This window comes from Larimichthys crocea, chromosome III (assembly GCF_000972845.2).
Source record: "Larimichthys crocea isolate SSNF chromosome III, L_crocea_2.0, whole genome shotgun sequence".
Lineage (NCBI taxonomy): Eukaryota > Metazoa > Chordata > Actinopteri > Sciaenidae > Larimichthys > Larimichthys crocea.
In genome coordinates, this window is record NC_040013.1 from 9,097,544 (window position 1) to 9,385,901 (window position 288,358).

Genomic DNA, 288,358 nt, shown 5'->3' on the forward strand with positions numbered 1-288,358 from the left:
TTGCCTTCAGAAACAAAGCCAAATGAGGCCAGTAAGTGTAATGTGAAGTGCTGGTAAGCAGATTATTGGCAGGTATTAATGGAAGTTGTATGAAAAGCTGTTCAGATAAAGAAAATGTCATTTGGCTGAGAGATTTGTGTAGAGTGAGCATTGTGGGCAGCGCTTTAAAAAACGAGGAGGAGAGGTGGGTGAAGATGATGTTGGAAATGGAAAAGTCGGGCCAGTTGAAGACGGAAAAGGTCGGAGAATATTGCCAGTCAGCGAAGAAAGTGTGTCTTAGTTCTGATGCTGACAGACGGCTTAATTATTTCCGTCACAAGAATTTTGAGGAGCATGCTGCTGACAGAGCAGGCCAGTTTTTGGTATCCAGTATAGCATCTGTCTCTCCAGAGCCTCCTTCTGAATCAGTGACAAAAAAAAAAAAACCTCAGAGCACTGTCCCAGTTGGCGCTTGTCCATAAAACCACTAGACCTTCCTTCACCTCCCTCTATTCCCCAGTGTGACTCTATCTTTCACACAGACACAATGCGCAGACAGCCATGCACCCAATCATACCCAAAAATCTAAAATTCACTCAAATTCACTTTTTTTTTGTTTTTGTTTTTTTTGTTTTTTTTCACTCTACCCACGACTCCAGAAGGAGTCTGGGATGGTGTAGTTTACTTCTAGCTAGAGAGAGCCACTGTTTGTCACTGAGCAGCATGACTTTTGGACCCGCTAAGCTCTCTGCAGAGCTGAAGTCGAGTATGGAATAGAGAGGGAGTCGTGAAGAATGGGAGCCTTCACGCGATGAAAGCAAAGCAGCGGGAAAAAAATAAAAATAAAAGGAAGCAGTGAAAGGAACGCTTTCAGTCAAGCCAATCCCAAACATTCCTCACTTGGAGGAAAGTGGACAGTAGTTACACCCCACTTCTGAGTGACAATGTTGTTTTTTTTTCCCCTTTTTACCTTCCCTTCTTCATCTTTGCCACTTTGTGCATGTTATAAAAGGCAGCTTGTTGGAAGATGCCACTGAATGGGAGATACGGAGGCTTTTTATTTGACAAACTGTCACTGTGTTGTATCTGAGAACGCACTGAATGGAGGGAAAGTAGGAGTGTGTCTGTGTGCAAGAAAGAGGCAGAGACAAAAAAAAAAAAATCATAAATTGAAGAGACTGTTTTTGTATCCATGGCAACAGAACATACCACTGCTGATCTCTGCATTGTTATTACTCATTACCCTCAGAGCAACAGATTATATTCTAACCTTGTTTATTTCTCAGTGGCATCTCAGAAAGAAAAAAAAAAAAAAAGAAAGATAGGCATGCTGTAATTACAATCTTACTTCGGAGGACAGAGACTCACTACAGTATCACCATCATCTTTCATCTTGTTGTTTTTTTTTGGCCGATGGATCACACGCTAGTTGGCAATAATGATAGCGCTATATCCAGAGACCTTTATGTTCGGCTGAATAAGGTGGTGTCTGTATCCAGCGTGTATAGTGTTACATTTCTACCACCGAGTTATGATTGCATTCAAAATGATGCATACTTCACACAAATTAGAAGTGGCAAAATGCTCCTGCTTGTACATGTAACATTGCAAACGCTGTCATTTTGTCCTTGACGGTGATTGAAGTCGACCACATTATTTCGGACGCTTGCGTCTTAAGAGTTCTGACGAGCAGAAATCAAATCAGTTTTTATATTTGACCTCTCATTTAGTGCGAAAAGAAGCCAGTTTTGTCTGAAAAAGTTGATTTTTCGACTTTGGTATGTCAGGAAAATAACATTCATTATTTATAATTATACATAATCGATTTCGTTTTGAGTTCAGTTCATTCTTACTGACTAAACATTCACAGTTTTGGGTCATTTGTTATAAAACTAATATGTGCACTATTATATATTTTAACAATAATAGCCTTGTAATCATACTCCAACTGAAACAGATTGTGAGTGTAAGCGAGGTGAGAACTTTGCCCACACATTCATATTCAAAAGAAACCCTTGAACTAGAGTGTACTTTATATGAGATTATTGGAAACACAAGCAGTGAGGAAACAGGCTGCGTCTCATCGGGATTAATTAAGTTTGAAGTCGTTTAGTTCCTCAGAACATTTTCTAATTCACATAATGTAGACGTCTGCACATTATTAAAAAATTTGCAAGCAAGTACCCGAAGATGTTCAGAGCTTTGGTGGTTTCTAATGCAGTGTCCTTAACCAAATTACCGAATGTGAAATATTTTTCACGTTGGAGGCTCACAAGAGCTCATTAATGTCAAATATCTACAGCAAGCCTCCTTCATTTCAGGAGTACACCCACTCGCACAATATCTGTCAGATACAGAGGATCAGGTAACCGTCACTTGGACAATCACAAGGGCATCAAGTGCTGTCACTGCTGCCTATGTCGCCACTCGAGCCCTTTGTTTGCTAATTTTGAGCTATCTTGCCAGAGAGCTGATGCCTTTGACTGATCCCACAATCCGAGCTGAGAAGCGCCGTCGGCCACATAAACAAATTAAAACTGTACTCACAGATGGCAGCTGCGTGTGAGAGATTATATGTCTCTTTTGTATCTTTTTCAGAATGATTGCGAGCAGGATGTATGGGCAAGTGATGTGAGAGTGGGTGTACTTTCATATGACTTTGCGGAGAATGCTTTTAATTCTAACCTCGAGATGTTCTGTTACCGAGGCTTGTGAAAATTATTGCAGATAAAGATGCTGAAAATGTATTCACTAGATGCACTGTGCTGGACACCCTATTGAAAGGCAGGATTTAGCCTTTCAACTGGTGGCATGAACTTGGACACCACATGAATATTCAAATTAAAAAATGTGATTATTACAGATTAGCCTCATTGTTGGATAAACCTTTCTGGGTCTTGCTTTAGCAGATGCAGCTCAAAGACTGTCACAAAAAAAAAAGAAAAAACACACTGTGGATAGCCACTTTTCCATCAATGTCTGCTTTAAATATATTTCTCAAGATTCCCTAATGGCTTATGCCCATTCAGGCTCCCAAGGCTCTTTATTGAACCCTTTCCTTTGAATTTAAGTCCACCATTTGTAAAGATAGCTAGTGGGCATTGAGATAAAAAAAAATCCTTTAAATATGGGCTCAAGCACAAGCCCCAGCTCAAGAAATATAGACCTGCTCTGGTTCCACCTACAGGCCATTATTTAGGTAGTAGATGTGTGTGCTACGATAGGCCCCAGGGAAGCATTGAGCTACTGGTAAGTGCCACTATTCCCGACAGACCAGTAGGTATAAATCAATGGCACATCCCACTAGATGATGGAGAGGGTGATATTTGGGTAACATTTATCATTGTCCTTATAGAACATCTCCACACTGGCACCATCAGGCAGTAGATATGACGAGAAAGGACAATCAAGGTTGGTTGTGTGTTTTATGATGTTACACATAAGCATGGTACTGTACACACCAGCCAGAGATATGGTTCCAAAATAAATCTATGTATGTGTTCAAGGCACAGAAGAAAGAGACACGGAGAAGATGGAGACCGCGATAACTGCCATAGCAACCGAAAGTCGAGCTTGGACGTTAAATCATAGTTATTGTCGCTTAGAACACAGTGTGACATTAGGTGCATGTGTTGAATGTCAACTCCTGCCACGCAAGCCGGAACCTCTCTCCCGGCCCTTTTAAATGTGACGAATTTGCCCAGACCCCTGATTCATGTGCCTCTCTGCAACTGTTCCCCATCCCTGTGCAGATCATAAATCCTTGGTCATACCGTAGGTGAACTTGTCACATGACTCCCTGCAGTGGGCCACTACCCCTTAGCGCAACTGTCTGCCCTGCCTGACCGTATTTCATGAGTCAAAGCCCGACTCTGGAGGCATATAGGGAGATTTATGCATTTTAATTGGATTGGCTTCATGGCCCCATGCTCAGAGCGGTTCTTTGAGGTATAAAGGATTGACGCCTCTATTCTACTCACCACTTCACCCTCTTACGCATTTCAGAGAACTGGTTTGGAAGATTTTGGCTTTGGATGTTATGGTAATTAAGTTCGTATGATTTGATGTCAGGTTCATACGGCTTGGCCAGAACGGCCCATGCGCGACGCAAAAGGCTCGTTGTCACGTCTGCTCTTCCTTCTCAGACTGCTCAAGTGCCTCGAAACCTTATTTTGTGCTCTGTGCGAACAGATCCGGGGCAAAGCCAATCTCCTAAGGCATCCGTCTGGAATGAAAAATATGTGTGTTTAAGAAATAAGAGAAAAATGTAGGAGAGAGAGATTGGAAGACAAATCGAATGTGCCCAAATGTGCCTCGCACCACTAAGTAACATGGATGCTGTATGACTCGGGTCGCTGTGTTGCAAGAGCGAGTGTCACAAGTGAATTTCAGAGCAAATTACGTCTGCCCACTTCAGAGTCCTCAATACTGATTCCCATCATGGAGGCTTGTCAGTGTGAGGTTAGGTGCAGAGGCTCTGCAGATCACATCATTTGCCATCCTGTTCAGGCAGAGCCCCGAGTGAAAGGAAACTTTTCTGCACAGACACTGTGGCTGGCGACGTCTCAGCCATCATCCACCTCCCAGAACAAAGAAATCATTCCACAGTAAATCCATCACCCAGGTGTAGATATACTCCGTGCACTTCTCCCCCTCTCTCTCTCTCTCTGTTTCTATAGTTTTGTCTCTTCTTCTGTCTTCCTCTGTTGCCTTCTCTTTCTCTCTGACCCAACCCTTCTTCGATTGAAGGTGATACTTTGACGGACAGAGCCTGCAGCCCTTAGGGTCCCCTCACAATGCGTCGCAGATAGCACCACCCACCGCATCAGTACCTCTGTACCGCAGCGGACTGAAAACATACTTCTGTGTCACATGCACCACACACACCCTACAGAGCATGGGAGCACGAGCATCAACATCTGTTGCCACCCACTGCGTAGGCACTCCTCTAAAGGGGGCTGAAATCAGCCTTACGTTCATAGAGAGTGACACACATACACACACAGACGTCTGCTCCGTGTAACATCTTGCCAGCCCCCACCACTCCGACGTATACACAACGGCTCATCAGGCAGGAAAATCAAAAGAGCGCTCTCCCCAGACTCAAGGAGCATTGCGGCTGTTATTGTACCAGAGCCCCTTAATGATCAGCATCTGTTCCCCTCTCTGCTAGCGCCACTAAACAAGGCTTTTGTGCCATACTTCATCCTCCAAGTTTCCTCACTTTAACTTGACTGGTGGTGGGGGGGGTGGAAAAAAAGAAAAACCACCCATGAATGTTGATGCTCCCTCTCCCCCTAAATATAAATACCGCAAATACTGCTGACTGTGGTCGAAATATGATTTAAAGAGGTGCTTGTTTGAGAGACATATTAGACACATAGTATGCTTTTGCGGCGTTGTTTCTCGAACGTAAGCAAATATTTTCATGGGTTTATCCTACACTACAGCTCTTGGGGTCATATATTATTTGCCGGAGGCTAAGACTGCGCACACAGCCTTTGATATCAAACAGCCTAACTGTACTCTTAAGTCTGGTAGTTAATATACGGTGTCGATGTTTGATGTAAGACTTGTGCAGATTTTGAACTGCCTGTCAATGCTAATTAACTGTGTGCCTTTTAACTATTTGGTAGCACCAAAGAATGTGCTAAAATAATGCCTGTTTGATCTTCCTTAGCATTCAGACGTAGTCGTCATGTCAAAACCTTAAAAGTTCCAGCCAGGTAATCTTTGAGTCCCAGCAGGGATGACAGCCAGTTTTAAGGATTAAATTACCCCCCTCCTCCACTTTTTTTAAAAAAACTTTTCCTCCCTTTTTTTAAATCAATGCCCAGCAGGCTGAAAAACAGGACTATCCCTTTGGGAAATTAGGAAGCCTCAGAAGCTGACCAAAATGTTTGGATGCAGTAATTATGTTTAGTTAACGAATCAAGATGTCACTCTCTGATGCCTATCCCCGTCTTTTACATATAGAAGACGCTAATTTAATAGCCGTGTCATATTTTGGCATCTGTCTTGGCATGTTTTTTCTCCCCCCACTGGTAGCATGATGGAAAATTGTCAGATGACTTTGCAGTTTTCTAACACCAGATGTGAACTGAACAGGGAATCTGCACATCTGCTTCAGTGATGGGTTTGTTAAATCTTTCAGAGCCGTGGTTTCTGACCTCGCCTCTTTAGAATTGCTTTAATGTGTGATTATACTATTGTATACTAATCGTGTTGTTTAATGATTTTATCTGCAGTAAAGTATCCTTGAGTAAAGCACTCACTATATAAAATGTATTATTATTTTTATTATTAGATTTACTCCCACATGCATGAACTTTAAGTGGATAATATTGAATTATTAATGATTAAAAATGGGCTATTACAATATATATGTTTGCTTTGTACTGATATTTCTACTTGGAGCAGCCAAAGATAAATGTTTCAATTATTTATTCATTATTTTGATCTATTTCAATGATCCACTACTAATTATGTTTATTCAATAATTTTAGTGATATAGTTTAACTGTTCCATTAATTATATAATATACATATTCAATCTACTTATTTCAACTGTTACATTTCTTACAGTTATACTGTAGTAATTTCTGCATTACTGAACTTACTGAATTAATAAGTGGATATATTTATGTTTTTATTCAAATTGTCATCTGTATTTTTCTTATATTAGTTGAACTTCTCTTCAGTCTTTCCATGCACCATGTGGGGTACAAGGACCCTTTCTGATCAAGCAAAGGAGGAATGGGTCTGCAAAGATGTCACCTATTACGCATTCCTAATTAGGGTTGTAACAGGCCCCAATTTTTACCCATGGCAGGTTCTTGGCAGGGTGTTGCATCCAATGTGTTTGTTTTAATCTGTTTAAGGCCACGGAAGTCAGTCATTGTGCAGACTCTGCTGTTTTAGGGTGTGTTGCCTTTTTTCCCCGCTTCTGTCCAAGTATCCCTATGTGCACTTGGCTTTTATGGACTGATGTAAATTCTCTTTCATGGCTGTGGTGGAATCACTGTTGATCCTTATCTCTTCCGTAAAGCCGACAGATTTATTGTCAGCAAAAAGCTTTTTAGTGCCCAAAACTGGCTGTGATGGCAAATTACTATTTGAAAAGAGGAAATTATCTAAGAGCAACAGTGAAAGTTATTGACCATGATTGTATTCCTGCTGTGCTGGTCTTCGACACCTGCGGCCCCATGGACTGCTCACTTTGTTTCACTTTGTTGCCTTTCCAAAATGAAACAATAGGGGGGCATTTTATATTGATTCATACTAACTAATTCATGATTCATATCTGCCACCTGTGGCTCACTGTGTCGTGCTTTATTGGAGAGTTGAGTGAATGCACTTTACCCCCAAAAATAATAAAAATGAAAATAAAAGCTTTAGAGTTTCTTGATTGGAAAGAATGGTGCTTGAATTTTATGGTAATTTTTTTTTTCATTTTCAACACAGTTTGTTTGTTTCTTACTGTTCCATACAGTCATTTACCAAAAATATTTTTTAAAGTTGTATGTTCCTGCCATACTGGATTGGATGTTGTTCACCATTCTCTCTCATCACCTCTCTTACAGAACACGGACCCCGTTCACGACATGCTTCTTGATGTCATCACTTGGGTTGGCATCCTCCTGTCGCTGGTCTGCTTGCTCATCAGCCTCTTCACCTTCTGCTTCTTCCGCGGCCTCCAGAGCGATCGCAACACCATCCATAAGAATCTCTGCATCAGCCTGTTCATCGCAGAGTCCCTGTTTCTGGTGGGGATCAATCGGGGTGACCAGCCGGTAAGACTCCTCCTGGACAATATTTGACAGTTGTGTTACAGTATCGATTTGTTTAGCACAAATTCATTTAGCATGCGGCTCGAAACACTGTAGAACGGTGACAGCCATTAAAGGAGATGCTAATAAAAGAATGTGTTCACAATGCATTATGCTGTGACAAAAAAAAAACACTGTGAAAATATTTATATTTTTGGATTGTGCTTTTTCACTTTGGTGCTGAAACTCAGATGAAATGGATCAGCACCTATTGGCATAGCACAAAGCGAACGTGAACTTACTGCTCACTTCAGTTTTTAATAAGAGATCAAACAGCAAAATATAACAAGATGCAATGTGTTAATTAGTGAGCTTTAGAGGTGTTAATAGGTGAAGTTTGTTACCTTTAGAGAGTTTGTACTGTACAGACAGGAGAGTAGAATCGACTCTCTCATCTAACTTCTGGAAAGAAAACAAAATGTGAAATTGTTCTACTTGGGTGGGTTCAAACAAGTTAATCTGGGGTCTCAAATGTTGACTTGCAACCAATTTCATTAGGTAATGTGATGTCTGAATGTGTATTTAGTCATTTTAAAAGTACAAAAAGTTGAAAACATCATTATGAAAACTCAAGATGGTTGTGATATATTATTGTTTTTACTCCATTTAAACATTCAGGTAGCAGCATGTTGAACTAAGTATTTCTCCTATATAATCCAGTGAGGGGTGCATTGCAGGTGTATGGATGAAACAAAACAAACAAAATGAAGACATGACTCTTTCTTTGCCTCTTTCACAAAAACCCCTGAATCACAATCTTTTTCATCTTTTTGCAAATACATCGTCTCCTATGGCTGCTCAGAGGGCTCCCTTTGTATTAGTGAAGACTGTTCATCATGTTCTCTCGAGATATAAGAGCCTCCATTCTTTGAGAAAGAAAAGAATTGGACGTTTCTCATCCTAGAAACTCTCTTTGTTACACATACTTCGTCACAACACACACACTCCATATTATCAAGATTATGCTATGCAAACTTACTGATATGAATTTATCCTCCCCCTTACTCCCATCTGGATTCAGCTGTTCATTTCACTAAACCTCTGGTATATTAACTGCACTTTGGATGGTATTGCTTTGCTGTAAGAGTTCAGCTGTGCTAGCAGGTGGAGGCATGCTGTCACTGCACAGCGTGTGTGTGCTGAACACTCATACTGTAAACAAATATGTTGTAGTTGCATGCAATACAGGATGACAAAGGACACTTAGAGATTCTTGCAATCATGCCACTTTTGCTTACTAATGAGGCAGCTTTGCTCACCTGGGGTAAAAACAGACTGTCTGGGCACAGTATGAAATGACCTCTGTGTCTGTACACTTAGAATAGGTGAGTATCAGTGAAATATGATGAATAAAAATACTAAATTCACAGAGAAAGAAATATGCTATCAAAACACCATCCATATTTTGCTCTTCAAATACCGCTATAACTATCAGAACCAAAACTCACGCGTCATAGTTTATCCGCAAAACTACTTCCCTGTGAAGTTAAAAGAAAATGCTTTGGCCTACACCTTTCCCTTCCATAACATTTTATGGGTGTGATTCACAGCCCGGCTCTAAGATCACTCTCCCGGACTGCAATTAATGTCCACTCAACCTTTTAGTTATTTAATTGAATCCATTTCAGTGACAAAATACGCTAGTTATGTTCAACTGTGCCAATAATTAGATCAATCCATGTAAGTACTGTATCTTATTATTGTTAGAAAGTGTGTGGGCACGTGAATATATGCTAATGACAGTCTGCTGTATTCTAGTCTCGCCTGTAGGTATCTCTATCAGCCCGGGAAGTGTGTAACTACATTATGTGCTCGCACCTGGCCGTGGTGTAAAATGCAATGAGCTCCAAATGGCTCTTGGACTGTTGACTTCACTTCTTCATATCTCTCTTTCATCCATGCCAGCTACAGCAAACAAGACCACATGGGCTCAGTAGCTGCGGCGTCCTTCTGCCAGTCACTGCAGGCAAACATCCAATCATTTGAGCCAAACAAAGCTTAGCAATGATAATTGTTGGGAAGACACAAACATGCAGAGGTCAGAAAATGCTGCTCAGTCATTGGCATGGCGCTCTTTGCCATATTAACTTAGTCGTATTATGCCCTTGAGCAAGGCATTTAATCCTTCAGGAAAACAGCTAAATTCCCAGAAGTGATTTGATTAAAATATGTTTTGAATACTCACATCTCCCTTCTTTTTTTCCCTCCCTCTTTATCCCTCTTGATTTTTATTTCTGTCTGCCGCTATAAACCCTTCCCAGATTGCGTGTGCTGTCTTCGCCGCCCTGCTCCACTTCTTCTTCCTGGCAGCGTTCACGTGGATGTTCCTGGAGGGCGTGCAGCTCTACATCATGCTGGTAGAAGTGTTTGAGAGCGAGCATTCGCGCCGGCGCTACTTCTACCTGGTGGGCTATGGGGTCCCCGCGCTGATTGTGGCCGTTTCCGCTGCAGTGGACTACCGCAGCTACGGCACAGACCGAATGTGAGTACAATCTGCCTGAATGCTGCAGAAGAATCAGCTGTCATTTCTGCATGTAACGCTCAAGAGATCATTGAGGCAGAAATGATCAAATAGAATTCAAGCCCATACATTACTGTAGAGTAGATAGCTTCCTTTATATGTCCACTTAACCATCAGGTCCTTTTATAGAATCTGAATTTACACCAAGATCCATTTACTGGTCTTAAAGTGCACTACTCAGCCTGTGAAAGAAATTCAAAATGCCTTTGGTTGCACTGGATAAGCTTTTTTTTTACATCGGAAACCAGAGAAAATAACTCTAGATTTTGTCAGTTTTGTTTTTTATTTGTTTTTGTTTTAAACCCCCATCATCAGCACCAGATCGTGGTGAAACGTTGCCAAAACATTTGTGCTGACGTTTCTTTTACTGAGGTTTAGAGGAATTTATTCATGCTGACTCTCCAGTGTTTTGAATTTGGGCTGTGGTGCACATTTTTAACCACTGGATATTAGTATTGTGCACAATCTTACATATTGCACCTTCAAGTTGAATTGGATACCAAAGGAGGCAACATGATGTAGATATTTTACCCCACCACAAGAAAATAATACTTACACAGTTTTAAAATGTCCACACATTTATCCGATGGAAACCAGGAGGCCAATAAAAAAAAAAAACAATGTGTTTCCTTGCTTGCACAGAAACCCCGCTAACAACTTGACAACTGATTGTTTGTTTGAGGGGCTTTAACAATCTTGCAGATGACACACCAATAGCTATTTCTTATCATCAACTTTTAATGAAGCAGAACGGTTACTCAAGCTGCGTGCCTTTCCCCACTGCTGAACTGACATTGTTTTGACAGTGAAAAATGCTAACTTCAAGAGATAGTATTGCCGGATGAATGTCGGCCTATTGTGCTTAATGTCTACAGCATTTTAGGATGCACAAATTACAGGATGGGGGGATGGAGTGATGTAGAGAGGAAGGGAGGGGGCAGAGCGAGCGTGAACAGGGAGACGGAGATTGAAAGAGATAGAAGGAGACAGGAGATTAACAAAAAGATGGTGAGCGACAGAGGCTGCCTTTCTGTATTTCCTATAGGAGCGACATGAGATATAATTTCCCAGCCCTTCCCTCTGAAACACTAAGTGGTCTATAAAGCAGTGTAATGCCAAGGAGAGGATCACCCTCCATTCCTCTGTTAATCTCAAGCCCATCTGAAAATAATGAAGACCAGCATCAGCAGTTTGCGTCCGAGATGTTTATCATATATGGTGCACACACACACACACACACATCGCCACACACAACGCAACTGGTAGACAGTGCATTTGTAGACTGGCGGAGCCATAGTTCTTGGTGATGGATGAGGTGATAGCTGCCACCGCCTGAGCCTTGGCATCATGTGAATAATTAAAGCCTGCCACCGGTGGAACAATTATACGCAGCCTATGAAGGATGAGGTAAGGGACGAGGCGTGACACGCGGTGAATAGCGGAAAGCGGGGGAGGGCGCGTGGTCCTGCCGCAAATTGATTCGGGGATCACAGCAACGCTATCACGGGTGGTCTCACTTTGAGCAGAAATATCCAACAAGTCGAAAGTGACCCCGGTTTAGTAGCTGGCTGAAGCGAAGTCCCGGTGCCTCATTACAACTGTGTACACTAAATTTTCAATTACTCTCAGTGATTACTCTAATTCAACCCTTGAGCAAGGCACTTTGCTCTTCTCAGGTCCAGTGAAGGTGCTCTGTGGTCAGCAAACCAGCCATGTGATCCTGTTTAATTTCTCCGCTTTAATGAAAGCAATACATCAAACCACCTGTAAACTCCAGACAGAATTACCTTTTAATCTAGTTGCTGTTGCACTCGTGCAGTTTGTTCCTGAGCATGCACAGTAACGGCAGGTATTGTCTAAGGCCCCCTGTGGTGTTTTCTTGTAAATGAATGCAGTTATGTTTACATTTAGTGTCCCTCGTCAGTATCATTGTGTCCTGGAGGCCTAACGAACACGTTTAATGCATTTTCTTTATTATTAAACATGCATTATGCTATGATTCCACTATTTGTGGGTTCGCCTGTGCAGTTTTTATTTTATTTTAAATAAAAGTGTGTCAGCTGGCATTGATTATTAAGAATAGCATTTTATCTGATCTCCAGTCAGATGTTCTCCACAGAGTAGGTGGAGATGTTTTGCTTGGCAACAGACCCACACAATAAATAATTTCAGAGATCTTGAGGCAACTAATAAAACAGTAATGCAGAAATTGGAAATTAACTTATATTGAAGGGAGCCTTACATACTACAGGTGTTACTTTGAAAGAAGGTTAGCATGCGACAAGTCATTATTTTTGCATTGATTACTTACAAAACATGACAGGCTGTAGCATCCATTGGTCTTTCCTGTGCAACTGTGTTATGAACTTCTTCACTTATTAGTTTCTTACCGTGCACAAGTTAGCAAGGCCCTTTCTACCATGTCACCTTTGCCTTGCATATCAGAGCTGTCTCCTGAGAGTACCACACTAGCCGTGTCTTGTTTTCTTTCCTACCTTTGGCTACATTTATTTTTAGTGCATTAGCTTTAACCCATCCACAAGAATTTGTATCACTACAGGAATAGAAGATCCAAACAAAACAAGGAGTTGCCCATCATGATATGGCACCACTAGTGGTCAAAAACTTCACAGGGTACCTTGAAGGTCATACTTTCACATAAAGTGTGCTTCATACTAAATTAAAAAGTCCTTGGCCCAGATATTTCACATTGCTTCACTCGCTCACTTGGTCATCAGCTCACTGAAATGACTATCTCTGTTGCAAAGACGTCTTTGAGAGATTAAGGCGCCTTGGCTCAAAGGACAGCCTGTGTCAGATCACTGCAGATTGGCGCCACGGATGCCAGAATACTCAGCACAAGCTGTTGGCACGAGCATGCCTTGTGTTTTGACTGGCACACGTTTGTGGTTTTCATTGCTTAAGTTACTAAAGGAATACTGCACAAAGTAGCATACCGGGAGGGGAGGATAAAACTAGATGCGCTCCCAAATCCAAACACAACCATGGCGAAGAGAAAGTAGAGGAGGCAGAAAAAAACTGAAAGCCTGCAGCTTCCACCGCCCACCACGTCTTTAAATCTTTCTATGATCTGAAGGAGAAGAAGGCAAAAAACAAACAATAGAACCTTCAGCATAATTTATAACAGCGATGTTCGGAGCGCGTGCTTTGATGAGCTGCCAGAGTTCTGTGCATGTTGTGCATCTTTTGTTTGCGCTTGTTCACTTCTTTATGCACCCATATGTGTTTTTTCTGTGTTGCCTCCTCTCATCCAGTGATATCAGTGAGGGAGAGACATATCAAGTCCCAGGAACAAAAAGGGAACAGTCAATTTTTATCCTGTCATGTCTTTGTATAGCATTACTTCTTGTGTGTCAGTGAGGTTTTTTTGGTACCAAAAAGTGAAACATGAACAAACTTGTCCACCGCACTTCAGGTTTTTAGTCTGAATTTTCCATTTGTAGGTGAAGTTGCTCTAAATTCTGTTTCATTTCTGGGACCAAAATACTTCATTATATCGTGAATTATTGGATTTTGCTTTCTTTTGCGAAAACATTGTGTTTGTGTGCTATCAGAATAGGTTATTTGGAAAAAAAAGGGACTTTCATTTGAATCAGAAATCACATTTTTAACTTTTTTTTTTTTTTTACCAAAGTCCAGTGTGTATCTCTGAAGTTGACCCACACACTTCAATTAGCCTTGAAATGCTCCTAAGTTACAACTAATTCTCTGCCACTTCTACTTCCCCTCTCTGTCAGCCTGAATGACAACACGGCTGTATGAACTGTAATTTTCCAGTGGCCAAAAATGGAGGCGTATATCTGCTGCAGCAGCGGAGATTAAAAGATTAATAATTCAACCACAGGTCATGAATCAAGTTTCTTTTTTTTTTTTGCCCATTTCAAAGGAGCACTGTCACCTTCCTCCGGCCCCATTACTTCACGTCTGTGTTTAGTTTTACTCAGCGGAGAAGAACTGACTGTAATGTTTTGATATGAAGTGCGAGGTCGGAAGTTCGTCTTATTTAATTATTGACATAATTGTAGCAGTCCTGCAGTGTCATCACGGCTAACATGGACATGTAAGAGACTTTGTTGAGTGCTTAAGGACTGTGTGTAGTCATGTCTGTCAGGGTCAAGGTCAGTCCAATTCCTTTGGAGTGATACAGTGAGGATTCAATCGAGAACAAATTGAATCATCCATAAATTATCATCTCTAATGGCAATCTGCTACCTTAACCCTACAAATTGAAATAGAATTGAACCAAAGACTGGTCACTCTCTGCCTTTAGGGCACGTCCTTTACAGTTTTAGCTCCATCCCATCTCATTTTTCTTCACCTTTGATGGTACACCTGTTTTGGTTATGAAAGCCCATCATTATTGCTGTCATTGACACTAAAAGGCCCCTTTCCTCCAACTTCTTCCTGGTGGTCATAATTCTTCGAGCCCCTTGTGGCCATCTATGTTTTGAAGTGCCTATTCCTCCGTGTCACTCCAGCCTCCAACTTGATGTATATCCTCTGAGCAAGAGTATAAAGCTATAACCTCAAATCTTTCTCCCCTACCCGCCCCCTCATATCCACCATCCTTTCTCTTACTTCCTCTCCCCCTTTCATCTGTCTCTCTTTCATTGCAGTTGCTGGCTTCGCCTGGACACCTACTTCATTTGGAGTTTCATAGGACCAGCAACCTTGATAATTATGGTAAGCGTGACACCCCCTACACCCACCAACCCTCAACCCCCTTTGCTCATTAACCCTACTTAGCCTGCGGGTCGTCGCTTAAATGGTCCACCGAGATCTCTTTTTCCAGCTCCCATCCTCCCTCTTTTCTCTGCCCTGTTGAGCATACATGCCACCGCCGGGCACAGAGCCGTCCAGAAAAACGAATGAGGGGTGTAGAGAATATATTGCAGTTTGTCACCCTGCCGCAGTCACCGGCTGAGACAATTTTGGGCGATGAAGGAGGGAGGGGGGAGAAACAGAGAGTGAACTCTGCTCAGTATGCAGTGTTGGAGTAATCCACACTGCGATTATGATTGATTTTGTTCAGGTTCCAACTTGTACTCTGCTACCTTTTTCTGTCTCCTCCTCGCAGGCACACAGACAGCTCTGGGTGCAGATACACAAGCATTATGCAAGGAGGACACACACACTTTCTGTGTCACACTAGGACAGCTCTAATTTTCTTTAAAAAGAAAAGAAAAAACATAACAGCTCATTTATTGATCCAGCTGATTTAAATCTGGTGTCAGGCTGCCGGTTAATCTGATGCCAAGCTGTAAATTTGCTCTGGCACAAAAGATGTGCCCCTGATTTTCCAGAGCACCAATCAGCCATCATAATAAATATCATACCATCATTAAATCAGCTTTTGCTGTTTAGTTGTTAAATATCATTGACAACTTAAGAAAAAGTATAAATATTGTTGTCCCACAGGACCCAAAATGTGTAATTCCCTCAAATCTTAACACAACTCTTACTGCCCGGCTGGATGCTCAATCCAAACAGGCGTAATGCACTTTCACGCTCCAGTTTGGTGTAATCATTCACAATGCATCTCTGTGGGTCTCATGACTCACTGGCTTCTTTCTTAGATTTACCAACAAGAATATCTATGTTGGAAAGAAGACTAGAGCTCAGAGCCAGCTCTGCTTCTTTGGTGAGGGTTTTGGGCAAATGTGCATTTTAAGCAGTTTAAAAATGGGCTAAAGCTTTTTATACCTCGCGAGCTGAATGTTACCTGTAAACAGACAGCAGTAAAGTGAGTGCAAGCTTGATAACTGCTGTAAAGATACACCAGAGAGGATCCTTTTTAAAAAAATATATAATTACAATGTTTGGCCAACACAAGTGCTAAAGTTCAACTCATTGGTGTGTGTTTTAAACATCTGTGTTTGTTTTTAAGTTTTAGTCTTTGACAGTATATAATTGGTTTTATCACTGTCTACTTTTAAAGAAAACTAAAAAACAAGTAAAAAAGTTTTATCCTATTGATTTATGAAAAATAAGACGCATCAAAAATAAAATGATATCTCACCAAATAAAGGCTGTCATTGCCTGCGCTATAGCAAGTAGCATGATGTTATGTTCTCCAAGAATTTGAATAAAATTTCACCCAATGCCAAATGTTTTTTCTTCTACATGTAGAAACTGTAAAAGGAAACGGATGCAGCAGTGGTGGCAGTTATTCCCTGCGGTTGCCTCTTAAGTGTGAATATGATGAGACAAGTGTGAATAAGTCAGATGGAAAGGCTCCCTCGTACAAATATGTGCCTGTCTTCTCTCGCTGTTCTTTGTTTAATCTGTCGCACCACCATAATAGTTTCATAGGATTTGTGCCCTGTTTGGCAAAGTGGGAAACCAAGTCTGCGTTCCAACTGCTCTGATTCAAAATTAGTGGAACTAAAACAAGACACACAAGCTCTCATCCCACTCCCTCTCTCTCTCTCTCTCTCTTTGTACCTCTGTGAATCTCTGTCTGTCTTCCAGCTCAACGTGATCTTCCTGGGCATCGCACTCTACAAGATGTTCCATCACACGGCCATCTTGAAACCAGACTCTGGTTGCCTGGACAACATCAAGTAAGAGCATTAACATTACCCAGAGATCTATTAAAGTCGTCCAGAAATAGCAGTCCTTGTGACGTTTTGTTACAGATGGAAAGAATGTTTTAACATGAGTGTGATGGGCTCGCTTCCACCAAACGCAGCTGAATCGTATCTAGTAAGACTTAGTTTGACTTCCACCTGTTTCCTTCAGTTTAATGAATGCCTGGTTAAAAGAGCGACATTTTGGATGTTATTCTGTATTCAGAGCCGTGTTCCCAAGCAATTCACTTTATCTTGCCTCCCCCTTTGATATTTTGAAACCTCATTAAAAGCACTTAAGTTTGCGTACACCCAACCCAAGGGTCCGTGAGTCTGAGCCTGTAAGGTAAGCACCTCCCATTACGCTGAAAGGTTGTGTCAGACAGGGTTAAAATCAAACATGCATTTGATTGTGTCTCCATCATTATCAGAAGAACACTGTTGTCTGCTTGGGAAAAGGCCAGGAGACAATCTGACAAACCTAACCTGGTGTAATCTGGGTGTCAACATGCAATAGATGAATATTCATAATGTGTGTGTGTACAGTGTGTGTGTGTGTGTATGTTTTATGTGAGTCTGTTTATCTGCCTATGCCCGGCTGCTTTCAGATAATATGAAAGCTCAAGGGGCAATAATGACTACAAAACTTAGATGCAAAGTTTCTTTGCTGTTTATAGATTTGCCAGTAAAAGTTTAAATACACTGCGACATACATATAGACTTACTGCATCTGTGAAATTAATTTCAGCTTTGCTATAATTGAAGTCAAACTTCAGGCCATAAAATACTTCTGTTAAAGTTACAGATTCAGTAGCTTTACTTCAGGCAAGATATCAGTAAGTGCAACATGTTTGTGTACGTTCAGTGGAAATCCATACCTCTCTGGAATAACAAGAGAGGCTCTTTAAAATTACCTGTACGAGTTGTTTAGTGTGTTTTAGTTCATTTATCATGCGGCTTTTTTTCCAGTTATTTGGATCTGTTTCGTATTCTGTTCAAGGTCTCTGTTCATTTCCATATGGCACCAAAGTCAATTAGCAGACATGTGAAACTTGCTGTCGTTGTGTAATCCATCACAGTTACAAAGTAATATTAGTGCTATGAGGTAATGAGAGCAGTCTGCACTCAGCATTACTATAGGATGGAAATGTAACATTGATAAAAATGACGCCTTGATGTTCACTGTGATGGATTACACAAATCTTTAAATCTTAAACATCAATTGATTATTTCTGGCCATTTGGGGGCAGCTGAACTAGCAGTAAATACAACACTGACATATTATGAACAGATGAAACTGATGAAATGAACTTTTTGGCAACCACAGCCTATTTATTTACTTACCCACCGACCTACAAGTTCCATGAGGGCGGTGAAAGTTAAAGTTGCTCAGCGTGAAACCAAAACAATGAGCTGAAAAACACTAAAATGCTCTGGTTGCTGCAGTCGGTGAATTCTTTGTGGGTTTGCCTTTGAAGCTGTTCTGCGATCCATTGTTATAAAAATGGCGATTTGTGCAGTTTTTGTGCTATTTGGTTCAATCACACTTCCAAAAAGTTTCATGCAGCCAGGCTAGAGATGACAAAAGAGTTTTCAAAGTTGATTTAAAGGTCTCTTTACCCTGTGGAATGACACAGCATTTTCGGTCATTGTCTTTGACATCAGCTCGGCGACCTGGTGTCAGGGCAGACTCATTCCACAGATGGTGTAAAGTTGTTTTGCTGCCTGTTTGCTATGATGGATAAGGTTCTCTGCTCTGTTTTTGCTGTCTGCCTCATTTTTTTAAGCCACTCTGGACACATTAGTCTGCTTTATGGTCGACGTTCTCGCTGGGTTTTTTTTTTGGTGGCATCACATCACTGGTTGTGTCTCAGCACAGTGGCCCTGTCTGCCCCACTCCTCTCAGCACAGTGATACACACATAAAAAAACAATCTTTTTTTTGCGAGACATAGCCTGCTTTAGCTGCGCCATCGTAGACTGTACTGTGTTTTTCCATCACAAAATCACTGCAGGATATTCCTGAGCGAGGCCATGGTTTTTAAGTGCTTCTGTTGAGCAGGGCCAAATTGTGACCTGTACTGACAGTTACCTCAAGGTGACAGGTGGTAGGAGGGCAACAAAGATGCTTAGCTGCCACTAGATTTGTCACTTCTGAGAAACGCACAAGTTGTTATATTTTGCGGATTTGTTATGCTCCTGTTAACTGAGGAAAACAGAATGCATCAACTTTGTGTTGTGTACCTAGTTATAAGGTAAGATTTTAGTAAAGTTAGAGATTTATGTATGACTAAATTAAAATGTTTGCGCTGCACAAACAATTTTTCATTAAAGTTTTTATTAAAGATTTACAGTACAGCTAGCAACTATAGGTTTGCAACCCAATCCTAGTTAACCTGATAGAAACCATGCAAATTTCCATAACCTGTTCCTTTTGTCAAAGCTATAATGGCGTCCTACACTTTCCTGCAATGTTAATAATAATATGGTAATCCAAACTTCACACATCCCACAGTGGCTACAGGGCGACAGCCGTTCAGTGTCACCTCTTTCCTCCACGTTTTTTCATCATATTCAGTGAAATAACAGGCTGCGTGCTTTGGTCTTATTTTATTCTGCCGTGTAACAAAGGAAATGTGAATCAGTAGTATGCACTTTGCAGCGATGAAAGAACTGAAATTGGGTTATGGCTCGAGAATTGTGTAGCAGCTGCATGAAGTGTTGACACAGACATCGAGGTTAGCCGGAGAGGCTTGACTTGAAAATGATCTCAAAATAAGTTTAAACATTGTAACATGTGGCCTTTTCCCCATGGCATACCTGTCCTAAGGAAACAAGTTATGACAGTTTAGTCTCATAATACATGTCTATGTATTTACTCCTACATTATGCACAAGTTAATGTCTGGCAGGTATATGCAAATGCAAACAGACCACCTGCAGCCATTTGATTAGCTGTCTACACTATATACTAAGTCTGGAAATAGGTTTCTTAGCAGAGGACTTTGTTACAACTACCAACTGGTCCAGAACAGCAAGTACATTGAGCCAAATACTGCAAATAGTACCCATTAAAAATTCAGTTCTAACAGTAGTAGTAGTAGTAGTAGTAGTAGTACAGTAGTATAGTTTGCTTTGGCAGACTGCTATATATTTGCTCACCATTTTCCAAGTCCATTTTTATATTGTATGTTACCCATCTTTGGTACCGCAAGATACATTGCGTGGTTTGTTCTGCAGCAAAATATCGACTGCTAGAGTTCTCAGTGTCATATGATTTATTACACTAGCCTCCCTTAAGTGTAACAAACAACTGACCGCCTGACCCCAGGTCTTACTGACTTCGAAACAGTCTGCAGTGTTTCAGATGACCATTGGAAAAATAGTACGAAGCTGCGCTGCTTTTGTCAGCCCTCATTCATCTGACACTATTTTGAAGTCGAGACCCATTACTCAACACACGTCTGCACAAACACGTTCAAAAAGACTGGCTTCAGTGTTGACGGCAGCTTAACCGAACACATCCTGCCACAGTCATTAACTAGTGCTTCCATTTCATCATAAACCAGTGGTTTCTGACATGGATTGAAATCCAGTTCATTTGATCCTTGTGTTTTTCTCTGCAGAATATCAAAGCCAGATATGTGTTTGTGCAATTTGGTTTGGCAGTCAGTGGAGTGATAACCAGATGGGCTTTAAACATCAAAGTTGATGCCTTCAGATCCATTATTACTGGACTTTTTTTTTTCCAAGTTATCAAGGTGAACTGGCTTGATGACGAGGAAATTTCAGATTGATTAAGTCAATTTAGCTTAGTTTAATTAGCTATGCCTTCTTTTCTTATCTTTCTTCCATTTGTTTCCTCTTTATGGTTTGATGTCATGTTTTCTGTTCAGATTTCATCATGCTGCCTTGTTTTAAAAATGAATGTTTCATCTCTCTTTCACTGCGTTTCTCTCCCTCCCTGCTTTTCTTCTTTTGATTAGCACTCGCATCCTGCCTTCTTATCTTATGCCGTGTTTATCTTTCTGTTTTTCATCTTCCATTGCTTTTTTTCGCCCTCTTCATTTTTAGCTACCGTTATTATGATGGATGTGTTGTTGTAGAATGGCACTGGTAAGATACAACATTTCTCAGTAGAGGGTGTAGAATAAAATTGATATTGTGTTTGACGTGTTTTTTCCCTCCTCACCTCATAACCCAGACAGCGGCTGCCACTGCCCCATGATTCATGGATTAACATGATTTTTGCCCCATTGTGACTTGAAATACCAAACATTCTCCTGAATGCAGCATATTTACACCATAATGGACTGAACATTTTTTTCGAGAAAGGTCTGAAATGTGACTTGCACAGCCTTCTCCCCGCGCAGATAAGAAACTTCAAATAAAATATGTTAACGGAGATGATGTCAAGGATAAAAGTGTCTCTGCCAACATCAAAAACTTTGAGCTATTGATGTCTTAAACACTCTGAGGTGATTAGCATTTTAAGCACACCTTTGGTTAAATAATTAACACCCTGTTGGGTTGATCACAGCACTTCCTCTTTTACTTACAGCGTATAAAATGACTTCATGCAGGTTTAAAACAGGTTGAATTGACCAATTGCAATCTCATGCATCAATGAACTTTGCAATGAATGGCACCTCTGCAAATTAAGTCATTTCGAAGGAAACTGGCAGTAATTTGATGCCACAGTCTGAAGTAGCTCGTTCTGCCGTGCTCATTTTTGGCGTTTCTTCTTGACGATTAGCACAATAAAGCTTCTTCCACCTTTTTTGTGGTTTGAAAGCCTGGAAGTGCTTTGCTGCAACCCTCAGGGATGGATGATATATCTCTATATTGCACAGCCATTCAGATGGATCTATGATTTTATGACAAGCACAGTCGAGCTGAAGTACCTATATTGCTTTAGATGCTATATACAACATTCTAAAATTAGATTAAACACATTTCATTTCGAATTATTCCTAAATAACTTGATTTGCTTTGCCAAGGACTACACTTTGCATAAGTAGTTGTGAACTTAATGATGCCAGAAATATGAAATGAGAGCTTCTGTAATTGTTATTGTATTGCTAATATTAGCTTCTAGGCATGCAACAGTTCTGACAGGATAAAGCTCCCTCTTCACTTGTAAGTGAGCCACTATGCTTTTCAGTGGCTGCTCGGAAGTTTTTGCCCTCAAGGCTCGTTCCATGCAGCCCTCAAATATATTATCTTATAACTCCAGAAGAAGATAAGCCATGTGCGATATGAGTCGTAGCTTCTTCATATCCTGTCCTATTGGACACATTTCTCATGACCTCTTGTGTCTCTATCATCCACCATTCTTTAAAGAAAACTGCCACTAGTTAGAGGACAATATTTAGTTCTCTTTGTGCCCACTGCTTGTGTTTCTGTGTCCATTCCGGGGGCAATCGCCTTGATGAAGTACCTCTCCCACCAGGTCATTAAGACAGCCCTGGGAAAATTATGTTTAATGGTTGCCCTGGTGAATTCATAAATCATTTATTTTGCCGCACACCTGGCCCATTTATAACAGCTTAAATGCGAAGGTCTGCCAGCAATTATGAGGGGAGCTAGATACTTCTTAGAAGAGAGATAATTATGGTTATCACCTGTAAATCACTAACAAATCCCCTCCCAAAATGTATGAGTGTCTGGCCCTAATGTTTGGATGTGGATGTTGTGAATGTAGCTTTAATCTCCACTGGCAAAATAAGCCATCTTCATTTTTGATGCATTATATGTTTCCCTCTTGATGTCTAAATTTGTACATTGTATTCATGGCCACACATTTTGGATTACACCTCTCCATCTCTATGCTTTGTGATTTATTTCTGCCTGTTTTCTTTTTTGTTATTTTTGTTCTCGCGGTGTCGCTCAGCTATCAGGATTATGAACCTGAGATCAAGTAAGACAAAATTGGAAGGGCCCCTTTTTTCCCATAATGCCATCTTTCATTTACTCCTCCATATGAACAAATCCAGAACCCAAATCCATCTCTCTCAAATGGCTCTCTGAATCATTAACGTGATTTATTGTGGAGTACTCAGTCATGTTGAAGGCCGCATTAGTGTGCACACAGCACTCCTGTCTTAGATATACATAGCCTAAGATGTGACAAGCAAGATTAGTTTTAAATGGCACCTGTATCTTCACCCTGAACTCTAGATATATTTGTACTGTACTATAGATACAGCATTTATCATTTGCTCATCTTTTTTTTTTGTTTTATCTGCATAAAATCTGTGAAATAACCAATTCCATGAATCAAAATCCACGATCACGATGAAAAGACAAAGAGAAATGGAAACCATTAGTTACCACTGATAGATAAATGTTTGGAATTGTTAAAAATTTGTAAATAAACAGTTAAAAACATCATAAAAATATCCACTTTTATATAATTAATAGCATGAAATGTTATCCTGCTTCACACTAATTAAAATGAGCACCTCTAGAACATCGGGTGGTGTGAATAAATGTGCGTATAATGTACTTGAGCTCAGCTGAGAGGGTTGTGGTGGTGAGGCTGACAAAAAAAGTTGAGGTTGCAGGTGCAGCTCAAATATGCCACCACGAGCAGAATAAGTTTATTTTCTCAATAAATCCATATTTTTAGGCATATCCAATGTCTGACAGTCATAATTGAATGATGCACAATTTCTAGGGATTGCAATAAATTAGAGAAAGATCAAATTTGCAGTTCTAAGTAACACTGTCGTCCACAAAGAACAAATAAGGTACACACTAATTGAGATATCATAAAGCCGGAAACTAGAATACTACAAGCTAGAGAAGTTTGCTGTTTGCCAGGTATCGTTTGTGCAATGCTTAATCAAGGGTACCTTGCTTATTCTGGTGTGTTCTTTGACGAAGCATGCCTTTCAAATTAGAGGCTGCAGAAGGAAAACTTAACTGCCTCCTTCAGATGGCCATAAAAGTATTTAATCAACTCAAAGGGAAGATTTTCATACATGCAGGCTGTTGTGGATGACAGACGCTGGCAAGAATGAGATATTAATCTTAACTCCGCCTCGCCTACTGCGGCACACGGGGAGTCGCCAAAATGGCAAAAGGGTGCAGGTGAAGAAAAGATGCCACTTCTCTGTGCAGCATGCCCACATGAAGATAGAGCCCTTCGTTCTTAATAGACTGTGCATTCTCAAGGGCATTAATCTCAGTTCAACCTTTCAGCTTGAGTAAGAATTTACTAGACACTTATCCCAACCCTCAGGCAATAGAATCCAACATGTAATGTACTCATGTAAATAGTCTTCTAATGAAAATGCCATATTTGTTACCCTCCCATTTATACAGACCTCCATTATCGTATATTTGAATCTGCAGTTTTATGATCATCTATGGCTTTTCAAACCATCTAAGGCAATGCTTGAATGAGTGCAAATAGGGAAAGGTAAAAGGTAGACGAGGACAGAATCTGAAAAAACGAAGAATAAATCCGTCATCATTTCTCATCCATTTCTTTTCCCTCCTCATTTGTTTTGTGCCTTCCCTCCCTCTCACAGGGACACCTTGATTTCTTTTATTAACCCTGAATTAACTGACCTTGAACTGATTTTCTTTTCTGGATATTTTTTTTCATTCAGCTGCAGCGCACACTGCAGTTAAAGCAGTGGCTTTTAAATCAGCCATTCCTCCATTTAATCTCACAAATTATTATATCTGAATAATATACACCGCTTCTCATAAGTTCAAAGCCAGTTATAAAACACCGTGCGCATAATAACTTTGTCAAAAGGTTTGTAAAGATGGCTCTTTGTGTATATTTCAGATCATGGGTGATTGGGGCCATTGCCTTGCTATGTCTGCTGGGCCTGACCTGGGCCTTTGGCCTGATGTATGTCAACGAAAGCACGGTGGTCATGGCCTATCTGTTCACCATCTTCAACTCCCTGCAGGGAATGTTCATCTTCATCTTCCACTGTGTGCTGCAGAAGAAGGTATGGATTCATGCCGAAGATGTGCAGTGCGAGTTTACTGCATATATCATTACATTTATTTCATGATCTCCAAAAGAATGAAATGTCCCGAGATTGGTACCGTTGGATTTAGCCTCATTGTTTGCTTGTGCATGCTTGTCCTTGTGCTCTTATTTGATACAGGTGCGTAAGGAGTACGGGAAATGCCTGCGCACTCACTGCTGCAGTGGAAAAAGTGTGGACAGCTCCATTGGTTCTGGAAAAGGCACAGCCTCTCGTGCTCCAGGACGTTACTCCACAGGGTCGCAGGTGGCACGACACTTTTCATGCTCCCCTTTCTTTCCTTTACATTTACATCCTTACCACATTTGACAGTGTCTTCTTTAGCCAACCAGAACGAATTCGCACTCATTTGTTTTAAGATAACAACCAAATTTTATCTTCGAGAAGTCAGTCTGCATAGCTCGAAGCGACGACGACTTCCTCGATAATAATCTGCGACATAGCACGGATGTGCGCCTCCCTCCAGAACAAACAAGGAAATATTTTAAAGGCGACTGTTTTGGTGTGTGCGTGATAGATTTCAAGGAAGTACACTATATGTTTGGAAGTGATAGCAGGGAAATGTAGTGCTTGTTGAGCTGAACATTTTCTAAGTACATAAAGTCAGTCTGCAATTCATTTTCACTGGAGTACGCTTCACACTGGTGCAGCGGCGCTGACTAAAGCATTGGCTTGAGCTTTGTGAAGAATTGCTCACGGATGCAGATTTGACTGCCAAAATATGTGAATCCTGTGTGTGAGCGGTGAGCCTCCCTGTAAAGTAAATTGTTAATGGATTCCTCCCACGTTGACAAGAAGCATAGGATGTATTGCCTTGATACACTGTAATTGAACATCTATATTCTAAAGAGTGTGATTTCTTAAATAGTCCTTGGAGTCAAGCATGCACCAGCAACCCACAGTACAAGCCGGATTCTGCCTACAGATTAAAGTGTTTAATTACACACACCGCTTTGACAAGATGGCTCTAACCTCATGCTAAGTGCATCTATAAGACAGGAAAGGAAACACTCAGAAAAGATGTGGTTGCTTATTGCTAACTCTCAGGCTTCTAAATGAATGCATAATCAGAAAAGTACATTTGAACCTGCTGGCTATAAATGTGTTTTATCTGTGAGAGGGAAGGAAAAAAAACAGCAGTGTCATTTCCAACCCATCTGTGCCTCCAGTGCTGGGGACAACATGACATACTGTATGCTAATGAGATCCACTGCGTCAATATATGTTGCTGTGTATGAGCGGTGCGTCATCAGCTGTTGAAACACGGGTGCCTAAAATGACATGAGTGCAATTCATCTCTGATGCCACGTTGAAGCTTTTGGTGAAAAAATATGTTCACAGTCTGAATGTCACCCTTTAATGGAGGACTTCAGGAAAAGATTAGGTGAGGTGCTGTGGCAGTTGCTCCAAATTTAGCTAATGGTGATGGCAATGGCATAATTAAGCTGAAACCTGTCTGAGGTGTTGAAGGCAATCACGGAGAGCATTGCTTCATTGCATTTACTTTAATCTTAAGGCTGTCCTTTTTCATTTTAACCCTTCAAATTTTGGGAATAGTAAGATGATACTTTAATGTAATATTATTAAAGACAGAGATAAGATGGGGCGGTCGGTAGCGTAGTGGGTTAAGCGGCCGCCCCGTGTGTGGAGGCTATAGTCCTCACTGCAGCTGGCCCCGGTTCGAATCCCACATCGGACGGCCATTTACTGCGTGTCACTCCCCCTCTCTCTGCCCCCTGCTTCCTGTCTGTCTTCAGCTGTACTATCATTAAAGGCATAAAAAGCCAAAAAAAATCATCTTTAAAAAAAAAAAAAAAGATAGAGATAAGATAAGACATTGGTTGCAATAAACTGCAATTATAGTATTTCACCATGTAGGATTCTGCACATTATTGTCTTTTTGCTTTCACCAAACCATATTTATATACATATATATATATTAATGAAAATGAATCTGAAGTCTGCCAAGCCCCTCTGGCACAGCATACAAAGTATCAGCTCTGTGGTTAGATTACACAACCTTAGCTTGTGCAACAGCCCATGGGACTCTGTCATAATTAACCAGCATGAACCCTCTCGGATTGAGCCTTTGCAACCTGAGACACTGATTCGGGAGCTTGACTGATGACTTTATTATTGACTTTACCTATCCCAGTATTAACACTCATCTTTAATTGGAGGTTACTTATCCCCACAGTCGACTTGTTTAATGGTTTAAATACTAAATTACAAAGGTGACAGTCTATATTTTTAGTTTCATATCTCATGCTTGAGGAAGAAATGCTTTTTAGCTGTATCACTGAGAGTTTTTACAGCGAATATTCTGACGTGTTTTGACATTGTTGTTTGTCTCCGCAGAGCCGCATCCGCCGAATGTGGAATGACACAGTCAGAAAACAGTCAGAGTCCTCTTTTATGACCGGCGACATCAACAGCTCTGCATCACTCAACAGAGGTACTTTGTCCCACAGCAAATATTTACTTGAACTCTCCAATAGACTGGCCTTCACCTTAAAATTCATGACTAATTTCACAAAATCTTCACTATTTTCTTTAATTGTGGTTATAGGCGCTTTTCACTTTCCAGTATAAAAACCATTTTATCAAAGCTTTCAACCACAAAGGTAGGAGTCAGCATATCAAGTCAAAAATTTGCCTCAGATAAAATTCCAAGGAAAACTTTCAATTGTCACAAAATACTGGAGCAAGTTCTTTAATATGAGAAATGAGATGTGTCAGAACTGCTGTCAATAGCAATGTAACGCTCAAATAGCTGGGCTGTTTGTCAACATTCTTTCCTCGATGAAAAAGAACGTGCCTGTGAATACAAGGCATTGATTGAAAGGATAAAATCCTCCTTTGCTGTCATGCTGTTGCAGAAAATTGTTTATTACGTCTGTTATTCTGAAACATCAAGAAATCATTTCTACCGTCTTGTAATTAGTATCCAGAAAGGATTTCATTGAATCTAAACAATAAAAAAACACAGTTGAGTAAATGTAATTTTGATACATAATGCATTTGATCAAATAGTGTATGAAAATTCTTGTTTGGTAAGGCAAATAAAATTACCTCTATCTTTTTTTTCCCCTCCTCTGTCAAACAATGAAACATCATGCCATGTGACTGAAAAACCTTGAAACTAGAAGTGGCCATACTATCAGGAAAAGTGCTGAATACCACCAGAGAAAATCAATTCAGTGGAAATCCCTCTCAGAAACACGTTAATAAAAAGTATTTTACCATAATGCATTTGACAGTGGCGCAGTGAATAGAGTTAACTTCAGAGTCTCTCAGTTTATAGAGAAAATAGATAGCAGGCTGCATCCGACATCAAGTAGCGAAAACCATCCTGGCTGGCATCCCTCCCTAACACTCTCTCCGCTCATCGCATCTCTTGATGGAGGGCTCGAGTTCCACACTGCTTACTCTCTAAATTTGCTCTGGGCGCCTGCTCGCATAGACACTAATGCATAGTTACAATGATGGATTAATGCTCAACACAGGGAGGAAGTGTCAGGATCTCAATAATTAGGCACTCAGTGTAGCACCATCAACAGACACAGGCATTGTGGAGAGGCCGGATTGGGGCAGTAGGTTGGGTGTTGAAGAAAAGCCTGCATGGTAAAGCAAAAGGAGAAGATAGAATATTTTAATGCAATTTTACACCCCTGGCTTCTTACCAGGCTGAGAAAACACTCCCAAGAGCACAAGAGTGTGCCGGCAAGTGTATTGCCCTATCACAAGTATCATAAGGAACAGATGTAAATAGAATTGCACTTATCCATGGCTTCTCCCGTGTTGTTATGAAGGAATTATGTGTTGAGGAGCAAATATTTCTTGCTGATTTGTCCTCCCCACTCCTTCGGCTTCTTCCCTCCCTTTCGCACCTGAGAGCGAGCTTGCAGCTGACACTCTTGCTGTGCTTTCCTCGAGAGCGGAGTCATGCAATCATCTTGATAGCATTGCATGTTCAATTTATCCCAGCATTCAGTTTTATTGCACCACACAATCAGTGCGGTTTTGGGAAATTGTCCAATTTATCAAACACAGACACAATAAGTGGGGGTATCTGTCATTGGGAGAATTCAAAAGGGCCTGCTGTTTGTGGAATACACTGTAATTAGGGCATGCAGCAACAGCAACAACAAACTGCTTTTTTTTTTCCTTTTTTTTTAAAATCAAAACAACATTCTGATTTCCATGCAAAAGTATGATATGCCTAATTAATATTATATTCAGACACAAAAATGTGTGCCGCAGGATTAGCCTAAATCAGCTTCTTTTAAAATTTCATTAAGGAGAGAAAATACTTCACTGCAATTAGAATGCCGTCAAAAAGTATAAGACCAACTTTTAAAAAGATGTGGAGGTCACAAGATAATATAAGAATATTCCTCCATTGGGCTGACAGATTCAGAGCATTAGAAAAGAACAGTACACTCTGCCAGAGGATGTAATAGCTGTGTACTTGTACCTCAGATAAAAGATGTTTACTCGCTCTGGCAAAGCGCATTTGGTGGAAGCACATGCATGTATCGCCCTCATAAATCTTGAATTTGGCTGCTTTAAAAATAATAGCATCATATCATGTTGACAGGGTGGGGGGGGGTCTTGTAAACAGGAAATGAATGTGAGTCACAAATATTTTCAGCATACTTGATATTCCGCATAATATTTTCAAACACTTGGAAATAAATAATTTTTTATCAACGGCAAAGAAAAACAAACATCAGGGAATCTGCAGCATTCATGTTTAAGATTGCATCCCTTCAAATCTGCAGCTAATCACAGGGCTCAGACTGTGAAGGTTGCTTTGGTGTGGTAGTATGAGGTTGGAAAAAGTGATGAGTCATTCAGGCAAGATCCTGACAGCAAGTATCTGAGGACAAGCATCACATAAATAGAAAATGAGCCTCTGTTTGTGTGAAGGAGGCGAGACGCGAGCAAAGTAATGACCAGCTTGACTAAAGAGAGGACGTGTCACTTCATTCAGGGGTTATTTCAACATTGGCGCATAAGAGAATCAGACAAAATGTGAACTCTGCTCCGTAGAGAAAAGGAAATATTATACCGCTTGAGCCTCCAAGATTGGCAATGCCACAGGCAATAATAATAGTGCAATATGTGACCATTCACTAGGCCGTTACTACGTCTGTCAAGCTTTCCATTTGCACAGTGCACATATGCAGTTTACAATGATAAAGGTGGCAGGCAGATTTACCACTCAGAATTCTTAGTTACGTTTGAAACAATGGGGCCTTGACTTTAGAAGGAGGTAGATAAAGCTAATGTTTGGGTCATGAGTTGAAAATTAGGCAAAGAGTAACTTCCAACTGTTATTTTTCTTGTGATATAAACCTGTTTAAATGCTCAGCTTATATACTTTTTATATTTCAATCAATATGTTTGAGCTGAACTCTAATATCAGCATGCTTCCCCATAGCAGGGAATTTTAACATAGTCAATCTTCTATCAATAACTGAGCTTTTTTTCTTATTTAACAACTAATAACTAAGTCAGTAAAGTTCTCCTTGGCCTTGTAAATAACTACTATTAATACTAATAATTACTACTGAAGCTAGTAAGCTCTTAGCCAGACTACATCTGGACAGGCCAACACAATTGAATCCTTTCTTTAGAAAGGTTTTTCCCACTTGTGTTCTTGGTCATTGAAAGGTAAAAAAAGACACCACCCTACAAATGCTTTGAATAGTGTCACTGTTACTACAGCCCCCATGCACACCGCTTCATCAAAGCTTGACAGTCCTGCCGTTACCATGGCTACTCTTTGCAATCTTCAGGAAAGGTGTGTCATGAACAGTTATTTCCAAGAGATTGGAGAACTTTCGATGAATCAGTTGTTTGATTACATTATGCTGTCCTGTTTGAGTCTATAAATATGACATAATATGTGTTGTGCTGGCCATGTTGGTGTCTCTTTGTAATTTATGTGTGTTGACACGAGTGTGCTGCCTGTACGCGAAGCACAAAAACAGGCTTTACACTAATGGCCGACATTAACAATACAATTAACACACTTTCCATCGGTCCCATTAGCCATGTCAGTTCAGCTCTGCCACTTTTCATGTAGCAAAACCCCTCACATTAATGATCATGTGATCATTTGGATGTTAATGGCTGTCATTGCTCAGCTGCATCTGCCCAACTGATATGTATGTTCTCTCTCTTTCTCTCTGTCTATATCTCAATTTATCTACCCACCTATCTTTTTTTTTTCTCTGTCTCACTCTGTCTCTTTCTGGCTGCTCCAGGGGCTATGGCTAACCATCTTATACCTAATGCACTCCTACGTCCTCATGGCACTAACAATCCCTATAATACATTGCTTGGGGAATCGGCAGTCTATAACAACCCTCTGGGCATGTACAACACACAAGGTGTGCTAGCTTCTTTTCATTTTTAACATTGTGGCTAGGGCAGTGTTTTTTTTTTTTCTTTTCATGTCCAGTCCTGGAGAAACTGTGAAGTTGCACATCTTTGTTCTTGCCCGGGAACAGAAAGCAACTTCATGATTGGAGTTCAAAGTAATGGACTTGCACTAAGCTAAAATGCCAGTTTTCCCCCTTGAGGGGTTTTAAGTGGGCTTTGATTAAAAAAAAAACACTGCTCTAGATGTTGTGTGTTAGCATTGAACAAACTCTAGCTTTGTCACAAAAACCCTTTTGCTGTGGGGTTTTTCATTGGAGGTGTATCTTGGCTTCTGGTCAGGGCATGCAATTCGGTCACATAAGTCACACCCAAACATGGCTGTTTGGCCGACATAGAGGTTGTGAAACTAATCAAGAATAGGTGCCCTCGGTGAGCCAGATACATCCCCAGTCATTTATTTTAAATGTGCTCTAATGTTGTCAGTGAAGCTTGTGTGCCCTGTCTTCTGTGTCTCTGTTTTTAGTTTTAGCATTTTCTTACTTTTTTATGCTGCTGTTGGATTGTCAAACACTGCTGTGTGTGATAAATGTCATTGAATGTGATATTAAAATTTCAAATCTGTTGCATAGAACAGAATAGTCTGAACAGCAAATATTGGGAGGATGTTCAATATATTGGTTTTTAGAAGCGTTAGAAACCATTTCTATCAGCCAACAAGAAATCCTCTTTACTCTGGGATCAGTCTGACTATTGGAATAATATTTCTCTACGTGCAGATCTGTTATTATTTTATCCCAACTCTCAGCAGTCAATATGAGCTTGCTGTAACTTTGCGAGTCTGTAAAACGCAGAAACTCGTGTGAAACTAAACTTTGATCGGTTGTTCATTTATGCACGCGCTACAAGTACTGCATAGGCGCACATGACAGAGAGCTATAATTCACCTCCGCTTCCGGATAAGAGTTGCATCCCAGAAACATTTTCTTGATGCGTCATCAGCATACTGTATGTGCACATTTCTCTTCTACCTGTCACTGTTATGCTTATTGTGTTTTCTTTTCTTCTTTCCTTTCCCTCATGCTGTCCCTAAAAGAGCCCTACAGAGAGACAAGTATGGGAGTCAAACTAAACATTGCTTATCAAATGTAATTGACTTTGGCTTTACTTTCTTTTCACTCAATGCTGACGAAGGTTTAATGAAAAAGAAAAAAATAAGTAATAGTATTCTTTCATCACAGAGGCATTAAAATCAGTTTAAACCATCCTGAATTCTACTGACTGCTGTAGTTTGCACTAGTTGATGTGCTATCACACTCTGAATAAGATAATCCAATTGCAGTCAACATTCAGACTCCCCTTGACATTTCATAAGGCACATCAGTATAAATTGATCTGTATTCTTTTTTTAGTGAATACTGAACATCCGTGCCTTTGTACATGCACTTATTTTTTTTTTTACACTTTGATCAAGCTAATACACTTCTTGAAGGTCTCAGAAATGCGTCTTGTCAAATTTTCAAGATGTCAGACTGTTTGGATGGCCTTGTCTGGGGTAGTTTGAATTATCATCAAACATATGCTTTGATGTCGATAGCATGGACTCAGTCGTACTGATAAAATATGAGATCTACATGTTCATGCAACGGAGAGAACAGAAAGTCTACTTCCTTCCGCTGACGGTTGATTCATGTTCAGAGAGATGTCTAGTTATGTTCAAACTGACAAAGGGGACATCAATAAATATATTTTTTTTAAGGCTACATCACAATGCTCATATGGGACAATATGGCTTGGGCGCAAATTTACAGTTGGAGCTCTGGTTTGTGTTTAAGTGTGAAATGCATGGCTATGTTTTTGTCTTTGCTTGAATTCAGTGTGTGACCTTTGTGTTTTTGTGCTGTGCCTGAGCTTTGTGTTGTTGTTTGTGTATATATATAAATATATATACATATACATATATCAGTGTTCTCATCACAGCCATAGAATAATCTATAAAACATAACGAAAGTTCAATTGGTTCTTAGAAAGTGTTCTTTTGTCTCAAGGTAAGTGTTATTGTGATTGATGTGAATATTGTGCTTTATGTTTTACCAAATACAAATACTGTAGGGTCTTCATTTCCACAAAGTGCACTTTATAGAATTGTGGGTGATATTACATGCTAAGAGAAGTTGAGGGTCAGGATGTATTTCAGAATAAAAGGGCTGTAGTGTTGTATTAATTTGTGTTTTTTTTTTAAAAAGGCTGACATTTAGCTGTGGCAATTACATCCCATCAGACTTCACCCTACTCATTCGCCCACTCTACCCCCCAACCCAACCCATGTCTGTCATTCCAGAGGGAATCCTGAACAATGCCCGGGATACAAGTGTCATGGATACTCTACCACTGAATGGTAACCATGGCAACAGCTACAGCATCGCCAGTGCTGAGTACATGAGTGACTGCGTCCAGATCATTGACCGGGGCTACAACCACAAGGAGACCACCCTGGAAAAGAAGATCCTGAAAGAGCTCACCTCCAATTATATCCCCTCCTACCTCAACAACTCCCATGAGCGTTCAACTGAGCAGAACCGGAACCTAATGAATAAGCTTGTCAATAATGTTAGCAATGGTGGCAAGGACAGTGGCTACGGGATGGGATTGGGGGTGGGGATGGGCATGAATGTCGCTCTGAGCCTGGATGACCATTCCACCTTTGGTCCACACCACGACGAAGGCCTGGGCCTGGAGTTAATCCGTGAGGAGTCCAATGCCCCTCTGTTGCCTCAAAGACCGCCACCATCACTGCAGGCGGTGGACAACCTTCACAATCACCTCCACCAGCCAGTGCCACCACCCCTCCCACTGCCCAACCATCCTTTCACGCCGGCCACCACATCCTCATCGTCTCGAAGGAGGATCCCCCAGGAGAACAGCGAAAGTTTCTTTCCATTACTTACTAACGAGCACACCGAGGACGAGGGCTCGTCACCCAGCCACAACCACCAGAGAGACTCCCTTTATACCAGCATGCCCATGCTGTCCGGCCTGCCTGATGTGTCTGCAGAATCTGCTGACGGCTCCAAGGACGGCAGGGACACCAAGAGCCCAGAGGCCAGCTCGGATGACGTTTACTACAAGAGCATGCCCAACTTAGGCTCACGTAACCACCTCCATCAGCTGCACTCCTACTACCAGCTAGGGCGGGGCAGCAGCGATGGCTTCATCGTGCCCCCAAATAAAGAGGATCTAACTCCAGAAGAGGCCCCCCAGGAGCCCTCGCACCTGGTCACCAGCCTATAGGCCCAACAATTTCCCACTCCTCCAGTGTCCCACCTATTACCGTAGTCCTCCTCTCTTCCCCATGTTCCCTTGTTCCATCAGTCGTTGGCAGTGGTAGCCTTTCTTTTTATTCTGTGTCCCAAACACTGAGGCGGAGCAAATAACTGTACTCTTGCTGTTGCTGACCACAAACAGGATAATAATTGCTATGTATGGGGCCTAATATGTGACTGTATTTGGTTAGACATTGCGGGAATCTGTTGATGTTGTGTTTCCCCCCCTCAAACCCTGTGTGGTTTGGCGTGTTTTGTCTCAGTGTGAAAAGAGACAATTACCCACACAGGATTTTTAGGTCGCAGAGATATAGTCTGACAGTCAAAAGGAACTGCATAGCCCCAAACTACACAAGTCTCAACTATAGACTTCACCAGAATAAATGGGAAATTTAAAAAAAAGGACTATTTTATTATACTTCTGTATCTATATTGACTTTTTGAAAGATTTTCTTCCTCTTTGGTGAGTTGCAGCACATTTTGTTTGCTGAAGTGTCCCTTCAATGAAAAAAAAGACAAAAAAAACAAAAACAAAACAACAACAAAAAAAAAACACATTTTGAACAATTACCATGAAGGAATTATTGATCGTATGCTTTCAAGCATAGCTGTTCTTTTTTTCTTTCATTTTACTGTAATAACAGTTGTTAAAAGAGGGAGAAAAAAACTAATAAGAGAATTATGAGATATTTCTATGTAATTGTACAGATAACTAGCATTGCACATACTAGTATGCTTTTTTGTTCCGAGCAAACCCTTTGTCTCTGTAAATGTAGTGGCTAGGAGCAATTTTGTTCTGTTGTGCTGGCCTTTCTGGGTTTCTGGTACCAGTATGTTTTTTTGTTTGTTTGTTTTCCTCTTTTATCACTTTTCCGAGAAATGACCATCTAAATAGAAACAAAATAACACAAAAAATATCACAGCAAAACACTTATCGTGCAGGCATTTTTGTGCAACATATTCACCTTTTTGTTTCCAGGTCTATTTTCTAGTTTGTTTGATTTTTTTTTTTGGTTCCCTTTATTCTTTTTACTGTGTAGATGGCAGAGCTCTGATTCACAAATCGTCGAGGAGACCGAGTAAGTGCAAGTTAATCAGGAGGTGTCCCTCAGAAAAGTTTATGGGTGCATTCTGCATTTCTATTGGCATTCAGAAAACGCTTGTGCTTCTCAGAAAGAGAACAAATTGAACATTTATGAGCACTAGGCGCTTGTATGAAAAGGAAATATGGTTGTTTTACTTATTAAAGAAAGAGCTTTTGGAGTGAGAAAAACTGGAAGTGTTTTCCTTTTCTTCCTCAAGGAGAAAATATATTTATTTATTTGTTTAAATACACAGTAATAAACAGGAGGTGTAGTGGCACAGAAAAGGTTTTATTATTGGCTATGATTATGGCTTCTTATTTATTCCTTTTTGTAATGGTTTTCAAGTTGAATGACCTCATAACTAATATTTGTTGTAACAGTGAAACTTGTTTGCCAACAAATAAATTACTGATTAAGATTTATCACTTAGCTATGGCAAAAGTTCTGGTGTTTTGTCTGGGTCATGGAACACTTTTATATGGATAACAGCAAAGGACCTCCAAATGATGGAACGATCAATTTTTTTTTTCTTTTTCAAATTATCAGTTAATATCCCTCATTAGCCTTCTGTCCATTTTAGTGCCAAATAAATTTTGGCCCAGCAGCAGTGGATGTGCTCTGTATGCTCTGGTCTGCTTTACAATAGAAGCAGTGATTTCATAAGCTGTAATAAATATTTCAATATCATTGCTCGTGTAACCAATGAATTCTTTACAGATACTATGTTTAACATGGGTTTGATAAGCTAAGAAGGAGACATGAATGTCATCTGGACCATTCATCCTGGCAGAGGACATAAAATAAAATAAAAAGGTAAGTAAGCCCTGTCCTACAAAGTAACTTCTTTTATAGTGTTTTATTGTTTCATGCTGTGCTGCACCAACAGAAACACAAAGTGCTGATGGTCATGATGAAATTAGCACATTTTCTTAAATTATTATTCTTGAAACAAATTAAATTACATTAACTGTTTGACCTTAAAGGTACACTAATCCCTTTCACATTAATAATGGATTAGGTTACATGAAATGGTGTGCAGTGTGCTAAGTAGCACTTGTATTTATTTATCACCTTACTTAGCAGTTCACCTCAGCTTTACGGTGCATTTTAGCGTCTTTTAGCTCATTGTTTTGATTTTTTGTTTTGTTTAGTCCCAGCACTCTGATTTGAATCATTCCCAGCCGTGGTGTGCAGCTGTTCAAAAGTTAAAATGATAAACTGTTTGCAACCTGATCAGCACCAAAGGACACACAAAGTTATTAAACTCCATAGAGCTTTTAGCAGCTAAAGAGCCACATATTTTCCTCAGGAGTATGTGGAGACCATAAACAGAGCTACAAGGAAAGTAAATACTGGACCAGAAACGTGAATCCAAGCGAACGCTGATGTTGCCAAGGGTCTGGCGGATGTGCAAATGGGCTAACCATTTGCTAGTGTGTTCGCCACAAGTTTCAAAGCTTCAGCTGCTGCCACCAAGTGGCCAAAAAATCAATGAATTTGAATGTGATATAAATATGATTTAAATATGAAAAAAATGTGTAAGAAAACGAAAATAAATCTTAATGATATTTGTATATAGTCAATTTATATCTCTTTTTAATTATCTTAGCAACACTCTGCACACTTATAATTCAGTTTATTTATATACCACCAAATGATAACATAAGTTATTTCAGGATCTCATGTAGAGGAGGTCTAGATTGTACTCTTAATAATATTATACAGAGACTCAATAGTTCTGACCATGAGCAAGCACTTGGAGACAGTGGCAAGGAAAAACTTCCTTTTGAGAGGCAGAAACCTCGAATTTATTGACCAAATACTGTGGCCACTTGGGACAGAAAAAAAAAATCACCTTATCAATGTTTTATAGCTAGCAAACCTTCAGACTTAAACTTCCAACTGACACGGAGCATGAGCATCCCACTAGAGTTGTTCCTACCCACCGGATGAATTTTACTTTGGTAATCAAGCAGCTGCTGAGGAAAAGTGTCAGGCTCTTTAACCTTCTACATATTCAACGTTCATTTACTATTGTGCTCGGTCCGTGTATGTTTTGGTCATTGGATTTTCCATTCAGAAAAGGATATTAAAAACAAAACAAAAAATGAGTAGTTATTTGATTTTCATTTTTAAATTCAAAAAATTTAATTTAAAATGAAATTCAAGATATTTTTCTATATCAGGGTCAAGAAGGAATAAACAAAACTTTAAAAAACGGTTGATTTTCATTTCCTGCTACTAAAAACAAAAGAGAAAATCTTGATTTTCATTTCCTGCTACTAAAAACAAAAGAGAAAATCGTCCGAAGACAAAAAAAAGCACCCGTTTTTTCATATAAAAAATCCAATGACCAAAACATACACGGACCGTGCTTGCACTGAATTTCTATAAACTTGTGGGCAGGTTAATGCAGATTTAAATCGTTTATGTGTGTGTGTGTGTGTGTGTGTGTGGTATTTGACCTTGCATTATGAAAAAGAAATAAATAAATGAAAATAAATGATTGCCATTTAACTTTAAAATCATTCAATCATACACTGATATCCTGTGTAGCAGGAAGAAAGACAGAATTCAGCCCATTTTCATAAAACTGCTACAGTGATTGATGGCTGAGTCATTGTGGAACAATTGCCAGAGATGTTTGGCTTCTCTTATTACAGTCTGGATCTTGCCTCAAAAGATAAAGTAAGGGGGGGGGATCTAAGCTGTGGGGGCTTTCTATGGCTCATATGCTTAAGCATTGATCCTTACTTAGAGATATGACTTGGGTGGACAGAAAGAGCTCTGGCCGCCACCACTGCATCACTTTGACTGGCATTTGCAAACCCGAGCGAGTTCATGAAATGTGCTGAAGATGTGACTCTGGCCCCTATCCACTTTATTAATGAGTTGTTACGCAAGCTCATAAGCCAACCCCAGGCCCCCGACGCTGTCCAGGAACATGCTTGCGTGGCACAAAATGCCATGGTGAATAAGTCGTGCTGCAGCTCACTTCCCATTGTCATACATGTGTTTACTGGCACATAAAACCATATACATTGCAGTCAGTGTGTGATATTTTCAAATGTGAATATCCTTTATTCACACCGTTTGCCCCAGATGAGAATATTTTCTGACTAGCACAAGTGTATTGATTTTACTGGCCAGGCCATCAGTCTTTAGCCTGAAAACCTTAATTGCTAAAGGTTTTCTGCTTACCTCCCTAACCACAAAGTAAGTGTTGACATGTGCTCAATGCTCTTAAAGTAGAGCACTTTGGAGATCCTAAATAAATAATCAATATTATAGTATCCAGTTCTGGTAGAGGTTTAATGGTATTATAGGAACACATAACCTACCAACATACATTTATTCACATTTATAAAACCTTTAAAAAGACAATGGAGCAGATGCGAGAAAGAACTACACATTTGAAGCCCCAGAGGAAGCTCTCTGTGGCAAGCTGTTTCATTCGACTGTCCATGTGACTGGAGATATCCTTGTTGGTGACAGTTAAGGGCGATGTCAACTCTATCCTCACCCCTTCTTGAACCAACCCCCAGCTGTACCATGACTGGTTCATTCAATTTTAGCTTTAATATAACCAAGTATTAAACTCATCCAATATCTTTGTAAAACATAGTGTAATCTGCACAATTTTATTCTGTTTTGGAAAATTCTTTTGTCTGCATTGATGACCAATTTGCAGGGTAACACTCATATACATGACTTTCCTGCCTCGTGTGACAACGACACCGCACATGTGCCGATAAAGACACGTGTCCGTTTATATTATGCCATTCATGTCTGCACACGCACTCCTGAGCAGCTGGGGATATGTGTCTCCACGTATCGTGCATGTGGAGGCATGAGTCTGCATCTGTGTATATGTGAGTAGAGAGTATGAGAGCAAGTGGTCAGAGAAACACCTGCACACCATGTGAACAACAGTGTATTAGTAGCTCAGACGTGATACATAAAATGGCACATTTCATATCTCGCACCCTGGTGAAAAATCAATGGGCGAATGCCTGGCAGAATTCCAAATGAAAGGTGAATCAATGTCATCTCCAGCTTTGCGTTGTGGGACAACGTGACAGCCTTAGCGCATAACAGAAAATACCCCTCTGGCTTTTTTTTTAGTCAAGATAACATTGATTTAAGATAGGAAGGGGGGGGGGCAAACATTGCCACTTTGGGTCCCAAAGTGTTCAAGACTTTGAGCTGTGGTTGCAGTTGAGATATTAAAGCTGGGTCAGTACTGCAACTTAAAGTTCATGACAAAAGAAAGGTCACAATTTTATGAAAGGTCACAATTTTATGAAACTTACATTATTGTCTCCAGATCAATAACAGGGTTATCATGACAAAAGGCACTGTACACTAAAACGACCTAAAAACCATGTCACATATAGTACGTCTGTGCACCAATCATGATTTAGCAATACAATACTAGAAACAGATTTAAATATATTTCTGGTCTTTGTTGCTTATTTATTTTGCAATTAAACAAATGTTCAAATAGCTGAATATCATTAACATGGTAAGTAAGATTGGATTTTTTTTTAACTGAGCCATAACATTTTATGAATATGAAATTTTACATCAGGCTCTCATGAGACTCTTAATGTAAGAAAGTGTTTTAGAGTGCAGTGACAAAAACATGACAGCAACCGTGTCCGTCATAAGCTTACACTGTGAAAAAAGTGGCTGTAAAACAGTGGAAACCTTTGAAGTAGAGTGGAATATTTTTGTGCCACAACATTTCACAATCCACTTCAACTTTGATCCATTGGGTCCAGGTGCATGATTAAATCATTTTTCAATTTTAAATCATAAATCAGCCAGTGGAAGTCTTTAGTGCACTTGCTCTCTGAGCCATACGCGGAAGATCCGTGTAATTTTAATGCCTGGAATGTGAGCTGTTTTACACTGAACAGCTTTCATACGAATGAACAGGCCCACCTGTACACACATGCTTCAGGCTGGCTACAAAATGAGTCAATCACCATAAGCCCCCATATTAAAATGCCCAAATTCACAGCAGAAATAAACATATTTATAGCCAGATGGTTGGTCTCTATAGCTGATTTCTCCCTATCACAACTGTACTAGGGGTGATTATTTTTTATTATTTTATGTAACTCACCCCTTCTGAGGCTTGAAGTTATGCATAATTGATTGACAGGTGGGTACCATCACAGGTGACAATTCAGCTCCACAAGGCCTCTTCAGAAACCTGTACACAACGTCAATGTGAGCCTCTTCTGCTCCAGTTATTCAGCTCCAAATGGAAAGTAGACCAGACCACAGTTTACAAGATTAAACCAACAAAAATGTATCTTCAGTAACTGAAGAATACCCTTGAAGCATTACAGCTACAAGCTATTAGGCTGTACAGTCAAGCCTCCAGGTGTGTTGCATTGCAGAGCCGTATATAGACAGTAACTGTAACACAGGTGTGTACACTGCATCCACCTCTGGACTGTGACTGGCTTGTCTCCGGCCTCCAGTCCGGCTCGTGCAGCTTGCAGACTCTCTTCAGCGCCGTGGGATCCGATAAAGCGGTCCATTTTAGGCTCATTCTGCTGCCTCGGGAAACTGCACAACTGTGCAAATTTGATTTTGGTGAAGTCTTGTTGGACGTCATGAGGACGTTCATGCCATTCATAGGCACCTGTGAACCGGTCTTGGTTCTCTCAGCCTCCACTCTATTTTGTCTCTTTTCTTTTCCTGTTTAGTATAGCTTTGTGTTGCCTTAGCTCTGTTTGGTTTTTGTCTTCTTTCTTTGTTTTAATGCAAGTTTTAAAGTGGCAACTTATTAGTTTTATTTATTCTCTAGCTGACTTGGCAGCTCACCATTGCTCCGTTAAAGTGAGTTAAAATTAGTCACACGACATATTCAAGCCACTGGTTTTAAAATTAAAATTAGATTTTGTTTGCTTCATGTGAAACTATTGTTTCTTTCTGTATTATTGGTTTATTTGAAGGATTGGTTGCGTTTGCATGTCTCATTTCTTTTGTATTTTTGTAATTAGTATTTCATTAGCATCTTGATTTCTATCTCGTTTGCTTTATTCTGGGAAAACAGTTGAAGGTAAACAGGTAAAAGAGGTGTCAATCAATTGTACAGCCAGCTATTCACATAGTTATTTTTGGTCACTTGATCGGTTGTACTATTTTAAATGTACCAGTCCAGATTATCTGTCAAAACAACGACTGTGAAATGGTGTTTCTTTTTGCCACTACAGGGAATAATAAACGAAAAGAAACTACTGTGAAAGGAGCCACAGGGGATACAAGTTGAATCTAACTAGAAATTATTCTGCAATGACAATATTTTTCATAAAAAGCAATTTATTTTTTCAGAATAAATTTCATCTGTGATACTGCATGCTAGAAAATAGTAAAAAGAAAAAAAAATGGCCATCACATTTTCACATTGACTTGTTTAAATATTAATACATTAATTTATCTGACCAACAGTCCAAAACCAAAACATATTCAGTTCACTCTAAATAAATTCACATTTTGCTGTTTTCTGATAACCGACTAATTGATTAATTGACTAATTGCTCTCTAAAAATATAAACAGGGACTGACAAATCGCATGCCACTTAAGATAAACCACCTTTTGCAATGCTGACTTTATCTACATCCCATGAAAGCCAGCCTTTAGATTTTATTTTTATCATGCCTTCCATGCATTGTTCTGTATCTGAAACTCACTCTCAGTCGCCCTTGTCACTTTTGGTCACTCATAAATACACTGCATCATGTCCCATCACGGCGCCCCGTTTTATGACGGAAGGGATAAGCAGTAAAAAACCCTCGTACCCCTTTAATGCCTTGACAGTATCACAACACTTACTCACCTGGGAGAAGCAAACAGGCCCCTCACGCCACGGGCAAACAGGTTACGTGACATTCGCAAAAATCCTCAGTGAGTTAATTTAGAGGATAATTTTCAGCGCACAGGCCACAGGAGAAGGAGCATGCCAGGTAGGAAAACGGTAATGGCTGCCCAGGGAATTTCTCTATGTTACTGCAGGTCACAGGATGGAGTTTGTTATAGAGTTCATAACCAGAAAGACTGCTGCGGCATGATGCAGTTCACCTGTTACTTAATTCCTGGTATGATCTCAGAGGTCTGAGAGCTCTTCGGTCAATTCAGACGCAGCCTTGTTTACAGTCTAGACATGAGTGGAGATGTTGCAGCATTTTAACCTTGAAAAAACTGGACTGACTCATAGATAGTGATTCTCCGTGATGTATGGTGATTGGATTACACAGCGTTTGAGTAATGCACTGTACATTATGCGAATGAATGAGGCGAACATGCCAACTCTTTGTAAGCGGACATTTTGATGTGAAATAGTCGGGTGTTACCAATGATGCTAATTAAGGTCCAGTTCAATTCAGGTCAAACAGAGTCAGGGTGCTGCTGCACTAAATGGAATGGAACCTTAATTGGTATTGGAAACACCTGTTGAATCTACAATTTTACAATTTTAAAATTGTTTTGTAAATGATATTTTAGGGATTAGTTTGAAGCTAACATTTCAGACAGCTGCCAGTTTTCAGTAAATGTTGACTAAATGTTTTTTTTGGATGGAAATTCATTAAATGTTAAAAGGCCCTCTTTCCGCTTAAGAAACAACTACAGTCATTGCATTACAAACAGAACTGCGATGTCATTGAATTAACTGTCTGCTACTTTAATAGGAATTGATTATTTGTTTTATTGATTTTTTTAGGCAAAAAAATGTCAAACGTTCCCTGGATCCAGCTTCTCAAATGTGAAAATGTGATGCTTTTCTTTGGCTTTTAGACTGTTGGCCAAATGAAGCAAGACATATGAATGCATCTCCCCGGGCTATGGGACACAGTATTTTTTCACTGTTTTCTGACGTTTTATAGATAAAATGATTAATGAGTCAAAAACTACTGAGCGGCCACACATAGAAATGAATGTGGCAGTACTGTATTTCTGTCTGGTGTGTCCCACAGTTTGTATTGCACTCTAAAAGTGTATCAGCAGTAGATGAGGTTTGTTGTAGTGGCATACAAAGGTCACTTTCGGTGGGTCAGCAATACAAATTTTGTTGCAGCAAGGTTGTGACAACCATAATGGTGCTGTAATTATACTCTCTCTCTCTCTCGCACACCTCTCGATGAATGATAAAAATGCTGCGATAAAGGTAAAATAGTTCTGTCTCCGAGCCAGATGGCACCAGTGATGATATCTGGCTTGCAGTCAAGGTGGACAGCAGAAGAGCCGGTTTTCTGACAAGCCAATAGATTCCATACTCACCATTGCCGCAACCCCCCCTACATCCATCCCACCTCTATGGCCAATCAACGGAGATAATCTTTTGAATTAAGAGAAAAAATCCAGGGTGAACACTTTGATGAGATAAGTACCCTTTGTCAGAGCAGGCAATGGTATTTTAATTAAATATATGAACACATGGTCCTGCCCCAGATGCTCAAGTCTAAACAAAGATAGCATCATCTAATCAAAGCCAGGCCCAGAGTGTTTTCAAGGGCAGAATTATTTTCTATTAGGGCCCCTCTCCTCGGGGATTGAGCCAATTTTCTTTATTATGATAGAATCAGCATATTGTAGATCGACTCTGGCGATAGTGTCATGGCAGGGTAGGTGCGCCGTTCCCAGATGCACCACCAGCATCTTAAAACCTTCAAACATACAGTCTGTGTTGTTTCTTGTCCAAACTGCAGATATCCTCCTCTTTGATGATTGTTTGGGAAGAAAGACAGGGGTTACAGTTACTTCATGTGAGTTCACGGGATCACTGTGTGTGGTTCTAATGATCTCACTGATCCATTAATCTCTTGACCTTGCTCGATTATAATCAGTGTTCCTTCAAAATATGCTATTGAGAGCCAAGATAAGGCTCTCTAATGTGATAGGCCTGTGTTTCAAGCTGCTAATTACAGGCTTGGACGCATTTAGTGTCTAAAAAAAAAAACAAAGCTCTATATGTAACCCCCGCTAAGATAATAAAAATATATTCCTCTGGATTCTCTGTGGATACTGCTGATTGGATGCCGCTGTGATCCAGCAATTTAATGAGATCTCCTAAAGGGATGCTCTTACTAATGTGTACACATCTGCTTTCATCACAGGGGCCGGATATGGCTGGATGCTAATACCAACACAAGGGTTATATCATGGATGCTAGCGCTTAGCAGCACACAGTTAGATATAAATGATGAAGTCATAAAGTGCCATGTTTTTCTAATTGGTTCGCTGAGCAGCCTGGTTAAGTCTGGATTTCTCAGAGAGCCTGGGATGCCCTCTGGAAACTACGGATTTCAAGTCTCCTGAAACAGAATCCTTGAATTTCCTGCTGTCAAACCAGTTGACATTTAAATCTGCATGCAGGATTATTGTTTTGTTTTTTTATTATCTGAAAGGTATCACATCCGCATAATTGTATTGAACTCAAATTGCATTTTATCAAGTTGCAAAGCAGCCTCGTGTTTTGCACCGCTTCCACAGGAGTAGGTATTTTAGTATGGATCTTACAAATGCTTGCTGCACATTAGAAGAGGATCTGTGCACTGATTAAGTAGTTTGATTCCACGCTTTGAACAAAGCATTCAAATCACTAATTGCCCGGCTCTCTTTGTGCATTCCTAATTGGCTCAATTTTAATCAGTGTGCTCTTCGAAAACAACATGGTGAGTCACATTTTGGAAGTGGGTTTGTTTGAGTGTGAATTTATATGAGTGGACAAATGTAAGGATAAATCATATGAAGTAAGAAAAGCACATCTTCATATGGGTCACATCTTTTAGTCTAAATGTTCAACTCTCCTCATCTAGTGTTATTTAAATAAACTTGGAAAGAGAAACAGTTTAGACCTGAGGTATTTAAGTATGTAATGCAATCATGCTCGCTATTAACATCTACTGTACTTAATATTCAAATGTTAGCACGAGCCTGTCATCTTCGCACATTTTTTATTCCTTTGGGGGAAAAAATGACACCCTTTACAGTATTTTGTCAAGAAATGGGCTGCTGTGAAGGTGCCACTGTAAAAAGCAAAAAATAATCTCTGGCACATTCAGGTATAAATACTCCGGTGCAGATACATATATTTTTCTCTCTCTTAAACCCCCTTTGTGTCACATTTAACATTATCTCCTGCTTCGTGTGTATTTTAAGAACTCGTGTTGTATGCTTTTAGCCTTGCCACTGACACAATAGTTTTAGGTTGAAAGATTTAGACCTACTTGCGTAGTGTAGCAGCTGGATTCGACATGTGTTACGGGAGAACTAGTATTAGTTTATAAGCTGTAAGCATGATGTTAGTAATAATCTTTAAAAGTAGTGGTTGTAACATTTGATAACTGTGACAAAACAACTTAACTGAACTACCAATAACTTTCACAGAAATGAAATATTTGCTTCCTGTGCTCCTATTCTAGCAACAGATTTTATTTCGATCTTGTGACAACAAGAGAACAAATGAATTGCAGTTTAAGCTTGACTCTCGGTAACATATTATGGTACATATCACCACAGCAAATAGTTAAAACAATGCAGCAGTACTTGGATGCATCCCCTTACATTTGTCTTTCTGTATGTAAGAATGATCACAGGAGACGCATTGACGCTTCACTGAACTGCAGCACTCTGTAACTTTGACCAAAACAAGAGCGGGCGTGACGTTCACCGCGATCGATGGAGCTCAGGCGACGGTCAGGTCCGCATATTGATTTATGTTTAATGACTGGAAACCAATGTCAGTTGGCAATCAGTTTCAATTTTTAGGACATGTATATCTGGATTAAATTTATTTTCAAAACTGATGAAACCAGACTGACTTTCTAACAATATGACTCACAAAACACAAAAGAAAATGGAATACCTGCGTATTAGTCACTCATCACAGGTCAAATATATATCAAACTGTGAGTCATATCCATCCATCCTCTTTGGAAATAAATGCATTTATAGACTCAACGGTGAAACCGAATGGGAGTAAGTCCGATAAAGACATTTTTTACGAGACAAAGGGCAGCAAAAACAATCAGTTTATCTAAAAATCTGAGGGACTTTGCTTTTGTATCAAAATGTCATGGGACTGGGAGTCAATAACTCACATTTAATGACCGAGGGAGAAGTTGTGGTTTCCTTTAATGAAGCAAGAAAACAGTTTATCTGGCTAGATTGACCTTAGGCAATTACTTTAAGCGCATTCCTCAATCAATAAAACACTCGTTGTGTTTTTCCGTGTGTGTGCACTTGTGTGATGCACAGTTATGCGTTTTTTTTTTTTAGCTTGTGCCGCTCAACAGATGTTTGCCGCGTTCGCTATGTGTTGTGTTAACGTTTGACCTCTGTTTTTGGATCTCAGTACTGTGGAAGTATTTCATTTGGTAAGGTCGCTCTTTAGTTGTCAGCGCATACCTCTACTGTCACCTTAGTGGATAAGAAACGGTCCAGTGGGACTGACTGCATTTAAAGATGAGGTTCCTGGCCTTTAGTGATTTCATGTGTTTTGTGTAAGTGTTCTGTGTATTCTCTGTCAGCTCTGAACAGCAGCTGTCAAAACTAAATGCCCACTGGCTGTTTTGAGAGAAGGATGTAGATAAAAGTGACCCCTGCAAATGCAGCTTTGTTCTGCTCAAGGTTTGCTGTGGCACAAGGGTATTATGAGAAATCACATCGCAGATGAATATCTGCACAATGGCCCTTTCTTCTGTGTGTCTGGATGACCTTGTAAGATCTAAATTCCAGATACAGTTTAGAGAGGATGCTCCAAATTAAAGCTTTGCACAGGAAATTGAACTGTCAGACAGATGGAGAGGAAGGAAAAGCCACTTTGTAATATAGTTGATTTTTATGCTGAGGGTCTACTTGTGAAAATGCCAGACTTAATGGCAGTTATTCTGTATGAGATGCTGCACTCGGAAGGAGGGCTATACATTTTTGTACGTTGCAAGCTGTTACCAAGGTGATTCATTGGGAGCTGCAGTTGTTTATAAATAAGATATTTACATGCCAAAGATAAATCAGGAGTACATTGAACCGAATGCTGATTTTCATTAAGAATATGTGCTAAGAATGCACCACACAGCAGGCTCACTGGGAAATTATACGTATGAGGCAGCGAGAGGATATTTAGGGGTGGTATGAAAGAGTCATTTAAGAAGTGATATCAGCATGACTTTTGTAATTATGGTTGGAATTTATGGCACACAATCTACAGTGATTTGCTATACTATCATATACAAGGTTCTAGAGCTGCTGAGATTTTGGTAACCAACACTCTGTGCTGTGCCTGAAGTCGCTGCTGCTAAGACATCCTTAGGCTAAAGTAGCTGTTAACTGGTTTAATTAGGAGAAATTAATAAAAAGAATGGGCGTCACTTCTAACTTCAAGACTCCTGAGTCGTTGGTCTAGGACTGTAATTTATTATTTTAGATATTTTAGCACTAAAAGTTGGTCCAGAATACTCCTAAATCAATAAACGCTTCTCACAATCGATCAAATGCTGCATGTAATATCCTTTTTTTGTGTCAGCGTCCTGGAAAAAATACAACGATCATAAAGGCTTGTAAAAGCATATTTTGACTGTAAAATGTCATATCAGCTCATCAACAAATCAAAACAGTCCAATAACACCAGAGGTTCGTTTTAATGTTTACTTATTTGTCATGGTATTTTTATTTAAGCTGAATTCAATTTAAATGTAATTGCATTTCATTCAAATTAATGTATATTTAATTCTTGATTGGACTTAATTCAAATTCCAGTAATTGTTCTGTCATTTTTAATCGATTTAATTTGAGCTATGTTGCATATTTCATATTTCATTCAGAGTTTGTTGAAATGTATTCTATATAATCAAATCAAGTTTCTTTTTTCACCAGTTGCTGTTTAAACTGATGAATTGAGTTCCAAAAATTACTTTGATTCAATTTATTACTCATTTTCATTTATTTTATAAGATAGATTTTGAATTTGACATTTAATACATTTATCTAGAAGTATCAGTAGTTCACTGACACAGAACAATCACTGCAGACCGTGTATGAATTCATTTAGAAACACTGATGCCATACGCAGCAGTGAGGTAAACCCAAACCCTTTCTCAAGGACTTTCGTTAAGTTTTTCTCAGCAGCTTGGTGAGTACAGTAGCTCTTTAGAGGACAATCTTTGATCAGAACTTTTAGCTGCGTTTAAGAGAACTCTGAATGGTACTTGGTGAAAATAGCTTCCAATCTACAGTGTTCATTTTAACTGTCGTGCTTTGCCTCTCTATTGAAGAAATGATGTAATGCTGTTCTGTCTGTGTCTAAATGGATTTTGCAATGTGTGATAAGGGCTGTGTTCGAGATAGTTGCTGCTTAAAGTCGAAAAGACTGCAATGCAACGATTGTCAAGCCTGTAGAAACTCAGGTTTGGGCTTTTTAAGGGATAATTTTACCTTTAGCCTTTCCGTATATTTGCTCAAACCATTGCATCCCTGGTTCACACTCAGCTTTCCTGTTTTCATAGTTTGTCAGCTCCGTCAGTTCACACCTATCCTGTCTGACATCGGCAGTAAAGTACAGTATGTTCAGAACTGAGCGAGCACGCTGGCAGCGACATGTTTCACACCACGTTTGTACTTTCACGCACTGAAATCAAAAGCTGAAGTCGCTTGTCAGGTTTTGGGACAGCTGATTCAAGTAAACAGCAGGATGCTACACAAGTCCACACATCTTTTGGTGATGTATATTGATAATAGTGCTGGATGTTTACCAGACAGTTTGGACATGATGTCTTTCTCACGATGCATCTTGGGGCTTCCTTTTCCTTTTCATCTCTGCTTTTGATGCAGTCTCTGTGTTTTTGATATTTGGGACTTTTGGGATGCTTGTCTGTTCCGCGCTGTGAACCGTATTCTTTATTTTAGAGTAGATAGTCCCAATGCCCATCTTATTTTTACACTGCCAGGCATCCTGTTTGTATATTAAAATATGTCCAGCTGGAGGTGTGACCTTTTTTCTCAGGCCACCTGCCAGCCGACTCTGTCATCAAAACACAGAGCAGTGTTGTAAATCAGTCAACGTTACAGATAGTACTCCTTCAGCACATGAGCCATGATCTTACTGCCCTCCCCATGTTACTGTGACAGTCGATGCAACTGCCATGACCTTACATCGTCTCTTGAGATATGAGTTTCAGTCAAACGCCCCCTTCTCCTTCCCCCCTTTCTTCCATCTAACTTAAAGTAATGACCCCAAAGCTTACCAAGACCTATTTCAATTCAGAAGTGCAGCTATTCATTTATATCTGATATCATGGACAGTTGTGGTATTCTCTTCCCCTGGGGAGGCTAACCAAGACAAGTCTCTCAAGCCTACCCTTTGAGGGTACACCGTTTCCAGTAGATCATACATGAGTGAACCAAATGGCCTTGTCTTGGGAGCAATTTACGGCTACAAATGGCCGACTGGATGGGAAGTCTACTTCAGCCTTTCAAGGCATTATCATATCACAGAGGAAACTACAGCTGAATGAATAGGTTTGCTTCAAAATACAATATCCACATTTTTTGGCGAAGAGAGAATTACAGTTGACTAACTTTTTGTCATATACAGAGCGGTGAAACTATATATCAGTTTTTGCTGAAGGTTTATTGAGGAAGTTCATAAAACTAAAAGTCAAAAATGGATGGATGGAAAAATGGAGGAAAGTCGGTTTTAAATCTAAAATAACAAAAAAAATAATAAGTCATTCTTTATCTTATCAGGAAGGTCATGTCCTCCATCCTCTTGAACACAAATTGAATATGAAACCTTCCTAAATGTCCTATACATTTCCTGCAGTAGCAATTCTGCCAGTGTCCTTTATGTGAGTGATGACTGAAATTAGTATCTAACTAAATCTGCAATAAGCTCCTGTATTAGGATAAAGCTCCCATAGGACAAATGATGCGCCTGCATTAAATTAAGTGAGCCTTCTGATGCTATCATATCACCCAGAGCATCTGTGTCTGTGTTTCCAGAATTATGCATATCCCATTAAGAGAGCTTTAAAGGCAATCTATGCCATTGCTTATTTAGTAATCCTGCGCAAATAATGTCAATTAAGTGCGGTTCCCAACAGGCCACCTAGACAGTAGGTGGATTGATTAAATTGTACATTTGAATGCATTTTTTTGATTGTTTGTTTGATGTACTGGCAAAGAAATTATGGGCTAATTTGATCCTTTTGACGTCTGTGCTGGCAGATGGATGCTTTCTAGAGATTGTGAGGGAAAACTCATTGTTTGTTTTCTCTTCTCTTTTAATATTGTCTTCTATAGTGTCAGATATGGCACTTTCTTTCCATACAGCCATAAACACTCACTGATGGCTTGACAGTATATTCTGCAGCACCATATGGAGCACTCCAACAATATGTGTGCTCAAGTTTGTTGAAGCTGCAGTGATGCTGAGAAAGAAGATGACTCAGAGAAACCTGCTTTCAGTTTCATGCTAATGTTTTCACTGGTGGCAGTTTTTGTCCTCTTATTATTGCGTGGTCAGACAGGTCCATAACTTTAACCATGTGATGTTATAGCGATAGACAAATGATCCCTGTGCTCATATCCATATATGCTTGGTTTTTAATGTTGTTTTTACATAAGCAAATCAAACACAATAATTGAGTGCTTGAGCCTGCTGACATTTCCAAAGTTTTACTCGTTTTCTTGTGGAAGTTTCCAGTGAAGGTGTCGGTTATCCAAAATCGCATAATAAATAATTCATTGCTGTGGTGTTCTTGGTAATTTGTCTGTGAGTTCAGGGCGGCACTGCGCAGACATTAAAAGGCAAGCATCCAGCTATAATAAGTACAACTTCATTGGATTCTAATTTGTCATTGCTTCACCAAATGCGACCATTAGGGCAAATGGATAGCTATTTAATTGTCTTGCTGTGGCCATACTTCAGCACTTTCAATGACAGTAGTGTCCATAGCCTGGTTGAATTACCACCTCTGCTTTATTTTGATTTGAGCTCCACATTCATTTTTTTATTTATTATTTTTTTTCTTTTTCTTTCTTGGCTTGTATATTTTCCCCTCGTTCTCTCTCTCTCTCTGGATTTACAAAGGTATGAATCACGTGTGAGGATTAATAGTCTTCTTCAGGGACACTTCTCTTTGGCCAGCTCAAAGGATTTAGGGCGAGCTGAGCCATGTTCATAAACCGAAGCACATTTTTCTTGAGTGTGTGGGCTGATCAACAAAGGAAATGGGGACAGTTCCCGTCGAGGCAGCACTCCACATAAATAGATGTTTCTTTGGTTGTCATGTGATCAGAACATTTGATTTTATATTTATTTAGTCATACAAATAATGCTTCATTTATATGCAGTATCATGTCTCCATGGTGTCTGCTAGGAACCATGAATGCAATCATAAGCCAGCATGATATTAATTATTAAAAGCTCCATATTCTTTATTAGCTTAATAATTCTGTTTCAAACTCTGGCACTCTCCAACATGTGAAGCCAATGAACAGTTCATCAAACTGACCGATCCGGAAAAGGAAACTGCGTTTAGCAACATGATTAATGGGGTCAATATGCTGCTAACAGGGGACACTAAAACATGTCATTTTAATCATGGCAATGCTTGTGGGTGAGATGAGAGCAAATTATTTCATTACCATTTTCGAGCATTTTGCTGCACTGCGTTTAAAAAAAAAAAAAAAAAAAGACCCTTAAGCTCTGCAGCTCCCGATCTAAGGATGCCGGGGACAAACACTGCTGAGGTCTGAGCTCAAAAGGACCGACGCCTGTCATTTCACATGGCTGTTCCTCCAGAGAGTAGAGGCAGCGCTTTATGCTGGAAACTGCTGGCCGTCAGTGTCAGGCCTTGTGAACCGCACTTTTCTTTTCTTTCTTTTTTTTTTTTTTTGATTGCCTGTCATGTTTTGTCAGTGAGTCGAGGCATGTATAGCTTTGGTTATGTGTCTTTTGTCTGTGTTGACACGAATTTCTGCATAGGGCACTGATTAGGCAAGTCCATGCCTAATATAACCGCATTGGAAAAATGTTTTTGTTCACAGGCCGCCTGGCAGAAACGACGGCTCGTCCAAGCACCGGTGTATTTGTCACAAGTAATTAATTTTTCACCCATAAAAACGCCCACTGGGATGATGGAAAAGGTGGGTTCATTAACCTTCCTCACCCAAGCTTCCTGTGGCACTTTACAATGTGTTGGTTGATGGTTCCTGCAGTCGCCCGTAGCAGAAAATGTGCAGGAATGAAACACATTTCTTCCAAGATGGCCGTTTTGCTCGGGGTATAAAAAGGATTTGCTCAGCGGCTCAGTCCCAAATTTTTTTTGTGACTCTTTTACGACATTTTCCCAGTCTCTACTTTTCCCCTCTTTGCCCAAGACACATCAGAAAACATCTTGCATCTTACAATCCTCTCTTTTTTCCCCCCCTCATCCTATCATCCCTCCCCAGTTTCCCCCTATTCCCTCCACTCTGTCTCACTCACCGTCACCACTCCGCCTTCCCCCTCCCTAGGAGCTAGGGTTGGATTTAGAATCGCATTTTTTCACAGTTTATTTCAAATTGACATTTCATGGAGTTTAATCTCCAGAGGGGAACAATGGGTACATTCCATCACACGGAGTGATATGAAAAGCCCCGGACCTTGTGAATGGGAAGTGAGAGACAGAATAAAATAAATAAATGAGTGTCTCAGAGTGACCCAGAATACTGATGACGGGAACCACAGTGGTGGGCAACTTTGCATTTCAGCTCCTTCTCCTCTTGCTATGACTCCCTCTTCTCTGCCTTCGTCCTCTTTATTGTCAGTCAAGGCACTTGCTTACTTGAATGTGCTAAAATATTCCCAGATATGATCCAAATCCAAAAGCAAATGGTAGGACCCTTTTGCATGTGTGTGTGTGTGTGCACCCTCCCATAATGCAGGCATGTAGATCATTGCCCGAGGAGCATCCTGACAGCTCAACTTGCACTGCAGAGAAGGAAATTGACTTGTTTGTACACTAGGAGCAAATGGGTTGATGGGTTGCAACCAGTCGTGCTGCCTGTGGGCACTCCAGGACGCTCTGATTGTATCCTTGTAATCATCTTGTCCAGCTGCAAGCCAACGCTGAAGAAAAAATAATCCTGCTTTTATTCATTTCAGTATATCCCACCTCTGTTTCAGTGCTTCATGTAATAACGACGTGAGAGAACATACTGTAGCTATGTAGATGAGCTCTTGGGAAATAATAAATTGTGGAATGCTCGTGAACAATGAATGGATGCCTCCAGACCACAAATAAGTTCAGCCATGTTTGACTTTTCTCTGCCGACAAACTTGTCATGCATTAACAATTAGCTCCACAAAGTAGAAATGCATATATTACCCATTATGTATAAGCCCAAGGCAGCATCGGAGTATATCGGGTGTAATATCATTTGGCTGCTTGTGTCATCTGTAACTAATGAACTGCAATAGTTTTTTTGAGTTGATTGCGGCACACAGATTTATAGTGTTTTCATTCCCTGCTCATTATATTGATGTTCTTATGGTATTGGAATTGAATTGCTCTGTGATGAATGCTTGACAAATTATTACTTGTATACGAGATGGGGAAACAAATTCAAAAATACTGAAACTAAGTGGTGAAAGAAGTATTTAGAAACCCGCTTTGTTACAAGTAAAAGTCATGCATTGCAAATCACAGTTAGAGAGGCTACGAGGAACTTTAATTTTGTGTTAAATCCAGTGGCCCCTGCTAATGTTTCCACTGTGTTGTTTCCGCCCTTGTTTCAAGGGGAATCTGACCCAGTTAAGAACGAGAATAATCAATCTTCTCGCTGACAGTCTTGTTTGTTTTTGTTTATTTTTTTAAAAGTTATCAGTATTAAATTGAGACACTGCAGTGTGTTTAACTAAAAGAACAAGTGTACAAAATGTACAGATAAAGGCCCCTGTGAGTTGCAGCTGTGTCTGAGGTTCAATATGGTAGTTAGTGGAGGTGGGGCTATAATTGTTTTTTATATTGTTGGGTAGTTTGACAAATACTAATGCGTTTGTATATATTATATTGTATGAAATGTGGTGCGATAAGATCATAAAATGGCCATTAAAGTTCCACAGAAATTGCACTTTAGCAAATGTTTAGTTACCCTTCATCACTGCTGAAGCATGCACAGTTATTGATACATTTTATACCTTTTATTAGAGAGTCATTAGAAAGATGAAGAGAAGAGGGGGATGACTCGAACCAGGACTTGAACTAGATTGAAAAGATTTAAAGGTAAGAGTTAAACTATTACAACTCTGAGCCTATAAGCCTGTTCTGCAAATGAGACAAACTTGCATTGACAATTATAAAAGCAGCTTTTGATGGACACAGGTAAACTGTGTGTTGAAAGTAGAAATATGTGTTCACATTTTCAGTCTTCCCACTGTATCTCAGATGCAGAATTGAGCCTCTCTTAAATAATCAATTATCAACCACATCCATGTTCCTTTTGATGGCCAACAGAGCTTTCCTGTGGCTATAATTGACATTTTACTTGGGAGTTGCAGCATGCAGATAAATTATTCTCTGTGGTTTGGCCTTTTTCTGTGTCATACAGCAACAGAATCCTTTGTGCATGTGCGATTAAGTCTTAGTTGTGGATTTTTGAATGACACAAAAAGGTAAGTTAACTTTTCTGTGGACTTAAAGCATCCTTATAATTCTTGTATGAGTATGAGCATGTTAATAGACATCCCTATTTGATTTTTAACTGAACACATTTGGGAGCTGGATTTGATATGTATAATTAAGCCAGCATGGGGCAGAGCTGAAATAGATTGCTTGGCCACCTCTGAAGCTGCAGGTCTTGCAGTAATGCATCTGGTGGCTTTAAAGCTTCATGCTTAATTTGTTCTTGATTTGTTTCATATTTTGAAATGACAGAGAAGCTCTGCATGGAGACATTATAATGTGAGAAGTAACGTTATACTCCTGGTGCCATAGTCAGTAGATGACCTAATTTAGAACCACTTTATTCTCACTGTATTTATTAATAAAGTCCTATATTATCTTTTTCTCTTTTATTTGAATAAATTGATTCAGGTTTTATGATTGTTGAAAAAAGTGCTCTATTAATTTCTTATGACAGTGATGCCAGGGTGCTTGTCTGTGTGTATAACTTTAGTTAACTAGGTATTAATATGATAAAATTACAGTCAATTTGCACAGCTCTCTGCAGAAGCCTTCATAACGCTATACCTGATGGCACAATAACTGAAGCAGATGGGCTGATCTTGGCGTATTTGACATATTTGAAGGTGGTGTATTAAGTCTCGGTGTGCTCCCTGCGGCTCAGGCTTGGCTCCCACTAACAGTCATTCATCTTCACAGTCATCACTCACATCATTCACAGTCATGCCACCACCCCTCAAACCCCAAGGGTGTTGAGGGAGACTCATAGAGAGACACTGGTGGCTCCTTGAGTGGCACCATTATCAGAGCCCAGTAATGGATTACCTCAATGGTCATCCTGTCACGGTCAATGTTTGCTGTGACATTTCATGTAAAGTTCTCTTCCCCTGGTGAAATATCATATTGCAGCAGCCAGGCAGTGGTTGTTTTGCCAAATTGGTTGTCACTGTGTTGGCGGTCTAATGCCCTCCTCGTCCCCTCCTTACTCTTTCTGCCTGTCAGTCTTTGTATCATGCCAGTTTGACTAAAAGGACCTTGATTTATTTATTTTTTCATTTGTACAGTATTGCTGAATGGATAATAGTGTAGGCAAACAGAAAATGGGTAGCTGAGAAACACTTTTGGCTAAATACCTAAAGGACTTATAATTGGTGAAATGATGGAAAGATGTTTTAGTCCATGTTAAATAGCTTCTTTTTTTTTCCTTTTGCTGAAAAGAAAACCCACAAAGGTGTTTTCAGTTATCCTGGCTGTTTACTCAAACTCAATAAACCAATAACATTGTTAATGCTATGAGTCGTGGTGTCTTAACAATCTTAACAGAAGTGAGGGAGATGTCAATCCTGGTTTGTGCATGCCCACAGTTCACAGTTCTAATTGGGAAAAATAAGTAAAAACACCTGCACGTGCACAGCAATTCATACACTTTGATTCTAGTCACTTAAAATGCAAGTTCATTACTGTTTAAGAGATAATACCCTTTGAGCTAACTGTGTGAGCTCACTTTTTTTTCAAATTCATCTCATGGACAGCATCATCTCCTAGAAAGCTATTGTGCTGTTCATGGTACAGAAAATCACCACAGGCAAAATGAGTTTGACATTGGTCCATGGTACAGGCAATGGAGGGTGACATATCCAATATCGAGAGAGTGGCAGGGCTAAATATTTTTGTCAGGCCAGCGGCTTTAGTGTGAAAAGATGTGGATGAAGGGTTCATTTGGGTCTGGGTTTGAACGCCGCATTCTGGAAACTCAAACTCCAGGTAAATGCTTCTCTTTGGTCTACCCTTGTTGGAGGCAGTCACGTGGCACAGGAGCACAAATGTGCAGACTTTTTTAGCTTTACGCTAAAGACGAGGAGGCAACAGCAATGTCAACTGTCAGTCACTTTAGATTAGTCAATTATAACTGAATATTGAGCAGAAAATGTTAAAAACCTCTTTAAAAATCTGTTATGGCCTCCAAAAATCATCAATTAAATGACAGTACATGACAAATGGATATTAAATAACAAATGAATACATTCTGGAACCCGCAAAATTAACAAAATGTATATTTATATTAGTCTGTTGGTCCATTTTTAACACATGAGGATGGATATTACTATTAATGGAAATTAGCATTGTGATTACAATAATACTACCTTCACAAATGATCCATTTTACGTCACACACTTGTGTGCTCACACTTCTCTTAGCAACGATGGTGCAAATATAATTATCACTTTCATGATATATAGTAAGTTTATGATTAGATGTTTTTTATTTTTAAATGGAATAAATCGTAATATAGAATCACAAGACTTGAGTAAAAATTGCAGTACTTATTGAATTGTCCTGCATTCTTTACGTCATGTCAGCTTCCAAGCAGTGTTCTCCTTCTCTCCCTTTATTGGCCCTTTGCCACGTTACCACCACCAACTGTCCACTGGCACAATAGCATGAAACAGACTTCGGCGTGATTCACATATTTCCAACTGTGTCCACATTTGCATTTGCATTGTACAAAGAAAATGGGGACCTGCTTGTAAAAACAATACTTCGTAGCACTACTTTGTCTCCGCAGGGTGCCTTTAACTCTGTTATATGTATATATAGGTGTCTGTGATCATTGTAGGAATAGCAGTGGTGCAAAAAATACTGACTGTATATTTGTGTACTATGCACATTGTTGTAACCATTTTAAAAAGCCAGCGGGTAGATAAAGATGACCATATTGCTAAGCTGTTTTATTCTAAAAACTGAGAGTAGACGAGACAGATTCTAGGCTTCGCAGATAAAGTTTTGTCCATATCCTATGGGAGATAGGACAGCATCATTACTCATATTTGGAAGCCCTTGTGTATACCAAGCATATACTGCCAGAGCAGATATATTATAAGATACACAGGCTAGTGTCTAAAAAAATTCAACACTCTACCGTGCATTTAGGGACATTATGTGCCTTTGGCATTCTGGGTATTCCTGATTTTTTTTGGAATAGCCTCAGGATCATTCAGTAAAAAAAGATTCAAGTTTAAATGTTTGTACACAGTCTCTGTCTTGTCCATTACTGCTGTTTTAGTTTAACCATTGCTTGTAACGTTTTGGCTTTAGCCAGTTCACGCTGCCTGCTACTACACTGAGCAGCGAGTCAACTTCCTGCTGGGATAACAGCCTGGGGAGTGTGTCACACAGTGGAGGAAATAACCTGAGCAAATCGATGGACTGTTTTTTGAAATGCCAATCAGGCTTTGAACAGAGAGCAATTTGGATCAGCGTGAGCCGCCTGCACCTGAAGGTGTGAATCCAAGGTCAAACCTTTGTCACCCAGACAGAGCCTTGCAGTTTGAAAAAGCAGATAAACATATGTCAGGAAAGAAGCCTTGCAAGAGTGCCTAATGGAAGATAAAAATATCTTGTTTTGACCTTTTGCTTCACACTTTTATGGTCATTCAACAACCTGTCAAAGATTTTTTTCCATTGCTTTTATTAGCCAATACAATCACCTACATGAATAGTATCAAGCTATAAGTTAGTGAAAAGTTCCTCTTAGAGATGTTTGAATGTTTTATCTCTTTGTTTGCTGGTGCAGTATAGAGCTGTGGAGCATTGTAGATATACCATATGACATATGACAGGGTATGACTTATCTTTGAAGTCACTAGAGCTCTGCTTGGGAAGGCACGGTACTGTAAAGTGGAGGGAAAAGGCCATAGATGCAGATGCTGCTCCAACCTGTGCGTTCAACTGTTGGTCTTTATTAAGAGCCTGATGCAGCTCGTACAGACGTCCTCTAGCCAGTTTATCCACCTTTATCGACTCTTTTCCCTCATGCAGTGAGGTGAATCACAGCAACCTCTTGTTCTCGAATACAGCATGAAGAGATACAAGTCAATTTCTGGTCTTTCCAGCTCAAGGCTGTAACATCACACTGAGATCAATTTATAATATCTGTGTTTGTGTTACCCTGGCCATATTGTGTCGGGGAACATAGCGGATGTGTTGTATTGTGTGATGAGTTAATAGCTTATTTGCAGTTCAGCTCTCTTGGACTGCATCTGGAGTCTTTTTTTTTTTTTTCTACTCATGGAACCCAGACAAATCTTGGTTCACACATATGAGTAAGATAGCAGTTTTTGGCATTCATACATAAAACCCTGTATGGAAAAATGCCATGTCTATTCACACGTGAAATAACATGTTCAGGATAGATAAGGATTTTTTTTTCACTACAACAACAGCACTGCTAAAAAAAAAATGCAGAAGGTTGACAATTGTTGCCACAGTTGAAATTGGAGTGGTTTGACTGATTATCCCCAAGGTTTGAACATAGATCATAGAGGGACTGCTGGGGGAGACACCTGTACCCACATCAAACCCTCATGTTCTCCCATGGACAAGTCTGAGGCGACCATTACATTAAAATGTTAGGTGTAGTATAGTGTAGTGTAGTGTTTTTCTCACATGTACACATTACCTGTTTTGGTGTGGATTTTTTTTTATCCTGCAAGAATTTGGCTCGATTTGTTGAAACTTGAGGGTGAACTGGCTGACAATCAAATTACTTTTTCTTTTTGGTTTGGAGTGAGGATGAGCCATGGGGAATGATGGAAATTATTAATCTCACACACAGATTTAGAAAGGAATGGATCTCTCAGAAACCTTACAAACATAAAGACGATATCTCTGTTACAGTCTAACGTGAAGGGATTTTTGAATTGCTTTGCTCTGAACAGTTTTTAACACTTTAATTGCCTGCCACATAGTAAAGTTCATGCTCGTCCAAACATTTTTCATGCCAATGTGATTTCCACTCTTGGACTGCGATAGTTATTCATATAATCTTTCATTAAAGGCTAAACCCACTCACAGTATTTATATTTAGGTTTAAAGATTTTTTTCCATACATTATCACCCTGCCCTGCAGTCTGTTTTGTAAATGTGTGACAGATGACCTCTGTTTCACAAGGTGTGTATGAAGGAATTCATAAAGTTCCGTTAAGCAGAACACATCACCCAGTGATATATAAAGAGATTATTTATGAAGTTTCTTGACTAATTAGCAAGCATGTTGACAACTTGTGAAACTGCAACAGTATTTCTTGAAGTAGAAAGCAAAACAACAATATAGTTTTCTTAGTGAATTATGTTGTTATAGTGCCCTCAACTGTAAACTGCTAAATATTTAAAAACAAAAACCTACTTGTTCACTTCCCTGTATGTGTTATATAAATATAGCCGAATGAAAGTATAGGTCTTAAATGTAACTCAAGCTTTATTAAAAGTTTCTTAAACGTAATGTCTTTTACCCTGTCTGTCAGAGTAAGCAGCTAATAAAACAAAATCCATTAAACTGTAATTCTTTGCAGGCATTATAGCAATAGATGTTAATAACTTTTTATATATTTATTTAAATAAAACACTATCTTATCTGTGCCTCACTTCTAAAAAACGTATAGAAAAAGGTTAATGGATGATTTCACTGCTGTACTAATTGACATCACTACATGTCCATTTGTGAATTGGTGGAGTTCTTACTCTGGGAACATGGCCTACCATTAGCACCCTGCCATTTGCTTTGATGTGAAACTGTAAACAGTGGGCACAGCACGCTACTCACCAAATTAAAACACTAATTCAATTTGAAGGCTTTACAGTATGATAAATGTCAATATCAAAGTTGTGCACTGTGTCCAAAGTAAGCCCCTTAGTAGATTTTGCCCTTTAAAATGCATCCAGACTCATCATCAGAATAGCTTCTTATGAATTGTTAGCTTTTTATACCAAATAATAGGACCTGAATGTATTTTTCACCAAGTGTCAATACTCAAACTAACCATTTTTCCCCTATCTCATCTTTCAAGCCTAGGACTCCTATTTTTTATCAGTTTTGGTAACATAATTAGATATTGAACCAAGGTACTCACACAATAAATGGGAAGAAGAAAGATAGAAGCTACAAACGAGTCGATTTGTGTGTGTATGTGTCCCTAACCAGTAGAAGATTGAAATTCCATTACTTTCTTTTATTCCTCAGTGTGCACCCTTGATATTTACAATATTAGAGAGCTTTTGGTTTTGTCTCTTTGTAAGCAATATGGCTCCTCTCATTGCCCTACAGTGACAGCTGACAATACGTGAATAACTGCTTTTTATTATCCAGCTGAGGTTTATTTCAGCCCAACGCGGGTGGATCTCTTTGAGACTGCAGGTATAAGCATCACTCAAGCCATTCTTTGTGGAGGTTTCAGATATGTGGTTGCTTAGTGCAAATAATTACTTCTCCAGACCAAGACTGCCTTTGTGTGCTGAAGTGATGTGGAAAACTTTAGACAGTTTCCTCTGTTCAGACATGCTTCAATGCATGCCTAAGACCAGTCATACTTTTAATAAGGCTCTGGAGTCTAAAACATCCAGCGACCTCATCATCCTTTCAAATTTATAACTTCCTTTGAAAACACTCGAAAAGGGTCCCGTTATCTCTACAAGTCACAATGAGTTCCAAGCACATTGCAGCGAGATCCGCGACAAGACGCCTTACTCTAATTGTTTCAGTTGGCAGTAATCAATACGCAATCAGTTGTTATTTTTTATTTTGCCTTGTAAAAAAATGATTTGCTTGCACTTTTGCATTGTTGGCAATGTCACTGGGGGTAGACATACAGGGTGGTGGACATAACTGGAACAATCAGCACAAAATAATGCAATCTAATACAGCAGCCCTGCAACAACAACTATCTTTGTGAGGTTTATAATGTATGCTCTGTCAAGGTGTTGAATTACCTCTGTGGTCTCAGTGACAATTACAATCACCTATGTGTGCTATTTAAAGTCTCTGTAAAGGTAATTCCAAGAATGTGGAGTTAGAGGTTAAAACAGTTTTTCACCAGTTTTCAGTCCAGGATTTTTTGGGCGGTCCTTAAAGGGTGGCTCGATGACACGCTGAGGCCACCCTGAGCATACCCCTGCACTAGCTGAAAGATAGAGATTAATTAATCTCGTTCAGAGTGTTTCAAAGTCAGTCATGTCATTTTCTGAACTCATCTGACGCGTTGCAGTCACTTCAGAATTGCTGCTTGACTGTTCCCATGAGTGGGTGCGGCTTCGGTGCATACAGCGGACACGCCCCCACAGTCCTGGAGCTGAGAATACTGCTCATTTACCTGATTTTAACACCTCATTTAATAAACCTGGCGATATTTTTAATCATTCAAATTTGGCTGGGTGGTTAATAACACTTTCTTCTTTGGTCTGACAAACTCGGAAAACGCATATTTCTTACTTCACTCAGACTATAAAGAATAATGCAATGAAGGCACAGCTTCCCATAATATCTAATAATAATATCTTCCTATAATAACGTATACTCTTTCTTTAGAATTTTCCATTATTCACAAATTGTGGGGTGCAAAGAGATGATTTTCAGGCCTGAAGCTGTTAAATAGAATATCAACAGGCAAGATGTTGCTGTCAAAATGATTAGGTCTTACGCAGCTGACTGGCCACACACTGGAATAATAGATTTAACAGCCAGAAACAGATGTGTTGATTTGATCTTGTAAACATTTGCACATTCCCGGTAATAATCTGTTCTCCTTTTCCAGCTATAGATCCTCAGTTCTATCACACTGATGATACCTAGGGAGTCTCTTTATGAGTAAAAGTTAGAAGTCTCAAAAGTTTTCTTTGGCCCACTAATTGCATTCTCTGTTATCCATCAGATTCTCAACATCCCCCCAAAAAATGTCAAATTAGCTGCCAGGAAGTTGAACCTTGTCTTTCATTCAAGTTTGAAGTCTTTCAACCTCAACAGTTTGTTCAGTCTTGTTTTCTTTGAGACTGATTCATTAACAAGTATCTCTAAATGAGGTATTTTTTGACACGGGGGAAGAAGTTACTTTTTCTTATATTAAATCTTGGATTGAATCTTTCTGATCCGTTCATCCCCTGCAGCCTGTTCAGAATGCAGCAGCCAGGCTTTTGACAAGAATTGCAAAAAGTGCCAAACAATTCGCATTTTTGCAGCGATACATTGGCTTCTAGTTTATTTTTATTAATCACCTTCAAAACATTCTCTCTAGCTAGTTTCTATCAAGGGTTCTTCTGTGTATCCGTATGACCTCAAATCAGCAGACAAACCCCATCTCTCTCTTCAAAAGTGAAGTCAAAAGGAGGCTGAGCATTGCCAGTGTGGTCCCTTAACCACCAAACAACATGAGCTGCAATGTGAATGTCAAGATCTATCTTTCTTAAAATGAGAACAAAAAAAAACCACAGAAAAAAAGTTTTAAAAATGTGCCGCACCGGTGGAGATAAGAGCAGATCTGCCTCTCAACCAACAAAACATCTACTTTGGAAGTGCAAAATCACTGGGGATCATGCTGGGGCAAATTTAGGGCTCAAGTCAATTGATTTTACCCATTTGGCAGATGTTTTTCACATTAAGTATTGTACCATGCGTATTTCACAAAAAAAAAAAAGAAAAAAGAAAATTGGCCACTCAGACTTTTCTGCAGCTACTCTACAGCAGATTGAGTCTTAAACTATTTCACAGTTATAATGTTTCCAGGGCCATCCATCAGGCTAGATGGTGCCAAAATCTGTGTGACTCTCCCAGATAATGACTTGTGGAATGGTCAAGCTGGGCCTATAAATGGGAAAGAATCTCTGTGTGGGGCCAGTCTTAGAGGCCGGAGATCTCACCTGCTGGGAGCATACACGGCTTATTAAGAGGAGGCCTGTATGATTAGCATTCTGAAAACAGGACAGAGAAGCACAGGTGGATGCAGACACATGTGCACCTACAGTATCTGTCTGTCTGGACAATTCGGGGATGATTATATAAAAATGAACTGCCTTTTAAAATGGTTTGTAGTGTTAGTATCAATGCACAGATTCATCATTCTCTGGTATTTCTGTGTCTGCTGTCTAAGAAAATCAATATAACATCAACATACAGTATGTCCGTGTACTTAGCATCCCTGAGATTGTCGGTTTTCATTCCCTTGAAAATAAGAGCTTGACTGGTGAAATGTTCTCACCCATTCTTTGAATCCTGATGGTCTAGACTGTTTGTCATTAGGATTTAATTTTTAATTTTTTTTTAAATTAACCATCATCGTCTTATTTATTGCAGCTCTTCTTGTCGAGTTACCTGCTTGTTTAAACTCAGCTTTAAAGACTGAAAATTAGGTGTTTAGAGATAACACAAGCATACAATTCAACAGTGAAGCAAAGCTTATATTTCCACGAGGGATACAGATAAAAAAGCAGAAATTCTCATTAGTGCAGCTTTTATCTTTGTTGCAAATGTTGGACTGTCTCTTCCCTGCTTTGAAAATGAAGACGGTAAAAACAGCATGATGTGTTACATTTGGGAAATGTTCCTTCGAGTTAAAAGTTCATGAGTTAGTTATCTTTGAAAAACATAAAACTCATACAACACTGCACCTTTCTTGCATCAGTGTCAAGGCCATCTGTGCAACAAATGTCAATCTTATCCAATGCAACTATTGATAACACTCTCGGATTTTGTCAGAATTGCACCAAGAATCCCAAAAGACTTGTTAACTGATGAAAGTCTTCACATATACAAGCATGTGCCTTCAGCTACCCAAACCGATGGACCAGCACCAACTACCTCAGATGATACAATTGCTGATTTTGGCCTTATGAATATGCTGGCGGATAGCGGGGTTGGCATTGGTGCTTCTGTGGCCCTTTATGCCAGTGTGGCAGCAGGTGTCACACCTGGCTGTGGCCTGGCAGACTATTAGCCCATTTATCACGGGCTGTCCACATGCCCAGAGGAGAAAAAATTTGATTTTTTTACCTCCCTAATGTGGAATGGCCATTTTACCAAACACTGCATGAACACCCACTGTTGACCCAGTTGTATTCAACCATGTATTTCCACCATTACACATAAACTTACTAGTAACAGTGCTAACCTTGTTGAGCCCGTCCCCATTTGGGTAGCATGAGCCATTAGTGCTGTGACGAGGGTGTGATCCCTCACTGGCTTCCCAGCATGGACATTAGCATATGATCATGGTCACTCCCCTCTGAATAGAGGACCAATCTACCACCATACATTTACATGTAAATACAAATATGAAGACACAGTTTTATATATTTAGAAATGGCTACAGAAAATGAACTGATTGAGGGGCTGTGTCATGTAAATCTCCAATTTTTTTTATATCAGTCCAATATATGAACCAAGAAAGAAAGTCTGTCTGTCATGATGAATTCATAAATTGCTATGTCTGGTTACTGCCTTTTCTAAACGTCACAGTCAAGAATGAACTTCCATGCTCAGAATTTAAAGGTCTGTGTATAAGCGCGACGGGCTATTTCTTGGACTGCAGCGAGGAGTAAAATGCACTTAGTCTGATCGACTGCATGCTCCACTACCCTCAGAAAACTAGGCTATTGCCGTTCTCTGCGTTAATGCAAAATGAAGTAAACTAGCAAGCCGTGGTGAATGGCTAATCATGATACCAAACTGTCTGAGAAGTAATGTGCGTAAGCATTTTGGATGTGTCACCATAGATGGAAACTTTGTGGATAATTGTGAAGCTGACATTTAGAATGCAACTCCCTAACAGTAATGTTTCCATAAGAAACCTCAAATCAGCTGTTAAGCTTGTCACTCATGAGGCAGAAGAGGAACCCCAAAACGAACAAAGGAGCATCAATTCTTTGCCAGATTTCAATTTCCACGGTCCGCCGGTCATTCAAGATATTATTTTTTCTTTTTGGTTCCTGCTCATTATCAAGTTTCACCTTTTCTCAGCAGCCACCTGTCATGGTGAGTGGGGTGGTTAAAAAAGTGACATCAATGTGCACCTTATTTTTGTTCATTGTCGCTGGATGCAGCACTACCAGAGAATGAAGCTATCTTTCTCTGGTGGTCCTTTTTTCCCCTTTTTGATTAACGTTGTATGTTTAAATATAACAATTTCATTATTTCATCTCATAACAAAAGGTAATACCCAAATGTATCTTTGGCATCTTATATACTTGGCTAAAAAAATGATAGAATTGTTCTTTTGCTTGAAACTAATAGCCCCATGAGTCCAAATTTTAAGGTGTTGTTTTTCTCACACCATGTTCGCACTGGTCTATACAGATGTCAAAATACGCTACACAAGTTTAAAAAGAAAGAAAGAAAGAAAGAAAGAAAGAAAGAAAGAAAGAAAGAGAATGTGTTGCTCTTCCCTTGCACAGTCTGTGTGGGCTGTGCTGGCTGAAGTCAAAACAAACACAATTGTACCCGTGGCCGGCAGTCGGTAAGAGGCAACAGCATCTGTCGAGGAAAGCTGTTATTTGTTTTCCTCAACTTTTCCGGTTTTCTTTCTCCCTGGACAACGCTCCACCTTGCTAAGAGGAAGACATAACACAGAACGGAAAAGCAAAAATGCCAGCTGTGACCCTATAGGGCTGTCTAATGTTTATCCCGGCCCAGCGTCCGTCAGCTGTCCAATCTGTCCGAATGAACATGGTTAACAAGCACCTGTGTGTTTACTCCTCACCTCATCTACAGTGTGAGAGAAGCTGTAGAAACTAAGGGCGGATGGGAATCGGTAGCTAGCTATCACACACTCTGGGGGAGTTACTCAGGTATTCATCTGTGATCCTTTCTCTTATTGTATTTATTTATTTATTTTTAATTGACTGGAATGGAAGCTCAGAAGGGTCTAACCAAGTAATCACGCCAGCTTGAACTTTGATGCACATAAATAAGTCAGTGAACTTTTCTATACTTGAGTTCCCCTGAGCAGGCAATGAAATCAGCAAGGATTGCAGAAGAGCTTCTTTCTCACTCTACTAGTTCAAGGAGATTTTTTATTATTTTTTTTCATTTCCGGAGATCACAGCAAACATTAGTGCTCCGTAATGATTTGAGTGGTGAGATGGTGAAAGTCGGAGCACCAGTAGGGGTAGCTGTGTTTGTGAAGCATAGGCTTGATTTCTCCCTGTTTTATTCGACTAATCTCAGTTGTTTGGATTTGATGTTTGATCCAAGCTCTCCACTTCATTTTACTATGCGTCTAGTCTGCGGGAACACTTAATCCGCCAGAGTTTCAGCTTTTAAATAATTTTGGTTTTCTGCTTTCCTCTTTAGAATAAGAAATAACTCGCCCATCATTCTATGTAGACATCCCAAAGATGGTAAATAATGTATCGGTGTTGAGCTCCTCAGAAATGGAAACTGTTAAATTAACTATTTGCTACACTGAATATTTGCTTTCATTATAGATTTTTCACTGCTTTGCTTTACCCACTGTATTCAGCTCTTCCTTGTGTGCCTTGGCTCATTTCGTCTTGTCAGGTTCTGGTCGTGTTCCCTTTATCATTTGTTCCTTAAGGTATGCAAGAAACAAATTACAAGGTATTGCCTTTGCAAATGTGCACCTTGTTTTTCATTAGTATGGCTGGACTAATACAGGGTTTACTGACCTGGGAACAGCAGGTGTACTCCACCGCGCTGGCACCTTTGAGCAGCAGCACTTCATTAGTCGAAGCAATTACTTTTGGGCAGTGGAGGTTTCACCTGGGCTCCGTGAGTGTGAGTGAGTGTAATGAATTGAGAGTATGGACCAACACCTCATGAACAAGTCACAGTGACCCCTCAGTGATTGAGAGGGATGGAAAAGTTTTCTCTCGTTCTTTGTAAGAACATTGAAGTATGAGCGTTTTAAACATGATCATGGTTTGAAAAAAAAAAGTTAGATTTCTTTTCATGTTGTTTTTTTTATAATAATGATTTGCAGAACTCGAATGGAATATCCCTGCTGTCGCCTTTGTGACATATTTTGCGAGGAACACAAAAGTATCATCCACCGCGAAGCTTCCCTGTTTATTTCCCATCTAAACACCCCTCTCATCTACATAATTATATCCTCCCAGTGCACCTTTGGTATTATTCTTTATCACCTAGCATAATAAACTCTTAGTCCCCTTGTTACCAAATTATATAGTTGCTATAAAACCCTACAGTCACTGCACTTGGCTGCTCCCCTCTTGTGACACATTCAGTTGATCATCAACAACATCATCAAGATTTCCAGGCCGACTCCGTCTCATGGTAAATAAATACACATCCCATGATCCCATCTGGTCTCTAACCTCTCTAATTGACGCTCCGCTTATTAAAAAAAAAAAAAAAGAAAAAAGATGAGGTTTAGGCCCTAATTAGCTCATGAATAATTTGTGCTAAGTCAACAGGTGACTAAATTTCAAAGTTTACTGCTGTGCACCCCGCGAGACAAACTTACACGGCCCGTGAATGCAAAAACAAGGCCAGCCAAATGTAGGGCATTGCTCCTGCTCGCCCTCCTCGCCTCTCATGTGACTCAGACAAGGCCAGGGGAAGCAGACATATGTGTTCTGCTACAGGGCTTAGCTGTGTAATGTACACCACCTGTGTGCTTCGTAGCTGTTGTGTGACAGTACTGTGGCTACAGTCGCTACGACAGGCTCAGCAGAGGTCATTTGCATACTTTATGACTCTAGGTAAAAGGGGATGGTGGATATTAAAGGTAGGCAGGGACTGTGTATGTGTGTGGGGAAGAGAGAGAGGGATATAGGGAAGGAAAGAGATGGTAAAGCGTGGCTTTATACGTGAGTCAGGACCGGCAGTTCAGAACTGGTCAAATCCATCTCTAGGCCTTAAGATGTGCTGATGGGTGAAAACCAGAAAGCTTGGAGGTAGGTTGTTTTTGACAGTTTGTTTTCTCTAACAGGACACATGTTTTGTAGCCAAGCCTCCTGTGATGCTGTTTTTCTTCTGCTGCTGTTGTTTTTGTAGCTCGCTCTCTACTCCTGAGGGGAGCTCAGGCTCATGCCTGGGTATCTATACACTCGTCTCTGTTTTTTCCCTTCGCCTGGCTTGTCTGCAGTGGATCAAATAGAGTGCCCCGCTTATCTCATTTGAAAAGCATTTAATAAACTGGTCTCCGGGCTGGCTCCCCTTTTTAAAATGGAAATGAAGCAGCTTGGAAGGAATTTAAAGGATTTCACCGGATACCTTTTTTGCGGTTACACAATAAGAGAGGAAAATTAAACACGTATTGATTTGTGTTTTGTTATCGTTATTGACCGAATACCAGGAAATCTGAACATGCTCATACTGGAAGGGCTTGGTTTGCTGAGTCAGAGAGGGGAAGACCGTGAACTTTACCCCATGCTGAGCAACATTACCTGAATGCTAATGATTTACACTGAGCCCAAACTGATGTAACAAGTAGTAAAAAGGATGTGGTGTACCTTTGTACAGTATACTGTATGTGCAAAACAATGTTTTCTTGAATGACATGTCCTAATGGTTCATTAAGTCCCCTTCTTTTTTTAAATTATTATTTCATTTGTTTCTAATGAATGACTAATTAGCTGCTGAAAGTGATTGACATGTTGCCCCAGGAAGCACAGCTACCTGAGCTTAGAAATATTGCTTCTCTTAAACTAATTACCTGTAATGACTGACTTAATATCGGTGATATCATTTTGACAGACTCCAATATTACAGCTTAAGTCACTGTGATTAAAGGGTGGCGAAACGGTTGAATTGTTTACTGAAGTAGGAACACGCTTGATTCTTGATGGAATAAGTCGAGTTCTATCAGTGCTGACTTTGACTCAGTGTGCGTACTTATGTCTTTCAATCACACACAAGGACACAGACAATTAATTCTCGTAAAAAGGCTTTTAAAAAGTTTTTAGGATGGGAATTACACACCAGCTGTTACCACACAATCTGATTAAGACTACTCACGTTAGGGGCTGTGTTTAAAATATATTTAATAAGCAGTGTAATTAAATGGTTTTCAAGAAAAGAAGCACACTCGTCTCTCGCTCTGAACAAAGATCCCTCGTGCAGGTGCGACAAAATTCCCCAGATTTATTTGTTCTCCTCAAAACTAACATGAGTGCAAAAGTGCCGGTGTTGCTGACACCAGAGTGCAGCAGCGTAGTGTTGCCACATTGTCCTCTCAAGGCATAATTTTTCATCCCAAATATGTAATCACGGTTGTATGCCCCTGTCAGTATAGCAAGTAAATGAATAGGTGTGTAGTATTATTTATCTTCCCTTACACTGCTTTCAGTGTGCATTGATTCATTTGTTGATGTGGACACTGATTATATATTTACAATTTTATAAAAAAATATAATTTTGGGGCACAGTAGGCCTATTATCTGCTATGTGATTACATTTGTTGAATGAAATATTTCATATTTACACTACAGGCTGTTTCTGTTAAATATATTGTGACTAAATATGCCCTGATGTCAGGTCATTAGATGCTTTGTGTTGGCACACTGACCATATTGTTACTTTAGAAGTTTGCATTGTTGCTGTGTAATGATGTGGATAGTGGGGGCAAGGCTGAGCTATGAGATGAACTTCCTCCAAAAAAATAACAGTAGTGTATGCCAGAAGGACTTATATTGCTGAGAATTCAGTGTGAGGGTCTGGAAGATAATCAAGATCCATCTTTGGGTCAATAAACTCTCTTCCCTATCGGCTTGGCAGAGCTGGCACAGGGACAGGCAAGAGAGGTGCCCCAGGGAGAACAAGGTGCTGATAGCCAGTATAAGCAAGGTTTAAGCTGCTGTAGAAAGCCTATGGATATTGTGCCCATGGACTTGGGCTGTCAAGTACCACTGGCTGAGATTGTGGTTGAAACTTTTGAAAAAGCTAGGCTACAGGAATCAGACAGAGGGGATAAAAAGAAGTTATAGCAGCATGGCTGTAGCTGTAGCAATGAATAGAAAATGAAAGCAATGTGATGATGCACTGGTGCCAAATATAGAGTTACAAGGACCAGAGAGGTCCAAATGTGCCAATACCAGTGTCCAGGGCTACTGGATTCTGTGAATCTTAAGCTCACAATGCAACAACATTGAGCATTGAGCGAACAAGTGGATTAGGGATGGTTTTTTGGGTTTTGTTTTTTTTAGCCATGAAAGTGGGTCACTGGTAAAATCCATTGTAACTACCTTAAATTTAACCTTCATTCCTTGTGAAGGAGCAAGCAAGGAATTATAAATATTTCAAACCCATTTTGAAGCCTGTATAGCTGATTTTTTTAAATATTTAAAGCACAGTTTTTTGGCAAATCATTTATAGAATTGTTGATATGTGATGAAAAAATAATTTGATATGTTCTTCAGGTGTATCAAACATTGTATTTGCACCGTATCTTATTAAAGTAGTACATCTGATGAGGTATTCGAGTAATACCCAAAAGTAAGGCTGAAACTTGTGCTTCCTAGGGCAACATGTCAATCACTTTTAGCAGCTAATTAGTCATTCATTAGAAACAAATGAAATAATAAATACAACAAGAAGGCGACTTAATGAACCATTAGGACATGTCATTCAAGAAAACATTGTTTTGCACATACAGTATATTGTAAAAAGGTACACCACATCTTTTTTACTACTTGTTACATCAGTTTGGGCTCAGTGTAAATCATTACAATTCAGGTAATGTTGCTCAGCATGGGCTAAAGTTCACGGTCTTCCCCTCTCTGACTCAGCAAACCAAGCCCTTCCAGTATGAGCATGTTCAGATTTTTATTGAGTGTGCGTGCAAGGCGCACACTATATGTTATTAGTTCTATAATCACCTGGAAATAAGAATTGTTGTCTTAAAATTAGTCCTTTATTTTTACTTCAATGGAGTCCGCCATGTTGAACCACCATTTTTCTACAGTAGCCCAGAAAAGACAAACCTAACACTAATCTAGATTTGTCCTTTTGGTTTTTATGTTTTGGTTTTGCAGCCAGAGTTCTTCTTAAATGCTTGGAACAAGAGGGTGAGGCATGGGAGAGTATTCATGTGGTTGCAACTTCACCTCTAGGTGTCACTAAATCCTACACACTGGATCTTTAATTGGTGTTCTCTTAATGCCCCTTTTTTGACGTTTAATCAGTTCAGATTCTACAATGAACTACACAATCAGGGGTCATAAATTGCACAGCAATTAAATCACCAAAATGATTAGGCTGGTGGTCACAGAATGTTGTGATGTATCATAATGTATCAAACAAATACACTATTAACTCAGAACATATAACCTGAGTATCTCCTTGAGCCTTCCTTCTCACAGTGTGCAGTCTGAATTCCACCTGCAGCGAGGTTGTAGGGGAGCTTATGACAGGGATAGAGCTAGAAAAAGAAAAGAAGCAGATTGAATGAAGTAGCGCAGGGACCATTATACCCTTCAGAGGGCTATAGCAGACCCATTGTAACGGATGTCACAGACATTCTCTGCTGTCCTCTGCTCTCATGCTGTATGACAAATATCTGTTTACTCTTTCGATCATCCTAGAGGCTGAAATAATGCACTTTGCTGTCCCTTGTCCCCAAACGCCAGGCATGAATCAGCACTTATACCCTCTCGATACCCCCCCCCCCCCTTCATTTTAGTATCACTGCTTTCTCTCCCTTTCTCCCTTCCTTGGTCTTTTCATGCGGCTTTCTTTGGAACTAATGACACCGTGAAAAGCCGATGCCGGCGCCTGATGGCCGCAGTCTTGTGAAACACAAGTCCAGAAAGTGACAAAAAGAACTTATTTCAATTATTCTCTTTGCTCCCAGCTGTAGATTAAAAAGATGATCTGGAAAACGCTCTTCACACTGTACGGTTTTTGTTCTCTGGAGAGGGCTAGTGTTCATTGTGTTTTGCAACACTGCGGCTGCAATGCAAATCGCAATCATCCCCCTCTCTTGTTACTCGTTATCTGTTCTTTAGATATGGAATTGAAAAAGAGTCCTTGAGCTGGGCTATCTTTTACAGCCACATCTCTTTTCTCAGATCGCAAACACATTTTCGACGTATGGGTTGAGTATATTCTTAGAGATGTTGTTTACCCTTCATGCTTGACGTGAGTTCAGAGTGGAGGTGGTACCAGGCTGTCCTTCTCTTGTGCATTTAATGTTTCAGAAAACAAGCCTTGAAAGTGCAAGCAAATGCAACACATACTCAATTATACAAGCACTGATGGCACTGAGTGGTCATGCGTACACTAGGCCTCTGTGTGATGACCCAGGTTGGTTTACCCTTGTACAGTTCTATATTCTCCTCCCTATACAGAGTAAGCCATGAACTGAAAGCTAAGGCAAATAATGAGTACAAGAAAACCTTCTGTGGAGGAGGTGATGTGATTGTAGTACATTCCTTCTACAGCAGTCTCTGTTAAATGTCAACAATATGTACAGTAATGCATTTGATAGCTTAGCAACAGCAATAAGAACCTCTGCAACACTACAAATTGGTATCCCGAATAATACAAAATGTTAGTCAGGAGTGTCTATGCTCAGCTAGTTACCATCTCACCAATTCTCAACATTCTGTGACAGATTATTGAATGGCCTTGAGCGCTCCGATTCTTTAGCCCATTAGAGCTCTCGTTTGGCCATTTGGAAGTGAGAGAGCCTCAGCTTTCCCATGACAGTAAATAAAACATCCATGAAGTAGCAGTAAATAATGTAAACACACAGAGGGAAGATGGAACCAGTACAGAAAGAGGAAATGGAGCGTTAAAAGGTGGCACATTTGTCAGTACTACCCTTGGGCTAAAAAGCACATCCACATCCCCACCTGCCCCACCTTGTACACATAGTCTGATCTTAAAAGACTCCACAGAGCATCAGCAGAAGTGCTGTACAACCTGTTTTAAACACAGCCAGGTAACTAACTTCAATATTAACTATTAATAATTCTGTTCTTTGAAGGTTTCGGAGCATTCCCTTCCATTTTAAAGTTTTTGGACAAAGTCTACTGCATGTGTATTTTAGTAATTCATCTTTTCAGTTCACAACATGGAATGAAGATATAGTTTTTAATATAAAATATGAAAATCTATAGGTTAAAAACATATTTTCAAGCTAATTACTGTACTTATATAGCACCTTTCTAGTCTTCCGACCACTCAAGGCACTCTTAAATCAGACATCTCATTCATATACTGACAGCAGAGATTGCCATGCAAGGTGTTAATAGCTCATCAGAAAGAAATTAATCACGCACATTAATGGATGACCTGCTCTACCTTCTGAGCCACAGCTGCCCTTATATATTGATATATATAGTAACATTCCTGCGGTGATCAATAGGACCTCACGGTTGTCTCCCCTTTGACTACAGTTCATTTATCGGCCTGTCAGTTGTGGAGTTTTTTAATAAAGGTCATACTTGATGTAGCAGTGTAAAAATGTCATGGCAGATCTATTTGTTTATTATCTGTATAATCAGTGTTCAGTGACTAGTAAAAGCTGCAATAAATATTTAACAGCAATCTTTGGTTCACATGAAAAGTGAGGCAGTTGCCCATATAGGTTTTGTCTTTTATTTTACTCTGGTCAACAAAAAAAGACTGATTAATCGACAGAGAATTTGTAGTGACAAAGAGAGACAGTATACATTGCCTCATCCCCTTTTATGAGAAAAGAGATTTCGGTTTTGACCTAATAATTTTAGATGTAGTACATTAAGTAAAACAACCACATGGTCTTTAATAAAGATTCTTATCCTGTAGATCCATGTGCTGAGACATTTTCCCATCCTGAGATTTGCTGAGTGTAGGTTATAATAATTCTTAGAACAGGTGCTGCACCATAAGCCCTAAGGCCTGGGGAAGTGAATGATTAGTGGCACTCCCCCAAGATGCATTGCTCCTCTGTATTAAAACCAAACTCTGCCTTTTATTCCCTCCAGGGTTTATTAAGTGGGCCAGTTGCCATAGCGACGCTTTGGCAGGATATTGCCAGGATAAGCCGTAATGGGTCTCCTGACACAGTTCACTCTGCTCCTGTGGAAGAACTTCACTCTCCGGAAGAGACAAAAGGTACACTTGTGCTCACCATCCCCCTTTGCAAATCAGCGTATATCTGTTAAAATTGGTCAGCAATGGAGGGAAAATGAGAATATGGTCCCAGGGTTGTGTTATCAAGGGCAACTAAGTTATTCATGGGTGGGTCAGGTAATAGGAGGGATTTACAATGAAAATTGTCTCCTATAGAAGTAAGCCACCTTTAACTCTCCCACAAGGGAACAAGAACAATCTTACCTTAATGCTAACCAATTTTAAGTGTCACCTTCAATTTTTGGAGATCTATCTCTTGTGCACTTTATGTCACATTGGCTCTTTTTTAGTTTTAACAAAGCCAGTGTTTGGCCTAATAGATTGGGAGAGGGAGTGACGAATGTTAAATTCTTTGTTTGAAGGGCAAACACTCTCTCTGGCTCTTCTCGCAAACTCACGGTCACAGTTTTGTCCTCAGCAATGTTGCACAAAAGTGTAGTATCACTGCAGTTTGCAAAAATGTCACCAGGCAATTAATGGTTATTAATTTTTACTCTTCGACTGGAAGCTCAAATACAGCCACTGACATTTCCTTTTTTTTCTTTACCATGCACTTAAACTATCTCTGCCCCTTTAACTTCAGCTGAAATTTTAACTGCTTTCATCATTTACAGTTCAACTGATGTTTTAACTGCTTTCATATATCACACTTCCACTGACAGGTCAACTGCTTTCGGTGCTTATTCTACAAATGTTAAAGCAGTTTGCCTACTTTAGGTGTGATGTGAGTTGACAACTGCCTAGAGTTAAAATTTAACTGCTTTGGGCTCTTACACTATACATGCTTTCAGTGCATCAACTTCAATGATAGTCAACGAGACAACTGCTTTCAGACATTACACCTGTTTGCACCTTTGATTGTCTTGAAGTCATTTAGCCTTGTCTAGTTTATAGTAAGGTTTCATCACTGAAAATAAGGGAAAATACTTCAAATACAGATAACTGTCTAAATTACGTTGATTTAAAGTCTTTCAAAATATGTTGGAAAATAGTTAACGTGAAAAGACTTTGAACAACATATTACTGAAATGTGGAGTTAGAGGTTAAAACAGTTTTTTACCAGTTTTCATTCCAGGATTTTGTGGGCGGTCCTTAGAAGGTGGCTCGATGACACGCTGAGGCCACCCTGAGCAAATCCCTGCACCCTGAGCAGAGAGATAGATGAATTCATCTCGTTCAGAGTGTTTCAAAGTTGTTACAATCGTGTCATTTTCTGAACTCATCTGACACGTTTCAGTCGCTGACAGATTTTGAGACCTGTTTTCATAAATTTGAAGATATTTTTGGTCTGACAAACTCAGAACACATTTATGCTTACTTTAAATGGACTTTAAAATTAGATTAAACTTTTTTTAATGGGGATTGCTGGTTTTAATATATACCTGGTTTTAATAACACATAATATGTTAACCCTGCTCATAAGAGTAAGTCTCTTTCGTCCCTTTGCCCAGACCAGTTACCTTAACCCCAGTCATTACTTTCTCATTGTCCTAACAGACACTAGCCTACACATGAACAGCCAATGATATATGGTGGATATTATTGCCTCTGGTGTCACCCACATTGGCTAAGAGGTCACATGCTGCAGGAAGATAACAGTCGCACCATGTGTTGCAACAGCATCTCAAAGGGTCAGGACAAGTTGTCAAGGAATCTAGTTAGCCACATGAGTCATTTCTGAGGCAGATATATCTGTTACAAAGAGCTGCGTGTTTTCTTTGATTTATACCCTTGCAGTGAAAACAGGAATTATATCCACCCACTTGTTTTGTTACACACGCAGAGCAGTGCGTCTATAGAACAAAAGACGTCTTTCCCAAAAAAAGTCCTCTTTCATCAGAATTCATACTTTCTTGGAATGCATCAAGGCAAAATCATTTGCAAATGTATAACTTTGTATCCGGGAAACATTCCCCTTGTTAATTTTTATCAACCTGCCAAAAGAGCCTGCTGGTATCTCTTGTGTAGGGAAGAAATATGTGCCTACTTTCCCCCTAAAATATGTAAAGGGACAGTGGTGGTTTTCTGCATGAGATGTGGAATATTTGGCCAATGTCAACATGAAATATTGTTATTAGACAAAACCAGTGGGAATTAGCAAGGACAATGGTGCTTCTGGAGGGCTTGTGGAGGTTAATGACCAATTATATGAATGCCTCACCAAGCATTTTAAGATTTTATAACAGGCATGAAACTGATTTTATGGTCCAGTATTTCACATAATTTCATAGGAGGAGATTATCTATTCACAAAGACGCTAGTGTCCAATGGCAAATGCCTGGGGAGCCAGACATTGAGAAAGTCCCCATGATCTCCGTGTTCCCTCTCGATGCCTTTTCTTTGGAATACATTATGATAATTCACCCTCTCAGCAGAACTACATCCTCTCTGACACACAGACTGGAGGGAATTAAAGGACAGAATTAGAAATTCTATCTAGTTTTTTTTTAAATATATGCAATATGATTTTCTGTAATTTTCCCCTCTGTAATTCATTGACAAAAACAAAATTATGGAATTGAAATTTCACTATATGCCATTGAACTAAATGAAATGTGTTCAACCCCCAGCCCTCATCTCTATTCCACTGCACAACCCTTACTTAAATTTATAAGATTCCTATGGTGCAGTGGCATAACGAGCAATATGGATAGTATTTTCCTTCCCTCTGCATGCCCTTCGGTTTAATTATGAAGACAACAACCTGAGTATAAATGTCTTCTCTTATTATTTGTGTTAATATGTGTCATCAGACAGAGTGTCTAAACATGTCACCAAAGTAGAAGCATGGAATTGGCTGACTGGAGGTTTCCAGCTGGTTCCCTCTATGCAGGTCACTCCTCTAGAGATGTTAGGAGGGATGAGTGTGCAGGCAGACCAGGTCAGCTGAGGTTGGTGGAGAGGGCTCGACGGGTGAGAGCATGATTTTGGCAGGGGGGATGTTGAGCGATGGTATGCCAAGGGACCCGTAAAAGCATAGATGGCAGAGCATGTTGGGTTGAGAGTCATGGAAGAGTGAGCCGCAGCATTGTGAGAGCTCACTGGATGTCATCCGTGGTGGATATTACTCCCTGCTAAACATGCTTCCCCACAGGGATGAATTGCATTTATGAAGTGAAATCTACTGTTGCACAAATGTTACTTGGCCTTCAGCTTTTAGAAGTGCACATTACATGACTCATGTAAAGAAACGGGACTGCTTTGGTGCTCTTTAGTACTGTTTCCACAGTGACAGCAGTGGTACCATAGATGTGTTTGGAAAATATATTTGCTTATACATATAAAAACCCAATGTGCTTAAGATGTATATGTGAAACCTCCAAACTCTGAAGTCTTGGTATTTGTCTTAGGGGAAAAATCTGAGAAACAACCCGGTGAACAGGTAAAGTCTTGAAGTTATCCATTTGTGTTTTATTTATTTTTTTCTCTCTTCACCCATTCCCTGAGGTTGAAATAAAAGTCTGGCATGTTACATGGCACGCTGCCTGCCCTCAGGTATTAAAACGGGCTGTATTAAAGCAAAGGAAGTGGCTGGTAAGGAGATGATAAGACGTGTGTGATAGCTTTGGTTTGGAGAGTCGCAGGCAGAGGCTGCTCTCTCAATCCTGTTAGTACTTTGTGCAAAAGCAAGACTAACAGCACTATGAACACACTCATGGATACACACAGGCTCATGACGTCTTTTTAGTCAATCATTAACAGACATAACAGCCTCTGTTTACTTTTCACTCCGCACATCTTCACATCCGTCTCATATCTTTGGAGAGATTTGCTTTGATGATATGAGCAATGTCATACTTTTTTTTTATTACTTGTGAGAAAACAATACAAATGATGTCAGCCATAATGTGTTTTTCAAATATGTATCTCATAAAGTCATTATAAAAATAAAAGCACTTCTTCTTTGTGCAGGTGCGGCTGGTCGTAGAAGTGCTATGGCCCCTGTTTCTCTTCTTCATACTGGTGTGGGTGCGCTCCACCAACAAGCCATTTTACAAAGGCCAATGTAAGTACAAGTGTAGTCGTGATGTTAAACACTATTTTTCAAGTAAGTTAAACCTGCAGCACAACATTCAGGTTTAAATGTGTTTCCAGACATTCCACAACTCATAAGTCACAGTTAATGCAAGCCTTTATATCAGACTGGCAAGAAAAATCTAACCTAGCATGAATGTGAAGCATACAAACCTAATCACTGTATCTATATTTACAATCAACGGTGTGTTAACCATGTAGCTAGATAGATGAATACTACAATAAGTATTGTCCTCTATTCCTGTAGGTCACTACCCAAATAAAGCCATGCCATCCGCCGGCGTGCTTCCCTGGCTTCAAGGCATGATGTGTGACATCGACAATCCCTGTTTGAGCTATCCAACACCGGGGGAGACGCCTGGCCAAGTGAATAACTTCAACAACTCTATGTGCGTAGTGGGACGTTTCCTTTTCTGTAATATCTTCTAAGACATACACATGCACATACAAACTGATTAACTATTTATGATCTCTCTAAACCAGAATTTCCGGGATGTTGATAGAGCTGCAAGTCCTTGTGGCGAACAGATCTATTCTCAGTAAAGCACAGTTGCTAGCAGATGCCATCGACCAGTGGAATTCAGTCCTGTCACAGTCTACCCCTGGTGATAGTAAGAGAATTTTGAATACCGAACTCTTGATACAATGACCTTAAAACATTGAAACTACACAGGAAAGGACCTTGTCATTAAACACTTACAGAGAAAATGGTGAAAAGCAATGGTGTCAAGGTGTAGAGCAGCGTTCCTTGATATAAATTTTTTATGGCTATTGAGTAATGGTTCAAAAAATAATTGGGTATAGAAAATACTCAGCCTCAGCAACAATAACTCTGCTGTGTCTTTATTAAGTACTCTCCATCAAGGAAAGTATCCCCTTCATGTGGATGACAAGTCGGAGGATTTGTTATTCCCCTTTATCCCTCAAAAACAATGCCGTGATTATTTATGATGCAATTTGCCATGCAGACTGACAGATCGTTTGTCTTGATAAGTTGCTGCTTTGCATTAGGCTCATTTAGCCTGATGATATTCAGATTTTCATACGGTACCTAATTTGCAAAACGACAAAGGGGGGAGAAGGGGTTGCTGTTCAACAAACGGGCTCCCGGGCCATTTGCATTTTGGGGTCGTCGGCTTGTAATATACAAGATTAAATCCATCAAAGATCTAAGCCTGGGTATAATTAATGGCATTCGCTGTCTGACGCGAGAGCACAAAAGGTCATTAACAAGAATGGGGAATGGAGTACAATCAAAGGACTAAAATGGCAAAGGCGATTGTGTTGTCCCTTTTTTTTTTTTTTTTTTTTACCAAAGGTTGATTAAAAGACTCAGGTGGTCACTTCAATCAGAAAGGCAGCAGTGTTCAGGAAGAGCCCAGAGCATGTTCCGCTTCCCCATGATCTAACCCTTTCCACCTATTTTGATGCTCTTGCATTCATGAGGGGCATAATAATGTGTTGAGTAAGAATCAGGAGGTGTTGTATGGACTGTAAACAGAGCAGGATAATTAATCCCAGACAATAGTGAATGATTGTTATTTTTTTTACCAAACATTTATCCTAATTGAACCTTGGATAACTGGATATAAGTCACTTCCTCCCCTCATCCTGATAATGACCGGCTTGCATGTATTTTACTTGCAAATGGGCTAATCTAATTAAATTACGTAACCCCTTCATCATCTCAACAGTCCCAGAGTCCCACAGAGAAGAAAACACATGTTGCGTAGATTCAGCATGTGCACTAGTGTGTAAATATAGTGGGGCCCCTGCTATGTGAAGCCGTTGTGACGGGGGAACAATATGAAGCTGGCTCTTTAAAAATCCTGACTGTCTGTGGGCAGCTAATCAGGAGAAAATGGCTGGTTAACAATCTGGTAGATGTTTAGCAACAAATTATCCCCTCTCATGCAACTCAAGTGTTCAACCCCTACTTGCACCAATGAAGGATTTAATTGCAACAGCCATCTAAAAAAAAAAAGAAAGTTTGATTTAAAATTTAAATTCATCAGGCTGTAATGCCACTCCAAGCTTCATGTGTAACAAAATCCAATCAGAATGCTATGAAGAATTTTGCATTCTTGATTTTCTTGATCCTTTTCAGGCCTTATTTTCATAGATTTGGACTTTGTTTTTCAGTTAGTATAACATTATACTCAGCAACTGCACTACAGTGATTTAGAAGACAGTGACCTTCACTTTAACCTTGTTCTTTCAACAACAGAATAAATCCTCTTGTGCTTTGGTTAGATGAACCTTTCATTGCAGTGAAAGGGCCACCGTTCTTTTAGTTACAAGGGCAGGCTTTCCTGCATCGATGGCTTAAGTGTCCATGAGGACGAATGACACGCTACTGCATGCACCCATGTTTGTCAGGAGGATGGACAAAGAATGAAGGCAGAGACAGAAACTCTGCAGGATTGGCTACAAAATATCTGCAGTGCAGATGGCTAGTGTGGAGGACTTATGGATAAAACTACAAAAATAAGACTTAACCTTTACAATCCAGCTCTGTACAGCCTTCAGCGCACATGTAAACATCAAGTACACTCCCGTACACTGTATTTCCTGTTGTGTGTCCTAGTTTTTGCTGTGTATAAATTGCTGTTTCGCCAAAAGTATTGATTCTCCATCTGTATGTTTAAAGGTAAACCAGTGATCCTCAGGAGTATTCTAAGAGACAATGAGACTTTCTCCACTCATCTGGAGGAGAATTTGTCTGTGCCACCAAGAGTGGTCCAAAGCCTCATGAATGCTGAGGTTAAACTCAGTTCAGTGAGTATCATTCCGCTTCTCTGTTTCCATGTCGATCCACTGAGGATTTTTTTTTTTTTTACCTCTGATTGTGCATGATGGAATTTAAACCAAAATATTCAAAAGACCAAGATTGCCAAAAGTGTTATGCTTAAACATTTAAGAATAAAACGTCCTGGCCTGGGACTTCCTCCTTGTCTTGACAGTTATAATCAAAGCAAACTCTGATATTTGCTTGACAGAAAAAGTCGTTAAGTAATTTGGAATGAAATGAACTTGCAACAGCAATAAGAATGTCTTGTCTCTAAATGCTCCCCAATTGATACTGTGGTATGTAGCAAGCAATATCAAATGAGCTGCAAGAAGTTAATTATGTTTCACTGACATTGACAAGGATGCTTAAATACAATGTGCGCTGATTAAAAGATCCCTACTGTGCATGAAGCATTCTGATAGTTGCAATGGGCTCTGGTGCAAACTGTGCTATGTGCCCAGAAAGTACAAGTTGATGAGCTGTTCTCTGTCCTCTGCTACTCTTCCTGTCTTGCTTGGTGTCACTGTATACTGTCTGAGATGATTCAAGCTGTCGCTGTCTATGTCTATATGTGTGTGTTGTTTCAATCGTCACTGGTTGTGCATATGCATTGTATGCCAGTTCTTCATTAGAAGATGATCTGAGATAAATAAGGTAACACTAAAATGTGATTGTGCATACCATCTACCTGAGCGTCACAACACACGTTAATAAAGAAAATATGGCCAGATGTAAAGTTTTCTAGTTTGTCAACTTCTACCAAAGTTGGTGTTTATTTTTTCAGATGATGGACATCCCGAGGCCAGGCAACCTCAAGAGCATCTTATGTGAGGGGACAGATCTGGCTCAGTATGTCCAATTTAACAGCCAAGCTGAGAAAGAAGCTTTTCAAAATGTCAGCTGCTCCCTCACTCCACAGCAGCTGATTAACACCCGACGAGTATTCCTGCAAAACCTGGATCCGAGGAAAGTGCTTTCTGAGGTGAGCTTTTCTTGCTGCCGCTCACATACAGCACAACGAACAAACACACAACACACGGCTTTTCTAATTTGAGTTTGATGAGACTTGACAAATCAGTTGTGATTCTGACGCAAAGAAGTTGAAGAAGTTGAAGAGTTAGAGGACTTGTGTTTACACTAATTAGCCTGAAGACGAAACACTGCAGTAGTAATACAGTCGAGGATGTCTACATTTTTACATGACTAATTAATGCTCAACAGTATCAACGTTTAATATGCTTACATATTACACTGTCTGGGCTAATGAAGGCGGTATTAAAAATGTAAATTTAAAACTCTTGTGATGCATCAGCCACCCCTGTTGCGATTGAAGAATAACTTGGAGGATGCATGTGAACCCTCCGTCAGGAATTTTTAAGTCAAACTGAACATACTGAAGCTGTTGTGTGTTTCAAAAGAGAATGGGGGTTTCAACTCAATGAAGCCACAGCTTAACGCTCTAATCAGATCCAGACTGAGGCCCCCTGATGGCCATTTCGGCCATTTAAATAAATAACTTTGCAGTTTTGAGCCAAGGATAGACGAAAGAACAGAGACATTGCATGTCTGTTTCAGGCCTCTAGCCTGGGTTATGCTGATTTGGATCTAAAATGGTAAAATAGCTTTGATAAGGCCAGTGTGCGAAGTGGAAACATGTAAGACAGCCATGTTATTGATAGTTATCAAATGGGGTGGACATAAATGAGAGTGTTGAGGCTTTAAGAAAAAAATCTTTTGCTCACAATCCATGTAATAATTAAAATTTAATTAATTATTTAAAATGTAATCATTTAAAATATTGATTCACTGATGACTGTGTACACACTGATTTTCCTCTCTAGTAATGGAAAATATGTCTCACCACATTTTAGATTTATTTTTGTAAGCTAGTTTTTTCATCCACCTAAAAAAAAAATGTTTTTTTTGGCTATTGTGGTATTTCTTGGACAACAATATATACACCTGCAGAGTCACCGGCAGCTCCTGACCAGCTCAGCGTTCATCTCACATTATACAAAGGAGGTGCTCGAGCTAGTGTTAGCTGTAACTTATTCATGGAGCCAGAGTGTAAAAAACTCACAGCAACAAGTGGTCATGTAACCTTCACAGCCCACAAAGATATCTCTGTTGATAGTGCAAAAATATATTTCTGTTTGTGTGGCTCAGTTTGGCTATGAATTGGTTTAAAAAAAGAAAAAACCAAATCATCACTCGTGGACAAATAAATCAGTGTCGCTGATACATTTCCATTTCTAAACTACTGGGTAGGTCAGAGTTGTTGGTAGAAATGTGATTCTGAACTGCTGAGCAAACCTTTATGCCCAAACAAAGATGAAGTGTGTAGGTGGTTTTTGAATGCCAGAATCTCATGATGACTTCTTTCTGGCATTTTCTGCACGTGAGTTACAATACACAGCCGAAACTGAGTGGAAAATTAAGAGACTTAATATGAGAGAACTTAATTTTCAGCATGGACGTTCTATCAATTACAATACTGTATAAGATAAAACAACCCCTGCGGCTTAATACAGTCACAAATTGTATGTGGGCGTATGGTCTGTTCTAACTATAATTCTCGCCTGGTTTGCAGTGAATTGAATTAAAAGACAGTGATGTTCTGTGCCAAACGACTGAGTAACCAGTTCAAAAGTGAAATGTTATGCTTGTCTGGCCTTGTGACTGTGAGAGATGAAGAAATGTCTTTTAAAGTCAAAACTTGCTGATGCGTCCGCTTTAAGACCAAACTGACAGCAAAACCTTTTGTATTACTATTACCTCAGTGTTGTTGTTTTTTTTTATTTCTTCCATTTTGAATGGAAATCACTTTTTGTCCCATCGGGTTTAAGCTTAAAATTGTCATGTGCACCTCTTTGTCTCCAAGTGATTTTACTAGAATGCATGCAATCAGGGAGTTATTTATTAGAACCAATGTTTCCTTCAGTTCTTTTAAATCTCTGAGTTCCCTTTGGGATGATGAAACCCTGCACTCTTCTTTGAGTTTATCTTTGAGAGAAAATATATGGTACAGCAAATCCAATAAATAAGTGATAAGGCAGGAAGTTCGTAGGAGAGAGCATTTGAACAATTTAAGCCCACAGGCATTTTCAGAAAAAAAAAAAAACAGAAAAGCCAAGACAAGATATGGTGGAAAAGCTCTTGAGCGCCGCAAGCAAATGGATGTAAAAGAACATCAAGCCTTCACACTTAAAGCTTGACGTTGCTGAATGATTGCGATAACAACGGTGACAGCATAAAGAAATGGACACGGGAAGAAGTCAGGGTTTATCACTCAGGTAGATTTAGACATTGGTTCCACATGTGTGTGTGTGTGTCTCTGGAAGTCATTGCAGAACACAACACACAGGGAAGACGGTCAACAGAAAGCAGTTGAGTATATGTGGCGATCGAAAATGCTCATCCAAATGTCAGTGTGTAATTCTCTCCACAAATTGAACCATTCAAAATATGTAGAATCATTTTTTTTTATTATTTCTAATCAGCCTACTCGGTTAGAAAAATAAACACACACACAACTACTGGAGTGTTCAGTAATGAAGCAAATTGAGTTTAACAAACGAGCTTGAGAAGTCGGTTCTGTGCCACGGTTCAATTTATCTACCTCCTATTGTGACATTGCTGAAACCTCTTCTTCCATTGATTGCTCACAGGTGATTTTCAGCTGTTTTCCTCCAAATTATCTCTAAGACTCCTGCGCTTTCTCGCAAAGTCTCCTCTTCATGTCGGAAGGTCAAAGTGATCTTAAATGAGTGTGCCTGAGACTCGGATCAATAGCCCGGCTATTGTCCAAGCTACGGTTGAATTGACTTCTATTTGTGAATGGAGTTTTATCTAAAAATACGGATTCTATTCTTCTTCACGACTCCCTCGGCCTTCTCATCTTTCCACTCCCCGTCATTCCGGACCTGTATCTTTCATACATTAATAAGCTTTGTAATTTGGACTGCTGAAAGACAATACAGACCCTCCTGAGACCTGACACTTGATGCATGAAAATGACAGTGGTTAAAAGGGCACGCCATTTACTTCGTCTAATTGGACACATACTGTGTACCTTCAGAATGTCACTGTAACACACAGTAACATTTTAATGCACCTTTTTTTTAAAACCGATGTCAAAGATGATGGTGCTAGGTTTCAATTTACAGATCAAGATGCACAAATTACTATGTGTATCTCTAACATGAAGTATCCTGAATGGAAAGGCTGACACAGAACTCACATATTTATTTAATTTTTTGACTGTTTTTCCAGGGCAACTCAATATTTTCAAACCTTCGAGCATAATATGCACTGGATTATTGCTTTCCTATAAGTTTTGTCTGTACATGTACATATATACAAACCAACTGTTCATACCTTCCTTTAGTTACCTTTGGATCTGAATGCTACAGACAGGGCGACATTGATGAAACTCACCCAAGATGCGTTACCAGTGATCGAGGAGGTTAGTGTTGCTCCTGTATCATGATACACGATGGCCAGGAAATTCATATTACTATTACCCTATGACGATTTTAACAAATGTATTTTCTTGATTTGTCTTGCATCCAGATGGCCAGGTTGAGGAACTCTGTGGCCTTCAAAGCTGTTAGCACACTGGATTTCCAAAGGGACATGTTTGGCAGTATCAATAAGCTTCTGTGTGATAAGGAGCCTGACTTCAATTCCACCAGAATGCACGTCAGTTCACGCTCACAACAGATGGCTAACAACAAGGCAATCTTCATTATGGGCAACAGTTCCGGTAAGTGCTGCAGCAAAGTCCTTTATCAAGCGAACTTGACACACAGTACTTGTGTCATAATCATTTATCTACATTTCTGCTTTACAGTAGTGTTTGTAGTCGTGGTGGCGATAAAATGGACAAAACAGACCAACAACATCACAGGACACGGCAACTGATTTTTGGTGCAGCCAGAGTTCTGAAGCTTAACTATCTGGCAAGGCAGGAGGAAGGACTGAGAATTGACTTGCTTGATTATGACTAATCAAAAGTAGCATCATATCAGAGATATGGTGTTTTCACAATTTTATGAGAAAGAAAACCTAAAGGGAATTTTAGGAGTTAGAGTACACGTATACCAATAAATACACAGGCAATCCAAACTGCTCTTAATATATGTGTGCATGTGAGAGAAAAAAAAACAATGATCCCTATTTTCAGGAGTTAGTGGTGCATGATACCCAGTGCAGTCAACTGTGCAGGTTGCACAGGATGTGACTTCTCGTGCGCATCCAGGAACCAGGCACCTGTGGCACAGTTGGCACCTGTACCGGAGCTGAGAACTGGGTTTGATTAGGAATACATTATCGGTGGCCGTGTCAGGTTCTGGCATCAATCGTAGCCAATCAAATCAAGCTCTTCTCATTTCATTTAAAAGCTGTGCACTCCCCCACCCTGACATAATGATGTTTTCTTAATGGAGAGGAAAGTCCAGGGCAATTTATCCCGAGTGGAAAATGATGTTGTTGTCTGGGTGTTGCAGAGTCACGAGGCGAAAATACATAAACATAAACATGAGCATATGGCAACCCAAACTTCCTACGGAGGACAGATGGTGTCACTAAAACACTTTTTTGTGTTATAAACTGGCATTTTGTAAATTCAGTAATGAATACAACCATGTACGCCATATTATCAGGGTTTGTACTCCTCATCGTGTTGTATTGATTTCACTGAACCTCAGTTTGTAAAGAATTTTGGGAAGGGGTCGACTTGATGGAGTTCTTTTAAATTACTTCAAAATATCCAGGAGTTGTCTAATTTGCTGGGTCCAGTACATCCCTGGGAAGTCATTATGTGACTAGAGAATGAGCGCCACCTACTGCTCATCTCGATCAAACAACTACTTATAAACGCACCATGCTTGCATTTTCTTTTTGCAGATTTTCTCAAAATTCAGTTAAAATTGGCGATACGTTTAACGAAATTGCCCATACTAATAATAATTAGCATGTAAACATGGTAAGTATCCACCAGAACTTTACCCAAAGAAAGTTGAGTACTTTGCAACAGATTGTGAAATAGTTTTCAGAAATAGCCACATTGGAAGAAACGGTGGTATATTTACACTGCTCTGAAATTCTGGGCCACACCACCCACCCACCGTCAGTATGGTTGTACGTGAATGTTCGTTCACATGGCTGCAAGGATTTTATTAATAAAGGAGGAAAGACAGATTCTGCGAGCATTTGTGGAGGACAGATTTGAGAGTCGAGTACTGATATGAATCACCCTTTGATCTAACCCGGTTCACACTCCGCTTTGCTGGCTTTACTGCATCAAAGTATGTTTCTCGAAGCGTAAATTTGTCTGGTGGCTGAGGACTTAATATCAAAGTAAAGTAGGCATACATAAAAGATGATTCATGTGACTCCGTTCTGTAAGAGATGAAAGGTTACTTGTTGACCATGTTGCTTTTAGTGTAAACTCATAGTTACAGTCAGGTAAATTATATTGTGACTGTATGTTTACAGGCTTCCCACTTCTTTCTATCAAAGTGAGAGAAGGTAGCAGGCGAGCTCACACTGAGAAATGTGTCATTTAATAAGCTAAAAAAGCTGTGCCCTGAGGCTTGTTGATGCAATAAGGCATCCCCAAACTGCTGTATAATACTTCACAAATGATTAAGGCTGATCTTTTCAAAAGCAGTGTTGGGTTTTATTAAACACCTGACTGCAGGATGCACTGTTGTTGTAGTAATGTTCTTCTTCGACCCAGTGTTGCCTGGAAAACCTTCCAAAGAACTCATTTCCTGCACACACTCAACGCCTCTGCACTGATTTATTAAAAAGTCAGCATTGATGGGTTTGTGTAGAAACTGATTTTCTTCATTGGGATTGGATCTTTAGGGGATTTGATTCCCTGCACCACGAAAAGAGACCTAACAAGTGGTGTGCTTGTCTTCTACTCATCAAACCTTCCTGAGCTACCATGTGGGTCCAATTTAAGCTACAGTTGATGTGCACTTTGACAGTGGAAAGAGATGCCTGTACATCGCTTAGTGTGTTTGAAGATGACCTCATCTAAACAGACTGGCAGGAGACTGAAACTCTCTTTATTTGTAGAATATCTGTGCACCCATTTTCATCTATGGGTGTTCAAAAGCCCACAGGAAAAAAAGTCATTATGGATGATCACACACCTGAATGTTTGGTCCTGACCATGTGTCTGGTGTTGATGCATGGGTAGACCCTGTAAGAATAACAACTTTTTTATCATTTGCACCTGTTTAAGAGCACCTGATTCTATTTTTAGTCATTTAAGGGATGGTAACATTTTCCACATGGGGATAGGTCTTTGTTTTAACTGCATAAATAATTACCATGTAAAGTTTCCTGCTCTAATTCTGCTAATATAACAGTAAGTTTTACTTACTTTTAATTAATACAAAACTTTTCTTGAAACCTGCATCATACAGTACTATGGAAGCACATTGCATTCACTAGATGAAAAAAAAAATTAGACACCTTATCTCATAATTACAAGAAAAGATCTCTTAATTATGAGATAAGGAAAGGTGCCAGTTTGGCCACTGCACTTCGGTAAAGTTGGAAAGATTTTGGCAGATTCCGTGATCAATAATTCTTAAGTAAAACATTGTTAAAACACAAAACACGCATATTTTCAACTGTAGTAAGATAGACAACAAGCTATATGCAGCCGTCTGTGAGAGCGGCACACAGGGACTGTCTACAAAGTGCAACACTAAAAAAAGATATTACAAAAATATTCAAAAACTTCATTATAATACAGGGTAGTGACACCAAACTCACTACACACTCCATTGATCTCCTACATATTACACTACAGCACTTATTTGGGATAATAATAGATCTTTTCGTAATTACGAGATCAGGATCTCGTAATTAAGAGATAAGATGTCTAATTTTTTTTTAATCCAGTGAATGCAATGCACTTCCGTACAGTACAACAGAAATGAAACAGAAATAATTGAGAGAAGAAATTATCACATTTTTCCTAGGAAGACTGTACATGTACACCTTGGAATGAAATCATTGTCATCATCGCTCTGTAATAAGAAGGATGAATAAAAGTAAAAACAACAGCTGTAGGTGGTGGTGGTGGCGGAGACAGCTTTCAAAATTACCGAATATGTTTGTTCCATAAAGTCCCTGAGAATTAGATCTTCAGTGTAACTTCTTGCAGCCTTGTGCTCATTAGAGACCATGCATTCCTGTTTCATTAAATGCCTGTTCTTTGGAGACAAGTGCACAAAATTAGATTTTAATAAGACGCCTCTATTCCCTGGGAATAAAGTTACACTGGAAAGCGGAATTGCATGCTCGTGCCAACGCAAATTAGCAAAAACATTGTATCATCCATACAAAATTAAGCACTAATGTCTTTGTTAGCATGCTAATGGCTGTTTTGGATTTGCTGTGGCATTTCATTGTGTCGGTCTGCATACAGTTAAATAAATCTAGCATGTGCAGTGTGTCTGCATAATGACCAATTACAACTCCTTTGTAAGTGTAAAAGTATACACTCAAAGGAATAGTAGAATAGCAATAATAAAGAGCAACTCTAAGGTTTGTTAACGGTTCAGTAATGTTCTGTTTCCAATTTATGTCTGACAGCAAAGGAAAACTTCAGAGTTATACAGAATAGTTGGGGTGGTAACTGTTCTTCCATGACAGTAAACAATAATTTGAAGTTTCATTTTCAGAATTTGCCCATTAGATTAGCATGAATTAAAAGTGGTTATATGGCTCTGTGATTCCATACATACATATTCATTTGTTGGATACATTTGCAGAAAATGTGTGGTACCACATGGAAGAGCCGTACGGGTTGATGTCCTTTTTCTCTGCAGACAGAAACAGCCCTGGTAATTTGACTTGGCCTCGTAGAACCCTGAGTGTTTTCTACCAACGGCAAACATCAACCTTTCAAATTAACACGTCTTGCGTTGATCTGTCAAAATAAATTCTCCTCTTTCATTTAGCATTGTCCTATTTTCACTGGTGTGACTTTTTTTTTTTTTTTCCCTGACATTGCTCATAACATTTCCTAATTATCTGGAGATTTGCGCTGTCGTCCTCTGAGTATTTGCCCATGGGTGCCTCTTTGAATAATTAGTAATTGGTACCCTTTATTTCTAGTTTTAAGCACAGCCCTTTAATATAAACTGCAGTCGACGAAGGCAGAGCCTATCAACTCTATTGTTTGGTGTGATGGAGGTTCGTCTTATACAGCTGAATGTCAAAGCGGCCTCTCTCTGTCACTTATTAGAGAACGACTTCAATGACATTTATTCACGCTTATTTGACTTTCTGTTGGAACGCTGCAAGACAGCACTTGATTTGCACCGCGTCTAGGAAATAAGTGCAGCGTTATTGATGCATGCTTCAGTTCACTTTAAACGGGTGTGATATGTTCGGTGTTCATGCATGTTGTATATGTGTGTTTGTCTGTGCGTGCGTCCGATGTATTGGATATCGGTGTGTCTCGGATTGCTCATTGCATGGAGGGCCTGAAATATGAGTCATTTGAACCTAGAGTAATTTTCTGTTTGTGTGTGCATGTGTGCACATGCGATTGCAGGTGCAAGACAGTGTGTGTGTGTAGCACCAGCATTTGTAGTGTGTCGCCTACACTGTCTCACTGTAGAGCTGAATTGAGCCTATCTCCAGGGTGCAACTCAAATTGATTAAATTTGCCAGGTAAGTTGAGGGGCTGACTTGAGGCTCCAAGCAATTATTTGACTGTGGCTAAAACTGGTGTAAAGAACAGATTCTCTTGTTCTTTCATACTGCCGTTTTGTAATAAAGCACAGATGTGTTGTCAAAAAAGAACTACACGGCTCACCTCTGTAATATGATGCTCCCTTTAGCAAACAAACTATCAAAAACGGATATATCTTTCCCAGAATACAAAGATATTTACTGTTAAGAGTGTTAGACATTTATCAGTGCTATGTGTATAGTCATGCACCATTGTTGACTAGAGCTGTTTATTCTCTGTGTCTTGTAATTGGCCTGAGCATGCATTGCTGTCAGTTCTCATAATCTGATTTTTGTATTTTTTTTTCTTAATGCAGCATACTGTATACATAGAGGAAGTGTCCAGAGATATAGAAGGGTTCAAAGAAAACAAATCCATGTGCTTTGCAGACACTGAACTGTGCATGTGTAAGGAAAAAAAAAGTATATATATATATATATATATATATATGTATTTATTTTTCAATGAATTAATTTACCATAATCCAGATTAGAGTTGTTGGGTGGAATAGTTTACTTTATTTCTCTAACATGCAAGAAATACATTTAACATGTAGGAACCTTCTAGTTTTTGAGGTGAATTTGAATTCTTAAAATTGAATTTTTGAGTGATAGGCTGTTGTGTTAGAAATAACAATGAACCCTATGCATTGTAGTTCTTGCCCCATTGGCACAGGTTTGATTCCAGCCTGTGGCCCTGTACTGAATGTCATCCCCTCTCTCTGTATCACCCCCCTTCCTGTCTAAAGTCAAGCTGTCACTAATTAATAACGGCTACGAAAATCCCTAAAATAATTAGAAAGAATTGAAATTCTGTTTCACAACCTCCCAAATTAATGGAGACGGCCTCGAAGAACCAGCACAAATCACTGCATTGATCGTGAGTGGATAAAGTTAATTTTTGATGGAAATTTGCACACATATTTTAACTGCTAACTGACCAACCAACTTCAAACTTAAAAAAGTTTTCCCATGCTGTATCTGAATTTACTTGATTTACATGACTTCAAGGTAAAAGGAATAGTCGAACCACAGGGATTATTACTTGGCAGCATTATGTAACTTTAGCATTGATTAGAAGTTAGCAAGTAAAGTACACTTCGTGCACTGTGCCCAATTTAAACTAATTTAATTTCGATTTGCAGATTTTTTCCCGTTAGTTGACTACAGCCCTAGTGGTTTGAAAACTTTTAGAAGGTGACCACTCAACTGTGGAGTTCTCTTGTAAACAAACAAGTAAAGTTGATGTACTGTGTGTATCCTTGTGGTCTTGCAAAGCCAATATATGTGTTTACTTTGAATTGTGCATCGTGTATGTCCATATTTGCTCGCTGTCTTATTCTTCTTCTTTAGCACCTTTGTTGCAACACTTCTTTGAACGTTACCTCCACCAACTGTCAATCAGTGGAATAGCATGTGAATAAGATAAAAAGTAAGATAAGTAAGATGTGAATAAGACAAAAATTGAATATTGTAAACAAATAATTAATATTTTGTGTCACAAAAATATAGCCATGTTTCTTTATGAGCCCCTTATTTTGTCACCCCTTAGATTTATCTTTACACCCCATCGTGGGTCCCGACTGGAAATGGCAGCTTTAAAGGGATCAGTCTAGTATTTCTAGTCTTTTACTTCTTTTACTTTTATTTCTTATTCCATCAGAAATCTCCCCTTTCATCCTACTGTTATTGACTGTTATTTTTTATTTCTTAATTCTTTTTTATTTCCAAGAGACACCTTGCAGCAGACAGTTCCTGTGCCGGGTTTCACCCACATTTCCTGTCTTTCAAGTGTTATGATTGCAGGAAGTGGCATCTGTGCAGTCTATGGAGGGAACAGCTGGCCAGACTCAGACTAAGGGTTTGCCATTAGCTGCCTGCACACAGACCTCCCAGGAGCACCTGGGAAAGATGGCCAGGAGGCAGAAAGGCTAACATTTAATTGCACTGAAAACGGCCGCTAAAATCTCCCTGATGTGGGAAACGGTTGCCCTGGTGAGATGAGAAGAAGTGGAAGATTGAGGTTTTGTTGCGGTCTTGACAGGGGAAAAAAGACCAGAAAAAGCACTGATGTAATGGCAGGTGTCTGAACAAAAGGGACAGTTGGCAACAGATCAAAAAGGCAGACGGCCATATTGACTGGCAGACAACACACTGATTCGATCAATTGTCTGATTAACTACCAGACTGCAAGAATCACATATTTTCAGTCACAACAAGGCAGACACTATTTAAGCACAAGCCTCCTTTTTGCTTCAGGCTCCATTCCGTGCACTACAGGTCCTCATGTAACCTATTCAGCGCTCTTCCAGTCTGGCAATATTCACGTTGGCAGATAAGTTAAATTAGTAATGATCGTACTGCTGCTGAGCATATCGACTCTTTTTTGCTCTGCTCTACAGAAAGCTTTCCTTATGCAGTCAGGTCTGAACTCTTGGCTTGTGTTTTCCTCTACTTGTGTGCTAAAGTAATAATAGCTTTTAATAACTTTTTGTAAATACAATCACTTTGCAACTATGTCTGGTCGCCGTTGCGTAACCGCTGACCTGATATCCACTTCAGAAGAACTTTCCATTTTATAAAACGTTCTCGAGAACAATCTTGCCAACATACTGAGGAAGCAGACATGTTGTGTTTTAACAATTAGATAGCAAGTGTTCTTATCAACAACAAAGATAAAACTCGAATGTTTTATTTCAGGTGAACTTATTCACCTGTTAGGACTGTATAAACCCAAAGGTTTCTTTTCTAATCTAAGGGCTAGGATGTGGCCTGAACCTATCACAAAATGTCCCTGAAGTGTCTGCAGTTGTTGTTGATATTGGTGGTTTTTGCCTGTGTTGAATAGTAATAGTATCGTTTTTCAAAAAACTCTGATCTCTCTAATATTTGAGTCCTATTAAGTGATGACTGATAGCACTGAGCTGCATTCACACAGCTGTTTCATTAACAAATTCCAGTACTTTAAAGGTGTGTAGGATTTAGGGCCATCTAGTGGTGTAGATGCAGATTGCAACCCCCTCGCCTCACTCCCTCCTTCTTAGCGTGAAGAGAAGTTCAAAAATACAAAACAAACAAACACAAAAACACTTCCTAGAGCCAGTATTTAGTTTGTCCACTCGGGGCTACTGTAGAATTATGGCAGTTCAACATGGCAAACCTGTGGCATGTGTAAATATAAAAGGCTCATGCTATGGTAAATAAAACATAACGATTCTTCATTGTGGCATAAATGAAAACATAGTCATGCATATTATATTCAATTTGTGCTCTAGTTTATAAATAGGAACTCTTATACACTGGACATTTTTGAAGTCAATTGTAACATATGGGTAAAATAATACAAATACAATACATACAAATACAATACAAACATATTGTATTGTATAATTCATTATACAATACAATATGTGTTACTTTACATAGAGTTTTGCTGTAATCTTTTCCATTACGTACAGATTAACATGCCTTGCCATTGATGTAGAGTGGATAGCACTGGTGTAAGTCAAGATAATAATATTAATTAATATGATAATTGTTTTGCCGCCAATAAAAGTATATGCAACAACAACAAGTCTTTCTCCTTCCCAACGTTCCATCAGACATTGCTCATACTGCAGAATACAGTGGGTCTGGTGGTAAATCAATATTCAAAACACAAAGTATGTATTGTTTAATGAGTAATGTTTAGGATCAAAATGAAACTGAAATGTTATGTATCTGAACTCACCGTCAGTTTGTCAGTCCTCTGTGACTCATATAAAACTGGCAATTACATGGCTCTCCTAACAATATACAGCAATAAACTGAATCAACCCTTCTACTCCTAAATGTCGTCTTATAGTGCCAGGAGCTGCTGTCAAGTCCTGTTGGACTGTTACAACTACTTGTGAAACTGTGATTATTGAACAAACAGCGTCATGATTCTTGCGATGGTTTAAAAAAAGAAAAAAATCGAACAAGAATCCTTAATCAGGCCTGTACGGAAAGGAGTCATCAGTAGCAGTTGGAAGTAATTGCTATCTATTCTGAAGTGCAGTGATTGCATCAATACTGCCCATATGGTGTACACTCTCTGCTTTGTCCTTTCCAGTAATTTTATTTAGTTCTTTTCTTGCATTTTGCTGTGTCTTTCACTGTGTCACGTCAGCATTGCATCCCCTTTATATATGTCAATACACGATTCACATATAATTAAGTGTCTTAATAATATGTCTGTCTAAAGACAGAGGTTATTTTAAAAGATATGTCTGGTCTGGTAATAAATATGAAACTAAATAGTAAAGATGTGTATTTATTAGTTTTTACAAAACTCAGTATGTTCATGTTTGCTCACTCTGAGATGAAATGGGTTGCCATGGTAGCCACATATAAATGCTCATGTTCAATATTTATCGTGTTTGCTTCGTGGGTGCTGCAAACTCCATGATTTCATACTGATCCTAACAGCTTGTTACTCCTCTCCCCCCTCCTGTCCTGTGAAAAGAGGTATTTTCTTGGTGTTGCCTTGACTTTCCCTGTCTCCTCTTCTCATATAGATGCTTTTTGTCAGACTCTCGTCGACACCCTGGAGGGCACACCTGGCCTGCGCTACATTTGGAGCACCTTCAAGCCGTTATTGCAAGGGAAAGTCCTCTACACACCCGATACACCTGCTGCTCACCTCATCGTGAAAGAGGTAGGTCTAGAGAGAAAAATTGTAATTTATTTACCCACATACTGACTTCTCATGCACTTGGAAAGTAGCGGAATATATTGTTCTTTTGTTTATGGGTATATTTAAAAATCCCGTATGCACAGAATCAAAGCAATTACAGGTATCAGTCTGAAGAAGTCTCCAGTGGGGAGAATAAAAAAACACTGCATGTTAAAAGTTACCACCTGGGGAAGAATAGGATGTGCTGTTTTTAATGTATTTTCATGACATGACATTTCTCCAAGATATTTGCATCGTTTTGATTCTGCATAAGTAAAAACAAACAACAGGCAGGCGGTGAGAGTTTTGCATTGAGAATGCATAATGAGTTCACAGTAAGTGGCCCCGGCGCTGGCGCAGGAGGCCCTTTTCACACCAGACATTCAGATTGTTTACAAGTCAATGTTCAGGAGTAAATAACCCCATTTACATTCGTCACCGTGGGGGGTGCCGGTGTTACAATGTGATGACTTCCTCTGGGGATTAGCTGAAATGTTCAGATGTGGAGCACTTTCATGCGTGGATTGGCTCAGAGCGAATAGAAGTGGCTCAGTGGGTACGGCTTTGAGTCAGGGAAAGGTGAGATAACTATGTTGTTGATTTTTGTTTTTTTTGTTTCAGGCAAATAGCACATTCAGCGCCTTGGCTACGCTCAAAGAGCTGGCTGATTCGTGGGATGAACTCGGGCCACGTGTCTGGGAATTCATGCAAAACAGCCCTCAAGTCAATCGAATGCGGGTAAGACTCACTAAGAAGCACGAAAACAAACATCTTTTTATTTCAGACATTCAGTATCTAGTTTCTTAATATGTTGTGACAGCTAAAGTTCCAGAGAAGTTTTCATTCGCAGGTTATATACAGTCAGATCTGAGCTGCAGTGCTTCACTTGTCTCATAAAGCAGCTTTGTATGATGCTCTTTCAAGTTGACCTATATGTTTTTTTTTGCTTTCACGCCAAAGTTAGATTGATAGCACTCTTATTAACATAAAGTGATTACCTTAGCATAAAAACATGTTAATTATTGAAGTGTTTCTTTGATTTTAGGTGTAAAAAAGATTTTAAGGGGTGTTATGTGCTGGAGTACTTTTTTGTTTTAAAAAAAATATATAATTATTTTCTTATTTTCCCTTTTTGGCACATGATCAGCAACTCATTCGCTCCTTTTTCTTCTCTTCACTTCGATGCATTTTCCTAGCTGAACTCGTCACAAGACAACCCCCTTCACAGTGTTCTTGCAGCAAAATTACTTTTGAATGCACAAGGACATACAATAATTCGCCTTTTTCTTTAAAAAATCCGATTTTTTTCCCCTATAAAAATCAGTAAGAGTAAGAAAATGATGACCCTCATATGCGTTTACTGCAGGTGAGAATATACATGTTGTGTATATCAATTTGTTGCACCTTCTGTTAGATGTGGAAACTGAGGGAGGAAAGTAATTATGGATAAGTGCAGGATAATTTCCATCCTGGCAGAAAGGATTATCTATAGAAGTAGAGGACATGGACTCTTCGCCACCACTTCTCTCTGTCCCTGCCTCTCCCCTTCTCTCTCTCTTTGCCTCTCGCCGTATTTCCTTGACACTGACATTACTCCAGTGTCACTCCAAATGAGCTTATAGGCAGCTGGAGGGAAGCAGACATTGGGAGCTCCATATAGCCAGGGTATTCATTACCCTAGCCCTAACCTTTACACAAATGGGCCGGCAATCCTCCTTTGTCTTCATTTTCTCCCAGTCCAGCTCTCTCGCTCTCCACCTCTCGCTATGAAGCTGGTGGCTTCGGAGGTTTGTCATCTTCAGAGGTCCTTCAAGGTCACAGACGCATTTTACGTTGATGGACCAATTACCATCACCACCATGGCTACATTTGTGATAGAAGATGTCGGATGCAGAGCCGGCTAGAAGGACATACTGTACAAACAAAAGTGGCTTAAAAATATGTTTGCTTTACATTGTGTTTCCATGTTCAAATTGTAACGCTTTAGTCCTGGTTGATTTAGCGACACCCGTGGTTACCATGGTAACAGCAATGTGCAGTTTAACACCGTTCTTTTGGAGCAGATTTAGAAAGAGTCACTGGTGTTTACAACACACAGCCCAAACATGTTCACTCGGTTTTCATAAAGAAGTCGCTCAATAATCTGCCTTTTTTTCCATCATGTCATGAGCAACTACAACATGATTTCTTGCCGCACGTGAGAGGACATGTGGTAGTTCTACAGGGCACAGTAGTACCTTTTCTGAGTAACTCGCCATCTAACAGCTCGCTATGGTTGGTCCATCCTGTTCCATTACTCCCTGTAATATTTAAAAGCAACCTGCTGTCCAGTAATGATGAAAATGTCTCGTTTTGTAGGCACAAAATGGATGTATTTTGTGCTTTTAAAGAAAGATGCTCCATTTGCATGAGGCACTGTCAAGAGAGTGTAAAGTAAACAGTCAGGCTGTTATCAATAATTGCACTGGTTAGACTCATTTCCTGTAAATCCCATGTGTGTTTGAAGGCAGTGTGGGAATGGCGGACTCCGCCACTAACAATGAAAGCTACCATACAGAGAGGTAATTACCGAATGGAAATGTCAAATAGGCGACCATGAATTGTATTAAGAAATTGGGTTTGATTATATGAAAATCATAAGGATTACAACTAACTTCAACTCGAGTCTTTAATTAAAGCCTATTAAAATATAACCCATACTCTCTGCAAAAAGCAACGTTTATATGCTGGACATTGACCCTGTTTCTAAAAAGGCAAGTGAATGCATTTCACTGGAGGATGCTCTCATGGTAAACATTTCATTTGACCCATGACGAGCATAGTTAAAAGGCATGTCTGCAACTCTCTGGCCCAAAATTATACTGCATATACGCATGGCCGGATGAAGATTTCAAATACTGAGCCAGTTTAACTGTTCATTAGTTCATTTGCATGATTCTGCTCCTGCCATTTCCAAATGACTTACTTTAAATTACACATTTTTTTGATGAGTCATGTCCTAAATGTAGCACCCACTAAGATGGATGTACTGATTCTTCTAAAGGTCACAAGCAGCATAGAGATTACTTAATTTGACACTTTGTCTTAAGGTTAAGCAGAATATCATCAGAAGTGTTGACACTGAAATGCCACTGCACTGGCCAGAATATATCTGAATCTCAACTCAGACCTTCACACTTCAGCCCAATTCTCAATTGACATGCAGCGCCCTTTCCTCTCCAGCCTACACGGTCAACTTTCAAATATGAAACCGTACATATTCAACCACTAGAATGATTGGTTTGGAAAGCTTTTTTTGAATTATACATGCTAGTGAATGGATGTTTTAAATAACTTAGTATCTCAGTGGATTTAGTTTCCTTTTTCAGCGTTGCTCTGTGTACATGACAGGTTTACAATAGCTGTTATGTTTAATTTTAGTTTATGTCGTAACACTGTCGTTACAGGGACATTGTCATATTAATACGGTAATTTCACAACATCATGAAAATATGGGAATACTGTGTGGGAGTGAGGGGGAACACTTGTGGCTACTAACTAGACGGCAATGCATTTAAACCGGCAGGTGGGAGTGAAATGATCTTATAATGGAATGTTTGAGGGGATTAGAACCATTTCTTTACACAACAAAAATACATATATGCATATTCATGTGTTGTATATACTTATGTAGGGCTTAAATAAAGCAGCATGGTTATATTTGCCTTCAGGGCAGCATCGCTTTTATTAATTCTTCACATGATTAGAGCAATTACAGCTCGATCTACGACCTGGGAGAGCTTCACATACGTGTCTCTCATCATGTGAGTGAAGGGTACAGGCAGTTTTAATTTGCATTCATTTTCACACTCTTTAACATATGTGTATATGCTGTGTATTCATGTACATGGGCACTTCTTGCCATGAGAATAGTTGATGTGTATCCCAGAGCCTGAAGTACAACAGTGCCATCTATCTTGACGTTCTTAGTTTATTCTGCAGAAGAGTGAACGTCACTGGCACCAATAAACAAAGCTCACTCCTGCTTTTTCTTTCAAATGAATACGCCGCATTCCTCACTGATTTGGTCTTCATTCAGATTCCATTGCATTCATGCCACATTCATTCTAAACCTCTCACTAGTAACCATATAAATAAAACCGTCTCCCTGCCTTTTTTTAAATCAGGAACTGCTGGCGAATCCAGTATTTGCTGCTGTCCTCAACCAGCGTCTCAAAAGCACAGGGTGGACAGCTGAGCTTCTGGCCAACTTCCTCTACAACGGGCCCCCTGAGGATCGTCCACCTGGCATGCCACCCCGCGACTGGCGCAATGTTTACAACACCACTACCGAAATCCTGCAGCTCCTCTCCAAATTCCTCGGTGTATGTAATTCTTTTGTCTGGGTTTTTTATTAAATGCGTGGCATCTCATGAAGCTGGCTTCCAGCCCACACATGCACTGGAGGGTTCTGTGACCTCTCCAGTAAAATGGGAGATTATTTAAAAAAACAGATTGTTCTCTGGCATTTAGGATCTTTTTTAAATACACAATTCTCACTGGTGAGGAAATTGCACATAGATGTTTTTTTTCTCTCCCCCCCTCCACTGTTCTCTTTTAGCCTCTCCCTTCCATGTTATTTATACAATATACCCGATATTACCCATGTGATTACTTTGGTTGGATTTGACTGTATGACCTCCGACATGCTTAAACAAAAGGGTCTTTCTGCAAAAATACGTTGATAAATGTATCATCTTTCCTCTCTGGTTTGCTCAAATAATGATCCAGATGTGCTAATGTTAGGCATGAGCGCCAGTGCATCACCATATTTAATAATACAGTAGATTACAAGTAATTCACAGCATCTTTTATTTTTCTCTTTATACTGACTTAAGAGAACGATCAGGCAAAAGTCTCGTACCCCTAATTGCTGCACTTTAATTTGCTCTTGTATCTTTTTGTTCACATCTGTGACAACACTCTAGCAGAACACCAGGGGTGCTACAATATGTAAGAGCACGGTGCTTTGCATCTAAGACACAACATGTCCTTGTCGAACACATTTTCCTTTTATGTTTCTTAGCTCTTTCGTGCTGTTAAATCTTTTTAGCTTGCTCACTCTATCAGTCTATTTCTAACAAGCAAAGAAAGAAAAGAAAAAAAGACTTTGGTCTTTTATGCATTAAAGTTTAATATCCTTGACTTAGCAAACTGTCAAACACACAGGAAGATCTGTCACTACAGTGCTTCCATGATAATCATAAAAAAACATCGTTACGGGGCCTGGCTTTAGTAAATCTGTAAAGGCATCAAACAGAGTGGTGTCTCTAAGTAGGAACACACACACAGCTGACATTGATATATTGATCTGTGGCACAGTTTGCAGCAAAACCCTTCTTTCTCGACATTGTGATCAAACGCACGTATGAAGCCCACCTACCACCCCCTGCCACACACACACACACACACACACACACACAGACATATATAACATCAATCCCTAGGTAGGTATGATGGCAGGTTGGGCCCTTGGGGTTAGCCATACATGGCAAATGAAATTCCAACATAATGCAAACTATTTTCTGCCCTAATAGAAATTGCATTGCTCAAAATGGATACCAGGATAGAGGGCGTTATTAGACAACCTTTACTGTGGTGTCCTCTCGTCTCGGGGAAGAGAGAGAGCTTCTTTCAGTCTAGTGTATACTTTCAGAACTAACACGGCAATGAGAGCAGATGCAGTAGCCATAAGATAAATGATGGAATATAATAACACAAATTAGGTCCACGCTACATTACGTGTCGGATAGAAAATGAAAATGAGGAAAATGTACTTTTTCATGACATCTTGTCCATCTAATAAATAACGTAATTGAGCGTGATTTAATTAGTTTTTTTTTTGTTTACTGGTTCTACATTCACCCTCTGCATTGTGAATAAACCAAGTTCAATCCCTCTTTGGAGCAAACCGATTTCTATAGCACGCATGGAGAAAAACTAACAAGTTGCCAAATGTGCAGTTGCGGCACATCGGGGAGGTAAATGCCTTGATAATATGTGCTCACAAATTAGTCATTTGTATCCTTGAAATAATAAATCTGTGCTCACAAATTAGTAACTCAAGATCAATGCCCGACAATCTGTGGTCATTTTATAATTGGCATGGCTTGGCATGACTCTCCATGGTGCCTCTACCAGCATAAACACTGAAGAGTGAGGCTGCTTCCCTTTGATAGCACAGGCCTAAATTAGAGGCACAAACTGCTGTTGCCCTGTTTCATTTATGTGCTGCCCCACTATTTAATAGGCTGGTGTACTAATGGTGAAAGCTAAATAAATAAGAATAGCTATAGCCATGTGAAGTGCATTGCTTATACATTAAGAGTAATTTCTGTAAGGGTGACTCATGCCACTGAAGTCTCTCTGACACGAGCAGATAAAGCTGATTTGTGCTATGCGAGGAGATCTAAAAGAGTTCGTAGCATGCACTCAGCCACTCAACTTCATCATATGTTTATAATGTCATTGAGATACACCCGCTTTAATCACTTAACTACCAGCCTGCGGTAAGCGCACAGCCTCCGCGAGCGCAATGCTAAGATGACCAGAGTGGCTCAATGAGTTGCCCTGGATGTTCCGCTGAATTAGGCCAAGATGGGATTGGCAGGCTATCAGTGGGGCCAGTTTCTTAGCCCAGAGCTGGAGTCAGATTGTTATCAGACAGCTTAGTCTTAGCTGTTGGTCCAGTGGTCAAAGACAAAAAATGCATAAATAGTCTTGCCTGATCCCTTCTCGAAATATACTAAGATCAAATAGAGACATGAACGATTCTGTAAATGCAGTAGACCTTGGTATTTTTATTGAGTTCAAATATTTGTTTTATGTTACTATGTACTATATATCCTATACTTAGTTTATAGGGAGCAATTTCTTCCAGATATTTCTCTCAGTACTTGTCTAAACTTTGGGCTCATGTATCCATTCCACTGCTATATCCTCACTAGTCTGTACTGAACTAGTGTTGCTGCTGCTGCTGCTGCTGCTGTGATATTTTGTTTCCCACCATAGCTTGATATAGAATACAGACTAGAGAATCCTGGGGGGAAATGATAAAACTATTGCGGCACTGAGATGTGTGGACAGCTGTCAGGTATGACTGCCTCCCAGGATGGCTAGCTCATTATCGTCTCATGAAACGGGGGGACAAGGCTACAGAACACGGAGTGCTAAGCGAGGCTGTATCTCATTTGCTTGTCTGAAGCTCAAAAACATTTCCCACCCCCTGGCAGCTCCAGATAATTTGGAACTAAACTCTGCGTGGCTTAGTCAATAGCCGAGTGATACTTTTTGCTAAATATCCATCTGCCACTCTGCCAGTGAGTTCATGCCTGCCTCAGTTATATTCCCTCTTTTGTGGACACTAAAGATTTATGTAGAACAGGAATGATCTGGCTGTAAGGAGATTATAGAAAAGTGATACCTCTGTGTTTCTTGACAGTGTTTAGACCTGAATAAGTTTGAGGCGGCCCCCACTGAAGGCCATCTGGTGACAAAGGCTCTGGAGCTTCTGAATAATGATACATTCTGGGCTGGTATTGTCTTCGAAAACCTCCAACCAAACTCCAGCCAACTCCCTCCTTATGTCAAATACAAGATTCGTATGGACATCGATGACGTTGAGCGTACCAGAAAAGTGAAAGAGAGGTATGTGACACAGCCGAGTCTCCTCACTCAATACAAATGAGGCACTCTGATAAAATATTACATGTGCTTACTGAAAAACTGTAACCTACTGAGAGATACCAAAAAGATGGTTAGCTAGTATAAAGTCTGTAATAGTGATAAACAACTAGCCTTGCTCTGTCTAAAGGCAAATATAGGCAATTAAACAAATGTGAGTTTCAGAACCAAACCAAATTTCATTTGGCAAAGATACCCCAAGGCCAAGCAGCTCAAGCTGGCCAGAAGCCATAAAAAGAAATGGCATAGAGAATCCAGTGGCTTTTCAAAATAAAATACCCCATGCAAATTGGCGGTTGTAAAAAAAGAAACCGACAAAAGGGAAAGAAATTGACATTGACTGAACAAAACAGCGCCAAGGTCACATTGCGGGTGAGGTTAAAGGTGAAGTTCAGATAATTGTTGTTTTGCTCTAGCTTCAAGAGTGTCTCTGTCCAAATGTTATCTTAGTTCTTAGTACTTTTACCTTTAATTCCATATTTAAAGTGCAGACAAGAAAATGATATCAATCTTATCTTGGCAAGAGAGCTGATAAGCACATTTTCCAAAATGTCAAAGTTTACCTTTAGGCCCAAACATTGAAGAAGATGCCAAGTTTTTTTATTGTCCTTTGTTTTTATCAAAAGATCTGATCTTTTTGTGTCTTTTAAAGTTTGCTGTCAAACAATACAACCTCCAAAAAACAACCGTTATGCTCTGACTGTATTTCTTGACTATTCTGGTTGTAGTTTACTTTCCTTTTGCTAAGACAGATCATGGTGTGTCTGCTTTTAATAAGGTCATGGTCTCCCGGGGCCCGAGACAACCCCTTTAACGACCTGCGCTATATATGGGGAGGCTTCTCCTACCTGCAGGATATGATGGACCACGGCATTATACGACTGCAAACGTCAAAGACCCAACCCCTTGGTATTTTTGCCCAGCAAATGCCATACCCTTGCTTTGTGGATGACAGGTGAGTACAAAAGCTTTTATCTGTCAGCCTTGTGATTAGTGGAACAGGAAGGAGGTATTACAGCAATAAAATTCTTCTCACTCTGGGGAGTTGCCACTCACTGCCACCACATAGTTGAGTTATTGTCTTATCAGTCACTTAGGCCCTGTAGATTTCCCCGTGGAAGATTCAAGACGCTCCTTCTTATTTATCCCTCTGTCTTACCTTTTCTTTAATATATATGTTGCTCTTCTGCTAGCGTCTTACACTATCACTGATCACCGATAAAGGTACTCCTCTAATAGTGCCACTCTTGAAAGTCAGTAATAAAAATGTAACATCCCTGAGGATAAATTGAATCATGCTTTGAGGGTCACCAAAAGAAAAAAAAAGGCTGAATGAAGACAAGAGAGAAAGAGCGGGCCTAAACTATCGATTTTAGTCCAACCACAGGAAATTCCTGAATAGTTGATGGATGCTGAATTATTTAAGCAACCACCATGAGTCCCCTTCCTTCCTTGTATTTCCGAGGCGTTGCACTCACAACAAAGCGAGGATACTGCACCCGATGTCCCACATAGCTCCGTCATGTGCAAAGATTGACATCAGGGCTCTGTTTGTGCCATGTATATCGTCTGACACCACTTGCTTCTATCGTGTTAGACCGTTCAGCTAGGGACAAAAATAATGGGGTATCACTCTTGATCTTCAACGGCCAAGATTTCCTCAGAGTCTGGCAAATTACTCGCATCCGCACAACATTATCATCTCCATTAATAGAGGAAAAGCCCAGTGATGCCATCAAGAGAAAAGATAATTACCAGGGAGATTTAAGTCCAACAACACAATACGCCCCTTTTAGTAGACACAAAATATTTGCACCCCGTGGGAAAACGCAGTTCCAGAGATTAGGGATCTAATTTAAAAAAATATTATGTGCTTTGAATGGCACAGAATTTACAGTAAAGCAGCCTTCAGAGGGTGTTTTGATCAACATATTTAAAGAGGCAGAAGCAGTAAGAAGCATGAAAATTATGACATATTGCTGCTAATATCTACAAGCAAGGCTGGTTGAGATACACATTTTTTGAGTAATCTATACCATGTTTGTCTTGTCGACAGGAAATGAGATCGGTACTATGAAAACCATATTCAAAGTGAAGCTATTATTAATATAGTTTTCATCATATGAGGTTTTTATTGGGTCTTTATGAAGTGCTTATTTCGTTTGCTTTATATCCACCTTTTGGTTTGCTTTAGTAAACCTGGCTCAGGCCACATATTTGTTTTTTAACTGGGCGCATTTGGTTTGGCATATTCATAACTGAAGAGAATTTGAACTAAATGTTGCACTCAATGGAGATATTCTTAGGGGAAATTGAACTTAATTGCAAAATCTTAATCATAGACACATTGAAGACCGAAGAAGACCAACGTCTCCGCTGTTGTCTTTTTGCACTTTTTCCACCATGGCACCAGATACCTCCATGCTGTAGTCATGCATAGCATCTTCAGAGGTGGCGTTCTCCATATTCAACGTGTCTCTGATATTTTCAAATGAAAAGCACAGATTTCCTTGCATCTTCATTTACAACTCATTGTTGTGATCTGAGATTAGACAGTCGCGGTACAGAGTATTTGCTATTGCCAGTCCCATTGCCTCAGTTTCATCTTCCTAAAACAAAGGATTAATAATTACAGAAGATAAATGGGAGCCATAAAGCATTGCAATACCCTCAGTCCCTCTACCGTTTACTCTTTCGCCTGCCTAGCCATTTGGGCATTTCTATAAATTATTAACACTTGAAAACGGCTATTTTATCCATAAATAATTGAGAGTGAAATCACACAAAGGAAGATGTGCTACAACACAGAGGGGCATGATGGGAAAGAACCTTGGTGGTAATTATTTTCACCTCAAACCATGTTAGTGTTGCCAGCCAAAATGAAGGAAAGAGCATTGCACAGTCGGATGGACATGTTTGTCTGCTGGCTGATCTAACTTTAAGATGTCATTAAGAACCCTTTTATGACATGAATAATATACATGTATGTACCCCGCTGGCCTCATAAAAAGCATATATGGTTGCAGTAGCAGTTTTGCATGCAAGATTTAACACATTTTAGCATTAAAGTTAAGTTTAATAAATGTGGAAATTGGATGTAAATTGCAGGAATTTAATAGTTTTTACCATTTATGTGCATGTACATCATGTCCAGGTTACACGACAGAACATATTTTGATGGTAGTTTCATCTTTTTCTGTTATTTTCAATCTGACAAAAAACATATTTCAGCTTCACTGATAGACAGTATTATCTGCACTGACCCCAGCACTCATCTACATTCCCAACATTAAACCAAAAATAAAATAAATTTCTTTTTCCTTTTTTTGCCTTTCCTCATTTCCTGCTCACCGCATTCGGCTGTCATACATCCGATAGACTACCAGCAATCTGGGCCTCTACAACCACAGCTGACCCTGTTGGCATTTCGAACTTGAGATAACCAAACTGTATTAGCTCCCCGCTGTCCTCACATTCACATTGTGCCCAGATGACGCTGTGGGATAAAGCTTGACCCTTGCAGGGGCCTGATAGCACATGAACTGCTGCTTTATCAGCGGCCTCTGAGCTATTGCATGCTCCTGAAAAAGGGGCATCGCTTGTTTGGATCCTGAGGCTGTGCTCCACAGGAATAGGTCTTTCACATTCACAGGGGCTTGATGTAAGTGATCTAAAGCCACTTTCAGCAATACATACTGTAACATAGGCCCCGCAGTGATCATGAGGAATATTCAAGCAAAAGTAATACGCTTTTGTCCATCTACACTTGCTAATTAAGTTAATGTTTGCACTTTTTCACCGGAGACTGAGCAAAATAGTTGAGCATCGCAACACTTGTAACAAATCGAAAAAATCATCCGGTGATGTTTTGTTTTATGTTCAAACTGTTTCTGCTCTGTGCAAAAGTGATGTGCTACATTAATATTCCCTGTGTGACTCCCCACACATTGAAAGACCTCTTTGTTATCCACAGCCAAAAAAGGGATTCTAATACTCTACAGCTTTCCCGATATTGTTCATGTGTGCTTACATAAGAGAACACTGGGAGCAAAGACATATACAGTATAGGCTGTATATTGTCACACTGTTATATAAGGGTCCAATAAACACTTGCTGTGTTTTGTAAGTTAAATTAAAGCTAAAGGGTCACAATGCCCAAACCTGAGTGCGTAGTCAATCAACAATATATGTGTGCAATAAGCTGTGTATTAAGAGTTTGTTTGATCCGGTTTAATAGCATCAAATGGAGGCTCAGTGGCAGATGTTGCAGTATTAATACCATGCTAACATGGAAAGTTTTGTTGCATCGGCACAAATCATTTTTAAACACATAAAAAAGATATTTGAACACTTTGTTTTCCAATAGATAGAATCAAATTTCTTAAACTTGCTGAAAAAAACTGTTGCAAACAAAGAACTTGTACAAGTCATTTAAAAAAAAAGTAATGATTATAACATGCATTCAATTACGTTCAATTTAATCTGCATTATATTTTAGTTAGAATTTTGAGGGAATGTAAACAGCTTTTGTGTCACTATTTCATTTTTTCTTATATTATATTTCCATCTGCCTTTGTTATATGAATATTTGTAAAGCTGTGACTGCTAAAGGCACAAAGAGAAAAAGCTTTTGCTTTCATCTCTCACAGGTCTTGATTCTACTTTGATGTAACTCCGAACATGCTGTACTTCCATAGCGAGCCAGACATCTTAATATTACCTTATAACCCAGACATTTTAATATTAACTTATGGACAATAGATAATTTGATTCTATATATGTATATATATATATAGAGAGAGAGGTCACTACTGGAAAAAATACTTTTAAAATGATGCTTATTCTCAAAGGATTCAGCAAGGACTCATAAAATCAGCACATCACTATCAATAGTTCTTGCTGTTACAAATGAAAATGAATAAAACATATAGCGTATGGGTTCCTAAGTACTCTTGATGCCATAATCACATGCACATTAACCTCAAGCAATAATTTGTATCAGCAATGAGATGGTCCACATTGAATCAAGTCTCTTCCTTTCAATGAATTGTTCATTTCCAGCCAGCCAAGAACTCAACGATATATTTGCTGAAAATTTGACATTATTATTCATTATTATTTTATTTTAGTGTAGTATGCCAACCTCTGGGGAGGCTGTGCTCTACTATCTCTCGATTTACTGAGAAATCAGTCTTCCAGCTTCCCTAAATTTAGGTCAGGCTGCCAATGTAACTGGAACCCCGTAACACAGACCCGCCTGGAGTTCTATTACTTAAGCACCTTTGATCGATCAGCGAATGTATAATTCAAGAGCATCTGGTGGCAAGGTTGTCAGTGTCAGACACGGTGTACATGACTGATTTTTCCCCCTCCAGTGCTAGAAGTCACAGAAGGAGTTAACTCACACAGCCTGTCAGCTGTTATGGAGATGTTAGGGTAGAATCGGGAGCAGATAATGGCAGAATTAGTATTCAACCTGATGCATTTGCTGCTCGAGGCTGCTCACCTCTCTCGAAAAGGTGCAGATGTACAAGTTAGATTTTATTTGTTGGAGTGTATCGATTTCAAACTCTTCAAGTTTGAATTTAAATGTTCAAAGAGGGAAATGCTATTAATATTATAATGTAACAGATTTCGGTATTATTTGCTCTGGCTTCGAAACTTTTTACAAACTCTGTCATCCAATCCTGTCTTGCTGCATTCAAGGCCTAGTTTGTCAGTGATCCATCCCACGAGGGCAGGGGAAGTGTCCTCGAAAAACAAGTCTGTCTCACTCAAGTTCTCATATAACTGAACTTCCTCTAAGGTCTCAATGGGGCTAATTTAATCTCTTTGTTGTGTTTGCAAGACTTTCATCATAAGTTGATTTATTGACAAAACTGTCTATACTAAACTATATTTTCCATAGACTTACAATGAATGCACTCGCCTGGTGCTTGTTAAGTTTGTATACCGTCAAGTTATCCTCTGAAATGAAAGCTGTCCTCGAAAGATAATAAAGGGGCAAGAAAACACTTTTTTTTTTGCCTTGCAATTATAGTATAATAATTTGAAAAGGGATAAAAATACCAGGAAAAAAAAAATATACTGATTCACAATTACCTTCTGAAAAAAGCACTTATGCAGGGCTACCTAGCAATTATGGTAAGTAGATGTTTGCGTGAACCGCTCTCACTTGGCAGGGATTCAATAAGGCCTTTAAAAAATAACTTGTCCAGAATTACAGGGGAAATTAAATTCTTGAAAATGTGCCGCGAGTGTACTTTGATCAATTGTTTGAGAGAAAAGCATCATTCGGCGTGTTCACTTTGTGCTTCATCTATACATCTGTGCCGAGCAGTGCTTGGCTTGCATAATAAGCCCGGTATTTATGGAATGCAAGCATAAGTGATATGTGAAATCTATACTTTGTCAAAATATATTTGATATTCCTCCTTCACTGTCTAATAAAGCAAAGGAAGCACTTTGTTTTATTGGCAGGGGGAGAATATATTGACATGGCATTTTGGTGGCATTATGAAGCCAGTTTAATATCACCTTATTGTGTTGTAACAGCATCAAATCATACATCATCTCTGGCATGAGGGGCTGGACTAAATGGACTTGATTGAGCTGATGCACCAGAATCACGAAGGTTAGCTCAGTGTAAAAATAAAACCTCCTTCATGCCACTGAATCCATGAAAACAAATGATGATTGTCCGAATCATCCCTCATCCGAACATTTTCAATATCTGCTCCATAGTTTAAGTCTTCTTTTCCTTAAACTGAGCAGGTACAGGTTAAGAGGGCAAAAGGCAACCTTTATAAAAAGGTTGGTTCTCCTGCAACTAACAGTTGCTCAGTTTCTCTCAAATGTGATTAAATAGTGAAGTTTTGTTTGACCCACGGATTTTCAGATATTATATAAAGAGAATTAGCAAATCTCACAGTGAATGATATTTCTGTTTGAAAAAATAATTACATTTAATAATCAGTTACCAAAATACTTGGAACAATTTATCTTTTTAGCTCCAGGTGTTACCAAGCATTACTGTCGTGAATCATGTATCATCTAAAGAGGAGAACTTATATAGTACTTGCATATACTTGCGTCTATGCATGTTCTTTCAGTTTTTAATGAGTGCATCTTAACAGTGTTGCCTTTGACCTTTTTGATGGCTTTCTTCTACAACCAGCTTCATCCAGAGTATTGGAGGCATCCTCCCCATGTTCCTCGTACTGGCCTTCATGTACACTGTGTGCATGACCATCAAAGGCCTGGTGCTGGAGAAGGAACTCCGGCTCAAGGAAGTACTACGTGCTGTTGGCATTCAAAACGGTGCTCTTTGGTCTGCGACGTTCATAGAAAACATTGTTCTGCTCACAATTCCCTGTGGGCTCATAAGTGTCATGGTTAAGGTCAGTAGAAAACTTAATGGAAAATCAAAACACAAAGCATACAACAGGAATATAACGAAGGTTGGTCTTCACTATTTTTTTATTTTTTTTATTTTTAAAGTTGTGTTTAAATAGTTTTGGAGTTGAACTTGTTGAACTTGTTTTGGAGAATTGTTTCTCTGTGAATTAAATAATTTCAAAGGAGATAACTCTATTAGAGACACTACAATGTAGCTCATCAAACACAGAAAAACCAAGAAGATGATCATCTGACCAAATACATCCAAACATATTATTATTATTAACCATGTTCTTGTGGGTCATTCAGGTCAGAGAATAGTTAATGCTTTGTGTTTTGATATTCTGTTATTAACCCATTAATGAGCACAGAATCAAATCATTACTCATGATTCCTGAAATCACCCATAATCACCTAATTAATTGAGCATGCCACCGAAACTCTAATTGAGTCACGCCAGTACTATTTGCCCTTTATTTCCTATAATTGCATCATCTCGTCTTCTGTGCGTTATACATAAAGAAGGCTGCTGTAATGTCATTTGGAAATGTATGATTGGTACGGTGTGTGTGTGTGTGTATTTCTGTGATTGCCGTGAAAATGTATTGTCATCGTCCAGTTGAGTGCTGTGCACTGTTTTACATTATTGAATCTGCAAGGTAATATCCATAAGTGGGAGGAATAGTGGTGCATTAAAGACCTCAAGTTCAGGGAGAAGCTGTAGTGTGTGTATGAAAATACCACATAGCTCTGATTTGTATGAAAAATAAATTAACTGTTTGGTTATGTGAGACAAATATGAACACGCTCGATTATTATTCCTGTGCTGACTTAAACAATAGTTAACTCTCAGAATTAATAAGATGAACTTGAGACTGCTCGCCGTGTTCGCATTTACCGTATCAAACTTTTCAGCAGCCGTCCAGCTCATACATTATGTACACAGTACGCAACAATATGAAAGAACAATACCTCAGACAACCAAAGCCTATCTCAGCATGATGTATAATGCACTGCAAGTATAATCATCTAATGGGTCTAACACCATCAATCATCTAGAAAAACTTTGGAACAAAATGCAAAATGGAGTTGGTGTTATTCCCAAAAGGGGCTAAAGATAATGTGACCAACATTAGTTATGTGCAGTGTGTGTATTATCATTTTTCTTCATACTGAAAATATCTTTTAGCATATCTCTTATGTTTTTCTTTGTTGTTTACATACTGATCCCTCTGAATCAATGATTTGGTAGTATATACCAAACTCGCTTATCAGTTGGAATGATCCTCTGCTCAAGGATTGATTAGGAACGATGCACAAAGCACGGTTCTCATGAAAAGAGACCCTTGTGCCTCTGGTGAAACACAATGTTGCGGCGTTATTATCGGTCTCGTTTAGATAGAGCACATCCTTCAACCGCGCCTTGTTTTGTCGACGTTGTTAATGAAATAAAAAAGGATGGTTATTTTAGATCAGCCTAATCAATTTTTGCAGTTTAATTGGAAAATGCGGCTGGTAAATAAAAACCGATATTTGAACAGCTGGGTGAAATGTAATTTCCCATCAGCCTAATGTGTTTGCAAGCCATCAACAATTTGTAAACATTAATAACAATAAATTGAGTTAGTTGAGTGCCTTGGAGGAGCTGCGAGCGCGATGTGTATTCAGATCACAGGCCCATTCTAAATGATAATTTCACAGCCATTTTCAGCACATTAATAATAATAGCAAATCAAATGGTAATTATCATAAGGCTGTATCTGGATTAGGTGTGACAACAACCAGTTTTGTCACCTGCACCTGAGTCCTCTGTCATTTTACACTTGTTTCCTCTTCCATTATAGAGCAGGTAATGCATGTATTATTAGGCAGACGGATATATTTACACTTCTCTCACGCTCGGTTCCCATCTCGAACCAGCTTTTTATGAAAACTAACACTGATCAGTCATGATACTTTACTTCAAAACATCCATTGTATGCTGAATTTTATTTCCAAAACTAATAATTGTTTATTTCATAGGTATAGTTAGTGTTACTGGTACCTTTAAACAGCTACAACATTAAAATGCTGCTTACCTGTACATATTAATCTGACTGTAAAATAAGTCATAAATCATCGTTTTGATTCATTAGGTACATTTTGATGAGAATGCTAACACGTTTTCAGTTTTGAAGTTTGAAGGCAGGACTTTTACTAGTATTTGAGTAAACTTTTTCTTCTTCCTCCACTGAAGCTGACACATACCTGTATTAAACTCACTAAACTTACACAGTGAGAATGTTCATCATGTTCAGCACCACCTTCAAGTGCCAGTGTCTTTTTAGCACCACTATAATCAGTCATTTGCCGACAGACTTATCACCATTTACTCCTGGTACTAACAAGAAATCTGTATCTGAATATCTCTTCTGGAAAAGAAGGGGGAAAAAAATCATGTTAATGTGCAGGTGTAAATGCATGCAGAGTGTATTTCAATGAGAATGCTTATGGACTGCAGTGTGCTAAAATCTCAGGTAGGTGTAAATGCAGTCTGTAAGGTTTGTTTTCTTCAAGTAGTTCGACTCAGTATTTTTATGTTGACAGCAGATACATGTGGTGTTGCTCCTAGTGATGGACCATATAGACATATCACCCTCTCCTTAGCCCTACATAGTGTTTAAGCTCATTATTTGGGTTTATTGTTGGGTTTAACGTTACTCTTTCTCTTCAGACAAAGTCTGCCACTGGCTGGTGAAAATTCAGCAGCAAAAAGAGAAATAGTAGTGGAAACCAAACCAGAGCAAATGGAGAGTCCATATTGGACTTTCATCAGGAAGAAAGAAACAAAACTGATCTACAGATGAACCCTAGATCTCATGAAGCACCATAGTTTCCATTGGCCTGGGTTGTTTGTTGACGAGACTGCCACCTCTACCTACCTAATTTGCACATTGAGATCCAGTCATCAGTAATAATGTCATTATCCAGACACAGATTACATATTAGTACCAGATGCAAATGAGGTTCTTGTCTTGTCTGGTCTGGCTCCTCAATCCTTCAGGTTCCTCCGGAGTCTGGCACGTTCCCTTCCCTTATACATGACTTTATCCTGGATCTATTCCGTGGCCGTAATCGTTAAGGGTGTCGTTCAAGAGAAAGAGGCAAGGCTTAAGGAAACAGTGAGGATCATGGGCCTGAGACCTGCCATCTATTGGCTGAGCTGGGCAGTGTCCAGTGTGCTGCCGCTGGCCATCAGCGCTATGCTTCTTAGCCTTATCCTGAAGGTGATTTCAAAGTGATTTAAGAATAATTCAAAGAGGACCCAACACTATTTTTGGAGAGTTTTGGCCATCAATCCTGGTGGATTAATGAGACTTTGTGTTTAAAATAATGAAGATGTTAAATTGAAGAGAAACCTACAGTAAGCCATAAAATGAGATCATTTTACTTGACGCTAAGACAGTTGTACTTGAAGAGTTCATTAAGTCCCTGCAAATTCAGAAGAGTTTCTATAATGAACATTCATACAGCTCTATGTAACAGTGTCCTCTATAAGGTTTTTAATCATAATTGCACCCATTACAATAACACCATTATACTAACAGTTCAAGTGCCTCTTTGAATTAGGCTCAGAGAGAACATCAGCATTATGGTGTAATGTGGGAGAATTGATGGATTCACAAGTAGCTCGCTAAAATTAGAGATGGGTCCTCCTTCAAACTGGCAGAGCAAAAGAGTGACACGTTTAATGACTTTCAGATAAAAGAATATGAGTCAACCAGGAAAATGCCCAGGTCTACCAGAAATATTGCCAGATGTTTAATCCTTTCAAAACTCTTTTACTCTGCCTTCTGTGTTGTAAGAATCAACAATAATTATCACATTTTTGAATTTTTCCAATTTCTTAAATATGAAAAATCTGCATGATAATCTCTTCTACCAAACCTCAAATGTCTGGAGGTTATTTTGGCACCAATTTTCAGTTTTTTTCCTCGTCTTTCAATTGTCTTTTTTCCCCCCACAGTTTGGCAAAGTGCTGCAATACAGCGACCCCTCAGTAATCTTTGTCTTCCTGCTGGTGTTCTGCCTGGCCACCATCACTCAGTGCTTCTTCATTAGCGTCTTCTTCTCTAAGGCCAACTTAGCAGCGGCGTGCGGTGGCCTCATCTACTTTGTCCTCTACCTGCCGCATGTCCTTTGCTACGCCTGGAGCGACGTCATGGGTTTCGGGGCCAAGGTTGCTGTGGTAAGTCCGTCTTTAGCTCTGACATGGTTTTTAATATCTTCCCCTGCTGTTATCATACACAAGGGCTGACTGTATTTTTGAGTTATATTTCTAGGTTATGTTTTTGTCACTATAATCACACTTTGGTGGTCTCCTCATCCTTTTCTTTTTAAATCCAAACAGGCACGAGTGTGATTTGATCGTTGTCGGTTGTTATGAAAGGAAGTGAATTCATTCCCAGTGTCAATAATATCTGTATGAGATTTGCCTTTATCGTACCTGCACAACTCCCCTGACAATGAGGTGTGAAGTGTGGCTGCAAGATGAATTTCGAGATCAAGTTAAAACTGCATTGGTTTCCATTTTTTCTGACACATTTTGGCACAAACCTGAACAATCTTGTTAAACCTGGACATACCCATGTGACTGAAACATGGAACATTTACATAAAAGAAGACACTAGACAGACACACAGCGAGGAAGTTGAGGATTTTCTCCTATCCTCCAAGGGATAAAGATAAATAGTACACCATTGCTCAACTTTCAGTGTAGCCTTTCTGCGTGACCTTTATGGCAATACCGGTATCATTTGTCCTCAAGCTGTCCTTTCTGCAGACAAAGACACACAAAATCCTGAATCTTCATTGCCGTGCGTGCGAGTGCATCTCCACCAGAATTTCAATCAGGTCATGTTTTCTTGTTTGTCAATTTCAACAATGCAGTATGAGGTGCAGGTGGCCAAGGTAAACAGCCTCATGTTTCTTATTTATCATATTGAAATAGTGGCAGTCAATAATATCTTACATTGGCACCTGACAGAAGCCACTTCTGCTTTCATCTTTCATCCTTGGAGACTTTGCAAACCTTTGCAAGCTTTTGCCAACGAACAGCGCCAACATACCTGTGGAAATTGCTTGTCTTTGAGCGAGTCCTTTAAAGTGATGTCGCTCCTTTCCTGTTGGAAACTTTTCAGTCCATTTCCTTTTACAGACTGTATGCAGGTTAGCTAGGCATTTTACATATAAAGCACTGCAAACCTTATTTAATCTCTACACAAAGTGCCATTGCTAGGTCCTCCCCTGGCGCTGAGATTTTTCTCCCCTGCTCCAACTAGATGGATAGCCCTCTAGCCCTCTAATTAGCATGAGCAATGTTCCTCTGACTAAACCACTATCCAGTTCATCCTTACACTTTATCAGAGATGTGTGTGAGTGTGTGCAGAGGTTTCTCTCCCTCCCAGCTTAGATGAAACCACATCGTGCCAAGGCATACAAATTCTCTCCCACATTGTCCTTGATAATAAAGTCTTTAATCGGAACGGAATTTCAAAAGATCGTCTGAATTTATATGAGCAGTTGTGTGCCAGAGGAGAGCTAGAGGGATTGTATCAGAGAGCCACTTTAAGACAGGACATAGTCACAATCCAACTACCTATCTACTGGACTTTGACTATTCTCTCCTTCTTTTACCCCCAGTTTCAAATTAGAAACACGAGAGAGCTCAGAGTCCTTTTATGTCGTTGAGCACCAGAAGTACTTTGCATCAGTGTTTCTGAGAAATAATAGTAATTCCTGCGAAATCATTTCGAACTTCTCAGGTTTTCCTTTGCCGAAATCAATTAATTGATCTATGCTTTTGCAACATCTGGCAGCTGCGAAAGTAAGGTGAAACCGTCATTAAGTTTTCACAGCTGACTTACACATCTGGTTTTTGTTCAGACTTTTTTTTTTTTTTGCACTAACTCCTCTGACATTTTAATACACAGTATAACGATTATTGTTATTAGATTAGAATTTTTTCGGAGTATTTTTATATATATTCAATTGCCTGAGAGCCAGACAGGAAATGAGGGAAGAGAAAAAGGCAATAACATACCGCAAAGGTCCTTTTGTCTGGTCGGTAAAATATCAGAAGAGTGTGAAAAATGTCTGTACAATTTTCTAAAGTCGAAAGATGACGACCTTCAAACAGCTTGTTTTGTCTGAACAACAGTCCAGGACTCAGAGATTTTCCAGTCGCTAATCCTCACATTTGAGAAGCTAAACCACAGTAATCAACTTAAACAAGTACTCGATCATCAAAATAGTTGGCAATCGACTAATTAACTCATCGCAGCTCTAGCCTCCTCTTTTGTTTCTCCAGATCCAATTCATTCTGAGAAACAGTTTTCAGACACAGAGAGTTTGTACTTTGGCAATTTTCATGTGAGACTACTTCAGAACACATTTGTCTCTGTTGTGATCCTGTCCGTCATTCCAGCTCTATTTGTCAAAAAAACGTCCTGGAAAATGACTTCTCACATCGAGCTGGCACCCTGATTACTCTTCCTCTTAACAATGCTCTTTGTCTGCAGCCAGCTGAATGGTGGCTGAATCTGCAGTGTTGACATGTGTTCAATAGAGGGTGCTTTTTTAGTCCGACTCCCAACTCATGCTCCCTTTCTCGAAAGCCAAAGGAGCGGTTCCTGTCACTTTGTCAGCCATTCATGCAGAGGTCAAGGATGGGTGCCCACTAGCCCTGCTGTCACCCCTCATCTACTGACTCACTGTTGATTGCTTGGCAATAGACGGGCAGTGGAGGACAACACAGGAAGTTGGCAGAAGTCTTAGCAGCCAGGCTAGAGGTTTGGCGTCACTGCAGAGCTTCTCCGATATTCTGTCTGATAATGTGACGTTGAGCAGACAGTATCCATGGTGGTTCGTCTCTGTAGCTTCAGCAAATGCTTCTGCCGGAGTGAAAATACTGTGAGCAAATGAGGCATGATAAAACAGCTGGCAGGCAACATGGCAATGCAAAGTGATAGGCCATGGCAGATGATGTCTCATGGGCAAAGTATCATTTGCAATTTCCTACTGTATGAACGATCCAACAAATCTTGTATTTAGTGCACACTTTTTTAGTCTCTGTCTTCGTTTTGAATTCAAAGTCCTTCGAGGTGTTCACAAAGGCAACACAGCAATTACACCAGCTGATGCCTGTGCAGATATTGTTCCTCTGTCTGCTGCAATAGTTTACTCATCAGTTATGGGTATGACCTTGGGTAATAACAGTATGTCTTTTATGATTAAGTCGTCACCTGAATGTAGTAACCAGAGCCTACCTCACAGGCAGTCTTACCATTTGCCCAAAAGCATATTGGAATATTCTTCAAGGCCATATTTAATCTGTTTTAAAGTGCTTTTTGGGAAGTACACACATTCCTTCTTGTTGAGAATAAGATGTGAATCATTCTGATATCCGAAGCTGGTTATTTTAGCTTAATATAAAGACTGGCAGCAGAGGGAAACAGCTAGGTTCAGTCTGTCCATGTTCCATTTTTTGTTCGATTTGTACAAAATCATGTGTTCCAGACTATTTCTTGGCTGTGACCAATTGGCAAATAACTAACAAAAACTCCAAGAAGATGGAGCCAGGCTAGCTGTTTTGCAGTCTTTGTACTAAGCTAAGCTAACTAACCTCTGGCTCCGACTGCATATTTAGGATACAAACATGGGAGTGGTGTCATTCTTCTCTCAAGCTTACTCTCAGCATGAACGCAACATGTCTTACTACTTTATTGACTTTGGATGTTTTTCACTTGCATATCTTTCATTTCCAGAGTTTGTTGTCATGTGTGGCTTTTGGCTACGGTTGCGAGAACTTTGCCAAGTACGAGCAGCAAGGCATCGGTATTCAGTGGTACAACATTAACAAGAGTCCAGAAGATGGAGAACGCTACACATTCCTCGTGTCCATCATCATGATGCTCATTGACGCCACTTTACACTGGGTGCTCACCTGGTACATTGAGAACATCTTTCCAGGTAATTGTTTTGAAGTGGATGAATTAATATTATGTTATTTGTACCACGGGCGTGTCTTAAGAAAGAAAGAAAGATGGTGACATTTGTGTGTTGTATTTTATTATTATTGTAAGCGATCACCTCCACTCGAAAGTACCATATTTCACAATGTTTCTAAAATATGAATAATGTTCTCCACACTTGATCCCAGGTCAATATGGAATCCCCAAGCCATGGTACTTTCCTTTCACTGTGTCCTACTGGAGTGGGAAACCATCAGTGACTAACGCTGACCCAGACTTGCTGAAGGACACCATTGTACATTCCGGTAAACTGCCATGAAACTTTCAGTTCTCACTCGTGGTGTGTAACTGTAAGGTGACAAACCCAGTTGATATGTATTCGTCGGATTCTCAAATTATTTGTGGAGTAAGTTAATTGGGATGGGTCGCAAACAAACATTAGCACCTTATTTGTCACATTGGGTGATAATAGAGCTTGGCGCTTTGTGGGGGAAAAAAGTGAGTTTCAAGTTAGGAACTTGATAAAAAAAAAAAAATCCCAATTAGCATTCAGAGTAAGTGAGCTCGTTATTTTTATCTTATACTGCTCAGTAGTGTTTTCTTTTCACTCTTAAGGCCCAATCAGTATTTTTGAAAATGGAAATGAAAGAAATAATCACATACTGTGCTTAATGACAGGTTTTTAGCATCACTACATATCTCCAGGTGTAATTTTGTTGTTAACTTTCTTTGGTTTGTGTCTTCTGAAGACATTTTATGTGCTTTTATGTTTGTTTTTTTCTCTTTTTATTAATGCATACATGTGTTTCTAAAGAGTATCTGGAGAAACCACCACCCAATATGAAAGCCGGGGTGTCTATCCGTAATCTTGTTAAAATCTACAAGACTGGAAAGAAGCTTGCCGTGGACGGACTGAGCATGGACTTCTACGAGAATCAGATCACATCTTTTCTCGGCCACAATGGAGCCGGAAAAACAACAACAATGTGAGTTGCATTATCTGCTTCTCCCATGCTGTGCCACTTGGCTCAGTGTTCATGTAATTTCACAGGGTGCAACTAATCTAACTGGTACACAACGCCGACTGTACTGTAAGCTACATTCATTCAGTGGTCGTGACTGTGACGAGAGTGGCATCTTCTGAGAGGACATTTATCACAGACAGTCAGCTGTTGTGTTGATAGTGGGACTTATCTAATTGCTTGTTTTAAAAATTCTGGAAAGGTTAGAAGGGCTCTAGGATGACAGGAAATAACTGAAACCCAGTGGCCCAGAAAGAATGAGCGAGGGAGAGAGAGAGAGAGAGAGCAAGTGATGCAAGACTAAGGGCTGAAAGGAGAGACATCCCCTCTGAGCAACTGTAACGAAACATAACAGAGCACAATAACAGAAAAAAGTACAGAGAAAGGACTCTGTCACACACTGGAGCTCAGAGCACAATATCTATCTATCTGTGAGATACTGTGTTACAACTGAGATTGTGCACAAACATCTTGTACATTTACATGTAGCTTGCAAAATATACTCAATATTATGAGTTTATTTTGTCTAAATTGATATCTTCTGGATGATTTTATAATCTTTTGGTGTGGTGTTTGCTATTTTTTCTGCCCTGGTCTGATCAGTAACTAATCCATAATTAATGACCTGAGACTGAATACAACTTAATGGAGATTATATGAAAAGTCATTGCTCCAAATCCTCTGATACAGCAGTACAGTCCTGGTTTCATTTGTCAGTTCTTGTGATAAAAACATTTTTTTTAATACTTTATGAGCACAAAATTAGCACATGTTGATGAACTGGGACATAATATCTATTGACAAATATGTTGAAGTGGAGCAGGGAATAAATCTAATTTGCCATTATGTTCAACCAGCTGCTTCTAACTCTCCTTTTCAGTGAGTCTGCAGCTCTATAATCTTGTGTTTTGTTCACCTCTTCTCTTCTCTGTAGGTCAATTCTGACAGGACTGTTCCCGCCTACGTCAGGAACCGCTCTCATCAACGGATATGACATCCACGTTGACATGGACAGCATCCGAAAGTACTTAGGAATGTGCCCGCAGCACAACGTCTTGTTCAATGAGTGAGCGAATATAGCAGATCTATCTTTGTTCTCACCTGGTCATTGGTATAATCATGTTTTGCCTCTGGTGTATTCAAAAAAAAAAAAAAGAAGAAGAAGAAAGAAAAAACCCAGATCATTACAGTGCAATTTAATCACATGCATAATGAGGGCTCATTCTCGGCTTATGTTTCACATCAACACATCATTATCCCTTTCCTTTTTTCTGTGAAAACAATGAAGTGAACTTTGCTCGCTCCGTCCACTAAATTTCTCATAATAGCGTCATTCGCAGCCATTATTCCGTTTTTATATCACCTCTAGATCCCCCTACTTCTCTCCCTCTCTCCACAAACTGATTGCCTGCAACTCGACACAAGTCCTACATCATAATTACGACTGAGCACCTGCAAATTACTTTCATTAATATTAATCCCAGACAGTCAACGCATCTATATTAAGTAGGGTTAAAATATTCATGCAAACAGTAAAAAGTTAGACTTCGGGACATATTATGTTTGGATGAAAATTCGAGATCTCTGCATGTCCGTTCACAAAAGAAAATGGATACATCTTTCAGCGTGCATTGCCGTTACATCTCAAACACTTACATGTGAATATGTGGCAGGTGGTGCCCTCTATGGTCACTTATGCCTCCACACAAATGGGCATTATGATATTATTTTCACATTTCAGGCTGACTGTGGAGGAGCATATCTACTTCTACGCCAGGCTGAAAGGACTCAGCAGCAAAGAGGTGAAAATTGAGATGGACCAGATGATTGAGGATGTTGGTTTACCACATAAGCGGAAGGATCTTGCTAAGAACCTGTCAGGTGTGTCTACGCTTTGGTGTTGAAATTATGTAGAGATGTAAATTAAGTTTGTGACGCGTGCATCAGTTCTCTGTGCTCTAGGAATTCATTTCCCCTGGGAGGGAATATCATTGGTAGATTATCCGTCCTGTTCAGGATAAAGCTGCCCTGTTATGCCATTTCCTCTGCCAGCACGTGTGCATGCAGCTGTCTCAACGTACATATGGAGTGTACCTGTGTGTCACAGGTTGTAATTCATTGTCTGGGGGGCATGAGCAAGTCCTGCTTGATAAATTGTCCCCAGTCACGGATTGCTTGTGAGCAAAATCACTGAAATATGACTTTCAAGGTTGATCTATGCTGACATTTCCACTACATTAGCACTACATTGGATGCATTTTGAAGAGCTCGCTACGAGAGCGGGGACCGGAATAACCTGAGTAAGGTGTATCTACTTCCCTGCCATCAATCATTTCACACGATGCAAAAGACAATAAAACCTGGAGAGGTACATCTCGACACATTTGTTCCATAATCAGTTCCCAATAATGTGTCCATTTTACACCTGAAACCTAATGTTGACAAATGGTTGTGTTGGATTTTTCAATGATTACAGCCTGAATGGCTACTACCCTTGACAGAGACAAATATCTTTTTCTTTTTAGCTTAAAAAAAAAAACATGCAACTGCAGCTGATGTAGGTCGTTCTGTCTCCTAGGTGGGATGCAGAGGAAGCTGTCTGTGGCTATAGCATTTGTCGGCGGCTCAAAAATCGTCATCCTAGACGAGCCTACAGCGGGAGTGGACCCCTTTGCCCGCAGGAGTATCTGGGAACTGCTGTTAAAGTACAAACAAGGTATGGGATTGGTGGTAAGAACCAGGGCTCTGCTAAAGACTTTGAAGTATGTTTGTAGAATTGACTGAACCTGCACGGAGTGCGAGTTTGATCTGTTTCAAATTGAGAAACTTTCCAAAATCAAGCTGAGAAAAAGGTAAAACTTTTAAACTGACGTTGCTCAAATGTATCCAATCTAAGAGCTGTTAAGGTAATAAACCATCTAGAGTAGTTGTTTTTTTTTGGTCTCGGTCTCTGTGACATTCAATTGTGGGTTGAAAGAAATTGTAATTTGTACTGGAACAGATTGAAATGGAAGTGAAGACAAGTGAATCCAAGAAGATTTAATTGACATTGCTATTTAACAGAGTCCCTAATTGTCTGCCATATCAGTCACTCCTCAGCCTTACTACATATACTATGTGGCTGCTGGGTGGCTGTAAGCAGGACATGGACATTATAGTAACACATTCTCTCAACAGATGTCTAAATGTTTAATGTGCATTGAGTGACATGCCACCCTCACTGTGTCATTAGCTTCTCTCTCTCTAATCAAGTCCTTTCACTCCAATTGGGAGGTGGAGATAACTCTGTTATAATGAGAACACCCACATTCTGGCTGGTTAAGTGAGTCATGTTTTGTCCTTCTCCAGTCTTATTTGCTGCACAGCGCTGCTAAGGTTCGTCATTAAGCAGAAAAAGGCTACAGGCAGTATATATGTATGGAAAAATTGACGGCTAAAATTGAGCTTAACATTGTGGCTCTTCGTGACTAATTAAGCATGCGGGTTTTTTCACACAGACCGGGTCACCAGATTGGCTTAAGCGAGTATTGTTTTGATTAAATTCAGTTGGGAATTCACAGGAACATGGACACACTTGTACGTGTGCTAAAATGTTAAATCAAACCCTCAGTGTACGTTCCAGATGAGTATGCTTAATATATTGTGTAATCAACAGTGAATTTTCATCAAAACCCTCATATGGTGGCATGTTGGTGTTTGATTATTCCTCTGATCTTCCCATTTAACGCGACTTCTAATGTCTCCTTTGTCTTGTGTCATTAGAAAATTGCTGTGGAAGGTGAAGATTTAAAGTAAAAATTAGCAAATTATGAATTTTTAATTATTACCCATTAGTGGAAGTAGATTACTATTAAATTACCCTACTCATTATGCTATAAAATGGGCCTTGAGGATGATATTCATATAATGGATTTTATACATTAAGTTCTGTGCCTTCAGCCTTGTGTGTTTTTGCTGCGACAGCATCCTTTTATGTCACCTGATTTATTGATCGGAATTGATAACTTTGCCAATTTACAAGCCATTTTTGGTGCCCTGGAAGGCTAGGTGCTCCACTCCCTTTAATTTCTACCTCACATATCTCTTTACTGCCACATAAATATGATGTTTCATCTCACATGGATGCACTTAGCACACAACTATACACAACATATTTTAGATTACTTACATAATGAAACTCGTTATACATAGATATTGCACTGATTTCCTTCACAGCATGTATCAGCAGCCATGCAAAGGTTGGAGGTAAAAACATTAGCATCCCTTTAGTTAGTTGTTAGGATTTAGGTAGTTACACAGTTAAATAACATAAACCAACTCCCAGAAAAATGCCATAAACATTATATTATAGTAGCATATTATAACGTCTTAAATCCCACGTTGAATACTGACACACATGAATGCTGCGATTAGAGCTGTCACATGTAGGCAGGTGATTCAGTTTGTGACAGATGATGGGTACAAAGAATGTGTGGGAAGCATGTGGTAATATTTTTAGAACATTGAGCGTTAATATAGTTGTTTTTCATTCCTATGACCTGAAACATATGAAACATGGTGTACATGTAAGCGTTCAATAACACGTTTAGAGGCTTTGATAGAGAAGCTATTTAAAGAATGTAGAAATATACATTTATGCCATTAATTAATGATTTCATAATTCAATTATTAATTCAAATTATTACACCATGTTGAAAGTACCATCACAAGTCCTGCTTCTTCAATTTACCTTGAAAACTCACTGACTAAATTCAAGTTGGATGTTTGTAACATCTCCATTTATTAGTAGCCTCTGATTGCAGTCGCATGCATTTTTATAGTTTCTCTGGCAGTTGTGAAAAATTGAGCTACCATACATAATGCATTTTCCCCAGGAATACAAATTAATGTAGGGTTGAAGCCAATGTTGCAGTACGAATGGCATAAAAATGCATCAACCTCTTTTTTCGTATGGGATCGTATGGAATTCTTTTTTGTTTTCGAAAACCAAAATGTGTTAAAATCAAACGTAAGATTTTTCAGAGGGTGATGAAGGAAGACAGAAGCGAACTGTAAACATCCAGCTTTATTATTTGGAACATCATATAAGATTTAACACAAAACTGACAGAAGAATATTCTTCCAACCTGTGCAACCTTCAGCAATAGCCAACCGATTCTTTGCAATATCCACAGAGTTTTCTGAGTTTGTGCCAGCACACATGAGATAGTGTGATTTTGAGTATTTTATAAAACAGTGAATAAAACTTGAACACGTGTGTTTTACCAGTTTTTTGCCGTTGGTTGCTTTTAATCCAAACAACAGGCCCATCTGTTTCTTTTAACTCCATTGACAGGCTGTAAATGACGTCAAGGTAATTTAAAAATCTATCCATCTAAATTGATTGCGGGCTGTGCGGTCGTTTGAATCTGTCGACTACCTGCGGCTTTCCTGTGTGGAGTTTACATGGCCTCTCTGTGCTTGCATGGGTTTCCTCAGTCCAAATACATGCAGGTTAGCTCAATTGGCCACTCTAAATGACCCATAGGTGTGAATAGGTTGTCTGCTGGTGAATGGTTGTCAACTGGGATCGACTCCAACCTCCCCTCATCCTTGTGTGTTTAGCTAATGAATGAATTGATTGCCACAAAAATAAGTTAATACAGTTTTGTCCAATAATTCATCTTACTGCTGATGTACATAATATCCGTCCAGCTTTCTCGACCACTGTGAAATCCATTTCCATCAACTTGATTTAGAGAGAAGGAAGCTAAATAACAGAAACCAGATTTTCAGTCTCACTTTGCTGTACGTAGTGTGCGAGTCCTACCAATTTACCTGAACACACCCAACTCTATTTGATATATCACTTTGTGCTGTAATGCACCACAACACACCATAAATCAGAATACCTTTGTGGGCCATGTGCAGTCCAAACACATTTATTTTGCTCCCAACTCACAGATGATGCAGTGCGATTACTTTTTTTTTTTTCCTTCCTTGTAAACCACAACAAACCCCGAGAACATCATCTTTGAGTTTGAGCATCCCATACAAAGTGAGCCGGTTCAGTCAAACTAAACCTCAAGCAACTGCCTCAACCCACCCCCCCTTCATACGCACGGCTTTTTCCTTCCATATCTTAAATTGACTGAGTCGTGAGCATTGATTCAACTCGGACATTTCATCTGAGTTCTTATATAGAGTGATCCGGACTTTCTTGGCATAGCATAAGACAGCAATAGTTGACTAAGGACGGATGGATTTAGCAGCTCAGCTGGTGGCAGCATGCAAAAAGGAGGCGGGGGTGGTGTGGGAGAAGGGGAGGCAGAGCAGAAATAGTTGGTCAAGCGAATGGCTGCACTGGGCTGCAGTTAATGACCTCTGAGTGTGTCCTTGTCCCTGGGATAATGTGACCTGTGAGGATACAGATTTAACTAGCTCACTGCAAAAAAAATAAAAAATATATAAAAAAGCCGCCATGCTCAGCAGAGCACCTGACCTTTTGTAATAAACACTCCAAATTCAGTGAACAAAGGGTGAACACTCTTTTCAGTCAGCTGTTTACTGAAAGTGCAGCATCACCTTGCTTTGTTTTGAGATGAGTACGCCTGATGTGGCTCAACATCTCCTTTAAAAATCTCACTGTGTAGGATTATACTGGCATCTAGTGATGTAGTCGCTGATTGCAACGATTGCAACCCCCCTTGCCTCACCCTCTGTTTCCTAGCGTGGAAGAAAAACTACAATGGCTGTGAATCGTACAAAAAATGTGAAAGCCGGTCCGTCTTCAGCTACCGTAGAAACATGGTGGTTCAAGATGGTGGAACATATGAAAGAGCACCGGCATGGCGAGTAGATATAACGGACTCTTTCTACATTTTTTTTAGTGCTGATACACTAATTAAAACATACTTCCATTTCTGCCACATTCTGTAAATAAAGCTTCATGAATAGCCCCCTAAAACTTACACACTGGACATTTAACAAGACTAAAGGCCCACTCACACCGGAGGCGTTACGGCTTTCCGTAGCATTTCTATTTTTTCCGCGAGCCGCTGCTAAACCTCGTAAATTTCAACAGAGCACTGCACACCAGACGGGAAATCTGACACACAATCAACATAATAAACTTCCGCCCCCTTTCAAAATAAAACACAGTTTTACACGCAGTTCATGTAGCTTGTCACATCTTCACATCAACGTTATGCCATGACCAGTGGCACCTGGTGATCAAAGATCGATCAAAGGGTCTCAACATGAACGATGAGAGACTGATTGTTGAAGTGGAACAACACACAATAATTTACGACATAACAGATCCTTGTTATAATCTCCTCCACGTCGGAGAAGCAAAGTCAGCTGTTTGTTATTTTCTTTATACATAGTTTATCGCGGGGTCTCGCGTACGTCCAGGATTCTCGCGTGATCTTGCATAAATACGGCCAGCTCGCTACGCTGTTGTTACGTGGCCAACACGCGCCCGGTGTGAGTTGACCCTGGGCGAAGGACGCAGCTAAACCGCAGCGCAGCCGTTACGCGGCGCTTACGTCTCCTGTGTGAGTCCCGTGTAAGTTTTTTTAGTGCTTATACACTAATTAAAACATACTTCCATTTCTGCCACATTCTGTAAATAAAGCTCCATAAATAGCCCCCTAAAACTTACACACTGGACATTTAACCAGGCTAAAGGCCCACTCACACTGGGGTGTACGCGCCGTGGTCACCGGAGCTGATCACTGCCAGTCTAGTGTCAGTCAATGAGAGCACGCACACAGGGCGCGTCGCGGAACATCCCAGAAGCGTCTCTCCGCGGCGCGAGCATTCCGTAGCATTTCTATTTTTGACGCGAGCTGCTGCTAAACCTCGTAAATTTCAACAGAGCACTGCGCACCAGACAGAAAAATTCGACACAGAATCAACATAATAAACTTCCACCCCCTTTCAAAATAAAACACAATACGCAGTTCATGTAGCTTATCACAACTTCGTGATGACCGGTGGCACCAGGTCTGCAGTCAATCAATCAAAGGGTCTCAACATGAACGATAAGAGACTAATTGTTGAAGTGGAACAACACACAATAATTTATGACACAACAGATGCTTTTTATAATCTCCTTATCCTTATCGCGGGGTCTCGCGTACGTCCAGGATTCTCGCGTGAGGCCAATGTGGCGGACCAACCAATAGATCAGTATTGCCCTCAGTAGAGCAACGCAACTAGCATGGCTTAAAAGGTTCAGCTTTAATCACAGTTCTTAGTAACATATTAAAAATGTAATCCAACTGAACTAGTCTTTTTAACATTAATGACTTGAAAGCAGATTTCATAAAAAAGGTACCAGGTTAAATGTTTTCTGCTTTAAAACATGACTGGATCAAAAGTTCCCCTGTACTTTGTGATACCGCTTTCATGCCGACTGCAGAGACATGACCATGCTGTGACTTCATTACAGATCCAGTCCTTTGTCTAATTTCTGGGGTATGTGATAATTAATATGTGTTATCTGATGCAGCATGATATGAAAGGATTAGAACACCTGTGAATAACCTTGCAATGCATGCTGTAGTTGTCACTGCAATTGCGCTCAGTTTGATGTCTCTCGAAATCAAAGGACTTGCAGCGTAAGAGAGAGAGCTAAAATAAAATGTGGTCTCATAGAAATGCCGGAAAAGTAGGCTTCGGGTGGCCTTTATCCTAATTGTAATTTTAGCCCAGATTCATGCCCATGCATAGAGTTTGCTTTATTGCCATGCGGAAAAACATGGGTAAAAAAACAAAGTGGATTTGGCAATATGGAGATAAGTGCAGGGACAGATTGTGATATTGCCTTGATTTGTTTTGATCTGAGGCATCTTTCCTAGTCAGGCTTCTTTTTCATAATGACAGTTGTCAAAGCAAACAAGGTCCAAAGAGAAAAATGCCTCACAAGTGCTATTTATTTTATAATTTCTCACCTGTTCCTGAACTTTTTATATATATATTTGCAATCCAGAGCTTTTAGTTTGTACTTGAAGTCTCTCTTTTTTTGCCTCTCTTCAGGTCGCACCATCATTTTGTCTACACACCACATGGACGAGGCAGACATCTTAGGCGATCGCATCGCCATCATCTCCCACGGCAAGATGCGTTGTTGCGGCTCCTCGATCTTCCTCAAGAAATGTTTTGGCAGCGGCTACTATCTCACTCTGGTGCGAGAGGGGATTGAAAAGATGACAGCTCAGCGTAACGGTATCATACACAGTCAGGCCAAAGAGGTAGGAACAGAATACAGAATTTCTGGTCACTGATTAGCTTTTGAACCATAATTTTGCAAGAAATACTGTCATAGCATGTATGCCCTTTTAGGAATGAACTGATTGATGACTGCATATTCTGCTACTGTCACTTGCACAGCAGCTAATTACCTCAGTTGTCACCTTCGCTTATTGTTTTGGTTTTTATGGTATGCAACTTTACTTTTTGGATCATTGTCGCAGCTCTCATCAACACCTTTCCTGCCACAGCATGCAGCTTTTTTCAGTAAAAAAAAAACACACTGGTAAACCCACTGTTGGCGGACCCACTGTTGGTGGACGTCACGAGTCGTCGTTTATTGTGTCGTTTTGCCACACCAAACCAAAAACACAAAGTCGATTAATGCTGCTTGCAGCATATAGAATAGATTATGTTTTGATTTCATACATTTCACATAAGATGTCTTGCCACTTTGTTACTTCATCACTAAGGCTATAATAGATATAGAGATATATTGACCCACATTTTTTTTGGTAGCATCATGCACAAAAGGTCATCTTATACTTGTTTGCTCATCTTTTATAAGATATTTACAGATTTCAATATACATTTAGACATTCTTCTATTTATTGAAGGTTGACAATAGAAACAGAAAGGAAACATGGCAATGGTGGCAAGGGTATGTTCGCATTTAGTCCTGGACTTTAGAGTCCAGGTCCTGGTCCTGATTTTTAATTATTACTCAACAATTATAAAGTTTGACTTCTCTTCTTAAATTAAGAATTAATTAGTATTTGTTATAAAACCATTCCTTAAACTAAGATATTAAATCCTTTGTTTTGGTATCCTCAGGGATGTTTAACCATGACTGTAGGGAGACACAACATTAGCTGCGTGAGCTCATTATCTTAAAGATAAACACAAATTTGATGATTAGGACCCTTGCCTGATCACACAACTACCCTTTTTTTTAAATCCATATTAGAATAACTGTAATTGGAAGGGGATCATTCATTTTGACTCCTGGTATCAAGAACAGAACTTCAGCTGCAAAACCCCTTTGACACAACAGTAACCTCTCTCTAGTCTATTATTGAACATGGCCCCTCCTGACTTTCCTGAGTGCTCTCTTTCTCACTTGCCTCCCTCCCCTATAATGATGTGTGTTTAGTCTTTCCCAGCATGAGAATTGGCAAACGCCTACGTGCTGGATGATACTAATTGTCACCAGGGAGAGGGGTGATTCTTGCTCTTGCTCGCCAATGGTGCCTTGCACACTTAGTTTTAATCAATAGGAGCAAATGAACAAGATGCACTGATGCCAGCAGGGCTAGAGCAATTACCATTAGTCTGCAGGCTCTTTGAGGTGAGCAGAGTCATTTGTTTGAAATAAATAAATAAACAGGCCGGCACATTTGTGGGCAAGGTAGAATAGTGCCGCCTCTCCAAGATGACGGCTTTGTAATTCAGTGGAAGATTTTGCAATTACGCAGCCAGTATAACTCTGAAAACCGAGCTGGATAAAGTGTGATTGTCGTGATCTCATTCAGTGTGATTAAACTCCATTTAAATGTCATCAAGTTCTTTAGAAATTCAGTGAGGTCTACTCAACTTTGAAAATATAATCTCCGTATGTGTGTCAAACTGAAAAGATTGTGATTTCATGTCACATTACTGGTTGACCCGGTTGGTTTACTTGGTGTTTATAGAGTTAGAGCAAAAAAAGAGAAACTTGTGGAGGCATCCATTCTTCCATTAATAGAAGGCAGGAGTTGTTCTCAGTGGTAAAGCATGATAAGGCCTTTCTAATCCAATTCTGATTAACAGGAGAAAGACTATCCATCAAGGAGAAGCAGTCTGGATGATGGCATTGGCAGCCAGACCTGGAGCAACTCTGATCCCTCAGGTCGAAACCTTTGTTTCTCTTCTTTGTACCAGACAGCTGTATTTTAGTATTAACACCTAAGATAACCTGCTATATGAAAATATTGTATAGTTGGTGCAATATACTGTACAATACAGCAACAAATTGTGTGAATATTTAATCCCAAAACTGAAAACTGACATTATCTTTTCAGCCCTCTTATAAAACCTTACCATTGCACATTCTGAGTTAGGTGCTCAAGCACTTCAGCTCCATGCCAGCCTACTTGAAAACAACATGAGAGCCTGGGAATAGTCCTAAAACACACAAACAATAACCATAAAACTCAAAATAGTATAACCATTAGCCCCCCTACCCATCCTTTCAGTCGACCAAACCAACAAACACCACCACAGGAGTGGTGAAGTAGCTGCTGCCTCGAGATGTTGTTGAAAAGTTCTAAATACCGGTCGAGTCCTTCAAAGTGCTGATTGTTAGCTGATAGCACATCCATGTGAGCACTTCTCCACTCTTTCACTTGTTGAAGATTATACACTCGAAGATTTGAGCCCAAGCTTTCACTCCCATGTTAGATTGCAACAGAGTTGCTCCTTCAATTTCCAAACAAAATTTATGGAAGACAGTTTTTCAATGTGATGAGACAGGGCCTGAACCTAACGACTAAAGCAACACCTAGATATAAAAAAAAAAACTAAATACACAAACATAACAACAACGATCATGAAAATATCACTCATATACCAAGCATACAACACAACACTAAGAAGTTCACTTATCAAACAAATACCCAGAGTCTCTTCTATTAAACCAAATGTTACCCTCACATTTTGATTAATGCACAAAGATGAATCCTAAGGGTCAGATTACCAAATTAAAGCGGACATAATAATTATTTTTTATAATGACAATGTATTATGATGTAAAAATGTAACAAAGGGGTGTCTCGTAATGATGAACTATCACACAGCTCTTCACACATCATAGTGAGTTTCGGTTCTTTGTTTAGCTGTCTGGCTGCAACTTTACTTATTCACTCTCACCACTTTCAGGGCATCGTTACTGAGCTACTCTCAGTGAAAAATCTCTAAAAACCCACTGTACACTACTAATACTACAAATACTACTGCATTTGGCAGGTAAAGAGCCAGATATGACCCACAGCTATTGGTAGGAGTTAAAAGAGAGAGGATATCAGGCTTGAATTCAGGTGGACAGAAACACAACTCCAAATGATTGACAGCGTTGCTCCATAACTGCTAGATGTGTAAGCAAGTCATTGTTTGCCATCAAGGTTGTGATATCATCTTAACAGGGGATGATATATGACTATTGTGTTTACAACTTGCCAGAAAAAAAAAAGTTATTGCAGGTTTAAAACCCCTGATGTTTCTGCTTCTAAAAACTCTAACCTCCACTGGCACACTGAATCAAGTTGTGTATAGTCTGCTAGTTAGCTACAGTATGCATTTTTGTTTTTAATTTTCCTTGTGTAACATTGATGTTATGTTATGTTATGTTATGTTATGTTATGGGACATTTTAAACTCAGATATATAAACAGATAGATTCAAATTAAGTTTCACCTCCAATTTTTCCAATAAACCACATCAGTCCTGAAAAGCACAGGTGAATTATTGTTCAATTCCACATTTCCACAATTTTCTGATATAAACGAAATGAATAAAGAGACTGCAGAAACCAAATCTATATTGCCAGACAAAAACACTCGATTCCACTGATTTGATTTGTCCTGATCATTCTCAGCCTTGATCATGTAAACAAAAATATGCAAGACATGATCAGAAAAACATCTCAGGTTGGATTCTAATTTATTATGGATGAAAATCAATGAAACCTGCTTGTATCTTCAATATGATGATGGTTAAATCTAAAACATAAAATACCAAAATATAATCATATTTCTACAAGTGACAGCCCATTTCTCTTTATTACCAAACAAACAGAAACACACACACACACAAATAATTCGGTCTGATGTGTGAAGCACAGCCATTTACTTCTTCATAAAGCTCCGAGCCGTTGGTTGTTAAGCTGCAGTAATTATGTATGAGAGGTTCTGGATCAATAATGGATGCAGTGCGTTCTGCAACACTGTCCTGATTGATTCTCACTAAGACCCGACTTCAGAATGGATGAGGCAGGAAAATTATGTCCACTGATCTGTTTCAGTATGTTTAAAGGTCACAGCATCAGGTATGTTGAGATCTCAATATATTACGCAGTGGTTTTTCACTGTTTTATTTCAAGCGTGGTTTGAGGCAGTAGGTTGAGGTCGATAGAAATATGTATTGACTGAAAAATGTCTGTTTGCGCGCGTGTGATATTATCATTCTTTAGAGGTTTTTTTTCATCAGTAATTTTTGCGGCTCTCCATTCAGCAGATTTGACAGCTGTGGGTCAACTTGTCCGGCGCCACGTCCCTGAGGCGGCCTTCTTGGAGAGCATCGGTCAGGAGATCACCTACATACTGCCTTATACGGGAGCCAGAGATGGGACCTTTGCCCTGCTCTTTCAAGAGCTCGACTTGGCCATGGCTGACCTCGGCCTGACCAGCTACGGCATCTCTGACACCACACTGGAGGAGGTACACTTAAGCGTGTGACTGACAAGCTGGCTTGAAATACAAGCATGAACACATATAGAGAGGCTGCCCACATACATGCAATAACACATACAGAAATGCCCTAGAGGTTCTTTTTTCTTTTTCTTTCTTTTCTTGTGCTGTTTATCCTTCAACGTTCTTTCACTTTCACTTTCACAAACAGACTCTTTAGGTTTTATTAACATATTACACACTGTCTTGAAAATCCACATTCTTGGCCACTGTGCACAACCAATATTGAAAGGACAAAGCTGTGCTTCGTTCTCAAGCATTCTCACAAACATTTTTGTATGCATAGGCAATGAATTTCATATAAACTAACCTTGTAGGAACTACAATATATCTGAATATTTCTCCCACAAAGTGGATTTTGCACAATGCATATGTCAGCTGCTCAACTTGCATCCTCACATTCTTTTTTTTCTTGTTTGTTATGATGGACAAAAGAACTAGATGGTGAGAAACTGTCTCTGAAATTCCTGATTTTGAGTTTGTGTTGATAGGTTGAGAAACTTCTCCAAATTCTTAAGCTATTATGTTTTTAAACCCTATTGGATGCATTGAAAATGCATTGTTACAAAGCCGAAATCCACGGTTTGTTTCTTAGTTCATGAAAAGTTGACAAGGCTTTCACAGGAAAGCAGCATTAACAAACAGAAAAGGAAGGCAAATTTCCTAAATATTAATAGCTAGAACATCCAACATCCATCCATTTTTACATTCTTGAAAATGGTATTCATCAAATCCAATTTTAGTTGCAGGTGAAGGACTTTTACCGGAGCTATAAAACCAATATCCTTTCCGTCAAATCATCCAGTGAAGTAGAAGCAGAAGTATTGTCAGTGATCATCATTTCACATACACGACACGGCCTTATTTCTGCTAAATAAATGACTCACGCAGTGTGTTTGGCATCCAGATGTCTTGAATCATCAAGTTGAGTGTCTGTTGGTTAATGCTCTTCATGTAACTCAGGCATGAATCACACACTCACGGGCCTGCAGGCAATGTAAATAATTCCTTTTGAATTTCCAAATTTCAGACATAACAAGGTTATTTTATCCGTCCGTTTTTTCTTTTGAAGTCCAACCACCCTTCAACTGATATACGGTGTGATTTTCCATACACGTCACTAATAAGCATGGGCTGTAGATGTTTGAAGGAAGTTAGTCATATAATAACACTGACTTTTTTTTTCAGTTCAAATTCTAAGTTTAGGGTTTCCAAGAAGTCTGCAGAGACTTTTTAGAGAGCAGATGTTGAACACACACACACACAGAGCAGAATGAAATAAGTGAAGGACACTTCCCAGATATGAAGGTTTATTTCTTTTGACATATGGCCTAAATTAATAAATGAAATCAAGGAGGGTACTTCTCTAAGGGAGGCCACTTGGTAGGTACTCAAGTAAAGGTTAGGGTCTCCGTGGATACACAACCCTGACCTGATCCAAAGAAGAAACCTGACAAAGATAACTGGCATCTGCATCAAATCTGTGTGCAGTCTAGGGATGTAAACAGTTAATTGATTAATCGGTTAATTGTTGAAAAGATAAAAGATAAGTTAAATAGAGGCCCTCTAATTCTACTCTTACCTTCCTCAGGGATGATTGAAGCTGTGTTCAGTACTACATGTTACTGTAAGTTTCCAGGGCTAGTAATCTTACTGTTACCTTTCTCAGAACAAGGGAGATTATAATTAGTGCTGCTAATGTTTCAGGTTTTTCATGTAAGTTCTTTACCAGATAATGAGATGTAGGCTTAATATTGTGTAGGCTAAGCCCATATTGTATAGCTTTAAAAATATTTTATGTTGCTTAATGTTTCACATGCAACAGGTGAGCCAGTGCACAATTATTTTTTTTATGTATTTCAATTTTCTGTGCAGAATTTACTTTGGTTAAATGCCAAATCTGTACCGTATCCCAACTGGTACAATAAAACATTAGTTGAGCAATATAACATGCATTTTATTCAGTATATAAGCAATACGAAATGTATGTTCTTAGGAAAAAAGCCGCTTATCAGTTAATCGTTAATCGATCGATAAGGTCAATCAACTAACAATTAATGAATTAATTGATAATTTGCATCCCTAGTGCAGTCTAATACTCAACCAGTAAAGTGTCAGGAAACATGCTGTAGCTCTCATCAGATGATATATTTATACAGAAATTGTTTGTTTTACAGATCTTCCTTAAAGTGGCAGAAGATACTGGAGTAGATGCAGAAATGAACAGTAAGTAGTGACGTGACGTGCGTTTGCATGCTAGAGGGGGTAAATGTTATAGGTAACACATCCTTACATATGACTGCTGATCATTTTCAAACACATCATTGTAATCTTTATCAGGCAGTGGGTTGGCCGCCCCTGGCCAATGCTCCTGTGTCTTTATAAAGCAATCTTACAAAAACTACCTAATTACCTGACATCCCTAATTACATGGCACTCTAATCACTACCAGACAAGATCACGGGATTGGTTTGTTCTCGTGGTCCCTCAAGTCAAAAACCGAACAGGGAAAAAAAAATGCTTTTAATTATTGTGCACCTGGAGCCTGGAATAAGTTTCAAGAGACCGTAGGTGTGAATGTCATAGTCTCTTTGGGTTTAATGATTTTGACGTCAAGGTCTGTGCATACTTATAACATAAGCAGAATTAATTATCGATGGTGTATTGTTTCATAGAGTTGTATATGTATCATACAATGTGTGATGTGACTATTGATGATTAATGTTTTTTTATTTTATTTTATCTGTCTTGTGATGCTAAAATTATTGTATGCATCATATATAATCAGGGTACCATTGGAAACTTGGTCTTCTCTGGTTAAACGAAGCAATCTCTTGGGGGACATTGCTGATGTAGCTATTGACAATATTTTTTTTTCTTTGCACGTAGCATGTTTTTGGAGCCACAGTCTTGCAGCCAAGCGAGGCACTTCCGTGTGGCTTTCAATGTTCAGCAAAGTTTAATGCTTGCTGGTGGCACCATCCATCAGTTGTAAAAGCAGTAGACAATCAACACCTATTTGATTTCTGCAACAACTAATCTGAGCTCCAAATAGACCATTCCATTCATTTATTTATTCATGGTTTATTTGATAGGGAAACATCCTGTATGCAGACAAACTGAAAACAGTTGTCTGATGCAAGTATCCTCGTGTTAACAGGGGACGCTAATTTGCATCCCTCTCTCAAATTGCTTTTATGAAAATAAAATAGGAAAGTAAAAAGAAGGTCGACTGAATACAGAATGATGCACATTTAAAGACATTTAGAAACTAGACATGAGTGCAGAGTGAAGTCGGTGCTGCTTTAAGCACCTAAATGCAAACTTTACATTACTGAAAATTAAAGTTTTCATAACTTCAAATACATTTACATAACATGTGGCTATGATGTGTCTACAGGTTTATTAGAGCAAAAACCAAAAAAGTGTAACTCATCGCATGTTTAAACTAAACAACTGGTTGTATGATTGGCATACGAAACTGTACGAGTCACCTTTGTGGCAATGTTTGCAAATAGTGACATTCTTAGACGTGCTGCTTGTCTTACCCCGGGTTCAACTTGCTTTTATACTTATAGTATTTTCTAACCGATCCTTATTTCTCAACAGTTGACCTCAGAGAATGAATCTATTTGTAACATTTTTCTTGGCATCTATCACAAAACTACTTCACTTTTCGGTTTAATCCCAAAATCTAATTTCCCCCAACGTTCCCTAAAACACCTGGGTTTGTGCTTTTACAGGGAATAATATGGCGTCTTGCAGGGCAGGTAGCTATTCTTATTGTTATTTATAACCCTAAATTGGGTCAGGCCAAAACAACATATCTTATTTGTATTCCCACAGCAACAAAGGAGCTGTTGGTGAGAGACTGCAAAAGAAGCTCCTGCGCATCCAAGCGGAACAGCATCGCCAGCGTCCACATTAAAACAGAACAAGTCTCTGGAATGAGTGGCAAGTCTCTCCAAATTTATCGTGTTTATTTGTTTTAATGAAGGAAACCCAATTAAACATTTGAGTCTACTTAACAATGCAGAAAGTTGGCTGGTGACTAATATTTAGGGATGTTGTTTCAAATAGAAGCATAGAAAATGAACTGTTTCTTTCTGTTTCTCATGCAGAATTAAAGTTCACAAGCAAAGTAGAAGGTAAGTACTGTGTCTCTTCCTTACTCCAGACAGTTTCATTGTACTAGAAAGTCTGTTTTTCCACACATCTTTTGTTAACTTCATTGAGATTTGCTTCAATTTGTCTGTTTCACCTCAGTGGCCATTTTGAAAAGAGGGCATAAACAAGAGCTCTGCCTTCAGAAGAAGTCATTTTTAAACAGAGTTTTCCTTCCAATCCATACGACGTTATCTAAGCTGTTTCTTCACCTTTTCAGGTTTCCCTTTATGAAAGAAATTCACGTTCAAACAATGTCTTCCATCCTGAAAACGCCTTTCAATCAGAGCACGCTTTATTATCTTAATGACTGCAGTGGAAATACGGTATTCTCGGAGAGTGTGAGGTGTCTACAAAGCCCTTGTTTATCACCTTTTCCCTACTGAGTCACACCAAAATGCCAGTTTCAGATTCACAATATATATATTTTTTTAAAAAAGTCAGAATGAGGAATGAGCTACTGCAGCTCGACAGGTTTAACACTTAAGTTATATTTGATCAGCCCATTAGCTGTGCTGGAAAGCGTGCTCAGCAGGTTCTTTTACATATGCATAGATTATAAATAACGCCGTGGGTTAATGTCCACTCCAGACTTAAAGAAGAATGCCAGTGTCAGTGGGAAGGGATCCACGGTCATCACCGGATGGAAACTGATCAGGAGGCAGTTCCTCGCGCTCTTTATCAAGCGCTTCCACTACGCCCGAAGGAGCCGCAAGGGACTCATTGCCCAGGTAATGGCCTCAGTGTGTCATGTTGATGGATTAAAGGGTTACACTAGGAGGGGTTTCATGGGAGGATCAAGGAGGATTCGATGAAATACATGTTGGCTTTCAAAACCAGTTCCATATATGATAGAGAATGCTGATTTGAAATCTGGAGGGAATAGTCGTGTCATCTATTTTTGATGGAGTCAGTAGTTGTGGAATTGAAGTTGTGGGAAAATAAACAGACACAGAAGAGAGTATATATTTATATGAAAAGAAAAGAGTTTGAAAAAATTGAAGAGCAGCAACGTGCCAGGAAACTGCACGTACAATAATCATCTTTACCTCCCAAAGGAGGCCATGTATTATATCAAAGAATACTCGAGGGACTATAGAGGCTAAATATGGCGTGAACAGAGTGTTTATTGCTGCTCACTTCTCATAAATCACTTTCTGCATCGATACCTGGGACCAGAAGTGTGATTCAGGCTGATTTTTGACGTGTCCCCTTCACATTTCGACCCAAAGTCGAGCCAGGAAACTGTTAATTCATCAGCGTTGACGAGCGAGTTGATGAAGTGTGTTTTGGTTTTGCTTCAGTTAGAGCACCGTCACTTTCACCCGATGCCTGTGATTGGCACCGGAGAGGCAAAGTGACGCCTGTGATTTGTTTTTCCTTCATTCTGCTGTATGCTAATCATGTGTTTTTCGCTTGCCGTGTATTAAATGTGATCGCGTAACAATTACGTAGATGACAGACCGCTATTAGCCCATTAAATGTACGTCTATATTATTTTTGTTCCTCATAAACACAATTTCAAAAAGTCAAAACCAATAAAGAGGCATATATTAAACAAGTCAGAAGCGATTTTGTAGTAGCAGCTTCAAGGCTTTTTTATTTTTTATTTTCACACAAGTTCTAAAAAGTGCGTTGTGATTTAAATCGTCTTGACACGCACCACCCATCTACATTCATAGTGTTTATGTAAATATCTGTTAATGCCATCAGTCGTGACAGCTGCCAAGATGCTGAAATAATGATGAGGGGAAAATGACTGAAGTGCAGCTCATGTCACACTAGTGTGCTGTGTGAGAGGGAGAGGCAGATATAAAGAGAGCGAACAGTGTTTCACCTTTGTGAGGTGTGCCTGTTCTACTTGTAATTTGCTGCAGTACCAATCCCCATTAGTCACTGTCAGTCCTGGACGTCCCTCTTTAGTGCGGATAGAGGGATAAGTGTGTGCGAGCGAGTACGTACAAGGGTGCACATTGTCTGCAAGGGCGCACTTCGTACCTCTCTTCCCTTTTTTTTTTTTCATTTGGCTAAAGGTTTTTTTTCTTCCTCACCATCATGTCAACAGCTCCCATTGTCAGCAGATATGATTGTGTGGTGAGGTAATCTGCCGGAATACAAGCAGTAAGGGGAATATAAAAGAGATTATGGCATGTAACACAAAAGGAGTGATTTATGGGAATGAAAGTTGGGCGCAGGCGAGTCTTGGCAATGTCAGAATCGGGGAGAAGCGGTTATTGGTTGTGTTGTAGTGGACGAGTTGAAGGCTTCTGGCGTTTGGAGCATGAACACAGGCTTTGAAGCTGCAGTTGCCGTTAAACAGCAGATGATATACTGTACATTGTTTTGTTTTGTTTTTTTATCCAATTATTGCTATAGTTTTGGCATTATTTTTGTTTACTGTTGTGGATATGATCTTCCTGCTATTAACTATTTGGTATGTCTTGTCTCAGCGCTGTCAAAAGAAAAAAAGACCACACCAGTAAAAATATCCAAGTCGCTGCTATTATCCACTTTAATGGAAGGTGCAGAAGTAAAGCTATTATTCACAAATGAAATTGGGCAGACATAAACATTTTTGTCGAGTAAACAAACTCAATCTAATGAGCCTTTTGACTTTGCAGGAAATAAAACACATCTTAATCGTGTTTAGTTGTTTATACCCTGTTTGCGTATAATCCCGCCTCTTCCTTAAATCCCCACCGAACTTGAGAAATGCGATAAACTCATGCATTGTTCATGGGGGTGCTTTTTGGCTTTGTGAGCATAATGACTTTGCTCTGTATTTTTTTTTTTTTTTTCAGATCTCTCTCTCTATGGAAGACGTACCAGCTGTCACCTGCAATTACTGTCGAGAGAGAGAGAGAGAAAGAGAGAGACAGAGAGAGCAAGCAACAAAAAAAGAATAGTTCTTTTTTTCCATTAAGCTTTTCAGTCTCATTGCTGCTCTTTATCTTTCTTTCAAGCACACGTCCACGGCTGCAGCTCCATTCAGTAAAGTCGGGGATTTTCAATTGTAGCATCTTTGAATTGGCCCGGCAAATTGTGCTCCCTGCAATTAATCAAGTGTCCGCAAACCTGCCCCCACTCCACCCCCCCGACCTACAAGTGATTAAACATTAAAGATATCTTGCATTTTTCCCGCTGACCTTTTTGTCAGCTCTAACAATGACATGAAAAGAGAATTACATGTCGGAGAAAAGACGATTGGATAGGGTGGTGGTGGTGGTGGTGGCGGCGGCGGAGTTGGTGGTCGTGTGAGGAGAGTTAGGGAAGCGTGGCGGCATCTGTTTTAAAAAAAACAACAAAAAAACACAAAAGACAAGAAAATAGGGAGAAACTAATTATATCAGAGTGGCCAGATGATGGTGGCAGTGCTGGAAGTGTTTAATCAAACTCATAAAGCGTGCAGAAGAGCCCAAACAAGTTGGTGGGGAGCATATTAATGTGCACACATTATTGCCGCGGTCCCGCATTATTGTTGATTGCATCAGTCATTTTGCAGCACGTAATGACAGTGAAGGGGCTCGGGGAAGGGGCGCGATGAAATTGATCTCGCATTGAATCTTGTGCTGTCATGCTCGCACGCATTAACATGCACCTTTATCGTCCACACAGACGCCCTACAGTATGTGGACCACATAGCAATGCATTTGTTCTGCTTAAAGGAGTCAGCTATAATTTTACCACCCATAATTGTGTCATAGCATGTTGTAACGTTGCGTCGGTCATAAAATGAACACAGCATGCTTCCACAGTTAAAGTAATACATAGTGCTGCATGGTGCAGTAGCTCTGTGACATAAATGAATGAATTTTGTATAGGTGTACAGCATAGGAATCACTTTTGTTTGGCAATTAAATGTCATGAGCAGAGTAGTGACGGAGATGCTGCAATAAGGTCATTTGACTTCATCTTTGTCACCGTCCTCCTAGGTGGTGTTGCCTGCTGTTTTTGTGTGCCTGTCTCTGATCTTCTCGCTCATCGTCCCACCATTTACTGAATATCCGAAACTGGAGCTGCAACCCTGGATGTACGGCCTGCCTCAAACTACCTTTTTCAGGTAACCGGATTATATTATATAACATAGATTGATTAATATAGAATTTTAACCCAATCCAGCACAGATTCTTAATTTGTTACAATCTGTGATATTTTTTTCTGGAAGTGGATGAACTATTCTTTTGATATTTATAGTAATAAACTTGTAACCCATTGTATGAACCTGTCATATCACTCTCTGTTGCTGTTACAAGGTTTTCCAGGTAAGAATCTTCTAGCAAGTGATGTTTAGTGTTATCAGAAGCAAGGATTGAATGATTCAAAGTAGGAGCAGGACACGGAAATTTTAAACTTCAAAGAAATCAAGAGATAAAAATCAAAGGAAAAAGATATCACAGTAGTGCTCATGCTGTTTGACCGCAGAGAGTTTGTTTTTTTTTTTTTTTTGGCTTACTGAGGTCGTCAATCTGGACACTGTCCCCTTGGCGTCAGCTTTCTATTCTGTTCTGAAGAATCATGCTCAGTGACAGGACACGGCCTTGGCGGGCGCCAGCACCCGCTGAAAATAAACTTGACTTATTGCGGAGGATGTGGACACACAACATAAAAAGAACAAACAAATGTGCACCACCATAAATAGCTTTTTAGAAAGAATAAGAATAAGAAAAAAGGCATAGTGCTTAACAATACTAAACTATTTTCAAGTGCATTTACTTTTACTGACTTACTTTTCAAACTCACAAAATATCTACCAGAGGCTCTATCTATCTATCTATCTAAAAATGCAATATACATCAGTAATATGCATCACTGGTCACAGCATCTGTCCAAAGTATCAAACTAATATTGACACTGCATTCATAATCTGTTCTTGTGACACAAAGCTGTCGTTGCTTGTCAACCCTGCAGGTATTTCATTCCCCCTGGCAGCACTTTGTAGAAACTCACTTCGAAGATGTCAAGACACAATTAATTGTAACCTGAACCTTGTTTATTTACGAGACAATCATACCCCTTGGTCAAAGCGAGACGCCAATCTTTTTGTGTTTCTTAGTGTATTGATACACTTTTGTTTGCTAGGATATAATGTAAACCTAATGTAGTGTAATGTAAGCATTTAACTTGGTGGCAAATGTTGCTTTACTGCTTTGTTCAGTTTTACAGTGGAATTGTCGAGTCATAATGCAAATGACACTTTGTGAATATTTCATTCTTGAATTTAGTCACCTCACACAATTCAAAGTGCAGGTCATCTATTACTTTTGCAAGTTATCCATGGATAAAATTTTAATAATGTCCTAAAATCTTGAAATGATTCACTACACTCTGAACTTTATTGTATTTAGAAAGCTTCTCAGCCTTTCTACTTGTTCTTCAAGTAGTCCAATAGTGTACATTGTTGTGCTTTTTCTTCCAGACTTTAACTCAATGTAATGCCCACAATGCAACTAAACATTCAAACACAGATCTGCTGAATCATACTTAATCAGTCTTTCTGCAGCGCTGAAAGACTCAAAATAGTCTGTCTCTGTCCATGGTGCTGAAACATTCAAACCTAGTTTTTTTGCTGTCACTATTTTTTACCTCTGATTACATCCCCCATGGTGTACATGAAGTGGTCATCAGCACTTAGCAACAACAGCCATACTAAACAGATAAAGATGTCATAACATTCCAAACTATTAAAAAAAAAAGTGTAATTAAGTTGACGACATATCAAATATTTGTCTCTCCTGACCATACTACATTTTCCAAATAATCTACAGGCTTATTTAAATGTTGTGTAGCACACTTCAAATAAACTTCAACGTGCCTTTTCTTCAGTATGAAAACCCTTCGGGGTGATCATGCATGGAAAACCATGGAGGTGAAGTGCATTGCCTACTGTCTTTGAGAGCTCTTTGGCCCCCTGACTACACTTCTGACTAACTTTCTTACTTCCCTCACAAAGAGGTCCTGTGCATGGTCGATGATGTAGCGGTATTGCTTCCACTTGTGGATAATGGCCCCAATGGTGCTTATAAGAGCGTTTAGGAGTTGTGAAATCTGTCATTAACCAGGCCGTTGCTATGTTGCTCAACAATGTTGTTTATGGAGGTCTGGGGAAAGCTGTTTGCCTCTAGTCATCATGACATGCTTATTACGTGACAGCTTGGTAAAGAAAGTGATTCATTTACTTGGATTCAAAGAGTGGAAGTGCTAATCTACCAACATGCAGTAACCCAGCTGATTCCAATTAGCGCAGGCAGGAAAACTAATCAATCTAGGATCAGCTGGTGTAGTGATTTTCCTTACTGTGTTCAGTATTTTTTTTTTTTCCTGTGTCATTCTACTTTATTGCACATAGCTTTTTATGGATTGGAATGTCATGATTTCTTTATCTGTATAGCTATATTGAGATAATACCAATGTCTGCTTTAAAAACTGCATTGGAAATGTTTAATGAGAGCACAAAACACAATACAACATGCGACAAGTGGGAATAAAATCCCGGCTCACAAAGCATGAGAGCAGAGCCTGTTCCTCAATGGACTTTGTCACATAGTCTTTGTGGCAAATCTCCTGGGTAATAATAACAAATACACATGTAGCGCTGTCGGTATTTACTGGTGCTAAATCACCAATTTCTATGAAATGTTGTTTTACTGGTTTAGGTTAGAAATTGAAATGAGATACCAGGTAATATTAACACTCCATGTAATAGATCACAAACACTCTCTTTGGTTTCATATTCCTGTAATAAAATGTAGCCTTCATTTGACTTCTAATATTGTCACAGTTCTTACATCCGTGATGTTTCATTTTGACTCGATGAACTATTCATTAGTTCCACTGTTTCTGTGTATATGCACAAGTCTTCATTTTGAAACTGTCCAATAGTTTTATTACCTTGAATAACGTGGTAACTCAGCCATTGTTAATTGCAAAACAGATGGCTGCACATAATCCTTTTTTACAATGGGACTACTTCAATTGCGCTCACTGGTGGTCAAGGAAATGACCGCATGACCTTCATGGAGGCGCCTCTAAATGAGACAATGAACACTGTATTAATCCAAGTGGTTGGCTGGGCTGTGGCCACTGCTGGCAGAAAGCCAATTGCAGTGGTCTTTATGAAACACTGTGTTTTAACTCCCACGGTACCTTTAAGATAAAGGGCAGAGTGTGTGTGGTTAGTAATGAGAATGAAATTGGAATGGGAAGATTGTTTAACTGAGACACAGGGCTTCGATATGTACAGGACACTCGAAAATAATGAAAGGCTTTGAAGAGCCTATATTGTACAGGGAATCTTGAACAGGTTCTTATCAATATGTGCTCGCACAAGAATACACATCAGGACAGAGCTGAACTCAAGCTAGAGAGAAAAGGTTCACATCACTGTACAGTTAATGTTGTTTTGAAAAGAGAGAAACTGAATGTTCTCTTAACACTCTTGATTAAGATAACCCCTGGTGGCATGCATCATCATTGTCGAGCATTTACTTGAAATGCATCACATCCAATCGCCCTGTGTACATGCCCTGTTTCAGGCCTCCATGGATCTCAAGATACTTTTAAGATTTATGACCATCTAAACGTCTGTGCTTTGCCAATGTGGAAGATAGATTAGACGGAAATCCTAATCAACTGTGATGGAGAACAGATTGGAAGACTTAAAATCCTAACTAGTTGTGACATTTCATTGCATTCCAAACAATGATAGATATCAGAGATTTTTTTTTACTTCGTTCAGTGGAACTACTCTAAGTTTTACTTGTCACCATAAGGGCGGGGGATCGAAATGAACTGATACTGAACCCCAAATTGCTCCTGAAGGCTGCGCCATCAGTCTGTTAATGTATGTGAATGTGATTAGCTCCTGAACTTATGAGTAGTTGGCACCATGCATGGCAGCCAATGCCATCAGTGTATGAATGTGTAAATGAATGGGTGAATGAGATATGTAGTATAAAAGCGCCTTGAGTTGTCAGAAGGCTGAAAAGACGCTATTTAAGTGCAGTCCTTTTACCATTTACTGGTCCATATCAAACATAGGCTTTTCACTGTAATATCAAAATATATTTTCTGTACAAAGTAACAAGAATAGAGGTTAAAAGTCAGACTCTGCTTGCTCTGCTCAACTATTGACTGTTGACAGTCTTCTATTTTGAGATGACATGATGTCTGGTTGCTCAGACCAAGGATTTTCAATATTATCAAGGCTGCACAGGTCATTCTGTAAATCGATTTAGCTGTTTAAGATAGAGTCCATCATGGTATTCTGTCGTCCATTGGAATGACGAATAGATCTTAGCTGATCACTAGTCATGACCACAGAGACTTTGGTTGAAGCAATCAATGCTACAGCACTTTTGATAACCCACATGAGTGTCACTTCACATTTAAGACAGTGACTTCATATTTTTTCTGTTTCTTTTTTTTTTTTTTTTAAGCATAGACAGATACACACTCCACCAAAAGAGGCCGTGGTCTAGGCTTTTGCTTTTTGTTTACTGTTTGTGTTTGTATCAGAACATACGATCCAATTAATAGATTTGATACTCAAGGATAAAAGCAACCTGTCACAAAGAGAGCTGAAACCGAAAACCATGTGGCAGACAGAAATGCTCGAATGTGTCTTTCTATTGATTTTCTTCCCAATATTTACAGCAACGATCTGCCAGATAATGTGGAGGTGTCACAGGTGGTGAAAACCATGGTGAATGCGCCTGGCTTTGGGACTCGCTGCATGAATGGAAACCCAATACCGTAAGTGCTTTTGAGTAGACAGGAAGCCCTAAAAAATACAGTTAGTGTGCCCGCATGCATTCATGCCAATTTAAACGTATAAAGTGTGATGCTTTGCAAGTGGTTTATGTGTGGCTAGAAGCCACCTGCGTCTCCACATATGCAAACATTGAGCTACACATGTCTGAGCATGTGTCTGTGCCTCCTTCAAGAAATCCTGCTGCAGAAATAAAACAAGCTGTGAAAAGCAGTGCTCTGTGTGTGTACAGTATGTTTGAAAGCCAAACGACCATCCTGTTTAGAATAAGTTGAATAATGAATACCTCTTTAAACTTGAAAATGAAATGGAATTATTACTGAGCTTTGGGCCCCACATAGTTCACAAGTGCTTGTGCATAACAAATGCTGTGAGTGACTTACTTTGCGGAAGTTCTTCAAGAACAGACCCCTTATCTTTCTTATTCAGAGGTATTATCTAGCAGCCTTTAAAATATATATGACTTATTGTCTATACTAAGTGAGTATGAAGAAACCCCTCCTGTTAACATAATATCTGTAATATTTGGTTTTGATCCCTTTCATTCACTTCACTAGTTTCTGAGCTTCACTCTAAGTGTTTTATGCTACAACAGTTGCAGTTAAGATAAGACAGCATATTCTGCATATGATTTTCTGCAGATGTGGTGGGCAGGTGTCAATTATCACCAATTAAATGCACATATTTCCTCCATTGTTTTCTCTTAGGAAGTTACCGTGTTCCTCTAGTGGCTCTGATTGGTTCACTCCATCTGTGGATCAGTCTATCACTGACATCTTCCTCAACGGGAACTGGAGCATGTCTAATCCTTCCCCCAACTGTCAGTGCAGCACTCCTAAACGGACAATCATGTTACCTGACTGTCCACCCGGTGCAGGAGGGCTCCCTCCACCTCAGGTTAGTCTCTCACACTGGAGCTTGTGGCTTTTGGTAGGAGGTTACTGTGGTAGTTGGATCCACCATTATGTGTTTTTAAGGTTTTAGTTTTGATACCCTGAACTGTGTCTGTCTGAGGTTCCTTGAGCAAGACGTTTAAAACCTGCCTGAACCCTTGACTTCTTGGTAAAATGCCTACACTTATGAATGTGTGTCACAATGTTATATAAGATATACTGCAGCAAAAGTGTGGAATGTTTTAAATATTAGAAAATACATCAGTGACACAACAGTAAAAAAAAATACTTGTCATGGAAGCTTTTGGCTTGCAGTCTGAAACTCCCAGTCAGCATCATTTTGATTTGAAAATGTAAAGGTACTTACTAACAAGGAATTTGCATTGCATTGCAAAATGTAAATCAGCCTTTTGTGCTGCCTCTCTTTTGTGAACTAGTGTGCGTGCATGAAAGTAGGCCCAAAACTGATTCCACTGAAAATATACTGAATTGGTGAGTGAGAATGCTTCAGCTTGTACCTGCTAAAAATTCTGGTAAAATATATCCAGGTATATGCCATGCCTTTGACCTTTTGGCATCTTTTAGGACATTTTACTGCATGCACTACCCGAATAGACTTTACAAAGAACTTCAACTTTTCTCCTCACATCACAAATCCTGTGAGATTTGCATCTCTAATCCTCCTGAAGTCAATACCAGTCCTTTATAGGCCATTACTTTAACAATATACATGACCAAATGCAGCTAGGGCAAATGTTTCACGGTCTGACCCAAAGCGGCTTCATCCAGGTCGGGATCGATGGGCATGCCTGCCTACCAGCCGCCACCTGCTGACTGAACCAATCACAATAAAGAGACAAAGCAGTGTCTCGTTTGGAGCTAACTGGTTTGCACTGCTGTCTCTGCAATGATAATGAGAAATCTAAGCTTGAGAGGGAGCAGATTGAGAAGCTGCCAACTTCACTCTAATGTCATCTTATTAGAGTTGGCTTTGTCTGTTTACTCAGGTTTTGTGGCTTGTTCCTGCATTTCAAGAGGTTTGAATTTGAATGTCTCATTCCTAACCCTACCTAAATCTGCCAGTATTCTGTTCCTCTTGGACTTTTACAATGCTCAAGGATTTGTTTGTGGTAGTTTACCCCAGATGGAGGGAGAAGGAGATTTGGCTACAAAACATTGCGTTTATCACTGGTCTGGTAATACTTGATGTTGGTAATCTTGCACAGTCATGCTTTCTGTTCACATGCAGTAGCATGCCAGATGAACTGATGGCAAAACGTGGCAACAGTTTGACAATCCTAATGGATGTCTTTGTCATACTGAAACAACATTTCTGCAAAATATTTCAGGAACTTTCAATCAGCACTCGCAAATCATTTGGGGCCGTGAGGTGATAACTCAAGGTGATTGTGCATTGGTGGGCAGTCTTTGGTGTAAATGGATTGCAGAAGTGGGAAGATGTGCCTGCAAATCTTGCGTTATGTGTCTAGCTAGATGTAGAATCAAAAGCCAGTCTCTAAATGTTTCACTTCATAGAGACTGGGAACATTCTCAGAGCTTTCATTGCTAATATTTTGTGGAAGGAGTTACAGAGGTAAAAGAAAATCTACTTTGATAAAGGAATACAAAGTCTTTAGGGTAGTGACATGTAGAAGTCATGTGCTTGTTGAACATCTAATGTGGGACATCCATTTTCAGTGTTGATTGTTTCAGGTTGTTTCATGTCCTTGCATGTCCAACTACTTTGCATTTAACAATCCCCTGATGATTGGTAAGAATATGTAGGCTGAGATCTGCTCCTACATGTGCATATATCTGTGTTCTAATGTTTTGTAACATTCACAAAAGTCCTTCATATGTATTCATCCATTTCTCAATAGCTATTATTGGCTATGATGAAAAAATGTTCCATAAATCTTCCACTTCAGTGAATTCACTAAACTGTGGCCTTCATTTATGTTTTTTGGTTATAGTTTGTTATACAGCTCGCAATATCTATATTGAGCACTTATATATATCACACAATATAGTCACGACATTGAACATCTTAACAAAGTTTCTTGCCCACACACTTTATCTACACACAATCCTACTGCTTTTTACCAACTAAACATTATAATGAATTGATAAATAGCTTAATGGTTTTTAGAAAATGATTGCTCATTTTGAATTTGATGTCAGCAATATGTTTTAAAAAAGTATGGACAGTGGCAATAAAAGTTGTGAAACGGGAAAGGAAAACACCCGGTGGAACATCTTACAAGTTAGTAGTCTGAAAAGAGCATCCAGAGAGGCTGAGTCTTTCTGAAATAAAGATTGTGGGTTCACCACTCTGTGCTGGAAAATAGTGCAATATATGTTTTATTAATGTAAAATTGCATTGTCTGTAGTTCAAAATATCATTAAAAGATTCAGAGAATCAGAGGAAATCTCAGCCAGGCATAATTCGGTGAAACAATGCTAAACCACATCCTGCACGTACCTGTATTACATCAGGGCTCACCTATTGAAAATGTTTGGCGCGTTATGAAATGTAAAAAACAACAATGGTAACCCTGAATTGAGCAGCTGAAATCCTACTTCAAGCAAGAATGAGAAAACATTATACTTTCAAGATGACAACAATTGGTCTCCTCAGTTCCCAGATGGTGATGCAACAGAGTGGCAAACGCCACCCTGTCTCAACTTTTTTGAATCGTGTTGCTGATGTCAAATCCAAAAATTTCCAAAAACAATCCAATTTGTCTATTTTCAATTAAATACGTTGTTGCAAAATTTTGCCCATGCTCACTTTGTTTCTTTATATACAGTATATGCATATTCTGCAACATGATATGCATAATATATCTTTGCTGAGGATGCAGAGGATTGTTAGGGGAACATAGCAGGTCAACAGTATATACCACAGAAGTGCTGTAGATTCTCTAAAACCTGGGAACCTAAAGATTAATCTGAGATGCAGCGCAGCACTGTGTGCCAGGTTTTTGTAGTCATAAAGTAACTGAAACATTTTGAACTTCTGGAAAAAAAACTGAATCTTTTTGTGGCTTTAATCCAACATTATTATGCAAGTTAAAATACAGCAACGTGGCCTAAAGCCTTGTGAGTGAATACAGTTTAAAAGTCATGAGTGACTTAGAGCAAATGTGTATTTTTGATGTTAGAATTAAAATACCATTATATCTCATTAATGTTCCACTTTATGGGGGAATAAAATTACACAATAAATAGTAGTAATGCTTCCCTGTGGTTGAAAATGCCTTACAAGTTTTTGAAAGTGTCAGTCCTTATATGTCTATGATATACGTTTCAACAGTCACTTTGCAAAGCAGCAAAGCTTCTTTCAGCTTCAGTTCTTAAGAGAAGTGAGGGAGTGTTAAGAAGAGATATTCTGGCCAAGGAAATATTCACACATCCACATGCAGATATGTCAAAATTTTATTTTCTTAGAACTGCAATTGCATTTTTCCCTTCAGTATTTTAACATACTTGGGAGATGTCATCTTGGAAGGACAAATGGGACATTCGTTTAAAAAAAAAATAGACTCTGAAAAGCCGGTGACTTCCAACAGGCAGGACATGAAATGACACAGTTTGAAACAGCAGGGCTCCTCCGCAACTCTTTTATTTCCCCTTCCATTCCCCCTATACCTCCCCTATACAATAGTCCACACTATGTCATGTGCCATTTCACACCCTCCACAGATCTGTAATGCCTCGTTGAACTTGTGAGGCTCTCTGTGTGCTCCTTTTCTGTGACAAGGCCATCCAGGGCCACATTAATGGAGCGACTGTCCAGGTATCGTGTTATAGGATGATTGTTGAGACAGTCAAACAAGAGAAGTGCCCTTTGTGTAACCTTTTCCTTTTCCTGACGTTCGGTCCTAGCTTATGACAGCACTGTCAAGGAGTCTCCCATTTGTTGAGACGCTACTTGTATCTTTGTATCTTTCTGGTACCTGCTAGGCCATCAAGGTCTATCTTTCTAACCTTCTTTTTTATTTTGCTCTCTTCCTCCTCTACACCTGCTACTTCAAGTAAAACCAGTCTCACTCAACCACCTGAATCTTTGTCTGCTATTTTATAAATTTCCACCGCTTTGCTACTTTACTGGATTTTTTACTTTATTGTGTTGTGCTGTGGTCGGTACTTTTAGTACACTTAGCCTGAGTAAAAACACCATTTATAAAGGCCAATTCTTGCCTACATCTTATTACATTCACTTGCATCATTTCTCCTTTATTTACAACATCTTATTTTGTTCCAATCCAGATCCTCTAAAAGGATATTAAAATGGACTCTCATTTTTGCATAGAAACAACCTTGAGGACATTGAGTTATTATCATGCAGCAAGATTATTGCCAGTCATCTGTGGCTGAAGGAACTTTGAATTTAGGATAAGAAAGTGAAAAGGGGAGCATTTCTATGCAATACACATGCTGTGAACAGTCGTGTTTCTCTGTTCATCACCGCCTTTTTGCATAATGCAACACTTTATTTATTTGGCAGGGGTCAGTTTTTGTGTAGCAAGCTTTGCTGCCTTTTATTTCATCATCTGACGGTTTGAAAGATTTATAAAGTGTGTGAGTTCATGTGGCAGAAAGAGACTGTAATACAGCGGGATTTTGAGATAGAAGGACCATTTCTTTACCAGTCTAGTTTCTTTATAAATGACAGTGAATGAACGCAATTTGAACACATAACCCTCTACACCTCTCCAACCTTATTTGTCCCCTGTTGCAATGCACCAGTGGCCCATAACCCATAGTTTATAGTTTAAATTGTAGCATAGTACTTAAGGTCATGAAATAGAAACACACAGTTTTATACAGTGTGGCCATCATGCTGAATTATACAGTATGGAGTCCAAAGAGAGTACAATTCTTGCATGTGGTGAGGTAGGATAAATATTGTGACATGCTGCTCAACACACATATGCACTTAGTGAGTGCATATGTGTGTTGAGTAAGTATGTATGCCCATGTGCAAGGGAATGTGTGCATTTTTTCATTGGTTACCTGTAGAATGTGGTCCATCGCAGGGGGCCATACATTAATGCAAGTCCAAGGCAGAGACCACCCACAGAAGCTGAGCACATTGTGAGGATGTATTCCCTTTGACCTGAAAGCTTCCCCTGTTGAATAAATCATGACAAAGTGTACCAGCTTCACACTAGTTTTCTTTTTTATCTTTTTTTTCCTGCCCATCATCCGAATATGCCCTTGAGAAACTACAGAAAAGACGAGAGAGAAAAAAACATGGACACATCGCGGCAGGAGGTACTGGGAAATCATTGTTTCCATGGAAATGGCAGGCAACAGTAAGCCCATTATCAATTCTGAGGTATTGACTCTCGTTCACTGGTGATATTTAACCTTCATAGATGAATAGGCCGCCATGCGTGCAGAGGAATTGATAAAGCCGCCACGTTCACTGAATTACGATTGATGTCTTTATCATTTGGAGACTGGCCTAACTACAGCTTGCTTGCAAATTACTCTTCTTGGCCTCATCTATCAGGCTGTTGAAGTTGGGCATTGGCTTACCATTAATGTGAGGGGGGGAAAAAAAGAGTTCTGCAAGGGAAGGAACTACCATTATCTTATTTAGTTTGTTGGCTTGAGAGAATAAAGTCTTTCAATTAGAGTCTTTGTTGCACCTTGAGAAAAGAAAGCTTTTGTGTGTCCCATTCATTTAAAGGATCTACAATGCTACATAATAATTTTACAATGTCAAATGTTCATAAAAAACTTGGCCAAAGTTTCAACTAATGAGGTAAATGTATGTAAAAGTGGGCAAATAGCTGAAATTTCAGACTTTGTGTTCCAATGCTTGGACATCGGCTCATCATGGAGGTATTTAATTGGTCATCTCCTCCAGACACAGCACACCCACAGAGTACAAAGGCACCCCAATCCACCCACTTAGTCTGTCAGCTTTTATATTTTCTGGTTTTCGTTCTGATGTCCTCCAGCTTCTCTGCCTCAGTTCTTGGTGATTTACAGAGTTTGCTGTTGGAGATATATCTTTACCTCTTGGTAAGTAGTTAACTGCTAACAAAGTGGAAGTTTGGGGCACTGGTGCTGAGTCCTGATACTAGAGTTGTATTAAACACCAACACTCCCTTAGTGCTCTGAGCTCCCAGTCCAGGCAGAGTCAGCTAAAAGAAGAGCTAAGTAGCTAACGGCAGCTACAGTTAATGTAGCCAACAACATGTAAATCCATCTGTCCATCAGGAAACTCTATAAATCACTGAAAGTTGAAGCAGTAAGTTGAACTGCTGGAGGACATCAGAGGGAAGACTAATAAATAAATAAAAAATAATAATAAAATATGATCCAGTTTCACCGAAACCATTGAATAAATTCATAAAAGTTGTTTTTCTGAGCCCCCCAGAATCTCTCCGCTCCAACAGGCTCTATTCTTTTTCCAGCCCAGTTCTCACCTCATTTTAGTCTGTTAAACAGTATATTAATCAAATTCAGTGCTCCATATCGCTATTGTCCAAGCTGAGTTTCTGAAGTGGTCATATGCTGTCGAGCACAACGGCAAGGGGTCAAAGCAGTGCTCACAGGCGGTCGGTGCAGCCAGTCAGCAGGCAAAAGTTGGCCAAGCAGAGGAAAGTGGGCTTTTTAGATGTGGGGGGCCTGAAAAGACAGCTTGTTTCAGACAGAGGTTGAACTGAGTGGCTGCGTGAAGGGCCAGTATAAGATTAATAAGAATGTTTTCAAACTGTGAGTTATGCAAAGCTAGTTCTGGAGTTTCAAAATAAAAAAAAGAGAGCTGATAATGAGCATAATAGGACAACTTTAAATTCAGAACATAAAGTGAGCAGGACTGACCTGATCATGCCGGTCAATGAAGCCATAATGAATCTGTAAACTTTACATCTGTGGGCAGGTTTTTTTTTCTACAACAACAGCTGTTGGATAAGAACAAATCCAGATCAGAGCCGAATCCCTGCCAGCCCATACCCGACCCGGCGAACACAACAGCCTGACACATCCTTTTCCTGCTGGGCCCTGTTGATTTGTCATTTTGACTCCCAACACCCACAGATCCATTTTAGTGGAAAACGACCTGTCCAGAACCAGCCTCTCAGCAGAAGGCAAGAGATGCTCGAAAACAAAAGCAGAAAGGTCATTGAATTGTGCGGTGAGGCAAGTGGCGGGTGAGGCAGTGCTTTCGCTTTGTTGCGGCTAAACAGAACAGAAGGTGTCCAGATGAAAATCTGTCATCGGTTGTGAATGTTTGCAATGTCTCTAAACTGGCACAGAGTAGCCAGAGCAGCTTGTAACTGCATGTTTGTGATCCAGCGAGTGCTTTACACACCACTTCAGCTATTATCTAATGGCATTGTTTGGTTCAGTTTAAAATGATTGTTGTGATGAGATCATATCGGACATAATCGCACAACACAATACAATGTGCTGAACTGAAGAGCTGCTCCTGAAATACAAATAATGAAACACCTACACACAATTACGCAAGACCACCTGTCACTTCCACTACAAACTCATCACGGTGTAATGACTTAAATGATTTCAAAACAACTTCACACATTCAGAAACATACCGTTTTGCATGAAAACCCAATTAACCTGATCACCATGTGGCACAATTTTAAGTCAGACCCCACACCTTAACTTAACATTAATTATAGAAGATTCTGCTTTCCTGCGATTGCTTTTCTTTGTGTACACAAGATGAAATTTGAATTTTACCTTAGGTACAGCGTGATATAAACAGTGCCAAGATTAATATGAACACAGCACAGTCTCTTATCTCCCCAGTGCTCGAGTATGCCAGCTCATTCAACAGATTTGATTACTCCTTAGTTTACATTTCCCTCACCCCTGTTTGCTTCCCCAGCTATCAAGCTACCACTGTGTGTTGGGGAACTGATGTTATGTACAGAATGCCAAGCACATTGATGCTGTTCCCAGGTAATGAACAAGAGATCCAGGCCTAGCTGTTGCACAACCACGTAATGTTCCCATTTCAGTCTTTTGATGGCGGATATGGACCAAGGCCAAAATAATTAGACCCACACTGACTGTATGCTTGAGCATAAACTCATTGTACACACAGCAGAGTATAAAAGCTCTTATTTTTGGTGTTGTTTGTTTCTGAGTTCCTGTGGCTTTTCAAAAGAGAAGCATGTTTGTTCAGAGATAAGCCAAGGTTGCTGTGCCGTTCGTCCTCCTTATCTCTGATTCATAAGCCAGATGGGTCCTCTTCTTCCTCGGCTTTCTCCTTCTGTTTGTTCTTTGACTAGTGATTGGAGTTCTCCTCCTCTCGTTCTCTTTTCTCCTCTACTCTTTTAACTTATGCTTCCAACCTCTATCCACTCCCGCTCTTTCTTTCTCTACTTGTTCTTAGCGACTTCTTTAATCTTCCTAATATCTCTCTATATTCCCCCTCCTTCTTGTTTTACCTCAACTTATACTCATCTCTTCTTCCCTTTACTGCTATCTCTATACCCAATGGAACTGCACTACCATATAGTGTAAAATGCAAACAAACAGTGATTTATCTCTGAATGGAGTTTTGGACGCAGGGATGAAAATATAATGCCAAAAAAAAACAACTGATACCTGGACATTTACTCCTTACAAAGAATGGGTATACACACAAAAGTAATTGACACAGGGGTAACCGATTAAACAACACAGCATGTCTACCTAAAGTACATCAAGCTGTTTGTACAGAAGGGTAGATAACCAGTGTAACTAGGGGGTATGTTAGTAAATTGCGTTGCAGTCAGGGGTCTCAGTTGTGCTTTATCAAGGATCACTCTGCTAATTAGCATACTGTTACCTCTCTAAATAAGTAGGGCTAAAGCAGCTTGGCATCGGCATGAGTGTGTGTGTACTGGAAAGTATCAGGCTACACATCATGGAGCGTATTCATGGTGCTATGTCGCACCCTCCCTTAATTGGATGTTTGAATGTACCCATTTATCCACAGAAGGGCATCTAATTAGGGTCCTTTGACATTAGACACAGCTTTCGCAGCTTTGACGGGGGTCTAGATTTCTACCAGGCTTCCCATAGCCAGGCTTAATTGACTATTATGATAAGGGTTGAGAGCGTGTATTCTACGGTGTTGTGAACAGATATCACCTGCAGAATGTTCTTCCTCTTAGGTTTTTGTTGATTTTTGCATCTGCTGGATGAGTTTTTATGGGTGGCTGAGCAGTTGTGCCTGCTGGAGTCCCTCTGTGGTGAGGTCATGATACTTCTCTTCACACAGGCACAGTTAAGTCCTGCGTTTTAAAAAGTTTTATATCCCAAAGTCAAAGGAAAAACTGCTGCACTTAAAAGTATATATATGTAGTATGCCTCAGTATTATGTGTTTGACAGTTTTCTATATCTTAAACTTAAAGATGGGTTACAATATTTTTGTATTAACATAATTGATTATGTTTAATGTGAAAGACGTCACTCCCTATAATACTAAGCATGTGGTAACAAAGTTGCAGAAAGATTTCAGTAAACTCTTTAAGTTTCATGGGACATTTTGGCATCTTTAATGTTTTGGTTTACTCTCATGATACGTAAAAGTTTTTAGCAAATAGATTCTAAAAGACAGAATTTGCACCATCTACGCTACGCCAATAGCAATAAAAGTTTTAGCAGCTTAAGAACCAGAATTGTTAGAAATCATAACGGAGCCTAAAAGAAGGTTACTTTTGAAATTGCATTCCTCTGCTGGCCGACAAATGAATACTAATGTTTCTCCATATCTGCTGGATGTATGAATGGGCATTAAAATGTTACAACATATTCATATTCACAATATCAACTTTATAAGGTAACAATATCCTGTTTGTCAGTTTTGTGATCACAGCGTGTTGTGCTGCCCCCAAGTGGCCAAAAAAAACATGATGAATTAATTATCAAAGATTACGCTCAAGGTCAATAAAATATCACAAATGGCAATGGCAACCATTGAAGTATATCTAAGACTTTTTTTGTCTTTGTTTTTTCAGAGGATCCAGAACACAACAGACACACTGCTGGATTTAACTGGACGGAACATGACAGACTTCTTGATCAAGACTTTTGAGAACTCGGGTAAAACAAGGTAATGCATGTCCGTGCAAGTGAATCAGGGTATCATAGTGCATTCATGTATCTGGTAGCATTTTAGAGACGGGTCACTCTCCTCTGGTGCGTTTGCTTTGGTCAAAGATATCTTTTCTGTTGTTGACACAAAAAGAAGGAAATAAAATTACTACCTGGGCTGCTGTTGTGGTGTTGGTGCATCCACTTTTAGAAGGTCACTTGAGTGTAATATGAATGAAAGGGGAAAAAAATCCTGCACACTATGCTATCATTTCTATCTCTACATGATATGCAGTTGTCATGCAGTTGTCAAACCCTGCTGGGCCCTCTCTGTGATGCGCGTCCCTTAACCTGTCATTTCACTGTATGAAAACATTCACAGCAAACTGTCCGTGACAGAAATGATGAATTGTGAGTGTTCGGTTGATGTGATTGTTCAACAAATGTTTGGTCATGTTTGCAGCACATATTCATTCTCACTGTAATGTCTGCTTTTACTGTACAGTAAGTCTGTACTTCATGCTTGTGTGTGTGTGTAGCTCTGCAGAGTAAGTGTAAAACCTGTGTATATCCTTGTTATTACTCATATCTATCATATCTTACCTCCCCTTGAACCTACCTCTGCTTCTCTCTGCCACTTCAGGTACGGAGGGATCTCTGTCGGAGCAATCAACTCCCAAGTCCGTCTGAACGAGGCAGCAATCGAAGCTGCGTTCAGGGATCTTAAAGACCTATTCAGTTCACTTCAGGTATGTAATAAATATTTCACACAGCCTGTTGATGTCAACATGATTATTTGAGTAGCTTCGAGACATCTACAAAGACCCCTAAAGTTCAAAGTCAAAGTCTAAGAACGTGTTCAAAAGTTTAAATGTGAGCTTTGTTAACCGTATTTAAATTTGAATTTCTCTAAGTTGGACTACCACTTTGGTCCAAAATCAAATACCTCAACAAGTATTGGATGGATTGCCATAAAATGTGAAAACATTCATGGTCTCCAGATGATGAATCCTACTGACTTTGATTCTTTTTCTCCAGCACCACCATTAGTCGTTTTGTTAGATTAACAGTAATTCTAGCCACATGTAGACCAGATATAGTAGATCCCATCATGGCCAGATGGTGGCCAGTGTGCATATTAATTAGCTATTGTGATGTAGTTTTATCTTTGATCTCAGGATAGCAAGAAAATGCAACACAACCTCTGGCAGAGACTTTGATAATCCTTTAATTTCTCAAAGATTTTGATTCATGACCAAATATCTGGAAAATGAATGATATTACCATCACTAATTGTGTTTAAACTACGGCGTGTTAGCATTAATCTCAAAGCAACACTGTGCCTCAGTGTGGCCTCACAGAGCCACCAGCATGGCAGTACAATCGTCATCTTTTCATTAATGTACTGCACGCTGATGTTGATGACACATCTATTTGCCTCCCATTGTCTAATGTCCCCAAACATTATTACTAGTGCTGTCAAAATTAACGCGATTAATTTTAAACAATTAACGCGTTAAAAAAAATTAACGCAATTAACGCGCTTTTGTTTACTTCCGGTGGCGGCTGACCAATAACCTTTTTGAGCGCTGAATCGTACGTCGGCGTCGCCGCCATTTTGGATGTGGCAAAGTAGAGCTTTGTTTCCCAGATATATTAGTGTGTGTGTGAATGGGTGTATAAGAGGCATTAACTTAAAGCCCTCACGGAGACTGCGCCCTGGGCGGTCGCCCACATTGCCCATAGCTAAAACCGGCCCTGCTTGTTTTAGTTCACGGGCAGATCTGCCACATCCAATATGGCGGACGCGTTAACGTATTGGCCGCAATGGGACCAACCTGCTCAATGAGGCGTCTTGTATATGTCTATGATCTATCCTAACTAAAGGAGAGTCTATGGTGGAAAGATGGATAAGGACGGACTTTTAGGGGGAACATTTCATTTTAAAAAGTTGCCCGACGGCTCGTTGGACAAAAAAAGGCAATGCACAGTTTGCAAAGCGAATTAAATTCCACAGAAGTAAAACGACTTAACATATCACCTCAAAGCAAAACACCCTGCTGAAATTACCTCCACGGGACCTCCCAGTCTACACTACAGGAGTGTGGCACTCGTCAGTATATTTTCCTCATTCTGGCTTTTTTCTGTTTGCACTGTGCATATGTGCACCTTAAGCCAATAAAATGAATGAATTTAAATATACTTCTCTGTGTTTATTCTACATTAATTTGATCATTTTACATCAATAAATATTCATTATAAGCTTCAGTCTCAGAAAAATGCAATTTAATTTTGATACATTTATTGATAAATTAATCGCGATTAATTACAGAATTTTTTGCGATTAATTAGTTAATTTTTTTTAATCGATTGACAGCCCTAATTATTACATTAATATAACTCTTGAGACATCGTGATGTGTTGACAGTGCAGATCAGAACTCCTGGCCTGGCTTTGCTTTGATACACATTAACCTACATAAATCATCAAAACTTTAAGTCATCCCCAGTATTGAGACTTATGTCTTGTAAATCTATGTCCAATATCAAAAGCTTTATGCCTGAAGCTGTGCTTGAGAAACCGATTTTCTGCCGTCAAGGCTGCAGTTTGTCAGTCATCTTTTGAGTTGGAGTCCTAACTGGAGCACAGCCTCCTTTCTTCAGTGAGCTTTGTATCTTGAGTACAGGTGATGCTATTTGTCGTGGACTCTTGGACCCAGCTGAATTCTTGAACGACTGAATAAGTGGAACGAAAGCGAAGGAAGCGAGGAGGAGAAGAGTTTAGATTCTTCAAATCCATTTTGTTGAGTGTCCATGGCAACAGGCTATGATTGTCTGTGTGTTGCTTGAAGAAATGGAGGAATCTGGGTCTTTCAATGCACACTCACACACACAATCGTGCAAACATTCTCACTTTCAATTCATACACATATATATGTGTGTATAAAGATCTACACTGAATATGCAGTTCTACACTCAAGCAGTGTTTCCTGAACTTCACATCAACTCACTTGTCCCCTCTGTGTATCTCTCTATCTATCTGTCTCTCTCAGTCTCTCTCCTGCATACACACAGTCCCTCATTAACATTTCAAATTTGGATGTTCAAACTACTTTGAGATCAGCACATTGCTTCGCCCTCAGGCGTCTCCGGTCTGATCCCTACCCAGGCTCCCTTCTCTGTCTCCTGGATCTCTGCGCTAATGTGACTTTAATTCGTGCAGCAGCGATGATGTAACCCTAATGGCCAGGCATTAGCTGTCCCAGCTCTGCATTCCTTGTTATTAAAGTGCTACACTGTCCTTGGGAAATGTCTGGCCTCTCGACTGCTCAGCAGGCATCGTGATGTGAGACGTTTAACAGGAAGTAGCGTGTCTTTGCACTCTGAGCCACCTGCGACTGGGAAGTGGGCTTTGAAATTTCTGTTTAATTGCATTTCCCGTGTCTAGCAGGTAGGAATAGGATAGAAAACAAGAAAGCCTGTGTGCTGGGTGTTGTTTAATTACTCCGAAAAATTGTGTCCATGTCACTACTGTTCTCTGAAATGTTTATTTAACCTTCTCAAACAACATTTCTTTTTTTTTATTATTCATATTATTCAGAGAAATAAGCCCCTAATTTAACAAACCATGAAGTCTTTCCTGGCAAGTTCTCAATACAATCACACACACACATACAGTATGACCACAGACCATTTGACCACCGAACTGTGCAGACCACACTGGAACACTTGCCAAAAAAAGTCACCACACACTCGAGTGGCTTTATTGCTGTGTCGTTAGCCGTGCCACCAGAAGGTCCGCTGGCCAAACCAGCCTTGTCATTGTCCTTGAGCGAGGAGGAGTTTGTCAAGGATTAGACCCAGGCAGCCGCTGGCCCACTTCTCATCTTGTTTTAGCCACTGCTAATCCTTCAGGAAGGCCGCCTATTGGCGTTGCCCGTTTGCTGCTTGGCAGGATGCAGACTGGAGAAAAAAAAAATAAAAAAACACATAAAGATACTGCAAAGATTCCCTCCCTGACGCTGCAGGAAGCACTGCGGACAAGAGGAGGAATCTTGTTGTGTATGAATAGGTAATGACTTGGAACAGAGGGGTTGTTATTTAACATAAACTCCTGTCAGCGTAGATGGGGGCGTTTTTTGTTCTGTTTTTTCCACACTGTGATATGACATGGCAAAAAAAAAAAGCCCATAACAATAAAATAATAAAATGTTTTTCACAGTGTGGTGTTGGCTGAGTGAAGGATTATGGGAAGCTACAGTATGATCTCCTGAGTGTCTTGTCCTCAGGTAACTGTCTTGGGTGCTGGAGATATCTTTTGTGACCATTCCTTTCCACGCTCTTGCTCTTTCAGAGCAGACAAGCACTTGCACATGAGCACACTCTTGCATTCTTGGGATGTCTTTCTTGATTTGTCTTGTCTCGTCTTATTTTTTTTCTACCCCCCCCTACCCCTCTCCCCAGTTGTCATCTGCACTTTTCCACCACAGACCTCTCCTCACTCCATGCCACATCCAACGGCACCCTTTTTTCTTTTTTTTTCTTCCCACCCTCCTCACCTCCGCTATAGCCCTATGATGAAGGCAAGAGTCCAACAGGAGGTCCATTTGCATTTATATCACACATGTAATGTGCTCAGTGCTCCTATGGCTGGGGCTGAACAGCATGGTATCAACATGACACTTTGGAAATCGCATGCCTGTCATCTCAAGCCCTCATCCCAAGGCTCATTTCACATGAAACCTGAGTGGAATAGAGCCGATTTTTAATGCAACCTGTCCAGGCTACCCTCTTTCTGCCATTTCCATCTCCTCTCCTCACCTCACCACAAAACCCAGCTGTCACTCTGTACTCTGTGGAAAAATACTGTAACATGAACACTCGGAGACCTACAAGTCAAGTCGTACTGCTGAAATCGGATTGCTGTGTTAGGTAACGAGGCGATTTCTGTTGCTTGTGAATTTTTTTGTTTCGCGTTCTCTCCCTCCTCTCGTGATTTTAATTATTTCGCACTATTTAATAAAACAGAAAACGTCAGAGGAGGGAAAATAACAGGGGACACATTTCTCCCCGAGTCTGTGCAAAATAAGTGGCTCAGCACACCCAAATGCATTCCGGAAATCTTAATTCTTGTCTCCCTCTGCCTCATGTTTTGCATTTCAAAGAGCAGTAGTGGTTTTCCAAGTGTATCCAATTAAGTCTCCAACTCAGTTTTTTTTTTCTTGTTTTCCTCATCTTCATTAGGATAATGTGACTGATCAGATCCTCCCGAAGGCTGAGACGCTGCTGAAGAAGCTGGGAACCAGGGACAACGTAAAGGTATTATATTAATTGCCGTGCGCCCCTTTCACGCTAGTGTTTGATTTGATCCAACGAGATGAAAGTTTAATGATCTCTGAGGGGAAATAGAGCAGGTGCAGTCTGAAGTTTGGGGAGAGGAAAGGTGGTGATTAAAAGAAACAGGACATAGGCAGAGACCGTGAACGCACAGACCCACCTAATTCTGCTCCACTCACCTTTTTGCTGGCGCAGTTTGCTTAATTATGAAGTTATGATGCCATAATGTCCTAATAAACATTTTCGTAGCACCAGACCTATATAACACGAAGGAGATGAGTTAATAACGACACCTTGGGTTATGAGTAGACGGCTATAAAGTAAGGGTGCGGCATGATGGTTCAGTCTATTAGTGCAAATACTTTGTCCTTATCCAACTCAATAATTAAAAGCCTCTTTTGTTTTAAATTAAATAAGCGCAAGGCCAGTAATAAATAAAGGTAATGTGTTTTCATACTGTAAAATACAGCCTCACACATAATTACATGGTTTAACTACATCACTGGTGGAAGAAGTATTCGGATCCTTGCTCCGCAGCAAAATATACTTAAACTACGAAAAGTAGTTTAAGTATATTAGTTCTGCAGAAAATTGTCCCCTGACTGGTGTATTATCATATATGACATTATTAGATTGTTAATACCGATGCATCAATGTGTAAGCAGCGTTTTAATGTTGCTGCTGAGATTCACTACTTCATATACAATTAGATCATTAAGACAAGTGGTTCACAAGATAAATCAGAGAGGTTGTGACATGTCTAATGTACGGTGTCTGTGTTTTGCTACATGGTGGACTGACTTCTGCTCCTCTGCTACTTTACTCTGCGCATGCACTGAAAGTGACCTCACAGGACCTTTTCTGAACTTACCTGTAGCCTGGATAATAATCATATAAGCTGTGATTATCAGAGCAACAGGTTGACGTTCACATCCGTCATGAACACTCTCGTGTCTCCTCAGAAACCATTTAAATGACTCACAGAATTCCACTTTTTTTTGCTGCAGTCACGTTCCACACGTGTGCACACTAGAGCGATAGCAGAACTCAGTCCACGCGTAAACAGATGTTACAAGGATCAATTCTAACTTCATGAGTCACAAACCATAGCAACAACAAGTGTGTCCCAGCCGTGTTCAGTGTCCTCCTGAGACACTTCCGTTGTTGTTTTCTGTTTTTCACATTTCTGTACTGTGGTATGTGTGTGTGTGGTTTTTTTGCTGTTGTTTTTTTTCTTTTCTATAACCTTTTTTTGTTGTAAAATATTGGATCATGTTACCTCTTTCCAGTTACGTAAACCATTTAAAACATGTGAGACGTTTGGAGGGGAGATGTGTCTTTGGAGAGACTGCTCACAAACTAGAAAGGGTGGGAACTACCGCTCCAACCTCCAACCATAACAGTGTATTGTATATTTTAAGAAATGTGTATTAAAAAGTAAAATATTAATCTGAAAAAGTATTTACTATCTGCAGCTGTCACTTAAACAAAGTACAGAACTACAAAGTAGCAGCAAATGGAAATATTCAAGTAGTTCTCAAACAACACCTCTAAATTATATTTAGGTGCAGCACTTACGTAACTGTGGAATACTTTTGGATTTAATGTTAAAATTGAAGTTAATATCTGACACACATATTTCATATTCCATACTGAGAATAGAGCCTTGCTCCTCCTCAAAACAAGTGATGTTTAAAGTAGCTTCAGAAGAGTAAATGCAAATGTGGCTTGCCATCGTATCTACTCATATTTTTCAACTCCCTCGCGTTTAGCAGACAAGCCCGTGCGCTTTACTATCTGTTATCTCGAACACATCAAATGATATTTAAGCCGGATGTCTTTCAGGAACAATAGAATATTAAACATAATATCAATTTTAGTCATTGTGTCTGAGATACGGCAAGAACAAAGACAAAATAGAGTCAGAAACGAGAAGAAAGAGACATGAGTACGTGCGTGCGCGCACATCTGCGCGTGTGCTCGAGTTTCTCCATATCCTCCTCTGTGATGCGGTGTTATGTTAGGCTGACACTCAAACACCATCCACTCTTAATTAGCGCTGCACTATCAGCGGGGTGTCCTCTCTCACTCCCACTCCCTTTCATCCATTCTTTTTCTTCTACACCCCAGCAGCCACGAACTCGGAGAATCACTTACATTTAAAAAGGAAGTGGGCAAAAAAATGTTGTTTTTTTTTACTCCGTCTCCGCAGCGAGCATGCCACGACATATCGAGATTTGACAGTCGTTGAAGGCCTTTATCTTCTATTAAATGAAATAAAAAGGAATGTTTGTCAGCTCCGTTTGCTCATTTCTATAGAACAGTATGTTCTGGAAATATTTTTTGAGAGATCATTCAGAGATTCTTTTGTGCTGCAAGTGGATAAAAATCTATTCTCATCTGCAACAGGTCCACACTCATGACTTATATTTGCTTCTTCTTTCACAACCTGCATGTTAAAAATTTCTCCATCCAAATTCATTGACCAGATGTAGTTGCTAGGAGACATATCAAGCAACAGAATAAGCCTCTGCGTGCTGTTCTCTGCGCTAATGCTCCGTCTCTACCTCGGCAGGTGTGGTTCTATAACCAAGCATGGCACGGCATGCCGTCCTTCCTCAGCGTGGCCGGCAACGCCATCCTGAGGGGAAATCTGCCGGCAGGAAAGGATCCACGCCAATACGGTATCTCTGTGTCCAATCACCCCCTCAACCTCACCAAGGAGCAGCTCTCCTATGCTGCCATGTGAGTAGTTCGGCCTCAAAAAAACTTGAAATTATCACATCCCATGTGCATCATAGTGGTCCAGGTCAGAAAATAAGGGCAGGAACATGGCCTCTAAAATGTAAAATATGGTGTTAATGAGGCTAGTTTGCATAAATACTGTAGAACTTTACATTTTTTACATGTAGCACATGAATAGTGTGTTTAGGATCTAAACACGTTAACAAAACTGTTAGCACACACTGCATTTATCGAAGAAAACTGCATCTGCAAACCTTGTGTGCAGTTTCCTTCTTGCATTGCATTTTGCCTCTCTTCCCGGAAAAAGACGTTTTGTTTTTTTTCCACCCCCCCTTTCTGACAATACATCATCAGATGCAGAAGACAGACCTGAGAGAGATAAGACAGAGCGAGAGGGACAGCAATGGAGTGGGAGAAAGGAAAAAAAAAAAGCACGGAGACAGCACAGACAAAGGGAGAACAGATGAGTAAGAGACAAAACAATAGAAAGCGTAAGACAGATAGATAGTTGAGTATGCACAGATTTGGAGGCCCACGGGAGCCCCTTACGAGGATATACCATTTTTTTTCTCAAGCCTTCTCCCAGGGCCAGCAAGAGAGCAGCTCCCCATGAGAATGAGAGATTAATGACGTGCTAAATCACAACATATGGATATAACTGCTCGCTGCGTACTGTGCACTGTTTTGTTCCACGATTATGGCTGGCAATTTTAAGCCTTTGTTTATTCCCTAACATTATGTGTTGTTGATATTTTAGCATTTTGTGCCTGTTCAGAGATGCCGACATGATCAACACTTTTAATGGGAGGTAGTTGGAACACATCCCGCTCAAGCAAATTACCATGCAGTGCCATAACCACAACTCCTGACATTATGCAGGCATTTCAGTGGTTGCTACCAATCACCGCAAAGTAGCAGTTTTATTCCATACTCTGCTGCCGTTCCGGCCCAATCTTTAGTCGGGTATTTATGTAGTGATCAGGTGCTGATGACAGCCCTGAGTTAGAGAGGGAGACTGTGCCGGGGTTAGGAGGTAATTACGACGGCTTGTCTACGGTAGATTCAGGATGAGCCCTTTTTTCCTCTCAGCCTCTCCCTCTCTGTGCTGAGTGTGACGACTACAATTTATGAACTATGATTTCCAGATTAGCTTGGACACTCCTTCATTGTTGAATAAGTGTGCAGGTTGCAGACAAGAATGGGGGAAAGAGGGGCAAGGGACTTCTTGAGGAGATGACGAAACATCACTGTGGAATTCGCCTAAAGCTCCACTTCAGAATTTTTTATACGAACAATGGATCAACAACAGTCATGTGTATTGTGGAAGCTGACAAAGAATTATGAACCTACTGTGTAGTTCCTCTCAGGTCAGCAGGGTTTTTTTTTAGCCTTATTTAGCTTATTGTTTTTGTTTTAAGACCTGCAAATTCTACTTATTCTAGTTTATTATTTTCAGGAAGGTGGTGGAGAACAAAAAGAGAGTTCACGGTTTATCAGGTATCCAGAAAGATGTCTCTGAATTCTAATGTTGCTCTCCGGGTGCTGTATGTGTAAATAGGCAAATGTGTAGTGATTACGAGATCATGGAATAGCACTGCGTGATGAGCATGACAGGAGGGATGCTTGGCTTTATCTTCAGAGAAGAACTCAGTTCAGAAATTATGCATATAACAGTGTCAGAACTCTTTAAGTTGCAAAATCCATTATGAAAGTTGATGAATGGTAAAATGCCCACTTTTTTAATTATTTTTTTTATTTTGGTCTCAAAGTCAGTTTGCTGTCAAATACCTGTCAGTGTGGTTGTGAGGTCTACTATAATTTGCTTGTCACCGGCCCAAGTAAAGTCCCTGAATTACAGGGAGCTATGAAAACCATCAATAACGGAAAGTGTTTCCCTGTCCTGTTAAAATAATCTGAATTTCAAGGGAACGTCAGACCTTAAAATGAATTCATATTTCCCGGTGACACTTCTCGGCGAAACAATCGCTGAAGCTGTTCTATCAATAATAATTCATCACTAATGACTTGTTCCCTCTCCAGATTCTGGACACCAAAATTGCACCACACCGTATAATTTTGAAGCGACGCTCCCCTCTAGTGCACTTCGCGACCAATTTTAATGCAAGTGATGTCATGAGCCACAAAAGTGTGGTGGAGTATGCAGATGCAAAGAAAGGCGATGCTTAGCCCCTTTCGAAAATTACCACTTCACTCGCACGAGGTCTCTGCTGCTTCATCTGCGCTGGCACATAAAATAGGGCCTTCCAGTTTTCTCTGCCATCTTCTGAAGTGACAGGCATTGGCACCATTTCATTATGGAGATATATGTATCGCTTCTTAATAGCCGAGGACCATCACTTTGGCAACTGACTTCTGTTTCCTACGACCCTGTAGAATTTGATGTGTAATTTACTTGCAATCAGTGAATTAATATTGTGTCTGATTCGTGCATGCTATCCGTAACAAAATATCCCATTTAAAAATCATATGCAGTTGATCTACCAAATGAACTTTCTTCTGTCAGAACTGAAATGGTTCTCTAGATTATCTTCACAATACTGCATAATACAAAAAATGACCCGAATGTTGAGCCCGGAGCTTCAGATTTGATGATTATCTCTCGTTCTTTCAGTGGCCCTCCTACACTTTAACATTTCAGGGCTGCGCCCCCCAGCCACTGTCATTGAAAGAAAAAACCTAAAGGAATGCAATACATCCTGTAACGCTTTACTCCCACAGCTCATCTTTCTTGCTCTTCCATTATTAGTTAATTAGCAGATTGCTTGTCCTCCTCTTCACAGCAATTAGCCAGCTTCAAGCATTCAGCATTAGATCATTCACAGCTTTGTCCCCTACATTATCCCCCCACCACCTCCTCCACCGAATCCCTGCCGCCAACCAGCGCACACTGCCCTTGAAACCTGTTGAAATGTGGGCTGGCACCCACTGCGGTAAATTATTTTATTTATGTGTTCTAATTGCGTCTGGTTGGCGATGATAAATACAGCCACGTAGCCACATGGGGTAACTTCTTTAATATGCTAATTACACGACAGGAAGTCTTGTGAGAGATAATCGTGGGCTGAGGGTGAGGACGGCGGCGGCGGCGGGGGGTTAAAAGAATACGGCACAATTTCATCCGATGCTAATTGAGTAGACAAACCGAAGGACGTTTTCAACGCCGGGATGTCATAAATGAAGACGTACGTCAGTGAAGTGAAGGTGAATATCTTGGAGGAGAAAGGAACAATTTGTTACAAACATGAGAGAAGGACACTGATACATATAAGAAATCTGGTCAAGATTTTCAAATCAATCTCTCCTGGTTGCCAAGAGACCAATAGGAGCTATGAACCTGGCGTAATGGCCCTATCATTGTTTCAGAGTCTAATGAGCGTTAAAAGCTTTTTTATTACGTACAAACAGCATTGTCAGTGCCTTCCATTAACGTATGCAATGCTTGTCTGATAAAGTCATCAATACTTACGAGCATGTGCCCGAAACATTAGTTGTAACAGTGTGTTTAAATATACCCCAACACTGTAAATGTAATACATTTGTTGCACTGCAGGAAATGAACCAAACACTTGTTTTAGTGTGCAGTCAGGGTTGTGCGGTGTTGGCGGGGGTTCAGGTGGGTTGAGGTTGGTTGCTGGGGGTGTTTCTATATGCGTTGAATGTAACCGCTGTGAAACACCCAGGCAGTGTCATCTCACTCATTACCTGGTAACAAGTGAACCAACCACAGACCTGATCTCTTGCCTTTGAATCTCTTCGACTTTTATTCAGCCTTTACAGTGACAAAAATCTTGCACAGCACAGTGCTGAATCTGCCATCTCTAACCTTTTCTGCTTTTCCTCATTGACGTCAGCCTGTTGATTAGTAATATTTTTGGCCTTGTAAATGTTGGCAGAGGAAGTAAATGATGAATACTGTGGTGTATAGCGCTGGTTCGTGCCTACTGAAATGGAAAATCAAGTGAGCCAGTATTCCTGAAGACAAAATATTTAAATGCAGTCAACAAAATCACACTAGAACTTTATTTCGGTTTACGGGGGCTCGCGTATTTTTAGCACACATAGCTTCGGTCTCCTGTCAACTTCCTGTTTTCTGTGCTCTATTCAATCACAGGGCCACAAGCTCCACTGACGTGGTGGTGTCCATCTGCGTTATCTTTGCCATGTCCTTCATCCCTGCCAGCTTTGTCCTCTTCCTCATCCAAGAGAGGGTGAACAAAGCCAAGCACCTGCAATTTGTCAGCGGAGTAAACCCAGCTGTCTACTGGTTGGCCAATTTTGCCTGGGACATGGTGAGTACCAGCTTCATCATGCTGCCGCATTACCTCTTTATTGATCATAAGTTATTATTGCCACTTTTTTTTTTCAACGCTGAATGAAATCTCTGTAAAAGCTATAAGATGATAATGTGATTTTTTTTTTTTAGCCTAAAGATTTTTTCCCACCTAAGGCTCGATGTAGAAATAATATCCATCTACTGTAAATGATAATCTAGCTTTGACACTCCTGGCCCCTGGGAAAAGCTTCTTCACCCGAGCAACAGTTATTGGCTGAGGCGTAATTATCGACTCCGGGTGCCCCCGCTGGTTGCACTCAACAGGCTTCCTGGCGCTTTCACTGAGGCATAATTCAAGTACACATTTTATCAGGTACCTATGGTAAAGAAATGGCATCAGGGCGCTCATCATTATGGCAGATAAATGCTGTATGTGTGGAAGACAAATGTACCCAAGGTGTCAGCCTAATGATTGTAGCCTGAAGGTCTTCGCATTAGTATGCACGCTCTATCAACAATCAGGAGATTGCAGGAATTCCAGGTTGAAGGCTCCTGTGTACTTTTTTTTCTTCTGTGAACTGTAAATAAAGGTGCTTTTGTATCTTGATGCATTCCATTTATTTTATCTATAGTACATCATTTATTCATTATTTAGTCAGTGGAAAGTGTGGATTTGTTTTTATTAAAGAGCTCTGCAGCCAAAAAGAATATTAAACCCATAAGTAAAATGTTTTTCCCTTCTGGAAAATGTTATAATATCATTGTGGACTTGTTCATTTCAGTGTGTCATAGGGTAACCCGTCGCCTCAAACAGAACGAAATCAGATAGGACTTGTTGCTTGATGAATTAATTAGAAATTTAAAGATGGATATATTTGAGTGCTAATTAAAAAAGTAATCTACAGATTTCATAATTACACATCCTTTCAGTTTGTCTGGTAAAAAGAAACTTTTTTTTTTATGTAGTCTAATGCCCTGAAGATCAATTTCTTAATCATGCACTGCCCTGTACTTCTGATGCGGATAGCTCGTTCATTTTTTTCTGTTGCTTGCTTACGTCTGTTCTGACAGTGTAACTACGTCGTCCCGTGCTTGATCGTGATTGTGATCTTCCTCTGCTTCCAACAAAAAGCCTACGTTTCACCTCCTAACCTTCCGGCTTTGATCCTGCTTCTTGTTATGTATGGGTAAGTACATTAAATACTGAATGCTTCTGAAATTTCCTTAAATGTCCTCATAAAAAAATAATTTCCTGTCAGTTTAGGAGTGAAAACAGATGCTACTTCTATTGCTTAAGTTTCTGGGGTATGGTTACCATTTGATTTTACCTTTGGATTATGGATTATTGCTTATTAGATACAATTTAAACACACATTTCTCCACACACACATTCAGTATCACATGTACTGTATAGTTTATTGTTGCTAGTCTGCTAGTTTGAACACTTGGAGCACACATGGAAGCTACAGCGTGTCCATACTTAATATGTTTAATGAAACAATTCAAAGCTCTTATATTATGACCATGTCATTACATGGAAAAATCTATACATGCTGTTGTACGCAAAGAAATCACATGATACAAAATGGCTTTTGGAATGGTGCCCAATTTTTCCACCTTTTTTTCTTTGATGGAAATCAAACATTGGAAACAATAATAATACTAAACCATACCTGACCATTATGTATGTCTTTCTACCATTGTAACATGCTTTGAATTAAAGTGGTTCATGTCCATGACCTCGAGGCCAAGGCGTATGTTTTCTATTCACCAAAGTTTGATGCAGTCGATTGAATCTCTTTAAGCTTTTAATTTGAAGGCTGCCACCACATATCAGATAATTGATAGCAGGCGATTATCACATTTTCCAGGCATAAGAGGTAACATAAAAAACCTTTATAGTACATCATCCACAATTTGGACACACTGGCCCCATTTCCATAAAATTTAGAGGGAACTGCTGTTATACACTATTTCATACAAAATGTACAGCACATTGATTTAAGCAGATTCACATTAAGTAGGTGCCAGTACAGTGGTAGTGATCAGAGCATGAATGCAATGTACTGGCTGTTGCATCATTGTTCCCAAGTGAAAGCTAATGGAAATCAATATGTAAATTGGTGTTACACAAATAACAGCCAGCATGATCAGTCATATCACGAAGCGTACAGTAATAGGTGGCAGAATGTCAAGAAAGTAATTAAAAAAAGAGATTTGGTGACTGACCTTTAACAACTTCCGGCCTACAGTTAAACCTATATTAAAGGCTTCAGGTCCATTAGATGTTTTAACTCATGCATGCATGTCCAATACTGAACTTAATAAAATGTTATTTGAGATACTGAACTGTTTCACTACTTCAGTGATTACCTCGAGCAGCACCACACTTCTACTTCCTCTTAAACTTGTAACTACTGCAGGTCAAGCGTGGGTGGCATTTAATGTTCGGCAGTGTTTTTATGGGTCACTTACCGGTCGTGAAAATGATCAGAAGAGGCCGGTGATGAAACGGTACAAGTGACCTGGTAATCCACATTTAATAATCTGCATTTATGAGTTGAAAAAGATATAAATTCATGAAATTGGCCACTACTGGGTCGCTGAAACGTGGTTTTAAATGTGCTTTTCTACTTTGAAAGTACACAGTAGTCTTGGTAAATCAGGTCAGGGGATCCTTGTTTGTGCTCTCTCTTTGCTCGCTTGTTTATGTGACAGTCTTGTTTTCTGCAGGTGGTCCATCACCCCCATGATGTACCCGGCCTCCTTCATCTTCAGCGTACCGAGCACAGCCTACGTGGTGCTAACCTGCATCAACCTCTTCATTGGTATCAACGGCAGCGTGGCCACCTTTGTCATGGAGCTCTTTGACGATGAAGTAGGTGGCATTCGTGCAGACGCATGTGCACACTCAGATACATATATGCACATTTTTTAACACCTCGGGAAGACACAGTTCGTGTGAAACAGCAGGGGCAAGCATACAGGCTTCCAGAGCTGCATGAAAAATACATTTGGAAGCTATAGCTATGGATGGTTAATTGACATGAATCATGGATAAATGCTTTGTGTTTTTTTTTTTTTTTTCGAAGCAAAGGCTTCCATTCGCATGTGGGCGGAGTGTGTACCCACCTGGTACAACTTTTAATATATTTCCTTTATCCTCTCAAGGATTTTTCAAAGGAGTTATTTTCCCTATTCTCTTTAATGTTTAATCGTTTGGTGAGAATTGGGTCTTCGGAGAACTTTCCTCATCCATCTTTTAGCAAGTGTTCATTTTAACTGCAAGCTGCCTCAGTCTCAGGGGAATCAAAAGACAAAGACACCAAAAAAGAACCGCATAGGAAATGGAGAGCTTAGAAGGACAGAGAGAGAGAGAGACAGAGAGAGAGAAGGAGGGGGGTGTTGACTGCCAGTCATTTTACTTTTGATTATAATTTAAATCACATTTATTCATTAAAAAAAGAAAAAAATGGTCTATTCTGGCTTTACAGTTTGTGTAACAGCCAGAACAGGAGCTAAGTTCCTTACAGGTGGCGATGACTGAGAGAATTATCTACTTTTTTTTTCCTTCTCTGAACTAAATATGTCTAATTTGATTTGTAGACTTAATTGTTATTTGCATGATTAGGATACATCGCCCACGCTTGCATTTTTTTTCCTCATCACATTTTTAGCCCCGTGCTGATCAGTCATTCCTTGTCAACAGACGTAGCGGCGTTTCACTCTCTGACAAGCTGCTGCCTATACATCTGATGCTTCGTCAGGACGTCTTCCACAGCTCTGTGCCCGACACATCAGACGGAGCGTAATGTTGTCTGAAAGACTTGTGCCTCTGCACACTGTGTCCCCTCCGACACGCCTGTCTCTGACTTGATGTTTCCTCTGGTGGCGATGGCATGGGATGTTTCCTGTCTCCTAACGAGGCTGCCTCATTTGCATCCTGATTTTATTATCGCCGTTCATTATCAATTTGTACTTTTCGTCTGGCACGTCTCTCCTCGAAGAATGTCATTGTTGCCACCGTGTTGTCTCTGCGTTCACTTTATTTATCGATACAGTGCTAGTGCAGTGTATTACTCATAAAAAAGGTGCCATTGGTGGTAATTTAATGGACAGGATGTTGCCCACTGGCAGTGTAAAGAGACGGATTTATTGCACTCTTCTCTAGTCCAAGGCATTAGGGACAGAGATAGTGTTTCTCTGAGACTCGTCAGGGACAGGGGTCCATGATAATTCGGCTAATCCGACGTGATTTACCTGCTGATAAGAGAACCTGATGGGTCGACATCAATCAACAGATGTTACGACTTTCCAGGTTTCCATGTGTCCCCTGTTCAGAGCAGATATCTCTACCAAATAGACTCTTCACAAAGCTAGTGTAGATACGACAGTGCCCCAGTGTGCCCCAGTTAAGCAGAAAGACTAGATCCTACACATGACAGCTCAATCCAGTCTTCTCCTTTTGCGACTTTTACTGTGCATTGTCTTATCATTTCTTAGGTTCCTCGTTGGTGGCATTAGTTAAAGAACGTTGCTCCAAAGTGAAGCTACAGGCTTCAGTCTACGCTCTTTCAAGCATGGGGTGAATCAAGATTCCTTTTGGGCATATCGTCTTTTTTTTTCTTCCCCCCCATGAGAAAAGGTAACGGAGTAAGAAAGCAGAGCTGCTGTGTTACAGACTCGGTGCCCCAGTTTTGTCTCGAGACCAATGGGAGATTTTCTTCCCCCCAGGACTGTCCAGCTCCCTGTGGATTGCATCAATCCCAGCCTGCCTTGTATGCTTGAAGCGGTGTCTGAGTCGATACCTCTACCACGTGCCACTCGGAGATAACCACAGGCGCGGATAGATTTTCCAGGATGAATGTAAAGGTGTGGCAGTGTGGTCAGGTACTACCTACCTCATGCGGTGTAATTGGTGTGTATTGTGTGAAATCCAGCCGACTGTATCGACAGGATGTTTAGAATAGGCATAAAAGGCAGACGTTTCATGAAGTTTTTTTTTGTCCTAATACCACTTTTTTAAAAATCACTTGCATAGCCTGACAACTAAAGCGTGCACTTTGCTTAAAATGACATAAAAAGACTTGAATTACCTGGTTGGTAGCACTCCAAAAAACATGAATATCACCTTTTAAAAAAAATACCTAACTAGACTCTTTGAGTCATATATTGTATCTGTCTGCTCTCATTGTGATTCCCAGCATTATGAATGAAGCTATGCTGTGGGAATAAGCACAAGTAGCGATATGGGTCAGATAAGCGCCTCGCAGACTATACCACCTTCAAAACCATTTGAAAATGATTTATGGGCATATAGCACAAACGTAAGGAGGAAAATTGTCCAGCGTTTCATCATCCCCGACTAAGAGCCTCTTAGATCTCCTTGATGAACACCCAGTCAAGAGAAGATGTGTTATTTTGTGTATTGATCTCAAATTAGGTCTCGCTTTCTTAGCATTCCTCTGCCAGACGGATGGGCCACATTCAGCCAAGGTCATAGCTGCTGTTTATTTATTTGACTTTCTTTATCTCTGTATGAGCTTAGTGTTGGATGTAAAGAACACAGCTGCCTTCAGACATACCTCTGTATTTGAATATTTTTACATACGTCGGCCAACAACTCTGGGATAAAAACATGCTTGACATTAAATGTTAGCACAAGGTAAAGATAGTTTTAATGTCATCTTTAGGTATAAATCCCTCGCTGAACTGCAGCTGCAATTGTCCTTATTTCCATATTTAAATAAAAATCCAGCTCGACAAATTGAAAATCAACAGTCCAATGTGAAATATTTAGGGGGCTTTATTATACAGAATTTGGCAGAAATGGAATATCTTATGCATAACTTTAATTTTATTGGTGTATAATCACCTTTTGTTATCTTAGAATGAGCCTTTTTTTATATCTACAGATCCAACGGGATCTTTTCCACGGAGTCCTCCTTGTTAAAGTGCCATGTTTCCAGAACGGACAAGCCAAACGCTGGCTCTAGATAAAGCCTTTTGCACATTTTGCAGCCACTGTAGTTTCTCCTATCGGCTAGGATAGGATAAGGCGATGGGGTTGCAACACACACCTATACTGTTAGATGCCACTAAATCTTACAAACGGATCAATGTAGAGTGAACTGTTTATTGGAATTGTGAAATAATGTTCCTGATCGCACCTCAGTCTCTCCACACTGCTGTGCTTCACTGGCATGATCTGTAACATATTCTGAAATATACGGGTACTGATGTGTTAATTGATGAAAGTGATACATTTTTCATTCATTTCCCCCTTCTGCGTTCAAAGTGGATTTTACTCTTAGCTGTGAATTTTCATTGCAGTTCTTTGTACCCTTTAGTCTTCAAGTGAATGTGTAACTGTAGATAAAAGGAGTGATGAATTATTGTTGAACACATTGCCGGACATCTGAAGGTTTGCTTTGACATCGTGATCAATGGGGCCTTTTCATCACACACTCATATCTGCCTGAGAGAAACTAGGCCAGTGACCACCTACCCATGGAGAAAATCATCCCGCATATGCATCTACCCACTTTTGATCTTGAACACTACTGTGTGTTTTGCCACGAGGGGAGAAGATTAAGTTAGATTGCTTTCTTCTTTTTGACCTGGATGATTTCATATAACGTGTTATGATCAGTAAAACAGAAATGTGAAGAAAGACAAATTCCTCCGTGCAGTTTTTGCATTTTCTCAACGCCACTCTCACATCTATCTGCTAAATGTGGAGCCAGCAGGTGGTTCGCTTCACTTCGTTAGCATCAAGACTGGAAACCAACTAACCTGGCTCTGTCCAGAGGTAACAAATTCTCCTTTAAAGCCCACTAATTAGCAAGTTATATCTTTTTTTTCCACACAAAAGTTGAAGAGTAAAAATGCCAATTAGCTATTTCACAGGGGTTTATGTGCAAGACTATTTCTTGGCCCGAACCGGTTGCCGGGGAACCAACAGAGATTCCAAGAAATTACTAACACAAGATCTAACATGTTAATTAGTGAGCTTCAGAGGTAGATTTTGTTACCTTTGGCAGAAGCATGCCAGCTTCGCCCCCCCTCTTTTCCTCATGCTCTGACTACATTTTTTACTTATCATCTAACTCTCATATGCCGCATTCCCAAATGTCAAGCTACTCATCCAGACGTCCTAAAAAACAAAAGACATCTTTCACGCTGGCAATTGTTTTTTTTGGTTTGTTTTTTTCAGACTCATAAGGCTTCATGCACTCATCCTCAACTGCCAATTGAAGGCTTCCTCGGTGAAACCATTAAATCACAGAGCAGTTACACACATCTGTGAATAGATTCTGCGACAGTAATGGCCATCATCGGGAAATCTTCCAATCCTCCTCTGTGTATGCAAGAGCTTTGAAGACCATGCTGCAATGAAGTTGTATGCATAATGCATGAACATTCTTTTGAACGCCATGCCGCGCAGTAATATTTTTGTCTTCCCTCTCTCCGCCTTTTCCACGCTCACGCCTTCCTGCCTCCCTGACTACTGTACCTCCTTATTCTAGTCAGTTTGTTACAGCCGCATCCATTGTGTCTTCATTTAATTCATTATTTCTATTGTGCTTTACTGGACCACCATTGAATTGCTGCCTTCGCCGGGGCGGTAAAGAGAGAAGGGACGGTACAATTTTGGGGAGAGACAAGTTGTAGCCAGGAAATGCCCTGTCAAGATAAGACTAGGCTTTTATGTATGCCTTGTGAAACAATATGCTTGTGTTCGCGCGTCTCTTTGTTCTTGTATACAATATCAGCAGGAGAAGACACACAGTGAGAATGCCTGTAGGTGTTTTCACATTTTATGTGATTTTTCAGCTGTGTCTTTTTGCTCTCCGTGCGCATTCTACCCTTAGTTATGATTTTAAGGATGAACACCTGCTTCCCCAAGCACCACCTCATCAGCTTGTGTTTACACATACTGTATGTGTGCCACCTCACAGATCACACAGCGTGCTATCCCCATGGTTTGCTAAATTCCGACAACAAGAAGGTAGATGAACTTAGATGCTCCACGCTTCCCTCGACGTGCCGTACACAACAGCGCACAGCGTGCAAACGAAGTGCAGGATGTCGGTTAATTATCCACGCTCGTGTCAGGGCACACACTGTCTTCCAAAAGCTCTCACACCGCCGGGCCCCGCTGATTCAAGGTGGCGAGTCGACATGTCTGGCTTATATAATATTCAAAACATGCCACCAATTTCTATCCCGTGTCTGTGTTTTTGTGAACTGTCCTCAACAGAACGTCTCCCACATCAACGAGATAGTGAAGCAGGTGCTGCTGATATTCCCGCATTTCTGTCTGGGCAGAGGGCTAATTGACATGGCCAAGAACCAAGCAATGGCCATCCTCTACAGCGGTTTTGGTAAGAGGCCACACTATCAGTCCACACTATCAGTCCACACTATCAGTCCACACTAAAACAGAAAAAAAAAATAAAAATCTTCATTTTAGTGATTCATTTTGTCAAATTCTAATATATTCTGATATATTCTATCTGTCAAGTGGGTGAGATGATAAACTTACAACAACTTGCAAATTTCTTGTCTCGAGAGACTATATTTTGATATCACAGCAGCAGTCTGCCTCATTTTAAGACACTATGTCGCTACATACATTTTTCAGTCATCCGATTCTACAATAGAGCTTTCGACGTGAATCTGAGCGTGAAGCTCGGCCCTTAAAGGTGGCCCCACGTGGAGTGTTCTTGTAAACAAGCAAAGTTTCTGTCTACACTCTTGTTTTTTTTTTCCACCGCGACACATTGGGGGATGTCACCATCAGGGAATGTGCATCAATATTCCATCATCGAGTCTCCTCTCATCCTGGCGTGAGTTTTACACTTGCATTTGCCAGACCTTGATCAGTTTCCTCAATTCAGTCAATTTCCTCAGTCACAGTGGTAAGTCCGTGATGATACATTAGGTGCAGCAGCCATTTATATAAATGATTTTTTTTCCTTTTCACCTCCTTTATAAACTCCTATATATAATGCATTAAAATACATATTGCATGAGCCAAGTGGTTTTATTCTGTTTTACCAGTGCAAAATGTCAGGGCTGTCATTTAGTCAATAGGGACAAATGCAACTTGACTGTTGCATATTTAGCATCCTTACAATGAAACATTTACAAAAATGTGTTTACTTATTCACTACTTATTTTGGTGCATTGCTGTGTTTCTTGGTGCACTAACAGCACCTGCATATGACTGAAATGCTGTGAAGATATTGGTAGGAAGGATTGTGTGCTTTACGTGGTTTCATCATAGCCCTCATAGGAAGTTATCATCCTCATGTCTGTGTGCTTAAGTTTCCTCCCACATGCCAAAGAAATTAAGCTTAGGTCACCTCTTGAAAGATCCCAAATGAAAAATACAAATTAAGAATTAAAAATATACACACGATAAGCTTTTATTATTTCCATGACTCCTAATCTTGTGAGACGAATATAAAAAAATACATGACCCTAAACATACTAACCCTCTAAATATCTTCACAATCCTTTAGATACCTTTGACACACAATGTAGCAAAGACAGGGTGAGGGGAGATGATTGCAATTAGCAATCGCATGACTAGACATCACAAAATCCTACAAATTGCTCCTTATAATAAAGCTGGTTTGTATTTCTAACAAAACTTCAGTGAGTATCAGTAAGTAAGTACATTCCCCTGTTATACTATTGTTTGACATGCACCTAATTTGTACTATTTCATGTACTGTTGGCTCTTTTAATCTAAAGGAAACAGTTTGGATGGACCATCTATAGGTTACAGTTGATTGTAATTGAACTTCAATCACCAATCAGACAAACCATATAACAGTCGAACTCTGAAGCCAGTTGAGAGAAGTGCGAGCCAGAAAAACCTCCAGTGTTGTTCTTTACTCTTCTTCCACTGAAGAAATACTCTCCGGTTGTGATAACTGATTCTAGCAGCGTTTACTAAGCTTCCACTATAGATGTTTTTCAAGCAAAAAGTCATTTCTTTCCTTGCACACACACACACCTAGCGTTACAACCACGGCCAGAGCTCATGCTGTAGCTGCCTGTGGTTTACTCAGATTATGCTGATTGGTCTTTAACCATCGTGCTCACACACATAGCTTGAATCCCGGGCAGGATGGATTCTCGTTTCATTTGCGATCACACAGTTCCAGCCCCCCTCCCAAGGTGACATTCCCTTTCCCCATGTGTGAGACCACTTAAACAGAACCCTTAAACAATATGTCTCTCTTCAAAGTTAGACTACACTAATTCATTCAAAATGCAAGTTCTATATCCCACCAAGTAAAAAAACTGTTGGACCAGTAACACAGCTCTCAAACGTCCACAAGAGCTCTTCTCTCTACATGTGTTAAATTTAGAGAGGAGAAAGGGAGATGAGGGGAACAGGGGTCATAGAGGTGGAGTCGGGGGATTGAGGAGGCCATCAAGAGGCAAAGAGGCACATGAAAGAGAAAGAGGAGTCTTATCTGTGGAGAGATGGTGCAGGAAATAGTGGTTTGAGGAATCATTTGCGGCGGTGGCGGAGAGTAGGAAGAGAAAAGCAATCACAACCTAAAAGGGCTAGCGTGGAGAGGGGCTATTTACCAGAGAATGAGACTGAAAGCGCTTTCGCTTTTCTTGTCTCCTTACTCTGCCCCCTCAGGCTCAAGGGTTTGTAGAAGCTGAGAGAGAGCGAGGGAGAGAAGGGGAGAATTGACAATGATTAGAGTGTCAGCGGTTTACTTACGTATTCATTAGCCAAAAGAGGCTCGAGCATGAGAAGTACAGGATATCAGTGATTTTCTCACATGACATAGGTGACAGCTATTTTTTTTATTCTTAAGGCTAAGTGGTGTTTTAAACTGCCGGCTTTCACCAATGAATATATCAGAAACACTTCAAAGAGCTGACAAATTCCAGCTCTGAACTAACTTTTGACAAAGATATATTTGGCTGGCCATGAAAGGAAACACACATCTGGTAATTCATTTTTGTTTTGACAACGTTTCTGCTAAATCATCCCCTGAGCTTGGAGATAAGGGCTGGAAGCTAACATGGAATGACACACAGTATTCAGGCACCTAATTGCTTACCTTTTTTTTTAACCTTTTTAAAGTTTTTTTTTATTTTATTTTCCTGACTTTTTTTTTTTTTTTACCAGGCGAAGACCGTTTCGAAGACCCACTCAGCTGGGATATGGTGGGAAAGAACCTGTGTGCCATGTCAATCCAGGGAACTGTCATGTTCGCCATCACAATCCTCATCCAGTACAAGTTCTTCTGCAAACCAAGGTAAAAATTGTGAATGAATTTAAAATTGTCCATCTTAAAGTGACCTTTCACTATGCAGTCAGGGTTTCTTGCTGTAGTAGGTCTTGTACATGTTTTCGATTAAGTTGCGTTGATCATCCAGTGTTTGTTTCAGTCAGATATTCCCTCCTATTCTCCCTCATTTAAATGAGAAATGTACTTCATATTCCTTTAATATAAAACATCTGTTGCACAATGAATGTGTTTTTTTGTTTTTTTGGAGTGTTTACTTACTCCAAAAGCGGGGTTGCCATGGAAACTAATGCTTGTGGCTTCTGCTACTTATGAAAATTGCCGAGATTGTTTCGCTGAGCTTGAACTTTGACCGAGATAATTTGTCATGCCGAGTTTATGTTAATTTTAATGAAGGGTGTTATGCCAACTGTGGTTGACTTGTGTCTGCCAGGCTCATTTCAGGGAAGTCATTATCTGCAGAGGAAGAGGATATCGATGTCGCTCGGGAGCGTGAGCGGGTCTATGAAGGCAAGGCCCACAAAGACCTTCTGAGGATCTGTGACCTCACTAAGGTACAGTACTGTGCAGTGCATTTATATCCAGCTAAAGCAAAACTCTGATTGTATGCATAGTGCGTGATCTGATTTTTCTTTTGGGTCCGACACTGATTGATCGCTTTATTTGTTTTCATCCCCTTCATTTTTTAATAAAATCTAAGATTGTTTTAAATAGTTTATGGCAACAAGCTATACAAGTCCAACACAGAGAGAGAGACAGCGTCTTCCCTCAGGCCATCAGGATGGTGAACTTTGTCCAGACCTCTATATATCCTGTCTTGTCTTCTGTGAATCTTTTGCCCTGCACTGTACGTTTGCTCTCAAGCAAGTACAAAACTTTGCATTTGTTTATGTTTTTTAGGTTCTAAAATATAAAAAAGAAAACTTTAATACACACTAGCCTGAAAGAAACAACACAGTGGAATTAACTTCTCCGGTCTAGTCTCATTTTCTTCTTTTCTGACTTTATGAAGTTATATTAAATTACAGTAATCCACTTCATGTATGAATGTGGATGTGTGTAGGTGGGTGGGAGGAGTTTTCTAACTATTTTTCCCCCCACTTGCACTTGCATTATTCATTCATTTCGGAAGGAAAATGGAAAAGATAGGTATCTCGCTTGCAGCTGTGAACACTGACGAACGTTATGTATAAGTGGGCATGAGAACCGGACATTTGCATTTGTAATGTCTGCGCTCCTGTATCGCTCCAGCCTTTCTCCTTCATGCAGTAGGTGAAGTCGAGCACACTGTGACGGTGCATGCCTCGACACCGCCGAGATTAACGCTTCATCCACTGGCAGATGTTCCCGCCCTGCAGGCGGCGCGGCAGCAGGAAGTGTCACCACAGCAGCCTGCTTTGCTGCTCCACTGCCAACAGCTGGACGATCTAAGAGCTTCTCTTGCTTCTTTACCAGCCTTCCTCACGTCTTTACTCCCTCGGTCTTCTCAGTCGCACTATACTTAGTCTTTCACTCACTGCTCACCGACACAGACGTTCGTAACACTCCCTGGGGTAATTACCGAAAAGGCGCCGGGTAAAACAGTTGGGTGGGTAATGTCTTGCAAATCATCTCACAAGGTGAAAAAGCATGGAGAGGGGTGTTTTTTTTTCAGCTTAAACTTTTTAATGCACTAAAAACTTGTGAAAACTTCACCTGCACTGTAAATACATTTATGATGTTAGATCTGACTAAGCGGCTTTGCTATAGACAAGCAGCCATTGTTCGTAAGCACCTTCATGGTTGACAATATTTCTCTGAGATGAGACACAGTGGCCCGTCACCACACAAAAACAGCAGCGCGATGGCAGAAGGCATCAGGATTCTTTCTGCGGTGCCCTCATTGACTCCCATCACAGCTGTGCCCCATCCATTTGGGGTGTAGATAACAAATTGATCAATGAGCGCATGGCTTCGGTGGCCATGCGCCACAGGCTGAGCCCTGTCATAAATCTAAGCATGCCTCTGAAGCGATCGACAGGCCATCAATCATGTGTCAAAATCCTGCTCCTCCCCTTCCTTTTCCTGCTGCTCTAAACAGGGGTGTTTTGCTATGCACCTGCTAGCCTCCACTTAGCTCCTGCATTAGTGTCGGCGCCGTAATCGATGGAGACCGTAATGGAAGTGTGTTCGTCTGTGAGCGTTTTTCCAGGCCCAGTGCTGTCAGTTTAACCTTCCAGTCACTCACTAAGTTGACAGAGAAAGTTTTAAAGAACCTTGTGACAGCTGTTTGAATTTAGGAGACTAATGAGTGATGAGTGGCACCTTGGCATACTACAAGTATGCTCATGTGTTAATATGCACTCTGGGCATATGAATGGTTCAGTTTGACAAGAGCTCCGTGTTGCATGGTTACAAAAAGCATGGCTTTGCCTACTAAAATAGCTTTACATATGTTATGCTAAAATATGTTCACAGCTTGGTTACTAACCTTTTTTTTTTTTTTTTTAGATGTTTGCAGTTTCTTTTCACAGAAACGTTGAAACATTTTTGTTTCTTTTCTTTTTTTTGTTTGTTTTTCACAATAAAATGTGTATTCTTTTGCGTTTTTAATATTTAATTTAGCTTCTCTTATTAAAAGTGACAACCCTTCTGTATTACTTTGGGCAATGATTCCTAACCAGGGGTGTTTCTGTGGTGAATTTGAAAAAAAAATAGATATTTTATGGTGTGGTAAAAAGGTTTTAAAAAAGTATATATTTACATATTTGTATGCAAAATTAAAAATACAAACAAAAAAACACATGAAAAGGATTAAAAATGAGTTTCAGGTGGATCTTGATACGCTGTCTTTATCATAATAATTAAAATAAACGACTATGTTACGGTAGGCCGTCTACACAGGTTTCCATTGTAACTTAAGCAAATACTGAAGAGTCATCATTAATAAATCAGTGCCAGTGTCGTGATTTATCAGGGGCTATAACATTCAGTGTTTGAACGTTGTGATTTCCCAACCTAAATCTATATTTCAGGTTTGCACAACCGCCGCCGTCACATTCTCTCGACTGTCTCATCTGATTAGACGTCAGCCCGCTTATCGCGACGGTTGCCGTGGTGCTCAAGTCAGAGGGGAGTCATTCTTTAATTGCCTCCCTCCTTACATGTGTCTGGTGCTTTGATGTGGCTTTAGCACTGAAAACTATCGCTAAAAAGTAGTATATGTAATCCAGGTTGATAAGTACTGAGTGCAGCTGCCAGATGGCACAGGAAGAATGGTGGATCTATGCAACTCTTTTATCTCTTTTATCGAAGGCTTTTGATGTGCCAACTGTGAAATAAACGCTATGTCATTGTTTGTCAGGCTTGAAGTGGCACCTCTAAATTTATACTTGCCCGGTAGCATTCTAGATGCTACCAGCAGCCGAATGATTCTTTTTCATGGTGGGTATTGATCTAGAGATTCTATATAGGAAATGTATCCGTCGTACCGAGAAACGTATGCTGTCACTTTCTCAGTTTTTAATGAACGCTGACTGTTTCAGACTGTGAAACTCGCACACAGGCATGTAAACACACACAGCAGCCTTTGAGAACTAAGTTTTTGACATACAGTAGTCACTTCTTTTTCTGAACTCAATGGGGCACAGTTGCTGTCCTTGATTTGGAATGCTAAATGTCTTTGCTGTGACACTCACCAGCAACAACAAAGGCCTTGTCTTGTCATACTAGAACAAGACAACGCTGCTTTCAAACCACTTTGAAAACATATCAAACCCTAACATGTTCTTGGATGTGGAAAAAACGCCTGCATGCACTAAATACTTCACTTTGTCAAATGTTTCCCTGCTGTTTTTAGATGGTAACACATCGTGTTCACTTCAAGTAGGGGGGTTTCTTTACCTCCTCTGGTGAGACTTTCAGATGACGCACCACTTGAATGCAAATGCGCATTGGATGAGGCCGGTCAGTGGGGGAGGGTGTGGATGCGGCATAGAAAGTTTACAAGTGAGATGTGTCGAACATCAACCACTTCCTCATTTCCAGTCTCGCCACACGATCTTCGCCGGATACTGACTCACAATCAGAAAGAGAGATGTTTCATTCTCTTCTTTGTCCCAAGAGATGAGATCCTGCATTTTAAGCTCTGGTAGAAACTTCATGGATGGCATGAACACTCCTGTGAAGAGTGAAATATCTTGACAACTGGCGACTGGATTGGCATGAAATTTGGTATAAATATCCACTGCTACCAAATGCTAAATCTTCATTAGTCGGTTCCGTAACTTTTCATGAAGCAACACCAACAGGTCAAAATCTCGTCCAAAACAGAATATCTCTAAAATCATGAATAATTTTGCCCTCATGGAGTGTTTTAGCTTCTTTCAGCTCTTTGTTTTGGTGTTTTGATTCACTCTTACTGCTCACTATCGTTTCCAGTAGCAACAGGCAACTGATTTTAGCAAAAGAAACAAAAAAAAAACTGTGATAAACCCAAATCCAACTACCTGGTGAATACATAAACATTGTTTAGCATTTAGAAGCCAATGAGGTAGATATCTCCCTCAGCAGATGGTGGAGACCAAAACAGAGCTAAAAGAAAGAGTTATTACCGGATTTCCATTCATCAAGCGACTCATGTGTATGATCCAGAATTCATATTCATGTGATAATATGTTAATGTTGCGTTTAAAGCTTGTTTCACTTTCCAAAAAGTGTCCAAACAATCATACATTATTATTATTATTACTTTAGCACAGCTGAGCCACTTGCGATAAGGACAGTAAGAAAGTTTTCTGTTGATTTCCAGTAGATAAAGAGCATCAGATCAATATGTAGATATTTAGGTTTGTTATCTTAGTGTACTATGTTTAATAGTTTTCATAAAGTAAAAGGTAAAGTTGGTGTCCGTACATGAAATACTGGGTGATTTGTGTGTGTGTTGAAGGTTACTGAGGGTACTGAAGTTGTACTCAAAGTGGAGACAGATATCCTCATGAATACTGTCACTGCAGTCAGAAATACTAATGTTCATGTCCTCTTCTTCTACCCCCCCGTGCAAGTGTCTAACTTTTTTTTTATACCTTCTCCCATCTGGCTCGCTCTAAATGTTGCAAATGATCCCTTCTTGTTAAAATTTGTTGCCTTCACTCTGTCTCTCTCCCTCCTTCTTTTTCCACCTGCTTCTTCCATCTCCACTCTTCCCTGCTGCTCCGGTCTATCGCTCCATATTTTCTCATGCTATCCCCTCTGCTATCTTTCTCACTGTCTGCTCCCCTCACCCCTCCCCTGCCTCCCCGCCTTCTCTCTCTCTCTCTCTCTCTCTCTTTCTCTCTCTTTTTCTCTGGCTGGCTGCTTGATTCATTTTATTGTCTACTCTCTGCAGGTATACTCTCGGAAGAGCACTCCTGCTGTGGACAGGCTATGTGTGGGCGTACCTGCCGCAGAGGTGAGCCAAATGCTGCTGAATCACACAAGCACCTTTTCAAGTCTGTTTGATTTTGTCCACATTAGAGGACTTTCTTGCATTTACACTTTGGTACAAAATCCACCCATTTGGGAGAAATGATTTTTGCTGTCTTTTGTCTGTGGAAACAACACTTGGGTATTAATTGACTAAATTATACACTTTCAACTAAAATTTTAATATGAATAATACATGCAAAATATCGACATGCGAGACCAGGGAGCAAGGAACAACAATTTTTTTAACATTTGTATTGATGTTTTGCTCCGGCTTTCTTTTTAGTGAGTCAAATCAAAATATCTTCCAAACGCAGCATAGAGCAAGGCGTTAGGAGGAACACTAATCTTCTTATCGGGCTTGTTTCCTGCCATTATGCTACTGCCAAGCATGTGAGCGCTGAAAACACACAGGCAGTAGAAGAGCATTGCTGGAGCAACGGAGTGTGTAAAGCAAAGGCATGAGGATCCAGTGATGTTTAGTTGAAAAGATTAACAGTAGGGAACTAAATGAACCGCAAACAACAAGAGTGAACTTTTGCACAGTTTTTGACAAAGAAACTTTTGGTGAGAAATCGATGTACTGTCAGTGTAAAGCCTCCTTAGTCATTATAACACACACACACTGTAGCCTGATTTAAGCGTAATCTCAAACACTGACAGGCGCTCGTGTTAGGTGGGCTTTTCCGGTGGTATCCATCCACTCTGCCACTGTTTACCCAAAGCCCAATGTAAATGCCAGCGGAATATTGCCATTCACGGGCGCTCTGCTGATCACACACACCGCATTTCCATGCATTATTTACATCAAGCTTAGCCTTCGTCTATGCAGTCACAAGCACAGGTCACAAACAAGCAGGGATCAATGAATGACAGAAATCAAATATTTATGCCGGAGCTAAAGCGCCCAAGGAGGGTCATGTGACCGGGGTTGGCTTCACAGAGACAACTTCCTGCCGCATGCCCTCCAGAGGGAAGTGAAATCAGCAGAAAAGACTGAGAAAGAATCGTGTTTGTTGTAGAAATTTACCGAGGTAGGAAGAAATGCTGTCGGGAATGCGTGCTGCGTGCCTGCCGTGTTGATTTAGCGTTCTTTGTTTTGTTTGTGCACAGAAAAACATCAATTTCTTATTACAGCTAAACACCGAAGCACTCATGCGTACTCTATAAACCGAGGCTTCAATTGTATGTAGTTAATAAATATTTACATGGTCTATAGATAAACTTCATTAAAGGGGTTAATGGGTATTTATTCAATAGAAAAGTCATCTACCTATGGAATATTCGAGATGTCACCCAGCGGATGTTTTCCAATGAGGCTTGTATCTACAGAACACTGTTTTTTTTCTAATGGAGGCCTCCCCATTGTCTTCATCAGTGTTTCGGGTTGCTGGGAATCAACGGGGCTGGGAAAACCACCACGTTCAAGATGCTGACAGGAGACATCCCAGTCTCCAGTGGAGAGGCCTTCGTAAATGGATACAGGTGAGCTGCTAACTCCCACTAGTGCACCGAGTAACTCATCATAATTAGCCACCCAAGATGGCTGCTCAGATGGGGATCGAGCTAAGGTGGAGGATTTTTTTTTTTTTTTTATAGCTCACACCCTCTCCTCAGCTTCCCTTGTTGTGTGTAACACAGCTTTCTATTTCTCTATCCCTCTTACTTCTCGGTGTGTTTTTTCTCTTATACATTCTGCCATCTCTGCCTTTTCAACTTGGGCTCTCTCATGTCTCCTCACTGCGATATTCTCAGAAATGCTGAGAGACTCTGCTCTCGCTTTTTCCTCCTGCCTCTTGCACATATTTCATTCCTTTTCACATCCTCAGCCTTGTACCTTGCACTGTTTTTTGTCTCCACCGTAGAGAATCAGTCATAAGGAATCTTTGTACATGCCAAAAAACAAAAAAGTACCTTGACACCAACAATATGAGACACGAGCGCTTGAGCGGAGAGAGGCTTGCTCTCCCTTATTTTTGGGAAACAAACAACGAGCACGCATGGCGAGCACGGCTGAGTGTTAGTTGGTTTTGCGTCACGCCGGTTGCTATAGGTGTTCATTTATACATCTGGTAACTGACTTTGTGTTCAACAAAGAAAGGGAGCTGAATAGACCAGGGCCCAACACAGCAGTGTTAATGTTGATTAATGTGGGTAACAAAGATCAAAGAAAAAAATCCCAGAGACCTTTAGGGGGGGAAACAAAAAACTGAAAAGAGAGAAAAACAGATGTGAGTACGCCCACACTTGTGTTTCCAGCTCATTACGCTTTGTGTGCATTGGCAGGAAAGATGATCAGCAGAAGAGGAGAAGCAGCATCTCTAAAATTGAAGGTTCTCTCCTGGCAGTCGTCTCGCTTATCAGCGGTTGTGTGCTCAACACATCCAGACAGAATACCCTGCAAATGCTAGCCTGCTCACACCCAGTACTGGTTCACTGTCTGTTCTCGCGGAAGACCAAAGAACAAACTGATTGCAGTGGATTACCTCGGACTGTGTTCAGGACCTTTTAAAACTATTTTCGTGTTTGGGAAATAGACTTATTTGCCTTCTTTCTAACAGTTGGAGGGAACGATCGATACATGCCTGTACACTAAATATGAAGCCACAGCCAGCCGGTGATTATCTAGTTTAGCATAAAGACAGCAAGCCTGCATCCACCCACCAGCACCTCTGAAACTCACTTATTAACATAATACAGCACATAATCCCTCTCAACGTTTATATATGGATCGAACATACACCGTGTAACATACGGCACAACATGTTAATTAGCAGGTTTTAAAGGTTCTGGTAGGGGATGAAAAAAATTTTACCCTTAGGCAAAGCCAGAATGTTTCCCTCTGCCTCCATTCCTTTTGCCAAGTATATAAGTCTTATGCTAAGATATCGGTATTTCTGAAAATGCCAAACATGCCACAGTGTATCAAAGCCACAGTTGTTTTCACCAAGTATTTCAAAATTGTATGGAGGCGTATGTGTCTTAGCTATTTGACTAGTGTAGTTACTAGGTTACAGAATCCCAAACAGACAACATTTATTCAGTCAAGCCAGTTGTATTTGGAACATTTCTTTCATGAACATTCCCATAAATGCAATATTATGGCAAGTTTAGGCTAGAGGATCATGGATGTCTTCTAGTTTGAGGGCAGTAAACTTGAAAAAAATGTTTACCCACAATGGTAAAGGTTAATTCTTAGTTCTGCGGGGTGGGGAGAGTTTTAAAAGGTTGAGTTACTTGAAAGCTGTGGTCGGCAACCTGAACCAGCCAAAGCCTATATAACCTACCGTTATCATAAACTTTTATAAAAAGCTAAAACAAAACATAATATTAAATCAGGAAAGCTTTCAGTTCACAGTGGCCTTGTTGACATCCAGCAGCCTCGAGACACATCAGATCACATTTAGACTCCCTCAGGCTGACAATTGCTCCGGAAAAATAACATATGAGGAGAATAAAAATTGGTCCAATACTTTCTTTTTAAACAACAAAGTAGAAGAAAAGAAGAAGAAAAGAAAATCAGCTGTAACATTTGTTGCCTGCAGAAAGTATGAATATTGTAGATTATGGAAAGGGCATGTCTGCATCCAGAATGGCTCGTGCAATTGTTTTATTTGCCTATAGGGGGCGTATGTTGGTATGCCTTGATCATGTATGCTTGGAAAAGATCAGATTTTGTTGTTTTTTTGTGTGTTTTGGGGACACTTTTGAAATCAGTACAGAATGTAAAATGAACCACTGTGCTGCTCTATATTAGTTTGGAAGTGTTTCAAAGGGAAACTAAGGCCTTGACTGGCTCAGCTTTGATTTTCTCTTTTTTCTAGATGAAATACAATAGGCCACATAAATGAAGTGTACACTTCTTGGCTCTTCTTATTCTATATTTGATATGTTTTGCAAAGCACTTAATGTAATCTTTGGATCTGTGAGCTCAAACTTTAATGGCATCCATTCTCAAATCTCTAATATCTTCTCTATTCCCAGCATACGAACAGAAATGAGGGACGTCCATCAAAACTTGGGTTATTGTCCCCAGTTTGACGCTATTGATGAGCTGCTGACTGGAAAAGAGCATCTGGAGTTTTACGCAAGGTTACGAGGGGTTCCAGAAGACGAGGTCACCATGGTAATCATTTCATCCTTTTGTTCTTTTTGTCCTTGCACATTTAAAAAGGTGTCGTTTCACCCATGGCTGTAAATCTAAGCATGAATAGCCGATGCAGATAAGTCGTCAAGCTTTTGTGATTGCACTATCAAAAAGGATGAAAAAAAAACTCCAATGTTCTACTACTTTAAGACATGTTTATCTCCTTTCAGAATGTTTTTATTGTGTTTTTACCATCAAAATACTTTTCAGCGAGAATGCATGTAGGGCAAGCTGAAGTACGTGTCGTGATAGATAACCTCAATGGGAGAAGCCATACATAATGAAAAATAGCCGGTGGTAGAAAAGCAGCAGCTGTGGGTTATGGCTCTACATTATTCACCATGCCCAGTAGTGAGGCCGGTCCTATGCGGCCTCCCTGCGCTACTCTTGCATCGCCCGCTTCTGCAATAGTAAGATCAAAAGAGGAAGAGGCTGGCGGCGACCATAGGCCTCAGACCTGGCGCCAGGGCTTTGATCTCTTAGCTGCGGTGTAAAGGGACCCAGTTCTGTACTGCTAGAATAACTCTTAATTTTATTGTGGCCCCTTTGTGATATGCCGTTTTATATGTGGGTGGTAATGCACAATTCAAATTTAGCCCTTGTGTAGTCATATTTGCATATTCAGTCAACAGGAACGTCCACGCGGATGTTCAAGAAATACGCTGCACCCTGCATTTTATTGTGACACCTACTGTAAACACGTTCCTTTAAGACATGGTGCACTTTGCTGATGTTCCTGATAGCCGGCGTTGACAAGACTTTTTTGTTTTAATAGCAAGGAGAACAGTAAAGTAGCTCAGCAGCCAGTGATTAAGGTCTAACAGTGATGCCAGCTGTCAAGCCTTGTCCTTGAAAACCACAGAGCATAAATACATTGAAAATCCAAGCCAAAAACACCATCCATCACGGAGAGAGAGAGAGTCTGATGACGGTGCTCATGTGAACACTCTTCTTGTCGCTGTAATGGGTTTCATCTCTTTGGATTTCTGTCTCCAAAAGGTGGCCGAGTGGGGGATCCAGAAGTTGGGCCTGGTCAAATATTCCAACAAGTCAGCAGGAACCTACAGCGGTGGGAACAAACGCAAACTTTCGACAGCGATAGCCCTGATCGGTTGTCCTCCTGTGATTTTCCTGGTGAGACACTGTGTTTATCTGTTATACACGGTGAAAAAATGACAGCCTGTTGTTTCATTAAGACTTAAGGGTGTAATACTTTAAATCAATATTGATGCTGTACAGATGTTTGGATTACAGCTAGATCAGTTTGTTTTTCCTCTTTACAAGCACACACAGACACAACTTTGGACTATAGTAGAAGATAGAGTGTAGAAATTTGGGGTAATGTATGCTCTGAAGAGTGAGGAGTAGGAAGTGATGTATTTCCCAGGGGTCATTCACTGGTCAAGTCCAATTTCTTCAGAAAAAAACGTAGAGCACACAGAACCGTGTTTGCACGTATTAAAATTCCCATTCATCAGGACTTAAAAAGGAGCACCAAAGCAGTTTCTCACTGATGGAAGATTAATAAAAGCATGACTCAGAATACGCCGCATCACATGCTTTCAATTAAGCGGCTCTCACGTGCATTAGGAAGTTGTGTTATTATGAGGGACAAACTTTAATGACCTTAAATCTGGCTGCGGTTCTCCCTGAGGGAGTTCACCAAAGTGTACATTTGCATTAAGAGTATTAGAATCTTTACTTGTTATCCCAAGTCCCAGCCACCACATCGCATGGTCTAATAAAGCAGAAACATTATATAGATACATTTTAATGTCAGTCCATGCAGTTTAATTTGTTGCCTGTAAACAGTAATAAATGCATTACTTATAGCAATCCATCAGATTATGCCGTTAATAACAATTTAATGAGTAATCAGTCAGATAATGAGTAATCCATAATAAATTACATTTACAGAGTAATCTTTCCAACTATTTCTGTTTTCTGGCTCAGTGCTTAGCCCATCGAGCTGCACTCTTCCAAACCTACTTATTTACTCGCCCGAGCCAGGCTAGCTTTCACTTTGAGGCAGTGGGATAATGTGTTGTCAGTGTCTGTGTCAGCTTCAGTATTGTGTGCTAGCCCAGAGAGTCCAGGCGGTCTTGAGGCGGTGCCACGTAGGGTTTGCACAGGGACACATTGGGCACGGTGATGGAAATACCCCTTGGGATTTGTATGACTGCGCTGCAAGTGAGGGAGAACCAGGCCTGGAACGAAACCAGCCAATGGACTGAGTACTGTCACTCTCTAATCATGCATGGACAGACTAGCCCTTAGGAAAAAGAAACAGCAGTCACTGAGACTGTGTGTGTATGTGTGTGTGTCATATGCTGGAAAGTGCTTCAGTATGTGTCTCTATTATATGTAAATGGGTATAATTAATAATCAGACGTTACCTCTTTATGCCTGTGTTTTTACATGTCACCTATATTTACATTTAGACTTAGTATAGCGTGTTTTATGTGCACATATGGGTAACAAATTAAGAGCAAAATTATCATAAACAGCTTTGGACACATCTCTTTGCCTTTATTGGACAGATGCAATAGCTTTCTTTCAAAAATCATTCTCTCTTTTGGTGTTTTGATGATGGCGTCGCTGACAGATCTGTCCAAAAAGATGTGATATAAGCGCTTTCTGTTGCTCATTACATTTCTCCTCTCATTAATTGAAATGTTTTTCCTTTTATTTGTCACCCATCTGGATGTCTGTTCACGCACACATCATTTATTTGTCACCCATCTGGATGTCTGTTCACGCACACATCATTGGACTATCTGTCAAAAGTAGATCTGTGCCATGAATAGTGAAAACCTTTGTTTTTTTAACTGATGAGTTGGAGTCTGATGGAGGTTACATTTATTGCAGGATGAGCCAACCACCGGGATGGACCCCAAAGCTCGGCGCTTTCTGTGGGACTGCATCCTTAGTATCATCAAAGAGGGACGCTCAGTCATTCTCACATCACACAGGTGCAGCACTCTTTATCTATTGACTTTCTCAGGTGGATTTACCCCCTAAGATGCCGTCCAAATATTTTGTTTTTCCACCGAGGGGGAAGCACGTCAGCCCGTAAATAATGAATGCGAGCCGTAAATATTGTAATTCCAATTGATTTAAGTTACACTTTAGTGTAAAGGTATTGTTTCCTGCGTGGCAGTTAATATTGGCTGCCACAAACACACTGGCTGCTATAAAGCTTTCATGAAGCATGAGGGCATATTGACTGACTGGCGCTTTTTTCCCACCATGAAAAGAGAATCTGTCAATATCAGTGCTGGAGTCTTTTCATTATCGAAGACTTCCTGCAGCAAAGTTAGTTTTCCCAACTTTTTATTCTGTACCACTGGCCGGTTTTGGACAAGCTTTTGAGTTAGAGAAAGAAAATTAAATGCCTCATTTTTTTGTGAAACTTAAAACTTGATGGCCCAAGTCGATACGGAACATTTAACAATGCACACGTCTATTCATTTCACCATTCCCCAAATTGCCTGGGTTTTTTGAATCATTTGTTCTGCCGGCCGTACGCGTGAATTATCTGTGCTGCTGTTTCCTTTGAAATACATTATTCTCATTACATGCGTTGTCTTCATGGAGAAATAAAAGCATTTGTTGTTTGTCCGAGGCGATGTGGCTGAGCTGCATCCAGTCGTCCATGGTCTGACCAGGTGGTTGAGTTTTGTTAAGTGGCAGATTCACCAGGTTTTTACAAAGTCATAATCCTAATTGCACCATTCCTCAGAAAGGCTTCACAGGTTTCGCCTCAACTACAAATGACTTCTGCTCCAGCCCAGCATCGAAAGAGAAAAAAAAAGGAGATAATGAGAACTACAGATGGTCCCTTCCTTTCCCTCTAATTACCAAATTTGTCGTCTATTTAAGGTGTCAAAGTAGACATGTAAAACTCTAACCCAAACTTTAACTGTAAATGAGAAGAAAAAGATTCAGTAAAACAGTTCTTTGTCTGCAAAATAAAGTGAAAAAGTAAAGTAAATTGATTGAGCTCTATCCTTTATTAAAAAAAGCAACTGATCAGTGTTTTCTTGTAGAATACAGCACTTTTTTTTTTCCAGTTGAATGAGAACAGGCATTATAAAAATTCACTGGAATGCCCCCATTATACCAAAGAGACCAATTTTTTTAAGATGTCTTTTATCTGGAAACCAAGTAACTCAAGCTTTATTGCTGCTTTTTCATTTATCCAGCATAATGCCCCCTTCTTTCTTTCAATAGCATGGAAGAATGTGAAGCACTGTGCACACGCATGGCCATCATGGTAAACGGTCGCTTCAAGTGTTTCGGGAGCATCCAGCATCTGAAGAACAGGTAAGGGTCTTTTTACCACCAAGTGTGTTAGCCCTTGAGTAGAAAAAAAAAAAAAAAGAAAAACCTTTGATGCGCCTTGAAATGAGATGAAAGAAAATCCCTGTCTCCCACTGAGCTCTTCTGTTATTTATACTGTATATATATAAATAACATAAGGCAATGTATATTGGCAATAAAAGAAAATTATTCAAGTTTTTCAAGGAAGAAAAGGAAATAATGCATAGTCTTCTTTTATCATTTTTACTGCGGCTAAGACAGACTATTTGAGATACACATGAACTCACAATTGTATTATTATTAAAGGAATAATTCAACATTTTGGTATATATGTGAACTTGCTCTTGTGCTAAGAGTTTGATGAGAAGCTTGCTATCTGTCCATTAAGTATAAGCCTACAGCCAGATGTTTTTTTTAACACTTTGATTTTGTGTGGATTAATCAAACTGGATATCATTTGTTAATACTAGTACTTTAGAGGTGATGGTAGCCCAAACAGATTTCCTCGAGCTTCATAGTGAATGTACAGATGTGCATGTATCCGCTGTAACAGTGTGGTGGCTCTGGTTGCCACCATCTTGGCAGTTCTACCTATGCCGCTCCGGGCTAATCTAAAAATGGTCAAAACCGCGGAGCGTGGGTAGACCTGGGGCGGGCTGAATGACGGCTGGTTGCTCAAACAAGCCATTAATATGATATGAACGGGTGAGTTTAATAGAAACATGTTTATTTCTGCTGTGAACAGCTCATGGAGATCGACTTCTTCTATAGTCAGCCTCAAATGGTTATTCGAGAAAGTTTGCGGCACTTCCACATTGGCTTTCCTTCACAGCCATCAAGTTATATACATGAGAATGTAAAAACAAATAGGTGTACAGTGTATATTCTATGTGGCCCATATATTTCGGTGCACTAAGCTGAAGATGTTCTCTTTAATGTCGACTCATCAACATGATTGTATTGATTTCACATGAAAAGATCCATATATGAAGCAAATGTGCGGAGCGTCATTTCTGTGGGCATCAGGTCAGCGCCCCCAGTCTTTCGCCATTATCTAATTCACATTTGTTTCTCTACAGACCGATAAATTTCCACCATCCTTGTCCTTATGCACACCGTTAATAGGCTTTGTACATATTTCTTAATGTGTTTTGTTACCTTTCCATGGCAGATATCCCCTGCCCTTAACTCTTAGCACTCTGGTCCACTCTCTGATATTCTTCTGACATTTCCCAAGGCCAGCACTTATGCCCTGAGCTCTGCGTGTATCAGTGAGGCCCATCCATTACCTTAGGTACAGTCTGGTGACATTATTACCACTCCATTGTGTGATCTTGTAAGAGGAAGGACATTCCACACACACACAAGAGCTAAACACGACAGGAATTTGTGGTGGCAATCGTTGGGTGGAGAGAAAGATCAATACACCTGGGATGAGGGGTGGAGCGGACCATTTTTAAAGTCGTGCAGGGGATTAGATGATGCGCATGGACCTGCAAGAAGGGGCCAACGATGTCAAGGGTATTTCACATCAAGAGCGTTAATGTCATATCATTGGCCAGAGGTAGATTGTAGCAAAAAAAAAGAGTGAGAACGAGGTATAGCTGAGAGGCGAAGGTCGCAAATGGGAGAGCGATGTCCCAATCAGTCCCTCCCAGATGTTAGCGTAATAGACAGATCCTCTGTGTCAATTACATCCTGTCTGTATGGGGACGAGCAGGGTGGTGTAAATAATTTATGAACCACGCAGGAGGTATAGGATAGGTAACATCCATAGGAACTGGAGGGGGGGGGCGTTGAGAAGCAGCAGACAAGGAAGGAAAGGGGGTTAACACATGTCCTACTTCACTCAACATGCTATCAGGTAAAAAGGGATCACACTTCACAAGACAGTCAAGTGAGGGGAAACCAGATAAGCATGACGTCTACACCGATTTTTGCGGCGCTTATTTTAGATCTCACACGGACGATTTACATGCCGCTGCAATGTTATCGCTCAGTTCTTGCCACGCAGTGAATAATTTCTAATTAAGCGTCCCTATCTTCGCCGCGCTTGGTGTAATTAATGTTTCATGAGGTGTGGGACCCTGTTAATGACTGAAAAGGCAATTAAGGACTGTCTTCTCTGTTTTCTTTTCTCGTCACTATCCCGCCACATGTTTGTGTTGCCATGTTGCTTCCACCCCCCTTCTCCACACTCACGCTCCCAACCCTGGTTTAGCATGTGATCTACCATCATTTAAGTTGTTGTGAGCCTCATCAATCCGGCCTGCCACGGTGAAACATTGAGCAATCCAGTATTTTGGGTTTGTCTCTACATCGTCGAGTCCCACGCAAGGAATGGAGGGGCTGATTCTCATAAATGCACAAGCTGTTGCCGGTTTGCAGATGGGAAGAGTTCCATCAAGACCGCAGGGGTTGAAATGGAGGGTGGAGAGGGTGGCGGTGGCATGGCAATAGAGGCAGGTGGTGTACGTCATTGTCACACGGTGCGAGCCGCTGACCTGCAAAGCTGGGGCTGCCACTCCCCCCCCCCTCCAACACCCGCACCCCCAACGTCTCCATCTCTTTCTCATCACAAGCCCCTGAAAGGAGTGCAGAATCTCACCGCGGGGGCAGCTCTCACATTTTGACCCCCCATCGCTCACCCTCCCATCGCCTTCACTCCTTCAAAAAAAAAACCTCTTGCCATATTACCCTTATTTATTCCTCCCTCTGCTACTCTCAGGTGGCAGGGCTTCCAACCCAGCCATCCAAGTGCTTGTTAGTGCTGCCCCCTTTAGTTCAGTGGTGACCCTGTCTTTATCACCGAGATGCCCTTCTGCTGCTTTAACAACCCTGTCTCTGCTTATCAATCATGCCCCAAATGAGCCAAAATAGCCCATTTAAACTACCACAGAGGTGGTCAGCATGTGAGAGGGGGGTTGAAAGATTTCATTTGGTCGATGGATTCTGAACAGGAGGGCGGCCATTTTAAAAAAACACCTTCATTACCCCCCCCCCCAACGGCCGTTAAAAACATCCTCCTTACCTGTCCTGTCATTGAGACCCTCAAATCAATCACACTTCTAGCTATTTATGAAAGGCAGATGGGGAAGGGGAAAAATAAATAACTAAAAAAAGAATTGCAAGAGGCTGTAAATAGTGCTTTAGTACAGCAGTGTGCTGTTATGAAAGCTCCCAGGTGTTAAGTAAACCCAAATGAAGTGGAGGAACCAATAAAAGCAGCTTCAAATCTCCCCTATAATCTTGTCAGTTAGGAAGGACACCCACTAGCCGATGCAGGATTTTTCACTGATTGATATCATTCATATCCCCTTCTTATGGAGTACCTGCAGTAAGCACACACCACAGTCTGCACAGTCTTACTTTCTCCTTGCTTAAAGCACGTCATGATATAAAAGTAGGGGGTAAAGTGCCTTTAATGCATTAAGGTAATGTGGTGTGGGCGCTGGAGAGTTTTTACAAGAGTGGTGTCTAAAAGTTTGGATCAATCCCCCTGAAGTTGACGGTGAGAAGTCCAATAAACTCCTACCCACTCAGACTGCGTCAGCTCTGCAGGTGTGCCATTAACTAAACAGTTTATGGCTTTTAAGTGCGTGTCACGCGCGGAGATGGATGACAAAATAATTCTCCTTGCGGTTTACAATGCATCAGCAACATAGGTGTAATTAAGAGTAGACAAGAACGTTGACAGACACAGATGGTGTACTGTATATGTACTATACGTATCTGAGAGCTGTCAGCTCAAAATATACTACTTTAGACGATCTTTACCCTGGATGCTTGGTGAGATTCTTAATTCATATGGGATTGTGGTTCTTGTACAGACATTAGTTTTATCATAGCTTGTTTTCTGTGCTTACAAGCAAGGCATCTACATTTTATCCTTCAAGGACTGCAGAAATTTCTCCACGGCTCTAGATTTTATTACGCCCGAGATGAGGTACTGTATGTTTGAATATCCTGCAATAATAAGTTTTACTGGCTAGATGATGGCCTTCATGTAAGATTAGATTTTGAATTATAATGCCAGGTGCAAACACGTACACGTAAATATGTCGTTGCATGCAGTAGTGTCACGACTAATCACTATTGCTAAGGACAGATTAAACTGTTTTATTTGAACACAATAATCTTAACTCAAGGTCCAATCACTACCTTTTATCTGGGGCTTTCAGCAACATGTCATGTTGGACCTTGAGTTAAGATTAAATTGGTAAACTACTACTGTATTTCCAAGGACATGAATGAACCTACAGTTACCCTGCGATGGTGTTATGTGTCTTACACTAAGTCAAAATCATGTCTAACAGCCCCCTTTCCTGTCGTTCTTTGATATAATTTATATGTTCCAAAAGATAAGAAAGCCATCATTCATACTAGACAAACTGAATCATTAAAAGCCTCAACTGATCTGTCATTTCACTGTCATTTCATTTGGTTAAAAGAATCAGAAACAGTTTCACATTTTTCCTCAATCAATTTTGCATCAAATATAACTTCTGAAGTAATAATGTAGGGGAAACCTTAAAATATATACCTGGTGACTATGATATATATATTTTTTTTTAATTTGTTTGTTTGCCCAAGTGGGCAATTCGTGAGTAGCAAAGATGCCCCTGAGCATCTTTGTGGTGACTGAGGTAGTAATGTTTGACGTGTGCGTCCAGCCACTTAGAATGTGCGTCTTGCAAGATCCAGGTGGAGCCTTGACCACGGACGACCAGGCCTCTCCCATGGGTGGAGCGGAAGTGGAAGTGGTGAGGGGGCTGCTGGGGCTGGTGATCCAGTGGTGCCTCATGATGATCTCCTATTATTCAAACAATGGTAGATTAACATAACAGAAGATATACAGACGAGTAATGTTAATCTCAGAGTTTTTAAGCTTGTTTTTCAAGCGTGTCAAAGCTGTTTTTACTGTTAGGCAGGCTAGTAAGAGCTAATAAGACATGAGGTCCCCTTAAAATAGGCATGTCCAAAGTCCAGCCTGGGGGCCAATCACAGCCAGATTTAATGCGGCCTTCAGCTTTGTTTTTAAAATATTTTATTATGGCCTGCTAAGATTGTTAGATACTGTATGGCTGGCAGATTTAGCTTTTTTGGTTGACATAATGAAGCATTTTAATGTGATAAACCTCTAAGGACATGGTGTTACGTACCTCTAGATGTAATACAAAATCCATCACAATCAGAAATTGTATATCACCTTCTCTTCAACTGGGGACAGACCCTGAGCCGAAATCCTGTGGCCCCGGTAGGTGACACTTGGTGCTTGGAAAATGCACTTACTGCTCTTCAGCCATAGCCCAGCATCTGCCATCCTCTTCAACACCTTGCCCAAGTTACTCAGATGCTCCTCCTCCGTTCCACCAGTGACCAAAATGTTATCCAAGTAGACACATGGGGAATGTTTTGGAGCAAATTGTCCATGGAGTGTTGAAAGATAGCCGGACTGGATGCAACGGCAAATAGCAGGCAGTTGTACCTGAACAACCCATTGTGGGTGTTGATGGTGATGGTACTGTTTTGATTCCTTGTCCAACAGCAGCTGCTGGTACGCATGACTCATGTCCACCTACAATTTGAGCTCCTTTCCATTTATCTGCCTCTCTCTTCTCCGGCTCTATGGCAAACCCGCAGGTGACCCTGGTGCCTGCGGATCTGCCGACTATCCCACAAGTCCACCATGAAGGACACCGGTCCCGTCTGGCGACAAATGACTCCGGCCAGCCAGGGTGGACCCTGGGAAAAGTCCTTGTTAAACACCCAGTCTCCAGGCTTAAAAAAACTCTTGGTCTCGCCTCCCTTCCTGCTCTTCTTCTCTTCTCTTCTCGCTCCGACGTCTGGGTGGAGCAGATCCAGATGAGATCTGGGCTTCCTCCCCATTAACATCTCTACAGGCGATAAGCCTTTCGTAGACCATCTGTCTGGCACAACAGTATATGGCAACCTGTGAGTAGCAAAGATGCCCCTGAGCTTCTCTATGGTGACTGAGCATAGTTGTGACGGTGCGTCCAGCCACTTAGAATGTGCACTCACCAGGAACATGTGACCAATAAATGGTCTTGCAAATACGGTGGAGCTTTCACTACCTTTTTGTACACTATTTGTTACTAATACGCTGAGAGGGTTAATACCCAGCGCTGTACTCTCTCGCCGATACTAGGCTTCACCATAGGGCGACGCCTCACAGGACAGGATAGCGTCCCTGTCCAGATCAAAGTGCACCAGCAGTTGATCAGTGTAACAGTTCTTTTACCTGCTGAAATGCTGTGTCTTGGGCTTGTTGCCATTTCCATGAGTCTTTGTGGAATGGCTAATAGAGGGGGGGCTAGTTCAGTGGAGAGGTCATTTAAGAATTGGCCATAATAATTCACAAAGCCCAAGACGAGTTCTGCCACATTCTTGGAACCTCCTCCACTGCCCTCCCCTCTTCCACAGGGGACAGACCCCTGAAGCAGGAAGCGACTCAAGCCCTGAGTCGCTTCCTGCTCATATCGTCATATTCATCATCGTCCTCTCTTGGCCTCCGCCTAGGTGTTTGAGGCAGTGGGCTAGAAGAGGGCGGTGACACTGGCTCCTCTGTGTCACTCTCAGTTTCCGAATCTGTGTCAGCGAATTCGTCCCACCACTGGAACTCATTGCTGCTGCTCTCTTCATCTGAGGATTCATCAGTCCTAATTCGCTTGCTTCTTGCCTCGTTGTCTTCGTCCTCCTCCTCCTCCTCCTCTCTTTGTCTCCGTTTAGGTGTTTGAGGCAGTGGCATAGGGGAGGGTGGTGACGCTGGCTGTTCTTCTTCTCGTCACTGTCGGTGTCATTTTCAGAGTCCGTGGCAGCGAATTCATCCCACCACTCGAATCCATTGTTGCTGTTCTCGTCCTCTTGAGGCAGGGGAATTTCCACCGGCTGGATGAGCGGGAGAATTTCCACCGGCTGGATGAGTGGGGGAATTTCCACCGGCTGGATGAGCGGGGGAATTTCCACCGGCTGGATGTCTTCGCCACCAGCGAGATCCATGCGTTGTCCATCTCCCAAGATTGGTCTGCGTCCAATACGGCGAGCGACTCTAATCTGGGGTCCGTCTCCCATGAGGGGATTATCTCTCATATGATAGGGTCCATCTCCCATGTGAGGTCCATATCCAATGGGGTGTTGGTCTCTCCTGCGGGGTCTGTCTCTCATGTTCTGTCTGTCCCCCTCCATTGTGACTAAAAAGATGTTTTTTTTGTTGCAGAAATAACAAAAGTTTCTGAACAGTTGTTTGCCTTGAAAGCAAATTCGTAGATACGTGTAGCAATGTACAGTAGCTCGAAGTGATCTTTGTACAGTATCTTCTAGTGCAGTGATCTTCTACAGTTCTTCGCTGTGATCGTGTGCACTATAGATCACAGTATATTATGTTAAATACTCTTAGCTCCACCCCTTAGAATGTTTGGTAGGTCACATGGGTGCTTTGAAGTTCAAAGGAATTTAGAATGTGTAGATTAAAGACAAAATTTGAATTTGAAAAAAAGAGGGTTAATACCCAGCGCTGTACACTCTCTGAAGCCATGGTTAGAATGCATTTCCATCTAGACCGATACTTATGGCTTACACCATAGGGCGACGCCTCACAGGACAGGATAGCGTCCCTGTCCAGATCAAAGTGCACCAGCAGTTGATCAGTGTAACAGTTCTTTTACGTGCTGAAATGCTGTGTCTTGGGCTTGTTGCCATTTCCATGAGTCTTTGTGGAATGGCTAATAGAGGGGGGGCTAGTTCAGTGGAGAGGTCATTTAAGAATTGGCCATAATAATTCACAAAGCCCAAGACGAGTTCTGCCACATTCTTGGAACCTCCTCCACTACCCTCCCCTCTACCACAGGGGACAGACCCCTGAAGCAGGAAGCGACTCAAGCCCTGAGTCGCTTCCTGCTCATATCGTCATATTCATCATCGTCCTCTCTTGGCCTCCGCCTAGGTGTTTGAGGCAGTGGGCTAGAAGAGGGCGGTGACACTGGCTCCTCTGTGTCACTCTCGGTTTCCGAATCTGTGTCAGCGAATTCGTCCCACCACGGAACTCATTGCGGCTGCTCTCTTCATCCGAGGATTCATCAGTCCTAATTCGCTTGCTTCTTGCCTCGTTGTCTTCGTCCTCCTCCTCCTCCTCCTCTCTTTGTCTCCGTTTAGGTGTTTGAGGCAGTGGCATAGGGGAGGGTGGTGACGCTGGCTGTTCTTCTTCTTCGTCACTGTCGGTGTCATTTTCAGAGTCCGTGGCAGCGAATTCATCCCACCAGGAATCCAAAAATAAGAAAGTAATAAAAAAAGTCAATTAAAAGCCACAGAAAAAAATTGTACAACTGTTTTTACAGGCTGTGTAGTACTCACACCCTCCCTTTAATGGTCCACTGTGTAGGATTTAGTGGCATGTAGCTATGAGGTTACAGATTGCCTCACCCTCCTTTCCCCTGCAGGTATTCTTCATTCTAAGGTAGACAAACTGATTATACACTGATGAAAACATACTTATAATTTTTTTTAATAATCCCCTTAAATCTTACGTACTGGAGCTTTTTAATGCTGCGTTATTAAATGGCTGTCTGTTCTAATCAAAAAGACTTTACGGTCTCTTATTTGACCTTTTTAAATAGATGCCTGAATGGAAAACCTCTCGTTTATCCAACCTTATGGGGCCATATGTTCCAGCAATATCTTTTTAAAAAAAAATATGTCCAACTCCACAGCAGAAGCAAATTTCCCCGTTCATGACAACTGTACCGAGTCTAATTCTCTTGTCTAACTCGCCTGTTCAAATCATATTGAAGCTTAAAGTTATGCATAGCTTTGCCGCTTTGATTGACAGGTAAGTGCAGACCACCTCAGGTGATCGACCTCTTTGCCAATTTTTAGATTAGCTGGGCAGAGGCAGGGGCTGCCAAGGCGATAGCCAGAGCCACCACAGTCACAGAGCTTCTTTAGTCTTAATTTGAAAATGTGAATGATCTACAGCCTCACCTTACATAAGTGTCAGAAAATGCTCATCACGATTTTTTAACCTGAAAGGTGACGCTTTCAGTTGTTTGGTCCAATCACGAGTCCGAAACCAAAAGATAATTAATTATTATCGTTTGTGTTGTGTGAATAATTATCATCCAGTCAGTCAAAGAAACTCCTTCCCAAAAACAAGGGTATGAATAATGATAATTAGGTAGTTATATGTTCCTTGTAAACATCTTGATTATAATCAAAATGAAATATGACTCTCAAACAGCATATTAGTTTGCGTACAAATACTCATCTACCATACAAAGTGCTGACATCAAAAGCCAAAGCTTGTGCACTGCTATTAAGGCTATTAGCTCCACAAATTAAAGGAGAAGTTTAAATAATTGAGCAGAGAAACATAACAAAGCAAACATTTCCATACAGGACTCAAGGGTGCAAGAAAGCATTCAGGTTTGAAGGATTTTAAAAAGAGACAGATATTCTGCACACAAGGACAAACTTTATTGGCTAAAGGCGCTCAGCAAATGGCTGTTTTGACCCAAACAATGATTAGTGCACCCACCTTTCAAACCGGATTTAACCCTTTAACGCATAAGATGGGTCAAAAGTGACCCGGCTGAGTTTAAATTTTCTATATCTTTGTAATAAGTTATTTTTATTACTCAGCACTCCATGAATTCCTCAATTAACTTGTTTATGTTCCTGACAAAACTTAATTTCATTTTTTTCATGAAAGCTTTTTAAGTAAAAATGCTTTTTTTGTCACTACCCCTTTAATGCGCAACATGGGTCAAAAATGACCCGCATTCATTTTCTATGGAATTTCACAGAAGGTGCTGTGTTTCTTAGCTATATTGTAAAAAATTATTTAATTCCTCATTTAATATTCCAACTTTCCATCACTTATTTAGTTTTTACCCCAACACTAATACTTATTTCTATTACTTTATGGTTACTCTTTGAATTACGAGACATTTTATGTAACTATACAATATTTGCACACATGGGTAAAAAATGACCTGCATTCATTCCCTATGTAATATTGTATCAGAAACAGAGTTTATTTGCAGTATTGTTTTAAAAAAAAGTGTATTTATTTATTCATTTAATATTCCAATAATTCTATTTTTGAATGATGATACTTAAAACATTAAAACAGTATAAAACAATACAGTGAGTGTAACTGACACTGTAAACCTGTAAATATTGAACAGTTACAGCTACTGAAGTGAGCCACTATCAAACTGCAGTGGTATAAAACTACATAAACTGAATAAAACAAGTATAACAGCATATTACCATGAGCACAGGCAAGTATAGGCCTACATTGAGACAGCTATCTCAGTTATTGCATGAGAGACTTTTCTGTCTCCATTCTCCTCCTCATGTAAGGCATGATCAGCTCCTTAGCCTCCTTGATGAAGAGGCGTTGGGCATTTGGCACACCACCCATATAATCAGAGTGATGTGAAGTAAAAATGGTGAAGGCATTCAGAGCGCCAACATAAACCATATTTTGCCAGAGCACCATAGGCCACCTCCTTGTTTGCCACTTCGACGTGTATGTGTGGACCATTCGGTCCATGAGATCCACACCTCCTTTCGTTTTGTTGTAATATTGTATGATCTCTGGCTTCTTCTTCATGTTGTCATCCACTGCTGTGTCGTTGTGCATGGTACTGAGAAGGACAACAGCTTTGTTCGTCTTTGGGACATAGCTCACCATAGACATCTCTCCACAGAATCCAAAGAAGGAACTGTAACGCTCCCTGGAGACTTACATGTGGTTTTGCAGAAGTTCTGAAGTTCTGATTCCTTCTTAAATATGTAACAGGTCAACAGATGTCCGCAGTATATGTATTCCTGACTGGAAACACTTGCAAATATTATAGTACCTAATGCGGGACACTTTAGACCCATGTCTGCAAATTAGTGGAGGAATTCCAAATCTATGCTTATTCATAAGATACAAAAGTAAAAATAAAAAACAACAGTTTCTGTGCAGGAAGGAGTTCCAAAATTGTTTCTTTGTAAATTATTATGAGCTTAAATGTATTGATTTTAGATGTTGTAAGAGAAAAAACCACACCAATGCTTAGAATTCCATTGGAAATGAATGCGGGTCACTTTTGACCCATGTTGCGCGTTAGAGGGGGTTTCAATAGCTTGCGCATTTAAGGGTTAACATAACTCTCTCTTTTTTTTTTAAACAAAATGTACATAAAATTAACGCCTCGTTTACCCCATAGTAATACCAGCACAATTTACTCACCAGAGTCTCAATCACCACACACAATTTCACAACCTCCAGCACAACTCAGGTCGCACGGCTCTCAATTCAGTCATCAGCCCGGGGCTCTCTCTTTCGTCCACCCTGCAGGACACACGGTCCCACAGCAACAACAACAAAAAAAAAAGTCTTGCTCTCCACTCCGATAAAAATATTAAAGGCGTCCCAATATATTGCTCTCTTGCTCAGAAAACGACAAAGTGCGTAGAAAAAAAAAAAGGTTAGCATGTAGCTCGTAGCGAAAAAACGCTAGCATGTAGCTTGTGGCTGCTTTGACGTTGGTCCGCCAGGAGAGAGAGTGAACTCCTCATGTCACCTAAATCTACTTTTCTAGAAAGGCATATTCATCACATTTGAGATGAAACAAAATACTTTTTTTGCAGATCTAAATAAACATGTTTACATCATTTATTTCTTTATCTATTTATTTGCATATTTAAGATTTTAACCCTAAATATTATTTATTTCTTCTAGGTAAGATCATTTTAAATCAACCTTATTTATTTATTTATTTATCTGTCACATTAAAATATGAACTTATCTATTTACAGTCGTCCCTCGCTATATCGCGGTTCACTTTTCGCGGACTCGCTGTTTCGCGGATTTTTATCAGTGTAATTTTGCATGCTTTTTTTTTACAGCGTACTGTACAGTATGAGCGCGCATTGTGTTCTGCGTCCTAAATTGGCTAAGGGAGAACCGCACTGCGTCCTGATTAAGGAAGTACTGTACAAAATGCATGTAAAAAGGTGTATAAAAGTGTGTGGTTAGGGGTTTTAGGCCCTAAAACATGTATAATAATTGTAAAACTTACTTCGCGGATTTTGTTTATTGCGGGCTATTTTTAGAACGTATCCCCCGCGATAAACGAGGGACCACTGTATTTCACCAATAACTGAGATGACCTGGACTACTTAGAGAAAGGCCTGGTAACCTGGGTTACAGAAGACATGGTAGCAAACATAGATATGTTTTATAATTAATCTAAAAAAACACTTTGTATTTGTTTTGCATGTAAATGATGCTTTAGTTGCCTCCCTTCATTGCAAAACTACTTTTCTGGACAAAGATCACTTATTCATTCATCTATCCCTCTGTCTTTGCACTGCCCGTGGAGCCTCTGCCCAGAGCTCTGTTAGCTCCCCCTCCAGGAACTAAGGAAGTTTTTTTGGATGACTTCCTGCCTGATCAAAGCACCAGACCACCCAAGTCACACTGTGACCTCTTGCCCCGCGTCCGCTTTCCCCCCCGTGGACACAGATACAAGGTTTGGCAGTGGTGAGGGTGACCTTTCTAGACTCCCTCAGATGAAGGAAGGCGGCAGAATTATTTTCTGCCTGTCATGCCCTTATCTGTGTCTGGCTGTTGTTTGTTTTAAATTACATGGAAGAACGACTTTCCAGCGGACCAGGGTGGAGGAGAGGATTGCGGCAGAATAATGAAAAAGAAGAAGCAGCGCAGACATTACAGTGTCTCTGTCATGCTGCGTTGAGCCGCCGTATCATATCTCTAATGTAAAATATTATGAAAGGATTAGCTGTGAAAATGTGTTGCAGTCATGACTCGAAACATAATCCATTCATTATTTTCTCTGAGGCTGTATCAACCCCAAATTTCCAAGATCTTGCTTTTTAGCTTTTAAATCACCCATCACCGGTTAAAAGCGAATTGATTGTATGGGACGTTCCACGCTATTGTTATGAACATGTAATGTAGAGGAGGTGCTGTTTAAACATATCCGAGCCTACGTTTCCCTACACAGGCAGAGTTTATTCAAGGGGAGCCAAGATCCACAGTGTATCAGAGATGAAAGAACTTGTTTTGTTGTGAATACAGAGGCAGAGAAAAATGATGAATATGAAAGAAAGATATTTTTTCCCAAAGTGCTGCCTGAAGCTCCTGTGTGGCTGCAGAAAGGAAATAAGAATAAGGTGGGCAGGGGGAGAGAATGAGGGGAAGCTAATTGATAAGTCCTTTTACTGTCACTGACAAGCAGCATTTCATTACCCACATACGCCCCAAACCCTTTTAGCCAAACCTTTTCACCACATTGCTTCCTGGCCTTATTGGATTTTTGCACAAAAAAAAATGTTTTTGCATCTTGGCCCAGCTTGGCAGTTCTTGGACAAAGCACATTTCCTGAGCCGGCAGCTATAATAAACACAAAGAGATTATGGTCAGCCTTGATTGGATGATGAATTAAGCTTGATGTGTGAGGGGCTGTCTGTGATGTTGTGGCGGTCGTGTCTGATTACAGACTGTGTTGTCTGTTGCATCTTGTAAAAATCATCCAAAATCATGCGGCTTTCTGGAGTTATGACTGCACTTAGCATAAAATGTGTGCTTTACTCATGGATAATGGTGCTGCGTGTGCAAATAAAAGCAGATTTGCATTTTTAAAGAGACAGACAGAGACACCTCATACAGGTATTATGTCTTTTCATTTGAGCCAAACAGCTCATATATACTGTAGCATGTTGTGACATTTCATACTTATTATTATATATTAACAGTACAGCCACAGTGATAACATTTGACATAATGTAATTGGACTGAGGACATGGACAAGATAAATGTGCATATGTTTTCACACAAAGTTTAAGTTTTAAGCACCCAGCTTTATTTATTAAGGAACACAGAAAAAATGTTACATTAACAAGTGTTCAATAACAAGTATCAAGTCCTACTATTATATTCAATTTATGCCTGATTTCATTGGCACATATGAATCATAGTCACAATTGAATGTAGCCATGAAGGAAAAAAGGAAATGAAAGAGTTTTTAATATTAACTGAAGGGACAAGGACAAAGCTGTGCTGCTATGGTTTAATTTGTTTTGTGGGATGACAGCAGAGTAGTTGTTAAGACCTCTGTTCTTTTGATGATCATTATGAACCAGCTCTTGCTTCGCACTTTGAGCTAATGAAATCCTGCGCACTAGAAGAAGGAACAGTATTTCATAGGCAGGGTGAGCAGGGCTCAGGTCAGTATAATAGGAGTATAATTTGGTACGGTTGAAGGGCTGTCTAAAGGGCAATTTCTTAATTAAGCGCTAACATGCTGATACTTGCAAGGCACCCATAGTTGTATCCACATGATATGTACTACATAATTTTTCCTTTTTTTTTTTTTTTTTCATGGGGGTGCTTTTGATCACCTGCGGTGTGAAGCTTCTGAGGAGATCACAGTGCAGGCACAGTTCTCAGATCTTCCCGATTCAGATGTGGTTGTGACTGGATAACGGCAGTCATTGCCGTACATTGCCTTGTTTTGTTATCTTTGCAGCCAATTTAAATGTGTGCACAGTTATACAGTGCTATTTTTGTTGTGAACAGTTCCTTCATCGTGGTATCACACCGCAATGTTAACAAACACCACAGCAACTCTTCTCAGTTTCCTCACCTCACCTGCTTTGGCACCGCCGGTTGTAGATCATGGAGACAGAAGTCATGGGGTTATGGTTATAATGATGTCACAGGTGATTGGTTTGGATGCCAACCCCTGCAGATTTCTGTGAATATTCTTTTGGCATCCAAACACAAGATGTATTGGAGCTTGTCCAATCATAATGCAAGAGAAATTCCAGTGAAGGAGGAGGATCTGATTCTAAAAGCCCATTCCTAATGGGATGATTATTATTAAATAAGCATTCCTACATACAATTTATGCAAAGCTCTATTATTCTTGCACCGTGTGTTTTAACTAAAGGGACACTGCCACCCATGGAGTCCATTCAATGCGCATCTCAACACCAGCACATCATATCTGGCTCCCTTTGGGATCATGAAGGCCTGCAGTTTATTCACCATATCTCTAATTGCCACTAAGGGAGCCGCTGACTCTCGTTGCATGTAACTCTGCACTAGCCCACGATGGACATTTCCATGAGTAAATCCAACATTAGGGAATTAATTAGGCAGAAAACAATGGGTCATAAGAGTGCTAACGACAGAATAACAAGGCACGGAGTCTTCTGTGGTGCTCACCAGACGTAACATACAACCGGGAAGATGCAGAATGCTAATTAACTTCGGAGCATTGCTGTGGCCCACTTACATTTCTGACAATATTTTATGTCATATTATAAGGTTTTACCAGGAGAGCATGTTTACGGATTTTACAAAACACTGACTGTTCAACAACACAAGCACATTACATGAACTCTGTATTACATTTCACATACTACAAAGATGTTACTTAGAGCAATGTTCAGATTGTTAAAGCAGAAATAAGTGATTTATTTATTTTTTGCCTGCGGATCAAGCTGTAAACACAACATAAACACATCATAACCTTATCATTGTTAGCCAAAGGTTCACGCATCCAGCAGACATTGTGCAACATTCACATTAATCAGCTGTAAATCTAATTTTCGCTCTCTCTCTCTTCGAGCTCTGTTGATCTCCATCGACTTTTGCTGCTGTATGCTCCAATATGTTCACCAGCCTAGCAGCCAATATTGTGTGCTGGGCAGGTTCCATGTAGTGGGGTTAATCAGGTTGGAAACAGCTGCCTCTGGCTAGAAACATGCTTGATGAGAACATTAAGACTGAACCAAAACGGTAAAGTAAATCCAGAACAATAAGCTACTCTTTAGAGATTAAACACTTCGTAGAGCTGAGGCGATCTGCACAGTTAGGTGGTTTTATATTACTAGAGCTGAGGCGATCTGCACAGTTAGGTGGTTTTATATTACACAAAGTCATTTGATCCATTGTAAATATATAGAAATCTTTATTATTGGAGCTTTAAAACAGAACTTTATACATTTCCATTGGTCGCCTCTATAGCCTTCGACAACAGCAATCTTATTGGATATTATTTATCTAACTCCCATGGATGTAGCAACCTTACTTTGGCATTTTACATCTACTTCTGTTTCGTGATGATACAAAGACAATAAATAAATATTGGTTGTCAGATAAAGTGGCTAGTGTGCCTAAAAAAAATAACGTTACTCATCCAAAACAAAATATAATCCTCTTTTTTTTTTGCCTTTAGTTGCTTCAGCCATGCGAAGGCTTCGTGACTAATATCCACTCTTGTCTAAAAGTAATTGCTGTCCCATGTCTTTTGGCATTTTTGCTCGAGTGAAATTGATCTTTCACATTTGCTGCAGAAGACTGTGTTGAAACCTGCAATTACTTCACAAAGTTTCGCCATCAGCCAGCAAACTTTATTGTACGGCTGTCTAAGTCAAGCTACTTTTGCTCTCAGCTGCTCGTGACTCACCTGCTCCTCCAGTTCACCACATCCAAGATGACTGAAACGGTGGGAAATATGAGACCAATTATATTTTGTCATCTCTGTTGCTTCCTGACTTGTCTCTATCTTCCAGGACACCAACCTATTATCCAGCACACTATGCTATGACCACAGGAGAAAGGAAAAAGTTCGTTATTTAGATGTTAGTTTTCTATTTTTTTCATTTTTATTCTTGTTTCTAGATTTGGTGATGGCTACACAGTGATTGTGAGGGTTGGTGGCTCTCCTCCAGCATTGAAACCAGTTGAAGACTTTGTCCAGCAGACCTTCCCAGGAAGCGTCCTGAAGGAGAAGCATCACAACACGCTGCAGTATCAGCTCCCACGCACACAGGGGGCTTTGGCCAACATCTTCGGCCAGTTCACCAGCCACCAGCAGAGGCTCAGTGTGGAAGACTACTCCGTGTCCCAGACTACTCTGGATCAGGTAAGACACCCCTGATTGCATGAAGAAACCACAATCACAAATGATACAGGAATAAAATGTGCGAGCATTATTCAGTGTATAGTGAGTCATACATCATTCACCCTCAACTGACATGTCAGGGAAAGGATGATAGACAGCACTTTGAGGCATGTCATATTCAGGGTATAATAAGATGTATTTCTAGATATTATGAAGAAATTGCAGCTCCAGTCCTATGGTACTTTATCAGTCTCATTCAACATCAATCAATCAACATCTGTAACTCTTTTAATGTATTTCAACTTTTTGTTTTTCATTTTAGACATTTAAGTTTTGCGGACAACTTTCACATGAAACTTCAGATCTTTTTTTTTTTTTATCTAATCCCTCACATTGCTCTTAACACAGCTATCTGTAGCTGATTATTGAATTTAATTCTCTCTGCCACAAGCGCACTGAAAGAGGTGAATACACTGTCCAATGTCTACTCAAGATTCCTTTGTATCGTTCTCCAAGGAAAAGCTGAAAAGAAATCAGCTCAAACCTCTTTCTGCCCGCACTACATTTATTCCAATCTCAATCTTTTATCTCGACCATCAGAAATTGTGGCAATATATTTGCAAAACAGGAAAGAAGAAAAACTGCTTACAGACACGAGTTTACCCACAGACAGCCCATGTGCTTTGTGCACATGCTTTGCCCACTTGTGACTATGCACTGGGAAAACACACACACACACACACACACAATGTGTGAAACATTCCCCATGTGCCTTGGGGTATTTGTAGTCTAAATTCTGGAAACTTGATTATTTTCAAAGGTTCGTCAATGCTGGAGTTCCTCTGAATCGATTTAGAAAAAGCGATTCTGTATTTTGACACAGAAAAGTGGAGCAGAGCATCAAAGCGGATTTAATAATCCTTTGTGTGATTATTCTTGAGGGCATAACATCAGTTTTAACTGGTTTTCAGCTTGTACAGGAGCAGAGGATGCACAATTTCACCCTGAATTTAAAAATTTAGGCTGACTGCAGAGTACCCAGGGGCCATGTTCTATTGTCCTACTGTAATTCTGTGGAGTGCCAGTTCAGTTTAACAGATTATTAGGTCATCAGTCAATGCATTCAGCATTTTAAGTGCTCTCAGTTAATGCTAGCCGGTGCAGTCCAGGATAAGATTTAAAGATCTATCACTGCCGACACATTGTCCTTTCCCATTTAGGCTGTCAGACTGACCAATGAGGACTAAACTGAGTTTGTGTAGCCAAGATAGTTCAGCCGCCAGGTCCCAGTATTGATCACGAATCTATATATATATATATATGAAAAGCTCCTTCAGGCAGTGCCTTTTTATTCCATCCCAAGTGCACTGGCAAGACCCCCTGATTGGTGAGATAAAGTCAGCCCTGCATGTTACGGACTGGCTTCACCTTGTGTTTTCCAAATGGCCTCAGGGACCTGATGCAATCAGGCACTCACAGAGTGCGAGTGTGAGTGTGTGTCTGGTCTTGCAAGCTCACCATTAGCTCAGCCGCAGATGACCAGGTGGGAGGTGAGCATGACCTCTGAGTGCTTCAAAAGAGAGGTCATCGGTCCAAGTGGAGTGGACTGATGATCCAGCCATAGATGTGAACGAGTGAGTGACTAAGTGGAGCTGCCTGTGGATTGATTTGTACGGTGGCACTGTTGTATTTAAATCAAATAATGTGATATAGAGAATACTACAGGGATGTTAAGCATTTCATTATCAACATGATCCCCTTGTGGATAACCCCTAATTCAACATAAAACCATCTTTCACAGCATTATTTAAGTGAAATATGCCCCTTCAGGGGGCAATTATCCTACCGCTATGACAGGAAAGTAATGCTTTAACAAAGTGTAGTTCGGAGTTAAATTTGGCTTCACACATCTAGTTTAGTCTTGAGAAATTCCTGTTTTAACTTTTTCGTCAACAACATTCTTCACTGGTCAGTATTTACCAGATCATAGGCAGAAAATAAATCATACTTTGACCAGGAGGTCAGAGTATTAAAACACAGAAGGGAGGACCGTAGAACCTGTTGAGATCCAGACTGTCACCTTTCAGCTGGTGATTTATAGAGACGCGTCTTGACCTATAGTATAACACCAGACTTGCACTACAATTAATATTGATCCACACAGCCTGGAGCTCAGGCGTTAACGCTGATGGCCGAGACAGTGCACAGCAGATGGAGCATTTGAAAGCAAAGTGTGACTTTCTAAACTGTCTTTTAGGAGCGGATTGTGTGGTAGGAATGCAAAATGTTTGCTACTATGTGTGTGGACATCAGTCTACATTACACCATGTCACTACTGCGCCACTAAAGCAGCCGACCTTTCGCTTCATTCTTACATTTTCCTGTTTTGTTGCTGTATATTTAATTTAAATGTTCTGTTCTGTTTGAATACCTTGTCACACATCAGAAGCCAACATGCTCTAACATACTGTGACTATTGTATAGGTAATTGCATTCCATCCTATTACCTCTACATTATAGAAAAATAAGTCACAGCTCTGCCATAGTCCAAGTAAAATGAATTATAAAAATACAATTTAAAGTCTGAGATTTCTTTCAAAATACATTAAATATGTTGGAAAATAGTTGCTGAAAACATGTGAAAAGACTTTGAATGATATAGTACTGAAATGTGGAGTTAGAGTTAAAACAGTTTTTCACCAGTTTTCAGTTCAGGATTTTGTGGGCAGTCCTTAAAGGGTGGCTCGATGACACGCTGAGGCCACCCTGACCATACCCCTAAACATCTAATTCCAATTTTGACACCCAATTTCATAAACATGTCGATATTTTTAATCATTCAAATTTGGCTGTGTGGTTAATAACACTTCCTTCTTGGTCTAACAAACTCAGGACACATATTGGATTCTTGCTTTACATGGACTTTAAGGGTAAATAATATTATGTTTTAGGGTCTTTTAGCTAATTGTTTACAGGCTGCAACTTTTTTTTTTTACTGTTTTGGTTCACTCCCAGCACTAACTCCCTTTGGAGTTTGTGGAGACAAAAACAATTACTGTCAAAGGAGAGTAAATATTGGACTTAGATTTGCCAAGCGCCCTGGCACACGACTCCAAATGATTTTGTTGCTTTATATTTGCATGTAAAGAGGCTAAAATGACCCAAAATTCAATTATTGCACATTTAAATTACACATTATAATAATTTTCATAACTAATAAGTGATGCCCAATGACACAGACCATGTACTGATGTTTTGTAACGTTAACTTTGCTATAAAGAACGGTTACTATTACATGGGTTTGTTTTCCATGTTAGTCTTTTGTGCTCCACTAAAGCACATTTCAAAGTCAAGTCTGGTATCATGGCATGAACATATGGGAGACATGTATGTAAAAATAGCCATTTTACGTTCTGCAAGGACTCCTTTGATATACACAAGGTTAATTGGGTGATTCACGTCCTTCCCTGACTCTGTTCTGCCTCAACAGGCTTCAAATAAACACCCAAATTTACCCTCTGTAATGTAATTAATGCCTGTATCCATCTGTTATTAAGAAAATGCCACTCAACAGCACTGGTGCATGACGTTCAGGTCATGAATGGTTGGCTAAATACAGAAAGTGTGTATTGTGAGGAAAGTCACATCACAGAGGAGGGGATGGATTTTCCGTGGTCATCTCAGTCAGGAAAGCTGTCAACTGCACTACTAAAGCACTTTTTTTATCCTACTAGGATTCTTACAGAAACTTAAATACCAACAGTACTAGTAAATTCTATTGCAAAAGTATACAGCCTTGACTATGAATATGAAATGCTGTGCAAGCCTCAGCACATCAAGCCAATATCAGCCAGTGGCAGGGTCAGAGGCCGAGAGAGATGGACGGAGTGTGTATTTGTTGCGACTGTCATTCTTATTCTCTTATTCATTCTGCCCCGAAAAGATGCCTAGACAAGTGTGACCTTGATACACACTGCTGATGGTCTGACTTCACACACACAGAAGCATACTTTAGCCTCGGGCATTCTGCAGGCATAGCCTGCTCCTCAGTTACAAGATAGTCTGCTGTTTTGCTTTTTGTACACCCAACTAGCCACCAGCTCCAAGAGCTATGAGGTCAGGAAGTTTTACATGTAGGTACCAAATTCCAATAAAATTCTAAATGTTATTTTGTTGACTAATATTTGTTGCTTATGCTTTTATTTTAATATATGATGTAGCAAACCTCTGTTTTAAGTGAATAAACTCTTACTGGAAGCCTAACAGTTTGATTCCATGAAACCAGGTTAAAACAGTTTGACTTCTTTGTTAAAACCATGTGAAACAGCGAAATATCTGACCACTCATTACTACCGCTGATTCGCCCTCAAGCAAGGCATTTAACCCCAAACTTGCTTCTGCTGTTCAGTTGCCGTGAAGCCAGCAAATTACAGCGAGACTGTGTTAGTACTGGATTCCTTCCAAGAGTTACTTTAGAGCAGAGTTTTCCAGGAAACTAGTATTTATTGTCAGTAAACATATACTGGATAAATAAATAAAAACTTAGGAAACATGAGCTGGAATAATATTGTTGGTTTTCTCAGCAGCTTAAACCATTAAATAAAAAAAAAGGGTTTGACTCATGTACTCAAGATGTACTTCTGGAAAAATGACATACGACTTCTAAAGAATTAGATGTTTGATTTGCCTAGCTTGGCATAAAGACTGGAAATGGGTGGGAAACGGTGAGCATACTCTTTTTTTTGCATAAATAGAAATGTAATAACATAACACAATCTTTATCATCTCATTCTCAAGAAAAATAAATAAATAAACAAGTGTGCTTACCAAAATGTCAAACCGTTTTTTGGAAGCTTTCAGTGTATATAAGTGAATATTGCCAATTACACGAGCGATGAAAATGCCTTCTGTCCACATTTTTACTATCAAATGCATAAACTATTACAGAGGAGTGACAAAGGAAATGCATCAGACTAAGTAGAGCACCTCTTCCTTTGTTAAAAAAAATGGAACTCACTGTTAATAAGACTTTTCATTATTCATATTAAATTATGAATTATATAAATTGGCTAATTAAAAACAGAAGCTTCAAAGGCTGACGGGTCATATCTTTATTGCCCTGTCTTCATTATCTGAGCCTCTCAAAAACAAAAGCCTGAGAGCACGCTCTTGTTTATTTCTGCCCATTCCATGTATTTTACTCTCTGTCCCATTTAATTTAATGGGCAGTGTGTCGCTGTGAAAAAGGCTTTAATTCATTTGGAGTCTGAGTAGTTTCTGATGGAATTGGTCTGGATAATTTTTTTATTTATTTATTTTTCCATTAAGATTTTTAAATACAATCCAGTAATTCACATATCCTTTTATACTCACAGCCGCTGGACAAAAAAAAATAATGAAAAAGCAATGCTCTTATCATTTTATATGATCCTCTCAGTTGGGTTTTTCTGTAGACTAAAAGTCTTTGTGTAGCTTTACCACAACAGACAGCCCGTGTTAAGAGAATAAAAAGCGTGGACTACAGTGATGTTTACAGCACAATGAAATACACACAGGCTTTTTATGAACGCCATAGGATTGATTTCTTCTGACATAAAATGGGCATCACAGAGAGAAGAATGATTGTTTTATTCTCTTTCTCAGCTGGTCAAAGATGTCAAACTGACATTCACTGTGTGAGCTGAGACGCTTACTTGATGCTTCATAACCCTTGTCTGGCAACTCATTCACATGCACCCTGTTGTCTGTACCACTATTTCTGTTTGTTTTAGAGGCAAAGGGAGGAGGGAGAGTTAAAAATAAGATGGGAAGAGAAATGTCCACAAGCTCTTTACTACTGTGTATGTTCTGTGTGTGGGTTTTTTTTACCTTGCATTTGCCTTCAAGCACCTTCTTTCCTGGTTTGTATTCCAGGTCTTTGTGAATTTTGCAAGGCACAAGCCTGAGGAGGATGACTCTCAGTCCTATGACAACCGAGTGGACACCTCAGATGAGCTGCCACTGGAAGCTATGAAGTCCTCACAAGAAGCATAGAGGTTGTAACGCCTTCACATCACATGTTGTGGTCCAGCAATATAACTTAAGTGCGAATGGGTGTGACCAAAACATACTGCAGTATCAAGATTTAATTTTTGCACATGTCCAGCTTAGTAATATTTAACATAAACTAATCTAAACCTGTTAAATTAGAAATGTCTAACTTTCCAGCTCAAGTTATTTCTGCCTGTCATCAAATCAAAACTTTATTTTATGAAAATTAAGAGTATTTCAACTTGTCTCTGACTAAAGAACAGCTTGTTTCATTTTTTTTTTTTTTTTTTACTGCCGAGTCTCTTGATACAAGAAAGGGTCAGAATACAACATTTAAACTGCACTTTAGAAAATACTTGAAACGGATCAATTTGCATTTGAAAAAAGTTGAAATATTCTCACAGCATTGGCGCTTTTCTTTCACTTGCTTCAGAAAAATAAAGCTTAAGGACGAAATTACAGACAAAAATAGCTCGATGGGATGGAGATCTTTGCAGTGTGCTTCTGTGTGTTTCACAAAGCGATGAAGACAACTTCACTTCAGTGTTTGGAGTATGTCGTTGGCCTTTGTGTACCTCAGGAGAGTGAAAGGACTAAATAATTCTGTGAAAGCATTTAAAATGAATGTTTGTTCTGGATTTGTTTACATTTGCCGTTGGTTATGATAGATGTAAAACCTAATGTGAGAATATTTTGTCACCACGTTGAGTTCTAGTTCTTATTGTGAGGTACTGACAGGCACTCTGATGATTGCCAGTGATGGAAAATTAATAACAACAACTCTGTCAGAAGTGTGGACTTTGAACGTCTGAATGACTCTTCAATCGGCTATGGACGCTGCTGTTTAATGAGAGGTTACAGCGGTGCCACAATACAGAGTCAACAAGCTGTCTGCAAGTAAGACAACACATCCCATGTGGTATCAACCACAGCTTAGAGACAACGGCAACCACATTAGATTCAGAAAGAATTACAAATGAACACTTTTATATTTTATGAAATTTTTAATGAATTGTCTTGTGAAATCTGTCGCTTCTATATAGAATTATTTGTGCATCCTTTGAGATTTCTTGTCATAGGACATGCTGGTATTGGCGTTGATATAGCACTCCCTCTCATGCGCAGAAAGTACGTTTTGTCACAATGTGCCTTTTTATTTTAAGATGTGTAATAGACTGATATAGACCTTTTTTTTTTGGTATTGACCATTTGCTAAGCTGCAGCCCCTTTTTAGTTACCGTTGCTACATCTGTTAAGTTAATATGCAGTTTACAGTGAAAACAGTGATAGCATCCAGGACAGTGTTGGGAATACTTACACAACGGATCTACTAGTTGTGACAGAGGCGTTTTTGAGTAACTTGTAACAAAGCTGGACATGCTAAAATTTGTGTTTAAGCATATTAACACCCTTTTTTTTTTACACTTGTGTTTATAATTTTTTTGTAAGGATAGACATGCACTCCGCTTCGGCATGTGGAGAAAACAGACGTGCTGTGCCTACATTATCGTAGTTATGGGTTGCTGAGCTAGAATCGTTTAGCAAATGGTCGATTATTTACAAAAATTCCAAAACTGTGAAATGGTCTTTACTGTATAATATCTCAGGCGAAATATCACTCAGGAACATGGTGTGCAATTCTCACTCAGGAATGTCTACATTAAATGGAAAGAGTTATTCATAGCTTCGTTCTTGTTACTTTCATCATTCTGTGCTGTACTGTACAATATTATGCAATTTTGTGAGTGTCCTAACAATTAAAACCCCAAAGCTCTTTCCTTATGCTGCTTACATTACATGGCACTTCAGAATGTAAATACTTCTTCGGTTCACCCCTCAAAGGCACTCGAGTTTACTTTGAGAGCCTGACATAATTTGTATGCTGTGCTAAGTCCTCACATTACTATCATGCCCCCTTGCAAAGAATAAATGAATCCTATTTGTAATGAATATTGCTTCATGCCAAGACAAACGATTAAACATTTGCACAAATTGTAATGCGACTCTGCTTTTAATGTTTGCACATTGCTGTATTTGTCCACTGACTCATTGGGTCCCAGTTTGAAAATGTCTTCAGCTCAACTTTCTACATGCTGTTTTTATTGTCTTGTTTTTGTTTTCAATCCGTCTTGTCATTCTCTTTGAGTGTAGCTTTCAGCTGAAGGCTCACATTTGTTTTAGTCTCTCCACACATCCATTGTTTAAATGAGGCCATGGGATGCCAGAATATACACTGCACCGGAGCGCGGGTAAAGCATTTTATTTCACATTTAGTGCAGTCGCTCCTTTCTCCAAGGGGAAGAAACGTTTTGTCTGCCATATGTCTGAGAATGAATTCATTTTCTTGTCAAACCATCACAGACTTTTATTGTGTGCGTGCTTTCTTTGGGTCTATTAAACTTTTTTGCCAAAGCGAGCACACCTTAAGGTTAAACCAATTGTTTTATCAATTTCATTTTAGTGCCACAAAATATATAGCTCTTGTTTTGGAACAGCCTGTCCTCCGATAATTCATTAAGACATCTCATTTTTCTGTAATTCTAAAAACATCTTCAGTACCAATTTCCTGTTGTTGTTTTTTTTATCCCTTCTGGATTAGACAATCAAGCCCTTAACTGTCTGCTCTACTTTTAAGTCTAAATGATATAGGTTAATAGATATGGATTCTCTGTTTTCTCACTGAGGTGCCGATGTGTTTGTTTTTGCTTGTGAGCAGCAGTCAGATGAAGAAGGGAACAGCTGCAGTCCTCTGTAAGTTTTTACTTGGCTAAAGTTGTAACTGCCTATCTTAATTTCCCATCAGACATCATGGATACATAGAAAATGTGTCAACAACATTTTGGATAATGGATTAAATGTCATTTATCATTCACACAAATGCCAAAAATTTGCCAAGAAGTTCCAACTTCTCAAACGTGAAAATGTCTTCACTTCATCTTCACTCTAAACGGAAGAAATAATGAGATCATGTCAATTGTGTAACATAAATAGACTCAACTGTCACAACACGCAATATGCTATTTATGCAGCATATGACTGACATTTAATGAACTTTTTCACAATTAAGACGTGGGTGAATTACCTGCATTTAATAATTAGCAAATCCTTTGATTATTCATACGAGTTTTAATCCCTTACATAACCCTACAAATCTTCCACACCACGACAGGAGAAGAGGTCTTAATCTTGGCAATTTTTTATCTTGAATATCTCGAGTTATTGTTTGGGCTTTCTGCATGTATCGCACCTTTTACTCATTAGAGCTCCGAGCTCCAGGGCACGTAGCCAGAGGCAATCAGTCAGGCGGGAACTTCACAGAGCCGATAAAACTGGAGTCTTAAGGTAAGATTACTTGTCACATTCCACATTATTCCCTCGCACTTTTTGTCCCAGTGTAATAGTTAGGAGGTTTATGAGCAGAGGTTACATTACAGTTGGGTGTGCAGGGACTGAGCATGCAGACTGTTAATTCCTTTGAGCCATTGATTCTTCAATATATACATATATATATTTATATATATATATAGACATTTTATTAAATGTTTTTTTATTATTATTATTTTCCAGCGACTTTCAAAAGAAAAAAGCCCACTTCCTGTGCAGTAGTGAGCGTTATTATTTGGCATGAAATGATAGAGAGTGGGAAATGCACCCAGGAACACCAGGTAACAACACATTAAAAGGTGTTTTCCATTTCAAAGAATTGAATGCTGCACCAGTATTTTTGGAAAGAAATTCGTCATTGCTTCTTCTTCAAAAAAAATAAAAAAAAACAATCCCCTCTGTATTGTATTCTCATTTTTCTTATTGAATTAGTTTCAGTTTAGTTTTTGTGAACTCGGTGAGTTTGCGCTTTCAAATGATATCGTCTACAAACATTACCCTGATAATCTATCTCACGCTGTCCACACAAAACATCTTTCCCATGACTCGACATTTTGCCAATCCCAGCGCCAAGTACAGGAATACAATAAAAGGCGACGTCAGTCGGAATGGGGAGATTACATGAGTTAGAGGAGATTCGATGATCTGCTTGACAGAGAAGCTTTGCAGAAAACTCCTGCCACCCTTTCAGACTGCAATCACCCTTTGTACTCTGAGTTTGCTGTTCTTGCTTCGGGGTACTTGTTATAGGTTGTCTAGAATTGGTAGTAATTGGTACAATGGCTCTGTTCATCTCACTGCAGTCAAACTAGGCACTTCAGGGAAACTTGTACTTTTCGTCTGTCTTGTGATTTTTAAAGTTATCGCACATTTTTAAGGATTGATGGATTGATTTTAAAGTTGGAACCAGTATTCATTTTGGCATCTATTTTAGATCTAGTCTTAGTCTTGACCAATGAAAATAGTTTAGTTTAGTTTTAGTCACGTTCTTGTCATTTTTATCCGCCATGGTTTTAGTGTATTTCTAGTCAGTGGCAACTCACAACATTTTAGATGCACAGGGCATCTGTCTGCCTCTGCCTCCCGTTACTACAGCTACACAATTGCATTTTTGTGTCCATAGAGCATCACCTGGGATTCTAGGATTTTGCACACGTCAATCAATGATAGGAATGAATTGCTCATGTTTTGACAGACAGACGTACAATTGAGGAGGGGAAAATGTCCAATAGCTCACCACTAACATTCAGGTCCTGTCTCGTTTCATCATAGGTTTTATTATCAATGGTCTATTTCTATGTGTAATCTATATTCAATGTGTATAAACTCATCTTAGTCGATAAAAAAAAAGAAGAATTTTTTCTGCATAGTTTTCATTCCTGAAGATCTGAACAAAAAAACCTCTCTGCTCTCAAGTACCTTGTTAACTCATCGTGAAACGCAAAACCGTCCTTGGTTGGTCCCTCCACTGTTCCGACAATCAATACAAATGGTCAATTCACTGAGTTAGACGTGGAAATATTCAGATGAAATGACTATTTTTGTAAAAGGAGTCTGGTCTAGTGGCTTTGAAGAGAGAACGCTTAAACTGAATTTTTCTAGATGGCTAAAATACATTTCGCTGCTCCGCCCGTCCACAGCAGTACGTTTGGCTTCCTTGCCAGTACTCCTGAGGGAGATGTCAATCAACACAACATGGTCTTGAGAAACTGTCTAAACAGGAAAAGAAGTTGTTTCCGAACAAAGTTTTTCGAAGTTTATTTCCTTATTGAGACGCACAACTTTGACTTCCTATGTGCATTTTGTTTTTTACTTTATTCCAAGCCACATTTCCAGCGGCTTTAAATGCTACACTTATTTTCTTGAAGCACTCAAAACACCTTGACTCTCATACTGGCAGTCCTTGAACTGACTGCATGTGCAAGTCAATTAAAAAGACATATGAAAGCATCTCTTTAATTCAGTAAGTGAAAGGACACCGTGGTGCCAGCGGTGGGCTGATGTTTCAACAGATCTCACGCTGTTACAGATTAAGGTGTTAAGCAGACATGTGGATTTTAAAATTAACTTTGCCGATGTTGTTTTAGTGGATATCTCAAACTAAAACTTTCAATATTTTTATTGAATTAACATATAAAACACATACAAAATTCACATGGTTTCTGGAAATAACAGTGTCCCGCCTGAAGCTGTTTCTTACATAAAAGAAAGAAGTTGACATTTGGGGATTGGTACTACAAGCGCCCCAAATCAGTGTGTTTGAAAAATTGCCCTTTTAAAGCCTTTGTTGTGATTGGAAAGCTATTTTGAAACCTAATTATGGTTCTGAGTTGTTGTTTTTTTTCTTTTTTTTTATGACTTTGAACTTACTTTAAGTATTTGTTTGTTTGATGTGTTGTTATTTATTCATTTATGAAATTATTTATTCAGTCCTTTATCTCCATAAAAGTAGACTTTCTCTGGCAGCGGGGAGGTGGGCATTAACAAATGATGTAATTACTAAATGATGATTTTGGTCAAAGTGGTCTCATCAATCAAATCAAATGTCTTAACATTTTTGATGTCCTTATGGGATCTCGTTTTTTTTTTAAATCATCAAAGAAAGATTAAACGCACACTGCAGAGTCCAGCATTTATTTTCCCCTCTTCATTTGTCTGCAAGCTGCTGACATTCGTTTCTACATAAATACACAAGACTTTGGTGACACTATTCATCATGAAAGTAAGAACATGAGGGATTTGATTTAAATAATTATTATATTAGAGCAATATTTTTCAAACTTGTTACACCGCGTATTATGACATACGTGCTAGAAAGTTCAAGCAGTAGGGCAGGTTGATTCCTAAGAAAAAGATTATTTATTGTAGCTTGACATCATGTTTTAACTTGTGACTAATCACGGATGTGGTGCTACCTGCAGGCTGATATTGAACCAAAATATGACAGGAAATGGGGAAACAATTGCAGAGATTCCTCCAAGTGCCACTAAAGTTAGTTTGGTACCATAGTTTGAGAGTACGGTATAGATGATTTAAGTAAAAAGTATACACAGGCGCATTCAAAGACTTAAAGGTCCAGTGTGTAGGAATTAGTTCCATCTAGTGGTGTAATCGCTGCATTGCATCCAGAAACAACACTTGGGTCCTGTCTAGAGTCAGTATTTAGTTTGTCTGTTCAGGGCTACTGTAGAAACACGGTGTTTCAACATGGCGGCCTCCATGAAAGAGGACCCACTCCAACTGTTGGATAGGATGATTTTTAGGTAACAAAAACAAACAAAGATTCTTATGTTCAGGTGATTACACATGCATGAAAACATAGTTATAAATATTATATTCCATGTCCATCTTATTCTGAAAATCTTACACACTGGACCTTTAAGGTCACATCACAGGGTAATGCAAAATCATCACGTACCTCACTGAGTTACACATGGACATGAATTAATTGAAAATTTGAATGCTGTAGATACGCAAATCTAAAAGGTAAATACAATTCCAAAACGGATGTAACAGGCCCATGAAGTTATTAACTTAAGTCTATTTTAACTTCATAACTTTTGCAGAGAGACAAAAAAGTCACATTGCCTGCAGCGCTGCAAATTCAGTCGTCAGTCTGGGGTCAAACATTTTAGCACTCTATCATCGTTCATTTTGTCTGTACCATAAATGAAAAGTACTGACATGGTGAAAAAAGAAGCGTTTTTAGGTGGATAACGGTGGAAGTAGTTCTACAGAAACACCCATTGACCCTTTTCACAGAAGACGTTTTGACCCGCCACAGGGTCCCGGTGTTTGCTGGCTCTCTGCTACACTGTCGTGACTGAGTGGGAAACATAAATAGAGCAGAGATGGTATTAATGCCATCTGTGTTTTCCCACTATGATGAGTCGAAATGCCTGCTGTGAGCAATACATGGCTTTTCATTTAGTGCTGAGCAACAAGCAACTAAAGATTGTTACAGCTCATTAAAAGTGTGCACACGGTCACACGAAACACAATTAAATGCACGTCCCTGATCATTTTTTCCCTTATTTCTAATAATATTTTTTTCATGATAAGCACTCACACCAAGAAAACAAAAGCAACTCAACAGGCTTCGATGTCATGCTCTGAATTTTGCATACTGCATGTGTACGTGAGGTCATTTTCATGATGAATAGCGTATCCTGTATCGCCAAAACCTCATGGAAATCAGACGTGTATTTATGTTTTGCATGTAGCATAGTGAAGTGAGCGTGCAGGCAGAATATTTGCTGCAGAAATGAATGTCAGCAGCTTCTTGCAGACAAAAAGAAAAGGGGAGGGGGGGCCGGGATAAATGCTGGGACGTTTTTATCTTTCTGCCTCAACCAGTCGCTGTACATTTCTCATATGGTGGGACCCCAGTTTGTGACCCTGTCTACAGCTGGTGTGAGATAGCATATGTATGCTTGTGTTGCCTCGTGGCACAGCGTCTCCCCTCCTCCTCCTCCTCCTCCCTCCTCCTCCCAGTTAATTGCCTTTGTTGACATTTTTATGCATACATGCCACGCTAAACTCTTCCATCTTGTCTCCTGCCTTTGAAATCTCCTCTTTCTTCTTCCTGTTCTGTTTCTTTTTCCAGCTCAAGACAGGATGTAAGAGCTTCCAAAAATATTTTATGGCAGCCATTATAGTCCGGAGTGTTTGTCACTGATATTTCTGGTTTTATTGAGTTAGGGTTATTTCTTTAATCCCCCCTGCTCCCCCTCTGACGCGGAGTAGATGCAGCAAAACTCACACTGAGTCAGTATCCTTTAATAAGTATGCAGCACTGCTTTTAGACTATTTTGAGCAAATTCAGAACTTCACTTTGTGGAAGCTGGTGGCGAGGTACCAGGGGCTCTTGATGACATATTCAGTGACGGGGGTCTGGCTTAATGAAATCTGGAATATTTATCAGAGCAATATTGAGTCCGAAATAGCCACGACGGCCAAGTGTTGTCGCACTCCTTGTTCGGGGCTATTTAAGTTACACAAGCTACACCCACCTCTCTGGGGCTTCACGCTGAGGCATGATGAGGGTTCGAACTCGCAGCGTAGGGCCTCGATTCCCGTTTGATTGGTGTTCATTTAGGATCTCCTGCAGCGATGAATGCTGCAAAGTCATAGACATTTCTCAGCACATTCCAGCAATCCCTTTCCTGTCTGGTCGCCGTCTCCAAAGTGCTGCTCGTCTTCGAAGGTGGTGGGTGGGATTCACTGTCACGGCACTGTCAGGCATGAAATGTCTGGTTCGCTGACTGATTATGGCCATTTTAATAATTGAGCTTTCTTTAAGTCACCCTTTGCGGTCAGTGATGAATTACATTGCCTCGCAATTAATTACATAATGTCTCCTTTGGACTTGCTCAGCTTGTACGAATTCCAATTTTTGTGAGTGGGGAAGGGGTTGATTATTACACTTCCACAATTATGTCAATGAATCACTGACAGGACAAATTTGATTCAATTTTTTTTTGCAACAACCCAATAAATACAATTGAGTAATGTTTTCTTTCTCACTTTTTTCTCAATTTTTTCTCTCAAGTATTCATCAGATAATGTAAAGTCGCAGCTGGTCAGAATGAAATGTCGCACATATACAGTGTCGGGAATGTCAAGGCTGCAATTTAAGCTTCATGCCTTCACATCTATTTGATTTATATAAGAATAGCTGTCAGTGAAAGCTTTTCTGTCATTGTTAAAGTGGCGTTGAGGATGCTGCGTTATATTCTTTGCTTCAAGCAGCCACTCACAGCAACACATATAGCCAGCTAACACAATGCAGGCAACAGAAGAAAGTATTTGTGTGTGTGTGTGTGTGTGTGTGTGTTTGTTTAAATTCACAATACATCAAATTTGCCAGGGCTCAGCAACAAAACTATCCTGGGCTCATAATTAATTCATTGGCTGACACACACAGTCTGTGTGGCTTATCATCCAGAATGGTTTGAGGGTTTGGCGGTCGGTTGAGGCAAAAACAAATCTGATTCTAGTCCCTGTGACATCAGAAATGTATTCTGGACCTTTGTTTGATTGTATCTGTCCAACTCAGACATTTCTATGTCGTCAAATTTGTAGAGAAAGAATACCTTTATCTCTTGCATCCTTCCAATCAGGCAGGTTTGTCGGTTTGAAAAGTGATTTGAGAATCTGAGCCGTGTCTGTTTTTTCCTCCCCGGAATTCCTCCTTCAATTTGGTTGGATTTGCTTTACCGTGTTGTCTTGTCCATTAAAGGGTGCCTTGAAGTCTCAACAGTGGTCAGGACTTTGTACGTAATCTTGTCTTGGAAAGTGATGCACTCGCTTGAAAGGGCACCACTGACCTCGTTGACAATACAGGCGAAATAACGAGCGGGCTCTCACCGCCTCTTGCCACATCAAAACCTCACTGTCTAATGGGTTGGTGGAGAGGCTCGGTTTGCCAACAAAGCTGCTGGAGGAGGGAAAGGGGAGGAAAAAAAAGAGGGGGAAAAGAAAGCTGAAGGAGAGTTCACAGCCCAGACACTCTTGTGCCCGGCTGTTTCTCTTCTCTCCCTTCTTAATGCCTCCCAGCGCTTTCCAATCTGTTTTGTAGCCGGGCATGCTACTCCACTCCCAGTGTTTATCTGACACCATGAAGGGTTTCGGCTTCCCCCGATCCTCTGACAGCCCGAACCTTTCAGTGTGCACACGCAAGCCAACTCGGCAGATGACAAAGCGCCGCTGAGCCTGTCGGCGGAACCACGCAGCTCCCAGCATGCTTTGCCCTCAGCACGTCACCTACCTGGTCTGGCACCGACTCAGCCTCGGAGACCACCTCATTATTCACTTTGACAGGGTTTTATGACCCAGCAGCTATGCCCGGACTTGTTCAGGGAGCATGAGCAGATGCTTGAATCTGTAGCTATGGCGCCGTTATCAAGCTGCAACCCGACTACAGAAGCGTCTTCTAGCAAAGTAAATAAGACAAATAGGTTAGTTGGGGTTGCGATCTGTGCATTTGAACAGGATCGTAGCCGTAAATAGCCACGATAGCCGAGCCACAATTCAAAAGGCAGCTCACACAGCAGGGAAAGGAACGCGGTTTGATTTTCAGTTGAATTGTTATGCAGTGCAGGGTTAGGGGTTAAAAATAAAGCCAGGAAAAGAACCTATTAATGCATCACACACATCTGCCTGCAGGTGCATACTGATCAGCAAAGCTTCATTGAGCACAGGGTGATTCACCCAGGCCTTTATTTTGATGGAGCGATTCAGGGATTCACTTGAAGAGCCACCTTTGGTCGCCAGTGTCCTCATGAAACACTGGGCAGCAGCCTGTTGCTAAGGCCTGTGGCAACACAAGCCCTAAATTTTCCACAGGCAGGAGGGTTTTTTTTTTTTTTTTTCTTTTCCCAACATATTTCCTCCTCCTTTAAATCAAATGAGGTTTGACCTTACCACAGTTGGAATACAAAGTAGGCGAGACAGAGGGCCCTCCTGTTTTTAAAGCCAAATCCGAATAGGGCGCCACAGCTTGGAAACTAACAGTATCAGCACCCTGCACTCTCCCAGATAAGCGCAGTCGGCTAAAAACGAAAGAGATACATATGTTTACCATCCTCACACTTCGCTGCATCAGGGGAAAAATGTTAAGGACACATAAAACGACTGACCTTCAGAATGCTGCTGCAGCAGCTGGACGAACCCCTCAAATAACCCTTGTTTTCTTAAGAGATCACGAAAGGTCAGAATCCAATGTGACACAAGACGCCAATGATATTTTAATAATAATAATAATAATAAGTGATCAAGAAATTTCAGCATGGTTTGAAAATAAATGATTACATTTGTTTAGTGGTTATATACTGCTTGCTGTTCGTTATCCAGCATACATGGATATTTACAAAAAAATCAATTATTTGTTACAAAATGATGATTTAAAAATGTGTATTCGACATATAATGTTTTTTTTACTAATGATAAGGTGCTGATAGTTTTTCTGTGACAAACAAAAAAAGAAATAGGTTTATCGTTCTTTATTTTTTATTACTGTTGAATCCCAGCTTACTTTACCTCCAATATTACAGTATGTTCCATTCCAACTTGCCTCACAGTAGTCAACACTATAGCATTGTTTACAAAATGATTTCCCACCAGACAAACAGCTTCTAGTTTTTAAGAACAAAAAAACACAAAAAAACATTTGGTGCCACACCATTCTTAGTCATGTGTTAATGGTCTTTTGCATTGCTTCAATACAATCTTCACTAAACTTTTCATTCAAACGTCAGGATCAGAACTTTTTTACGTCAATCATGTAACAGAAATAAGAAATCAAGCTGTGTGGGCACATTTTCTCTTTGTGAAACAAATTATGGTGGTTACCAGACCTCCTTATGAGTGACTGTACAGCCGTATGGATGAATTAACTTTGAATTTGTGATTAACTGGCGCTAGATGTGGCGGTTGACAGTTGATGAATGGTATCCATAGCAACAAGTGTCATTGAGTTGGTGCCTGAGCAAAGCAGGTACGGAAAGAGGTAGACTGCTTATTACCTAAATGTAGTTTCATTTAGCTGTGATGACAATAGGATTTCAATAGTGTGTGTGTGTGTGTGTGGTTTGTTCATGTATGTATGGATGAGAGAGAACAATGTCCTACTGTGTACTGTATGTGTGTGTGTGTGTACAGTGCCAGTAAAAGGCCAGGCCAATCGATCAGCAGGGGCTTAACAGCTTTAGTCAGAGAGCACATTTCGGCTTGCTGCTCTACACCCTGTGGGCCTCGTGTGCCCGGGGTTGTTCTATTGGTGAATTCAAATTTCTGAACTCCAGATGCACACACTGAGCCCTGATGGACTAGTCTGAGTCTGACTGCGGTGCTCATCCTGAATATATGAGTTTGCAGGGGTGCTCGGATGAATGGGACAAATGTAGCCTTGATGAAGAGTTTCCTCTCTGTGGGATTCACATTCCCGAGAGAACTCCTGTTAAAGTCAACACATTTTAATAATTATGCAAAGCTGTCAAAGGTAATATTAATGATTTAATTAATAGCAACTTCCCAGATATTTTGATCGTCACGCTTCGACAGACCGGCGCCAGATGGATGTTATTAGCTCCCTGATATCATGACCGGGAATTGAAGACCTTGTTCCAGACCTTATACCAAAGACAAGAACAAGCCTCTGTCACCTGACGTCTTTTATGATCATATCAGCAGAGCAGTGAACTGTGAGAAGTCCACACTGAGCCCACACCAAATATCCGCATGAGAGCCCTTGCAGACTAGATGAATTTTGGCAAAGGCTTGCCCTAACCTTCTGAAAAGCCTGCAAGTCAGCAAGTCCGGGCTCTGAGTGTGGACTTTTGGATTCAGCACATCTTCTCTCGTTTAGCCCCTCGAGTTGTCTCGCCGCATCTGAAGCCTGTAAAGAAACGAGAGGCCCGAGCAGAAGGACACGGCTCCAGAGTGTGACAAGCTTCATGTTTTCTGTTCTTGACGGCTTGTGCATGAGTGACTGATTTATTTATAGACGTTACAAAATGTTGGTATATGCCTGTAGGTAAAAGAAAATAAATCATGGAGACGGAAAATGTCTATACACAACAATATTTGTAGAGTGACTCTCTTTATTGTGATGAATTTTGATGGTATCGTGGAGGCAGGGCAAGAAAAATCTTGCATATCACAGTTTCATTGTGTTAGGACAACAACAACAAGAAACTCGTCTGTGTATGTAGGTAGCTGAACTGTAATTAGCAAATGATCAGCAGTAATTGATTGCTTTTCAGAGTGAGGTAATTCATTATCAGCCAAAAACACATTTTTGGAGTCATTCACAGAGTGTTACAACCCGTGCATGTTCTTATCTTAACCTCCTTGTTAGACAGTTAATCAAACCACTTTACTTACCAAATAGATCACCTACGACGGAGCGCGGTGGCTCTCGGCTGTGAGGGGGAAGAGTGCTCTGCGACTCGTGAGGCCTGAGCCTCTGCAGCTGGTTGTTTGTGTTTCCAGCAGCTTTGATTACCGTGCTCCGGCCTCACTTCACTGGAATACAATGACATTGGAGAGGGGGAGGCGATGCTTTCTCCACATGGAGTCGTCTCTGAGGATAGTGTCGACTGACTGAGGAGGAGGGGCGGCGGAGAAATGTGTAGCGTTCACGTCGTGGTCTAAAAATAAACGAGCTGGTGGCATCATGAGGGGCAATGTGACTTTTCGTTAAGTGGTTCGACAAATCGGTGTCGGCCGGCGCCTAATAAATAAATTGATTTAAATTTCAAAATGTCTTATCAGGGTATATTTTGCAGATAATTAAACATGAGTGTGAATTGGAATGCATGTGTGCATTTGGGATGTGCCATACCACAGAATTTGGTATTGATCTGTATCGGTATCGATACCAAGTAAATACAGGACCATTATTGCCGATACCAATACTTTTTACTTAGAGAAGCTGCGTATCTACTTTCGTCTAGGGGAGAGCAATGCGTCATAATTTATGGCGTGAATGCATTATCAATATGCAAATTTGGAATGCAAATATAAGAATACAAATGTCCCTTTGACAAGTTAACACAAAAGGGTTATTATATTCAGCCATATTCACCTTTCAGGTATATATCTTTATTTAGAAATATATTTTTCACCTCCAGTAAAATAATTCATTTCGATTTATTTCACCTGGCTGAATATATTGTATGACTCTCTGAATAGTCTATATTTAATCAGTCTGCTAAAATTACAGCTATGGTGACCAATTACATTTTTTAAATTAACTTTAGGGGTGTCATTTAGCTCAGTCGGTAGAGCTCAAAGGCTCGGTCCTTGCTGCGGCGGCCCAGGATTCGAATCCGACCTGTGGCTCTTTCCCGCATGTCGTTCCCCATCTCTCTTTCCCGCACGTTTCCTGTCAGTCTTCAAGCTGTCTCTGTCAAATAAAGCTGAAAAAAGACAGAAAATATCTTTTTTTTAAATAACTAACTAATACTGAAGATGATTAAATCTTACTTTCACTTCTATAAATCAGCTACCTGGATATATAAATCTTACTTTCACTTCTATAAATCAGCTACCTGGATATATTTGACCATGCTGAAAGGCTTCTACCAGTGACCTCTGTTGATACTACTCAATATTTTAGATCGATCTGCCCACTGTCACCCTGCACCTGGTGACCAATCTTTAAGTCAGTACCAGTTTTCTAATCTTCTCTGTAGACGTTGAAGTGATACTGGAGGTTACATTCTTTGCCTTTTTGACTCGACTTTGACTTGACTGGGTTTATTTTCAGATTGTAGAACCCACACAAACACCTTCCCGTGCAGAAATGATCGTCACAAAGGTGGACACTTAAAATATTTAAAGGGTGAGAAGTTCGCTGTGCCTTGTACCCTCTGTGCCATTCAGAGACTCTCAGTCACCCCTCCCGGTGGCCTCACATGGTGATTATTCAGCTCTGCCCGTTGCTCATTCTCCTGATCTTGCCGGACAGAAGGGGACATCTGGGCTGACATTCTGAAGCAGATGCAAAGAGTCCATTACGGTTGCCCCCCCAGCTGCACGGCCATATTTCCTCGGTCAGTGTAACCACAGCAATAAGACTCTGAGATTCAAAGAGTGCTTCAATCAATCGCTGTCTGCCAGCACTAAATAAAAATCTCTGTGTAAATGTTAATGTTCAATATTTATTTTAATTTCAAAATGTCTTATCCATGTATATTCTGCAGATAATGAAATATCGGTGTTACTGTGAATCAGTAGGAAGCATAACCAGGGGAATTGGAAGAGCTCGGCCACTCCAAACTTTCCATCTTTTCAGTAACAAAATGAGCAATTTGCACAGATGCATGTGGCTTTGCTTTCTTCTTGCCGTTGCAATGTGAAAGCAGCATTAGGTGGCTAAGAGCAGATAAATGAGACTCATTAGAAGGTACAGTACATACTGAAGAATAATAGGAAAGGCCAAGTAAAAGCCTCTCGAGAGCAGCAAGTCAGTCAGGGTAAGTCAATCTGACCAGTGGAGTCATTACATCAGGCCACAATGAGCCTGAGTCCTGCTTCACTAGACAGAGACCATTTTGTTTATTATGGTTGTTAAAGGAAACAGAAAGCAAAACATTACAGGGATATGATTATCCAGAACCGTACATTTTCAACACCCTAGAGCCAGTATCACACACAGGATCCACAGTGTTTCTCTTAGAAATTAAGAAGATTAACACATGTCACTTAGCAACCATTACAGAGACGGTTGAATACAAACTGATTTAATTGGTCAGATATCAAAGAAACGGAAGTTACAAGTCATTATGCCACTGGAAACCGAAATCCACAACAGCCTTGTAAGTATGTACTGTAGGGTCTATGTGCATAATAGTGAGCTTTTAAAAAGTATTAGGAATTGGTTTCCATCCAGATTCGAAATATAGTCATTTAAGTTTTTGAATTTGGTTTGGTTATGGTTGGACATTTATTACAAAATGAACTCCAAACTAATTATGAAAAACAAAACAAAAAAAACAATGTCAGTTATCCCGCAAAACATAAACTGTAAAGAAACAAAATATTCTTACAAAATAAAACTCAACAAAGTCGTCTCGGTTAGTCTCTCCACTGTTCCGACAATCACCAACTCTGGTTTGGTCAATATAAACCCTTATTTCATATTTATTATGCAGCTAAAATGCTGCTCCTCCGTCTGCCACACCCACTCGGCCATGAGAAATGGTCTGAAAAGCAGAATGAGCTGTTTTGTAATTCCTGCTCCGAAAAATAGGTGACAGCATTTCACCTCCTCCGACCCCGGACACACTTTAAGATTGTTTACGGTGTCCTCAAAAATGTATGGCGAAACTTCCAAACTCTCAAGTTGACCGCAGAATAATTTGTGAACCCAAAACAAACGGATTTTATGCTGATTTTATTGCGACAAACAGATCAAAAGGACGCCAAAATAACTACATCATGATGGCGATTTTTCGTCTGGTCTGTTCACAAGACGCCAAGCAAACAAAAACTTTTTGAAATCTTCGCTGAACTTTCTCCAAGCGATCTCCTTTTTTTTTGTAGTATGATATAGAGCTCTGGGTGCCCACATGGCTACAATGACAGTGGATGTCTTTACTGAGAGTGAAGATGAATCCACTTTTTAATCCCAAAAGTTTAAAAGAAGAACTCTGAGCTCTCCTCTCTCTCTCTCCTGCTGGTAACCGGCCCCAGATCAGAGCCGAATCTGGCGAGGCTGCAAGTTTTTATTCCTCAAGAATCTCCAGCTCGTCTCCTGCTGTCTCATCCCGAAGCTCATGCCATCGCTCGGCCGGCAGCATAGCTTTTCCCTTTTCTACGCTAAGACGCTACAGTGACTATCTGTATTACTGTCACTATCGTGTCTCAAGGCACAAGTGGTATTACAAGAAAGTACAAGCCGTCGCTAAAAATATAGAATTCTAGTAATTTCAGCAGATATCTCTTGACATAAAGTCTTTGACCTATAATTCTGGCCCATTCGTGCATATTGCCCCTTTAAGAGAAGGTCAACTTAGCCTTAAGATAATATCCAAGCAACCAGTAAACAAAAAAGATACATCCTGTTCATTTTTAAGCCTCAGGTCAGTCCTATTTTTAAACTCCGGACAAAGTCAGGCTAGGTTTTATCTTCCTTCCTTTCGTTTTTTTAAGCTTAGCTACATTAATCACCTTCCAGCTTTTGCTTCACACACGAGTATGAGAGTGATATCGATCTTCTCATAAAATACTCTGCCAGAACATCAATAACTATATTTCCCAAATCGTTTCACTACTTTTTTTTTTATATGCTTCATTGTGGGGATGTCTGACAGAAAATGTTGGAATTATTTTCCATTTTTGTCGATTTCCATAAAACTTCGACAAAGTTTGCCATTAGGATAAGTTGCTTTTTTTTTTTGCCGAGCAGTTCAAATTGGTAATTGCATGAAAACCTGAAAGATACAGAGGTCTCCATGTGGGTGACCAATCCTCAAATCAATATCAGTTTTTTCATCTTTATCGTAGGCGTTAAATTCTCTGCCGTTTTGACTTGACTTTGACTTCAGTGGGTTTGTTTTTCGGATTGCGTAACCCACACAAACACCTTTTCGCACAGGAATGATTGTCACAAAGATGAACACTTTTAATATTTAAAGGGTGAGAAGTTCACTATGACTTGCACCCTCGGTGCCATTCTCCAAGTCTCCAAGTCACCCCACAGCGGCCTCGCATAGCGATTATTCAGCTCTGCCCGTTGCTCATTCTCCTGCCTTTTGCCGACCAGAAGGGGACATCTGGGATGACATTCTGAAGCAGATGCAAAGAGTCCATTACGGTTGCCCCCCTAGATCCGTGGCCATATTTCCTCTGTCAGTGTAACCACGGCAATGAGATTCTAAGGGAGGTGACCAAGAGTTTGGCCTCGTCTCCAGCGCAATCTGCTTTCAGGACGGCGGAGCAGACACGGTGGTGCAGGCATACGTGCTCACACACACACACACACACACACACACAGAGTGGCGTGCCATATGGCCACGGCACATAATGAGGGTCATTAATGTGCCGGTGCAACGTGTGATTGACAGGTGGCGAGGTGATCTGAGTGGCAGGTCCATCCACAATCGAAAGAGATAGAGACGACAGTGTCACGGCCACACAGGCAGAAGCACACCGACGCAGTTTATATTATGATGTGCCTGTGACAATGTCACAGCTTTTACCTGGCATGACCGAGCCACCCGAATGAGACTCCTGATGAAATTGTTTGGATTTTTATGTAAAAGTTTAAGAAGCTTTCCTGCCCACCCCCCTCTCTTGTGCTGGAATAATATTGATAGCATTTTAGTCCTGTCTGTTCTGCTTGGTTTGAAGTACTGTCATGGCTCGATATGATTATATTAGGCCTTTTCGCAGGCAGAGTAGAGAGCACTTTCTGAGACGCAGATACCTAGAAATATAGCAGACTTTCAGGGGACTTCGCTCTATGCACCAAAACTGTTACGACTGAGAACAATCAGGAAGATGAATGGTGAACTTAGCCTCCTTCTGAACCACAGCTTTTACTAATTGGTGTTCTCTGACAGCAGCTCATACATTATAAAGGACGTTTCTTACATTCGTAAACAGGTGGAGTTACACAGCATCACAACATAAATATATGGACCTCTAAATGAACCTCCAAGCAAAGGATTGAACGTTGTAAAAGCAGCTTTGTTTGTTTTTTTTTACTTCGAATCATTTTGTTTATCCATTTTTTATATATTTTATTTTACATGATATTTAATCTGCCCAGACGAACCAAAAAAGGTTTTTGAATTTAAACTGAAGGTCCTTAAATTGAAATCCATTCATTGTCAAATCGGAGAGCTTTTTGCCACTAAGGTCACAGTTTCTGTTTCTCTTCTGAGTCGACCTTAACAAGTAGAAAAAAGCAATAACAGTCCACGAGGTAGCTAAAGTATCTTGGTCCTCACGTTGAGTCGAGATGTAGAAAAAGTCCTTGGATGGGGAAGATTTTATTTGTAGGTTTCTCAAGAAGCTGGGGGGGCCTTGAGATGACTACTACTGTGGGTAGAGAGTAACTAAATGGAGCAGCCTCGCCATGTCAAACTTTTAAGAAATCAAATATGTTTCTCAGTGTCAGCTAAAAGTTTAGATTTTTGTTGTGGGAATTGGCTTGTCCGGATTCTAGTCCTTGATCATTGTCAGGAGCACATTTTTATTACGTACAAAACATTCCCCTGGTTAAACCTCCGATATTAAAATTTCATTTCTAGTATTGGATGCTTGTATTTCCAGCTTTCAGCATACCGAGCAGTAATAACTTTTGCACAAACATTTAGCCTTACTGTTTAATAGAACTGCAAATCAATGTCTATGTGAGTGTCTGGCTGCTCTACCTGAACTTATTAGGCTGCGTCTGTTATGACATGTGGCAAACTGATGTTTTAAAACGTTTACAGACGTAGATAAAATGATGGAGCGGCAATAAATCGTATTACTTTAGGCTATATTTACGAAAACAAATGGATGCTTCAGTGATTACACACAGCCAAATTTATGTTTCTTCTTGTCAACTTACAAGAAAATGGGAAAGCTTATAAAAAATAAACAGCAGGGCAAAATCAATAACACAGCAAATATTGGCCTGCATTTGGTTTTGGCTTATTGGACCATTTCAACCTGGCAGCCAATTTTCTCAAGTTTTACAGTGTTTTTAAGTTTAGTTTATGACAGATGCATGCTTTAAAAGCACTTACTCCTTCCTTTAAAAGTGTGCAGTAAGAGGAGTTGGTTTTTAGTTTCACTTTGCTAATAATGTTCCAATAATTACCTTAGGGATTTTTCAGCAGCGCTTTGTAATTTTCTACTAATTAAAAGAGAACAGATACTAAATTTCCACTTGAGTTTAGTCACTTGTGTTGGGTTTATAAGAAACTCCTTGAAGAAACTGTTTTCTTTAACGTCCCCCTTCCGATCAAAAATGTTTTGCTTATTGTTACATCACTCAGAGGTTTGACCTTCACCGTGCGAAATGATGTATGTGCTGAGTTTGACATTCACCTGCTGAAAGGGGGAAAGTTTCTCTGAGTGCACCTTAAATCTGAGTTTATACAGTCCTGTGCTCGTTCACTGACTGTACACTGACTTATAGGAGGCGCGTTGAGCCGAATTTTATAATAACGGTGCATTTTGTAATAAACGTCCAAAATGTAATAACTTTTTCATTTCATTTTGTAATAAAGCCGCATTTTGTAATAAACTGCCCCAACGCATTTTGTAATAAATTTTGCCGCATTATGTAATAAGTTATTACATTTTGACAAGATTATTACCAAATGCAAAAAATCTGCAATTTACATAATATTCTCTGTTAATGCAACCTTTGAATAGTGTACTGATAGTAATTGCTAAGTACTGCTACTAGGCTAATACAGTGATACTAATAGCCTAGCTTTTACAAATACTTTAAAGTAAAATAAAATACAATTAACAAACAAATAAACTATGCTTTAGAATTGTTATTACATAATGCAACATGTTATTACATTTCCTAGAAAATAAAAAAGTTGCAAGTGCATTTTATAATAATCTTGTCAAAATGTAATAACTTATTACATAATGCGGCAAAATTTATTACAAAATGAAATGAAAAAGTTATTACATTTTGGACGTTTATTACAAAATGCACCGTTATTACAAAATGCGGCTCAACAAGGCGTTTTCTTTCAAGTAGTTAAACTTTTTTTTTAAACATTTCCATATCCAAAGATTGAACTAAACACTGTCCCCATTTTGTTTATAATAATTGCCAAATTCTATAGTTCTATTCAGGAAACCAGGCTATGAAATTGTTAGGAATTATGGACTGTAATGTAAAAAAAAATCAACTGGCTGGGAACAAGGGCAAATGCTTGGTTTTGTCCAAATGCAAGAAATGGAGTTGTTCACTCTGAAGGGGCCAGGCATCTAGCAAAGACTCCAGGAAGTCAGTGCTCACGGCCAACAAACAATCCAAAAAAACAGTCAGAACACAACATGTGATTGTTACACTTTGTTTTTTGTATGGATGAAACAAAAGAGATATACTGTGTTCATTAGTGAGCTTTGGAGATACTGGCAGGCATATTTTTGTATCTTCACACAGAGCCAGGCCAGCTGTTTCCGCCTGAATCGTTGCTATATCCATCTCCTCATTTTATTTTCGCATTCTCTGCAAGAAAGCCAATAAGTATATAACACCTTTGACTGTATTTAAGAATTGTTTCCGGAGAACCAGCAAAGTATTTTCCCAGATTTCTTATGCCAGGATCTTTTTTCTTTACTACAACTTTACTGATAGGTCACTTCATCTAGGTGGCAATTATTATAATTTAATGCAGAACAACGTCGAGCCAATTCCGCCTGCCATTAGAAGAAATAGCCTATTGAGCTGTTTTTGATTGCAGGAGAATTGCAGGGCCAAGTTAAGTTGTAAAGCCCAGGCCCCAGCATGTGGGTCCAAGGGCACATGATTGACATTTCCAAAGACCTCTGGAGCCACAGCCAGAGCCTAAAAGCTGCCGGATTTCCAACCGGGTGAGCGGCCCCCTCGTATGCCCATCAATACGGAGGCTGTGTGTGTTTCCACCCACATTAGGCATCCCCCGCTGTCAGGGAGACATTAACAAGGCAGGTTGTGCCCTGTCCTCTGCACTCAAACTCCTGCTTTTTCCTGTTGACTGTTTACAGCATCCTCTCCATGTACTTTCTAGGACGAAATAAAGTGGCATCGTTGCCTTGAGGCATCTATAATAACACACATATTCCAATCTCTACAGGATGTTTTAAACAAACAAAAAAGAACCCTTTTGCCACATGGTGACAAGTGTTTGGTCACTGGATTGATGGAAAACAGTTATCTCACAGTCTGATCGGTCTCCACTGGTTACAGTTCAGCAGGGAGAGTAATTTACAAGATTAAACATTAAATAGAAGTGGGGTTCAAGAAGCAGACCTCAACCCCCGCCTCAGTCAGCCTGATGCCCAAAGTCTTTTTTTGTTTTTCTCTCTTTGTCAGACAGCCTATGGGGAAATTAACTGATGAGCTCATGCTGGCAACAGGGTTGCTATAGAAACTTCACATATAAGACTTGGGCTGGAGTATGTCACCAGAGAGAAAACAGGAGAGCGAGAAAAGACAAAGAGGTGGCTGTGTTGAATGCTCACTGGAGAGGCATCAAAGGTGGAGTCATTTGCAACACAACATTAATGCCATGTTTTATTTCTTCTCCTCCATGGCGCATCCTCGCTGCAATATCCCCTGAAATCATGACATCCTGCTTGCGGGCTTGGCTGGGATTACCAGAGAGGAAGGTTTTCTTTAAGTTCCAGTAGAGTATATCATAAATAATAAGGTAGACACTGTTTGTTATGAGATTATGAGAATTAGACCATAAATTATACGTATTACCCATCAGCAGAACAGCGCTTGCTGTCAGTGTGGCTTCGTATATATCAGATAATCACTCTGGAAATAGCATGTTTTTTGGTGATCTGTCCTGCTGAGAGCAGTGTCAGGGTACATGCTGTATTGTTGAAAAGCTGTGTACATATTGGATCAGATGTTCTGTTACTGGCCCCTAGTGGTTCAGGTCAGAAATACGTTTGCAGTGAGTGTATATATATATAGTTTTTTAAAGTCCAGTAACTAGGCAGTTCTGCTGCTGAAATATCTATACAGCCCATATATATATATATATCAGTGTATATATATATCTATATATATATAGATATATATATACACCCATTTAGGCCTATATGAAACTGCTACTGTTAATGTAGTTTATATTGCTGATGATTTAACAGGACATATTGTATTTAATTCCACCGCCAGCGAAGCAAAAAGAGTCTTCCCGTAAAGACAAATTGTTTCTCGCCCTACTCCTTTTTTGAGACAGTACCATTCAAATCTTTCATTACTGTGATTGAAAACAAATGGATAACTCTATCACGTCTAATGGTGTGAGGAAAAGAAATTGCAGCCTTCTTTAATAGCCCTCCTTCAAAGACATTACTTACATTCTTTATTTAAAAAAAAAAAATCTATTTTCAGTTTAAGACCATTTGAGGAAAGATGTACCTGCAGGGAAGGGAGATTAAAAGTGATCAAACGGTGAAATTCATTTGCAGCCGCAACAGTTGCATATAGGCTCTGCCCCTGATTTATGACTGTCGAAACCACATCCTAATTTCAGTCCGGATGACACGCAAGATGAGCGTCAGTGTTAGTCATACTCGAGGCTCTGACAGGTGAATTGCAGCGCCGCCTCTCTCCTCTTTCTATACTGCTCTGCGGTCTTTCTGTGTGACTTTTAGGGGAGAGGAGTGAGCATTATCATGCTGAGGCAGGCTTGCACATCTCTATCAAGTATACAGGGGAGGGTGAAAAAAAGAACTGTTTATTTTGAACATCTTCCTGCCCATCCTTGTCTCCCTCTGGCACACACTGCCAATGGGTACAAGCAAATGCGCGTAGGGAGTGAGTGCATGCACAGAGAAACACACACCGAGACGTTCAAAGCCAGATGCTGCCGATTTGAGACACTCATACAGACGCGCTCTCCCCTGCTCCTTTTTCACATTGTAAACAAACACACCAAACTCTCTCCACCTCTTTTTGTAGTCAGTGTTGGCAGTGTGGTGCCTCGCTTGGATCCAAGCTTTCTCAGAATAAACCTAACCCTGGAGTTGACTAGAGTTGGAGTTGAAGAGCGACAGAGAGAGAGAGAAAGCGGCAGAAAGTTGGAATGTCACCTTCTGCTCCTTGGCATCTCAACTGGGAAGGCCACGGAGAGTGCAACGGGGCACAGTGGGGGCCCTTCTGAACCTCAGCCTTGGGACAGATGGCAGGTTTGGACCCTTGGACCTTGCTAATGAGCGGGTCGTGCCAAGCGGTGTAGGACACAGGGACATAGGTTAGGTTGCTCCATCAAAGCCTTGATCTGCCATGTCAGTGGGGTGAGGCCACGCCTAACTGCTTAGCTGGTGGTGACATACAGTGCAGTCGCTAATGATTGTTGTTGACCAAGGTTCGTGCTGATTTAGGAAAATAATACTACTTAAGCAATACAGTGTGGCTTAAGCTCTTTATATAGTCTCTTGGGTCATCTTAGCTAGTCAAATGTCAAACAGGTTCTTTCTAGGAGCGATGAGGTCCAACATAAACAATGTTTTGATGTTGGATCAGGTTTGGTTATTTCACACAACAAAATTGCTTTATCACTGGGCTGGAGTCAGCAGAGTTTGCCATTGTCAATTGAATCTGATCAAACTAAACCCACAGAGTCCGGATAGAACAGATTAGCTGATTATTGTTTGAGAGAAATACTTTCAGGGGTCTAAAGGATAGGTGGACAAGGTCTTAAAACAGTCGTACACGTAGATGTACATTGAAAGAGTTGTTGGATCGTCTCTCCACTCCATACTGGCAACAAAATCCTCAATCCATGCAAAAATGCATTCTTATATTCAGTTTATCTTATTCCAGGCTTCCTCAATTGAAGTTCACCACATCAAATGGTCTTTTTTGTATAAAATGTCTTTTTTTTTCTGTGACCCCCACCATCCACTCCAGCTCAGCAAGAAAACACTGTCCAAGGAGACACAACAATGAAATTGTGCTCATATTTTTATTGAGCTGTTTGGTTCAAATACAAATGATTTAGTTGCTGCACAGTTTAACAATTAAAAAAATCCAAAGGATGTGATATTCACTTGATATTTAATCAATTCTTTTAAAAAATGAAACCGCAACAACAAAATAAAGTGTGGAGGGAGGAAAACAAAAGCAGAAAAGGCCACCAGAGTTTGGATAATACCACCTGCACTCCATGTATATATTTACTCACTCTTTCTTCTTTGACATTTTCATGTTACCATGACATATTGCAAGGGTGTAAAATCTAGATTGTCTCCTACGCTAAAGCTGAAAAGTGCTTAATGAGGGGACTGCCAAACTGAGTAAAATACTTTTCCTTTGGCATGCAGCTTTGTGCCATTGACCAATAGTGAGTCGTCTCAACATTGCTGATCTTTGATGGGATGAAGGGTCCAAAACAGAGGGTCTATTAGCTGTGCTGGACAATCCACTTTTGGTTAAACTCCCCTGTTCCATTATTAAGTGCTCTACAAAATAACAATCATTCACAAAGAGCTATGAGACAGGAGTTGAGGGTAAAAATATATCTTTTGAACAAACTGTGAACTTGACCTAACAAATCAAAAGAGTTTGCTAATTGTCCTCTTCAATAACCTTTTGTTGAACGAAATGGTGTACAGTACTGAGCTGGAGGAAAGCATACAGAGAGAGAATTGTGACTGAGCTAACAGTTAGCTCACCAGTTACAGCAGCCCACCACTGGCCCTGCGAGTAATCATTATGTCACCATTCTTAAGCCACCCACCTGTTTATCATGACGTTTTTTTAAAGAGTAGGTGTTGTAAGACGATCAAGAAGCTGAATTCTGTAATAAAAGTGGCCACCAAGAACACCAACTGTACCAATCCTGTAAAGCACTGGAGCGGGAGCATGTTTTCTTTGAGAAAATCTGTACAATGTACAATTCCTGAATGGACAGTAAAGGGAAAACTACAGTATATGTTAGAGAATTAGTCAAATTTAGACATGGGAGCACCAGTTCACACCACAGAACCCAGAGTTTTCCCTTTTACTGACCTGGATACAAACTCAGTTTCAGAAATTGGCACCATTTGTTTGTGTGAAACACAGAAAAGTGTGCCGAACACCAAACACCACGGGGAGTATGCCTGCCAGGAAGCATTTTCACACCTTGGACATCTGCATTTTACACCTTAGTTACACTCTGATGGGCCTCCAAATTGGTCGCTGCAGCAGATTCAAACTTTGATAGACTCCATGTAGGCGCAGAAACACACAAGGTTAAATCCAGTGAAGTATTACCAGGTCTCTTAATAACCATACCCTTGTAGAACATAATGAGATTTATATATGAATTTGTAAAATTTATGTGACTGTTAATATGCATGTTTTTCTCTCAGATGCATGTGCAAATTTCTGATCTGCAATTCTGATTCCAAAAAGGGCTCAACAAGGGCCATTTCAGGTCCAGCTACAGCCTGAATGCTCTTTGTTTTCCATTATTTGTGAAGCCTTTTATTTTCACAGTGAAGAAAATCATGCTCTGCATTCATATCCATCCCAGTTATCGATCTGACCATTGGGCTCAGATATAGAGCTGTTTTATCTGAACAAACACGTCAACTCCACTATGAAGAATAGTGCGAAATGGCTGATATTGGTGGGACGGACAGGCTGCATCCTGGGAGCTCATTTGTAAAGAGTACAGGTGTAAGGAGAAAGAGAAGAGACAGGTAGGAACTTGTGATGGATGACGAGGGTACACAGTGGACCAGTGACAGGAGAACATCAATAGTTAAAACATCAGTGATGTATTGCATTTTGTAGTTTTGCAGCACTCAGTTGAAGTTGAAAGTACTTTGGGGATTGCAGCAGCCCACACCCAACGCTTTGCTTTGTCATATTTAGGAGGCGTGATGCTTTTGAAACGGCATTGTCAGGCATAATCAGTCATCATCCTGCTCACTGGAGGCTTTTTTTGTTCCTCCAACCAAAGAGCTGAAGGGCGTTTGATTGACAGTGCATGACAATCCCTTACATTGTAAGCCAAAATCCCAGGTCCTGCCTATTTGATATACCCGTATAATGTGTGTGTGTGTGTGTGTGTATCTGTGTGTGTATAACCTTAACATATCCCGTTAAGTTTTGCTCAGCATGCAAACTCCTTCAGCACCAATGCCCTGCTTTACCGTCACACACATTTCCAACTTTACGGATCAAGCTGAGCCTCCTACTGTTCGTAGCTACAAAGGAAGAGGTGACCCAAATGCCTTGCTCAGGGGCACCAGCCAGTGTTCAGTGTGTCAACTACCTTTATATTTGAAGTACACCATTTTTCAGGTCTGTGTACATTTATTTGTGAATTAATTCGCTGATCTTCCTGAATTGAAATTTCTTTAAAAATGGCAAATCAGCCAAACAGTTTTTCCGAACCAAAACACAGTGAAATAAAATGACACTTTGTGGAATTTGACCTACAATAAATGATGCACAATGTGAATGAAGAACAATAACATTAGCTAAATGACAAGGGTGATCTCTGTGAACAGATATGTGCATATAAATGCACAATCTGTCACAAGGGACCGAGATTTTTGATTTTAACACGTTAACTTCAATCACTGTTGAGCTTGTTGTATGGAGGGAAACTGTCGGCGTGGAGAGCAAAAAAAAAGGCTAAAACATATCGGCTATCGTATGATTTAGCTTTTAAGGTGTGTCTTTCTCGTTATTCCTCACATATAAATTGGACTGCAGAGGAATTCTGTTGGCTACACCAAATTCTCCAAGACATAATTGCTATATTTACCATCTTAGCGTTGTGCTAACTAGTATAGAAGATGAATTAGGTAGGGACTAATGACATCAATGATGAAATAATGGCACAGATATGTAATTGCTTTCGCTAGAAAATATTTCAGTTAAAGCTCTAATGAGCCAAATTGCCTTTTGATATGTATATCAGGTTTGAGAGTTATGAAGTACAGCAAATCAGTCACCTTTCAGGTTCTATCTTTCTACCATGACTCAGCCGCAGTCAACACATAGAATAAATCAATTAAACCATGATTAAAATCGTTCTGCGGACATTCTGTGCAATCAAAATTAAATTGAGAATGATATGCTGAAGTTAATATTCAGCATAGAGGGGCTTTAATATACACTCGAGACTCACAAAAGACATTTTTGTCCAGACGCTGTCCAGACTCCTGAGTAGTCATTCCCACTTCCTCCATCTACAGAGCCTCATGAGGGGGGAAATAATTAATTCTCTTTCACTACAGAGATGGTTCTGACATGCAGAGATTCTTAAACAGGAATCACATCACATATAAGCTTTATCGTACAGGCAAGACATAAAAACATCAACATATTTATTACCTGATATTAAGTGGGACACAGGGGGGAAACTGTAGAGCCATCAAATTATGGACAGAATACTTTATTATTTTATAAACATATCACGTTTTTCTTTGACTTTAAGTGAATATCAGCTACACCTGTAAAGGGCCACAGAAAACAAAAGTTCATTGCTTGTCACAGCATGACATCATACTCATGTTGAACTGAAGTCTGCCGCTGCATCATTGTTTCTGGGCAGCACAGAGTCTGTCTGTCTCTTCTGCAATGAAACAGTGCCATCTATGGAAATACTGAGTGTCAGGCGTTCGTTTAATGGAGAGAAACCTCTGACAGTCCTTTCAATACGTATCCTTCTCTGTGAAAATACCGAAGTCGGATCTGCACAATTTATGTTTATTTTTTTATTTTTTTACTTTTATCTGATGTGATTCAGATTTCCTCATAAAAAGCCTTTAAGATGTGAGAGAGAAATTGCTCCCAAAAATTAGTCATGGATAAATCCATGGCTTATGTGCCTGTAAATATCCTTCTGACAGTTAATATGTCAGGCTCGGCTGCCGTCAATCATACTTACAGGTTGCTGCAAAGGCTTGTCGTTCAAAGCTACCTTGGGATGCATCAAACTTTTTTCTTTTTTTTTTATGTTTTTGCCAGCCTTTTTCAGCCTTATTCAATTTGTAGAGTTCACATGAGGGTATATTATTATATGTTCATATGCTGAATCCTGATGTCTGATTTGATTACATGTTGTTATTTCTGCAGATGTGATGTGGCCCATTTTAAAGCAAAATTGTGATTGTGACATATTAGTATTATTATATTTCACTCTGGGATCTTAATTGTTGAAGATAATAAGAGGAAGATAATTGCTTGGTATGATCTTTCAAAAGACAACGCTTGACAGCAAGTTATACAGAGAAATGATTTCTAAAACACACACACAGTAGATCAGGTTATACGTAAAACATGTACATAACTTGTACATTTTCTTAATTGGAAATATTATTTTTACACTTTCGTTTCAGTATGAGCAAAACTGCAAAACTAATAACATCCCTATGGGCCTCAGCTGTAGACTACTTGGCTTGGCTTGGTGCTAATTACAAGATGTTAAAATGCTAACCCACTAAACTAAGATGGTGAACACCAGTTGCTAAACATCAGTGCATTGTCTATTGTATTATTGCATAAGTTGCAATGCCAGTACATGAACAAATGTCTTCATGCTGAATGGATATGATTTGTAAATGTTTAATTTGTCGCCAGTTTTGTCCTTTACTTTAGATAACCTTTCTGCCCTGCAGCCTGCTTTCTTTAGAGATACTTTTGTTCCCGGAAAGTTGCTCTGACTTTGTCTGAAGAAGATAGCCAGGTGGTAAGTATAGTCTCAGACAATCCCCAAGCAAGCTAGATAACAATGAACTCATCTCTCTCCGTTTCTGTTCCTTATTAAATGAGAAATGTATGGGCCCAACCAAGGCTGAGTGTTCTGGGAATGAACCTGTGCCCGAGGACTCAGGGAGGCTAGGGGCTGGCCCTTGAGGGCCAAGAGCCTGTCAGTTTTCCTCCCAATCTTAGTCCTCAATTACTGAATCAAAGGCGAGAGGAAAACCAAATCCCATCCTGCGCCTGGTCCTCATCTCACCCTCCTAGACCCGACAGGCTATCTCTCCCTACTTGTTCACTCACTCTAACTGGAACGCACACGGAGCACAGCTCCTGGGAACCTTGCAAGTGAGCTGCTGGTTGTGCTCCAAAGAAGCTTCAAAGTTCATTGCTCTTTCTCGGCGGGTAGCGCAGATGGGGTGAGTTCTCGATATCTCCTTACCTCTTTTTCCCACACACTCCTTTTACATGTCTTCCTAAGCTGCTCCCACATGAGTGTGTGCAGGTGAGACATGTCGGCGGCGTTTTCATCCCACTTCCCCCGCGTTATCTCCCCGCCTGTCCTATGAAGAAATGTACTTTTTTATCTTGTTATTTACTAAACACAAAGGCTTATAGCATAAGTAGTGAGGGGCTTATGCCAGTGGAGAAACGACTGCAGTGACAGCTGGAATATGAATATGAGTGACATCACTTGACATCACTTGGTTTATATGAAATGCACACCGGCTGTGAGAAAAGCCTCTTTTTTTTCTTATTTTCCTTGGGTAGGCTGTAGATTTAAGATGAATATTCTCCGAATGATCGCTGCTTAGGATGGAGGAGCGAAGCATACGTTTGGTCCAAGTCCATTTTAAAGAAATGCATCAAACTGTTAGAGAGTAAAGCACAGATACTCATCTGTCAGTTACTGTTTTCTATAAGTCTTTCTAAAAGTTTGAGAATTTTATGACAACCTCTTCGGAGAGAGCATAGGCTACTGTTTATGTCTCGTGGCTGATAGACTTCAAAACATTTCTATAAATGAAACACATCCTGTGAAGTGAGCAAGAGAAGACAATGTGGAAAAAAACAGGAGGATTAGAAACAGGATTCAATATTGAGCTTGACAGTTCATTCTTGACCTTGGAAACAACAATCTCGACTGAAGATCCACAGACTAGCCTGTGAATCTGTAGGATAAACAACGTCAATCAAGCACAAGAATAGCCACAAATAATACACAATACAATATATAAGTAAATTACTGCATAACATAAATGCATTTAATGCCTATTTGCGGAGAATAGGACTAGAGATTGCTCAACTGATTCAATATTCTTAGATATTCATAGACTTTTTTTAAGACCCCACATCGTCATTTCTTTATTTCTTGATAATTTTTTTTATTGCAAGGGGGCGATTCAATGTGGCTTATACCATATCCTCGACATTTTGCTCTTAACTGCAGCTACAACGTGGAAACTTCTCAAATGTTCTTCAGGCGGTGTTGTCTGACAAAATTTTGCTCATCCCTCCAAGCTCCAACAGTGCACGCATTTGTCTTACCCCAACAACGCTGCACACTTGGTGCACTTTAACATGTCTAATTCAAACCTCAGTGGGCTCATGAATATTTTAAAGACGCCTCTGCTACAGTATAAACTGACTAGCACAAGGCAACGCTGTAGGAGTGTTTCTCATTTCCTGTTTTTGCACCCTCCCACCTGATTCAAAAACACCTTCACTCAACAATGACCGCTCTTCCTGATGAGCTACACTTTCCCGAGACGTCAGCGCGAGGCAATGAAGGGCTTTTTAATAGACATCTCTGGCTTGCATTACTCAAGGCAGCAACTGTGTGTACACACTGGCTTGTTTTTGCAGTCCTCTAACAAGCTGCCGAGCAGCACCGTGGAGAAAAGCTGCTGCTTAAGTGAGAACAATTGATATTTAAGTTAACACCATGCTGAATGAGGGAAGCGGGAGTGCTGTTGTATTGCCATCTTGAGCCGAAAAGAAAGCGATTAGCTCTTGAGTTCCATTATTCAGTGATTTATGTGGCGTTGTGACTTGTTTTTTTAAAGCGATAACATTAAAATATTTGGTCAGCAGTGTAAATGATTCATAATTAAGTATTAAGTATTTCTAGCCATTTCATAATTTCAATTCAACTCAGGCTCCCTAGCAAACAGATTTATTCGGTCACATTTGTGAAGTTGTTTTACCTCGGCATTGTGCGACCATGGCAACCCAATCAATATTGCCTCACCTGCCTCAGATGTTACAATGTTGGAGCTCCAAACTTGAAGAAGGTACATTTAAACCAGGATACATCACTTCATATTAGAAGCAACACTTTCTAAAATGTGAAGGAGAGTAGTAATTAAGACAAAATGTTACCCACTGGTTATAATTTTACAACCGCTGACAACTAATACATTAGTTAAATTTAATTGGTGACAACTGTCAGCATGCTGCACAAAGCTGTGTGAGGATAATTGAAGCTTATAGAGCAAACTGTTATCAGGGATGACAGCTGAGGATACTTACTGAAAGCATAGTTAGGGACAGTCTGGACAGCCATTATAATGGGCTGAATTAAGACCCCCGCTTGCAGAGATTGTTTCTTTTTTTTTTCTCCTTCACTTTTGCTGTAGAGCTGCTGTGACTCGTTGGCAATATGAGGTGATTTCTGGAAGATCCCTCTCCAAACCCTTCAGTAAGGGGGCCATTATCTCGTACAGCTTCATCTTTGGACCAGTGACATGATATTAAGGCGTCTCAATGTCAATAGTCTATTGAGAGACTCAATCTCAAAGGCACTACATGACTATATATGAGAAATTGATAAGTAGGTTTCAGATGTGGCTTTGGTTAGATTTTCTCGACACTTTAAGTGGAGAGATGTGTGTCAGGTTGGGTCGCTATATATAAGTGAAATGAAAAATGTTAAAGGTCCAGTGTGTAGGATTTAGTGGCACCTAGCAGTGAAGTTGCAGATTGCAACATAATGAATGTTCTCCTACGCCTCACCCTCTCCTTCCTAACATGTAGGAAGAACTCTTAAAAGTACACTTAAAAAGCAAAAGGCCATATCTAGATCAGAGTTTGGTTTGTCTGTTCTGGGCTACTGTGGAAAAATGGCGGTTCAACATGGCGGACTCCACGGAGGAGGACCCACTCTCACTGTAGAAAAACAAAACAAAAAACAAAAACACACACACAACAATTCTTGTTTTCAGTTCATTATACACTAATGAAAACATACTAGTGACTATTTCATTCCATCCCTGCCTTACACACTGGACCTTTAATCTCCTGCTACATGCTCAATATGTGTCCTTTATACAGTATGTACTATAAAATACAGTATATCCGTCAAGATACTTAGAATAGACGGAACTTTTATATACACAAGTATGCGAAAGAAATAGGTATGTGGTATGTAGGTATGTGTATATTTTTCAATCTTAGGCTCTTTGTCGTTTTCTGTCGGCTGACTATGACTCTTATGTCAAGGGCTTTACAGAAACAGTTGGTCAGATACAGTGAGAGTACATTTATTTCCAATGACTTCGAGGGGCATTCAGCCAGTAACAACATAATAAGATGTCATATCGTCTAACCAATCAGGAGTCCCAACAGAACTGTTCGGATGATTTAATCTCAGGTACGACTCAAGAGGTAAAAATACACATCAATCTCAGTTGGCAGAGAATTTGTTATTTTGCACCCAATATGTGTTGATTTGTCAAGGACAGGTGTTGATTGCAGAGTTGTCTGTTCACACATAGAACTTACAGTGTATGGCTTCAAAAAAAAAAAAGGTGCCAGAAGTGCTGAAGTGAATACATCTAATGGATGTGCATTTAACTGGGAATCAAAATGAGGTTGATTTGTGTGCTCCGAGTTAAATCAACACTGTTTTCTTTGAACATAATAATTGGCATGAAAGGCTTGTTTGAAAATGTCTAATTGCTGAAGGAACGATAACGCTCGGTTATGGATTAATTTCTGTAATTATGCGGCATAAAGACGATTGCTTTATGCCAAGATATGAATAATTGAATGCAATCAAAGCATATTGTCAAACATATGCTATGTATTTAGAGTTCAAGCAGAAGGATGTTGACAGATGATATTATGTATGTGCTCAAAATGACCTGAATGCACCATCAGTGCGTGAAACTACATAGAGACACACGCATCACATCGATATATCATACTGTAGCTTTCAATTTCATTGCTCTTCTTGCATCAGATTGAACTGAATTGATCTTCTACCGTGTTTCATACCATTTTTTCTCTCCGTTAACTATGTTTCCGTGTTGTTCCTTGTTTTTCTTTCTTGATTTCTTTGAGATACGCCGCCCTCATGAGCCCTTCTTCGCATTTGAATCTCACTTTCACTAATTGAAATTTTTCTCTTCTTCCCTGCGAGCCGTCGTTTCCCATGCATTATGCAACTCGACCAAATTAAAGCAAAAAAGCATTCGAAGCGCTGCTATACATCTCTTGATTAGCCGAATCTCCTCATTAGACAACAGAGCCTCGATGGGTATTCAACAGATACTCTTGCCCTTTTGAAAACAAAGTAAGAATCATTAAACTCTATTTTCATGAGCGCCCTCTAATTTAAGAATGTAATAATGTGCTATTGTGAATGGAATTGTCTCATCACAAAACTCGGAAACATACTTTTTTCAAATATTTGGAGGATTAGTCTTGCTTTAGTTCTCTCATACACAGAGTGTGGTTGTTTTTCTGATCCTTTTCATGGCTCCCAAATGCAATGTCCCCCTCAACAGTGCCAGCTCCATCATTGCCCTTTTAACGAGGTGATATCCAGACACATGGGAGCAGATGTTGCAAAGAAAACACATTGTGACGTGATTGTGATCGATGCGCACCACCCACCATATCCACTGCATAATTTGGTGGATGGCATCAGGATAACAACCTGCATTATGTGGAGACAGCTGTCGCCATGGCGCCTGGGCAGCCATTGCATTGGCTCCCGCCTTATTTCAGGCAGAGGCGGGGAAGCCAATTAGAGTGATTTACAGCTCGCCTGTGTCGTCACCACCTTGAAACCTGTGTCTCAGTCCAGCTAAGAAAAATACATGGCTACCTGGGCGGTAATAAGGAGGCCATGCTGAAGAGAGCAGCAGCATTGTTTATCGGTGAATTTATTGATATGTAAGACGGGAGATCTGTTTGATGTTAACGTGTACTTTAAATAAAGTTAATGAACTTTTTTAGGGGATATGAGGATAGTGTTTTGCTCTACAAATCCCTGGATTACTGTCTGACTATCCGATATTAAAACCCTGCCTAAAGATATATACATATATCCTCCTGTTGACCGTTTTATGTCAGTGGCACGAAACATTTTAGTGTGAAGCCGTGTATGCATCTCATTCAGTCTTGAGTTATGCGGCGTTATGTTAGTGCAGTGATTAACTGTTTCATGTGGAAACATATCTGCATATCTACCTTGTCACCTATTTTAAATGATAATCTCACAGTTTTGCATGTCCATGCATAATGCACTACAGCCATTGATAATACATTTTCATATGTGTCTCTTTGTTTTGCATTAGTGTAGCCAAACATCTGTGACCTACAGTATGTATCATCATTATCCAACCACAAACATACCAATGAGGGATACTGCTGTCTGATTTAAAATGTAAAAAAAAAAACCTGATTGATGTAAATTAGCAGAGGCGGTAGGTTTGAAGGCTTTTGCAAAGTAATGAATCCGACACACCGTCTTTGATTGAAACGGTGAAGCAGATGGAAACTGGAAGATGGCAAGACTGTGTGAAGAAATACAGGAAGGAGGACTTGTGTGATTGACTGTCACTAGTAATCCGAGCGAGCTTTTGAAGTGTAAAATGATGATGGGATACAGTTTGAATGTATTTGCACTTCCGTCGGCAGCTTGAGAGGTCACAGGAATGACACCTCTCGCTGTGAGAGAGAGAGAGGTTCAGTGAAAATACAGGTGGCTGTCTACAGAATATGATATAGCGCCAGACTGACAGTCTTTTGTTGCTGTGGCTAGAAGACCTGTGTGAAAACTTACAGACGCCACTCTCACCAATGATGGACATATGGTTATAGTCCAGTGCTCATTTGAAAACTCTGGTAGTGAATGCAGTACATTTTAAAAGCCGAGTTTTAAACTAAATTTAAAACTAAGTAAGACACGATAACACTGCTAAAACCTGTGGGATTAATAAGGAAAACCGAATGTTAATTAATGGCATTAATTAGCACACACAGGATGCTGTGATATATATTTTTCTAGATGTAGAGAGATGAGCAGTGACGCTCCGGTGCAGCAGGTGGCGCTAACACAAAAAAGAAGAAGTCCTCTCTCGGTAATGACGCATTTCCACCCGCAACTTTTTTTTTTTTTTAAGCAAGTGAGCTCCCGAGTGTAGACATACAGAGCTTTGTGCTTTAACCTTTTAAAATGCTCAAAAAGAAATCCAGCAGCAGCAGCGAGAAGAAGCGGAAACACTCGCAGTCCGAGGAGCGACACGAAAACAACAACAACAACAAACGCAGGAGCGAGAACAACGCGGAGGTGAGCTAACGATGCTAACGATGCTAACGAAGCTAACGAAGCTAATGCTAATGTTTTGTTTATACATGGAGCCACACACACACACAGACACACAGACACACACACACACACACACACACACACACACACACACACACACACACCTAAAGCTTACCAGCTGTGTGTGCTTAACTTTCGGTAACCTGTGAAGGAAGCTTGGATAATAATGATATTAATGAAAGTGATATAAACCTATTGGTTGTAGGTGGTACTATAGACAGACAGATAGACAGTTAGTTAGACGGACAGACAGTTAGTTAGACAGACAGACAGACAGACAGACAGATACTTTATTGATTCTGAGGGAAATTTAAGCATCTAGTAGCAGCATGAGAGTAAACATACAAACCTTAAACATACATTGAAATGAACCTATAAGATCAATCTAAATTTAAATTATTGGAATCACTTTAATTTGTCAGGTATGTACACACACACACACACAAGGAATTATTACACTTATAGACATATATAGACATAGGTACAGTTAAAAAACAGAAAACAGTAAACATGAGATGGAGCATGGTGCAGAGGGGAAATAATAAATATACAGCATGCACAGTATGAGTGTAGTGATGATATTTACATAAATAATGTATAATTAACAGTTTATCCATATATCCTTACAAACCGACTGATAAACTATATAAGTGCTTTTAAAAAAAATGTATTTTCTTATAGCGATAAGAAATAAAAGTACAAATAGAGATATAAAAAAATATATATGTACTATTAAATTAGGCTGTAGACAATAAATGTCCAGGGATTAGTGCAACAAATGATGGATGTCTAACTTTTGTTTTATATCAGGTTGTTGTGTTCATTTTTGATGACTGTGCATTCATGGCAACAATAAATAAATAATTAACCGTTTGATTTACTGCACTACTAATTTAACCAAAAAGAGTTAAGTTATCAAATCACATGGGGGTGAACAAAATGTCAGAAGTCTTAACACAGCATCACAAATCACAGCCTCTCTACGTGATCGTGAAGGTAAATAACAGGGTTTCTAGGATAACTTGACGCCTTTTAATTCAAGACTCAGTAACACACTGTGTTTCTAAAGCAGGACTCCAAAGATGACCTCGCTGACCCAGAGCTGGACCGCGTCGGCAGTGACATTGAGGACGGGGGACTTGACCTCAGCCTGCTGTTCAAGCCCATCACCGCTTATGTCACGGACAAGCGGGAGATGCTGGAGCAGTGTTTCCACGTGCTGGGCGACAAGAAGCTCCGGAAAATGCTGCCGGATGAGCTAAAGGTAATTGCGTGATCGTGTGAACGGCAGGATATACACATGTATATAATTTCAAACTCATCATCTGTCTGAATGTAAATGTCAGTTTTAAATAAACATTTTCACACGTCATACCCATGTTTTTCCATTAATAAAGAGACTCTGTAATGACGATTTCACAGTTGCGATGTAGCATTGGACTTCCTTAAACAGAGTCTTTAAGATGTCTGTCCACCACAAAGTTAAACCATTGTCGTATTTGCTGCTACGCCGTACATCACTTTGTGATGCACCGCATTTTGTCCATTGCCAAGTGTTGTACTCCAGCAGCACCAGCTTTGGCTGAAAAAGCAACAACACTTTGCGCAGTTGTGATCTTGCATGAAAAGGTTTGTTCCATCCTTTTGTAGGAATATAGTGTATTAATGGTAAGGTATGTGTCATTTCATAACAACTGGTTGAAAGTCACCTTATCCACATTTTAAGTTAGATATAGAACTGCTGTCACTTTTACTCACTGTGTGTTTTTATCTATAGCTATGGAACTGTATAGTTAAATTTAAAAGTTAAAAACACATCTATGTTTTTGTGCCGACTCTAAAATGTATATGACATTTTTAAATAACACATGATTATCTCATATAGTCAGAAAAATTTGTCCATAGGCTTCTTCTGTATTAAAGCAACGTGCCGCCAAAGATACTATTTAAACACACTGTCATTCACAGGGCTGTAGTTTAGAGGAAATCAAAAAGCTGTGCTGGGAGCAGCTGGAGCCGATCTCAGAGAAGAATATTGCTCAGATCTTAGCAGGTAAGACTTAAGGCTACGTTTTTTTCCCACATCTACACGCTTTCTGGACTGCCCGTGCCTAAAACAATCTTTTACCACAAAGCGTTCTCATTCGCTTAAAGCTGTTGTTTGTGTCTAGGGGAAGAACTGACGTCTGGAAATTGTGATGAAAACACAGAAGAGACCTTGGAAAGCCAGTGAGTGAGAAGTTATGAGTTATCAAATGTACTGAGGGCACAATTTCAGAATGAAAGTAGACTGTGTTCCCGTGCTTTTCCTCATACCTTTATGTGTTTATTTCATTTTTTTTCCAATCAAGGCAAGACAATAATGTGGACTCGACATCTTGCCTCAAAGAAACTCCGAAAACTGAGGACCCCAAGCAAGGTAATAAATATGTAATACTCAGAACAACCCCGTCAAAAAAAGGAAACAAAGCTATGAAAAGGTTAACTTTATATTTAAAATGTCTTTTCTTTACAGAGGGCGGTGGTTCAAGCGAGGAGAGTGACGTCCTAAGCATAAACGCAGACACTTACGATAGTGACATAGAGGGACCCAAAGAGGAGCAGAATAATAAGTCTGTGGAAGGCGCAGTTAAAGTAACGGACAGCAACAGGGAAGGCGCCGAGCCAGTCGTAAACCCTGACCCAGAAAACCCTAAACCTCCCGCACTCTCTCAACCAACAGAGGCAAAGAAAGACATTCAGAGCGACATAGACAAAAGCGTCAGCGAGATTTTAGCATTATCGTCCACTTCGGGCAAAGAAGTGGCCGAAGAGGTACAGAGTGCGCCGCCTCCGCCGCCTACAGATGTTATTTCACCCGTTCAAGGTGGACCCGTTTTAAGTCGTGCACCGACGACGTGTCAGCCGTCAATTCAGCAGCTGGAGCTTCTGGAACTGGAAATGAGGGCGAGGGCCATCAAGGCTCTGATGAAAGCAAGTGATGGGAAAAAACCTTGTGTGACAAAAACGGCTTAGCATATTTGATTTGTTATTTGTCGGACTGACTCTCCTCTTTGCAACCCCTGGTTTACTGTTCTGTGAGGATGCCACGTTGTGTTATTGCTCCATATTGGAATGATGTTACAGGTTGTTTAATGTGAAAAATTAAACGCATTAAAGCTTGTCCTTCACCTTCTAAATCTTCTGGGATGATTAGTGTTACAGTAATGGCATTTCTTAGTGTATTTTTCTCTCTGGTCACTAGATGGCAGTGTTAACCTGCCACAGTGCACCCATGGCAACATGTCCAATGTGTGCAGAGAAGAGCAAGAGATGATTTGTTTGCTCACATTACAGTCAGAATAGTCACAGCAGCATGGAAGTCGAGTCTTCTTAGTAATGATGTAATTTACTAAAATAGTTTGGGTTAGAAAAATTGGTGGAGGTTCTCCTTGAGTCAGTGTTGTTTGTATGTAGGCTGAGCTTTGAATGCCAAAGTAGGTGGCAGCATTGTTGTACTGTCATGTACAGTAGACACACTTGATTTTTTCCTCACTGAACATCTGTTTGACTTGTCAGTCTGATAAATGCGTATTAATAGCACGTATAGCCATCTCCTAACAGCAGGTTTTAATAGATATCTGTTAGGCAAAGAGAACAAAAACATCTCCCACAGACGAAAGACAAAGAAACCCATGAATGAAATAAATCAAAGATAATTAGACCGGCTTGTCCTCACCTATACATCAAGCTAAAGAACCTGCCACTGTTATCCACCAGAGTAACTTTAAAATAATTTTTTTCTGTTTTCTGCACCTCAATGTAGCTAAATAGCATCCTCGTCGTCTTAGTGTTCTTGCTGTAATTTTTTCCAAAGCTGCTTTGTTCCTGTGTAAACTGTAAGGTTGCGATGTGTGTGCAATTACATGCAGATGTAGAGCAAAACAGCTCTGTGCCACCACCCCAAAGGAGACAATGAAACGTAGGATAAGAAGCCAGTTGCGTCCTGGGTATTTGCATTTAAAAGGGTTATTTCATGAGAGGAATGAGGGAGGGGAGGGTTAAATGCGTCATTGTCTATGCATTTATGTGCAGGTATCTTTGTACTCATTGATGATTTGAAGAGGGAACCGTCCACTTTAGTTAAAAGGGATACAACGATCCTTAAGTGCTCATGGTGACTGATTGGTGAGTATTTATCGGTGTCATTTTACTGCTATTAGAACGCCAATTATGATTTAGTCTGAGCAGATAAATGGCTTTTTAAGCAGACCTCAGAATGAGTAGGCTACAAAATGGATTGATGGAGGTGAGATGATACTGTTTTGTTGAGGGAGTACTTTTTGATTTTAAATGAGCCTCATGAACACCGTTCAGGTATTCAGGTATGACGCTTCCATGAATGGTGCTATTATCAAAGCCAAAAACAGGGTTCTCGTGCACACTGGTTTATCAAGTTTAATAGCTGCACCTGTCATCTTCTTCAGTGTTGTGACCAAGCGTCTAGCTAGCGATGCTCAATACACTGTTGTCCTCAAATTATTTGAGGGTGGTTTATCCTTTAAATTTTATATTGAACTTTTTTTCAATGTAACAACCTTTCAAAACTTTCAGATTTTAGGTTGTGCTTAAGAAGGAACAATGAGCATAATGACTCCAGGTACTTGGGTCATGTACTAGATGTTCTGGGATATGCTAGATGCTGTGTTTTAGCGGGTGTAGAAATTGATTTGACTTGGAGCATTTTACATTGTGATAAATGCTTGCAGTTGTCTGCAATCACTTTCTTTCTCTCAGTGTAAGACATCATCAATTTAAACTACTGCTGTACTGCAAAGTCAAGGCTTCTCGATTGCATCCCTAAAAATTAAAGAAGAAAGACGAGATTGTGCATTTCTTGTACTGTCAGTTCTCTTTTGTTGTGTTTGCAATCCTTAGTGTTCAAGGAATGCAATCCTCCAATCCAGAAGTAACAAATACCAAAATAAATACAAAAGCACAAACATTATGGGAACGTACGTCAACACGGTGGTTCTTGCAATGTGGAAGTCAGTTTCGGTTCGTCAGTATCTCAACAGTCATTGAATAGGTTTCCATTATTGACAATCACGGTCTGCAGAGTTTGAATAATTCGATCCTGTTTCTTTTGATCTACCACAGACCCGTAAAACTTCCACTTTTCCAATACTTTAGTTTATGGCAATGCATTTACTCTGGGAAATAGACTTGACAGGCTAACATTTAGCATTATAGCATGTGCAAGCAAATATTTAATGATGCTAAATGTTACGACACTTACTATAGTGTCTTGGCACATTGATTTTAGCTAAACTGCACATCAAAGCCTAATAATAATGTAGCGTTGACATGCTAAAATACTAAATTATAACATTTGCATACAAGACATTAAAGTTTCAAATGACATGCTAGCTGTTGTAACTGTGCTGCAGTATCCTGGCACATTGGTTTTAGCTCAAATCTGTCCGTTAAAGTACAGTTGCAGGTAACTGAAGTACAACTGGATGCCTTGTCAAGCTCAGCTCTATGTGTTATCTGGATATTGGGGTACATTTTGCTTAATGTTTGTACTTCGTAGCTACTGGAGAGGGTAAAAGAAGCAGTGGAAGTATGTTTGTATAAAAGAATTAACTAGTCAGTCCAATATGAAACTATAGATGTTACTATGATGCAACAGGAAAACAGAGGTAGAGATTTAAAAAAAAAAAAAAAGTATTGCAAAATATTGATGTTCTTTTAGAGAATACATTCTGTTTGCATAAATAAAGTAATTCTCTTCAAATTCCTTCTGTAGCATCTCTGTTCTTTCTGCAGAAAGAAATTAAATTGAACTAACAGCTCATGCTGACAGGCAATAAATAACTTAGCACCTCTGTATGACTAAATGAATTGATTTCCCCAAGCAATGACTCAGAGGACACATTTCATTCTCAGTTCCAGACAGCGTTTTTCTTAACAAAGCAGACGAAGAGATGTTTTATGTTATATGTGGTTTGTTTTGATTAAACGTCCAGTTCCGTAACAACTGCTAACTGCCTGTTGCATTGGCAATAATCATGATTGTCATTGTAAATGCTGTAGAAAGTCAAAGTATGTAAACGTGCGGCTTATATTGGAATGGTGAGATTACTCAAGAAATGGTGTTCAGTTCTGGCCTTGATGTTTTCGACTCGCTGTAGACATTTTGGAAAAATCGGTACTTCTGTCCCATTCAATAGAAAAGAATGACAATTGTTGAAGTTTTATAGCAGGTGTGCTACACTCTGTTCACTATTGACTTCATTTGTGTGCATAAATGCTTGGCTTTTTTCTCAGAGAGGCTTAGATTTGGCTCAATCCTTTTTCGAAAAATGTGAAGTGGGTGATTGTAAGTTTTAGAGTCACACTACAAAATCCCTGAAAAAGATCTGAACATTTGATATTCCACTCCAGTGTAGTATCTGCATTTTGAGAAAATTCTTCCCCTCCACTGACTCCTCTGACATCTGACTTTCAGATTCCATGCATGCTCTCTCCGCATGGGTCCTCCCCCCTCAACTTCGGGGTCTGCATTTAAATGGTGCATTAATACCATCAAACAACCATTAAAATTCTAGTGTGTAGACCAGAAAGCCAATAAAGCAAAATACTTTTGAAGGATATCGGAGACATCACGCAGGATGGATGACCGCGCACAATCAAATCAGCATAATCAAATGAAATATCACAATATTACATCAAAGCCAACTCCCACCACGACAGCAACTGCAACATGATCAACAAGCTCAATCTTTGGAGTATTGATGCTTTTCTCACAGAAATATTGTGGTGGATGGCCTGAAGTAAATATATATTTTACACATGGAGCAGGCTTTTTGTAAATCTGTAATATTGTGTGGCTTTCATGTGATTTGTGCCTAATCTTCCATCAGTAAACATGACTGATTCCCGCTGAAATGAGTATGCAGACCACAACCTTGTAATCTATAATGGTATGCAAAGATTTAGCTTTCCTTTTTAGAATCAAGGGTGATGGCACTCAAGATAATTATGTGTGCGTCAGATTATATTTCTTTTTCAACATCAGTAACACAAAACACTGAGGCTAATTTCAATATAATCACTTTAAAAAGAGCATCAATGTAAAAAACAAAACACCATTATGTTTAAAAATGCTATGTCACCACACCCAGTAGAAATAAACATTAAAGCACTGAAGTCATAAATAACTTGTGCAACTATTAAAGTTTAGTTAACCTCTTAAGCCCCAGGCTCTTTTTTAGGCCTCTGCTCGAAAATGTCATACCCAAAATGAATATATAGGTCTATGGTCTATTTGAATAATTTTAGTGTCATAATAAATAAATATTCTTTGGCTGCTGGTTTACTGACAGTTATTTTAACTGTTGAAATTGTCACAGTCTCAGCTTTCATATGACACATCGTTTGTCTGTATAGCATCAAGTGTCAGAGCACTAGCAATGGAAATGTGATGAGTGGGTTGACGCTATACAGATTCTGATATTTGATAATTAATTAATGATTAGTCGGAGTTATGTTTGGTGTGTGTAATTATGACTTATATGTGCTTGTAGCAGAGTTTTTCCTGTTAAATTTAATGTGCGGTATGACTGTATTGTTATGTGATTAGTGCAGTGTTTCATGCTTTTTGTTGTAAGAATAAGAACCTAAGAGTGATGCAAAGATGACTAGTATTCCATAGAAAGCTACAAAGATATTTGCACACATGCACAACTTTAAATTTCACATTATCACACCTTTTAGGGAGTTACTTTCGTGACTAAAATCAGACTTTTGTCAAGATACTGTACCATGAGAACTATAACACTAAAATATAGATCATGAAGAAAACCTTGGTATACTACAGTGACTATACAGTTTTTTAAACTCTACAGCCATTCTAAATCCAGTTTCTTTAAACTAATCACACTTTCTGTGAAGCTAAGCTTTAAACAGCTGCATCGTTATAGTCCCAGCTGTCCTATGAACAGCAATGGACCACCAAAGCGTCCCCCAGACAGATGATAGATCACAGTACACAGCCCTGGAAACTCACACTTTTATGATGCTAGGTGAAGACTACACGATTTGTGCCAGGGTTGGAAGACATTGAACTGTCAAATCCTGGTGGGGTGCCCTTTTATTTATTTTTATTTGGATGATTTATTTCCCACAGAAGCACAGAAAGGACTGAGCCGAGTAAATTACTTTTGTCAAAGTTGTGATAAAACTGTCAAATTGCTTCCCACCATCAGCTGGCAAGCGATTGTATTACATAAGTAATTGTCAAAGGGAATGTCAAGAGAGGAGTATATTGTTCGTTGAGTCTGTGTCAGTCTTTCCATCAGGGCTTTACGTTCCTTGCCTTAGTTTAATGGCTCTGTCATGTGCTTAAACTACATTGCAGCATGTAGCCCTCCAGGTTAAAGCCATGGTTAGAGTCAAAATTAATCTTAACTCTTTTGCATTTCATTTTATGTCTGACACCAACAGTTTTGAACACAGATTTTGACACCAGCCTCACTTACACCTTATTTTTATGGATCACAATAACAAGTAGGGCAAGTGTCATCTATCACTTTTGATTGATAGTGGATAAGTTTTACGATTCTTGGGAGAACTCAACAACCTTCAGGTTCCTATAAGTTCTGGAAGTTATGGAAGATAATAAGTCAGACATAGGAAGTTGTTGTCTAAGTCACTCTAAGTCACAATACAATAGGCATGAGTCATGCAACCAATAATTTGAGCCGCACAAAAGCTTACCCCCACACCGCCCAACATCCATACTGTCCTCTTCTTCATCGCAACATATGAATAGTGTTGTTTTTTTCCAGTTGGACTTCTTGACAGCCAATTAAGCAGCCTATTGTGGGGATTTTTACAAATACAATACGTTTGCAACTGAAATGGCATTTATATTGATGTGAAAACAATCAGGGGAAAAAAATGGTTTGACTGGTGGAAATGGAACTTCCAGTGTTGCTCTCAACTCAATAACCATTTATGCTTAACATCTAGTGTTTAAAAAGTAGTAGTCGTATGGCATCACATTTTATTATTACACTGCACTTTTGTCAACTCTACAGTCAAGGATCCATGACAGAGTACCTCATCAGTGAAAGAAATTCAGCCAAGTTGAACTTCAGATTTTATTAGGAAAGCCTATTCTTGAAAGCTGGAAAATTATTTATTGCTAACCAAATTGGCCTGTGACACACTGAACTTTTGTGAGTAGAAAAGGGCTGAATATGTTCCTCGGAACAAATGATCACTCTAAAATATACATACATTACTGCACAGTATAGAAAAGAGAAATCATTTTACAGTCTTATTTTGATATGAAAGCTAATGTTGAGTGAAGCGAACTTATGAGAAGAATCTACAGTCTTGGGTGAATTGTATTTTTCTTCTGCCATTCGTTGGGACATGACAATATATCAATCACCAAAAAGTCTTAGAAGACATCTTCTGATAACACACCAGTCTTGGAACCCATCATCTGTTGTCCAGTGATGATAGATGATGTAGCCACCGGTCCAAAATGTCCTCTGTAGTGCGATTTAAAAACTTCATATACGAGAATGATGTTGTCGTCAGATGATGAAAGAGCTCTCTCTCCACATAGACTCTTTACCTGCATGCAATCAAAACTTACTCAAACATAATTGGTCAACAACAAACAGAAACCTAGAATACTTCTGATGCCAAACTCTTGCGCCCTTGCCTGCAGATTCATTCATATGTGGATATCTGTTTTTAGGGATAAAGAACACACATAGGAGACCACATGAAAAGCATGAGTTATTACCTTTTACATACTTTTACATAACATATTTATGTGCATAATCTGAAACAAACCTTTCGCTGAGTGATAGAAGAAAAAAGATCTAAAGGTTATCCTCATAAAGGGCTTTAGTTTCTCCTCATCTCACAGACACCCGCCATGATTAACTTAGATGTTTCATTTCTGAATAGTGTATACTGGTCACACAACATCCAGATATAAAGAAAATAATTTTCTGTTTCTATAAACACAAGATATGCTTTGGTTTCCAGTCTGTTAGCAGTTTATTTGATCTCTCCTTCCTTGAAAATACCATAGAGAGGGTATTCGTTTATAGGAGTAGACGGATAGAAACATAGAAGGAAGAATGGAATCGGTTATATAATATAAATATAATATAAGAGACGGTAAACTGATTTTAATTTTGTGTTCCACGTGAACATGAATGACAGAAGCTGTGAGGGGAGCGCGATAGTTCCTGTGGAAACTGTGTGCCCTTCATTGTGACTGTATTTTTGTAATTTAATAAATGATGGCTATTTTGCTCGCTTAATTAATGAACCTCTCAAGTTGTGCCTTTTGAAAGTGAGGTCACCATGTCTGTGATGTTAAAAGTGAGCACACATTCAATCAGGGATTTCTGGACAGATGTTGAAATGTCATTCTTGATACGTACCTCAGCAGGAACAGGTGTTACTGGGCCTGCTGGTAAATGGAGTCGGCATGCCGGGAGGAGAAAGAGGTGGTTGTTTATCTCCGTGTCCATGTGCCGAAAGCTTCTGGTCCTGCTCCAGCTCCTCAGGACCTGCACAGCCTGCCTGAAAAGCGGTAAGTTTGCACAAAGTCTGGCTGCACATTGTCATTCATTTGTCGATGCACTCTGCAAATAATTCAGTGGAAAATGATGTTGACATAAGTATTTATGAGAACACAACCATTCGGTGCCATGTTGATGAGCAGAAATGTCACTGTCGAATGAATGTGTGCGGTGCGCGTTGTTATGAGCTTAGGAAATGAACTATTTGTTTGTCAGAGTAGTTCAGCACTAATAACGATTTCTCTGTAATTAATCAAGGTGAGTTTGAAGTGACTTTAACATTAATCAACAATCCCTTGCCGTTCACTTTGTCCAACCCAAACTAATCAGTAGAAGGCGATGCAGCCCTCTCAAGACTTCACAATTGAGTTTTTATGCCATTTTTCCTGCAAAGATGAATTGACTATCGCTTTGTGCAATTAAAGGTCATACGGAAGTGATGAGTCACTTCAGAAATCAACATCGTAAAACCGAAAGATCCATCATGAGTCATCCTGTATTCACGGCAGAAGTCCACCGATTTCAAGGCTCCTCAATATTGATAACCTCACCTCAACCTATTCCTAGGTGACTCATTAGTCACAGAAGTAATGATATGTCATAATAGAGCAATCAGTGTTCTGGAGGTTGAGTGATGACTCGCAAGTTGTGATGTAGTACACGTCTGATCAGAGTAGGTTTGGTATTTGCAGTAGAAGCCAAAACAACTGCCCACCGTCTCTCTGTTTCCTCTGCTCCCCCGAGGTGAACAACCAACATTCTGCCACTGAGAGTTAAACTCAGCATTCACCGAAGCCTTGTTTTTGAATTTATTTTAGATAGCCGGGAAGCCATAACAGCCATGTTAGATGTTTTTATCAAAGCTTTATCATCCCTACGCCAGACTCATTACGCGGATGCAGAGTTGGTATAATAAAACGTGACTTAATCAAAACCAAGCAGGCCTCCAGAATAATGGCTCCCCACAGCTGAATATGTGAAACAACTGGGCAGGGGCTACTCTTGTACTTAACCTCATCAAGGTCCTCATTTAGGTGATGGAGGACACAGATGCTGAGGCGAAGGGCTGCTAGGGGGTTGTTTGTTATTTTCAATTTCTGCTTGATGAAATGAGTCAGCAGTTTGGAGATAATTACAGCAGTGCATTTTATTATGGGGTGCATTTTCATTCTGTATTAAATGAAGAGTTTTGTGTAATTTGTTTTTTTTTAGCATGCCTTAGTGAGTTTTCTTGAACCTTTTTTAAGATTTAAATGTTCACAGAAAACCTTCCAACAAAGCACCTCCACATATTCTTCACACAGTTAATGTGAGATTCAGGTTTAAAGTTTGAGTAAAAGACAGTTGTAGTGTTTTCACACGGGTTGAAATCTTCCTCCCGGAAAGCTTTTTTTTCCGAAATGATGTGTAAGTGTCTGTTTCTGTAATGGGCTATGCCATGGGAATGTTTCCATGGTAACATGGCAAAGGCGCGAGTACAGCTCAATGCCGCTCTCTGGGGAGTATCTGGGGAGCTTCTGCTTAGTCGGAAATGATGATAACAGCGCAGAGTGTTGGATAAAACTCAACTGGGGAAGACTAACTCCTTCATATTGCAGGAAAAGGATATGATGTTCATCTTCTTTCTTTCTTTCTTTTTAAACCGGTTTCCCTAGTTACCTTATTACAGTACAGTATGTTCTATATTCATCGTTCATCATGTCATGTACCGCACGTTGACAGACAGTGACTCATCAAGAATTAATAGCACAAAAAGACACCATGCTGCTGGTCAAACCTCACATATTTTGACAGTTTTTTCAGATCAGATGTGTGAATAATGCTCCTTTAAAACTTGTAGGGCCCTACATACAGTACAAGCCTTTGGAGCGCTACATATTCATAATATTTTAATTGTCAAAGCTTTTGCTGAGGTAACCTTTTCTTTTTTTAAATCTATACTGACACACTAAATGAATTTCCTTCAGTGAAATTGCTCCATATTTTGTCGAAGATGGTTGGGAATCCTTGTACTAATTAAAAACATCCCTACACACAAGTAGCAGCCACAGCGTGGAATACTATTTGACCCGGTGACTCCTGTTGCAGTGAGAAACCTCTGCTCAAATCAGATACCTGCGTATATCCCACTGGCACTCTGTTGTTTTTTCCCCAGCGCTGATATGCACGCACATGTGCGTGTTGTTCAGTGTTAGATGTCGGATTCCAGCAGCTTAGAAAACACAGCTTTGTATTAGATCACAACTGTGCATAAATTACACTCACAACGAGCATTAGGCGGGGAGAAATAACCGAAGACCGAAACACTTTGGAGTCGAAAATGTGACATTAATTTCAAACACATTACCCCCTGCCGAAAGACTTAATGAAGAAGCCCATTAGAGTGTCATACCTGCTTACTTGTGAATGTTGTAGAAAGTTTATTTGATATGTCTGAGTCGATTACCCAAAGTATTTGTGATAAGGAACTGCTCAGTGAACCTGAACCTCTGGTTCTACTCGGGCAACGTTTGGATATTTTATACACGCCGGTGCTTTGAATAATTTCCAGGCAGAAATTTTCTTCCTTGGCAAGCCATTCCATTTTCCCCCTGCCAGCTTAAAGGTTTTGTCCTTGACGTCACTTTGCAAAGTGAGTGCGAGTGATACAAAATAAAGACTTAAAGATCTGTTTTAAAATAGACCCTGTGCATAAAGAGACTGACAGGAGGGGGGCAGAAAATGCAGTTGAGTAATGGTCTCATGACTTTTAAACAGAACAGAAAGTATTTTTCTTTTCAGTTTTTATTACATTATTCGTCATGCTTTAAAGGAATGCTCCTCCAATTTAGCGTTGCGGCGGAAGCCACCATATCCTGGGAGTCTCTAGTATGAGTTAAAGTCAAAAAACACTGGATCCTACAGTTCCCCTTTTTACATGAACTGCTAATGACAAATTATTAAATGTGCACCCATTTAATTCATCCCTCCATTTCTTTCTATATAAATCTATGTAAATAATAGTATAGTGCAGTATATAGTATAGTGTGTACACTTCATAAAATATATAAGTAACATACATGTTTTTGTCCAATATTTACGCTGAGTTGTTTTGACAACTGGCCCACTTGTATTTAAACTCCATCCGAGTCATTTTTATTCGTCAGCATTCTTACGGTGGAGTTTGTCTCTCTGTGGACGTGGAGCGTTTCATGTCCTTCTCAGACACATTGCTGGAGCCCTGGGACAAACACCGGATGAGTGACTAAGAAAACAATTCCCCTGGATATGCCTGTTGTCTCGCTCTTCCTCTCTGTCGCGCGCTCTTTCTGTGTCTCTCTTCGGGGGGGCTGAATCACATTCCTCTTCCTTGCCTCCAATGTGTCTCTGTCACATATAGGTGCTCGGGCACATGCACACATACGCACAGACCTACGCTCACACCTCTGACACACACACACATTACACACTGTCTGACAAATCCTCCCTTCTGCCAAAAAGTCGATAAATAAATGCATTGTCTCTTCACTTTCTGCTGTTGGCATCAGCCTGTCTAAATTGTCTGAGAAGGCAGTGGAGTGTGAAATTGAGTTCAGAACTGTACGCTGTGCGAGGGGGGCACAAGATGAGCGTATGTTTGCTTATTTATTCATATTGCAGCAGCATTCAGTAGCGGTTTTGCAAGAAAGGGTCAGTTAAACACGTTGAGGTGTTGTTGGCGGAAGTTTGACAAGTTTAAAGGAAGGATCTCGGGCCAGCGGCATTTTGCCCTTGCGCATGGAGCAATAGGTTATTCATCAGAGGGGGTAAATGAAGCTTCAAAGTGAAATTGTGCAGTTACAGTGAGTCCAGTAAGTTTCTTATTCCTCCAGTCCCCGGGTGCTGTGAACCAGGACGACTTCTTTTTGACAGTCGCTATCATTGTTCTAAATGCCATCTACGCTGAAGCTCAGTAGTTGCATACAAAGCAAAAAGGTAATTTTACTTGAATCACTAGGTAGTGATTGAATAACTTTACAGTGATTTGCTCTCTCCTATTGCTGAAAAGATGAATTTCTTTCCCAAAGCCCAAAGAGTTCATGCGAGAATAATAGCACCTGCCCACACTAATTTGCCAAGAACAAATGATTTTGCTTGAGAATGTAACTTTTTGTGCCGCTTTTTTCCCTGAGATTTAATCAGAGCTATTACGCAAACCTACCCCACCTCAGCTCTTTTCTCTCCACCCTGTGATGAATGTGTTGTTACCGGATGATGTATGTTTATAGATTGCCGGGGATAACTGCTGTTTTGAAGAGTTATGGCTTCCCCTCACATCACAGAAAGTGCCTCTATGCGAAAATCATTCAGGGATTTCAGGTCTGTCTCTCAATTTCACCGAGCGCAAGGCATGATAAATGTGCGTTTGTTAAAAGAAAAAAAAGAAAAAAGAAGAAACTAAAACACATCCCCGAACTTTGTTTCTAGACTTTTTGACAAGGCTGTCTGAATGTCAGTACTCAGTACAGAGTTTGGCAGCCAGAAGAAAAACAAATCACGTATTACTTTTTTCTTTTTTTTAGATTAGCTGTGGTCGAGGTGTCCTTCACTGTCACCATAATCACCCGTGTGGAGGTCATCCTCTTGAACTTTTTTTTTTTTTTGGGTTTGGAGTGACAGAAATTGTAATGGCAGCATAAATCCAGTCAAAGTCTTTGCATTCTCAGCATTACCTGTAGGAGCTGTCCAGAGGTCATCTGACAGGAGAGCTTCCATTTTGGCAGAGCTCATACATCCATCTGCAGCTCTAATACATTTCATTTAGAAATGTCGGAAAAGCAACAGCAGGTAATCACTCTGTTTGATATGAGCATACAAATTGTTTCTTAACAAAAGGCATTGTAGGTTACTGAGGTCTAACAAATGTGTTGAATGTATTTCCATGCCCATAATATTTGAATATTTTTCCTTTTTTTCAAATATTTCTTTGATTTTTCAGTGACGAACAAAGATCAAAGGGTAACATTTCGAGTAGTCAGATAAACAAGTCCTAAAAAAAAGAAAAAACATCAAATACATATTTGAATATTTGAAATTGTTCGACATCCATGTCTGCGAGCTTCTTCCTTGTCTTTGTTGGTGTTTCTTTGCCTGTTACCACCACCCATCAGGAGTGTGTACTGTATCATGTCTCTCGTGCACCCTTGTGTGTGTGTGTGCATGATACAGTCAAGTGGGGACCAGCTTGTAAAGACATCGGCCTGTAGCACTACCTGTGGTCATAAACTAAAGAATGGATTAATACAGTAAATCTTCTTCTTCCTCTTCTAAAAAGGATTTTTTTTAAGGATAGTACTTATATACTATATACTTTCCATGGGAAGTTAAGCTGGGGAATTTGGGAAATATTCCAAATCGGATACTTTCCGTGGGAATTATGCAAATTAATGGGAATTAACTAGAAATTTTGTGTAATTAAGTGATTGGGGGTAGGCTAGCATCCTGATAAGATTGCCTCAATCCTCAATTTCAATGCTCAATGAAATTATGCCTACTATGGCTTATTTAGCATCTAACTTATCAGCCAGCTATTAACTGTAAGAATACATTTTCATGTGCTATTTGCAAGTTAAACATTAATACCACATATATATTTTCCTCTATAATATCATCTAAACTTACTTCACTTTATGTAGTCCACAGGTTCAAATGTGTGGCTTCAGTGGTCTTGTGCTCTGGGCTCTAAAGTGTAAGCAGTGTGCTATGTGCATGTGATTGAGGAATAGCAGACCTTCAAGTGTACTTGCATGAAATCTGTTTGTTTTACTCAAAATTATGCTAAAAATATATTTTTCCAATGTATTAGATCACCATTGAGACGTATGGCTGTGTCTTAAACCTTGATAGGGAGTGTGGCCATGCCTGACTGGTAGAAGAAAGCTAATTTTATGTTAATCACAGTACCTTAAGGACATATTGGTCCATTATCTACTTTTAAGCATCCACACTCATTAACTGAGTAAATACACAATTACTGTCGGACTAATTAACGTGTAATTTCGCCCCGTCTTCAATTTTCAGAAAGCTACCATCTACCATTTCCACGTTACTATGACAAACAGATTGCGTTTTATACTATAGATGTCGTTTGCCCTTTTCTCAAATGCAAAGTCGTTTTAATGTGGTTAATGATGTAATTAGTTCTTGGGGAAAAGAAAAAAAAGAAGAAACAAACCCAAAAAAATGCTCCACATCCACAACTCTAATGCCTGTGCCTGTTTGATTTCCATAAGCTGTCACACCGAATGGAAAATATATTCATCTTGACTGGCTCGAGGCTTGCTTTCGAAGCGTGATCTTGAAAAGTGCAGAGCACATAATGAACTCGAACATGAAACGCTGCTGTGGGGGATGTTCTTTAAACATATTATATACTTTGATCGATCTTATCTGTTGTGTTTTTAATCACGCTACGCTGTTATTGTAAGAAAACGCTAGCAAAGCCCCGTCTGTAAATGCCACCTCTCCTTCAAAACGATTGAGTGTTCGCTTTAACCTTTTTGTTTCTCGTTTAAACTTGTCGAGATGCTGTACTTAGACGTAACTGTGCAGAGTAATGACGGAGTGTCAAAAAAGTGTCAATTATTAGTGTATTCTTTCCAACCGCCACCTAACTTGCTAAATTTAAAGTCGAGCCTGTATCCTTTCTTATTTCTTTGAGTCACCGAAAGTCATCAGCTCCGTAGACACTGTGCCAGCCGGCAACTCCCTTGAAGTTTACTCAAATCAATATTTCAGTGCTGTGTGGCAAGTTCGTCCTTAAACAAAAATAATTTTCCTTGACAACCTGAACAAGCATTAAGCCAGTTAGAGGAGGTTTGCCCTCCTCAGAGCCCATTAAAAGGATTTTAATGAGGGTAGAGTGGAAGGCAGCAGTGGACCCCCCACTAGCTTTTGATACAATGCACTGTCACCTCATTAAATCCTGATGACGTTCAGCGGTATTCCAGGACAGTTGTGAGACCCAAGTGTTACTCTGCGGACGTTCACTCGCCATGGGGGCACTGCCGGGGGGCTGCGGGTACCAGCTGGACTTGGCACCGCTGCTTGGCCCTAGACAGTGATAATGGCCTCTCTGCTTCTTGTTCACATCACATGCTTTGTCACTTTAAACTGCTCTGTAATGGCCTTTATGGGCCGCCATGAATTGTGCAATAAAAGAGAAGGCGTGGAGGCAACCCAAACAGAATAGTAAGCAAGCTGGGAAGTTTGCTAAGGAAGGCCTGGCATGGTTGAAAGGTTGCAGGGTTGGTTTTAGTTCTGTATCGATGACTGTGGCTCATGTTTCCATAAGTGATCAAGAACACGTAGTTTCCATAAAGAGCAAATGCTTATTAACCGACTCCAAGTAAATGTATTTTCATGCCCCCTTCTTGCTCGTCTGTCAAGCTTTCCCTTCTGCTGCAGCACACATACAGCGATGATGATCGCAGACTAACCGCTGAAAATACTTGCAATACTAGTAATTGCTTTTCATAAAGTGTCATGCCTGTCACTGACACGTTTCATCCACTGCGGCAGCTAGCCTATTAAGCTAACATTAGCTCCATCAGTTCATGCTTTCTCTCGCTAACTTAATCTTTCTTGTTTTAACATGAGAATTCTGGGAAAAAAGGAAGTTGATGGGTATGTACAATGTCTCAGGTAACAGGTCAGCATAACCAGTTAAGGATCCATTTAGAAGATGTGTAAATAAGCATACAGTAAGAAAGACTTCGTAAGTCTTCGTATTATAAGAGTAAAACAGATGCATGTATTTTCAAACAGTACGTTTCCGTTTAAAGGTCCAGTGTGTAAGATTTAGGAGGATCTACAACTGGAAAATGGCATTGGCGTATAATACCTGAAACTAAGAATCATTATATTTTGTCTTTTATATCCACATAGGGAGTGGGTCCGCAATGTCGTACTGTGTTTCTACAATAACCCAGAACAAAGCGTTTCACAGGGTTTTTGGCCACTGTAGGAGAGGATGGGGTTGTATTCAGTTGGTTGCAAGCTCACTGCTAGATGTCACTAAATCCTGCACACTAGACCTTTTAACTAGGTTTTTTTTAGGGTGGGGACTTATGGAAAGCTTTCTTTAGTAATGTTGATTGTGGTTGCCGAAGTGTCCACTCTCCTAAAGCCAATAAAGAGCTGCTGACATTATCATAAACTATGATAGCGTTCAGTACCAGATTCCGTGAATCAATCTAATGTATTTCGTTAATAATTTTCTTTAGCTCCTGGAAGTAACGCTGTTACTACTAGGAAGTAAGCTTTTTAGTCGGGCAATGACTGCAGCTCAGCTTTAGAAAAAACTACATTAGAAAAAAGACATGACACTCAGAAGTCTTTAAATGCAGAGTATCTAACTACACCTCCATGCAGACTGCTTTGGCATTCGGATAAATCTGGCAGCATGGCAATACTGTCAACACTCTTTTCTGGTTTAGCTGTAACTGTCATGGCAACATTTTTTTCAAATCTTTGTGCAGTGGTAGAAAGACTGTGCTAGTAGGTACTGCACAAATGTAATAAGTGAGTGAGGAACCTGTCAAATTACTATCTCCAAAGTGAAGAATAAAGTTTGGCACGCAAATTAGAAAATGGTTTTATATGGATTATAGAAACTTGATGGAAATGTATTGCCAAGACCCTAAAAGAATCATTTATCATGTTGCTAGTGTGGTTGTATGATCAAAACTGTGTCTCAAAAATGTTGACTCTTTCAGTAACTCCTTAGAAATGATATTCAAGTCTCACTAGTTCCAAAACTCAAAAAAAAAAAACTGATTTCTTTCTGACTGTGACAACAGAAGTGACGGGCAAATCAGATATTATTTCCTCTTTCTCTCCTCTAATATCATTTCCAGCCGAAAAGCATTTGATAAATTGTTTTCTGGGAGGAAAAAAAAATCAAGCATTTTAGTCCTGTTTGCTTTGTATTGGGGTTTTGTGAACAATATAATGTTGTTTTTGTTTGAAATATGTAAAGTGGCTCCAGCTCCTCGAATTAAGAGGTTCTCAGCTCTAAGCAAAGCTATTGCTGAAAAACAAGCATGAGCAAATCATGTCACCGTTACCAGCCTATATTGTTTTTCAATTTGAATTAGTGCCTAAATGAAGCATTATGATACATGCACACAACCTCTTGGTTTATTATCCCTGCCTTTTCTGCAGTTGGTGTTATTTTAATCACATTCAAGCATGGTTTAAGCGGAATAATGAAACGAACGGAGAGGCTAATTTTAACAGCTTTCATTTTTCATTTGACTCAACCAAGAGGTATATTTGAGGGCTCTTTGTATTGTTCGTGTGTTCTGCATGCATGCTAAATACCACGCCAGACACCTGAGGCTTCAAAGCAGCATACTATAGACATGATAGAAATGAAATGTAATCTGTCTTCAACCGTCACTTTTTAATACAGGAACACAATATCAGCTCTGTTTGTCTTTGTTCTTTTACACGTCCCCGGGTCATATACATGTGGATATCATAAAGAGATACAGCAGGTGGGAACATGAGGCAATATACTGTTTGAATATTATTTACCCAGCAAGGAATGAAGCCAAGCTATGCCTTCAGAGCAGCTTCATTCTTCCTTGTAATGTCATACAAGTGTTGAACTGTGTGCAGTGGGAAGTTGAAGCATCCCTCAGGAAGCAAAACCTCCAGTTCTTTGAGTGATGAAGGAGGCGGAAATCTGCACTGCACTCTGCGCTCCATAAATTCCCATAAAGGATTATTCCGGTGTGATTGGAGTGTTGGCTTATTTCCTGCCTTCTTGTACCCGTTTACATCACTCTATTTTTTGTATTTTTTATTTTTTTTCAGCTGGCATGGTGTTATACTTGCTCTGGTTTACTGGTCTTGATTCTTTTTTTTTTTAAGTGAAATAGATCGAAGCGCTCCCAGTGGAAAATGACAACCAGCTCATCCTATTTGTGTGAAATCGAGTTTTTTTTCCTTGCTAATTTTAAGGACTACAGCTGGAGAAGTGGGTCTGTGTGTGGGCTCGACTGTGCTGTGATTGACAGAAGCAATGGTCTTAATGACACCACAGAGATTTTTTCTGTTTCATTTTGAAGATGAAAACACGGAAAAATCCAAGTATTAGAAAAGTCTGATTTCCATCTCAGCTCTCAGTGCGTTTCCTCTGCGTGTGCGCTGATATAAAACAAACCCTTAATCCTCACTCAAAATGTAAAAGTCTACAGTGATATACACAAATGATCAAATGGCCTCTGATTTACAGTGATAGATTAACTTTAAATTGTTGTTCCAATTGGAAGTTTTGCAAACTTTTTAAAGACTGTGCTCCTCCACACTGATTTATGACTTCCAACTGATTTTAAGATGCCAGATCCTCCATAGCAATTTTGTGAAGCTCGCGACACATATATTCTTCAGCTTGTATCACAGAGGTAGAGTGATATATGCTATCGGGACTAGAAGACAATCTACACCCAGAGCTAAGTCATTCTCCAACCTTCCCCCGCCTTCCCTTTCCTGAGGTGAAACTTATATCCGGGCAAGTCTTGCAAAGTACGACGGCATCATGGGTAAAGGTGAACAGAGAAGGCAGTATATTATTACATACCACAGTTAACTGACAGAATTTTCAGATTCTTGCATTTATGGTCTTTTAAAGTCAGGGTGACCTTGACTCTGAGTATTATCTTTCACCGAATGGGTGGTGTAGTTCTTGAGGAACGAGCTGCATGGGGAGAGTTTTATGGAGGAGATGGTCAGAGGGGTGAGATACGGAAGAGATAGGTGGTATTTGCCAGCAGGGCAGCAAACAAAGCAAGGCAAATTTGTTTGTATGTCATCTTTCAAACACAGGGGGGCTTTGAAGGGCGTTATATAAGGTAAAGAAATGTGTCTAAAAGCAAAGCAATAAAACTTAAAATTGACAATAACAACAGGCTGGCTGGCTAATCAATTATGGATGTGTTTCATATAGCTCGAGGTTATTTTACTGCAGTAAATAATACTTAATAATGCTGCTTTAAACTTGCAATAAATTATATTTTGGAGACTTTTTGAGCAGACAAACAAATTGTTGACATGAAACTTACTTATTTATGACTTTATACGTTGATATGGCAAACTTGTTAGCATACAGATGGCTTTTGGGACATTCATAAGATTATGTAGTCATGTTTGTAGCCACCCGATGAATGTGAGTTCTTAGGTTGTAAGTTGAAAGTTCACCTTTGAGCTGCTTAAATGCACCGCTATGTTCGCCTGCTAGTTGCTAAAATAGCATACATCCATACAATGGATTTTCAGAGCTTCCTCTGCGAAAACCAATGGCCTGCTCCAACCAACCCAGTCTGGAGATACTCTATGAACCGTCCTCTTCCTAATTTCCCTCTCAATTTGACAACAGCCAATTGCCACTTTGGGATTTGTTGTAGCAATTACATATGACTCCTCTTTTTTTTGGATTCTCATTGCTTTTCAGTCATCTGGACAAAGACAGAAAGAGCATTTTTTTCATACCGTTCTGCAATGCCCACTTACTCACTGACAGAGGCACTGTTTGTAATTAGACTACTATTACTGTCTGCCAAAATTACTGGTTGTTTTTTTTCTCCTTCAAACCATCATATGTCTTTATTTGCCAGTGAGAAACTGAAACCACTTTGTCCAATACTGGGAGAGATCCATAATTGATATTGTGAATTTCATTTGAAATATGTAACTTGGCTAAGAACCTGTTCCTGGCTGCTGGAGATTTGATAAGCCTCCTGCCCTTTTGTCAAGTTGAACAGACTGTGAAGGCAGAGAGATGTACCCCAGGGACCAATGAACAGCTAAACAGATGACATGAATCTGAGCAAGAGTTCAAATGAACTTTCCATGAACTAGAGAGGACCGGCGATCCATGGCCATATCTCTCTTCTCTTTGTCCCCTTTCTCTTCCAATCTTCCCTCGACTGTAACTTCTCTTTCTGCTGCCCAACATGGTCTTTCTTTTTTATTCATTTTTCCAGCTCCCTTCCTTCTCAGAAGGAGCCAAATGCAGTGGTAGTTCTTAAGCTAAAGTCACTAACAAGGCGCTGTCACAGTGTAGTGCCACTTCGCTGCTTTCCCATCATGTGGGATTTTGGTTTGAAAGACAGCAGTTCATTTTCCAATGTGTGGGCTTTCACTCCTACTATCCCCTACTCACTCTCCCATTGCGGCTGACCAGGGGTGTTCCCAGGCCATTGGTTTGATTTATCCACTCTGTTCAGGCAGTAAGCAACAACAGACCGCAAAAAAAGAAAAAGAAAATTCTTCAACCCTACAAGACACGGTTGGCGTTTTTGCACGGAGATTCAGATTCGCCGGTGTTACACAACGACTTTGAGAGAGTTCTATATGTATATGTAATCTTTAAATGGCAAGCACACAAATTGATCTCGAGCTGAGCAACTGTGTGCACAGACATGTTTAAGCCCTCAATAATTATATTTGCATTGAGGTACAGAGTGTACTGTGGCACATTCAGTTTCTTTCTTTCTTTTTTTTTTTCCAACATCATAATCCTTATCCATCCATCCAGCCAGCCATTTTCTATAAGCGCTTAACCAGTCCAGGCGTTTCATCTGTGCTTCATTGTGCTCGCCTGTGTATCACCAACAGGGGGCAGTGTAGGAATTCATATCGATGTGGACTCTCTTTCTGGAGACAGCCACAGCCTGTCTGTCCTCTCAGACACACAAAGGAGCAAGGAGGCATCGATTTACATACATCAGGGGTGTCTTTTAAAATACTTTTCAAACACTCATAATCTTGCTGTCTTTTTCTGTCTGTCTCTCGGTCTGTGTCTTCAAAATTTCATTTGCTGTCTTTACAGAAGGGAGAAAGAAATTGTTTATTTATGTATTTTTTTTGCTCTTTGAATATAACATACACCTGTTGTTATAGAGCAGACTAATACTCCTGAAAATGCGCCATACATTCCCCCAAATCGGTTTTAAAACATGCCCATAAAACAACTTACGCTTAACATGACAATTAACTGAACCTAAATGTACTGTAATAAGAAGTTATTTGGAAAAAAAAAGGTTTTAAAGGCCTTCTACAAACTATAGTAGATCCTTTTGGCCAGGGGGCTCTGAAGATTGCATTTTTGTAGTTTGCCTTGAGGCAGCTGTGGTGTTCTGTCAGGAAACCTGTAGAAGGGGTTGATGCTTGCTGTCAAGAATGTGCCCCCATCCATCTTCCATGTTTATGTTCCATACTTTTAATTTATCGTCTCCGGAATGACACATCCACACATCGAAACACAATGACACTGTCAGTCCTGTATTGATTGCTGATGTTAAAGTCATTTGTTTGTATTATATTCGTTATGGAGGACAAGATAAATGATGTTGATCATATATTGCCTTGTAATTTTAATGGAGCAAGAATGGTGACTGAGCATTATATATGTGCTGTCTTGATTACGTGTCTATTTTGGCTTTCGCATCAGCTTTTATGGGGTACTGTCTCAACCTTCTCCTGCCTATGGCAAGCGCTTCACAGATCTATTTTTCTCTACCTACCTGTTCTGCCTCTGTTTATTTCCTTCCCAGCAGTATAAACAATTTACAGAGTGCACTGAGTAATTTATAACTTTCATCAACCTCTGTTGGCAACCAAGGAATTGGCAACGATATTGACATGGATATTGACATGCCTCTGGCAAAGCTTTACGTAGGTTAAAGATGGGCAGTAATATAAAAGTGACAGTTTAACAATGGAACAAAGACGCTAGCTAATTAGAGCAGAAGCTCGATCAGAAACATTTAGTGAACATGATAATAATACTTTGTCACTATTCAGTATATAATAAAGTATTTGTTGGTGCTAATCAACAGTTGAAAGCTCTACTAATTTATTTTGGTCATTTTGTGCTATAAGACGCTACAAATTTTATATTGTCTGATATACAATGTCAACCAAACCTCTGTTGATTTATTAGATGCGATAATTACGTTATGAGGTACTTAGTATAGAGTTAAAAATTTGTTTTATATGTCTGCATATGCTAAGACATGGACACTGTTCTATGATACGTCTGGTCTCAGTTCGACTGATCTGCATACCAACTGGACCTGGTCTTGATTCAGAGCTGATTTGACCTGGTTCTGGTGACTTGCATGTGAACTAAGGTAGACTTCCTGGCTACAGCCTTAGCTTGCAAGGATGTAGGAGAGCAGCCCTCAACTTGATTTGATGGCATGAGAAATCTACACCTGTCAGTGCTAATATTTAATGTAAGCAGTCCCTCAGGGTAAAAATGTCATACTTGTTTGCAAGTCCCCAAGTGTTTCACAGTTTGCTGAATCGAAGGAGCAAACCACAAGAGAAATGTTGGACTGGTACAATATTTGCTCATAATACTACTTACAGGCACAAACAACATATTAAGTGAGATACCATAATGCTTAACAATGACTAATGAATAGATAATTAAGTATTGCCCTGGTGCCTGGCAATGCATTTAGCCTCCATGGACTGGAAGCTTACTGCAATTATTAATCTAATGTAAATTGGAATTATGGACTGAGTATTATGACAGATTAGCCAATACCCGTCCATTACACATAGAATTCTTCTTAATGGTTTTCAAATAACTTTAATTACCTACAAATAAGACATTTTATACATTAAAGTCCAACCCAAGAGTAGAAATTTTAAGTTTTTTTTACGTGTCACACTGAGAATTATAACTTTGCTGAAGTTCCTCAAAATTAGAAGTACATGAAAAACCTATTTTCAAGACTTATTGACGGACCTCTTGTGGCCATGTGTCAGAAATAAAAGTGAAAGTAGCATGGTATTGTCTAGGGATGTAGCGGTTACCGGTATTCCGGTAAATCTTGGTGAAATTTTCCGCGATAAAAATGACCCTTTATGTTTAATAGATCTCATTGTAATATACGTATGTAATAACAGCCTCATCCAAGTCTTGCGAGCGACTCGCGATGAAGGCGTTGTGTGAAATGCGTAGCTTGTAACGCAGGCATCAAGAATGAAAGCGTGGAGGAAAGTGCTGGCAGCATGCAGGACATTTTCCACCCTACTAAAAGGACGAAATCCGAGGTCTGGGTGTATTTTGGGTTTCTTAAGAATGCAGATATTATCATTTATTATATATAATTTCAATGTAGCCTATGTGTTTTTTGGACATTTGTACAGCAATTATGAATATCGCGATAATATCATTAACCGTGCTAATTTTGGTCACTATAATAGAAATGTCAAATATTCCATATCGTTACATCCCTAGTATTGTCATATCATGACATTATCAACCAATCAATCAACTTTATTTGTGTAGCACTTTTCATACAAAACATGTAACACACAGTGCTTCACGCAATAAAACCCAGACACTCCCAGCCCTCCACTTCTACACCCACCTCCTACCGCCCACCTGAAACCTCCACCAGGGCTTTATACCTTTTAGGGAGTTGGCTAGTTGGAGTAGTCAGATGCCATCTCCTATTCTGATCACCATAGTCATGGTCCAAACTTAATCTAACCTTAACCGTAGAGTTTGCTGATCATTATACTGTCACATGCATGTAATTTTGTATCATGCTGGATCAAACGTGACATTTTTGGAAGGCCACCATCCTCTTGCCTGAAGCAATGCCAAATCAAAGAACACACACTTGTATCTTCTGTTGTTTAGGTGTGGGCAATTTTTTACTACTGGTCACTTAAATCAGTTTAGATCCAGATTCACGGAGAGGAAGCTGTTGAGTAAACACTTGTGCCCCCCTCCCGCTACTGGTTGGTGCATCAACACTACCTCCTTCTCTTTACGCACTTTCTAGTCCAACAGGGTAAGTTAGCAAGAAAAGAAACCATAACAAGCTTGAACAGGATTCTGCTTGCAGCGACTAGCTTTTCTATTGAGTTCACTATTTTTCTGTGAGTGTAAAAAGAAACAACTGTGATCTTATGGGTTAAAACTTATGCAACTAATTTTATATATGGAACACATACTGTATATAATTACTGTTCTTTTAAAGAGATGTATGTATATATGTACGTAGGGACAAAACTTTAATGCTGAAATAGTGTAATGTGACAAAGTATTTAATATCACTGAAAATAAAGTTTATAACCTGCACTGTAAATATATTCCACAGAAATTAATTTGCTGTTGGCAATGAAAAGAAGTGATATCTTGAGGGCATTCCTTTAAAAGATCCCTACATTGCAGATGCCCAACTCAGCTTCTGTTGCCTTTTAGCTTTTTAAGGCACATTGGAAATCATTACTTGTCTGCTTTGAAAATAGTCACCGGTAAGCAATTATATCCCTAATTGTGATTAGACCTGGAGCTTTCTCCAAGCTTTTTGTTTACATCACTTCTTATCCGGCATTTACTGGCAGGATGCCTCATGAAAAATTAGAGCAGTGATACAGTAGGGAGAGGGTACTGGGTACGGGCAGACTGTCTGGTGCACGGTTTCGTCTGACTTCCTGAGGGCACGGGAAGCTTCATTTGGGGGATTAAGGTCACACTATTCCTTATCTGTAGTGCAGGGTCCCCCCTTCAGCCAGCTGGTACTTAGAGATGAGATCTGGACCTTACTGCCTCTGACAGCTAGATTGACAGTCTACATCCCTTTTACTCCATACCTCTTATCCTGGGCCTGCTCATAATAGAATAGAAAGCAACAAACTGGACGTACTTAAGAAACTTGTGTTATCACTGTGACACAGCAAAATGGATGGGCAACATTGTTAAAGAAATAGTTGCAGGACTTAAGGCAAATCAAGATTCTTGGTAAACAAAATTAACTTCTGTTTCCTTTACCTCAGCATTGTTTGGAAGTGCTGTTATCAATTCTTGCTGCATCAGGATATGGGAATAAGAAACCATTGGGGCTTTTTGAATGTACATTAAAATAGGCATCATTAAACAAATAAAAAAAATCATTTTATTCACTGCTTCACAGCTCTGTATGTGCTGGATCATTAAGACAACATTTTATACAATGTGCAGTTAAAGCATTTAATTGATTCGATAAGTCATTAATGCAAATGAACGCATTAGGAATAACACCAGAAATGAACAGCAATGACACGTTTATTCATACAACACCATTCAGACACCATGCAAGTTAAAGTCCTTTGCAGGAGCTTAGAAATATTATATAAAAAAAACATAAATAGTTAACAAAGTAAGCAAAAACATGAAAAAAAAACCTGAGTTGGATTATTTTACCACAAATTTTCATGTAGCAGTGCAACAACACTTCGATTTCTACCAGAGCGTTGCTCTATTAGTAGTGCTTGGTTGTACAACATGATGTGTTAGAAAAAAAGAGTACAAGAACCGACAAAGAATCCTGGAGGCCTGCAACAATATTAACATTTTGAAAGTTATAAAACACTATGTTCACCAGTCATCACATTATACACAGGCCTAAGGGCTCCTTATTTTGCTTTCTTGAAGAATTGTGACATATATTTGCACTCGGGGGCTGCATAGACTTTATAAAACATAAACGTTGTATCACTACCTCAGCGAAACATTTCACGGTTTCTGAAAAAGACCGTTGTGAAACGTGTGAAGTGATGTGGTTTTGGTCACTGCCATGTTGCCTCTGCTGACCCTGAAGTGTGCAAAGACGTGGTGCTTGGATAGAACTGTGTTGGGCTGAATGAAGCCTGGTTGCTCAAACAAGATATCTAATGGCACACACATTAATACACAACATTCATTTTAGCATGGGTGCTTATTGAGACTGACTTTCTCTGTAGCCAGCCTCAAGTGGGCAGTCAAAGAACTGCAGTTTTTGGCACTTCAGCATTAACTTAATTTCAGAGCCACGGATGTTGCCACCATTATACCATTAGCATTTTGCCATAGCTTATCACATTTCCTATGAATTTTTGTTACTTATGATATATGCAGATTCTGTTGGAGTTATTGAGTCTGTGCAAATATTACATCATATACATAAGAGAGAAGGAAGGAAGATGCAAATGTAGCTAATTATGAATACTATTATGCAGTAAAAGACTGTCTCAGTCATGAGATTAATTATACTTCAGCCTTACTTTACAGCATCTTCCCGTTTTGATGATACTGGTTGCCCTTCTCAGCTGCTTTGGAATTTACCTTTCATGACTAAACGTTAGCTGTGATGCTTGGACGTCTGTGATTCCCGGTATGAACAGGTGGTGGATGTAGATGATGCATTTTCCTGGCGCCGTCCCTGGGTTTGCAGCCTCACCGCTGAGCCTCAGATGCTACTCTGTTATATTTGTGTTTCATTTGTATTTACGCCATTTCTGGTATTCTGTTTGTGCTGACAGTTTTCCCAGTCAATAGTATCTGCACCTGTTAACATGTCTTATTCTCAATATTTCTCTCACCAATAATTACTTCCTGCCTTGTTCTCATTCATGTACAAAGTCAGTTTGATGCTCAAGGTCTTGTGCTAACAGTGAATATCTTTGTTTGCACAACATCAGAACTGTTGCTACTCCTCTTTTTTACAGCTATGCTGACCTTGATAAAAAAAATAACTTAACATCCTGACAGGAAGTTAATTTGTTAAGACAAGAATAAAAGTGCTGTTGTCACAGTAGTTGCTACTATATAGTAAAGCGTTAGCCAGTAGCTCCAATAAAAATGTCCTTCCCTCTTATTCAACTGTTTTCTTTCCCATAGATTGTTTATGGGTTTGGATTTGGATTGCTTTATAACCAGTAAATGAAAACTGCCAAGGTTATTGCAGATTTGTTATCCCACAAATATTTTTTATAGAAGGTTGCACCCATCAGTCAGAAATATGGTCAACCTGCAGTTAAACACCAGTAGAATCATTGTTTAGCTCATATCCAAATGTATCTTATTTTGAGAAAAACTCACTTGTCAAGTACTAGATAGGAGGTATATACTATATATAGAGAGAGAGTTTCACTAAGTGATATAATAGGTATTATCCAACTTCACCTCTGTGGTTTCTGTATTTAAAACTGTGTGAACATGTTCATAAATCACTCACTTAGCTAATGTGGATATCTTTTTTGGAGAAAATGACTATGGATTCGGAGGTGATGGTGATTGCAGAATGAAAGTAAGCACATTTTTCATTGTTATCATTCCGAGTGGTGTGGGCCCGCTGAGGATGCTATTCAGGAAATGATGACACCAGGGGACCTAAATAGGATGGTCTAGCTGAGGATAAATGGAAAAATGCACTTAAATCCAGCCATTACATCTGTTAGCTCTTCTTTTTAGGCGTCTTCAATGCGGCTGGATAAATGGTTATATAATTGAACATGCGGAGAAAAGGTCAGTAAATAATTTTAAGCGCTTGGTATCCATAGGTGACGGCAACACAGATATCAACAAACCCTCCCGAACCGAGATAACACATTTCAAAGAGCATTTTCTTCAGTGGAAGCTGTATCACCCTTCACATTGCCGTCTACATCCAAGAAGCTTTCAAATTTCCTACTTGAAAGAGGCTGGTTAGAACCAGTGCATTTGACAGCTGCATCATTTGAAGACTAGAAAGGGTTGGCTGCTTAAAACACATCCACCGTCAGCACTTTTTAAACACTTACTTCTGTTGCTTGTGGCGAGAAATGATAACGCAAAGTTCACCACGCGCCCTTATTTATGGTATCGAATTGATAACGGCTCCATTAACCAGAAAGATGACGCAGAGTGATTTTCCTGCTTTTAGGCGTGAATATTTGAATGCTGCATCAGCAACTTCAGACGACGCCCATCATTCTAATCATTTTTTAGCAAAACAACCTCACCTTAAGGTCCGTTTCATTGCTGTTGCCATGCTTGCAATCATGATCTGTATCTGTGGATCTTCACATTTCTAGACCACTCTAAGGATGTCTTAATTAGCTATTAGCTTAGAAATTGAGGTTCAAACTTCATTTTGACCTTGGAAACAGTGGCTGACAAAACAATCTTACGACCAGTCCATTTGGTAGATGCTGCGGAATTTTCAATCAATTTCGATTTGTGCTCAGTTTCTCTTTTATTGTTTAGAAGATAAGATCCACGCCGTGTTTGGAAACTTCTTTGACCTCGAAAATCATTTCCACCACTTTTAATTTGTATTTTTCAACAAAATGAAATGAAACCACATAATACTCGATTTTTAATTGCACTCCAGAGTAAGATGTTTAAACATTTTCTGATCTGACACTTCTGTCTGCAGGGCATTATTGTTTTGTCAGTGCCTTCCAATACTTTTAGAAATTGCTGTAACACTTTCATTGTTAGGATTTGGTTCGGTTTAAGCACAAAAATGACTTGGTGTAGGTTGGGAGAACATGTTGGATTAAACCAACCTGTTTTTTGGTTGGTTCGGACCGTCTTTATCTTAGTTACAACAAAATCTTCTTGGTTACTCAGGGCAGTTTTTGTAACTTTGTTGTAACTGTTTTTATTAAAAATAAGGATACAGTGGTCTCTGGACTCTTTCTGGACCAGTCCATCACTTTATCAATTTGTCATTGCTTTTTTTTCTTTTTCTTTGGTGGACAGTCTCAACAGTAATATGAGATCTTAAATGTATCTATATTCCCTGACATGCTGAAAGAGATGTAATTATTTAGCTGTGTGAAGAAAAAAAAAAGAATAACTTTGCTGAGAAAGGTAAACATGACTTTTTATCGGAAAGAATTTAATTAAGTACACTTTAGTGTAAACACTGGTGTTAATCTGCAAATCTTTACTTGCCTTCCCATTTGTCTCCTCCAGATATGGTATAAAGATACAGCTAAGATATTGATATAAAAGATATTGTTCTTCTGAACTATGATAATGACAGTCGATGGTCACAAACGTGAAAAAATAAGTTCATTCACATTGGCCACTGGGGGAAAGAGAGGAAAAAAGTTTTTCCAAAATCAAATTTGATACAAATTACATTTGCTCCCAGGGAGGAGACACTGAAACCTTTTCGCAAGAATAAGCTGACAGTGATTTCATTTGTCTAAGTAGATAAATCATACATATTGAACTTGTCTCTCACGGCGTGTCACTGCTCAGACCTGATTTAATTTGCCTCTTTCTGGCGGAGCAAGAAGCCATGCTTAAACATAGGAACTCTGAAGGTTACACCATTTCAGCATTTTAATTAGTTGCACAGTTCCCCTCCTTTTTTTCATCCTTCAACCAGATGAATTAGAGCCCACTGAATTTTTTTTTTCCTTTCAGTGGACCACTTTTTCAGATGCCTTTGAATAACAGAACCCATAAAATGTGAGTAGTGCTTCCAGTCTTTCAAATCACAAGACGTTCTTGTCATTGACCTTTTGAGAGTTTGGACATGTGCGTTGCTGTGGTGGGTGGCGTATCTGCAGCTCCCTGTAAAGGAATTGCCTTAAAATCAAATGAGACAATTCAAATAGCGGTCTGGAAAATGTGCCGTAAATTGGGTGGGGTTGGACGGTTCAAGTGTACCTGATGTGAGATCAATTGCATTGGAGTGTGGCGGTAACACTTATGATGCTCTTTGCAGTGGGGTGGGGGCGGTTGGTGCCATGTCAGACAAGAGGACAGAAGCATTCACAGGAAAAAGCGGTGATGAAAGACAAACCATTTGTGCCCACGACTGAATACTGAAAGCTATATTTTACGGCTGCTATTCTACCAAATTGCTTTTGTGCGTTGGGGTGGCTTTTTAAATAATGCAATCGGTTAAAAGCTCTCTGTAAAGGCTATGCTTGCATGGCGTGGGAAGCTGGAATGGAATTGAGTGCATTTTTAGGAAAGAGGGTTATAATTTATGCACCATTGAAATATGGCCACTTTGTGTTTTTCTTTGCCACTTTGATTCAACAGGGTTCAACATGTACACAATCTGTGTGAAGATGAGTTCAGAGACCCTTTGGTCCAATGTCTTTAATAACAGTCATTCACATGAGTCTGGACTGTTTTCATAGCGCCTTTTTAAGAGTATTATGATATGATAATGCCAACATGTGGCCTTTGCTTCATTTTGACTTTTCAAACAAATTATTAAAATCCACACCACTGGTGGAGCACCATCGCTGACACAACAGTGTTTTATACATTAGTAATACTGATGCTAAGAGCGGCATGCATCTCCCTCACCTCTGCCTTCTCCTCTGATGTAATTAAAAGCTGTAAGTGGCAGTTGTAAGCATGGTCACGCATTCATCGGGGAGGCGTTGCTTGTTGACCCCCCCCCACCACCGCTGCGGCTGCTTCTCATTGGCAAAACACGTGGTTCACCCCTCGGACAAAGGCTGACAAAATGATGGATCAGTTCTTCCATATTGGCTTGTTGATCCATAGTCACCCCTCCCTATGCCCCTACCGACAGAGTGGATATTGGCATTTGCCACTCAGGCGGCTGCGCCCCCGAGTCCCATAACTGCTGATTAGTCAAATGAGTCCTGGCCTTTGGAATAATTAATGTCTAACATTGGGGTCTTTACTCTGTGGATGATCGAACGACACCGAGCTGAGTGTGATGGTGGAGATTGGACAGCAGGGGTCTGGCACCCTGTGAGGAGGGAGGCTGCACCCTGATCAGTGTTAATGTTAGCCTGGGTTAACCTTAGCATGCTTGTGAGCGACTGCACTGTGGGGTTGAGGGAGGGATTCCTGTCTGACATTGGGTTTAGCTTTTAATTGTCTCTTAATTCATTTGTTTATCGCTTATTGAATCAAGGGAGGATTTTATAGCAGCAGGAAGGGAAAGGGGGCATGTGTGTTTGTCTGTCTTAATGACTCTCAAATGTTACAAAGCTGCACTGCATTTTTCCATGGATTTCCATGTCATTTTTACAGATGAAATCCCCAGACTTTTTGTCTAGTGCCACCAGTAGACTGACAATTTTGGGGGTTTGAGTGAAATTCATTGAGATTTGCATACATTACATTACATTTAGTCATTTAGCTAACGCTTTTATCCAAAGTAACTC

The 288,358-nt window shown here is 39.9% G+C and overlaps 3 protein-coding genes across 4 annotated transcripts in view; all 3 read left to right on the plus strand.

The window, feature by feature from the left end:
* The window catches only part of LOC104933960 (adhesion G protein-coupled receptor L3-like), a 136,224-nt gene extending 100,307 nt beyond the window's left edge, over positions 1-35,917 (plus strand). Inside the window, 10 exon segments of the mRNA XM_027278472.1 lie at positions 7,562-7,771; positions 10,069-10,289; positions 14,966-15,032; positions 16,821-16,912; positions 24,721-24,889; positions 25,052-25,177; positions 27,290-27,386; positions 31,207-31,332; positions 32,418-32,435; positions 33,663-35,917. Coding sequence (XP_027134273.1) covers positions 7,562-7,771; positions 10,069-10,289; positions 14,966-15,032; positions 16,821-16,912; positions 24,721-24,889; positions 25,052-25,177; positions 27,290-27,386; positions 31,207-31,332; positions 32,418-32,435; positions 33,663-34,612 — 2,076 coding nt within the window. The 3' untranslated portion in view covers positions 34,613-35,917.
* A 32,898-nt stretch (positions 35,918-68,815) lies between these two features.
* Positions 68,816-220,890, plus strand: LOC104933941 (ATP-binding cassette sub-family A member 1). The gene is made up of 50 exons (XM_027278008.1): positions 68,816-69,110; positions 75,126-75,255; positions 79,186-79,279; positions 79,556-79,697; positions 79,792-79,919; positions 81,959-82,086; positions 82,884-83,081; positions 86,487-86,564; positions 86,672-86,864; positions 96,406-96,545; positions 97,185-97,301; positions 100,730-100,927; positions 104,044-104,249; positions 105,064-105,240; positions 111,463-111,685; positions 115,690-115,911; positions 119,489-119,693; positions 119,884-120,000; positions 120,510-120,681; positions 121,652-121,783; positions 122,459-122,598; positions 123,296-123,433; positions 129,742-129,956; positions 131,764-131,842; positions 134,223-134,425; positions 136,633-136,681; positions 138,302-138,409; positions 138,577-138,603; positions 139,211-139,350; positions 142,552-142,679; positions 147,272-147,370; positions 148,094-148,283; positions 158,275-158,369; positions 158,994-159,099; positions 163,594-163,668; positions 166,262-166,431; positions 170,564-170,741; positions 171,797-171,912; positions 173,459-173,603; positions 178,989-179,112; positions 181,896-182,025; positions 182,450-182,570; positions 187,382-187,444; positions 188,837-188,943; positions 191,443-191,584; positions 192,605-192,739; positions 194,474-194,577; positions 195,839-195,931; positions 212,655-212,898; positions 218,791-220,890. Exons 2-50 carry the CDS (start codon positions 75,190-75,192, stop codon positions 218,908-218,910), a joined length of 6,720 nt encoding a protein of 2,239 aa, XP_027133809.1. The 5' UTR covers positions 68,816-69,110; positions 75,126-75,189; the 3' UTR covers positions 218,911-220,890.
* A 33,685-nt stretch (positions 220,891-254,575) lies between these two features.
* caap1 (caspase activity and apoptosis inhibitor 1) lies at positions 254,576-259,679 on the plus strand. Of its 2 annotated transcripts, none has more exons than XM_019262002.2 (6): positions 254,576-254,768; positions 255,877-256,071; positions 256,776-256,860; positions 256,979-257,036; positions 257,159-257,226; positions 257,323-259,679. In XM_019262002.2, exons 1-6 carry the CDS (start codon positions 254,655-254,657, stop codon positions 257,820-257,822), a joined length of 1,020 nt encoding a protein of 339 aa, XP_019117547.1. In that variant the 5' UTR covers positions 254,576-254,654; the 3' UTR covers positions 257,823-259,679. The 2 variants fall into 2 exon arrangements, with proteins under 2 accessions (XP_019117547.1, XP_010742738.2); XM_010744436.3 differs by having other exon boundaries at positions 254,577-254,768; positions 255,880-256,071.
* The last annotated feature ends 28,679 nt before the right edge of the window (positions 259,680-288,358 follow it).

Excerpts from the sequence above, each read along its gene's own strand:
- LOC104933941 (XM_027278008.1), top strand. The coding sequence starts at position 75,190 with ATGGGTCTCCTGACACAGTTCACTCTGCTCCTGTGGAAGAACTTCACT. Across the intron at positions 159,100-163,593 it reads ACCTATTCAGTTCACTTCAG|GATAATGTGACTGATCAGAT; the intron begins GTATGTAATAAA and ends CATCTTCATTAG. Across the intron at positions 194,578-195,838 it reads GTCATTCTCACATCACACAG|CATGGAAGAATGTGAAGCAC; the intron begins GTGCAGCACTCT and ends TTCTTTCAATAG.
- caap1 (XM_019262002.2), top strand. The coding sequence starts at position 254,655 with ATGCTCAAAAAGAAATCCAGCAGCAGCAGCGAGAAGAAGCGGAAACAC. Across the intron at positions 254,769-255,876 it reads GGAGCGAGAACAACGCGGAG|CAGGACTCCAAAGATGACCT; the intron begins GTGAGCTAACGA and ends GTGTTTCTAAAG. Across the intron at positions 256,861-256,978 it reads TATTGCTCAGATCTTAGCAG|GGGAAGAACTGACGTCTGGA; the intron begins GTAAGACTTAAG and ends GTTTGTGTCTAG.